This window comes from Zonotrichia leucophrys, chromosome 2 (genome assembly GCF_028769735.1).
Source record: "Zonotrichia leucophrys gambelii isolate GWCS_2022_RI chromosome 2, RI_Zleu_2.0, whole genome shotgun sequence".
NCBI lineage: Eukaryota > Metazoa > Chordata > Aves > Passeriformes > Passerellidae > Zonotrichia > Zonotrichia leucophrys.
In genome coordinates this window covers 107611573-107899930 of record NC_088171.1, presented here as the reverse complement: position 1 = coordinate 107899930, position 288358 = coordinate 107611573, and the positions used below count along the sequence as shown (strand labels likewise).

Here is a 288358-nt window from a genome sequence, read left to right as displayed (position 1 = left end):
CAGACCAGCTGTACAGGGTAGGATGCACACAAACACAAATGTTTCAGACACAAGGCTTTTTTGTTTTTCGCCCTCCTTCCACAGCTGCCCAGCATGCTTCAGAGATTTACTGGAGGCAAACATTGCTAGGGCATGAATGCAGAAGCTTTTCTAGCCTCAAGACTAAAATGTGAGAATAAAGCTTTGTGTCCTCCAACCTTTTAGCTTTGAAAAAGCCCAACAAATGCCATGGAGGGAGCTTTAACAAAAGAGGTCAAAAAGTCCATCTGGATCTCTCTGCATCCTAGTCATTCCTAGAGCTACCCTTAGAGAAAAGATCCATAGGTTAATTTATCATTGTGTAAATAAAACATGCCCCAACTTCTTTTACCACTAGCCTTCCTGAGTTAAAATAAATATGCTTTGGTAGAGCAAAGCTGAAGAGCATCTAAGGTTTATATATAGCAGCTATTGCTATTGTGTCTGTGTGGTGAGGAAAAGGTCAAAGCAAAATTATTTTATTACCCCCCTGTAAGAAATATTGTTCTGTGTGTTTGGGGGGCTTTAGGAGGGGGGGCAGTTTGGTCTTCTTCTTACAGTGTTCTGGTTTTTTCAGGTTGTCCACATTTAGCTTTAATTTTTTCTACAGGTTGAATCCACAAACATTGAATAGAATTAAGTAGAACAATTAATTTTCTTTTTTTTTTCTCCTTTCATTGTCAAAAGGATGCTTGAACATTTCTGGGTGTTTGATATGTTTGCTGTGCAGGATCTGATGGCATCCTCCATTGTATGGTCTCCTTTTCTCTATATTTCCTGCACAGACAGCTGTCCCTTCAATGAATTTGGGACCCTAAGGAAACCGCAAAGGCTTTCACAATGAAGCTCCAAGCATCTGAACTTGTGATTCAGATTTTTCATTTTCATTTCAGATTGCATTTTTCTTAACAAAATATCTTAACAAAATACACAGTTTCTATGAACTCTTGTTCATGACATACCAAAGGGTTTTTTTCTGAATTCAGCCCTCTTTAATCCATTTTCTCAACATTTTGCTAATAATTTAGAATTTATCATTAAACCTACATATTTGAGACAATTGCCTAAATAAAACTTGTTTTTCTTATATTCTTCTCCAGTGCTGGAGTCTTAGGTGATGGAAGGAGTCTGAAAAGTTGTCATTTTATATTCTTGCAAACAAAAACTATCATCAATAATAAAACATCTCAGTTTTCAAGGTTAACTGGGAAATGTATAGTCCTAACAACATGAGGTGAAAACCTGGACACCAATTTCCAGTTTGCAGTCAGAGGGTGGGAAATGCCTAAACTTTCCAGAGTCAGAAGGAAACTCTATAGCTAAAGCAGGTTTCAAATACTGAGTCCTGTAGTTCTAGGAATGGTCAAAACTGTTTTTACTATTACATTTATATATGTGTATATATGTAATTCAATGTTTAAATTTACAAACGTGTGTATATATAGTGTCATATACTTATATTTATTAATATACTTATATATTTAATGTCATAAATAAATAATAATGCCATTTGTTTTTTATATATGTATATAACATTATATACACACATATGTATATAAAGTAATATTTATATGTATATATGTCTCTATGTGTACATGTAAATAATATATATAAGTATAACACCTATGGTTAATAAGTCTTTAAGCACCCTTGTTACCCCACAGATTTAAAAGTAAACTTTAACAGGAAAGATAAAACAGGCACTCTGACTCCCATCTTTCTTTTCTGAACATTGGTGTTTTCTCTCTTACAAATGTTAACATTTCTCCAGCCAACCTAAATTGTTTATGTTGCAGATAAATCTGGAAAGAGGAAGCCTTGTGTGCTCTCATGGTTGTTACATGGACAGTGTTGTCCTTGTGGCTTGGTTTAACATGCAGCTTTGAATGCTCTCTCTAAGCAACAAATCATTACACCTGCACTGAGTAAATTTAATACAGCTTGCTTCTGCAGAGACTTTGTGGGTTTTTCTCACCTGCTTTGTACTTTCTTGAATGCAATCCAGGTCAGAAGTCCTGAAGATCAGCCAGTTTTTTTCCAGTCATGACTGCAGGTTTTACCAGATCCTCTACTTCAGAATATCAGCAGAGCTAATACAGACATTTCTCTCTTCCCTTTTTTAATCAGTCTCGAGGGTGAGTTTTAAGTCGATGACAGAACTCCCTCCACCTGTCACTTGTTGCCAGCCCTCCTGCATGGCAAGGCTACTGGGGGTTATCTGTGATACTGAGCTACTCTAGACCCACAGATTTGAGTTTTGGGTTGAAAGAGATTGTTAGTAAGCATTTAGGGGACACAGCTACTGTTAAATAGGAGGGAGGGTTTGTCTTGGTTTGGTTTGTGCTCTCTGTTTGGTGAAAACAACAATAATCAAATTTGGAATACCCTTGGGAAAGCTTTACAATAACTGTTGTGTGAAATCCAAAATATTGTCAGTTCTGCTGTAAGATTCAGAATCAAAACATTCTCTTTTTAAATTCAGAGGAGTTTTAAGTTAAAAACATTTTGTTTGACTTTTTTTCCCTCATTCACATGTGATCACTTAATACAATTGTGAGATCTGGAAACATCACGATCTGAGAATCCAGGGTATGAGAATACAGACAGGCTGATGAAACACTTCACAAGTAGCAATGATGTTATACATTTGTGTTATTAGTTGTTTTTAATGATGCTGTGCTTCTCTAGCAGATGAAGCATGCAAAGTATCTCCACTAGGAATGATTCAGGGATTAAATGCTGTCAGGGGATTAGGTTGGTGATGCCTCTCACGGCAGCGCAGAGGAGCTCAAAAAATCTCTGGATGGGGCTGGATCTGTCGGAAACAGAAGTCTTGATCAGCATATTAACAAAAATTGCCAGAGAGGCTGCAGTGGTGGTGGTTTTGTGTTTCTGTGCAGTGTGACACTGCTAACGTAAATGCAAAGGGACTATGGGAAAATTATTTGTGCTAAGAATAAAATTTGTGTAAAGATAGATGGTGAAATAAAGAGCATGAAAGTAGACACTTCAAAAGGCATTTCACAGCAAATAATATCTCATATTAGTTGTTACACATGAGGAATTGCACTGTATTTTAGGGTTTTTTCTCCAATATATCATCCTGAGTAGTTTCTCAGAACATTTCTTTATAGCTTCTGTCAAATTCCAGTTGCAAACCAATCTCATAAGGGAAGCAGGAGTTTATGTTGCTAATTAGTAAGGCCAACATGAAGATGATCTCAAGTCCCAGATGCAACAATAAATTGCTCTAATCTTTGTTAATAAATGGGATCTCCTTTTTCTGCTGCTCCTACTCAGTCAAACTAATATATGGAAGCAATGCTGTTGTGCTGGGAGGCTAAGTCAGGATTCTGTCCAGTGATAGCAAAAATAAGTTTTTCAAATTACGAGATTATGTGCTTTAAGTCCTCATTACCAGAATTGAGGTTACCCCATTGGACTGTGCTCCATAAAGCATCCAATCTCCTTGGAAGAAGCAAAAGTTTTTAATCATTGACACAGAGAAAGGCTGTGGGATCTCGAGAAGAAATTGTCAACATGCTTTTTTTCAGTGACTGGTTTTCTCACAAGCATAGGCACAGTCTACCAGACACTTTATTCTGGATTAGTTGTCTCCCATAAAACTTTGGTAAGAGCAAATGAGAGCTCCTCAGTGAAAAGCAACTTTGTTTTAGCAGTCTATGACAATTATTTATGTCAAGCTGACAGAAGATGCATTTGAAGATCATTCATGTGATCAGTCCTAGGGGCTTTGCTCAGGAGGTGGTAAAGGGGCAACGGGACAGTGACACCCCATAAGCCTTAGACTAATTCTTGAGAGGATGTCTGACCATTTCCATGCTTAGCTAGATAGAAAACAAACATGTGCCAACAGCATGCAATGTCTGCAAGCAGCAAGCATTATCCAAATGTTTTTAGGGGACCATGGTATAGAAAAGTGGTGCCATAATAATTGGAAGTAGGCAGTTTCATCTTTTTGACAACAACTAGGCTGACAGCAATATACAGGAGCCATGCCATTTCCAGCAAACAGAGATGTGGCCTAACAGCCTAATCAATGCATTTAGGAAGGCTGTGAGTTTTGGTCTTTGACCTAAATGTTCATCAGTTTTTATTACTTGTAATTCTGTACCAGCAGATCAGACTGTCAGCATTGGGAGTTATCATAGCATGATAACCCAGAGGTCAAGGCTTCACTCTGCTACAAAGTGTGCAAGCTCATAACAAAGTATGATCTCTGTCACAGGGGCCTGGCACTCACACTAGAGAGCTATTGGCTAGAAATGTGATAAAACAAACAGCCCTGGGGACTGGAGGTAACTGAACAGTGCAGAGGCAGCAGGATAACAAGGATCACATCAAACCAGGTGTTGTCTTTTATCTTTATGCCAAGTACCATTGGACTACAAAGGTAATTTATCCTTTCTCTGTGTCCTGTACACTTATCCAAGTCACTTAGTAAGGGAAAAAATGTTGAGCATATCCAAGGTACGCCTCTATCAGAGAGAAAATTTTTCCCACCTTTTATGTATTAATACTTTTCTACCCTACCTACAAACCTGTTCTTACACTGGAAGGAGTAGATTTGTCATAGCCTCTGCTTATTTCAATTTTCCTAAACCCTCTTCTATTAGAATATAGTTTCTCTCTGTCCACTAAGTTTGTGGCCTTCAGATCTTGTGGGTTTTTTTAAATGTGATTTTAACCAAAGAACACCTGCTCTTCTTGGTGTACATGTTGACCCTTTCAGCCCATTGATCAATTTTCTTATTTTTGTCTGCCCTTCTCATACTGGAAGTGTCAGAATTGTTTTAGCTGTGTAAGGACCGGCACTCATTGCAAAAATTGCTGCTGGCAGAGTTTCTGGTTCTCATATAGTCAGTGATTTGCATCTCTTCATCCCAAGACAGGATACCTTTGTATGCACCTGCTCTCTTCTGCTCACTTAGTGCAGGACACTCTCCAAAGCAGTGCACTCCCTGCGTGTAATACACTTAGCCAGAAAAAATACAGATTCATCAAAACTGTGGCAAAGAATACTAACTTTAAGCACAACAGTTCTGCAAGCTTTGAAAATTTCCCTTAAAAGCAACCCAAGACAGGCTGCAAGGGTGAAAGGCAGGGTGGGGAGGGAGAAGCCTGCAAACAAACAGACACTTAGGAGACTTAATAGAAAGCCTCCTGCACTTTCTTCAGTACAAATACTGTACAGTCTCAGAGGGGAAGCAACTGCCACTTCTCATTCCTATGAGAGGTTGCTGGACTATGCGGAAATGACAGCTGCAGTGTGCCCTCTTATGGCAACACCAGTTGCTTTCTTTGTTTCACACAAAGGTTTACAGGGGAGAGGCAAGGGTTGCTTTGTTGTATTTGTTCTTCTCTTTTTATTTTCCCCAAGAAAAGATATGTGAGAAGAAAATGTTAACTCTGTATGCTGTAGCATGCCTAGAAAAACAGGCTTGAATCTTCTTGTCCCTAGCACCAAGCAATGTCTCATCTGTCGAAGAAGATGAACTGGTGAACAAAAACAAAAGAGAGGGAAAATATCATCATTTGCAGATGAGACATGGCTTTCACAACAAGGTATATGTGAAGTGAAAACAGATTGATGGTTAAAGGTACTGCATTTAATGAATAACAGCTAATCAGTTGACAGAATGTTTCTGTGCTGGCTCCACTGCAGGTTCTGCACAAGTTCCTAAGCTACTGCATTTCGAGTAAGAATGTTGAGGAGTACATGGGCTCCAAGTAGCCCAGCTCTCAAACTGTAGACTGAGATGGTCCAGGTAAGAGCCTGAGAAGAGAGGCCATGGACTGCCAGCCTTTGGGATAACACAGGACAGGATGGTGGGTGACACCTTCCATGTGAATGGACACTGGGAAACACAGGAGAGCTGGGAATTGCAGCCTTTTGGGTAATAAAGGAGAGGAAAACCAGTGAGCCAGCAAGGTGAATGGACACAGAGAGGGGGGCAGGAGCCAAAGACTCGGGAGGAAGAGGAGACTTTGGAGACTGTGAGGGTATAAAAGCCCAGGGGTTCCTTGGCTGGGAACCCCCCTCAGAGGCACCAGCTCTGGTTGTTCCTGTGCTACTGCACCATGAATAAATGGCTTTATGGAACGAGACAGCTGGGACTTTGCCATGGGAAACCTGGACTTGAACAGGTGAGGAAACCTGGTCTGACTGCGAGTGGGATGTGTGATGAGTCAGGTGGGGACCCATTGGGTCACTGGAGCCTCCTGCTGTGGAGGGGCTTCAGGCCCAGCAGTGAAAATCTCTGGCCTTGGGAGTGAGGCTGCCAGATGGCCACGTGAATGAAAAGCTTCCTCTACATGAGGATGACTAATATATTGTCACTATTTTGTAATTATTCTATTATAGATGTTTTGAATATTGTCTTCCCATGGCTTCTTCTGCCTCTGCTTCTGGCACCTTGTTCTCCTTTGGTGTTTTCTCCTTGTTACTTCTCAGCACCCCCACCTGCACAAGCACCTTGGAGCCCCTCCTGTTCCAATACAGCATCCCACAGCTCCATTCCCAGAAGGACTCTCCTCCTCTGCTCACTGAAGCTGCTTCCAGTCTCCCGGCATTTTCCAACCCACAAAATCATAGCTGGAATACTCTGGGACTCATACAGCTCATCCTTTCACATCTTTTTTATCAGAACAGCCGCATCAGTCCTGCTTACTTGCTATTGCCCCTCTGCTCACTGAATGTTTAAAAGCACACAGAAATCCCTAAGAACTCAAGCAAAGAGCTGCAATTAGCATTAATGACTTTCACTGCAGCAACTTGGCACTATCAAAAAAAACCCAAAAAAAACAGAGCAAGGGGCAAACTCTATCTTTCCCCAATGTACTCTGACCACATTTCCAGTTGCAAAGCTGACCCAACCTCATGTGTGTGAGGAAAATAAATACATTTCCCTGCCAGGCTCCTGGCTTCTCCATCAAAATAAATCCTGGCACCACAGGACGGTACATGCGGTTCCTCGCCACCGACGCCACATGCTCCAAGCAAAGGCTATTCCTGGGATGGCCTCTTGTCCTGGGGTGCAGGTCATAGTTGAGCCCAGGAGCCATGCACGCACACCCTGGTATTTCTGACTGCAGTGTATTTATGTTTCTACTTTCCCTCTGGCTCTTTGCCTTTTACATTTGCTTCAGAATGCCCATCCACCTTAACATTAAACTAAAAAACAAAACAAAAAAACAAAAATAGAAGAAAAGAGTCTAAACGCTTTTTCTGTCAATCAGGCAGCTTCTGCTGTTGCTTATTCTGCTGCAGTTAATATTCCCAAAAGCTGTTCTTCATTTTAATAATATAATAATTAGGCAGTTCCAATAACTCTGAATATTTACACTGAGATCAATTATATTTTCTACAAAAAGATGAAGTAGTCCTCAGAAAATAGAAATCAACCTGCAGGCTCACTCTGGATTTCAACTGCATCAAACCCCCCTGGAATTGTGCCAAAAAGCTATGATAAATCTATCCAAAATGTGAGTATCATTTTGGTCCTGCTTGCCTTAGAAATAAAAAGTGTAAGGTGATGCTGTCTAGACTTACACCACCTCTGCCCAGCCCTTGGGAACACAGTTCAATGACCCTTATATGTTCTTTTTGTACTTTCTGTTTGATGATTTGACAGGAATTTTGTAACTAAGTCAGCTTCTGTCACCAAGTTACAGTTTTCCATGTCAGAATAAATGCTTTTTCTGGTAGACAAGGAGTGAGGATGTCAGAATATGGCCCTTCTTATTAACCTGCACAGAAGCAGTTGAGACCTTCACTGTTTAACATAATTCCCTGGCTGTGTTTTTTGTTCTTCAAGCCTTGCATTTATTTTACTGTTTACAGCAAGGTTTGTGCTGTCAAGGAGACTGCTGGTAGGGAAGCTCTAGGAGGAACAGAAAGGCTTCTGTGCCTATGAGATGTTTGTTCACATCCCCCCAGCTTAATACACAGCAAAGAACCCCTACTTCATTTAATTAGGAGCATAGACCAGCAAAGGATCTCGTAGGCTACAGAGCCCAGTCCTTTACTGTCTCTCATAACAACAGAATGCAATACTTTCTACCCAGCACTTCAACTTTTCCTAAAGTCTTAACTTTCCTAAAGTTATGATAACCAGTTTTTTTGTAGCTGCTCTAATTGGAAGTTAGCTCCAGAGGTTACAGGTCTAAAAACTAGAAAACTTCTCATCATTTCCAGCCTGAACTGATTCATGGCTAGTTTACGCTCACCTGTACTTTACCAACAAACTTTGGTTTACAACAGCTCTTCCTTCTGTTTCACCATACCCTGACCATCCTTCTCAATGGAATTCCTTCTTCATCCTTGAGTCCTCCTCTTGGTTGCCTTCCCCCTTACCCTGCCCCTGCACTTGCTGCCTGTGGGGGCCATCAGTCACACACACAGCCCTTCACCCCTCTCCTTCCCTGGCTCTGGACCTGTGTGACAGCCATTGGTGACCCAGCCATGAAAGGAAGGGTGTGTGTCTCAGCAGGGAGCTCATTGCCCCCCTCTTATCTCTGCTGCCAGTGGCTCTCCATGAGCATTGCTTGGTTTCCTAAACTGCATTTGCCTCAGCTGCATTTGCCTGCCTTTATTCTTCCCTTCTTGTTTTAACACACATAGAAAATGAAGGTGTGAACACTCTTACTTGAGTCATTACCTTAAGGCTTCTGTTTTTCTTCCTCAGCTTCCCCTCCAGCAGTCCCCAAAATTAAAGAATAAATTCTAAAAGGATAAAATAATATAGACCTGTGCAAGGAACAGGGAAAGCTCCCACCCAAATGAATGCCAATAGCTGCCAATTCTAGTCTCTTGATTTTTGCTTTCAAGGCTGGGAAACTCTCCATATATCTGCAGGGATATAAACGAGCTGATGCTGGATAACACTCAAATGTTCCATGAGAGCTGAAGCACATTTTGCAGAATATGTGTAGACGAAATAAAGTCTATGAAAGGACTATATCCAAAATTGAAAGCAAGCTCCTACCTCTTCTTAACAAAATCATGGAGAAAACCATCCTTTGTAATGCTCAACTTATGCAGAGAAAATTGGGGCCAAATGGCATTTGAAAGTGTACCAAGGTGGGGAATACACAGTGAGGATACTTGGACATGATGGTTGAGGTGAAGCACTTCATTGTCTCCACTTCTTCACTCATTCTCACCACTGTCAGGTTCCCAGGGAGATCTTGTTTGTGTCAACAGCCAGAGCATCTTTCCCGCTAGAAAACAAGACAGTTATTCAGAGTCCTGTCCCAGAGAGGTGATGTCTCCTGTAATCAAACCTGTGTGGTGGGTGATGCCTGACAAACTTCACCAAATTTTGCAGATTTATTTGTATTTTTCCTAGAAGCAGTCTATGTGCTTTCACAACCAGTGAAGCCTAGAGCGTGCCTCTCTGTGTGTGTCCCACTTGTGTATGCTCTTTGCAAGCAAGGATCTGCTTTCCCCCAAAGACATTTTGCTGTGAAAATCATATTATAATGAATCTGAGTTCATTCATGATGCTGACAATGATAATTTATCTGAGGTTACCTAAAAATTTCATTTATTTTAGTAATGAAGTCTATGGATTTGAAGACTGTGTCATCTGCAGTGACATGTCAATAAAAATGGAAATCCAAAAATTTATTTCAGTAGAGAGAAAGAAGCAAGCAAGCAAGCAAGGAAACAAGCACACTGTCTTTCAGGAATATTTTAAACTATGTTTGAAAATTTCTAGATTTCTAAATTGGCTCAATAAGATTTCTCATATAAGATAAAAATACCCTGCTGTGATGGACATATAAATCTGATTATGCCCACAATGAATAGCAATTGTTTTTCTTAAAGTGGGGGTGAAGTGTGGGGGAGAAGGTGTGGGGGAGATGTCAGGAAAGAGTAATTACTTATGTTTAAAATCTGTAACTCTCACCAACCAGGAATTGTGTCAAAACCCATCAGCCACTACAACAGCTGTCGTATTTAAAGCACCCTCCATCTCATTGGTTCAGCAGTTAAAAGCAAGAAGAGACCAAGATTTTAAGAAAGTGTGTGGCACAAAATTTTCTGTGGGTGAAAAAGGGAGTATGGAGGCTTCATAGCATCCCATTAGCACTGCCTAGTAAAACTGCCTCCCTTGACCAGGGAGAGGTGAAGCCAAGTGCAGCTCCTCCACCTCTCCTCCATCTCTTTCCTGGCTGCCGCAGCAGAGGGACACAGCAGCAATTTTAAATGAGCCGAATCAGGTGATGAGACAGACCAACAGCAGCACTGTTGTGAATATATTCCACTTCAAACAGCTGATCCTGATGCCTGAATAAAGTTATTTAAATCTTGCCCATATATCCTTACATAATGCTTACAAGTGCAATACAGCTGCACAGTCTGGTTTAGGTCTGCAGAGGGGTGGATGAAGCACATGGTGTACTGCTGGAGATGACCAGCAGCCACCTCTCTGCTGGTCATTGAGGAGGGAAGATCATGCCATGCATTTGCCCTCCTTCAAATGCAGTCCTGGGCAAGAAAACTCATGCCCCCCACATTTCCAGGTGTGACCTGCTTCCTGCACAATTTTCCAAGCGCATCATTCTCTTTGGACAGCAAATGTCCGCAAGTGAAGTGCTGGTGGGCACTGTGCGTTTTCTCTCCAGACACACACTCTGGAGCAGGCACTGGATCTGTGTAACCTTTTGTAGAACATGAATACAGCAGAATTTCAATTATAGGCATTTTCCAGTGGTAGAAAGGGATAAAAAAAAACTATCTCCTGGGTACAATGGCACCTGCCATCCCACAGAGGACAGAATAGGGTGTGTGGGATATCTGTGTCTCTGTAATCATGCTTCCAATGGCTCTATATCTCCATTTTAATTGTTCATCACACCATAAGGTGGATGTTGAAAATAAATTACATTAATTAAACAGTGATAGATAAAAACAGCTGCACAAGAGAAGACTAGAAGCTAAGGCTTGGAAGGACTCAATGTACAAGTCTCTTCCCAATGCTTTGAGATTGCAAGAAAACTTCACCTGTCCTCTGCCAGCCATGTAGCAATGTCAATTAGAAGTGCAGGGGCAGGTGCAGATTTATGGTGTGTGAGCCCCATGGAGTTAGCTGCACGAGTGGTTCTGCACCCACGCTGCTGCTGGCTGGGTGGCCTCTCACCTGGCCTGCTCCCTGAGGGCTGGCCAAGTGGTGCTTCATGAGTCTCTCTAGTCTGGTGTGAAAAACCCCAAGAGCTTGTAGGGAGGTTTCAAGGGAAATGGGGTCCCCAGGCTCATGCAAGCCTGCGCAGCTGGGGAGGCTGGAAAGCCATTTCTCACCTCTCCTGCCATCCCGAATTATTGTCTGTGCAATCCTTTCGCTTTCTCACAGGGAATGGAGACCACCAGGAAACACATTTAAAAATCATCTGTGGCACACAGAAGGAGAAGAGAGAAAGTTGTTGGTACATTTCAGCAAGCCTCGTTAAAAACATCTCTAGGCACTACAAAGTGCATGTTATCAATATGCATATGCGATGTCTCTGAGGCAGAGTTGCCTTTAAGGTACATATTCAGCAGGACAACATTTTCCCATGTGAGGCAAGGAACAACAGTGAATCATATGTGTAGGAGGGAAAGGCCTTCTGGCTATGTACAGTATTTATTCCCTTTTGTGTCTTGCTTCCCCCCCTCCCCTCTTTTATTAATGGCTTTTGCAATTAGTCGTAACAGGGTATTGCTAGCTGGCAGAAAGCAGTGACTTCTGCAGTGGATTCTTTGTGGGAAACTGGATGTATAAGGGAAGGAAAAGATGCTTGTGAGCTGGCTTTGCTCATGCCTCTGACCCCCCAGCAAGAGCCAACACACTATTTGTGTCCAGCAGTTGCATCCCCAGCTGAATGTCACATTGCTTGACCTCACATAAACACACACACAGATGTAGAAATGCAGAAGGTGAGGCCTGCAGTGCACATATTAAAAATTCCTACTGAAGATGTCAGCAGGGGGCCCAGAGAAGCTGGGTTAAATTTAGAGGGAATCCGAAGGAAAAGTGTGGCACCTTGCCCTGCCTGCAGCCACAGGTTGGCTGGGGTTTTGTCTGTCACCCCACTAAAGAAGGGTTCCACCCCAGAACCCATAGCACTGGAAAGCATTGCAAAATACAGATGGCTCGAGCACCAGCAATGAATCCTGCAGTATTTTGGGATGTTAACTGAGTTCCCAGTGAGCTGATTGGACAGAACTGGAGTTCAGGATCTCCCTAAATGCCAGTGAGTAATAGTCAACGGATGTAAACAGTGACACAAAGTCAGCAGACAAGAGTTTTCCTATGGCGTCCTGGTTTCAACAATAAATTACAGCCAAGCAAGATGGAGTACCCAGGAGGGTGTAGCTTTCTTACAGTTCCTTCTTCTCTTTGCCTTCCCTCCCTGCTTTCCCTTAGTTCAGCTAGGTGTAGGTTTAGAGATTCCTGCTAAAGCTGAAAAATCGTAATGCAATATACTTTGTAATTATGGGAGTAGAAGTGACCTAACAAATTTTAACTCTGAATAGAGTGAAAAAATTAAGAAAGAAGAATGAAAGCTGGCATCACTGAGCAGTCAGAGCTATAATTTCCAAGTACTAGTAGCAAGATATCTCTGATTGGCAAGTTCTGCTGCTTTCTCCCATTTTTGTTCTTTTTGGAAAAACACAGGGGCACCGACTACAGGGGGAAGGGTAGGAAGGGATTGGGCAGGTGAAGTAAGCAGGGTGAGGCTCATAGAAGAAGATGTGAGAGGGGTTGCAAAAGGAAATCAGAGGCAACTGCTCATGGATGAGAAAAGAGCATCTGAAAAAGAACAGAAAGGTTTTGAGGCACCAGTGAGGGGAAATGGTTGGCAGTTTCCTGTCAGAGAGGAAAAGATGTCATTTTTTTTTCCTGTGGAAAATGCTGTTTTAATAACTGTCTATCAGATACTAATTCTTTGAGAATTTTCAATTTTACCTGACTCTTATTTTAGATTTGTGTTGGAGAGGAATTGTCACGCAGCTGGAAGCTGACATTTCTGTCAGGCTCTTATCATTCACGTTTTCTACCTAGAGGCAAAGAGCGTGAGATCCTTCCAATCTGGGAGCTACAGCTGGGCAGGCTGACGGGGACGCGCTGAGCCTGGTGCTTGCTTCCAGCCATCTGCCTGCAAGCCTCACACCATGGCAATTCTCTCCCCCTAGGCAAAAGTCAGGCTGACAAGAGCCTTTCAAGACAGCAACCAGCAAATCAAATAAAGCCTTTGTTCCTTCAGACTGGAATGTTTCCCTTTTCCACCCAAATGAGACATGGATGTACAAACAATTTTGTGAGAAAAGTCTGACTCTACAGATGACCTTAGAGAGTACAAAGGTCCTTTGGTACCTGCTTGCCTCTGCTTCCACTAGCTAAATTTCTTGACAGACCAGTTATTTTATCCCTGAATTTCACATGGTTTTAAGCAGGATGAGTTGCCCTGGGGAAAAAGGCTCCCCTGTACAAGATTCTGTCCCTGGGAGTGCTCAGAAACAAGGAATATGCTTGACTTCCCGTCTGCTCTGCCTCCTCAGTGTGCCTATCACAGGTATGTGCTCTGCTCTTACTGTGATTGCTGTCTAGCTGACACAATTAAGCCATGAGTAAATCTAGTACAGCCTGGCATCAGTGCTGGTATACACATCAGGCAGGAAATTTCACTGGCTCTGTTAGGGATCATTATCCAGCCTACCTGACTCCTGCAGGCTCTGTCAGATTCTGCAGAGGGCCCCACAGACCAAAGTCTATGAGTGCCTCACCCTGCAGGTTGCTTCCCACTGGACTGCAGCAGAAACATCCTCCAAATAAAAATTATTTTAAGCAACTGGGAGAAAGTTTCTTCATGCCCACTTGTTTAAAAAAAAAAAAAAAAAAAAAACAACCAAAACTTGACAGAGACTTTTTTTTTATTCTATTCAGAATACTCTGACATCTGGGCATTGAACTTCAAGAAGGAGGTAGGCCATGTGGAGACTGTCCAGAGGAAAGCAACAAAAATAATCAGAGGTCTAGAAAATGGGAAAGACTAACCTGAATAATTCTTAGCTTCCATAAGAGACAGCCGGAAGAGAGTACTGAGAGATATGTTAAACAGTGTCTGCTTCCACAGGATGGAAATACTGGGAAATAATGGATTCCACTTCAATCAGAAAATTCACATGTAATACAAGAAAAAGTCTGGAAATTATAAGGATAAGGAATGCATTGACAGGACAGTTTTCCAAATAGATATCCTGGGAGATCTTCAGGAGCAAGTCAGAGAAAGATCTGTCAGAAATGGCAGCTGATCCTGCCTTGGGTAGGGGGAAGGACCAGATGACTTTTTATGTCCTTTCCAGCATGATGTTTGTGTGTTCTGTGCTCTTTGATGGAAAACCATGGTTTGGGTTTGCATGCTTTTCTAGACACTGAAGCTGACCAGGAAGCAGATATGTAAAGGGAATCCAAACGTGTAGGTGGGAAAAAACCAAAAAAAAAAAAAAAAGAGAGAGGAATTAGAGAAAGAAAGGTAGAGGAAGTCTGGACAGCTTCAAACAAACCAAACAGACTGTCTGAACCCTTTGCAGGGCAGACTCCAGGCAGCTACTCACTGGTTATGCTAAGGACCCAGGTATAAGCCTGAGAGTCAGATGGAAATTGGGCAATTGTTATGCAGTTGAGATTGATGTATCTGCTGTTTTGGCTTTGCCTGCACTACATTTACCTGTGTTAAATAAACAAAGAAAGTGCTCTAAGTATTGCTGTAAGAGTGAATAATAAGTGGAACATTTCTTCTTTTGTTAGTAGCTTGTGTCCTTGCTTATTAAGTCTCAGGCTGAGCAGCCAAAGGGAGTGTTTGAGACATAAATGCCGGAGGGGACTCCCACTGCTGAAAGCAAAGGGCAAGCAGCTTGAAATGTGCTACTTCTATTCCTGGAAGACCATGATGATCAGAAATACAAGCTCTGTGTCCTTTATTCCCTGCCTTTTCTTCTCTTCTTCCTGCTCCTTCTCTGTCCCTTTGAATAGCATTCAGGAAGTTCAAAATTCATTTGTAATGGCAAACCAGTTACTAACAGAGAAATTGTGCTTTTGTCTTTTGCTAACTAAATTAGCAGAGATCAGTTTTGGACAAACTCCTCATTTTAGTCAGTGGCAATATAAATACTAAGATATACCCTGCTTTTCTCTTTCCCTGGGTCCTTATATTCTGTTTTCAAATCACTGTACCAAGGCTTCTACTCCTTGGAAAAATCTACAGTGTGAGACTATAAGAGAAATATCAAGTCTATCAAGAATCACTTGCCCTTTCAAAACCAAATCTGGCTCTCATAAAAAGAAAGAGAATACTTATCCAATACTTTGAAAAGCAACAACTTCTCACACCAGACCTTCATGCATCTTTTTAGTCATTTGCTCATTAAATCTTCCTCTACCTTACCAAAAACCTCAGACAAAACTAAGCTCTGTTAGTCCTAGCAACAAACATGAGCTCCTTTTCTAAGGAAACAGGAAAAGCACAGGGCAAAAACTTTGCCTCCTTTTTACATGTCTGTTAAGGGATTTAGCCCTAGCACAGCTGCTGATCACAACTCCTTGCGGTTACCCAGAGAGCAAGACACATTCTCTCAATCTCCACCTGAGACTTCCCCAGAAACTCACCAGAGCCAGTGCAGATATTGTGAAGTGCTCCCTTTGCAAAGCAACGACATGACAGAGAGCTGATCTAATGTGGAATGAGCAGTGCCATGCTTTATTTTATAACAATTCACCCCTGCAATTATTGCCAGATGTTTGCAAACGTTCTGTAAATCTCCCCTCTAATGTTAACTGATCCTCCCAAATTTTTTTTTCATCTTTCAAAGACTGAGGGTGCTGGTTAGCTACAGCTGGCAAAAAAAATAATTAAAGGGGAATCATATAGCACTTTTTCTTTTGTTATTTCTGCTGTAAGTAATAGAAATGAAACCACTTGAGTAATAGGGAAGTCCACAGTGCTATTGAAACACATGCTAAGAATTTTATTTTCACTTCTTTTATCAAAATTATATACCTCAGCCTCAGTAATGTGAGCTGCCCTTCTATTTAGTCATGTAATTGGAAAATTTGATATTTCATTGCTAGTGCATGGTATAATTTTGCAAAGAAAGAAAACTTATCAATTTAATACACAGATTAAGTGTTTCGGATAAAAATTTGATGACACTGCTCCCTGATATATTCATTTTGTAGGCAGCAGAATGAAAAGTATTGACCACTTCATCCTTCTTTGGAACAGCTGCTGGAGGATTTACCTGCAATTACCTACTGAAAATGAAATCAAAGATTAGTAGAAATGAGATGTCACTTGGACTTACGGCTCCTGTTGCTAGGGAAACCTTAGAGTTAGCATCCTGATTAGGGCAAAAATTGCTGTAACCCAGCTGAACCTTTGTCAGCATCAGTGGTTGGCAGAGCTGCAACATCTGTTTGTCTGGCCAGGGACAATGATTTCCCACTGTCATCTCCTGGTTGACCGAACAGCCCTTTCTGATGGTGCCCATCCAGACATCAGCTTACAAAGACACATGGCAGGGACTGAGTAACTGAATTACACAAATGCAACACCAGTGCAATTAGATGGGTTAAAGGGAAAGACTGATGGAGGAGGGAGATTAATTACGTTTAATCCCTACTACCCCTGGTATAAAACAATTCAGAGCTATCCAAACACCCAGTGCCTGCCAACAACATCTAAAGGAGCACATTTCGTGCAGGAAGATCAGTGACGGAGAGACATCAGTCAAATGAGAGCTTGGCAAGAACACCTGCAAAAAGACTTGAAACAGTGGAGCAAGGCCAAAGAAAATTAAAAGTATTCTTATATGTTTGTGCCTGGGCCTCCAGAGAGGAAAAACAGGTGGTTATGCAGAAAGTGATGGAAGTAGGAAGGAAAAAATTATGTTATATCCTCCCAATGGAAGGAGGTGTTACCTCCTTACACTGTCCTGAGGAACAGACACCTTTGCATTTATGGACTGTCAAGGGGAAATAATTTCAGGAAATCTTGACTTTCCCCGAATTGGGGAACTTTTCCTGAATGTCTCAGTGCCTGCAGCTTCACTTAAGAGCATCCAGTACAGCACTCCTGACACTGCAAGCCATCAAGAAAGGCTCACACTTGGGTAATGGCAAGGCAACAGGTTTGAGACAAGTTCAGAGGCTTCAGAAGATAAGTTAATGCTTTTTACTTGTGGAGTTTGAAAGCTGCCAGGGATTAGCCTGTCAGCACAATGGGATTAATTGCAGTCAGCTCTTGGCTGGATTCAATGAAATAGATGCTGTTGTGTTTTTGTACTGTTGTACTTCTGTACTTCTGCTGCAAGCCTGTTGGGGGTCTGAGTTTCAAAAGCACCCTAATTCTCGAAAACACATAATAGAGGTACTGCAAGCTGGTAGGTCATTTTGTTTTCCAAAGCTTTTGCTAATACTGTGCATAGCCCATCATTTCAGCCAACACAAATACTGAACTTGAGCTACATGCAAATTAGAGTTTAAGTCTATAAAATTATCTCATATTTAAATTATTAGATTACTTTGTCTCTGCCCTTTGGAAAAGAATCACCATTCCTAAGAAATGCAAATGCTGCATGATTAGTTCATGACCAGAAACACCAAAACCAAACCACTTCATCAGTTCTTTCTTCTTTAATGTTACCTCAGCACTGACTTTTATAAATAATCTGGGAATAGTATCTTAAATACGCGCAGACATTCTTGCATTCTTCTATCCACGACTTCAGTACCAAAAGAAACATTACAAATGCCGGGACTGTAGGAGTGTTGAAAGGAAAATTACATTAAGAGCTCAGGAAATTCTGCTTGTCTCTGGGCTTATGACACTCATTTCTTACAGATCTGCAAACTTAAGCACTGAAATTTGATGTGTTCTAATAGTTGGATGCAAGGTCTTTTTGGATGCAGTGACTTCATTACCACTTCCAGCAGCCCACCACATCTTTCTCTTGTGGATTACACCATGTTGTGTGAGGTGTGGCAAAAAGGAAGGTGAGCCTGTTCCTTAGCTATTCCAGGTGACAGCAAAATGAGCCATTACACTGAAATTCTCCCAAAATGTCCCAGGCTGCAAACAGTGCAGTGAAGTTCAGCAATTTGCAGCTATGGGAGGGCTGTGTTTCTGAAGTGAGAACTTAAATATTCAGCTTTTTACTCAGGTGGAAAATTCCTTTCTGATCTCAATAATTCTAAGCAAAATGCCATCCAATTGCTAAATTTGATAAAAACAATTTCTTTCATTATTTTATAACTCTGCTTAATTAAGGAATATTTTCATCTCTTTTTTCTTCTTTCATTAGCTGCAGGGAAGAGACATTTCTTTGAAAAATTGTCAGTGCATGTGTATGTATATTTAAAATATATATGTATACATATATTATATACATGTGTGTATGTGTATATATTTGTGTCTGTGTATGTATGTCTATGTATATATATATATGTGCATATGTATGTATATATATGTGTGTGTGTGTGTGTTAATTTTTTTGCAGTCTGCAGTAGTTATTTGGCCCGTTCATAGCAATTTAACAGCAGAAACTTTGGTACTTCTGAGCACATTAAAGCCTTTTCTAAAAGCACACAGTCAAAATATTCTATTTTGTAATATATTACAATATATTTTACTCATAGCCATGCATCTCTTCTGTCTTAAGAATTGAAGGTGCAGTAGTAACAAAATAAGTGAATCTTGTTATGTATGGAAACACAGCTGAAGTGTTGCTGTTCCAGATATAATAAGAGGATTTCCTTTGTTCTTTTTCCCATGAGTTTTTGGAATCCGTTATGAATTCTGTGAGAAGACAGTCCAAGGAATAAACTCTCCTTTAACCCAAATGACAGAATACATAAAATTGTTTTTACTACCACCACATCATACAAGAGCACCCTGATGCTATTCACACCACCATTTTGGTGGGTTGACCCCAGCTAGCAGCCAAACACCCTCACAGCTCCTCATTCAGTCCCTCTTTGCTGGATCTCTCCCCTGATATTATCTGCAGGCACTTTTGCTCTGAGTGGCCATCCTTCCATGTTCCTGCCCATTCCTCCATTAAGGATGGATCAGCAAAGAGCCTCTCAGCTCCAAGGTCTGCAAGGTCTGCTGTGTACTCACTGCCTTGGGCTGGTACCCAACCAGAACCTGCTCAACCTTCTGTTCTAGCACAGAGAGAAAACAGAAGGAAGCCAATAAGGCTCATGAGAGGAGATCCTCTGTCCCACTGATGGTGCTGGACATGCTGTCCCAGAGGAGATGGGGAAGGCAGGACACTGCCTTTGGAGAGATGCTAATTCAGAATGGCTGAGGCAGGGACCCATCTCCTAACTCCAGCAATCATCGCAGCAGGCAGAATGAACAAAGCAGAGGTCAACAGATCCATACCAGCAGTCATAATTAAAAGACAAAGAGAGGATTTGTGGCTGCTTTTTTCCTTTCTGGAGCATTCAAGTGCCCATTTCTTGGCAAATATTCACCACCAAAATGCTGGGAAATGGTGCCAGTATTAGTAGCATATGTAGCATATGTGGATGGAGAGCATGAAAACTGCCAGTGGAAGACTGACATTAACATAAACCATTTTTAACTCCAGGCAGAGAGGAAGTTCATCATTATGTGCCTATCCATCCACGATGCCTCATGGCATTTATAGCTGCAGTCTGAGCTGGGATAGAGCCTTAACTAGAAGGGTATCATGCTAGCCAACGGTTTTGTGATACTTCTTACAGCCTATAACAATAAGGACTCATGGAATTTTTGCTCCTGGGATGGCTGTTCGGATCAGCTGGTGATATTAGAGGAACATTTACTATAAGAACAGTAAGGAAATCCTGAAGCAGTGATAGAAAAGGATGTAAAATTAGGAGAAAGGAGACCAAAGCAAGGCACAGAAGAGACTAAATATCTCTAGTGAAGAAAATGCTTCAGCATGTGCACCTTAGTAATCAAAACAGGAGTGGGATTCTACCAGACTATTTTAGCAACAGTATGTTTTCTTTTCCAGATTAAGTTTATGGATTACTAGAACTCTCTAAAAAATAATGATCAGAGACAGGTGCTGTCTGAATTAAATGAACAACCATTGCACAAGGAAGCAGCAACCTTGAGGAAAAACACATTTGAAAATATTCCTCACAAGCATTCATCAAACTAGGATTTTGCAGTTTTCATGTTCCTTCTGTCCAAAGGATAGCTTCTGGTAATGTCTGTCCTGGTGATGAAGGTAAAAGTGAAATTTATGCTTTACTACAGAAGGGAAAAAGACATCTTCAGACTACTTTGAGATTTTGTAGTCTTGCACCAAAGGCAAAACAAAAACTAGAAATCTTGATTCCCTTGAAATCGATGGCAGAAATCCATTTCATTCAGTTATTTTAAGATTCTATACCAGAGGGGCATAAAAAAACTGAGGATACAAAATATACGTACCTGTAGTCATCCCACCACAGCTATCCTACATTTAATATATGGGCTGTAATATAGGTGACCCTGTTCAGATCCTACTGTGGCTGATTAGCTATGTGCTGAATTCGCTCAGGGCTAGTACAAAAGTTTAGGTGTAAGCATAACCTAAGACACACAGAGCAACAATTAATATGCATTAATTAACTTTCCCAGGTATTGACATTTTGCTGTGCAAAGACTACTCCAAAAAGAAAGCAAAGAGCAAACTTCGGTTCCACTTGTCCATGGGACAACTCTGTCCTTAAAATCTGCTCTTTTCCTAATAAAGTCTGTCTTCTAAACAGTGGAATTTGAAGCTGAACATCTGTGAAATGAATATTTTCAGTACATGCTAATTCAGAATGTGCTGCAGGCGAAAAAGGTGCAGCAGCTGTGAGCACCACAGGTTCTGGTTGGGTGCCAGTACAAGGCAGTAAGTACCCAGCCGACCTTCAGTGCTGTGCACAACTCTCCAGATTTAAGAGGACCTCTGCTGAACAGTCCTGACTGAAACTATAACAAGGAAAACAGCAGGAAAGCCATTCAAAGCAAAAGTCACTGCAAGTTCTGTGGAATACATCAGGGAAGAAATCAAATTAAAGAATCAAATCTAGAAAGCCTAAAAAAGTTCATGACTAATCTAAGGAGTTGAAAGAGATACTGAAAAATACAAGCTTAGGAAATTTCCTCAGAAGCCAAGGATAAGCTTTGACCCCCAAGGAGATTTTCTACTCAGCAAAGAGGCTGCCCCTGGAAAAAATGTTTGGATCTGGGTTACCTGTATATGTGTAGAGATATAGCTATATATAGCTATAGATATATTTAGATATGTTTGTGTGTGTTTATTTGTGCATGCACGTGAATGTGTATATATATAAACACAAGATGAAGAAAAATATGGATGAAATTATGCCAGTGTCAAAAGTGCTGAATAATTATCAAATGCTAATAATTGACTGTATTAAACAGGCAGCAGCAGGTCACATCTTATTTTGAGGATCCAATGGTTTAGGTGTCCTCTGTGAGCTAAAAGTTCTGCTGTTACACATAATATTTAGTAGTGCTCTTTGAAAAGACAAAAGACAAAGAGTTGAGAAAATGAAATGCTGTATTCATTTCTGTATGGATTCAGCAAACTATAATTTGGAACATAATTGTAGGAGAGGAGAGGACTGGGGAAATGAAGGCTGGAAACTGAAGAGAAAGAAAAGGGAGCAGTGAGGCGGTGCCTGCTGAAGATGAACACAACCAGCCAGGCTCAACAAGAAGGAGAGAGCAGCCAAGGAGTAGTGGCAGAGAGGTAAGAACGAGTCTGACTTGATTAAATCTAACTGAGGCAGGGGCTGGTCTTGCCACTGCAGCAGGAAGCAAGGTGGCACAGGTCAGCACTAGCCTGGAGAGCTGGAAAAACTCTTTATCATGTCCAACACAAGCATGAGCAGAGTGTCCTGCAGAGCCTGTCTCAGCAAACAATCCAGTGGGGCAAATATACTCAAGTCCTGTTTATTGAGCTGCTTGGCTCCTGGAATAAACCCAGGGCAGAATATTTTCTGAAATAAGAAACCACAAATAGTAAATATGTAGTGAATTAAAACCTTCCTGGAAAGGTGAGAATAAAGAGTATGAGCCAAAGCTCTTTTCTTCTCTCCAGTAGGACAACATCAACTTTCACCTTCATTTGCTCTCACTCTGGGTAGGATTCCTGAACATGGGAATATAAGAAGCACATTTTAGTAGTTTCAAGTTCTTTTGGCCTTCTTCTTGATTCCCTGGATATGGAGGGAGATGGCAAAAATGGCCTGAGACCCTACAACATGATCACAACACAGTCCCTTGTGTGCTCGCTCCCAAAGCTGTGTCCTCCTCTCCCATCTCAGGGTTACATTCACTCCTGCAGGGATCCAGGTGTCCAGGAGCTCTCCTTTCTGCCATGCTCCTGGAAAGACCCCAGTGCAGAGACTGCCATTCTGCTGCTAATCCTGTTGGCAGTGCCCACTCATCTTCGCTGCATTTGAGAGGATTTAACGACAGGAGTTAACGAGGGAATAAAGAGATGCTGTAATGGAGGTGCCAAACACAATGCTCTTCTTGTGGGCTAAAAAGCACCAGCTGCAGAGGAGGCATGATGGGGATCTGACCCTTCAGCATCTACATATATCAGGTATGGATATTTCCTCTCTGTCTTGACATTTTTTGGGCCACATCCACTGATTAGTTTAGGGTGCTACTTTCTTACAATAGGTAGTGATGGGACTAACAGGGGGGAGAAGGGAGAACACTTTTTCTTGACCAAGTTAAAACCAGTCCCACACAAACCTGAGTAAAACAGATGAATATGCATGTGCTAATTTGAATATGTGGTTTGTCAGCTATTTGCCTACATGCATTTAACACCCACAGAAGGCCTAAGGCAGCAGCCATAGACTTTCTTCCACTTGCTTTTTGCAGAGATCTTACAGAAGCCCCAGAGGAGTTAAATTACTGGCATTATGATGCTATGAATGACTTATAGAAGTGTATTACTTTCCAAAGCATTGGTTGGCTTAATGTAAGCAAAACTGCTGCTAGTGCCTAATGGCTGGGATCTAATTCTGCTGAACTCCCAGCTACAGCCTTTAGCAGCTCAGGAAAGTTGGCTTGTGTTTGTTACATAGTAATTTTCTTTTTTTTCTGTACCTCAAAGAGTGATATAAGCTGAGTCTTGGGGTTAACTGTGGTATTTCAGTGCCTACATGCAGGTGCAGATAACTGACAAATTAGGGAAGATAATTCTGAGTCCTCCATCTTTTGCCTCAGCTGTTTAAGCTAGGTGAAAAATGAGTTTAATTTGGAATTGGCTAGTCAACAATAGTAGTGTACATGATTTGTAAGCTGAAACATGGTCTAATTCAGCTCCAGAAGAAAACATTTTATTTCTAGGATGAGGAGGGCTGGGAACAGAAGAAAAGCAAAAGGGGACCGTGTAGAGACAGAAGACAGGAGAAGGGGACTCTGACCTTAGTGAAACCATTTAGTGAAAGGTTTATATGTATGTATGGTTTATATGTAATAAGAAAGCAGTTTGGATAGAATCTTGATTCTGTTGAAATCAAGGTTTAAAGCAACTTCCATATGAAGATAAGACAAAGAAAGCATGAAATCCCATTTTTATACATCATTTCCATAGGGGCTACAGTAATTTTTTTTTAATTCTGCGGCCATAATGGAGACATGCCTGGGACAAAGCAAAGCACATCTTCTTAGAAGTATCAAGGAACCTTTGTCCAAGGTATGCTTCTCACAGAAATCCTTGGTCCCCTCCACCAGCCTCCTTAGGATAGAGCATCTATCTGCACACCTTTGTGAGAAGGATCTGTTCATTTTTGGCCCTGGGGCTGATTTGGGGGCTGATAATTATTGAGACTCTCATGCTTCTGTCTCACTGGCTTATCCTGTCTCCCTTTAAAATGTCTGAGTGTAGATGGATGCTGACTGTTTGGGCCTATCTTGATATGAATGTTCCCTAATAGACACCTGACATCATGATAATTTGAAGTCCAGCATCAGTGATGGTGCTCTTTTCTTTTGACAGCAAAGGGGGTTTGCTTTTTTTGCTAAGTAGCAAACTAATGAGCATGCTGAGAAAAGGGAAAGAGGGAACTCAAACTGCTGATTTGGTAGTTTTGTGCTGAGGGCCACGGAAAGAGAAATGTAACACATGAAAACTTGTGAAGTAATAGAAAGACGAATGACTGTCAGAGAGAAGAGTTTGGGGGAAGGATATAACTGAAGCAGGAAATAGAGGGAAAAGGGGATGATGCAGCACCACAGACCATGTGAAATTCTGATTTCTGCTGTGGTATGGAGAACCAGCAGACCCTAAAGCCCAGTGGGGGTAGGGGTTGATTGAAACGCAGGCAGGGGTTGATTCTCAATCTGCTGACTGAAAAAATGTATTGTCTTCACATCAGTATTCTAGAGGAGATTTCAAAAGCATTCCAGGAATTCCGACAATGATGAGGTGTTCCTAATCAGTAAATAAAACAATTCCTCTGCCATTGGGGAAAAAATTCTGTTTTACAATACTTTTCATGGCATGTTACAGATTGGAGCAACGGCTCTGTTACCTGAATTCCTAGATGTTGTGCTTTCTATTGGAACAGTTGGTTTAGAAACTACAAATTAAATCACTTTCCAAAAAACCTTTCTCATTGCAAAAGTTTTGAGTGCTGCACTGTTACATTAGACTCCATCAGACAATTTGAATAAGGACTTTTCTTCCTCCCATCCTCTCAATAAAATGTCTCATAATCAATTGCAGTATTTTAAGAAAACCACTTGGTTCTGTATATGTCAATGCAATTTTTGCTTGTTTTTCACTTACCTAGAGAAATGAAATTATGTTTACATGCTGTTAAGGTTGGTTTGGTTTCTTTAATTTAAATTAAATCTTTTCAACTCCTGCCATTCCAATGTGCCAACTTTTAACCCAGGAGGATGAGGAAACATGTGCAGAAACTCAAATATTAGCCAGACTGATCCCCTCTGTACAAGCCAAATGAGCATTCTATAAATACAAACCCTGTATGTTGATTTCCAGCTTCCTTGCAGTGGAAATAACTTTTAGAAAATTTCACTTATCTGTGCACAATCACAAGCTTTGCCCTGGGGCCTGCAGAAGGCCTATAGAAGGGATCAGTCTCTTCCAAGCTCTTTGTTGACATCCTGCAGTCAGCATCCCTTTCCTCTCCCCATGGGTCTCTCACAGAGCATCACAAGTGGAAATCATGCCCAGAACTCCTCTCTCATGCACCTGCTTTCCATTCTGCTTTTTTCATCACAGCCAGTTGGAGACCAGGGTATTCTTTGACTTATTCTTCCCTTCACTGAACTGCTCTAAATACTTGTTTCATACGCTCAAATCCAGGTTCTTGCCTGTTCTCAAGCATGTCTCGGATCATCTTTAAACTCTCAGAAAATATTAAATTGTATAGTCCCAGTTATAGCTGCCTCTCCCTTTATGTGTATAGAGAAAGCACTTTCTACTGCTAGGATGTGAAAACAGCTGCAAAGACTAAGATATAATTGCAATATTGTCATCTTTAGTTAATAAAACATTTGGAGTAGTTAAGTAGCAATAATGTAATAGATTAGGAGCAAATGTTGGCTCTATTACCTGTATCTATTACACTTGCATCTTGACTTAATTTTTTGCTAAATTCTGTATTTTGGGAGCATAAAACTAAATGTCAGGGTTGCTGTTTTAAAGTCTTGGGGAATGGATGTTATTATCTTTTTTATTTCTATTTCTCTTATCTTCTATGTCTTGTCCACCTTCTGCACCATCTATATCTATAATGTGGGCATGTTTTATAACCCACTAAGGCTATGAAGCTTAGCACATAGAGCTGTGGCACTATGCTGTAAACAAGCATTTCATTTACAGAGAGGTTGCCTTTTTTTCCTTTTTTAATAAAGGTCCTTAGGGAGTAGCTCTGGTGTTCATTTTGCAAGACAGGCTCCCCCGAGGTCCGTCAGGCAGCGCGCAGAACGCAGGGAACTCTGCCCGTGGCGAAACGCCGCAGCTTCAGAAACAGCTGCCGAGCTCCACAGCACATTCCCAGGCCCTCCTGCCCAGCAGCTCCCCAGCCTCTCCCACTTGGGACGAGAAGCACCAAATGGAGCATGCAGGACAGAGAAGCTGGGTCTCTGCTGTGTGCCTGATCTCCAGATGGAACCTTCCAGCCTGGAAACATTTTCGGGAAGCGAGTGGTTGAAAGATGTGAAGAAGTATCTGTACCAAGGCTGGGGGATAGAAGAATAAAGTAGAGTAGAGTAGAGTAGAGTAGAGTAGAGTAGAATAGAGTATTTCAGTTTGAAGGGACCTATCACCGGCTGGGGGTATGTGTACAAATCACAAATGGGAATTTGCTGTGGAACGTGCCTTGAGCTGTTTTATTTTTCAGCATCAGTCTCATTACATGGTTATGACAATGGGAAGATGCCACGAGCTCACACCCCAGGCAGCAGACAAAGAACTTAATGTTACAACTTACTTTATAAGTTTTTTGACCAATCACACAAAGCAAAAGCATATTGACAGTAGTTCTATCCAACCACTATAAGCACACATAGCTTTGGTTAAAACAATGCTTGCTTATTTTGAATATAATACCTACTTGTAAGCCTTAAAACACAATGCACAGAGCTCCATTATTAAGCTTCAAACTTTCTAATATCTTGCTAGATAAGCTTTTCTGTAGCTTAGAGGGTAATTCTAGACCAGCGTTAATACACAGACCATTGTTCTATTTGTCCTTGCTTTTCTACTTTTTAAATAATTTTTCTGCTGACCTATCTCATGACTGCTGCTTAGCTCTAATCACAGTTCTACTGTCTCTGAGAAACCCTCTAATTTTGTGGATTCCCAAAGAGACCTATAATGGCAACCTAGTCAAATTGACTGACCACTTCAGATGTGCCCAAAAGTTAGAGTAAATTACTGAGGGCATTATCCATTATTGTTTTTGTTGTTATTAATATTAATATTTTAAATATTGATAGTCCTAGGGCATCGATCACCTCCCCAGAAAGTCTGTTCCAGTGTTTGACCACGCCCTTGGTAAAGAAATGCTTCTTGATGTCCAGTCTGAACCTCTCCTATCATAGCTGTGATGATTCCCATGTGTCCTGTCTCTGGAGAGAAGAGACCAGCACCTGCCTCTCCACTTTCCCAACTCAGGAAGCTGTAGGCAGCAATGAAGTTGCCCCCAGCCTTCTTTACTGCAAACTAGACAAATCCTAAGTCCTCAGCCCTTCCTCCTAGGACATGCGTTCCAGCCTTTTCACCAGCTTTGTTGCTCTCCTCTGTATGCAATTTGATGAGGCATGGAGACAAAGTTGTTTTAGTGGCAGTACTATTTCTCCTTCTCCTGACACTGCTCTTTGATCAATGGTAGGAGAAAGCAGCTCTCCATGTGCTTATTTGATTTTGGCTTCTTCCTGAAGCTTTGCTGTGTACTTTGAAAAAGTCACATCTTTGCAGCAAAGGCAGAGATGAAGATGCTGCAGCCTGCAGTAACCAGTGCCTCATTTCCTGAGTCAGTTTCTCTTTGGCTGCCACTAGAATTCTGCCTGAGGACCCCTGAGGTCCAACATTATTAGTGGTATCATTGGTAAAGGGTGGCATTGACTTGGTGGAGTACAAAGGAATATTTTTATATCCTGAGTTATGATGCAACATGAACCATAGAATCATAGAATCATAGATGGAAGGGGCATTTAAAGGTCATCCAGTTCCATTTCCCTGCAATAAGCAGAAACATCTTAAACTAGATCAGGCTTCTCAGAGCCCTGAACATTCAAGTTCCTTGAATGTTTCAAGGGACAGAACATCTAGCACCTCTCAGGGCAACATGCCCCAGTATTTTACCATCCTCATTGTAAAAAATTCCTTCCCTATATCTAATCTGAATAAGGCAGTGACCAATAGATTGAGCATACTATATGTTAACTGCAAACAAAACCGTTGCTGCTATCATTGTCAGTCTCCATTTTAACACTTGTGCAAAAGTATTACTAAAATCTGGAATATTCACACAAATGTGTCATTGTCCTACTGCACTGCTCCATGTAGAAGAACAGAAGCCAGGATAAAAATATCAATTCCCTAATCAGAAATGTGTGCTTTCTCAGCAGCTCCATAGAATTTGGACATTGATTAGCTGGTGGTAAGATGTTAGAAAGCTTAGAGATCTGCTAATGGAATATCAATACTGCAAACCTTGCAGGTTGAAAACTCAGGGTATCCACTCAAAGGATGATGTGGGCTTATTCTTCTGAAACCTCATCTGGTCACCCAAATTACTATTATTTTAAAATTCTCACATTATCCTTTCCTGAGAAGGAAAACTTTCACCAAAATCCACTGAGGACGTGGGGTGTTTTCACTGTTTGGAGACTGCTCCCCAACACTTTCAGAACCAAGCAGTTTTCTATTTCCTCTGCTACATCCACTCCTACAAAACTCCATCTTCTCTGCTATCTTTCTAATACCAAGGCTATGATAAGACTTTGGGCACATCTTCCTTTTAATTTTTACCACTGCTGGCTCCCAGGAGCTGGAGGGGAATGGGTAGGACCTTCCACTTTGACATCACATCATCCCTCTGCCTTCTGTAATGCTGAGAGGTGGCAGGACTTTGAGCATCACTCTCTCAATTGATGGTGACCGATCTAGTAGCCCAAGCACTGTCTCAAAGAAGATTTTGTTCTGCAATCTTCAGACATGAGGAGTTTGTTTGCACTTGCAATGAAGTATATTTTCCATGAAGCCATAACAGTTGTGAAATCTTGGTGAACAGAGAGGCTTTACAGCTGGGTGGGCAGTTTGAATGCATCACCTCTGGCAGGAAGACCCATGAAGTAAGCACCTGAAAACTGAGAGATGTGAACGGCAAAAGAAGAAGGAAGCTGAACAACAGAGAAGGGAAACAGTGTGTTGCAGCCATCAGCTGCAGGTGGAGGTCACTGGTTATGCACGCAGCTCATGATCATCTCTGTTTGGCATGGCTGCTCAGCAGGTGAGCCCACAGACCAGCTACATGCCTGGGCAGCAAAATAAATGCCAAAACTAAATGCTGCTAGCAAATTTTGTCATGACTTTTGGGAAGGAGTCCGAATATCAGACCTGCAATACCTTATATCAAAGTGGACTTTCTGCTTTTGTCTTTCAAGGGTTGCTGATGAAAGACTTGCATGTACTTTTGAGGCTTTACCCATTTTTCTGGACCCAAGAAATTATGCAAAGAAAAATTGTTAATTCTTTGCCTAGCATTCTTCGGGGAAAACTGCAGATTTCTTCCCTGAATCCTTCCAGTGACACAGGCACTATATGTTCTGAAGCTGTTCCTTGAGAACATTACTCTTCTGGAGAGACAGCAGATCCTGTCTGCTGTTTACATTTGTCTCTCTTCAAGGGGAGGCAAAATTAAGAATTTAAAAGAAAACATGAAACAGCTTGGGAGGTTCTGGTGCCTGCCACCACTAGGCTGAAAGTGTAGGTCTTCTTGAAAATTGTTCTGAATACTAAGCACTGGCTGTTCACTATAAGCAAGATTCCATGTGGTTTGGCAGATTAATTAATCTCCTCTTTAATTATCTCCTTTGTCCCCTATTTACCTGCAGACCACCTCCCTCCCCTACTGTCTAATTTCTGGTTCTTTCTTATTAAATACACACACATATTTAAAGCATTTTTGGTTGTTTTCTGTGCATAATTTCCAGTCAGAAATGGGTTGTAAGATCTGCTTGGCACGTATTCAGGTTAGGTTTGCATATGTGAATGTCTGGCTTTCTTGGGTTTATTCTGACTTTTTTCACCAGTACAGAGCAGTTTTACCCTCTGACCGAAGGGTGAAGCATTTGCTTACACTGCCTTCCCTTACATAAGTACTTCATCTCAGGTGTAGTTATTTTCAAGGGACTTCTCACCTGGTAGTGAGTTACTGTGATAACACGGTCTGTAATTACCAATGTGATACAGGATTTCATCTAAACATGCCTATTCAAGCAGATTCAAGTCTTCTTTTAGACTGTTGGCAAGCTGCCTGATGTTTGGATTTTTTAATTTGAACAAAATATTTGCCATGCCAAAATAAACCGGGGGTGCCTGACCCTGAATGGCTTCTGCCCTCCTCTGAAACCCCTTTTCCCAGCTGCCAAGCTGCCCCAGGACAGGGGCAAGGCTCTTTTCAACCACAGAATGGAGTGGCTCAAAATGACCAGGAACTGTGCAAAGAGGAGATTAGAGCAATTTAAACTCATTCTGTGTTTCAGACATAGCCACAGAACAAAGCCAGAGTTCAAACTGGCCACAGAAATCACCCGCATGTGGAGGTCCCAGCCTGCATGTAGCTTTTGCAATATTTTCCAGAGCAAAGAAATGAGGGCGCACAGCAGATGGGTTTTGCACAGAAGTCATCTTTTACAAAGCGCAGAAGTTCATGAGTGCTGGATTAAGGGATACAAACCTGTATTGCATCAAGTTATCACATTTGTCTCTCAGTACTCAGCTCCTTGCCTTGGCTGCAGCTTCTGTAAACTACCTAGGAATTTTGAAGGCATTTGAAGGAATGTTGTATCTGTAACAACATTAAGGCTAAAATTATTTTCTTACAGGTTTAAAAATAACATTGTATGTACCTACTTCAAATCTGGCTAAAGTTAATGAGAGCTGGCTTAGCAGAGTTTCAGTCAAGGTCTGGGGATTTCAAAAAGTTCTTGAAGAACTGCCTGCATTTATTAGAGCATTACGTGGTTGTCTGAGCTACAGTAGATGGGGGGCCCTAGCCAGGACAGTTTTCAGCTGCTAGCAGAGCTGCTCCCTGGGCAGGGAGGGGTGCTGAGTCCAGACAGCTCAAGTCCTGCAGCAGGAGGTGTGAATCTGCAATCACAGCACATCACAGGACAGACCCCAGCCCCATTCCCCCATTTCCCCCTGGCTGTCAGAGGGGTCAGTGAGCAGCCAGGTGTCATTAGCCTGTCCCCAGTTCTGGGCTGCCCCCGGGGGCTTCTCACCCTGCTCCAGCTGCCGGTTGCATCCATGCATGTCCGCAGTGTCACCTCCAGAGCTGCAACAGGTGCTCAAACCTCATCCCCCTCACCCCTGGTGCCCTCTGCAGCCAAGAGGATTGAGATGAAGGCTTTCTAGGAGCAGGACTGTTATGGTCTGGTGCCTTCCAAGAAGTTATCACTTTGCCACAGTATCCCAGCAGAGAATCAGCTCTCTCCCAGGCTGGTCACCAGACACACATATAGCACTGATAGTGTTTCTGCCTCAGGAAATTCACTGTCAAGAATTTGTAGCAGGGCTACTTAATATATTTTTACTATTTTCTGCTGGGTAATTTTATCATTATGATTTTATGATTAGGAGGGGAGCATGGTGTTTTCTTCTTTGTCGGGGTCATCTTACATATAATACCATCTTCAGATCAGGAAACCTCATCCTTTACCTGGAATATAGGAAGAATAACCAAGAAAGTAAATAATTAGGGGAGATACAAAGAGATCTGGAAGCATTTTCACTCTGAGTTGGATATATAAGCCAAAAACTGTGGAAGTTACCAAAGCCAAAGCTCCTAAGATTTTATGGTAGTCCTCTGACAAAACTCCAACATTTCTGGAGTTTGTCCAATTTACAAAAGGCGAAGGAGATGTAGGAGCTGTGATGACTGGTTTTGTACAGCTTAGTGCTCGTGGTGGTCTCTCCTCATCTCCACCTGCTGTCAGTCTGAGAAGAGCCTTAATGTGTCAGGTTCTGCCTGCAAATTTCTAACTTAGAAATTCCACATACAGGCTTCCTAGCATTGCACTCCACACAGTCAGACCTTCTCCCAAGCCTACAGGTTGCTGACAACTCCTTTACTTCAAAATCTAATCCTAATACCTACACCTCTCTCCAGTTCTTGTATTTCTGGATGTGCTAAAGTGATTTTTGTGCCATTATTTTTGGAAGTGTGGGATAAGGAAAAAATACCTTGCACATTAAAACTACAGTTGACCATTTGAGACTGACTATCATATTCTCTTTCAAAGTGTGTTTTCCTAATATAAGCATGCTCAGAAGATGGGAAGGAGTAACAAATCCAACCACAAAGCCTCATATTCCTGTTTGGAAGGAGAGAATCATTCCTGCCAGAATGTGAAGCAATTCCTGTATCCCTGCCAAAACAATTGCTTGATGTGCTCTCCCTAATAGCTCATAATGAACCACAAACAAGCTTTTAAAGTAAGGATAAGGACTCATGTGCTTATAGTGTTCATAGACTGTACATCCAGAGAATTGAACAAATAGCACAGCCAAAAGGGGACAGAGTGTCCCTTTTAGCACTTTATTAATTAAAACAATGGGCCTCTAAATTACAATGTGTTTATAATTTGGATATTTAAACATTCAGATTGCTTCAATCAGTGTGTTGGAAGAAAACCCCTGATCCAGAAAGAGATACATGCAGGTATTTCCCTTTCTCCATGAGATCAGTGAAGATTTATGCAGGAAGAAGTCACAGGCAGGCACTTTGAAATCATGTGAGTCCCACAATGATGTGGACTGTGTATTTTGTGATATAGAATGTTTGACCTACAGCAGTATCTGTAAAATACACTTGGCACCTACATCAAACCTGCTGAAGCCAGGGTGCACCTCCCTTTTGACTTGAGTGGCCTTCACTTTCTGTCCTCCCTTTTTTTAAATGTCTTCTTAAAAATTTTTACAATTAGACTCTTTCCTCTTGTAATAAACCAGAATAGAAAAAAAAAGAAATAGTGGATGCCCAAAGCCCTTATCCAATGCTTTCCATCCATATACGTCAAACACAAGAAAAGTTGAATACGTGTGGGTTTTATACCATTTTTGATCACTGGCATAGGAGAAGCACACAATGTCCAGATGATTCACCCAAGGATAGAGCAAGACAGTGGTGTAAAAAGAAATTCAGGTATCCCTAATTTCCCAGGTTGTATCCACAGGAGAATGTTTCCTTTTACATGAAAGGAGCAAAAAAAAGCTTTTACTCATTCATGGGAAAGAAGGAAACAAGTATCCCTGAGGATGAAAAGAAATTGTTAGTCCAAACTTCAGAGAAAGTTTTTATGCTGTATGATTTGCAATATCCAGCAAAGTTCAAGAGCTGCAGCACTAAAAAGTAGAAAGAAATTAAAAGTTATAAGCAAAGGGTGAAAAAATAGTTTTTTAATAAAATGTGGGGGGAAAGGAGGAATTGGTGTGGCAGAAAGCTGCAGGCAAAAGCGTTGCAAGGGATTGGAAGCATGAAGCCTCTTGCACCAAAATGTGAGTTTATATTAATCTATAGCAACCACAGTTACTCCAGTTGTAAGGTATAATGTGCAAACACATACATACAGAGGGAACAGCATGCTAAAATACAGCCTAGGACAAGTTTGAGACATCTCCCTATTGCTTTAGTTCACACAAATAGTTCCAGTGCATTTGTTGGTGCTATCTGTTTGACTAAAAAGAGAAAAAACATCTCTGGGGCCCAGACTGAGTTTTAAGTTGGTCAAATGCTGAACAGCTGGAACATATTTTCAAATGTCACTTTTTTCTGACTACTATTTCCAAGGGCATTCTCAGCGAACGTCTATTTTGTTTCTTTTCCTATTTTAAAATTTTCAGGCCTCAGCAAAAGCAACAAAGTGACAAAAGGGAATGGAAACTACTGGAAGAAGAAAGCTTGTTGTGGCTGATGCACAAGCTGGCATGCAGGGTAGTCCACCTTCCTCAGCCAGGAGCCCTGTTTGTCCTCCTGTTGGTTTTTTTCCACACACTGCATGCCAGTGACAGGCGAGGTCCATGCTCTTGTTCTCTGGAAGTTCCCACTGCATGAAAGGCAGAGTTATTGCAGGTGCTAATTGCAGGTGCTAATTGCCCGCACAGCCTCTGCTGCTGCATGCACCGATGGGAGCAGCTGTTTCCAGTGCATCCCAGTGCTCATCAGCTGCAGAAGGGTGTGTGAGTAGGAGAATAAGTCACATCAGGCACAGGACTCCAGCAAGAAACTCGTATGGAAAGGAATTGTTATGTGGAGTCAAACCCAGAGAACATAAAGTTCTCACTGAGGCAATGGAAACCAGCCTCTATGGTAGGGCAGTTCACTCAAGGGAGTTAGTGATTCAATTTTCCAGTACTTCAGCCCAAAATTTGTTTGATTCTGACCTGGTTAGACAGATACATCAAAACACAGGTGCAGACAAATCAAAGTCCATGAAATCACTTCCCTTGTTCTTATCCAGAGTATCTTCAGCATTTATCAGAAAACAGTAGCTGCTACAGACAGCCACAGAAGCTCCATATAAGCTCCTCTCTCCTATCAGTTACCTGGTGGGAGAGGCTTATAATTGGTGGAAGTGTGCTGTGAATATCCCCCAATATCTCTTTTACTAATACTAGACAGTATTTAATTCACTTTTCCAGCAGGAATTATGCCAAGGCCTGAGCTCCTTGCTCCCATATTAACAGAAGGTCTCTTACTGCCCTACCTGGATAGACAGCTGGGCCTGGTGCACAAAGAGCCAAGGCATATTTTTCCCTACTGAGATTTATTCATGCTCTGTGCATATGTTACTTTCACTACAAAATTCAGAGTGGCTGTACAGAATATGATTTGGACATGTGTCTCTGGAGGTGCACGGAAAAAAGAAACCACTAATGGACTCATATCCTGGCATCATTGACTGCTCTCCCCCTTAAAAAAATAAACTAATAGCATTTTCAGTACATTTCCAACCACTTTTGACTTTGCTGATCCCAGAGGGAGAAGAGCTATGGAAAACTATGCCATTTAGAGGAAGGGCTGTTTCTGAGCTGTACCAGTGCATTTAGAGGAAAGGTTAAAAGCCAGAGTCACATTTTATCTAAAAGGGATGTGCCCTTGCATTGCATGCCAGCAATTGTGATTAATCTAAATGGTGTGGGAATTCCACCCTAATCTAAGATCATTGATGGACATTTTTGTGAAGGCACGTGGTATGTTGTTGCACTCACATTGTGCTGTAGATGTTTACTTATTCCAGACCTTGACTGAGGACCTCACAAAAAACATTGCATATGTCAGAAAAGCTGTGAGAACAGCTCAGCCATATAAAGATATTTTACCAAGAAAAAGGTTGGCAGTTTAAAAGGTCAAGTTAAGTGAAATATAACCATTGTTTTCTTTCTATTCATAAGTCTCATAATTGGGTTTATATGGCTTAGAAGGTTGGGCAAAAGTCCTGTTTCACTTTAACATTTAAACATGTTCATACTTATGAATCCTTACATGGCTAACAAGCTGAGACAGGGTGGAGAGCTATATTTGGGCTGGTCTTTTTTTTTTATGTGCCAAATATTGGATTAAGTACGGTTTTGCTTGAGAAAAGGGACAATACCTTATCACTTCTCCTGAGAGTGACTATCTAACTGGCATTAAAAACAGTCTATCAAAGCCATAGACTAATCCTACATTAACTTAAGACTTGCTGTTTCTGCAGTAGGATGCAGATTAGCAAAGAGGTCCAAAGCAGCTAGAATGTGAAACTCACACTGCCTTGCAATTGTTCTCAACACATGCAATAATTTGTCTTCCTTCTAAACTGTACTGGCTCCTTTACAGTTGAGTCTCATATGAATGGTACAAATAATTCAGAAAAGACTGAGCTGGGCTCTTAATTCATCAATAGAAGGAAAAAAAAATGGCATTTGCACAAGGAAAATATGTTGATAGTACAGTTGCAAGTGTTTTTGTGTGCTCTAACATAGAATCACATATTCATTTGTACCTGAATTAAGCAAAGAGGCCTAAGAAATTTTTGTTTTTCTCTTCAATCTTACAGGTTATCTCTGTCAGGTTCTTGTATACTGAACAAAAGTTTTTGGGTGGTTAGTGGATCCTTGCAAGCTATAAATTAAAACTTAGAATTATTTATGCTTACTCTAGCAGCAAGCACTCTCCAGTACACCAGCAACACCCAAACCAAAATTAAAATCTTAGCTCCTACCCTGCTCTAAAAGCCACTCAGTTCTTCACAGTGAAGTGAGTTCTTGGGGATGGACAGACACCACGATGTGGGACTTTTGGTCCCTTTGCAGCATCATGTGGTGGCACTGCGACCCTGCAGTACCACCATGATGCTGAGACTCCAGAGAGCCTTCCCCATGACAGCTCATGGTCTTCTTCAGTCATCGCTTATCTCCAGAGGTTAAGGAGTCCCAGGGACCCGGCCCATGGACCACAACACACAGGCTCACCAGCTATAGCTCAAGCACAGCTGGAAAGAAATAAAAGAGGTGGGAGGTGTCTGGTGGGAGAGTTCCTCAGCAAGCATTTAAATAAACTGATGAATAAAGCAAGTATTTAAATAAACTTCATGATAGTTGAATGTTACCAGGACAGTTCCACAAGATCGGTACTGGAATTTGTGCACTTCAAAGTTGTCATAAGTAACCTGTATGCACAGGTTTAAAATGAGGCAAGGAAATCTGCAGAAGAAAATAATTATTTGGGATAGTGAAATATGCAATTGGCTGCAAACAGCTACAAAAGGATCTCACAATACTGAATGATAAGGCAATAAAATCACAAATTAAATTCCATGGGAATCTCAAATGAAATGTCAAGAAATGCAAGTAAGGTGCATGAAGGAGAAAAAACAACTATCTATATGACTATATACACAGTGATGAACTCCAAATTAGCTATTAGCCAGGAAATTAGCTATTACCAGTCTAGCAAGAGATCTGGGAGTCATTATGGATAGTGCTCTGAAAAATCAGCTGCATGGCAGTGAAGTGGCAAATAGTGCATTGGGAATTATTAGAGATGGAAATGAAAATAAAACAGAGCATCCTTGTAACATTTTATACCTGCATGGTGAATTTGTATCTTAGGTAGTACCAGCAATTTTACCTCCAAAGTTACCTCTTTGGAATGGGCTATGATAACATTAGGAAATATAGTGAGAGGAATCACAGAGAAATGAAGGAGAGCAAATAGGTCAGAACATTTCTACATTGAAAATGAGATGATGGAACCGATATATGACACAAAAACTGTAGGAATGGGCCTTTCTTACAGGAGCAGAAGAGGGGAGTAATAGATAGAAACTGATGGAAACTCCAGGAATGTGACATATGGCTTTTTTCTCTTTCCACTTCTCTTGTCCACAGTAATTTTTTTCCCACTTTAGTACCTGTTTAAGACACAGAATTTGCCTTGTAGCACTGTGGAATCGAGAAGTGAGCAGACCCAAAGGATCCAGCTCAGACTGGGGTCCACAGGGAGGGTGACCTCAGCTGAGCACCTACCTCTGACCAGAGCCAAGGCTGAGAAAGGCAGCTGCACTGTCAGGGTGCCAAGAGCCAGGGTGATGAGGGTGGTGTGGGATCGCAGATATTCCTCTCTCTGCAGTGCAAAAATCAAGTAGGAAGGGGAGATCAGTAATTGTTGAAGAGGATGGTTAGAAATTCTGAGAGCAAGCTGGCCAACAAGGAGTTATTTCTGGAAGCTGGTACAAGCCTAGGACTGGTTTTGTTGGAAACTGGCATGCAAGGACTTGGTGAGGGGACAGAACATTACTCTTGAAAGAAGGAAGGAGTGAGCAGATTGATGGGCTTTATTTTGGAAAGGTCAAAGAATGAAGTTAGATAGGCACATGTGATGGGAAAGGTGTAGAAGAGAAGGTGAATAAATAGTCTAATCTGAATTCTCAGGCTGTTTAATTTTGATATAGAAAATGGTGATACAGAGAAGGCAAACAGGAAATTATTATTCAATTTAAAAAAAAATGAGTAATGATCAGATGGCAGATTTAAAGCAAACTTTTAGAAATGTTTTTTAATGCACAAGTGGAAATCACTATGAAAAGTTGTGGAGGCCAGCAGGATTGAAAAAGAAGTAAACAAACAGACAATGACAGACTTGAAAAAGATTATGTTGTCAGATCATCCTTTCAATTAGCACCACCTGAACCTTCCTCTGCTTTCAAAGCAGAAGTCACTAAGGACCACCTTGGAGCTTTGTCATGGAGAATGTCCATCACTGTGCATTTGCCTACCCACATGGGAGAGCACTGAGTGGGAGTGGGTATAATTTGTACCATCATAAAGCAGATAAAAAGCAACATGTCTACATTATAAATTAGCCCTTTCTGGTTTCTTCTACACAAAGCTGTGGGGGCTCCTAATTGTAGATCTTCTGGTATATGTAATGGAAGAAGTACTGCTTTTCAGGGAGCCTCTCAATCTCAACCTTTGAACTAGATTTCCAATGGAAAATTATGTTCTAATTTTGACACTGACACTAAGGACAGCAAACTAGGCTGTAGCATGACTCTTTCAAAAATATATTTGTACCTGTTTCTGCGAGGGGCAATAGAAATCAGAATCACTTCCTTGGCAAAATATCGCAAGTTCTGGGAAAAAAGATTTCTTTGCATAGAGAATAATAACATGATTGTTATTATTTCAGCTTTTCTAGCAGCTGAAATCATTGTTGTGACTCAATTAGCCCATACAGATAAGGAGAGTTAGACAATGTTCTTCTTTCTTTGCAGGGCAGAACTCATGTGTTTAACAGGGAAGTCCTCTTGAACGAGCATGTGGTATCTGCAAATTTGCTGCTGCAATTTCCAGGGGAGACAAGCTTGACTGATTTCCACAGAGTAGCCATGACTTGTTTCCCATTGAAATTCTTTTTAAAATAGACAAGTAGGCAATTACCATGTAAGAGTTAAATGGAATATATAGTTAATGTCAATATATAGTTAATGTCTTGCTATATCATTACAACGTTCATGTTAATCCACAGGTAATGTGCCTGTGAATTCTCTAGTTCTTGGACAGAATTTGCCTGAGTTGTACAAAGCCTTTTCTCTCTCTGCCTCTCCCTCCCTTTTCCCATTCTGGGGTAGTTAAAAAGTAGGAAGCATGTTACAACAAAGGAGCCTCAGACCAAGGTTCTGCTCTGAAGACCAATTGCAGCAATACTCCAGGAGAGCAGGCAGCCAGTGACTGGGTAGGAGGAGTTGGTGAGGGGCTGTATTATTCCAAACATGACCCAAGAGAGGAAAAGCCAAAGCATAGATCCTACACTCTTGGAGGGGCAGCTCAGCAAACATCCAGTAAATGGAAAGATGTTCTTCTTGTCCTCTGCCAGGCAGCAGTAGGGAAACTGCTGGAAATGCAAATGCTGTTTAGCTTTTTTCCTTCCAGGCAGATTTTCCACAAAAAATAAGGTTTGCACCTGCTTTAACATAGATTGTTAGAAACATGAATGAGGCAAATGAATTCTCTTCTGTCAAATAATTCAGCAACCAGGGAGAAAAATCTACAGTTTTCAAATGCAATACCTTTTTGTGAATTGGTGGAAAAGCACGTATTCATAGGCTCCACCAATAATCTGAATCTTGTTTAAACAAATGTTTTCCCATCTGCAAAAATCCCACAGATAAATTTAGTGAATACATGCTATTTATGAAGTTCTTTCTTCCCATAAAAAAACAGATGGATCATATAAAGTTGCTGCAGTTTTGCTCCTAAAAGCATTGTGACCCATTATGGATGTTCGGAGAGGTAGGAGAGGGTACCTGGTTCATGGGCATGCCCAGGAGACAGGAATTTAATTGCTCTCCAAACATTTCATTAATGTTTCCTTGATATAACTATTCCTCTGTTCTTTCCCCATAAAGATAATACTCTTGTACCTTCTGGGATGTTTTCAAGGATAAATATATTCAACATGTTTAGGTGCTTTGGCACAGATAAGGGATTTATAAAAGTGTCTAACAAGGACAGTCTATTCTCCATTGCACCATACGCAGCTCTTGACTCCCACGAGCATTTCCACCTTGGGGCAGTGATTCATATGTGGCAGAAGGGAGCAGGGCCATCAGGCTGAACACCCTCTGGAGTGAGGTCTATAACACATTGCAAAGTATTCATCAATGCAATGCTCTTCTGCCCACCTTAGGCTTCATGTGTAATCTCAACAAAAGTTTAGTGCTGATGGATTTATCTGAAAGACAACTATGTAATGCATTAGATGCTGCACTGGCATAAACCATTATAGCTTTAGTGAAAGTATTCTGAATTATACATAACACCTCAAGATCTGGTCTAAAGTCTAATTGAATTAATGTATATTTCATATGTAAACAGTTAAGAGACAGGTACTGTCTCAGGCTGTATAATCTTATAGGAAAGTGAAATATTTCTCCTGAAGCATAAACTCTAGATGGCTTACATATATGCATTTCCCTACTTTTGGTTCATGTACATTAGGGTTATTAACATAATTTAGCTAGATGGTTAACAAAGAAAGAAAGAAGGAAAACAAAGAACAAGCAGTTATACTATTTGGTTTACTAAACTTTTTTCCCAAAGTTGATATTCTGGTTTAGACCAGTGACTTTTGCAGTGAAATCAGCCCAAAGCAGGAAGTAGGCTTAAACATAAACATATATGTCTATGTATTTTTTTGATTAATTCATATTTTGTATTTCTTGGCTGAACAGTGAAAAAATACCCAAAACAATTCATATCAATTTCTAACAAATCAAACAATTTTTATTACTACAGTGCTTTTGGGTGCAGGTAATCTTCTCCTGAAAAGAAAAGTGAAGAATCTTCTCCTGAAAACCAACCCATCCTCGATGTCTGATGCCCAAGTCCTGTCCCCTGCCCAGGGTTGATGGCTCTGCTTGGAGAGAAGCCAACTGCAGACCAACTCCAATGACTGTATTGCTCAGTTGCACTGAAGAACTCCTGCTGGGACAAGTAGTCTTCCTGACTTTTGTTGCTTTGGCATGGCAGTTTTCTCCAGCTGTGGGAGGGCTGTATTACTGCACTGTGTGCCTCAGAGCTCAGAGGCAAGTGCAGAGATCAAACATGAGGCTGGTTCCACTTCTCTCTCATCACCTCTGACAAGGCAAAAGATGTGAAAGGGCTAAGGATGGCACAATGGTCTGTATCACCTGCTCTGTGCCAGAATAAACCCTCTGCACAAGTGGACAAGGGGAAAGCAAGAGAAGAACTGTGTCATGGAGCACCTTGGAGAGATAATGCTTATTAAGCTGTTCACATGTCATTTTATTTTTCTCAGCCCAAAGAACAGGAAACACCATTTTTCCTTGTAAAGCAAATGTTCCTCAGAGGTAAAAAGGGGGTCATCAAAAAAGTGTCATGAATTCAGTATTGTGAAAGGAGTATATTTCCTCTCAAGGGTGAAATTAGAAACCTTACCCATCCAAACAAAGGAGTCTCATAGAAACACAAGCCCAAAGAAGTGGGTCCCATCTGATTTTACTGAGGATGAACATATGAAAAGAATTTACAGTTGTAGATCTTTTTAATGTACTGTGTCTTCCAAAAAGCTGCAACAGATGAATTGTTCCCTATATGAAACTCTGAGTATTACAGCTGCTTTGCTGAGGCACCTGAGGATCAGGAAATCTTTTATATCTGAGGTCTGGGCTTCCAGAGTAGATATGGTGATGATGGTTCCTTTGGAATTATGAGCTGTCCTCCACAGAACAGGTGTGAAGGGTCTCCTTTCTACAGCCAGCTCTGGCTTCCCACCTCTGTATGCAATGCTTCATTAAGTACTTTATTGTACTCTTTATTGTGCAAGGGACTCCCTCATGAGATGTTATGAATTGCTAAAGTCTTTGTGTAACCTATTCCTGAAAACAGTAATCCCAAGATTTTGTTGACCTTAATGGCTCAATGGAACCCAGAAATTCCTCATGAACATCTGAAGTCATGGACAGAGACATTACCTGAAACCCAAATAAATGCAAGCTTTACAGGGGACTGTGTCCTATTATATATTTTGTTGACTATTAAAAATCAACAGGAAGGAACACAGAGCAAACAGACTCAGCTCACTCAGTTTATTAAATGCAAATGTTCTCTGCTAATGAGCAAAGCAGTTTTTGTAATCTCATGTCTTTGCTTCAATACTAGTGTCCCACCAGCTGAGAAACAGCCAAGATCACTTGACAAAATGATTATTTAGCAAAATATACACCCCATTTATTCACTACAAAAATCTTGAACTGCTCCCTGATTTCCATCTCCTATTTCATAAGCAGAAGGGAAGAAAACCACTATAATACTATGACAACAAATAGAAGATCAATCTTTTTGATTTTCCTTAAAGTAACAAGTAAATATATTAAGTGGGAAAATACATACCAAAAATGGTTATTCATGGCATGGAACAAGAAAGCTTTTTGTCAGTGACATGGGAAATATGAAAAGGAGTTAACTAGGCTGCAGGTCATGGAGAGTTCAGCTGGCATAAATAGCAGACTTGCTCAAGTTTCCCTCAGAGTTTAGAGCAGCAATAGTAAACTTTAATAACAGTAAAGTGTTTAATACAAATACTGCCTTAACTAGATCTACAGTTACAGGCCTGAGCTATTGATCTCATGGCATTATATTGATGCATTATAGCTGCAGGGGACAGGAACACCTTATTCCAGGCAACAGCCAGCATGCTGCCATGTTGATTTAGCCTCTTTCTAACTGCTCTGCTTTCAATATGTGCAGTTCAAAATGCAGAAAGTACATATTCTCCATCAATTCCTTCTCTAAACTATGATACCATAGCTGAGTTTGCAGTGTCAGCAACCATACACAGTTACACACCATTTGATGATAAATTTGGGTCTGTGTAGCTCTTGTTCTGTTTTTCAAACATTTTTTGCCAACTTCACTTCTAGCAAAAACAGTGGCTTCACACAGATTAATTAGGAACTTGAAAAGAAAGAACTTTTCTTGTATCAATAGGTACAGAAAAATAAAAGCACAAAGATAATTTCTGTGTCTCACAGCTTCACTAGTTCTCTCAGCTTTGATGTAATGTGACATGAAGCCTGACTATTCCCAAGAAATATTCCTGCTCTTTCTTCCAAAGCTGTTTAAAAGGACTTTAAATAAGTTCACAGCCACCCATCCTGTACCCCAGCATACTGCACACAGGGTGTTGATGCAGAGGAGCTGCCAATGAAGTGTTTGAGGCAAAGATGCTCAAACAACCCCAGGCTCTCTGCAGCACCTGGGGCTCTGGGATCAGCAGTGTTATCTTCCCCAGGCACCGTGCCCTGTGCCTCGGCGCCTCTCCCACCGCTGTGCTGTGCGAGCCGCCCCTGGAATGCGCAGGCGAATTCCTGGGACATGTCATCTCTTGAGTCCCCTTTCATCCGGCTGGGGGTGGAGACAGGTGTTAAATCAGCCTGAGCACCCACCCTACCGGGCCGCAGTTGCTGGTAGGGAAAAATGAGAAGGAAAAGACAATGTCCCTCTTGTCCGTGCTATAATTTCTGTTAAGACAGAACCTGTGCTGCTTCTTCATGTTCAGTCAAGTTCTTTGTCACAAACTCCTTGCACTCCATCACCTGTATGGGATGCCTCAGGAGATTAGGATGAACCTTTCTTGCCACAGTGACCTGGAATTGTTTTTTGGCAGCTGCACACTGTAACAAAAACAAATAAAAAAGATAAAATGCACAATCCTGGGTATGGTTGAGAGGGATTTTACTCCAATAGGAGAGACTTGTCCTTCTCCCATTATCCCCAAACCCTAAGAAACAGAGTGCATCATGCACAGACATCATTTTAACCTTGAAAGTGTTTGCTTTTCTATATTGTGTAGATTAAAATAAAAGAAATCACTAAGAAATCTTTAATATAAAGATTATAGAGTTTCCAACACAACACACATCTAGTTTCGTTTATAGTTAAAACACCTTTTAAAACATCTTTACAATTACAGTTCCACCTTATTAGCAGTTCATTAAAACACCAGCTTTTAGTGCAATAAAATCTGTCACAAAGCAAACAAAAATCCCTACGTGAACTGCAATAAGTGCACTGCTAAACACACATATAAGGAGCACATAGATTAGGATTAGAGCCAAACCCAAAGGAATGTGCATAATTTTCAGTCATCCTCAGGTGTATTGTAGCAGCACAACACATCCCCACCTGCATGCTCTGTGCATGGAGTAGCCTTTTGTGGAAGCCTCCTTTCTATTTGCTCAGCACCTCCTACAGCCACCCTTCTTGGACACAGAGAAAGTCTCACTCCTAGGTTTACCAAAGCTCTGTGGAGCAAATAAAACCATTGCAATGATTCCAGCTACTTCTTGCTATGCATTAGAGTTATTATTAGACTCCTTAATCTGTCCTTGAGTCACTCAGGTACTGCCGCTACTCCTTGCTTCTACCCAAACAATCTGTGGGAGGTTTTGACCCAGACAGCAAACCAATTCTCTCTGAGAGGCTGAAGTAACAGCTACCCTGGGGATGACTTACCAAGTCTCCAGGAAAGGATGGTCATGTGTGTCTGGCACTTGGAGTGAAGTTTGTGGTAGTGGCTCAAACACTGTGGCCCTGAAGGTCAGCAAGAGCACCATGCCCCAGGAGAGCATCTTGGCTGGGCTCTGAAGATGGGGCTCCCCAGAAAAAAAAAAAAAAAAAAGCCAAAGGAACATATGCTTGATTTCAAGCATTGACAGAGGTGTCCTGAGCCATGAAATTGCAGCCTGGGGGAAGTTAAGCTAAGCCATGCCTTTGTTCATCACCGTGAGGACCACAACGCCCATCAGTGTCTCTGCCATGCTGCCACCTGGGAAATCACATTGCCTCACAGGTAGAGGTACAGTGGGATGAAACCGAGGAAATGCTGGGAGATAAATAGCTCAGTCCCAAGCTTGTGTTGTCTCCCTGCAGACCATCATGGAACAGCAGGACAATGCACAGGGGGTCCCTGACCAGATTTCCCTGTTGAAGTATGCTGAAGTATGGCAATGTGCTGTGGCCACAGCTTGGTCAGCAGTGGCTAATGCTTGTGTGCACACTGCTGGTGCAACAGGGGCTCCAAATCAGCTAATGAAGGATCTGCAGAAACCACAAGAAGTGCCAGGTGTGAGCATGGCACAGCTGCATTGGTCCAGCCCTTTGCCTGCCCAGGCCCTTGGGTGGGTGTAAAGGATGGCTCTGGTTCCTTCCTCCCCCACAGATTCTCCCAAGGCAAGCTCTGGCCTGGCACAAACCTTTTGTTCAGAGACAGACTCTGAGATAAGAACTTGCAGGAAATTAGGAACCTGTATGAACTCCTTAATCCAGATTCCTTGGTGTAGATCAAACCAAAAAAATAATGGAATTAACTACAACCTTTCCTAATTTAGAGTAGGTAGAGCCCCAAAAGTTATAGCTCAAATTCTGAGCAGCTCAGATGTTATTGCTAAGCTACTCCCACAGGTTGAGGTGACATGGATCCAGCTTGCCTGAGTTTCTGAGTGATGTGTCTGAGACTTGACATTTTGCCTTGACCTGCTTTCTGTCTTGTAAAGACTATTCTCAACTCCCTCCTCTCTCTCTCCTCCTCATCTTTTTTAGCTCATCACTACCGTATTTTATATATTTTAAATCTTTGTACAGGAAAAAAATTTTAAAAAATTCTAGGCTGATGGTGTCCCATTGAATCTGTCATTTCCTATTACTCTGTGTGACATGACAGACCCTGATATGGATATGATGTATTATGACATGACACATGACACCAGTTACCCAACATTGTACCTCATTAAAGGAAACTATAAAGCATAAACCAGGGGTGAGCCCCTCCTATTAATCTCTTGTTCCTTTTACCACCATCAATGTGGTTGTTTCATGTGGTTGTTTCAGGTTTTCCCCCCTTGGTCGGTCTCTTAATTGTTTTTGAGTGTAGATAAGAAACAAAAAGGGAAAAAACACCCTGAAAGGTTAAAACCCATCACATTCTTTTCTCTGTAAACATAGAAATAATATCTTTTGAAACAGTCCTAGTTAATCCCTTCTTAATATCTAGAAGGAAAATAAGAATTTGTATATCCCTGAGAGCACATCCCAGATTTAATTATTGCCTGACTGCAGAATGGGTTGATCAGAATCACTGTTAGCCAGACAGGAAAAAAAATTGTTATGAAAGGTGCTAGATTCACCTTTAGTCACAGTTTGGAAAAAAAAAAAATTGACCATTCCCAGATCACATTAACATGTTTTCTGTTAAAATCTGCTGTAGAGAAAAAATGCAAATGCTGATGCAGGAAAGAAAGATTATTGTTACTGTTCCTTCTAATTTCTCCCCTGTGCTTGATAAATGACATCTCTGCATTTTGCTTTCTAATTTTGCCTAACAAATATCACCAGAACAAACCCACATCATTTTTGTTCAAAGCTGCGTGTGGAAAGCAGTCGAGTCTAGTTTCTCATCTGTTTCTGTGGAGCTCATATGTTCCAAGGACAGGAAGCTGCTGTTACAAAGGTGGATATTTATTAGCCACAGTAGATTAGCCTCAGACTGAATCTCAGTTATCGCAGCTGACACCGACTGTCTCTTTGTGTTCCATGTGGGCACTCTCTGGGTTGACCTGGCTAACAAATTCCTGTTCAGTGTGTGGTGACTACAGCTCATGAAACACCAAGGCTGTCTCTCTATCCTTTAAAAAAATTTTAGTAGCAGAGAGGATGAACTGGAAATGGATGTTTATAAAATTGTAGGAAGCAATAAGAGGCAAATCAATCAATACCAACAGCAGATCAGACACCTGGAGACAAGCTGCTCTCTCCTGCAGTTAAACCAAAGTCTGGGGATACAGCTGCAAACTTTTGTTTGTTGTGTATTTCCCACTGGATAGAAGAGTGTATGCATATAGCTCAGGTCACTGAAGATATTTCTGAAAAATGTAATTTATGTTCCTTGACAACATCTGGCATCATGAATAGACCCTGTGTATTAAGAGAAGGAAAACATTCACCTGGAGTTCACTGCATTGAACCAGTAATGACTGGCAGTCACCAGCCACCTGATGAAGGCAGATGTTTCCATGCTCAAAATACACATTTGGCGCAATTGCCATCTTTAATGCCCTTCTCATTGAACAAACTAAAGATTAAGTAAAAATGGTTAAAAGTTACCATACAAAGCTGGCTCATTCAGGCTGGAATGATCCTTTGCTAACATACAGATGTGGGATGGTGCTGTCTTGGTGCCACACCTGAAGATTAATAAATGTTCTTGCTCTTTTACATTGGCATTTCATAACCTTTGGTTTAAAGAGATGGATGGGGTATTTTTAGGATTGGATTTACATTTTGGACCTTATGGTCCTGCTACCAAGCTTGCTATTTCTAGACAAATATACTCTACAAAGCAGACAGCTCATTTTCTGTTTGTTGGTAGAGGAATGTCAGCAGAAGAAATGTGAGCCACTCACCTTGACTAACTGGTACAGCCAATTAAGAGAGATTAGCAATATTCCTAAAATCCTTAATCAAAATTCTTTCTGATCATTTGTTTGTGTAGCTATGACTTATGCTGGAACAAAATATAAAGCCCTGTGGAAAAGCTACTAACCTTTTTCAATCTGCTGATCTTTTTCCCTTCATTGGGTGTGTGCCACTGAGCTTCTGACAACTTTGGCAGTTCATTATAAAGTAAAGAACTTCCTCAAACTCTGTGGGGTTTTTTCATCTTTAAGTGCCCTAAATAACTGGTGAGTGACCTACGCATAACTGGGTTTTTTCACTGCAGAATGCATATTGCCCATTTATAATGGCTTTATTTTGACACTGCAGGTGTTAAGAACTGTCTAACACAGCAAACACTTCCATAGTGAGGTGCCAGTAAATTCTAGGTTATAGGAGACCTCATTCTGCAAAAAAAAATACGTCTGCAAGGGCAGCCACCAGCTGCCAGACTGTCCATCTGTAGGATCCATTCTTTTTGCATTTTGCTTCCACCTACCACAGGCTGTTTTAGAGAGGTAAACCTGCTGCTAGATTTCTTTCTGCTGATTTGTACCCTATATTACCAGCTATCCCTCCACACAACATTTCAGTTGTCAAACCCAGCTCTAGTATGATAAATCCATTTGCTAGAAGGCCATATAAGGATTAGTTGTTGTAGTGGTGCCTGAGGCACTATGCTCTTGATCAGGCAAGTATTATAACAAAAGAATAATCCATGGCATACTGAAGTCACAGGAAATATTTCCACTAATACAAATGGATTGAATTAGGACTTGCAAATCTTTGTGGCAGATATTGTTCTTCAAGCAGACTTTCTTTGCTAATGATAATGATACATACCTCTTTAAAACCAAAAATAAATTTAAAAATTACTTGTTACTTGGGAGAAGAGACCATGTCCCACCTGGCTACACCCTCCTTTCAGACTGTACTTAAGAGTGATAAGGTCTTATGTGCAGTTCTCTGGCAGAAGGCACCAGAAATGAGTCTGGGGGTGCTTCGGTGGTCATTGGCAGCCAAACCTGGGGTGATCTCAGTTTGACCAGTGATACGTGTATGAGCAGTTCCTTCCTTTCCCAGCCACAGCAGGAACTTCTGTCTGGATGCATCAACCAGGATTTGCTAACCAGACCTTACCTCAGCCAGCCTTGGAATCAGCACCTTCCTGTCACAAATTCCTCCTTTCTGTACTGAACTCAAGCAGCCACTGTGATGGCTTTTCTTATGGCAAGTTCCTTCTGTGGCCTTGGCAGTGTTTGAAACAGACAGCTGTGCTCTTTCAGCCCTCACAGCTGTGGAGAAGAAGGGATGTGCCAGGTGCATTCGATCATTTGGTGGGGCTGGAGAACACAAAGTACAGCTGAGTTTCTGTCCAAAGGCCAATTTAAAGTTGTTACCTCTGTCCTGGACCCTCCCCAAAGCCTTTTCCTCACATCTGTCTAGATTGCAGCCCCGTTGCTTGATGATGGGAGAGAGGAAGGTGAGAGGCAGCTGCACACCTGCAAGGGGAGTGGGTCTGTAAGATCTGCCTCCTGTCAGCTAAAACCACTCATTTTACTTTAAAATCTCCTTCAAAGGAAAGATGACCTTTTTCTCTTTGTTTTCAGTAATGGCTGGGCTGTGACACAGGTGCAAGGCAGCTCTGGCACCAGCTAAGCTCAAGAGCCCTAAAAGCAGCTCCTGAGGGAGGCAGTCCTAGGAAGACAGCTGCAATCCTGGCAGCAGAAGGAGTGTGCCCCAGGCCCTAAGTTACCTTCAATTTTTAGCTGGCTTTTTCCACTGCAAAGGACTGCTGCAAGGTCTTCACTGCTGTTTTAGTCCTTACCTGAGCATCTACAAAATGTGGGCAAGCCTGTACAGGGTCAACATGGGTTACTAGAGAGATGAAAAATTCATTGTTTATAAAGGTGGTCTCTCTGCCAGCTTCATTTATCTACAAGGGTATCAAGGATGCTGAAAACAGCCTGGAGGGAGAAGATGAAACTGAGTTTTAAAGGCATGTGACAATGTCTGTACAATCCCAACAGATTAGCCACTACTCCTACATATCGCAGTGATTTCTGTTCCTGTGATTCCCTCTATCTGTCAGCCAGATACTGTATGTGGGCAAGGGAAGACTTCCAAAAAATAAGGGACAGGTACAAAAGACAAGCCCAATGTCCCAGATTGTATGTGGGGATGTACAGCACAAAGCTGCTTTGAGACAAGGGCTTGATGCCATCTCTCAGGGCACTTGCCTGGAGTTATCTCTTCTTTTGTGTGCAGGCATGTTGCTAGAAACCTGCAGTATCCTTGGGCCTGGATTCAGCTGCTCCATGACCTGAGGGTGGCAGCAAGGGGAGCTGCACAGCTGGATGGTTGCCACCACTTCTGTGCCTGCCAGGGGCTGACAGAGAGGAGGGCTGCCCATTAACCCCATCCTCTGTAAACCTCTGCTGGCAGGTGATGGTCACACACCAGGACCTCATTACCTCTGTGCAAATCCCTGCTGCTGCAAGGCTCTCACCACCAGCTCTGCTGGAAAAGGCTTGCCTTGGTTTTCCCAGGAGGGGACAGGCAGCTGGGGAGCAGTCACAGCGCACCCACCAGTGACCCCAGCTGGATCTCCAGGACAGGCAATCAGCAGGGCAGGGCTGCCGCTGACCAGAATTGGGCTGAAACCTCAAACACCCTCTTGTTTTCCTGTTCTGACTTCAGCTCTGCTCTGGAAGAGAAAAGCCTTTGGTACAGGATGCTGCCAACTTTAAACGGACCAAAGACTACATAAGAGTTATCTTGCCAGTCTTGCTTGGGTGACATCCACAATGTTTTCTTGAAAGTCCTTTGACCATACAGTTTAATTGTTTCCTCTTGTAAGCAAGACAGTGAAAACTCAATTAAGAGGGATTTTTTTCTGTTCACAAAAAAAAAAAGACTTTTTTTATAATTGTCTTTTTCCCTAGCTGGCTCTAGTTCTGTTGTAGCAAGGTCTCAAATGTACTGAATAAAGTACAATGATGTAAAAATTTATGTCATCCTTGTTTTTCACAGAAAATCTTGGGAACATATTTTATAAAAGCTTGTGCTTGCTTTACTTAAACTTTGGACCAAGCAAAGCCAACAAAATATTTTAATACCAGCAGAGAGGCAGCTGGATACAAGGCAGAAAAAGGAAGAAAAAAGGAAGCCCTAAACTTACTGCAGTGCTGTAGTACATGTAATGTAATAGGTTCCCTGTGACATCAATGGGGTTTAGGCATGCTTAGCTCTGTAGGCTTCTTCAAAAGTTTTTGAATATGTTAAGGCAGAATTTATTTTGGTTTCAATAGCTGTGCTTTATTAAGATGAAGTCTTAAGTTTTAAAGCATAAGTAGAAACAATAGAGTTGTTAAAGTACTGGGGAAAGACTCTAACTGTAATCATGTCCAGAAGCATTTGAAGTGAAGGATAAATTTAAAAAACTGTGGAAAACAATAGCCCATTACAATGGCAAAACCCATCAGCTGAAGAAAGCAGGGCAGACGTGGTCAAGGCATTGTGCTTAAAGGATATCCATGAGATACACACATACAGTAACAGAGAGTGACATTCTTCATGTTGTATCAGTTTAAAAATCCAGATAGATCTAGATATAGATGTCAGCTACTAGGACAACCAGGCTTCATCGCCCATGGACATCGGCAGAGCCAGCACCTGTCTGCTCAGCAGGTTGTGTGCCCCGTGGTGAAGGGAGGGACATGATCCGCTCCTGCGAGCCCCCGCGCCCCCGCGCCGGGCACCAGCAGCCCGCAGCCGCTGCGCCTCCCACCCGCCTGTGCCCGCACACCCAGGGCAGCCGGGGCGGGCAGATATAATTATTGCATGCAGATTGCAGATGGCCACTTCATCAGCATCGATGCAGAGGCACCCCGCACACAACGTGGGGTCCCTCTGCAGAGGGGGATGGCTGGCTCGCTCCGATCTCTTAGTGCCTCTCTCAGGGCTTGATCCGGGGCGGTGCTGAGCAAGGTCTCTTACATTAAAGTAGAAAATATCAAATTAAAACCCCTTTGGGACTGAGGCTTGAAAAGGAAATTAGAGAATAGAATTTCTGCATCATAAAATATTAGGAACAGAGTGCATTAAATTGCTCCTAAATGGTGACAAAGGAGATCTGTTTCAATGTCTGTTTGATAATTGTTTTAACTAAAGGATGTGTCTGTCTTGTGGGGTATTGACTGTTAATTCCAAAAGCACAAATATTGGTGGTGTGTTACAATTAGGCTGCTGTGCTAATTTTTAATGAAATAACAATCAAGTTGTGTGTGTTCCGCTTCTAATATTTATTTACTTGCTAAAAGCAGATCTTTTATTGAGAGTGGTTTCATGCATTCTTTCACCAGTCAAGTCAACGTTACTGTCTTTTTAAAACAGCTGTAAATCTCTTTGATTGGGACTTGAGGCTGGAATCATTCGTGCTGTGTTAAACTAAACTGTCTTATCTCCTTGAGTGCTATGCAGCCTCTAGCATGTCCAGAGCTGCATCTGTCCATGGCCTAAGGAGGCCAATATTTGAAAGCTATTAATAAAGACATTTGGGGAGGAGATGGAGACACGCCTTTAACCCTCAGTGCAATGTGTTAGAAGAGATGACAGAGTAGGAGAGGCATGCTTTTTCATTTTCAAGGATAAAGGGTTTTGTCCTTTTTCTTTCTCTTTTTTTTTAATGGAGACAATCACTGCCCTACAAACAGCCCATTATTTTCAAAGGAATGCAGGCTGATGAACATCTGCACCACCAGACTGAAGATTAGCCCAGATAATGGTTTCAAAAACAAAAGTAGGAGGAAAAACCAAAATTGCCATGAAGCTGGCAGCAGCACCACAGCAGAGAGACCCTCACCTCTGAAGGCTCCTTCTGCCCTTACTGCCCCAAGCTGCTGAACTGCAGACAGAGGGGAGAGCCTTCCATGGGTCAGGAGCACCCTGGAAGTTTCCATAGGGCTTAGTTAAGTAGGGAAAATATAAAGCACCTTTAATGGGACCAGGACTTTCTTTGCATGGGATATTCCTGTCTTCTGTCCCATGCTGAATCTGTTGTTTTGCTGTTGAGGTGGCAAAAAGAGAGTTTCAAAGTGGTCCCATCATATCCTAGTATTAGACAGGAAGTCAAGTACCGTTGCATTTACTGCATTTAGTGCTTCTCAACGTGCATGCTGAGGAACAAGTCCCTGGTAAAAACCTTTTGTGGGAAGCAGTATTAAAAACCTCCAGTTTGCTGGGAACAAGTGGAAATAACTTCCTCAGCTATCCAAAAGTCAGGCATCTGAGCCTCTGTGTGGTCAACCCTGAGAACCAGGGCATGTCCAGAGCATCCTTTGTGGGCACCTATCCAGAGGGCAGCTTAATTCCTTCCTGAGTGGCAAGTGGACAAGGCACTGGAGGTAATCACTCTTACTTCTGCCCCTACAGAGAAGGGTTTCACCCAGAGCAGCATCTGGGGCTTTGTTGTGGCAAAGCTACTGGCACTGATTTATGATGTACCTCATAAAACCAGGGTGGAAACAAGGAAGGGAAGCTGGGAGATTACTCTAGAAAGAACACTTGCTCCTGACTTTCCTCACAGTCAACTCTACCGGAGATATTACCTTTCCAGTGTAGAAGGTGTTGGTGACATGGACCAAATGGTTGTATGCCCCTCTCTGTACTCTTCATACCCCTATCTGTCTGCTTTCAGGAGCCACCTATTTCTCACAACTCACCAAGCTGACCTACATGTTTCTCTTAGAGGTTATGTCCAGAGCTGTCTGCCATGCTGTCTCCCAGGCTGGGCCACCAATATTTAACAACAGGTAGCCAGAAAGGGCCGTGCTTGTGGGTAGGGGAAAGGCAAACAAATTATTGCATTGCAAGACAGGGTATGTCTTTGCAGCTGTCATTGCTTATTACAGTAAAAGAGGGAAATCTTTCTTTGAAATCAAGATTTAACCTCAGCTTTCCTTCTTGTTGTGGTCTCCTCTGCAGCAGTGAAAACTCAACTACCTCAACTCCCCCTGCTGCCACAACAGTCTTTTTATCTCCACAACATCCACCAAAGTAAAAAGAAAATCCAGGTACAACCTCTTACCAAAGTCCTCAGGAAGCACAGCACTGGTGAGATAGAAAAGCCCCTGAGAAGAGCAAGACTTATCTCAAAAGAGAAGTCAAGTATGGACTGTAAGTTCTTTCGGAGACAAATATGACAATTTTCTCTCCGATAAAACTTTGCTTTCCACCTGGTATTTGATGCTTCTTTAAATCAGGAATTTCTGTGCATTCTTGGATCATTTACCTATGTGACAAGGATGTAAAACACATGATCAACTGAAGGCACACAAGCTTCACAGTATTTGCTTTAAGATGTCAAAGTGTTGCTGTGCAAAAATCTCAGAGTGATGAGACCTGCTTCTTCAATGCCAAGTCCAGAAAGTCCCAGTGAAATCATCATTCTCTGGAGAGCACGTAAATGGTTTCACTCAGCAGGACTTCAAATTTTGTCCTCATCCAAAAAGCTCAGAAGGGTTATGCTGTAGTTCATTTTCCTGGCCCCCAAAATGCCTTTAGCTTTTTCTTCCATAACAGTCTCCTTTCTTCTTGTTGTTTTTTTTTTGGTTTTTTTTTTTGCAGCCACAGAAATCCCAATACAAAAAGAGGAAAATGTCATGAATCAATGCTGCAGTTACAATAGCTCTAATAACACATTGAAAACAAAGGTGTGACAATTAAAATTGTCATTATTTTATCAAGAATTCTGATGGCTTCATTCCAACACAAATATTTCTATTTAAACTGAAAAATTATGAAGACGGGAAAGTGCAGTGGGAGGCTATAGAGTGTAGTTTCACAAATATATATGCTATTTTCTGACTACCAGTTTCCCTTACTTCTAAAATTCCCGTGATTGCAGTAGCTGAGGACCCTGAAGTCCAGATTACATTTAGTTTCATTTCAGAAGTGCTAAAGAGATTAAATACCTTGCAGATTAGATGATATTGTATGATCTACCCTATACATAATCATACAAAAACTTGAGCTCAGCTTCCCATTAATTGTACATTGATTCACTTTAAACAGACTCTACATACAGGCTGAGATGTATTAATAATATTTTATTGTATTTTAACTCACTTCTGTTCTTATTAACTTGTTAATTTGTTTTAATGAATTATTTAGTTTTTCTCATAAGATTTAGTAATGTGACAGACCATACTTTGACTTGTAGTTTTATATAATATCCCTGGCTGAGAAGAAATACCAAGGAAAAAAAAGCAGGAAGAATTTTTATAGAGCATCTTTGTTCCAGTTGTACTATGTTTCGTAATTTATTATTATAATTTTGTTGCCTTACTCTGCACAAGTAAATTAACCAATGGGTGCCTAAGGACATGTAGCACATGTTCAGGGTTTGTGGTGTAGGAGTGGATAAACAAAGATGGTAATATTGGCTAAAAGAACATCACATCCCACAAGGGGGGGAGGTTAATTTCTTTTCTCTGCACAGTTCCAGTAAGAAATGCTAACCCTTTAGATGAAGAAAGACATTTGTCCCCATGAGGTTTAGGCTAGCAGGACATGGGCTGTCCACTTGCAACCATTTTCTTCCCAATCAGCTTTCTGTTGGGTGCAAAGCCATGCTGGTTTGCAGTTCTCCTGCTTTCATGTGACCTTCAAGATCATCTGCATTGTTATTTCTTCAGCATCAAAATTCACAACAGACTTGGGCAGAATTGGCACAGGAAACCTGTGCTAGAAACCACGTCATCTCAAAGGAGCATAAGGAAATTGGTGAAGCAGAGATTATCTCCCTGCAATTGAAAATGATCCTTCCCTCAAACAGAAAGATTTCAGTACCCCACATTTAGTAGAACTGGATAGATATATATGTACAAGTTAAAGAAGATATATATATACTAAATAAATATATATGTACAAGCTAAGAACTAAATAGAAAGATATGTACAAGCATTAAAAGTTTCAGCAACATTACCTTTGGAATGAAAAATCTGCCATTGCCATTACACTGAGATCAGAATATTTAAATTACTGCTATTCTTGTGACACTTAGATTTTGATCATGCTATGTCCTATATCCTTTAACTGTCCTATATCCTTTTTCCCATTGCCAAATCAAAATGTCTGTGTGAATCTACTAGGGGCAAAACAGACCCTAAACTCTAAATACACTGCCTTTCCAAGTAAGCACAAACCAGCACATTCCCTTATGCTCACAAGCTGTGGTGGCTCATCTAGGATCACAAATACACCAAACTCAAGAAAAAAAAATATATGTTCAAGAAATTTATTCCCTGATTTATGCTGATTTAAAGATACTGAGAAACAAAACCCCATCAGTTCCCCAGCCCCTTTACTTCACATTTATTCACCCTCTGTATTGAGAACTGCACTTTACTTCCTGTGTAAATTATGGTGGTTTCAACTTCCAGCCATCAGCTCTAATTTAGAGCCCTTCAGTAGCCAGTATTTTTTCTGTCTCTCACTCATACACCACAGCTCTCTTCATTGCTCTTTTCTGTTCTTCCCACCTTCCCTTTACCATGGGACTGCAAAGTCTGCAGGTAGCACGCCAGTACTGGCCTCACAGGGCTTTCAGAAAAGACTGTTCCTGCTCTTTGTAGACCTACTGAGTACCACAAGATGTTCATTTTCAGCTCATTTTCTGAGCACTCTCCCTCCTCTGCCACACCACACAGACCACCTCCTTCAACTTGTACTTTTAGCATGGATTTTTTTTAAAATGGTCCTACTCTTCCAAGGTATTTAATCACTATGTAATTGTCCCCACTTTTGTTTATCACTTACAGTTGTCTGCAAATTTTGCCAACAGTGATGTTGCAATTCCAGAGCCCTGAAAAAAAGTTTAAGAATAGAATCTTTAATGTCCTCTAGTTTTCTCTCCCCTGTTGTTCAAAACTCACTGAATTTCTGTGTTTGTAGCCTCCTCTTTTGTGTTGTCTGTAGTACAGGGTTTTTTTGGAGAGACATGACCTGCAATTTTTATTTGAAGTTGTGCTTCTCCTTCATCTTCTCATGGATAGTAGCCTTCAGGCTGCCTGTGGTCCAGCAACCTTTTCTGTCCTTTGGCAAACATAACACATCTACAGGAGGACCAGAAGATGTTCCGTCTGCTAACATGCCAATTCCTTTCACCTAGGTGGAAAAAATCAGCTCTAAATTCCCTCTCAGAATTTCTGCTCACTCACACAGCGTCAGTGAGGAGGTCTCCTTACACAGCTGTACCACCAAGAGCAGATTTATCTGCTGGAGGTATCAAATCTTGGGTTGATCAAGGGTTCAAGCCTTGTGTTCTTCAGATGAGGCCACATAGCTGGAGGCAGACAAGACAGACAGCCAGGTAACCCCTGTGTGCAACTTTTGGTTGAAGCAAGCCCATATCTGCCTGCTGGAGGCTGAGCAGACATATCCCCAGGGCTCAGTCAGCAGGGCTGGCTCTGTGCTCTGTGCCTCCTCCTCCCCTCCAGCACACACTGGCACAGTCAAGGAGAAATCCAGAGTTTATGCACTTAAGCCAATGGGGAAAAGATATGAAGCAGAGATGTGCTTGGCAGACCTTTAACTGCAGCAAAGGTCTATAGGAAGCATTTTTCTGTAGGGAGTGAAAAGGGCAGGGACAGCAAGGAGGAATGTCCTGATTCCAGCTCCCATGTGGGAGCCACAGCATTCCAGCCAATTTAGGCAATTCCAGAGATGAGATAGAGTTGCATCCCAGAAACTGTATCACCACAGCTTTTCCCACCTCCTATAACTCACAGCCCTGTGCAGCAGCCAATTGTTTAGCTGAAGTAATAAGAAAGTTGCTTCCTTCTTCCTCTACCCCTTCCCTTCTACCCTTATTAAAGTCAAGGAGGAATTCTTAGGGCTGATTTTAAGCAGACTAAGAGAAAAAAGTGCAGTTGGATGGCATTTACTTACCCTTGGCCGAATTTGAGATGGAAGTTTATGTGTTCAAAGAAATATAGATAGCAATCTTGACTTTGTTGTTTGGATTGCAAAAGCATCAGGAAGCAAAGGTGCTCTGTAACTAATTTCTATTGTATTCTCCAGACAGCTTGCTCAGTAGCATAAATCCTATTAACAGATGACCTCAGATGTTGCCTTTTGAGCAGTGGTGCACTTTTGAGGAGCAGGAACAATGTTTGTCCATAATTTCCCCACTGAATAAACAATGCTCTTTCCTCCCTTTCCCCCAGGTGTGACTGCTTCATCAGTACTTCCCTGGCTGTGCATGAAATGTGGGCATGCTAAACAATAAACCCTCTGTTTTCCACAGCTGTACTCACACCAGCAAGACTCTTTGTACCGTTCTGAGGCTGAAAGCTCTCACCCTTCTCCCCATCCTCCTTGTGGGGATGCAAAAGACCCTAGAGAAAAACCCAGCTTGTTTAGTTATGGGGAGATTTACTTCATTAACCCTTTAATTGATGAGAAGGAAGTCACTGGACTATGTGCCATAGCTGCCATCCTAAAGTGTTGCCAAGCCCAGCTTCCAAAAGAGGTAGCTAAGTCTGGAAATACTATGGGATGTCACTCTGCGCACTCAAAAGTGACTTGTCACCTGCTGAGAAAAAGTCCCTTGCAGCCTCATTAGCTGCAGCCAATGCAGTGGAAACTCCTGCACATGTCTCTCTTCGAAAGATGCTGATCAAGAGATTTTAAAAAAATCTCTGATCTTATTTTTTCTCTCCCACCCTCTTTCTGTTGTTTTCAAGTTCATGGATCTCAGACTTGCTGAGGGTGAAGGCTCCACTCAGAATGAAGATACTATAAAAGAGGAGAGCAGAAGATCAACTCTTCAATCGGATGAAAAATTCAATGATAAAACCATCTTCTGTTTTGTTTAGTTTACCTACCCACAGCAGGCTCTTACCAAAATCTCTTTTGCTTGATTTCCCAAAATATGACAAAACCAGGACTCACCTCTGGCAAGAATGGCCAGAAGGGAATGGAAAAGCAGACAGGGAAAGCTTAGCAGATGAAAGGTGTTGTGCCTTCAATTTTTAAGTCCTACTATGAAAGACACATGCACTCTGTCAACTTCCAAGTGCCCAGCTCACTCTCCCTGAAGAGCCACAGGGCTGAGCCAAGCAGAGTTTCTGAGCCAGCCCTGTTGGGCTGAGAGCTGCACTCGGGTTTAACACCTACGTTAGTGCTCTCCATCTGTCACTATGTGTAATTGTACTTCCCTACCGCTGTTTGCAGAGGGGGGGACGGCCATGCAGAGACACAGCTCTCTTCTAATTAAAGTACTTGGATTTAATCAAGGTTACAGCAGCTTGAGGATGACAGACTACCCACAGAAAAGGCAGCATCCTGAGCCATCTTAACTAACTGAGTGCATAGATTAAGAGGAGAGAAAGGAAGCAGTGCTTTTGTTCCTTTCGCTTTGCACTTCTGCATTCCAGCTGCCAGGGCTGAAGGCCAGCATTTGCTTTTGCAGGCAGCCAGAACTGCAGGCTGTGTGTGTGCTGTCTTTGGTATCAGGGGTGTGGAGCTCTGGTCCTGGACAGACCAAACTGGATGACATCATGGGGAGGGCATCCCTTGGACCACCCCTCCATCTGACCCTGCCACTGGGGGACGCTGGAAGGCAGAAATGGGGAGAAATTGGAGGAGGAAGATGTGAGCCAGGAGTCCTGCAACCCTGTGGCTGCCAGAGTAGTGTGTGCCAGGCCCTCTAATGCCTCTAGTGCCAGATTTTCCCCATCTGTAAATATTTTTTGCCATTGTCTAGCTAGTTTTCAAGTGACACTTGAAGTCTTGATACTAGGTCATGGATTCTACAAAGAGCTGTGCCTGTCAAAGACTATCACTCCTAATTGGGGGTTGCCATTTCCCTACCAGAAAGCATTGTCACCTCAGCTCTGCCAAGAAAGGGGCACACAAGCCCTTCCTTATCTGCTTTAAGCCAGACAATTAGAAAAATTGCCTTCCTCATCTATATAACCTCACTCAGCTTCCTTGCTCAGAAACTCTCACTGAATCATATCTTCTGGCAGGAGTAATAACTTCCAACAATTAGGACAGGAACCCCATCATCCAGGGCTGTTGAGTACATGAAGAACACACCCCTAGAGTTTCACTCTGCAGCACCAGCAGCATTACAAGGCTATTCTTGCACATGTACTCTGTCCTTCCTGTGGACATCTCACAAATTATGTAGCCACAAGAAGAAAGGAGATGTAGAGATTTGGCATTCACTTCTGTTGGTTTTAGTTTTATGGCTCTGGAAAAGGGACACCAAGCCCTTGGCTGCAGAGAGTCTTAAAAGCCATGCAACCATTTGCCCTCATAATATTTGGGATTCAGATTTTGTCATTTTTGCCAGCTACGACTGATCATCTGAATCCCCCACTGAAATGACAGAGTCACCAGTGGGCCAGACATGGTTCCCTACTGGAAGTCACTTGCCTTAAAGCCATGTTTGTGTTACTGCAGCATCATGCCTGACCTTGCAGTACTGGCACATCAGGTACCACACTTCTCTGTCAATGCTGAACCCATTTCTTAACATGGATTTATGGGCTGCTTCAAAGTTCACATCTTAAAGACACAAAAATTACCTAGAATTTCTTTGGGCAGGGTCGTGCCATTTGCTATTGGCTAAGTTTTGAATGTCTAGTCACTACAAAAGGTTGTGTCAAAAGACACTACAGAGTGCTTGACAAAAGACAGAGCATCACACAATGGAGGCCAAAACATAGATGCAACATGACATGAAACTGTGGGAAAATTCGTGTATCTTCAGCTTTGCCTGTTTCAGGTGATGAGGTATTTAATCTCTTCTAAGACACAATTAACATATGTTTAGCGTTCACTGCCTAGAATCCTGTTCCAAGTGGGTCATGGGACTCCTTTTCTGGAAGTTGTCAGAAAAGGAGCTGGTCCTTTCAACTGCTGGAACTGACCTTGTATGAAGGACTCAGCAAGTGGGGAGGGACAACCCAAACCCCTTATCCTTTGGGATCCCTCCAGCTGGGAATGAGAGAGGATGTCGAATTCCCTAGGACAGAGGAGAGCAGAGAACAGGAAACTTCATGGCACATGTCTCATGGCACAGTCACTTGGTCTCATCTGTCCTGGGCAGGGTTTAGGTTTGTGTGCCAGCTGAAGCAAAAACCTGCTTTAGGTCTGGCTGTGTGTAATTGCATAGCATTGAAACCATCACTGCAGATACTCCCTGAAAAAGTAAAGCTCCCTAAATGATCCCTGCACAGTTGTAAGCCAAATAAACTTTTCTCTTTTTTAAATGTGGAAGTCCAAGCTATTTGTGCCTTTTCTCACTTATCCAGAGCTTGCTAGGACACCAAGCCTGAGGCACTTAAAGCACTGCTGCAAAGTATTGTTCCTCATTAAATTCTGTCCTTCCACACCCTCATCCCCTCGCCTCACAGTATTAGGTGACACTGCTACCTCGCAGCAGAAAGCCATCAGCTCCGAGAAGTGATGATAGCCCATTTCAGGGCTGCAGCACTGCTGTGAACAAGGTGCTCAAGTATGATACATTATCCCTCCAAGGCTGAAAGTATCACCTCTGAGATGCTCCTAAACTCTCAGCTAGGTGAGGTTAACACCACAGCCCAGGTTTCTCGTGTGATAGAGCATTGATATTCTCCTAACCAAAAAATCAAGACTGTTTATACACACAGGACACTGGAGCTTAATACCTTTTGCACTGCCCTGTGCCCAATTTCTATATCCCTTGTGGGCAGGAGAGCTTATTGCTCAGAATACATTCCAATAACTTTTACACATTGAATTTGTTTAATTAGCAATAGCTAGCGGAAGGCCCACTATGGAATACTTAATTTTGTAAACTAATAGCTCTGTGAGTAAAGACAATCATATAAACCAGCAAAGGATATTTCCTCAGACATTAGATTTATTTCCTTGACAGATGTAGTATAATTTTATACTACAGTGTGGTAATATGGTAGATAACTATAACATAGTATATACTGTAGTACAGTTTTATAGTACTATGTATTTACAGCAGTTGTTCTGGTAAAGTCTGGTGTAAACTTTAAATAGTTTAATATATTTATAACGACAAAGCAAATCCTGTAAAAAAAACCCAAGCAGGTTCACCAAAATGGAGCTCTGCTACTGCAGTTTCCAACAGAGCCAGATTACAAAATAAAGGGATGCCTGGCAATAAAGGACAGATTTATTTTAAACCAGTTTTTTTGCCATGTCACATTAATGACCTGTACCATAGCTCATGACATTCAGATATTTAAATAAAGGGGTAAGTAGGTACCTCTCTGGCAGCAACCACTTCTCTATGAACCTGTGTTTATAAACTTGTAGGCACCTGAAATATGATTCTTCTAAGACTTCACTTGAGCTCAAAATTCCCACACACTCAGCCAAGATGAATCTTCCTCCAAGCAGAATACACTTGCCAGTCCTATCATAGAGCAGCACTGCACAAAACTGCTGGGAAGAAACTGAAGAGTGTTTTATCCAATTGCAACTGCCTGAGGTCAATGAGGAAGGCATTAGTTTTATTTTTAGCTTGCTTTTACAGCCTGATTGCATTTTTCATAAGATAATCCAGTGGAGGTTCTCCTCTCTGTTGCTTTGGGTTTCCTTTTAATCATCAAGTTTGCCACATTACTAATTAACAAGCTCTTAATAAATCAGTGATTGTTTAATATGAATCAGTAGAAGAAAACACCAGTATCCCATGACTAAATTTTTTCATCGTTTGTTAATAGAAACTCCAGGATATTTGTCACTGAAGCACTCCAGCACCTCTCAAAAAATGAAGGATTTGGTCTCGTAGCAGCAATGGTAAAGTGCAAGAGTGATGTAAAAAGAGGCTGGCAAGTAGGAAGCAGAGCAAAGATCAATTAAAAAACTTGCTTTCAGTCCTAAAAGAAATGGGTAACACCAATGTCAAGGCAGGGTTTATCAGTTTGTCCTGTCTGACAACCATTTTGCAGTCCTGGGGTTAGTCTTTAGTTTAGATTGGAAGACTCTAGAAACAAAAACAGGCTACAGATGAAAGTCAATAGCCAAACTTGCTTGTAGTTTGGCTTTTGATATCAGATACCAAATATATATTTGCTTTTGTGTAAAGCTGGAGTCTTTGCTTGGAAAAATCTGCCATGGAATTTTAGCAACGGTCAGAGGTAAATTTCAGTAACCATGAATTTCAGTAATCTTGAGAAATTATGAGATTAGTGCAAAAATTATAGAAATGTTTTCGAATAAATGCTCTTTTTTGTTTTCACATTTGTCCTTTTTTTCTCTTTAACAGCATTGAGGTATTTGCTTTGCGTGATGAACTGTCAAAGCACTGTGCAAATTGCAAGGAGAAAACTCCCACCAGAAAATTCTGTACCTTTTTGTAAAAATATTTCAGCCATGTATTTACTTGTCTTTTCAGTGTATAAAATCCATTTAGTCTTCATCTTAAAATGGTAGTCTTGTCTCTGTTAATTTCCTCTTAGATAGGACTTTGTGGCTGGGAACTTTTAATTCCTCTCTTCAGCCACTTTTTTACTGTTACAATAAATCTTTTGATCAGAAGCTAGAGCACTGGAGCTGGATGAGAGTGTATGCAAATTCAGTCAAAGCCTTTGCCCAGTTGATTCAATCTTCCTTTTAATCCCCATGATGATCTGCAGTAATGGATAAAAATTATGAGCAGGAGAAAGAGAGGAAAAAACAAACCAAGCCTCAGGAAGCAATTTTGATTGCTGTGAGGAAGCACTGGAGGCTCTTAGCCCCAGGGAACTCTCCCCAGTTCACTGGAGGCTTTCAGATACCATGGTGATGGGGGACTTCATGAATAACTAGGTAGATAAATGGTAAGTGCTTTTGATCTCTGCTAGCCTGCATTTCATTCTGTCAGCTGGAGAAGAGGCTATTCAAATCTGTCGGCTGTAGGAGGTCAGCCAGGAGAGAGAAAATGTCTTCATTACAGCCTTCTGTTCAGCCAGGCCTCCCAGCTGACCTCGGTGCCCGGGCTTGTCAGTCAGATGAGGCAAATTTTCCAACCGAGGGAAGACGTTGCTGCGCCAGATTTTTATCCCTGGATAAGAGCTCGAGCTCGGGGGCAGCAGCACAAGGCCAAGGAAGAGTAACTTGCATCTTGACATCTCCCCCAAAACTGCCATGGGATTTGTGGGAACCTTCCCCTGGTGGGGTGTGTATGGGGAACCTGAACTTGTTTTCCTCAGCACTTTTTCAGTGCCACTGGGGTAGGAGGTCCTGAAGGCAGGCATGAACAGAACCACTATAGAAGAGAGAGTAATTCTGTCATTAGAAATGCCTAAATATTGGTTACATTTTCTGCCCTGAATCTTCTCATTCAGTGAGTCTTCTCTCACAGTTCTGACATAAATTTCAGGCACAGGAGCTGGAGAGTTCTCTTTAGCTTCCTTTCCAGGCTGAAAGTGAATCTCATGTTTAAAGATCCCACCTACTTTTTGGCAATACCCAGGAAGAAAACCAGGTGCAGAGCCCTGTGTAATGGAGAAGGAAGATGTCAGCTATTCAGGATGGAGAAGGAGGTCACATTTTTGCAAGATGCATAAAAATTGAAATAGGAATTCCAATCCCATTATTTGTTAATGGGATTTGTAAACCTCATGTTCAGAGGCTGAGATAAACAATATATGCTTCCCGAATCCCTCTTGGAAGAAGAACTCCTTGCAGCATAGCTAAATTACACAGTAAGTTATCATTTACAAAGAACAAAAATAGGAAAAGAAACCAGTGAAATTAATTTATGTCTAAAGGATTTTTCACTTTTTGGATTGAAGGGTAGGGAAACAGTCTCCTCTAAAACCACACTTGTAATGGAGATGATTTTACTGTGTTAGATCATTTCCAGAAAACACTATAAAAAATGTTCCTTTTACTCAAGCCAGCCAGGTTTTAATAGTATCAAAGCAAAATATAGTCTGCTATTAGCATGAAATAACATTAGCATAAATAGAAAAGAGTAAGGACACTTGAAAAAAGTTCCACATAAATGGCCTGCTCATTTCACTAGACACTACTGTAGCTGAGAAACTGTGAAATTTCCATAATAATCGAGTGCAGAGAAAAACAAACAACAATTTTTATTGATAGGGAAATTACATCCTGTTGCTGAATATAAAACTACAGCTCTGTTCAATGGCCCTTTAACAGCATTGAAAGTATATATTAATTTGTAAGTGTAAATGAAATGTAAACAAAATATTTGGTTCAGTATGGCCACAGAGACCTCCTGATAGTATTTCAGGGCAGGAACCCAGGAGATATATATTTGGATTCCATATCCTAGACTCCATATCCTAGAGTTAGTGGCATCTGATACCTTTGCGGAAAAGATTTACGCAGCTGCTGTGTGGTGACATACTTGTGACAAAAAGCACCACACCAACTGGCCTGTGAGACATTACTGGCCTGGGGGGAGAAGAGCTCCTTTGGGTTTTTTCCTTGCTTTGTTTTAAAAAGAGGATCCTTCCATACTTTGCAGCAATAATCCCAGATACTGCAGTTGGAAGTTACACTGCTGCAGTGCTTAGGACTGCTGCAGAGAGCTTTCCTGTGCAACAGGACTCTTCCCAAGGGAAGCAAAGTGCTTCTGTTGTGTGGAGAGCAGTAAGGAGAGCAGCTATGGAGAGGGAGTCCAGCTGGGAGGGACCACACCAGTTGTCACCACACAGACACAGAGCTGGCAGCCAGGGGATGGGCTCTGGCTGCCCCAGCACCCCCAGGCTCCTTCAGGGCTGGACATGTGTGGTGAAGGAAGCAGAGCTGCCTGGTTTTCTTAATGAGCACCTTCCCAGATGAACTTCAGCAGCTGTCACCACGAAGCTTGGAAAACCCACAGGGAGTCTGGGGATTGTGGCACACAAACCCACTGGAGCTCCAGAGCTGCTGTGATCCCAGCCAGGAACCTGCTGTGGAGCCAGGTTGTGGCAGATGGGATCCCACCCATCCATCCCAAGCACTGGTAGCAGCAGATTCCTTCCTTCTGCCTGGGCACGTGCCTAGGTGTCAGAACCCAGGACATCCCTCTGGCTGTCCTGAGCAGCCAGGACCCCTGCCAGGGGGCTCAGAGACCCTGGCACACAGCCCAGGATGCCTGTGGTTTTGATTATGACCCATGGAGCAAGTTACCAACCTTAGATGAAGATCTGCAGGTCACGACAGTTAAGTAGAATAATAGTGAATTTATCACAGGGTGAAAAAGTAGATTTTGGAGTTTATAGAACGGGGGTTCAGGGGGCAAGATGGAGGGATCTGGGTGTGTCCAGCCTTTCTCCTTCTTGGCCTCCATCTTCTGATATGATGTTGGCACTTTTAGATTGGTTTAGAGTAGAAGCTCACTGTCTAACATAGGTGATAGGTATTGGAAGTAATTGTAAACATTGTATATGTAGTTTCTAGTATAAAGACATAACATGGCCCCAGGGGCAGGCAGGGTGCCTGGACTGTCTTGCTGAACAGACCTCAGCTGGACAGGAGAAAATATTTTATAGATAAGGAACAATAAACAACCTTGAGACTGAGAACTGAAGAGCCCTGACTCCTTCTTCAAGTACTGGGCTGGGAAAAGAGACTTTCTAACTCTTCTCTGGTTCACTCTGACCAGCGAGAGACCCGAGACACCTTGGTACTGAACATGTCTCTCCCCATTGCCTCCCACCCCCACAAACACTGCTGCAAAGTAGGTCTGAAGAGCTTCCCAGTCAGCACAAGGGTGCTTTACATCCTCTGCGTGCTCTGCATGGCAGTGAGTGATTCCCCCCGGGGCAGCACAGTGAAAGGAAAGGCCCTAAAATGATGCCTTTAGCTGCACCCCCGCCAGGCAGCCCCCACTGAGCCCAGCCTGGATGCCTTGTCTCAAAACAGTGTTGGGGGAGAAGGGTTTGGGGGGGTGGGGGTGATTCTGTGGCTGCACAAAGCCCGTTGAACAGTTAATGCTTTAACCTTGCGTATAATTTATACAATAAACAAAGTCACATGTTTCTCTAATAATTTAGATGTAAGCAAATGTTGATTTATTCAGGAAGGCTACTGCCAGCAGCAAAGCCTGCAGCACTGAAATTTGAATTAAACTAGGACAGAAGCAGGCTAGTCTATAATAACATTTGTATAATTTTATTTTTGCCCTTGGCTCAGTTCATTTCCTTCTACAGTAGATGCATGAAATTGGTTCTTCAGCCACCTTTAGCTGATGTTCATTGATATCGGGGGTAGGCAGAGAAGCAAGAGAATGTAACCTTTTTAGACTTTGTGTTTGCAATCATAAGGCCATGAATTCTTAGGTCATTTATGACAATCATTTTCTTCTGTGCCTTTCCTTTCCTCAGTACTCTCTGACGGCTCCATGTCACCTGAAATGATGGGGCTTTTCCCCCCATTTTTTTTCCTACATGGAGACTTCTAGAACAGAGCTTGCTAAACAGATGCAAATGTTGTGTTGTTTTTATTCTTTCATTCAGGCCTGAGGGCATGAAATTGGAGTTCTCTTACTCTGCTTTCAACATGAAGGAAGGGGACTGTATGATACTTCAAAAACGATGGTGAAAAAAATACACACTCGTACAGATCCCTCCAGTGGATTCCTTGGCTTCTTTTCCAACTTTGTGTTTGAGGAGGAGAAAATAAGCTGGATAAGGGGGAAGATGCAGACCAGCACAGAGCAGTGGTTCTGTTAGGGGTTCCTGGTGGCAGTGAAAGTCCTGCTCCCAAGCCTCAGAAGCACAAGAGCACAAAGATAAAGTGTTTCACTTTTGTTCAGAGAACCCACAATGGGTTTCCAAGTGAAGCCAGAGGATCCCTCTCTGCAAGTAATTTCTTGTGTTCCCTTTCTGGCCATCACTGGCACTAAGTGGGCGCTGTCTCACTGCAGAGAGGAGCCCAGTGTTATCTGCCTGCACACCCACAAATCCTCTGCAGTGCTGGGCTGCTATGCCCTGGAGACCCTGCTTGAAATGCTTCTAAAGTCACTGTTTCCAGCTGTGCTGAGCCAGGAAGGACACTCCTAGGCTGAAAGGACTTCATGGGCAAAGGAGTGAAAGAGGAGAAACTAGAGAAAGGGTAGAGGGGAGGGAGAGAGGAGCTAAGAACAGCACTGGCACAAGAGTGATAACTTCTCTGTCTGGCAATGGCACAAAATCATCTTTTAACTGCAGCCAGGATGAGCAAGAATGCTGCACGGGATTGACTTATTTCTTTCCAGACATACACCTGACCAGATGTAAAAGCTCACATGCCCATCACAAACTGAGGTACTAGTGTTCTCATGCACAACACCTATGTATATGGTGATTTCACAGCTGTGGTTTTTGATAAGGAGTGACTTTCATTTTTGCAGTCCTCTTGGTTGCAAATAAAAGCTTCTTAACAGGAGTCAAAATTAAACCAACTCCTGTGAGTCCAGGGCAGTTTCTGGGGCTCAAGACCTGTCCATGTCCCCATCACACACAGACCCTGAAACCTGTCAGTGGCACTTTCAAGACCAGCCCAGTAAAAGTTTGAGCAGAAAGAGCCACCCGATGTGTTTTATTAGAGGGCTGTGGCTGACTGCCAGGCTGAGAAATGCCAGCCTCAAGCTCCTCCACTGTAAAAGTAATGTTCTCCCTCTCCTCACCACACAGTGACCACAAAAGTGGTACCAGTCCATGCCCTGCTGAGCGACCTATTGCCTCAGGAGTGCAAACACTGACACAGGGCAGTTTTCTAATCCTAAATCCTAGGAGTATGTCACCTATGGATGTCTTGGATCTTATGACCCCACACGACCCATCTTGCACTGTCTCACCTAAAAAGGGCCATGCCACATTCCCCTTCAAGCCATTTTCCCTAGCTGTGGGCCACAGTGAAAGGAGCAGAGCCACCTCTGTGTGACTGCTCAGTGTCCCTTCAGTTCTGTCCATGGCAATACTCACAGACCTTTGTTCCAGCCCCCAGTCCTCTTCTTTCCCCACCCGCTGGTTACTGTAAGCAAGGCAAGGGCAAGCTGGGGGCATTTCCTCTGCCAAGGCACGTGGGAAGCAGCAGCAGACCTCAACACCACCGGCCACAGCCTCCCAGGCTGCTCTTTGGATACCACAGCCATGTGCCCCTGACCTGGGGCAAAGTCAAGTCTGAGCCCTTACTTCCCTTATTATTAAATAAAACATTGGAGGAGAACCTCAGCTGGAGTAAATATTCATTGCTCCTGGCTCTTGCCCACTGGTTTCTGAGAGCACCCAGAAGTAGTCACATTTATGCTGTTAACACTGATCTTGGCTCGCACTTCTGCAGTCAAATAAATAAATATCACTGCATCCCATTTAGCTCTGTTAATGCCACATTAAGAATGGCATGTGTTTTGACATAACCACCCCTTCCCACATTTCTTTTAAACACCATAAATGAAGCATTAAAACTCCCAATCCATCACAGTGACATCAGATCAGTGGACTGTGACTTTTATGACATCAGAACAATTGATTGTATGACTCTTTTATGTGTAGCTTGCTATGAGTCAATTGCTCTTCTCTCCATATATTACATCTTAACATCTCAGAAAAGTCTCAAGAGATAAAAAGGAATCACTGTGAAGCAGTGAAGTACAGTAGTTACAGAATTGCCATAAAACTGCCATAAAAATTGTAGAAACAAAAATGCCTTTAAAGATGGCAATGTTCCATTATGGGTCCCTAGCTAATGGTCTGGAGTTGCCCTATGCATACCTTACCATATTTACTGCTTCTGGATATTTCTGTGCCTTTCTCCCAGAAGATTATATTGTTATCAAGACATGCTGGTTTCCCTGCACACTTTAAGTCTCTTTACCCCATTATATCACCTCTAACAAGTCAAGTGATATTTGTACCAGGCAAAATTCAGGCCTTCTTTTCAAATAGCTCAAAAACATAAATGAAAAAGAAGGAGAAGAAAAAAAATCAGACAAGGAAAGAGAGGTATAACCTGTTTGCTGTTACAAGTTTGCTGAAAGAAAACAGATATTCTGTAGTGCTTATACAGAAAGGTATTGTTAAAATTAGAATCCAGGTACAGAATAAGCAGCTCTCTCCTGCTGAGAGGTGACATGGAAAGCTCGGCTCAGAAGAAAAACCTCCAACTGGATTTTTTACTTCAAATCCACTGTGCCTGAGCCATATTGCTGTTGTATGTTTTCTTCTGCTCTCCAGACTATCCACACAAAGCTGCTGCCAAGAGCAATGAGCAAGACAGTGCTTCTCTTTCTCAGGTACAGATGTGGCTTCTGTTGCTCTGTGGGACAATAAGGCCCAATAGGCAAAAGCTAAATGTTTGGGGTTTTTTTTTTATTTTATCTTTTGTTGTAATTTCAAGGAAATTCAATGTAAACAGAAAGGTGCTACAGTCATAAGGATTGTGTTAGGTCAAAGCAGAAATAATGCCTTGGGTCCTGAACGATGAGCTCTGGCAAACCATCCCTGCTGCTGCAGATGTCCGTGTTCCTGTCCCGCCTCTGAGCAGGATCACAGGGTCACATCATGTGCCAGTGCCCTCTGTGATCCATCTCCCTGTGCTTTCCTGGGAGTCCAGAATGGATGTGCAGCATTGCTCCCGCACCCACAGGAGCCACAGACACACGGACAGGCATCTGTCTCACTCCCTCTGCTCCTGCAAGGGGTGACTTGTGGCAGAGGAGATGGGCCAGTGACCTGAGCAAGGGCTGCTGCTCCTTTAGCAACTGCAGCTGTTGCTGCTCCACGTGTGAGATATGGACACCCATAGCTCCTTCCCAGGGTGTCTGCCTCACCAGAACCATACAGCAGCTTCAGGAAGCACCTGAACATCTTGAAAATACTTTGGGATCCTTACACAGAAGGCACCAGAGACAATATATATTTGTAAAGTCTTGATGGGTAGACAGGTGTGCCAACACCCTCTAGTCACCCTCAGAAATGATGCAGTGGAAGAAAAGCAGGGCCTCTCCAGCTGTTTTTTTCCAGCACACACACACAGCGTTATACACACACCTGGGAGCTCCAAACCACAGCTGGACAGGACATTTGCTACAGGGAGTAAACACAGAATGTTGGCGCTCCAGTCAAAGCTGCCAAGCAAGGAAAGATGCAGAGAGCTCAGCAGCCTAAAAACCAGCCTCCAGGTATGGTGGCACCTCTGGGAAACCCCTGGTACTGTGGTGGGAGGTGAGCTTCACCAGACACTCCCAGCCTTGCTTGGTACTCACATGAATCAGGGACCTGGATAAATTTACTCCTGTATAAATTACGCCTTTTTTTCTTCTTTCTCTGTCCCTCCCAAACAGGCATATTGCGGGAGGCTGAGAGAAAATCTAAGCTATCTAAGATGATGAATGATTACTACTTATCCCTCTTTCAAGGATCTGTACTCTCTTTTATTGCGGTGAGAGGGGAAGAGATGTGGCTGGGACCTTTACAAGTGCCCTTAGCAGACTCCAGGGTGATTTCAAGGGCAGCTTATGGCAGGGGATACTGACAACAACAGAGCCCATCTTGAACACACACCCTTAACTCATTCTTAATTTATATGCAGACCAAGCAGCAACGTTATTGTTCAGCTGGGGGCATATTTAATTGCTGAATGTTCTGCAGATGTCTTGCAGGCTGTATAGATAAAGGCATTTTAAGTTGCTGACTTATAACAGCACATCTTTCTTCTTTTAACATAAAAATTCCTACCTTCTTTGATGGATGTGGAATTTTTAAGGCTGAAATCCTGTGCTAGTCCTTGAGAATATTTTAGCGAATGTTAAACTCCTTGACACTGCGTGGGAGCAGCTAAACCCTGATGCCTTTTCATTGGGGAAAAAAATTAGCTTCATTACTGTAAAAGCGGTGTTTTCCCATGACGTGAAATTGAGGAAGGCCCATTATTGTTTATAAAAGCCCAGCAGTGTGACTGGCCAGGTTCTAGCCAGACACTGAAGCCATGACAGCTTATTTAAGTGCAAGCAGCCTGCTCAGGGCTGAATAAGACATCCAAGGAGTCCGGAGCCTTGGCCAAAGGTGACTGCAACCCAAGGGCAGCTCTGCAAAGCATTGCTGGTGCCAAGGGTCCAGCACAGCTTTCCTCCTCTGCAGCACTGTGAGGTGCCAAGCAATTTGGAGTCAGCCCCATGAACTTAAAGCTCCTGTCTGTTGTGAGTTCCTAGCTTATACTTAAGGACTGAATACTGCATACCATGTCTGGGTTTTGGGTGTTTTTAAATCTCTCCCAACCTTCAAGACTAATCAGACTTACAAATGGTTGTTCCACATAAATTTTTTAATGACACCTACGATGTCCTTTCTGGCTTGTGCTGCACCAGGACACCTCCATCCCAATGACATAGGTGTCTGACAGTTTGTCAAGGAGATAGCCATAAATCCAGCAGAAAACTGGACTCCATTTAAAAAAAAAGAATAAAAAACATAAAAGCTGGGAGGAGGCAACTTGATGTGGCATGGCTCCTGGCAATGAGGAAGCATGAGTGCATACTGAAGCTTAGAAATAGAAAGTGATGTCCTCATAAAAATATGGCTCTAGGCTGGTGTGCCACTAGAAATTCTTCTGTCAGTTTAGAATATTTAGCTCTAAGGGATCTCTACTTTCAAATGGATCTTTTGATGCAAAATAGGCTGCACAGACAGAGATAGTGTTGAAGAACGGAGAGTTGCATTTGCTCCCAGTCATGCTTGGTAAACTGGAGATTTTTAGATAGGCTTTTTGATCCCAAAGTATTGAGAGGGCAGGTGGGTTACCTTACCAGTGCATTAGGTCTCTGGGTTCTTCTAACTGAAAACTGTTACTGATACCAGGGCAGCCAAATAATAACTGAAAGCTTCAACACTGCTGGTTATCAGGGGAACCTCTTTAGCCTAATTTGAAAGCTCAAAGCTTCAGGCAACTGATTTTTTTTCGTTACAGGCTCTTTTGTGTGATGTTCCAATGCAGTATATCCAATCAATGATGCCATATCACGCATGGTACCATCGTGTGGATGTTTATTCCCCCTGTGTTTTGTATTTGACTTGTTAAACTGCAAGAAGAGTTCAGGGAACAAACAGGGGAAAAAAAAAACAAAAAGCAAACTCCTTGGCTCCTGTACTGCAGAAATTTTAAACTAGTGCATACACAAGCCTCAGCGCTCCAAGAGAAATGAAAAGAAGCGGAAAGTGAAAATATATACATATGTATACACATGAACAAAACATGAGCCACAGTCATGGCAATCTGGGCTCCAATGTGCCAAACAAAAGGGGTTATTCCTTCAAGCAATCTTTGTGTCGTAAAATTTAGGACACGGCAAGGCTGGTTTATGATCACACTGTAGATTCCACTATAAAACTACACAGTTTCTGTACAGTAAATTCCACTGGATAATTAGAGCAGGCTGCTTGGAAGATTTTAATATTGCATCTTCTAAAAAAGGGATGTTAAGGATAGTCTGGCTGGAGAGAAGGGGACAAGACTAATTATCAAGATACTTGTTCTTCCCTTCTTCTGTACTTCTTTTCATGACACACACTTCATTATTTAGGTTCATTTAGGGAAATGACGAGAATTGTGAGCATTCTTTCTATACCAAGATTTTTAACGTAAATAATAATGGTCCAGATCTTCAGATTAAATGAATCAGACTATTTCATTTACAGGGTGTCTGTGTAAATAACGTTAAATTGATTTTATTTATTGGGATGCCAAAAGTAAAAGCAAAAGCAGGCACCATGATGAATGATTCATTTACAGAGGGTGCAGATGCCTTCTGAGGTTTTGGCCCAGAAGAGCAGGAGCAGCTTAAGGAAACGCCATCGTTTCATAACCCTTTTGATTTCATTTCTTGTGAACTACTTCGCTTTGGAACAAAGATCTCAGCTCAGCTAAAACCAGTGCTTACATTAACTGCATTTTTTATTGTGTTTACAAGATTTTACTTTCAAACTGGTTTCTCTTGCCCCTCTGTTCTGAAGCAAGCCACAAATCTGCATACCTGGTGCTGTAGTCCCTGGTCAGTGAGACAACTGTGAGACAGTCATTTTCTCATTATCTTTTCACACAATTACTCTCAATTAAGAACTAATATTTGTATCTTAATACAGGCAACAATGGGACAAGCAGGCAATCAAAAGTGTCAGGCATCCGGCAGAGATACACTGAACTGTTTTCTTAGACCAGGAGAAGAATCCCTGCTTTTATTGGCTTGATGGTGCTTAGTGATAGAGCTGATGGTGCTGATAACCTTGTGCTGTCATTGACAGGAGCCAGGCATGAGGCTGTTCCACCCTGCAGGGCTGTATCCTGCATTTGCCATTACCCTGAAGCACTTAATAGGTAGCTGGATCTTTTTTATTTTTTTCCTTTCTTTTTTTTTTTCATCCTAAAATACAAAATCATCTAACCACTATTTATACATTTCCATGAAAGCAAAGTGTCTGTGGACACACACTGGCCTGGAGTTCAACCAGGGCTGCTGTCCCTTTCCTGCATTAGCTCCCTGCCATGTGAATCTTCGTGGTAAGTCCAAGATGATTTTGTTGATTCCTGGAAGATGTCATCAATGCAGTTGTGACAGCAGGGATGAAGCAACATTTACACATTCACACTGGGTGTATTAATCTCATTCACAAGGGAGGTGTTACCCAAATTTAAAGGTATTTCAGCTTACACTGCTGGAGTCAGCTGGGTGTAATCAGATGAGACCTCTTTTCTCCCTTAAAGGCTTTGGTGTCAGAATAACAAATCAAAGGGCAAATTGATCAAATGCATGCAAGAAGAGCAAAATTTTCCTTCTTACACCTACCTGTCTTACTCTGTATCCACACAGTTCAGATCTGTTTGTTCCCCTTTCAGATATTTTGAGTTCCTGTCATTTCTAAGCAGGAGTTAAGAAGGTGAACCTAAGGAGGCAATGACTGCCACTCAGGATACTCAGTTAAAGAGTGAAAAACAGCACTCTCCAGCTAGGAAGCACAGCAGAAAAGCAAAGAAATGCATGATTAGGGAGCAAGGTGAGCCTGCTAAGCTCTCAGCCCAGTGAGGCAGAAACAATGGGAAGGCCCGCCCATGCCTGCAGGGGAACTGCAGTCCCCAGGAGTCCTGGAAATTGTGCCAGCACCTGCCAAAATGTGCCTGGGGTGGCACAACATCACCTACCCTTCAGAGTCCTCTGAAATCTGAAATGAAGCTCAGCAAACCAAAACTAAATACAACTGTGGGGTTTAGGCGTTTACCCTGTGAATGCACAGGGTATAACTAGGCATTAAGAAATTGAAAAAAAAATTAAAACAAACTCCCAAAAAGCCAAACCAACAACAACAACAAAAATCCAAACATGTAGGGACTGTGTTTATTTAGACATCATAGCTAAGAGATGTGTGAATCCAGGTGTGTTACAAACATTATGCTCAAATGATGTAGCAAGTGACATTAGAAGGAATGCTTTCCATACAGGCAAAGGCAGCCTGGTACAGAATTACCTGCAGAATTCAGCATGGCAAGGACAGCAACTATTTTCCCTACTGCCAGCTTAGTTTGTATGACTGGCTGGGAGCAGCATTTTTCTGAGATGCTATGACCCTGACATTCTGGAAGCACCAGCATCCCTACAAGCAAGGGGGTTCCCTTTTGCTGCTGTTTATTTTCACTTTGTGCTGGGGGAATAAAACATGCATTTCTGTCAAGTCATACAATAGTAAGTATGCTCAAATTAATGTCCATCCTAACAATATTGTCAAAAACAACTCCTTTTTCCAAACAGCAAATTTTAATTGCCACCTTAATCCTTAATCAGCGTAATGATCAGTGCAGTATGGAGGGTTTAGGCCCCAGGTCATCATAGCATTTAAACATGTGCTAAGTATCATTGCACTTGTGCAAAGAGTGCAAAAGAATAAGCAGGGCTGAAGGGCAAAATAAAAGTCTTAAAACCAGTGAGTGAACTTGTTGCTATTGTAGAATCATGGAATAGAATAATTTTGGTTGGAAAAGACCTTTAAGATCATTGAGTCCAACAAACTATGCAAGTCCACCACCAAACCCTAAGTGCCACATCTACATATCTCTTAAATACCTCCAGGGATGGTGACTCAACTGCTTCCCTGTTGACAACCTGTTCAACTGACAACCTGTTCCAGTGTTTGGCAACCCTTTTGGTGAAGAAATTTTTCCTAATATCCAATCTAAATCTCCCTTGGTGCAACTTGAGATAAGGTCTCCCTTTTTGAATCACATTTTCTCCAGACAAGCAGTTCCCTCAGCTGTTCCTCACCAGAATGGTGCTGTAAACTCTCCACCAGCTCCATTGCCCCTCTCTGGACACACTCCAGCACCTCAATGTCTTGTAGTGAGGAGCCCAACACTGAGCACAACATTCACGTATTGTGAGGAGTCTCTCTAAGGAGGTTCCTATTCCATGCTAAAAAGAATCAGTAAAAATCAATCAATTGTCACTACTCTGCAGAATCCAGCAAGTCAAATTTAGAAAACACTCTTTGAAAAGATGAGATCATCTCTAAATAGTGACCAGGAAACATGTCACCTCCCACCACTGGTGATCCCACTGTGTGCAGGGGTGGCTGCCATATGCAGTCACCCAGGAGCACCCAGGGGCTGAGCTGGTGATGAGCACCTGGACCTGAAGAGAGACTCCAGGCAGTCTGAGATCCAACTCAGACATTTAAGACAAGATATGTATTTACACTTGCCTGCAATTCTCTCCACCGTCTACCAAGCAGTCTTTCTGATTGTCCCATCTTTCTTTAAAAATATTTTTTCAAAACTCAGTTGGAGAAAGCCATTCTGAATAAAGCATTGATTGTATAGCTCATAATTTTAAAATTAGGAAATTGAGAGGTTTGTGCATAGCTTTGACTCTACTGCTCACAGATAGATATGTATGTGTTTATACACACATACAGATATACACAGAAGAATATTCAGTATTACTATTCCTCTAAAGGAGTTCTCATAAGCCAAGAAATTTTTAAAACTTGAAAAAAAAGCAACACAACATATTTGCTGCCAGTACTAAAGATAATATGAATTTGCAGTATGCTTGTTCCACAAGCTTACACTTTGGATCTATAATATGATCCCCACAGTAAAATTAATTTGAGATCAAGATAGAAATGAGAAATACAAACCTGAGGTATTTAAATCTATAGGAATTTTACTATTGACTTCAGTTTGACAAGGAGTACAGTTGCCATGAAAATTGTTTTTTCTTGGGAAATACAAGCCCCTGAAGTACCAAGTAACTGTCAAAAAAATCCAGAAGGGTGGTATGTGGTACACATCCATTTGCAGGTTCCTCGTTCCCTGAAGTGCTGTGGTTGAAAGCCAAGCATTCATTACAAGGAAGTTCGCAACTTAAATTTTCCACTTTGTAAAGTTTTGCAGCTAAGTTAGTTAAAAAGACTGAAAAGATACATAAAAACAAATCCCACAGGTGTATAGCTTAGACCATAGAGGAAAGTTGTTGTATTAACTTTACTGGAGAAATAGATTGTGCCTTTGTGATCTTAAAAAATCATTTCTCACTGAAATCCAGCAAGCACGTAAATTCCTTTCACAAACAGAAGTCATCCACACCAATATATTATAGTTAAGATGATTTATTTGGATTTCCTTCAAGCTTTTGACAAGATCCTTTACTAAAAAAATCCTGTAAAAGCTACACAGTAGAAGAGTAGTGTTGTTCTCTGTTGTAAAAAGCAAACTGGGAGACAGGAACTCCTGAGTGCTCATTGTATTTACTTTGATCTATATGCCCTGTTCATAATACCCCTGACACTTATTCCTTCTGTGGCTTTGGGCAAGTCATATAATCTCTCTGCCTCGTTTTCCTGTCTCCAGGGGTATTGCATGGATTAGTTTGTCAATGTTTGCAAAGCAGCTGAAAGAGTATTCACTGGATTCTCCCAGGGAAGCAGGGACACAGCCTTCTTGGGAAGTCATGACCAATAAACTCTAAAGCATGCTACAGAAAATGAAAACCAGAAGAAAAATGAACCCAGTTTTGACAGACTCCACCTAGTTTAGTTCAGCTTGTTCCTGAAAAGTCTGCATACACCAACTCTCTTTCCATAGCTATTAAAGGACGCCAGGACCTGCCCAGGTCCTTCAGGTTTTGGGTGTGGCTGCTGTTGAGACAGAAGGACAGTGAATTGCTCCCAGAGGGGACACCAAAACCTCCCTCAAGAGTGTTTGCACTAGTGAGCTGGCAGAGGAAAATAAACAGTGGGTGAGTGACACTTGCTGATACTCATTGTCCCATGCCATTGAAGAGGACTGTGAGAAGCCTTAGAGGAACTGAAAAGCTTTGGTGTATCCTGAATTTGGGGATGACTGATGATCAAATGAAATTTATCTTGGATGGCCATAAGGGAATAAACATCGGCAGAGTTTTCTCTATGACCTCATAGCTTTTACTTTGACTTAAGTTTGGCTTGAATTTGCTGCACAGTCACAACCAGTACATTTTCATGTCTGTCTGTATGATAGCATAGAGAAATAACTGAGGAATACTCCTAGGCATCAGTGTGGGTTTAACTGACCACTGAGTTTAAAAGGCAAATTGAAAACAAAAGCTAAGAGAGAAATCAAGAGAGACAATACCACAGCCAAGCCATTGATAAGTGGCAGCAAATCACCAGGCAAAGCCAAAGGAGTATTTTCTCAGCATTTGTAATCCTTCCTGATCATTTTGAGAACTGCTTTTCTCTGCTGGCTGATGTCATAAGAGTGAAGGTGGCTGCCACATAAGCAGCATTTTCTCCTGAAGAAGAGAAGTTCAGAACACAGAGGTATAAGTGTGGGTGCATCTTCAGTAAGTTTTTCACTTTGGAGTAGCTCTCAGTGCACACAGGTAGTGTAAATGCAGGGAGAGGAGAAGGCAATCAGCTGCCTTGGCCAAGCCCTTCTTTCCTTGCACCAGCAGCTATGCCAACTACATCAAGCCACTGACTCCTTGCCAGCACTGTTTGCCTTTATATCTGTCGGGGGAGTGTTCCTAGCATAGATGTCACCTTGGCAGCAGTGATTTCCTGCTGATGTGCTCTTACTTTTGAGATACCTCTTTTGTGCCACCTTCTTTGAATTGTCTCTGGATTTATACTTGGTGATCATCATATCCTTTCTCTTCTAGGAGTTCCCTTTCCTGTGTACTCTCCATGGTTCTGTTGCTCACCAGAACGCTGAAGACTAGAAGAAATACCACAAAAAACCCCAGAGCAGTCTAGCAGGAGGGACTTCTCTCAACATCTGTCTTCTGCTGGTCTGGATGGAGCAAGGTTGCCCGGAGGTATGTGTGGCAGTATTGCCTTTGCATGAACTAGCACAGCAATTTTCATTGACTATGGCATCAGAGGGAGAGTTTTGCCAGATGGACATTTTTCCCTGGCAGACATTTTCAGCCTCTGCCTTAGGAGATGTGACTGTGTTTATTTTCACAGGCAGTCAACTAAAATCCTCTTTAACTTGTAGGTCTCTTCATGCCCCTCTAGCATCTGTGATAGGACCAGCAGGGCATGGATTAAAATATCGATGAGCTTCTGGTAAAGCCGCTGGTTTTGACCAAGAAATTAACAAATATGGAGTGTGATGAGGCCACAAGGCTCATAGCCCTTACTGCTATCATCACCCAAAAAAATACTGTTGTCTATCACCACCTACTATATACATTTACATTTTTCTTATATAAAAATAGCTACTGAGACATTAATAAAACATGAAAATTACCTTTATAACTGCAGCTGGGATATATACACTATATATGGAACCAAGGAGACACACAGTACTCAACATTTAAGCAACTTCCCTCCTTTGCATAAATTCATCCATCAAATATGGCCAGAGTAGCCCAGGTCCGGTAATTCCTTGCAAACCCAAAAAATTACAGTGATATAAAATCAGTACGTGAACTGTTGCTTTTCAGAAAGTGGCTGGGAGAAAAACATTATTGATTTAAAAGTGGATTTCTCCAAATTATTCGAAACAGAAAAGCTCCACTGCTTTCTACAGATTCCTGTTTCTACAAAGAAAGAACAGGAGATGCTAACAACACCAGTTTTTCAAAGCTTATGTATAATGTTGAAGGCATAACATAATTTCTGCCACGCATAAATATAATACAAATGATAAATGCTTTTGCTTTGGAAAGGGATTGTTTCAGACACTTGCTACTTCTTTAGCAGAAGGGTAGTGAGTATCTCCTTCAAACATCCTTTTGACAAGACACACTTACTCTACAATGATTCTTGAAAACTAATCTGGTTCCAAAATCTGCAGGTCACTCCTTACAAGCAGTATTTGGAATTCTAAAGACTTGGAATACACTATTCCTGAAGGGTGGATGAAGCAACAGCTCCATTCACATTCTGTGATCTGACCCTTTCTTTATTCAGATCCTTGAAAACCCCAGATCATAATACTCACTCCCAGACTTTGGGCTATTTAAAACATAGACACAAATCCAGATTTCACAGCTTGAGTTTCTCTTGCAGCTGTATTGTGTATCACTCTGAAATATTTCCTCAGTTCAGTAGGATGGTATCTTGGGTAGAAATTCATACTTCAAATAATAATCTCAATGTATTTCCATATTATGCCAAATCACACATTTTCTGGAGGAGAGTGTTTAGAAACACATCTCTGTTGAAAGTGAATGCTGTAACATCAATGTCAATTTTCTTCCTGAAATCTCAAGGCACACTTGAGTAACACTTCTGAGAATGGTAGTTTTAATGTTAAAAACCCATGAGGGAAGGTTGTTGGTGTGTTTTATTATTTAACAACACCAAATACCTCTGCTCATTGTGTCTGTGTATATAGGTGTGCTCAGGGAATCCTTTTTATAGGCAGGAATGCAGAGAGATTCTGACACCCAAAGGATGCACAAAGAGATACACTAACATAAATTTCTATGGTGCCCTGAAGGTACTTCCATTGTATTGTAGGGCTTCTCATGAGCAGTTCTGGCCCAGGCAATAGGACCGTGAAGTAAAACTGAGTGTTACTGGACTAGATGAACTGAGAATGAAGCATATTATACTACCTGAAGAACCCATGTTTTCTGTTATAGGCTATTGAAATATGAAAAAGCAAAACAAGTTAATCAAATGCTTATTTGTCTCCTTACGATTTCCCTTCTCCCCCAACCTACACACACATACCCACAAAAAGCACATTTTAACCACTTTTCCTCAGTGTAGTCTTTAATTAGAATGAGTTGAGCAGTTAAACTGGAACGATCTTAGAGCAATTTGTACAATCTCATGAGATACATTATCAGTTATGCCCTGAATTCTGCACAGTCTCTCTGAACAGTGAGACCATCTGAGGCTCCTTCCATATTCAACCCTGCTGTATTTCACATGATCCAGCCCAGAAAAGCTTACAGTAACTGTAAGAGTGCATTAATCCTTTTGCAAAAGACTAACTGACAAATTGACTACTCTGGAAAAAAACCATCTGGCTTGCAGTGAGGGCTAGAGGTTTCTAATGTGCATTGGGGAAATCCAGTCAGAGTAAAAGACAGCAGGAGCAGAGGTGAACTCTGACTTGCCTCTGCCCTCACAAGTTGTTTAGAATGGGTCCTTTCTCACCTGCTTTGCAGCAGAGACAGGTTTTCTGTAGAGAAATGTCTGAAGGTAGGAAGCAAAGTGTGGCACTATCCTCTTGTGCCCCCCAGAAAGCCTCAGCAATCACCAAGCAAGCAGAGGAGCTGCTTCTCAGGGGAAAGAATAACTGAGGAGGGAAGAGAAACACAGAGAACACGAGAGAAATGCAGAGAATTTCCCAAAGTTAATTAGAAATGCATATGCACATGGGAAGCAATGACACCAGGGTAGGGTGCACATTTTCAAACCTACATGCTCAAAGGCAACACTCTAACCCTTTTAACCTATCCACAAGTGCCGCGATTTGCTAGAGGTTTTAGCACCTCTGGCCTCCATTGCTGGCAGAGGGATTTTGAAGTGCTAAAGGCTTCCAAAAGACACTCACAAAACAGCCCCCAAACCTAAGAGAGGCTTTCTGTGAAACTACTCTGTGATCCCTTGATTACCCATCCAGGCTGTAAGATTATAGCTTCACAAGGGAGCAAGAAAAGTTTTGTACACTCCTTCTGTAAAAATTTATGTTTCTGGACAAGGGAGTTCACTTTGGGAGTTTTCATACCAATGATAAAATTACAAAAAATGAGCCTCATGTCCCACTCTAGTGCTGCTATTTCACCTTAAAACAGTGACTCAACAAGTCTGATGTTACTCTCTGAAGCAGACAACTGAAGACGCTTGCAGTACAAAAGATTTTGGTGCTGGGATGCAGAGAGAGCCATCATCCCCTCTTACAGTGACTGGCAGGCAGAACTGCCATATCTGGTCATGACATGAGGCCAGAGCTAAGGGATCCACAAGGAAATCCACCATTCCTGTTTCTGTATGGATTTGCATTGCATAACACAGGGACAACCACATAACCAGGAAGTGTAGTGGGATGTAGAAATAGTTTTGTTCAACTTGGTCTTGTTTAACCAGCAGCAAAAGGACATTAGTGAAAGCAGTACTATTGTAGGAATATGGCAGACTATTGTAGAAATATGGTAGAAGCACTTGCTGCTGCTCAAGATCAGTTCCCTTCCTATAGAAGATCCAACACCCTGGAATTCTCACAAATGCAGCAGGGTTGTTGTTGCTTAGGCTACTTCACTGTTTGGTAGGGTTCACACTGTTCAATCCATTTCACGGCTAAATAACAAAATCTATTTCTTCAAATACTGCATCAAAATAATGCTGGTAATAAAGAAAAAGATACATTATTTTTAACATTCCTTGGGGAAAACCAATCTGGAAAAGTGTGTTTATAAATCTCTCTCATTCAAATGCAATGCAAAATCCTTTTTATTTTTCTCAAAGGAAAAAGGACCCACTGACAAAATATCTAGTGCAGGCAACGGTTGCTAGCTTTATATTTCCACACTAAGCTGCTCTTCTCAGTATTTTTGAAACAAGACTGCAGCACACATGAAGTCCATGAACTGCAGAATGGAACTCTTAAGAGAAGGTCAAGCTGACAAGAGGGCCTTCCTGAGAAGAGCCAAAGTACTTGTTTCCAGACAGGATTATAGCTAAATCAGAAATAATGCCCTTTAGCAAGTGGACACATATGATCTGCAGCCGTTGGAAAACCTGCCTGTTCAAAAGCTGCAATTTTCCAAACTGTTAACATTGACAATGATATGGAAAAACTACTGTAGTTTTCCAGAGGCTAATTGTGAACAGGTGATGATTTGAGGAAAAATTCAGAAGTCAAACACTGAGCTCAGTTTGAGCTCATTAAGGTTGCTATTCAGCAACAGTAAAATATTCATAATGCACAAACATGTTGTAGTTTTTATGAACCTGTTTAAAAAAAGATAACTCCAAGTAAAATGGAACAGAATTTGGTTTAATGTGTTCTCCTTTGTATGCAAATTACCTCCCAGGAGTTAATAAAGGTAAACACTGCTATCTTATTTAGATATATGTGGCAGCCTGTATGGGTTATATTTATATTTAGTGAACATTACCAATGTCAAAATACATACCTACATCAGAGTTTGGCCTCATCAGTAGTAAACTGATGAGTTTTGGACAGTGAAGGCTGAGGATACTGCAAACTGTGAGAAGAAAGAACAACCAGAGCCAGGGTCTCTCTCCTCTTCTGGGGACTTACTATGGAAACGTTTAATTTGCATGTGAAAAGAGATGCAGATAGTACTTCAGTGGAGCAGGTAATAGCGACTTTGAGTAAATCTCCATTTTACTCATGTGTCTTTATATTCTGTATCCCTGTGTAGAGGGAAGAACCATGCTGCAGTCCCATCTTGAGATGGTAGTGGACAAACTGAGGCAGCAATATCTACCCAAAAGGGCTTGCAGCTGCCCCTGTGGGCATTTACTCTATCCCACTTCAGCCCATGATTTTCTGTCTTGGAGACGAAAGTTTTAGCAAATGAGCCTCCTTAAGGTAAAAAATAATATGATTTTTTTACTTCATGAGAAAATACACCTTTTCTTATCTAGTGCTGACATCATTTGATAAACTCCTTGCTGCAGGTAAAATAACTGTACAAGGATATTTTTCATATTTTTAAAGGATGCTATATTGCTATTTTTCTTCCCCTTTCACCATAATACCCATTTGCTAGCTTGAGATTAAAGTTTGTTCCTTTACTGATTATTTTTCTCTGTATTATGCAGGTCGCTAATGAGTGCCAGGCTGCTGGCATGGCTTTATTTATTTATTAGAAAGAGAAGTGCAGTGAAGCATTTAAAAGTCACATACACAGGCCATAATTTTTTGTGTGTGTGTGTTGACACATTGTAATACAGAAATAAAGTTGGGTCATGACACAGGTGTACTTGACTTTATGTAAGGTTTTATTTCATCTGGATGAAAAACTGAAATTTTTCTTTACTGTGAAGTGACAAACCATGAGAACCTTTAAATTGTTGAACCAGCTTTAAGTACTTTAAAATCACTGTGCTCAAGCTGCATAACATTAGTAAGGGTTGCAATGATCCTGTTTCATACAAACCCAGCTGGGGCAGGGGCATATGGCTGAGGGGAGTTTTCCCTCTCGTGCGCTGCTACTTTTTGGAAAAATATTAAAAATAGAACTTGAAGATGAAGCCACGTTTCTTGGGGCACGTAAGCGTGCGATTACTCCAGCTCTTCCTTTTAATTTCTGTCAGCCATTCCTGGTTAATTAACCTATTTGTTCTGGTTACAACAGAATGACAAAGCATTCGCACATGGTGAGAGATTCCTACGTGGGAAGTCCTACCATGTTATTAGGCTTATCACTTAAAGAAAAAAGGAAAACCAAAAAGAATGCATTGCGTTGGATGCGTTTTTAAGCAAGAGAATTAGTCATTCCTCAGGCTGCGGCAGCTGCCGTAGGAGAAAAGACGATTGTTATATTTTGCATTACTTTCTCTAAAATACTAAAAACGTATCGTAAGCAGCTAATTGCAGATATTCTCTGGACACTGGTTCTATTCAGGGGCTTTACTGGGCAGCTTTGGCCTCCTAGCCCGGTCTTTCTCCTAAGAAATGTCAGTAAAGTCCCTGAATTAATGGACTGTGAAGTGCTTAGAAACATACCGTTTCACAAAAGTATACAGCGAGGATGTGACACTAATGGGAGGTGACCCGTGGGTTTATGACAAAACAGTCCACTCTAACAGCAACAACAACAAATTAATACAGCTTCTCTGCGCAGAGGCTTCAAACAAAGCAACAGACAGTGGCGTGGGAGGTAAATAAAGGTGGAATAAGGGAAAAATGACCAAGAATAAGATTTGTAAATTATTTGTCTATTTACGGTTTCGTTGTCTTCAGGAGAAGGCAGCTGCAAACTGCAGGGTAAAGAAAATGAAAAAGGCAAGGCTCCATTGTAATTGGGTAATTGGAGAAGGAAAGTTAGTAGCGTTTGGAAAGATGTCACATGAACCTAAGTGGTAAATTCCAGGATTTGCTTACACAGATTTGTTTTATTTTAATTTTGCTGCTTAAAAAAAAATAAATATAGATAGACACATACAGAAAAATTTTAAAAATGCAGTGCAACTCCTTCAATCTTTTTGCAATTCTGCATGGTTGAACATTTGAAATGAGTTTGTGTATCACCCCCAGGCATTGATTCAGACTCGACTGGGGCAAAGCAGACTCCATGTGCTTATTTTTATACACGTCATTTGGGAAGTTATATAGCCAAGGGAACAGAAAATGTGTTGCTCCACTGCCAAATTATCCCATATCCCTCGATCAAAACGGGAGGTGATCCTAATCAACAAGTTGTGCGACCTTAGTGCAATGGCAATGTCAGGTCAACTCGAGAAAGTGAAGAGACAGAGCTAAATACAAATAAAAAGAAAGAGAGAGACAGAAAGGAAGAAAGAAACAACCAACAATCCTTATAATTATCATCATCTGCTGCTTTTCCCTCTTCTGGCAAAGAAACACTCCATCCATTTGCAGAAATCGCCCGCGGAAACGTTACATCAAAACTAATCACAACGATTAAAATCAGCTTTTCTGTGCAAGAGGAGAGTAAAAAGCAAGTTGTAGGCTGGAATGAGACTGTTTTTTCCACCAAAAAAATGCGAAAAAATATACACGCGATATATATATATATATCTTTCTATATGCACGTTTCGAAGGAGATCAATTTTATGCCCGTGTGATCAGTTAATTTAATTTAACTTTTATTTCGGAGATTGATTCAGACTGGAGGTAGAGACATGAGCTAATTGTATCCTGATCCTTGCCTTGAGGGGTTTCAAAGCCCTGGAGCAACTATTCTCTGTATTTTGCTCTGTCTACCTTAGCCAAGCTATTGCATTTCTCTCTGGTGTAGCGAGGAGAGCAGACCGCTGCCGGGAGAGAGAAATATCGGAAGTGTGAGTTGTGGGGGGAAAGGGGAGAAAGAAGGGGGGAAGGAAGAAAAAAAAAAAAAGGAAGGGGGGAGAGGAAAAAAAAAAAAAAAAAAGAGGGACACTTTGGCGGCTCCGATGTTCCAGGTAAGGGCTGCTCGGGATTGTTGTTGTTTGCAGCGGAGGGTGCGGAGGGACTCGGGCGCCTCTCGCTTCCACGCATGTGCCGGGCGCTCGCACCCCGCGCGGGGACGCGGCGCGGCCGCCTCGCCCGCCGCGCTCCCCCGCGCAACCCGCGCCCCCGCGCAGCGCCGCGGGGAGGCGGGCGGCGGCACGGAGGGAGCGGGAAGGAGGGAAGGAGGGAGGCGGCCGCGCGGGGGGCGCCTCCTTTCCCCGCCGCCGCTGCCATGGGGGGACTCGGGCGGCGGCGGTGTGCGCGGGGCGGGGGCGGGAGGGAAGGTGGGGGGATGTGTTCAATTTAAACGTGAGTGTTTCCGCGCTGGGGCTGCGCGCCCGGCATTGTTCTCGCCGGGCTGCAGGAGGGGGCCGCCATTGTGTGTGTGTGTCTGTGAGAGCGGGAGGCACCTTCCCCCGTGCCCGCGCCCCCTCCGGAGCGCCCCGCGGCGCCCTTTGTTGCCGGGGCGGCGGAGCGAAGGGCGGCCCCGCGTTCTCCCTCCGCGCCGGCACCGCGGGTGCCCCCCGGGACCGGCAGCGCTGCCCCGTCCCCTGTGCCCGACGCCGGCCCGGATAAGGGAGCCGGGTCCGCCGGCAAAAGAAGAAAAAAACCCAAAAATTTAAAAAAAAATTAAAAAAGAAAAAGGAAGAAGAAAGCAAGCCGCCCGCCGCCTGTTTCCAATCAGCGCGGTACAAGTTTATGTGAGCGCGCCCCGCGGGCACCGAGCGTGCTCGGACTGTTCGGGGGAATTAAAGATGGGCGAAACGCTTCGCTCTCTGGGCGGCGGGGGCTGCCGAGTAGCGCGGCTGCTCCCGGGAAGGGAAGAGGGAAGGGGCCGCCCGGTGCCCGCAGGCAGCGCCCGGTGCGCGGGGGCGGGGGCGCGATGCGGCCGGTGGCTCCCGTAATTGTTGTTCCCGGCCACGAGCCCGCAGGAAAAGCTGGGCCTGGAACGCAACTTTCCAGCTTCAGCTGCCCCCGAGCTCCCGGGGGCCGTGGACGGAAGGGGGCTGGGCGCTGCGGGCGTGGGGATGGGGAAATTCCGGGGTGACCGGGGGAAGTTGGCTCCTTGTGCACTCTGAGGGCAGCGGGCAAAAAGAAAGAACAAAAAAAAAAAAAAAAAAAAAAGCAAGGGAAAAAAAAAGGAAAAAAGAAAAAAAAAGTGTCGGTTTAGTAGTTTCAGCAGCGCCCGCGGAAGGATGCAGGCCCCGCGGGTCGGAGGCGCTTGGCGAAAGTTCTTTTTGCCTATTCAAAATGACTGCGGTGATTTTGGTGTATTAATTGCGCCCGAAGCACAACACAAAATGTTCTAGCACACGCTAGAGGTCCCTCTCAGAGCTGTCAGACGTGAGGGTGTTTTCAGGTTGGGTTGTTCTTCATTATTTATTTTTCCTCGCTTTAACTGTTTGAACAAAACCGGCTGGCCCTTCAAATGCCAGCACAGCGTGCTTTGTTCAAGTAAGGGTGAAGAAAGACTTGCGACTTTCTTGTTTGTGCCCTGGTTGTTTGGGCATCGGTTAATAAACCACACTCTTGGAAAAACGAAGGTAAACTGTATTAATTTCATGCAGTGTTTTATGAGTTTTGTTTGAAATAGCCTCCCCGTTTGTTGTTGGGGCCAATTCCAAATTTTGTACTCGGTTTTCTCATGTGAACCCTGCCATGGAAGTAAACAGCGTAAAACTTGAATAAGGATGCCAGGCAATGCCCTGTGGTTTTTAAAAGAGAAACATGCAAGCAAGCAAAAAGCCAAGTATTAAGATTATAAAGAGTCAATAAATATGATGGAGGTGACTAAAATCATTGATCCTGAGAAATTTCCATATCCAGACCGTGTTAGAGAAATAATTAGTCCTCCCAATCTTTATGTATTACAACAATATTATCACCATTTTACGGATGGAGAAACTGAGAAATAAAAAGAAGGTCACTGACTTGCCTGAAGCCATATAGCAAATAAAAGATAGATCTGGAATCAGCTAGGACAGATTTAGATCTCTTGCTGATTTGCACTGCTGTAACCATTGATTTCAGTGGAATTCTTCTGGATTTAAGTCGAGTTTGGACCTTATGTGTTCCTCTGTCCCTTAGAAACACTGACTTAATGTAAGTTCCATTTTGACCATGAGTGAATTAGATGCAAGATTTTAGGGAGAGTATTTGGTGTACATCCACTTTTGGAAGACAAATTACTGTGAAACTTTAGTATTCAGTTGGCTTTTGATTATTCTTCTCTTTTTTTTCCCCGTTACAGTTTCATATGTCACCTCAGTGTAGTTCCCTGGTTGGGTTTTGATATTGTGGGTTTTTTTAAATTAAGGATTTCCTCCTGTCTAGTGCAGTTTTTTTCCTCAGGATTCTGAGAAGCATTTCATGCTAGATGTCTCTGAATGAAACCTTCAGTTTTATGTTGGAACACCCTTAGAACACCCTAAGATTTTGCATGAGGAAAACTTCCATTCATTGCAGATCTCACTCAGGCAGAAATGAAAAATTGCATGGACGTTGTTCGCAAAAAACAACCAGGCTTTCCCCTGCAGAGTGGAAAGGCTGCATGTAGAAGACTTGCTCTTTATTGGATTATGGTAAGTTTATGTATGGAGAAAATGCGATGTGAAGGGAAATATTCACTGATCATAACAAATGTTTGTACATTATTCAAAGTGGGATCTCCCACAATTAACGAAATACCAAATCTGCCAGTCACAGTCAGATAGCATTTCACATGAGCCTAGCTGGGAAGGAATGATAATTTCTGCTTTCTGTATTCCAACTACTTTAGAAATATTTTCAGGATACCATAAAGCAGACACAGATGTGCAGACTGTGGTTGCAGTACTTTACTCTTCATCTGTTAATGTGTGCTGGTATATACAAACTGCCTCCACTGAAGCACAATATGAAGTTCCTGGTTTCATGTCATCAGATGAATTTAGGAAGATGCTGGTACTTCAGGGAGCTGACATTCCCTCAAGTGCTGCTGACATCGCTGTATTGAGGGTCTGACCTGACATCCCCATGTGTGGGGAAGCAGGCACAGAATTTGGGTGTAATTAAGACTATTCCACCCCCTCCCCCTGCTCCAGTTTGAGCTTATATGTCTGAAATAGAGAGCATTTAGTTGGGAAGTAGCTCCACAGAGTGCATATGGTTTGTTTAAGACCTTGTACTGGCTCCCTGGCTGAGCAGAGGTTTAACTGCCAGAGCTTTTGCCTCCTTTCTCATGTTCTGTGCAGTAAACTACTGTGCCTCACTTGCAGAACATGTTCTACTCTTCTCTTGTACCAGAGGAAAAATAATGTTGATCAGAAGCAAATTTTAGCAGAGATGCCTGCTGTTACTTATTTTGGATCCTTTTACGCTGTTGCAGCAGAGCCAAGTTGGATCTCCTTCCAGGAAATAAATTTAGTTAGTTGTTGGTTTTTTTCTGACAGAAACATAATTCTTACTCTGAATGGAATCTTTTCTGTTGGTCTGTGTTGCATTTATGTTTTCTTTTTACAGCCTGGGTAAAATTCATCTCTGGTATAGTGCCATTGACTTCTGTGTTGTTTCACGAAGCATTAATTTGTTTTTCTGTGTTAAAATACAGATTTCTGTTGTCTTGCTTTCCATAGAATACATTTTTTTTAAAGAAATAAGTTTGATTTTAGAAGGAGACAAATATAAACTGTACATCTTCATTTTTATTTTGCCCACCTTTACTACTCGTGCAGGCAGAGATTTCTTCTCTTCTTTCTCTACTGGCAGAGATTAGGTTGATTATGTATGTTTAGAGAATGTCTAGGCAGGAGAAGGGAGTAGCTACTATCTTCCTAGCTGATAACACCTTCAAAAAAATCTAGAAGTGAAAGCCATTAGCACATTCCATATTGATGATGTATGCTGTAGCTTTAATAATCTTGGTTTCTCTAATGTGCATTTCAATCATGCTCTTAATCCAGTAATCAAATGAACAACATCCCATATCCAAATGAGCCAAAGCTGATGCTGTAGAAAGTTCAGTTGTAATCCCATGTTTATGAAGCGAGTGGCTCACCTGATAACCTCTTCCTGACAGCTCCTCAGCTGGCTGCCTTCCCCCACGGGCGCTGGAAGTCAGGGTTTGATGTGGTTGGCAGGTTTGTGCAGACTTTGCAGGTGGTTTGTAGGCAGCCGAAGTCTGGGTGAGGGATGCAGAGTTTAGGAGTGCTTGCTGGGACAAAGGACATCTCACCCTGACAAGTTATTTAGTGGCTTTTACTCAACTAGTCTTCGTTGCCCAGTGCACTTACAGATAAGGAAAAGCCTTTAAAAATACCCCCAAACTGAAAAAAAACCACCTCTCAACAGCAGGGTTGCTTGAAGATGATAGGAAAAGGAGTTCTGTCTCACACAGGTTAATATGGCTTTTTCTGCTTCTCATTCTCAGACAAGACCTTTACATCTGTGGTTGTTCCCCTCAGCCAGCATTTATGACTCAGTTCTGCCTCAAACCTCAGGTTCAGGATAGGCATCTATGGGTTTTCCCTTATTTTCCCTGGCATAGTTCAGGGTGATTTGCAGGACAGAGCCACAGGCATGTGGATCCCACTTCTGACTGTGATTGTGGTTGCCTCTATCTAACAGGCTGCTGGTGTGGGAACAAAACTGCTGTACTGGTCTTTGTCAGACCTCACCTGTCAGCTTTTAGTGATCTCTGAAGCCACATCAGGATGGGATCAGGCAGAAATGATGGGAGGTTGGCTCAGGCAAAATATCTCCAGCAGACAGGAGGAAATGTTAGTATTTCTGCATAAGTCACAGGTGGAACTTAATCTATAGTGCAGTGCACATCTCCAAGCATTCATCTTTGAGGAGAGTGAGCTTGAGCTGGAACCACAGCTAGAAGGTTGACTGGGGAATGGACAGTCTGTCTTTTGAAAGGAGATTAGAAAAGGCTTGAATGTCCTTTTTAGCAATGTGCAGTCTGCAAAGTGATGTGAAAATTCCCTCTCAAGTCACACAGGTAGTGAATCCCAGAGAGAAGTAGCTATTCAAGCTAAATGACAAAAAGTGTGGATATAAACTGGGCCTGTTTAGGCAATAGTTTCCCAGAACACTTTCAGATGCATAATCTAGAAGATGCAGCATTTAAAGTGAGACCTTACATTTGGTAATACTCTGTTTTGTGCATGCCTTTAAACCTGGGCTACTTGGAGAATATTTCCAAAAAGGTACCTCTGCGACCTTGGTTGTGACCAATAGGCTATGACTGACTAAGTTTTTTTCATCAACATTTCTGTCAGTGGACAAAATAGTTAGCTTTTTTTAAAGAATATACACATTTATATATATATATATATATATGTGTGTGTATATATAGATACATGTGTCAACAATCAATTTCCATACCCAAAACCCACTATTTATTTTGAATGTTCCTTAGGTAGAAATTTGAAAAATGCCAACTGACAGAAACAATTAAAACACAGAATTTTTCATAGAAAAAAAAATCAGTATCTGTTTTTATAATCAGTGAAAATCTTGCATAAGTTTTGTCAATGGGAGGAATTTCTGATTTGCTCTTCACATAGGATCCTTAGTTTATTTTCATTCCAGCTGCAAAACTATTTCTCTTTCTATAGTTCTTCAATTTTTCCTAATTAAACCTTTAATGCAGTTTTCCTATGATTTCTTTAGTGGCATTCAGTTTATTTTCAACACATTCTGTAAGAAGGAGAGAGGAGATTCAGCAAAGAAACATGAGCAAAAAGCCCATTTTTCTTTTTCTTACTTCCTTACAAACTTAACTTAAAAACATTCTCTCCATCATCCAGTCACCCAGTCAACTTTCAGCGCGCCACTTTGCTTTCATGTCCAGTCTGTAAATCCTGGTGGGGCAGGACCATCTCCTCTCCTGCAGCAGAGCACTGCAAGTATTCCACAATTAATAATATCTGCTGCTGCCATCGGGGTTGCCAGGAGAGCAGAGGGCAGGAGCGGCAGGTGATGAGTATAACAACTCTGAATAACTGGTAGAAGCCAAGCCGAAGCAGCTGCAAGTTTGCTTCCTAAGAGCACTTTGCCTTAAAACAGCTTTATTTCCCTTCATGAACTGAACTTGGCAGCGGCATTAGGTGGAAGAGGTGCTCACAAGGGGAATACAGGTCCATCAGCATGATCCCAGAGCTGCCAAGGGAAGGAGGGAGGAGCGCCCGGTTCGCCAGCACCTAGGGAATGGAATGGGGTCTCTAGCTAAAATACCGATGCGAGTCTCCCCAGGATGCTTTCTAAACCAAACCAAGAGGTTTAGTTAAGTTGCCCTAACAGAGGTTGATGGGCCGTTCATCACAAGGGACCGGTGCTGAATAATTCACAGATCGTTATCATTTCTGCAGCCCATTATGTACCCATTACACCCAATCCTTTCTAAACACTAACGAGAGATAATCCATGCGCTAAGGACCACTCACACAAGGTAAACAGACATTCCTGGCTTGCCACTAACAGGCAGGTGTGATTCCATTTATCTACAGCAGCTTGTTCTGCTCTAAGTGGGACGGCAGGAAAGGGGTTTGGCAGGCTCAACATCTGTATGGGAGAGGGCCCAGAGTGTTGGCAGGGCAGTATCCCAGCTGGTGGCTGGAGATGAAGAGAAATGTGATTATTGACTCTCACAATTAATAGACAAATAGCCTGTATATAGGTTAAGAAAAGTTTTATAGTTTTTTAGATTTATAGTTATATTTTACCCCCTCCTGTGGTTACCAAGGGACAGCTGGAGTTGAGACATCTGGGAGGGCTGGCGTGTTAACACCTGTATGGGAGAGGGCCCAGAGTGATGGACGGCAGGGCAGCTGTCCCAGCTGGTGGCTGTAGGTGAGGGCTTGGAGACCCTTACAGGAGAAAATGAGAAAAGGGCTGACTAAATGGGCAGAGGACAATTTACACCCTGGTTATCAAAGGGAGCTCACAGATGCAAGGAAGTTGGGGAGAGCCTTGAAGAATGGTGAAAGTCCAAGGGAGGAATTCAAACAGAGTCAAAAGGGAGAGCTGGGGCAGGCAGGACTCCAGCCTGTGGGGCCAATGGGTTTATTCTAGGCATTCGGGAGATGGTCACTGACGAGATCCAGGTGAAATCTTACATGTATGTGCAACTTGGCTCTGGAGAAGGGGGAAAGAAGCAGTGGAGTTCAAGATGGCTGCAGATGTGAGCTGAGAGACAAAATGAGAAAGTGCAATCTTCATATCCTCCAGCTTTTCCTTGCAGTGGCCTCTGTGGTACAAAAATAGCTTGGGATTCCTGGAGGCAAAATGAGGACGTGATTTTTGCTATTAGCAGAAAACTGAATTTCTGAGGCTTGGTAATGCTTTTTCAAGGAAGAGACGTCTTGAGGAACCAATAGGCAGGAGCGTTCCTGTTTGGAAGAACTCTGGTCAGGAATAAAACTGTTACCTCTTTCTCAGAGAGAGAGGTGGTCCTTTCAGGGAGAACTGTGTCTTTGAAGAAGCATTTTCTCTAACTCAAAAATCTGTGCTTATTAGTGGCTGCATATAGTGTTTCCTTTTTTCTTTAGTCTTCCTCAAGTGCTTGCATCAATGTCCTGCAACTGAGAGTTCCACAGGTTGCTGAGAGATAAGCTGTGGAGTGATATCCTTATTAATTTATAAGCTAATGCCTTTTTTAATTCCATTAGGTGCCCTCTTGTTTTATGAAGGGCATCTGATTTCTCCTTCACACCATTCATTATTTTATATACCTCAATTCCATCATCTTTTACTGTTTTCCTTTCTAAATGAAATAGTTCTGGTTTTAATCTTTTTGTTTAGAAATACCCCCACATGTCTCTAATCTTTTTTGTTGCCTTTGGCTATCTAGTGTAGCTATCTATCACTCCCATCTTGCTTCTCACTGGATCTTTTAAAGCTAGTTCCAAAGTCATCAGTGTGAAAGAGACTGAAGGATTGTATTGTGGTAAAAGTACATTACTAAGACTCCAAATTTCTTCTTCCAGATCTCCTGCCCTATGACCTTAGACTAATCACTTGGCTGCAGAGTTTCACAGTTTCCCTTTTAGTTCCAGAAAATACAACAGGGAAATCTCAAGCAAAATATGTTAAATGTTTCTCCATGTCTAGATGGAAATTATTCTAGATGCATAGCCATGTTAAATGTAGTGGTTTTAGTTGTTTTTCCACAAGGCAGCTGCATGTGTGCTGAAATTTGTAACTTCTCCCTAACTCTTTGATTGTATGGTGCTTGACTGTTTCCTATTTGTTACGCTCCTCTGATATTAGGTTCCAAACATATTCAATTAAGTAATTTCTTTTTTGTTATTTTATGGTGAGCTTCGTATGGAAAGTATGAGTTGCTGGCAATTTGGGCCAAACAGACATATGATTTTCATGTATCCTTGGAAAGTCAGCACAGTTCTGACGAAAGTGAAAAACAGGATGGAATTCTGACTTTTTACATGTAGGACACAGCGTGTTCCTGGGAGACACAAGGTACACCCAGCTCCCACTCATACTTCCCACGTGTGGGATCTGGACCAAGGTATTGCTGGCTTGCCTCCAGTCTACACAAACTAATTATCCACAACCTGTCGAGGCTCTTACAAGGAGCATGAGACTCACCCATCTGGTTCCCTCCTCTGACGTTTACAGCAGGGCCTGGCTGTTACATATTTTTAGCACCTCTGTCACTCTCCAAAAGCCCACATCAGGTCTGGACACCTTGCTGCCTGGGTGTGGCATTCGGTGCCTCGTTTCTGGCACACAGGAGCCAGGAGCATTCTGGATGGGTGTACATGGGGCTGTCACAGCCCCACACTCCAAGGAATCTCCCCAGTACACACCTTCCCAAGTGTCATCGCTCGCTGCAAAAAGGTCATGCGTCAAGCAGTGGGAGGAGAGATCTATGAGGTGTCTGAACTATAAAACCTTTCTTTTAAAATCTTCTTGTGCCACAAAAGATGCTGGAAAAATACACTTTGATAGGATGCTATTCCAGCAGAATGACAAAAGCAAGCTGCTTTGACATTTGTAGCATAAAACTAAGGAAAACTACATTGTTCTTTACACTGATTTTTTTTTGTCTGTTTGTTTCCCCCCTAGCCCCATAGCTCCTTTTTTTTTTTTTTTTTTTTTTGCCTTGATGTCCCTCTTTCCCTTTGTAAACAGATAGTCAGCTCCTGCTTTCATGAAGCCCCCAGACAGCACTGTCTGCTCCTTCCACTGGAGCTCAAGCCTCTGTACATATTCCTGTGCAAGCCCCAGGAAATTTGGTGCTCTTGTGGTCTCTGTGAAAAGAGGCCAATCCTGGAAGACTCCTGATAACCCCATTCAGGTCGATAGCCTTGTTTGTGTGATTGAGGATAACACATAAGGATGTTCAGGGGTGTTGAGACATCAAGAATATTTGCAGCTTTAAAAAAGAAAAAGGATGGTTTGATTTTGGTGGGGTTTGCAGTGCTTTGTTTCCCTTATGCCTTATAGCTGGCATTTTGTCATAGCCTTCTGCTCACTAGCATTCCCAGGACACATGAACATGCTCAAAAAATCTTCCTGTGAGAAGTCAGTGGGCTTCATTAAATTTTCAAAGTTTAGATCTGTGATCCTCTTTGTGCCTCTCCACGGGCGGCTGGCCCTGCCAGATTCTGATTGCTTATGTGAACATTTGATAAATCTCACTGTGGACTACATTTGCTCTTTCACCCAAACAGTCATCACACACATTTTCCTAACACTTTAAAATTATGCCTGCCAAACATTTTCTGATGTAAAGTTAAAAGCCATCTATTACTGAAGTGATTTTTCAGCCCTTGTGGGCATGTTTTTCTTTCTTCTTTTTTTTTTTCCTTCTTGTGTAGTTCAGATAGTTTCAAGCTCTTTTAAACAGGCTGCCAAGGGTCAGTTTCAAAAAAAAAAAAAATCTTTTTTAGTTTTCTCCTAAAAAGTATGGTGGTGCTGTTGTTTTCTTTTGTGCAGCACCTTTCAAAGCTGAATTCCAGTGAATGTAGTGTTGTCATATTGCCATGGCCACAGAGGACTTAATATAAAGCTGGAGATTACTGCTTATTCTCTGTAAAGGTGTCAGTCCTGCACTTGCATCAGGAAAGAGACTTTTTCCATTGACTTCTGTCCCATTGATAGCCAAGTAGGGCCCACCCCACCATGCTGAAGTTGATGACACTCTCTGAAGTTGATGACGCTCTCTCTGAAGTGGCCTGCACCATGTGCAGTGACATTTGTGCCCTGCTGTGCGCCTGGGATGCCCAAACTGGCAATGGGGTTTGAAGGATGCACAGCTCCCCCCTGGCTGCTGTGCTCACCTGCAGAGAAGGGAACTGGGATGGCACTGGATCCAACTCATCCAGACTTGGAGCACTCCCAGGTTCCCCAGTCTAAGATGGACCTGTGTGAATTTGGTTGCATCTTTGCAGTCCAGTGATCTGGTGTCACTCATTGCCAGGCTCTACATGCAAACCATTTGTTCATAGTCAGAGCTTTGCCTGACCCTTCCCTAATTTTTCCTCCCTGTACAGATCATATTCCTCCAGTCAGTGAGTGAGCAGAAGGCAAGATGTCACTTCTTCCCCTTTCCTCCCCTTCTCAGTGCTCCGGGCATTTTCCTTTCAATGCCTCTATTTTTCCCCTGGGTTCCAGAGCTGTGCATGGTTTTTGAAACTGATTAAAGCAGTTTGTCCTACCATGGCAGAGAGATGCTAAAACAAAGCATGTGTGTCTCTTGGTCTTAAACCAGGATTTTTCTTACTCTTTTTTCCCAGCTGCTTGTTTAGCAAACATACTTAAACAGGATCATGGTGTAAAAAAAACAAATCAGCTCTTACCTTTCTGGAGACCACCAGCCTGATAACACACCCAGCTTTTACCCAAAACCCTGCTAGTGCCCTTGAACTCACTGAAGCCTGCTGCAGCATCGAATGGTCTGACCAATCTGAATTCATCATTTCCCTTCAAAGCGCCTTGGCAGGACCTGTATTTGAAATCGTATTTGTTGCTTGTTTGTGTCACAACTGCACTTCATGCAGTTTCTGGAAGTGTAGAGACTTGGGTCTGGGCCAGTCCTACATAAAGAAGCTACTACACAATTACCCCCCCAGCCTGCTCAAAGACAGGAAATACAGAACATCATATAAGCCTCCTCGGGTGCAGATAGAAGCCTAATAACAATATAACACTTAAACTGCACTGCAATTAAAATATAATCCTTAAAATTTCTTGCATTTGGAGGGAAGAGAGAGCTGGACAGAAGTGCAGAGAAGGAGTCAGAAGTGGAGGCATTACAATCTTTACCCTCAACATGGAACTACTTAAGCTTACCATAATTGCATCACAGAAGGTATGCATACCCTGAAACCAAAAAGGAAGCAGGAAGGCTAGAAAAAACAAACACAGCATGATGAACCAAACAGGTAACCTTCAGGAAAAGGAAATCTAGCCCTGGCTAACCCAAAAGACAGGAACGTAAACTGGCGAGGGAAAATGAAGGAGAACTGAGAGGATATTTCAAATGCAAAGAGACATATTTCTACAAACAAACGAGAAATTAAAATATCTAAAACAGAATTAGTGAATTTGCTGGATCAAAGGGGCAGTTAAAAATGACAAGATACCATTGTAGAGACTACATTATATCCTCCCATCAGTCTTTACCAATTGAAAATGCAGTCAGTCTCTAGATATTCTATATAATTACTGTGGATGGGTGCCTGTCAAACACTGAGGTATCAGAAGAGAAACTGCAGGATTGACATGCTAAAGTAACAAACCTCCCAGAGCAGATGGCATCAATCAAGACTGATAGCTGTTAACAAAATCATGCAAGTTCCCCTTACAAATAGGCTATTCTGCTATACCAAAGCAATGGATCATTGCATGTATTTTACTTTAAAATCAGGATCATCTCAACCAAATGAAAAATAAAGAAATGCTGAAGTATATGTTAGCAAACTAAAAAATCTGCTTAATGCTAAGCATGGCTCATCCAATAACAGTGAAACATGCCTTTTATAATGTCCTAAAAAAATCTTGAGGTTCTCGGTGATTATGCAGAACCATTTAATATAAAGTTTTAAGGACATTTCAGAAAGTCTTTGATAATTTATCTCAGAAGATGTTTTTAAGAAAATATAAATCATGAAGTGAGATGTGAAATTCTGCCCTAGATCTGTTTTACAAAACAAAGGAACTGTTGCAGAAATGAAAAATGAAAGGTTGGCAAGGAAGCCAGTAGAATACTTTGATGAATTATCAGAACAATAAGGTGGGACACATAAACATATCAACATTGGGAAAATTATCTGGCCCCTTGGTCATCCAGGGAGAGATGACTCTGAAAAACTTGGGGAACCAAATAAACTGAGTTGAAGAGGAAAGTGGCATTAATTTTATTGCTTTGCCAACATGGAAGGTGCCAAATATGAGAGGAAATGTTTTGTGTTCTCTGAAAACACTCTCAGGTTATGAAAAACCTCTTAAACCCTCTTATTTACTGGTGCTCAGTCCCTTGAAGGCAAAGCTGGAGAGGCTCCAGGCAGCACCAGAGCCTGGAGGGCAGCAAGAGGGGCTCCCTTAACACAGGCAGGCTCCTCACCCAAGTGAGCTGCTCTGGTCACCCTGCTGAACAAAGAGTTAAACACAGAATGGACCCAAAATGCACCAAAAGAGCTCATTTGTTAAGAGAGGAGACAGAACATATCATAAAAGTAAATTATATAATCAATTGGGAAAATTAATTCAGTCTTTCATTTTGCTCCGCCACAATATTAGGAAATGTTTTGTGTAGCAGTGTTAGTTTGTAAAAAAACCCCCCAGTGTTATTCCTTGAAGATTCAGGGTTTTTTTAATTCTTGGCTAGAACAGGCTGCAGTATCACTCCTGCCTATTTCTATGTTTATTTCCATGTTTATTTCCCTGCCTTTGCATACTGAACCAGCCAGGGCAATGATCACACAGAGATCAGAAATGCAAAAGGAAACATAAAGCCAGAAAGTCTAAAGCTGATAAGAGGAATTCTATTTTGATACTAAGTGGAAACTCCATGGTGCAGGATGGACTAGATGACCTTTAATGGTCCCTTCCAACCCAAACTATTCTATGATTTGAGGATTCTATAGCAGACAGCAAATATTGAGCTCAGCATGGACTGGCACAGAGAGGTTCACCCAGGGTTGGTCCTCAGGAGAGAGACAGGAGAGAAGGCTGTACAAAAATGGGACTTTGTGCCTTACAACAAAGCTGTGGTCCAGTTTTAAGGAGAACTGTACTGCAGCCTTCACAATTTTTTTCCTATAAAAATGACTAAATTTTGTAATCCAAAGGTTCCTTTCACTGCTCTTGTGCATTTTCCTTCCCTTACTCCTGCAGTGATCATGTTCTGCTGCAAAAAGTGTTCGGTTTGTTATGAGTCACTTGGAATTTTGTCAGTCCTGGAGTGGGCAAGAAAGAAATGGAGAGATGCTTGAATAAAGAGAAATCCTAATTTATAGAAATGAATAGGACATGATTAAAGCAGTGAATAAGTTCCTTTCATCTCACACCAAATACAGTATTTGTGGGATGTCAGGATTATGAATTTCTGACTGAAGTTCAAAATGCTCCTATCTGTAATTTTGGAGCTAGTGGGTCAGGAGTCACCAGAGGAAATTACAGAGAGGGAAATAATTTAGAGAAGAAACTTATGGCACAAATCACAGCAGAGAGACAGAATTTAGTTCCAACATACAGTACATGCTTTAATAATCATATGAAACCTCTCTGCCTAACGTGATCTACAAATAAAATCCATTTAATTCCTCCACCTTTCCCTGGCAAAGAGTAACATTACAGGTAAAATGGTAGATACCTTCAGGGTGATATTACCAAAACTGAATTTTTTTATTATCTAAAACAAAACAAAACGGAAAAAAAGAGATTGTATTTTGTTCTTCTTAATCAATGTCCCCAGTGGATGCTTCTGATCTTCTCTAACAGAGTCTTTTAGAAGAAACTGCATTTGAAAGGCCAGGACTTGATTTTTGTTTTTTATAACAGGACTGATAATCTTAGGTGCAAAGTTGCTAAGCTCTGGTGGTCTCTAAATCCTGACATTCCAGAATTTAGAGGCCACCAGAAAATACAAAACATTCAATATCCAATGCCTTCCCACAAGCTCTCCTGGGCTAACACCTCTTGCTGTGTGTACAGGAGAAGGGCAAGGAGGAAAGGGAGAAGCCACATTGCACAGTTTTCTGTTCACAAGCACAGACTGTGTAATCTCCACAGCTTGGTGCACATCTTTGTGTATTCTGGGATTAATGAATGGGGCATTCATATCTGCCAGTCACAAAACAGCAATTTGCAAGCTGCTCCAAGCATCCCTGCCTGTGCCAGGGTTTTATGGAGGTGATCAGAACCTCGCAGGATTAGACATGCTGGACAAAAATTGCTATATCTAGCTATGCATAGGGAGTTCCCCTGTTCCCTTGGTTATCTAGTACATTTGCAACCAGATGTAATACTGAAGGCATTTTCAAGTGTTGTCAATAACTTCTTCAATCCATAAACTGATCAGAGAGCAGAGTAAAACTCCTTGCTAAATAGAAAGCACAACTGCATCCCAGCAGACTGACATACAGTACAGCAGGAGTCACTGTCCTAAGGCAAAGAAATGAACACCAAGGTCTGTCCAGAAGTTGAAACAGAGCAGGTGGAACCTTCCCTAGTCACTCGCAGGGAAGGGAGTGGTCGCACCATGCATTTGTGAATGGTGGGAGCATTATGAGCAGACAGTTAAACAAGGAGATGTATTTTTGTGTTCTGTTCTGAACGAATGAGAGAAACAAGTTCCCAAAAGGCATAGAGAGTCAGCCATAGAAGTTGTGGGTTTGTTTTCACTGTGCTCAGAACCTTTCTTTTCCTGTGAGCATCATAAAAATTATTATTATTTGAATAGAAAACCTAGAAATTAATATAACGTTAGTAATTAATTGGCCACCTATCCTGTTGCATTTTTTAACAGCAGATTTCACAGTTTATAAAAAATAGGTGTTTTACTTTGGATGCATTTTCCAGAGAGGAAAACTGCTGCACAAAAGATGGAGTGACCTATCCAAATTCAGCCAGGAGGCAATTGGCTGAGTCAGGAATAGAAACCAGAGAGCCAGCCCAATGAGGAAGGCATCCTAAAACAAATGGAACCAAGCAGAAATGGGAACAATGTCCCCACATTTCAGCAGTGAGAAGTGCCAGCTGCCTTATTCACCTTTTCTTTAAAATATTAGCACACACCTTTTTTTTTTTTTAAGATGAGTATTTAATTAATTACTGAACTGGCTCTGCCATTCCTCCACAGAATGAAAACAAGCACTTAAACAAGTCTCTCCTGTCAACCCCACCCAACACCTACTCAGTTACAACAGATGGATGAGTGCCACAGACCAGATGTCAAAATGATCCCAAATTTGAGGCTGCACAAGAAACTGTAGCATGCTGCAGAAAAGAACCGCTCCCACAGTAATATTATTGAAATGCCAGGTTGCACTGATCCCTCTTAGAGGTGATGTGCACAGATCTCAGACAGCAAAGGCTGTAGCTGCTGCCACAGCCTCCTGAAATATTTCCATCTCTTTTAGTAGTCTTGCCTAAATTTTGTTGTCTTCTGAGAGTGGGAAGGTTTGCTGGGAAAGGAGATAGAAATACCTGGCTGGAATCCAAGAGGGATGAGATGAGTGTCTCCTCTCCTTGGAACAGCTTTGATTACACCTGCTTTGTGGTAATGGGGCTGCTTAGGAGGCTCCTGGCTGCCCTTGGACATCAGCCTTGAAGGACAGGTGATCTCTCTTCTGAGACACTTAAAGTCTTCTCCTTGAAGAGATTCAGATGTGGTGTGGACAGGGATGTATGTATGTGAAGAAGGTATGAAGCTTTGACATTTACATAGGTGCCAGCTTCATTCAAATGCTTTGTGTAATGTTGTGTCCATTGGCAACTTTAAGCCTGAAGCAGTGTCACCTTCTGGGCAAACCTGAGGGCCGTGAGGTTGGATGGATGGCCCAGAGTTACTGGGCTTACCAAGGAAATTGGTCACCCTCTGGGTCTGTAGCTTGGCATGATGTCCTGAGCCAGGAGAGCTCCCCTGGAATTGTGGAGCATCTGTAGTTGATACAGAAGAGTTCAGATGAGCGCCAGACATGCCTTTGCAAGCCTAGTTTGACTTCTCCCAGAGCAACAACTCTTGCAAACAAAAACTTGTTCAGTGGGACTGGCACACTCATCCCAGAGTCCTGCCATACTCTCAGCAGTTCAGATAGGGAATATGTACAAAACAGTTGTCTGACAAGAAAAGGTCTGTCAAAACTGAAGGTTTTTGCAGGAATTTTTCAGTTTTGATTAAATCACAAAGGGCAAACCCTTCTTGGTTAAACTGAGTGGACAAATGATCTAGAAGTACCAAAAGTCTGCTGATTTGAACAACTCCATAGGAGACCGTAAACACCTGGAACCTGTATGAGACAGAGGTTCACCCTTCAGACTTGAGAATGGTTTTCCTTTTGTCCTAATGGGGACTTGAAACCTCAAAACTATCATTTCCCAGATATGTTTCTTGTTGCACACTATCCCTATGCTGGAAGAAGTATTTTGGGTACAGAAAAGGAGTCCAGGGAGATCATGGATGAAACTGTCTTACTATTTTGAACCTCTGAGTGTCTGTATTTTTCAGAGTATTTAGCATTTTGCAGCATTCTGCCCCAGTTACATGTAATGAGCACTTAGCTCTTTCACAAATGAGGTCTCAAGTCATTACAGTCAGACACCCACAGCAAAAAAAGTAGAGGGTTTTTGTGCCCACTTTATTTGGTTTAAGTTGCTAGTCCAGTACCCTTACGCAGAAACTTTGCAGCAGAGCCAGGGATATAATCAAAGGATGTATCTTCAGCTCCAGGCAAATCTGAGACAAACTGTCGGACTGCAGATGCCTATTCAATGAGTCGCATCCATCCTGGGCACTGAATGAGGCAAAGGCCCTGTAGAAAAAGGAGGATGTGATTAGATCATTAAGTGCAAAAGAAAATGTGGCAGTAGGAGAAGCAACATAGCTATGCTGGCTTTAAGCTAATTAGTGAGGAAACAGATTTATTTTAGCTGTGGCTGCATGGAAGGCTCTAGTGTTGGGTAACTTGTATTAATGTCACACCTCTAGTTTGCTGAGCAGACTTACCATATTCTCTTTGGTGCCCACAAACTCTCAGCAGCATAAGAGAGTCAGGATCCCTTTTCAGATCAAAGATCAATCATGTTTCTGCTGCCTTATCACATTCTCTTTATTTTCAGCACACACATGGGATCACACAAGGCAGGCATGGCCTGAAATACCAAGGCACTACATGTAAAATGGTGGCTGGTTCTTGGCAGCAGAGTCAGGAAATCAGCACCTTTTTAATATTCTGTAAGACCTTTGTTTTCCAACACTAAAGAATAGAATCTATTCCAAAATCCCTACAGTGTCTCTGTGCATCCCTGCATTTTTGATATTATGTCCATAAGGCACAAGGAGCTAATCCATGTTATTCATTAACTAACTCCAGAACAATGACATGTGAGTGCAAGTTCTTTGTGGATATTGGACCTCATTACTGTGCTCCTTTTGGAGCAGTGACCTCACCATTTTGGCTTGTGTTGCATCAACACCATCTAACACTGTAGCAATGGAGGTACCAGGGGGTTATATATATGGTTATTGAATTCTCTGTGCTTTAGTAGAAGTTTTTATGTTGCATAATTTTGCAAGACAAAATTTTGCAGCTCTGATTCCCAAGATGGAAAGCAGTTTCTGTCATCTAACCCAAGATCAAGGAGGTGATGCCCACTTGTATCTTCACATCAGTGCAACTGTGCTAACAGTGATGAGTCTCTATCAGTACAATTGTTGGTCAAAATAAAATGAAAACTTCTCCCCATTAATCGGTCACGTTATTAAAACTGTCAACAGATAAGTCCTGATATAGTAAAGGAAGCCTAGTAAGAGAGGACAGGAAGGGACATGGGAGCTCTTCTAGAGTTCTGTAGTTGATATTTTGTACTAGTTGATTAGCAGATCACTAGAACTTATTGAAATAAATATTTTCTTCGTGATGATTATGTTTGAAAAAGTGTTGGAGAGAACAAGGAATAGTAAAGAAGAGCACCAAGCAACACATATCAACTCTCTAGGTAATGATGATACAAGTTGAAGGAGGAGTCAGAGAAGAAGGGATGGTTTGAAAAAGAAAGGAGGAAGAAAAGACAATGGAAATGTGAGGCATAAGAGAGCATCTGAGGAAGTTACTTGACAGCTGAAATGCACTAAATATGTCTCTGGACTGCCCTGAGTTCCCAGTGAAGCCCCCAAGAAAGGGTGCAGATCAGAGCTTGAAATGTTTTCAATCAATGCCCTTCCCACCCATGGTCTGTTGCCAGAGCCAGTTATCTACCCCTTATCATCCAGCAGCCCTTCAGGAGCCCTCGCTAAAGGCAAAGGGAAGGAGCATCTGAGGCCATGGTTTCCGTGGCTCAGAAGACTGATTTCCCTTCATTTAAGAATTAATGTTTTTCACAGTTCTAAGGATGACTGCTCAAATGTTCTTAATCGTGTGTGTGCTTGCCTGATGGGAAATGTGCAAGAGCATTTGGGGACTGTGGCATTGGTACATGGCAAATGGCCATTAACAGAACAAACTCTGCCTCTGGCAAATTAACTTTGCCCAGAATCCTAGAGGCGTTTTTATGTTGGTGGTGGTGGTGGTAGTGGGTTTATTTTAAAGTGAATTTATTTGATGAAATAAAGGAAATTGAGAATATAATTTCAGAAGTTTTGTGAGGATGGAGTCCTTCTTCCCTGACATGTGCACTTATTTTTCAGTTCTGCTTTCCCACTTCTGTTTGCCTAGGCATTGGCCTGTATCCTTTCATGTGTATTGCCTCTGATGTCTGACTCATTATGGCAACAGAAATGTTGATGCCAGACCCAGAAGCAGTACTTAAAAACCTGCTATTCTCTCTCCTTCAAGCTCAAAGCTAACCCAGTTTGTGGCAAATGAATGAAATGCAATCATTTGGCACCTTGTTCATGCATCAGTTTGGAAACATAGGACCTTTCTCCTCTGCCCTTCTGTGTCTTTTTCTATTTGACCAGGCTGCCATAAAGACCAGTAACTCTGGGGTGTGGAGTTTAATAATTGGAAAATAAATAACTGGTTTAGTGCATTCTCTCTTGTGTTGCCAAGCCTCTCCTCTCACCTCCTAGTATGTTTCCCATTGTCTCACATCCAGGATTAAAGAGCTTCCTGGATTTAAAAGGGGAAGAACAATCATCCTTTATGTTTAGGATGAAGGATACTTAGCCTTTATGTTTGAAGTGGAGGATAAACGCATAAGGCATTAAGAGAAGGGAAAGGTAGAATAGGACTTGAAAATTATTGCAGCCTGAAAACTCAAACCCAGAAGTTAAGTGATTACTCCCAAACACACTGTTTGAAAAATAATCCAGGTTTCATCTCTTTCTTCATGCTTTGTTTTGGAACATCATGTCGTCATGAATACGAGAGATTAGCAAGAGCTGGGCACTGTTTTACCCAAACATCAGCAAGGACACGTGGCTGAAAGCAGAGAAATTCTCCCACACATGGCTAGGGACAGCAGTCCTGGCAGGACTGCAGTGCTTGGTGCCACCTTTGGTAGAGCATTACAATCGTTGGGCACCATGTGCCAAAGCGAGGAGCTGGAACCTCCTGAGGAGGCAGGCAGGGTTATAGATAAAATTAAGAAACCTGGAGAAAGAGGGGTAAAATCATCCTGTCTTTCCCACAGATATTACTGCTCTTTGTTCAGCTGTTTGTGTGGGCCCATAGGAACAAGAGAGCAGCCAGGGATTCTCCCAGACAAGTGTGGGAAGTCATCTATCATGAGATGTAATCACAGCTCAGAGAGGAAGGGGTTTTTCTTTTCTCCTGCTTTGAAGCTGACAGCCATGCAGTGTTTTATTTCCTCCTGTTTTCCACAGGATTGCAAGGAGAAAAGATAAAGCAGAAGCAGGAGATTGTAGAAGGCATGTTCAGTGTAGCTTCACCTATCAGTTCAGTGTATTTTCTGCACCACTTTTCCCTGTCTTTCATCTTTCCAATCTCTCCTAGCAGAAACATAGGAAACAGTTAAGGCAGATGGGTATGTAATTCTGTTCATTCCCAAAGAACAGGTGGTGAGGGAAAGGGCATGGGAGAAAGCATGATGTGATTTGGAGAGAGCAGAGGATGAATGAGGAGGGGAAGCACTGTCCAAGCTGGGACTGATGTGTAGCATTTCAGTTACCTGGCTATGATGCAGAAGGAAGAGGGGAAAAACTGAGGAGTTTATCTTAGAAGAGTAAGAAACAAGAGTCCCAGATGAAGGATAATTATCAGCCGGATTTACCAGCTCAAGACTGCTCTGTTGACAGTGGCATCAAAATTAAATTTCTAATTTCTTTCAACTGGAGTGAAAAAAGAGAAACTGTTACATTTTGTACCCTTTTGAGAGATGTGAAAATGGCAAATGGGAGAACCCTTGGTGTACCTTAAAACACAACTTTTCTTCACTTTCAGCCACCTTTGGGGCAAAGTAGCTGAAGCCAAGCAAGATATGTGTTGCTTGGCACCACTGTTTGGAGTCCTTGACAAGTGTCCCAGGAGAAATCCTCTCTTGCCTCTGCAGATACAGCGAATTTACTTAGGCTTCACCTGTGACTGCAGGAGTTTGTCTTGAGAGAAGGTTGCTGGAGGTTTTGAACAGAGCTGAACTGAGGCTCTAACAACGCAGAAGCTGCTGAGGGCAGCAGATTGCCTTGAGAAACAAATCAGCTCTGGTTCCAAGTCTGTGTCATCTGTGCTAGAGCCTAGAAAATGAGACTTGCTCCTGCTGCTGCCTTCACTAAGGCAGAGTCACTGCTGGGAGGGAAAAGAGGCAAATCCCACCTCTTGTCAGCTCTGGGATGAAGGGATGAAGGAAATCTGGTTCTGCAGCATCCTTTTATGCCTCTATTACATCTGTCCCCTCCCTTTTCTGTGTCAAATATGCTCTTGCCCTGAACCTTGTCCATTCCTGAGCTTTACTAGGACAAGAATTCAAATTTAGTTTTGCTGCTGAGAATAATTCACCTGTTTTGGATATAGAGCTCATGAATATGTCTGCATGTGCCAAAGGAACATAAATGGATCAGGGCTACAGGAAAGCTCCTACAGTGACTGTTTCTATCCACTGGGTCTGCTGATGGGGAGAACTGCAGGCAACCAAACCACATCTTCCTCTGTTAAATGCTCCTCTCAGCAAATTTTGGAGAATTGTAGACAGTTTGACAATAGGATGGCTTTAGGGCTCTAAAGGTTTGGCTAACTGCCAACAAACTTAGAGGGCACACAAAGATTGTTAGAGAAAAGCACAACCTGAGTGGGAGTAATTTCAGAACTATTTAATGTCCTTTTGTGGTACAGCTCCAGCTCCCCACCTTTTCCTGTTGTTCATTGTTGTTCCATCTTGGTTAACTCAGCCAACCCTGATATCCCAGTATCAAATCTTCTCTGATACAGCAGTGGCAGTGGTTCAAAAGGACCAAGACAGAATGCTAATGGAGTAAAGAGCCATCTGTTTGGTCTGGATTTCTGTGAGGTTTGGTTGGGCGCTTTTTTTTGGCAGGGGGAGGTCTTTACTCAAGAGGAAAGTCCGTGGTGAAATTTTACTTCTCTCTGTTATGACTTTTAAGTTATAATGGGTCAGACTGGTTGTCATGAGTCCAAGAAGAGTTTTCCTCAACATTGCTAATTTTGCTAATGTGATGGTAGATTTTCTAGAGTTCTTGCTCTCTCCAAGGAAAATCTTCATGACCCTGAGCTCTGTATCCACATTAAGGTCTCACATATATCATTAGGGCATAACAGCAGTCTTGGCATCCTTGCAGTTTACTGAGAATGTCCTTTAAAAATATAATAGTTAGTTGAATGATGGTTGATTTCACAGAGCAAGGGGACTTTCTGTTTCTTCCATGAGGAAACCAAGCCAAATCTGTGATTCAGATTATTCTACCGGAAAGTTTTTAGCTCTTGTGCCCAGATTACTAATATTTTCCCCCAAGGTGTATGCATTTTGCAGCGAGCACAAACAGAGTGGCATGGATCACCAGAAGCTCTCAGATGACTGCAAACAGCTGAGACAGAATTCTCCTTTCCCCAGTCTATTTGCTAAGCCTTATTCTGTTGGCAGATTCAACAGAGTCAACCCAGGCAGTGTCAGCACAGAACAGAAGGATGTTCTTCATGGCTGGATGCAAAGAGACAGGTGCAACCAGTGGTCTTAGATTCTCTTTTCTTGCTTTTGGAGTGTTTCTTGAAGTACTTTGCAGGATTAGGTAATAGGTGCTTTATAAGAAATAGGTAATTTCCACATGACAAAAGTTTGGTCTTCATTATCCAGCCAAGTGTCTTCAGACTGGTTATGCCAATACAATAAAATCCCTGCCCATTTCTGCATACTATTCTGTGATTTGGCAACATTTTGCACACACTTGAGAGATACACTCTTTTAGCACTGTGTAAAACAATTGTGTCATCAAAGCCAGAAGTTTTATTAACTGTTTTTGATTGTTTCCTTACTTATATTAGCCGGTTTTCAGCTGAAGTGGTTTGTTCCTTTGGTTTATTTTTTTTTTATTCCAGCTGAAGTTGTAGAACATTCACAACATTTCCTGTTTGTTTTGTGTCCTTTCTGCAAAGCAGAAGAAATTGAGAGGAACAGTCCTCTCTCTGAGGTTAAAATGAAGGATAAATTTTCATATGGGCAAGTGATAACTTGCCTACTGTCTATTAAAGTAATCATCTATGCATAGGACTTTGAGAAACTACTATTGTAGGACCAATATTTGCCACTTTTCATTTAAAAATGTATTATTACTGATGTATTGTGTAGTCTGTAGTATTGTGTAGTCTGTAGTATTGAGGAGTCTTGCCTAATACAAATACCACAGTACTAACATTCAAATTATGCTGGAAAATGTTGCTTTACATTTCTGAACCTTTTAAATGGTGAAAACTTTTCTTATTTCTTAATATCAGAATTTTTCTGTTGACCAGCAGATAACACACTATAAGCTTTCAGATATTACTCCACTAATTTAGCCAAAAATACTGAAAAAGTATTTGGCTTATGTATATTTGTTGTTTTATTAACTGTCACCCAGCTCCAGAGAAAGCTTAAGAGATGGAGCAATCCTTCAGAGAGCATGAACAAAACCAGAATTCAGCACTCTATACCTCAGGTGGGCTTTTGAGCAGCACAGAGCAGGGAGGTAGTGGCATTTGTCCATGGTACTAGGGAGAAGCTTCATGAAAGCTCAGAGTTCATGGACAGAAGTACAAAGAAATGAAGATCTGGCAAAATTCCCCAATGTGGAGGCGGTTTGTAGCTTCTGTGTCTGTCTGGTACTACTGCAGGGAGCTGGAATTCTCAACATGACTTCCTAGAATAGTACCAGGCTTCTTGGACTTCACAGAGCTTAAGAGCCAGGCAGACAGGGACTCCTGCAAGGGTCAGACTCATTCTGCTGAGCAGCCAAAAGGCCTCTGGGTTTGTCTCCTCCATACAACAAAATTTCAGCAAGCCCAGTAAGTGGGAATGATTATACAAGTCCTGGGTGGACAGGCTGGCCCATGAGCATCCCACCATGAGCTTCTGGCGTGATATAGCTTCCAAATCCTTTTCCTGTATGAGTTTGGATGTGATCAAAGCCAGGAAGCAAAGCAGGCAGGTTCAAACAGATTTCCTGTCTGTGGATGCTAATCAGTGCTGCTGACCTCAGTAGGACATCAGGAGTTTTCTAGTTTGTTCAGCTGCATGTGGGGTTCTCTCTACCCATCCCTAATTAGCCCAGGCACTAGTGGCCAAACTGGAATTCAGTAGCCAAAATCCCGTCCCTCTCTATATGGGATGTGACAAACTCATTTGAAGCAATGGGTTAACAAAATTAATCTACAACTTCCTTTGAAATACAGTGCCTGCCCCCCAAAAATTAAAATTGTTCCAGATACTTTGATCCATTTAGCTTTACAAACAAAGCTCCTAGAATTCTGCCTCTACACTTTAGATATGACTGGCATTCCTAAGTACTTAAACTCCACTGCTTTCTGATTGAATAAAACTAGTTCTTAGAGAATATAATATAGATAATGTTATTAGAGAAACATTTTAGTGTAAGCCAAGCCCAATATATCTTGCTGGACAAAAGAAAAGGTTGAAAATTTGGGAACTCCAGTGAAAACAGAGGAACTAAGTTGATTAAATGCTCCGTCTGGAGTTGGGCAGAACGATCCAAGGGTAACTGCTGAAATAGTAGGAGATTTTGGTAAAGTATTCAGAAAGTCATACCCAGCTAGTCTTTAGGGAAAGAAAAAAGTGGTACAGAAAATGTAAACCATAGAAAGAATGTATTTCCCTTCACTCTACTACCGTGTGCCAGAATGAGCGAAGGTCAGCTGTTCAGAAGAACACTGTGTTCACTAACTCTAATTTAATTATCTACATAAGCAGCCATGTTTGCAAATGGCTAAGGACCAAGCAGCTCCCATGGAAACCGTATCAGGTGCAAGCCTGTTTAAAAGTACAGCTGGCTTAAATACCTATACAACCATTTTTGAGTGCAGAGACCTTCTGATAATCAGAACAAAAAAGTTCGCGGTTGTGAGAACTCAAAGAAATCTGGATATGAACTTCTTAAAGTAGTTCTTTGTGATTCTCTGACTCTTCTACACATATTGCCAAAGAGGTAGCAAAACTGGCTTGTGTGTAGGATTTGGATGGTGATTTTTTGATGAAGAAATTATGTAAGGCAAAAAAGTTAGTAATTTAGAGACTTGTCCAGAAAAGCAATTCAAGTTAGCAGCTCGGTTCTCAAGGCAATTTTATCTGGGAAATCCCAGGAGTTCCAACCACCAGCATTCAGAATAAAATCTTAATCATATCTTAAAATCACAGGGATTTCTTGCTAAAATTGCAAAACTGTGGCTTGCCTCCTGATTTCCAAGTATTTACAGAGAAGTAATTCAAGCTTTCAAAGTTGTCTGCCAAACACTAATTTCAAACCTCTCAGTTCCAGCATATGGAGGAGGAAACTCCAACCACGTATCGTGAGGCTCTGAGGTTTGGCAACCCTGCCATCAAGATGCTACTGTTGAGGCCAAATCCATAGGAATGGCCTTGAAAGAAAGACCCTGTTATCTCTCACCAGCTCTTCCAATTCTCCATCCCCCAAGAAACTCTCAATTGGAATAGGATGCTGGGCTGTTTGCAAAGAGATTAAATTGTTCACAGCTGCTTGGGAATTAACAAACTTCCTCCTCTTTCCAGCATATTTCTGAGCCAGGTGTAGGATACTGTGTGAGGTTCTTGTAGGACCTGGAGTTGGCACAAAGAACAACGTTTTCAAGTCTGCACATATATCTGAGTTACCAGGGCTCAATAATAATTTTCTGGCAGATTAGTCCTGCCCTACAGCAGGTTTCTATGATCACTAAAGCCAGAATGAAAGCAATGGGTCTGGATTTCACACTTTATATCCTTCCATGCTGAAGCTTTGATTTTAAACACTGCTTTATTTTTTTTTCTCTCTTTTGACACTGATCTGCAAGAACAAGTGTGACAATTCACAGGTAAACAGCAGAGTAAACTGAAGGAATAGGTCTGTAACAGACCAAGTGACACACTCATAACTTGAAGGAAATTACTCAGAATAACTCGATAAACCTTTGCCAAGATTGCTAAGGGAGAGATCAAGCACTGCAAATTGCAAATGTGACCTTGTTTTGTCCAAGGCAAAGAAGGAGCTTGTAATTTTTCTCTTGCTTATTTTAACAATGCTCATTTCTACTAAAAGCAGAGTCTTTATTAGCAAATAACCACCTGCTTGTAGTTGTATAATTCATGAATGTGCAAAGTCTTGGCTCTAGGATTTTTCAGATTATTTAATTTATTTGATGATACCTTTTGTTCTGTAAAAAGAAATTGAGTTTTAGCCTTGATCTTCAAATAAGAAAACTTTGATTCACGCCCAGCTTAACCTTTCATAGATTGAAAAAAGCAAGGCTATTCAAAGCACAGTACAATTCAGGGCTGGACAAAAAAGCTTTGCAGTTAAGGATTCTCAAGAGTTGCAGAAGTGGTTTGTTGGGGTGTTTTTAATGCCAGACTCTTACAAAATACTGATGCTTACCAGATGCTAGAAGGTATTTTTCATCTATTTTATTACCTGATGCTGGAAAAAGAGAGGTGTATCCAATACATCCAGTCTTTTCACTAAACTTCATCAATTTTCTTTTTGCTTTCTCTGAATCATTTCAGGTGTTTCTACTTTTCCAGGCTTACTCTCTATAACTTAAAATGCAGCAAAATGCAGGTGCAAACTGCAAAGAGACCTGAAAGGTCCTTTATGGCCTCTGGCTTTAAACCTCAAATGAAAGTCCTGACAGTATCCTGAGGCTTTACCCCCAGTTTCATTTGAAGACTGATACAGTGGGAACATTTAATTAATGCAAGTGGTTTTGCATAAAGGATTTCCCTTATTTTTAAATACTCTACCATTTTTTTCTTGGTATAAATTAAACCATGCTGCTAAAAGGAGGTGATAGGGTCTGGCAGTAAACATTGCAATACTTTTTTTATCCCAGCACTCTCATATGACCTATGAATTTATTCCCTTCTACTCGAATGCTGCTTTACAAGTTAGTGTAACTTAAAATTCAACAGCAGTGGAAAGGTGGATCTGGGTGACAGCCTGAGCAGGACTCTGGCACTGTTTAACAGTGTGTATACACCCTCTGTGGGCTTCCTTTGAACTCACACAATTCTAATGTTGCTTAAATTGGGTTTGTGTCAACCCAGCTGAGATAACTCTATTGAGAAGAGAAAATCCAAGAAGACAGACCATTGGTACTGGGGTTTTTGCTAGATAAATACCTGAAAGGGAATTTCCAAATTCATGATGACACAGACATAATACTGGTGGAAAAGGGGAATAATCAGTTTATTTCAGTCACTAAATCAAAACAAAAGTATATTGACAGTGAATTCATTCCATAAAGAGGCTTTAAAGCCACTAGTTGACGGTCAAAAGAAGATTCCCTTTTCCATGCTGGGCTGTAGGCCAGCTGTTGTCCTGTCCCTTGGGGACCCCATGCTCTGAGAAAAGCCTGGTATGAATAAGTTGCACGGGGTATAAAGCTCTACCTCTGGTCCTGTGCAGGAATCAGTGCTCAGCACACCTCATGGCAACACAGAACCTTTGGGTCATGCAATGGGGATGGTGAAAGGAGCCAAGGTAAAATCCATATGGTACAGAAACAAGTGGGAAAGTGCACTTCTTCAGAGTCTCATGTTATTACATTCTTGTTTGGATTCAGGCTTTTTTCCCCTTTTTTCTTAAAGCAATGTTTAAGGAGTTTCCTTAGCCAGATCTTGTTATCATATAACCAGTTGTCCCTCCCTGCATTTGTAGACCTCATCCAGCCCAGTGTGACTTCAGTCCAAAATAAACTTTTACTGGAAGATTATGATCAGAAAATAGGATTTCAAGAACTCTGTACCCAATACAGCATAAAGTTATGCTCTATTACATAGTACTTAAAACACTGTATGCAGTAAAAACTTGTACTTAGACCTACAACACCCGTAAGCTTTGTGGTTTCACAGGGATCCCTCTCTTTGGAGCTCCCTTTCTTGAGTTACTGGCTATGTCCTTCTAAATTTCCCTCACCTTCATGTAGAATGTATGGACTCGGTTGAGAAGGAATAAAAACTAACCAGTTATCAGCCTGGGTAGAAAGACCTCTTTCTGCCTCCATGGAAGAGCACACTTTGTGCCACTAACACATCAGGTTGCTTGGTGTCAGAAGTTCATAGAAATGATCAGACAACCACTACAGGAACTTTAACCAGCTACCACTGTGTCACACAGACCAGCCAATTTGTTTCAAGTGCCTCAACACCAGAGAAGCAAAGGCAAACACAAACTGAAATACAGCTAAACAAAAGCATTAGTATATCTCCTGGCAACTTACCTCCAGCACATTTTAAAAGACCCTTAAAACCTTTATGCAGCACAATGCAATTTATTACCTGCCTCTCTCCAAGCTCTCTGACAACATAGCTCTTCCATATTTTTGGAAGCAAAAGTGCTCCAGCTGCTTGACACTGAAAATAAAGGTGATTTGCAAAGTCTTGCCTTTTAGTTTGCCAAGCACTGTGTGCTTTCTTGCAAAGATGATGGCTTGGGGTTTCTCTGGTTTATTTTGAAAACAAAGCAATTGGGAAACAAATTGTGGCCTCAGTGGCAAAAATACTGCTTTTGTAAAAGGGAAAAAACTCCAAAAAACAACAAAACAAAAAACGTGAGTGAGTAACGGCAAATACCTGCAGGGGGGAAAAAATAAAATAGGAGCATACTGGGGAAATTGGCTTTCAATTGGCATTGGGGAGCTTCACAAGGGGGCTGGCTTGATGCTGCCTTCACCTTTCACAAGGTTTGGCTGGTAGCTGGTGCTTTGATATGTGCAACTACTAGTAACATTTCATAATATGACAATCCAAGAGGTGAAATAGCTTTTGTATTTTAAAATCCATTAAGAACAGCTGCAACTTAGTGCTGATGGATGCATCCTCACTTTACTAAATCAATGTCTCCTTTGTTGAGTTATACGAAGCTGTTTCATTGCCACGCAGATGGGAGATGCTAAAAAAAAAAAAGAAAAAAATTAAATAAAGGAGATTTAAAATCTGTTATAGCACACTTGTTATAGCACACTACATGTTAGCATTAGCTGTCCCTAGTATGAAGAAGTAATGAAACAACTAGAAATATCATATACAAAAATAAAAGAGTAAAATAAAAACGGAATTAGCATTTGAAGTGACAGTTCTGAAATGCTAAAAAAGCTTATCTCAAAACTGCATGTTTCTGGGTGGGAGAAGGATTTCTAGGACATGCTTTTTCCCTAAGTGAATTTTCCAAGAGTCCCAAGTGTTATTTGCCTTCTAGTTCTGTAGTGTCAATATGGATTTCTCATACCAATTTCCACATAGCCTGCCCCTACAGTGAAAACATCTTGTGTTTAGAAAACGTATTACGACATTTAAACATGTTTATTGTATTTAACAGTAAAAGTGTATGTGGAGAAAAAGTTATTTTCTTTAAAAAATGCCTGGTGGCCAGCATTAGGGTTAACCCACAAGCTTGTTTTAAGCAGTGTTTTTAAAATAAACTTTTCTAGATGCCTAGACAGGATCCTAAGAAGCAAACGGACCCGATGGTTTTTCTTTGCTTGTTGGCTTTTGGGGTATTCCAGTTTAGTTCCTCATGAAGCCTCATGATGAAACACCTACCAAGGCTCACCGAAGCACGAAGGTTTAGTTGGCCGTAACGAAATAACCACTTACAGAGGCTACGGGAGAAGAAGGTTTAGTTAGTCTGAAGGAGAATTGGGCTGTGGAAAGCTTTAGCACAATAGCCGATTGTCAAAGAACACTGCTCTAGCAAGCTCTCTGCTTGCCAGGGGCGAGCCCAGGGGCAGGAGTAGCTTAAAAAAGAAGTGAAGAAAGACCTGAAACTATTTGCTAATGTGGTGACAAGCACTACCTTTATTATGAACCAACTGACTCATGGAGGAAGTTGTTTTGGTTTTTAAACTGGCATGCTCATTCCGTGCTATATGAACTGATCTCCAAGTCCTCGTAAGGATAATCCGTGGTGAGGCCAGTCTATGATTAGTGTTCAGTGGCTATCATATCTTCTGTTACTGACAGCAGTAATAAAATGTATTCTCCAAGTGCGGACAGGACCTATTTGATAATCAGCCTCAAACCTTGAGTCCTAGGGGAGAATCCAGAATGCTGTCTGTGCCTGCACGGAGCTCTCAGCAGGATAAACCTCTGATTAGTGACGTGGAGGGTGGAGTGGATGTAAGTTTAATGTTATTTGCCAGCTCACATTAGACAACCTTGTGCAACTCTGTCAGTTTTGGAATGCAGTTCGATTACCTTATCTAACTGGAGAGCTTGAACAATAGGATTTAAACTTCTGGAATACAACTGACTAGGCTAAATGCTATTTTTAGGAACATAGATAGGTAAGTTAACATATATGTATATGATTAACTTACCTATTTGCATATAGATTATACAGGTATATAACTTATGCATGTGTCTTCCCAGTTACGGGCACCTGCAGCACTCTGAACACCTCACTTGCTACTCTCTAAATTCCCCATGGCTGCTGAGGTGCTTCCAGTTGATGTGTGTAATACGGATGCTCCGTATACATTTTTCCCCTCCAACCTCACTGCAAGTTCTTTATGTCCTTTATACTTACTATTCGTATACTGGGCTGCATATTCATCTGCAAGTCTGTCAACACAGTTCACCTCCCGCAATCAGAAAATGGTGATTAAATGAACATCCAAGTACAGAAGCTGTCAACCTCGTGTTCATCTTTTTTAACGTTAAAAAAAAAAAAAAGTTCAATTACCTTTTGCACTCATATGGCTCTGAAAAGGTCTTTAAAAAAAAGTTTCTTCCACGATCGTAAAACAAAATCAAAGGTCAATGCCGATCACATAATTTTTAGCATTTACAGGAAAAATAAAGAAAAATCATGTCTGTAAAAAAAGTTTATGCTGCAAACCCTGCAGTTCTCTGTCTTCTAGGGTGGGTTGTAATAGCTCCTAAAAGGAGCTTGTCTGGGGAATTTAGCTTTTAACCACAACAAGGTACTGTTTGTTTTAGCTATCTGTTTCAGCATTTGGTCCATCTCATGGGACGGTCTTTGAGACTTTGTTTCAGGATTAGGTTACAGATAGAGTATGACAAGGAAAGGGAAAAAAAAATCCTTATTTATATCCTCTTACTTGCATAGGGAAAAAATGCAGAATTTTATATATGTGCCATCGACCTGAGAGGGAACACAATCCGCTCTCAAACTACAGAGTGAACACAACTTCTGTAGTGCGTGCAACAACTTTGACCTCCGTGTAATTACTCCAGGCTTACATCAATATAACAGTGCCGGCTTTCTCTTCAGTTATTTCCCGGGAGTGGCAGGCTCTCTTCCCGCAGCGCTTATTTATTTCGAATTGGCCTAATTTGCTCAACAATTTGCACATCCCTTCTTTGGCATCCCGCGTTTCCCGGACGGCGGGAGCTGGGGCTGTCGGGGCCGCCCCGTCCGTGGCCGTCAGTCCCTGCCCCGGGGGAGCGGGCACGGAGCTCGGCACCGCCCGGCACCGGCGGGCACCGAGCCCTCCCGAGGGAAGCACCGCGGCCGGGGCCCGGCGCTGAGCGATTCTTACGGATGAGTAAGCAGCAAATGTGGTAACTCAGGCCAACAGCTCTGCAATTAGGGCTATAATTTCAGGTGTAGCCAGCAGTCGCAATGAATATTTATTTCATCGTACCGAATAAAAGAAATGGCCCGGCTAAATAGCACGGGGAGTTGCGTGGGGTCCTTTGGTTTGGAGAGCTGTGGGGGCTACCAGCAGGGACCCCCCTCGTCCCGAGTGGGACAGACTCCCTATCCCCGCGGCAGGCTCATGCCCTGGTTCCTGCCCGAGCCCAGCCCGGCCCGGTCCGTTCCCGGGCAGGAGGGTGAGGAAGGCAGCGTGCAGCAGCCGCCTTCCCGGGGCACAGCCGGGCGGGGGGCGCGGGCGGCGGGGGCAGGGCTGAGCGGGGTTCCGCGCCCCCCGCCCGCGCCGCGCCGCTCCGGGGCTCCCCTCTGCGAAAACACCCGCGAAGTGTCGGCTGGTTCTGGGTCCGGCGCGGCCCGGCGCGGTGGCAGGAGCCCCCTCGGGTTTTGCTCCGTCGCGGAGGAGGGTAGCGGAGGAAGAGCGCGGCGGGCGCGGTGGGAGGCAGCGGCGGCACGGGGGGGCCGAGGCCCCTCCGGCTGCCCTGAGGTCTGCAGCCCCAGCGAGCAGGAGGGCGGCCCGGAGCGCCCGTCAGCCCCCGAGCCCTTATTGCTCCCGCTCCGCAGCCAGCCTCGCCGGGGCTCCCGCCAGCCAAGCGAGCGCCTCGGCCACCGACTGGCTGTTCCCGGGCGGACTGCAAGCCGCACGGATGCAATGCCCCGAGCGCCCGTCTCCTCCCGAGCCCCTGGACCGAAATCCGGGCGCCCGAATAAAGGTGCGAGGTCGGCGGCAGCGATGTCGCGGCAGCGCGGCAGGCGGGGAACGGGGCCGGCTCCTCCGCCCGCTCCCCGGCAGCATCCTATCGAGGTCTGAGCCGTGCTGCGGACAGGCACAGCCCGAGCCTTTTCTGTGGGGGGATTTGGGTTTCGTTTGGGTTTTTGTTTGGTTTTTCTTTTCTTCGCTTTGCGGGGTTTCTTTTTTTTTCTTTTTTTCCTTTTTGGTCTGTGTTTAAGTTACTGTGGAATGAGGAGGTGCGAGGCGTCGTAGCAGCTCGGTGGCGGTCCGTCCCTACCGAAAGAGCCGCTCCACAGGCGGAGTGCTTTCTGTTTCGGGGATGGGGAGGTGGGACGGGCGCCGGGGGTGGCGGGGGAGCCTCCGGGCCGGGGCGCACCTGCCCGGCGGGTCCCCCCCGCTCCCGGCGCCCGTCAGCGTTGCTCGACGGGACGGACCCGAGGTGAGCGGCGGGCGCGGTAAGTAGCGCTCCCTTCCCCGCGGTACCCCCTCAGCGCGACTCAGCCTCCTCCCCATCCATGCCAGCCTCTCCCGCCCCTTCCCCGCCGCCGCCAGTGAGAGCGCGGCCCCTTTAAGAGCCCGGCTTTGCCTCCCGGTAGCTGAAGGTCATTAAAACACAAAAGCGCTCCAGCGCTGCGGTCCAATATAGCGCATGCGCCCTGCCCGAGGACTGGCAGGGAGACGGCAATATGGCGAGAATGCCTGGCAGCGGCGGCGGCGGCGGAGAGTGGAGCGGCGGCGGCGGAGGGGGCGGCGGACGCGGCGGAGGCGGCGGGAACAATGCAGGGGACCGGCCGTCCGGCCGCGGCGTCGCCCCCCGCCCGCACCGCTACTGCAGCGCCGGCGAGGAGGAGGAGGGCGAGGAGGAGGATGAGATCCAGGAGGTGCAGATAACGGGGGACGAGGAGGAGGAGGACGGAGCCGATGGGGGGCTGCTGCTGGACGAGGAGGAGGAGGAAGAGGAGATGGGTCTGGAGTGGGACGGCGAGGAGGAGACGGAGCCGCTGCCGCCCGCCCCGGGCCGTACGCCGGGCGGCGGCAGCAGCGGCGTCGGGGCTGCCCCGGGGGGCGCCGCGGCGGCTGCCCCGGGGGGCGGCGGCGGCGGCGGACCCGGGGGGGCGGCGGAGGACGCGGAGCTGGAGGCGGCTCTGCTGCTGCAGCGGCCGGAGCGGGCGCGGCTGAGCGAGAACACGCGGCTGGCCACCCGCTACGCCGTGCGCATCTTCCGCGAGTACCTGAGCGAGAAGGCGCAGAGCCCCGACTTCGAGACCATGGACAAGGGGGCGCTCTGCCGGGTCCTGCGCTCCTTCTACGCCGAGGCGCGCTCCAAGAGCGGGCAGCTCTACTCCAAGTCCTCCCTCATCAGCATCCGCAGCTCCCTCAACCGCTACCTCAACGAGCCGCCCTACTGCCGCACCCTCGACCTCACCAAGGACCCCGAGCTGCGCGCCGCCAACCTCACCCTGGCCGCTGTCATCCGCAAGCTGGAGGAGCAGGGCGCCGGGCCGGTGGTGCAGAAGCAGGCCATCACCCGCGCCGACCTCCGCAAGCTCTACACGTGCAGCGTCTTCAGCACCCAGAGCCCCTTCGGGCTCCTCAACAAGGTCTGGTTTGAGACCTGCATGTACTTCTGCACCCGCGGCCGGGAGAACCAGCGGGAGCTGGAGGAGGACTCGTTTGGGCTGGCCGTGGATGAGGACGGACGCAAGTTCGTCTACTTCAAGGCGCTGGGGCCCTACCACAAGTCGCGCTCGTCCTCCTGGAGCAAGAAGCGGGCGGAGAGCAGCGACGAGGAGAACCTGCCTCGCATGTATGAGACTGGCACAGAGTTCTGCCCCTATGCCAGCTTTGTCAAGTACCTCTCCAAGCGCAACCCCCTCTGCAAGGCCTTCTTCCAGCGCCCGCGGGACCACTGCAGCGAGGGGGACATCACCTGGTACGAGAACAAGGCCATCGGGAAGAACCTCCTGGGTACCCGCATGCAGATGCTCTCCAAGGCGGCCAAGCTCTCCAAGACCTACACCAACCACTGCATCGGTGCCGTCTCCATTGCCACCCTCAACAGTATCGCTGGCATTGGCACCAAGCTGGGAGGACTGCAGCCACCCCAGCACCACCACCCCCCTCCCCACCACCACCACCTCCTCCACCACCCCGCTGGCGGGGGCTGCTACACCCCTGCCGCCCTCAATGGTGGGCCTCGGCCGCGGCCGCCCGCTGCCAACCCCTACGTGCTGCCCAAAGACGGGGACGCTGCGCCGGTGAAAGCAGAAGCGGCCGCAGTGGCCCCGGCCAAGCGGGCGCTCTACGAGGCCGTGTTCCCGGCAGGGGCTGCGGCCGGCGGCGATGCCTGTGGGCCCTCTGCCTCCCCAAAAAGACTCTGCCGCCGCCCTGCCGAGCCCCTGGATGCCGCTGCGCCCGCCGTGGTGGTGGTCTCAGTGAAACACGACCCCTTGCCTCACCTCCTCCCCGAAGCAAACGGGCACAGAAGCACCACCTCACCCACAGTAGTTTCACCTGCTATTGTTACCCCCACACAGGTAACCGGAAAAAGATAAAGGAAAAAAAAAAAGAGAAAAAAAGTGGCAGCCCCTCACCCTGCCCCACATAGTCTGCACTGCCCCCCTCCTTTCTTGCCCCAAGGCTGGGCACTCAGGCACACTGCCAGCTTTGGGGTAGCTCTTGAGTCACGCTCACTCTTCAGGCACCCCAAGAGCCCAGACGCGAGTTATCCAAATTACTTTTGCCCCTTCAGTCTCTTCATGCCCTGCCACTGGTCCAGTGGCCACTCACTGTGTGCCTGGGTGTTGGACTTGACTGGTGCCTGGGTGCTGCCATGCTCCCCCTCAGTGGCAGCACCGACAGCTCAGCCCTAAGGGCTCCCCTTTTCCTCCTTTTTAGTTCTTTCCCCCCTCTTTTATTTCTCTTTTTGCGGAAGATGTCGAAAGTCGGGCCAGAACAGTAGATAGGGGCATCAGGTATCATTAGTGTGTGTGGTGTTCTTGATGTGCTAATGAACTATTTGAATAACCTCAAATGCAAGAAACAGCCGGGAGAATACTCAATTACACACTAGTAATGAGGGTGTAATTTTAAACTTCAGAAGTTAACAAGAGGGTTAATATGGCAATTGCATTCATCTTGTATTTGTTTATTTAAAATAGCTCTGTTTCCTGGCAGTGATCCTTTTTTTTTTTTTTTTTAAGGCAAATTGGCTTTACTTGCCTTAGTTACCATAGTGGCGAAATATACAGTAAGAGCACAATTAAACGGGTTTAGGTGCAGCTTAGCCGTGGAATGAGCCCAAATTCATTAGATGTGTTTGGTTAAGGTAAAACGGTGTTGTGGAAAACGCTGCTGAGCTGTGCCTTGATGTGTGCCTTGCAGAGCCCCCTGTGCCGTGTGCCAGCACGTGCTGGTGCCTGCTCCCCATCCCCTCCAAAAGCACTTTCCTCTCGGGTGTTGGAGCGCCGGAGCTAAATTACTTCAATTAAAGCCTCGCTGCACCTCTGCAATTGCCTTGAAGTTTGGAAGCCACTCCAAGTGAATCTGTAAAGCGTACGCAGTTACGTTTTGCCCCATAAAATACCGCGTTTCAGGCAAGAACTTTACTGCTGGCTGCCCTACACGATTACAAAACCCCTCTGACATTCTTGTGTCAAGTAATAACAGGGATCGCCGCCGTCAGCCAGGGAGCGCGGCGCTGGGCAGGCACAGGTATATGACATGCCTGAGCTGTTTCCCGAGTGGAAATACCAGTTCTGGACAGACTGACCCTTTCAAAGAGTTTGCCAACTAATCAACCAGCCTGAAGGCTAATTGGGGTGGGGAGGGGGAGGGCAGGGCTCCCAGCGAATGCCTGCATAAGCATCTATGTTCTTCAAGATACCTGTGACCTCTCCTTTCTTTCGAGGAGGCTTTTTTTGGACCACTTCAGTGGAGTGCTGTAGCTTGATCCCCTGCTGTGTGTATCTGGTGTCTCTGAATGGCTTAGAGGCTTGATTATGTGCAGATAATGTTTTTGTTCTAGCTCATTATTTCAGGTAAAAGCTAATGCTCCTCGCTGTATTTAACCCTACATTCCTCTTCCCCTTGCTTTTAACGGTCTTGAAAGCAATTTTGGAGCTTCGGGCACAGTTCAGCTTTTGAGGAGGAGCGCTGCACGTGCGTCTGGGAAGGGGAAGAGGGAACTGGGCAGAGCAGCCAGTGGTCAGGGAGTGTGTGTGTCTATAACCTGTTAAATGAGGCGTCTTGGTACTTTCAGTTGTCAGACTAGAGAGCTCTATTTCTACCCTGGCCCACAAATCCTTTCACACTTGCAGAAAGCTTAGGCGAGGAGAAATCCAGCTGCTGTAGTGTTTGTTGCAAAGCTGAGCTTCCTATGGGAAGCGTTTGGAGCTGTAATTCTCATTAGCAGTGGGCTGTGGGGAAACAGGGAGAAATAGCTAAAATAGAGTGCACAGGCACCTGCTGTCTTCCTAAGTGTATCAAGAAAGAAAATGAGCAGTCAGCAAGGGTAAAAGAACTAGACAATGTGAATTTCATCAGTAATTGTATGGAAATGTTCACCTCCGTTCATAATTTCATGAGTTAAACACACTGCCCACTCACTTTTGTAGCTGAATCTTGCCTTTGCTACAAACCTCATTAATTTAAATCTTTAATGGAAAAAAAAGCGTCTCTCTTTTTTTTTTCCCCCCCATTTTCATCACCAATTTTTCTTGTGTCAGTCTTAACTTATGCACTTCTGGGATGTGACAAAATGAAAAAATACTGGCTGTGGAATGGATTTCCATGGGAGACTGTTAATGCTAAACTTTTTCTCTCTAGCTACCTTTTATGATACTTACACTAATCGAGGTCCAGGGCATTTCCTGGGGAAATTAATGACTGGCTGAGGTTAATGGCCCAAGGCATTGCCTCAAGCCATTGGCTCTCCCAGCCCGGTCATTAATCCCCAGGAAATGCCCTGGCCCTCAATCGTTATTGCTTAATTATAAACAAAGAGTTTCTAGGCCTTTTTACTGACTATATCTCATCAAGTACCATGACACTAAATTCCACTGTTGACAAATATTACTGATTCCTTGAAAACATGAAGGTCATAAGTTTGTGGTTTATTGGTTGTCTTTGTAACTAGTCTTCCAGGGGACAGATTGTGCAGAACTCATGGATTTGTGCAATGCTCTGGTGAAAAAGTGGTGGCATAATGTGTGGGTATCTTAGCATATATTCCTTATACTGTGAGTTTTGATTTTTTTTTTTAATAGCATTTAGCAAAGTGTGGAATATGAAAGTACTAAATGGGATGTCTTCAATTTGCATTGACTGCCTGAGCAAGAATGTTGATTTTATGCTTTTGTGTTGTAGCTCCCATTTTTTGTTTAGCCCTGAATTGTCTTTTCAACACTGAGTTGGTAGGAGCCTCCTCCAGAGCTCAGGAAACGTACATTAAATGTTCATCTTGATCCAACTATTGCTTTAGGTTTTAACCTTAAGAGCAGCATTTATAGTGTATTTTAAGCATACAGCACTGCCATCATGGCACAACTTTCTTTTCAGCTCTTATTTGCTCTGAAGTGTAGCAATTTTCCTGCCACTGACAGCAGTACTTCAGTTCAAGTTGATGACAGAGAGATGTAATTTGGCTGTTGTTCATCTCCTATGCTGCTGAAAGATGAACAATAGCTAAAGCTTGAACTTTTGGTGCTACAATGTGGTGGTAGCTTTTGGGTTTTATAGATCTGGTACATGCTGAACTTACCACAGTAGTAATACCCAAAAATAGGTGTAGGAAAATAGTTGGGCCTCTGCCAGGGGGGAGGAAAGCTGCCTGTCACTTGCAAATGCTTTGGTTACCTTTGTTCTGTAACTCGGATATGTTTCTCTGGCCTGTTTGTGAAGAATTTATTAGCTATTAAGATATGTACCAAAAGCTTGGTCATTAAAACCTGAACCATGTGCATTTGTCATAGCTGTTTTGGGGAATCCTGAAATGCCTTGGTTTTTTTTTTTCCTTCTGCTTTAAATTCAGGGTTGCCCTTTTTGCCGTCTTTTGATCTGGCACATGCCTTTTCATTGCCTTACATTCTCTTTGAAGGGCTTCCTTTGACCTGAACCAGAAATCTAGTTCTGGCTGCAGGTTTTGCAAAAGAAGGCAGAACAATAGAACGTGAGGAATATGAGTAGACAGTAGGCACAACCGGGAGCAAATCAAAAGTAGCTAACAAGTCTAACCCCTTTTAGTGTTGGATTTTGGAGGAAGCAGATAAGAATCTGATCTAGGAACATCCTGCATATTCCTTAATTGGCCACAAAATTGACTTGTGTTTTGTGCAAGTATCTCTAGAACTCTGACCAGAATGGTTGGTAGGTGCTTCCCCAGTGTGCAGGGCAGGAGAACTCATCAGGTCGCTTCAGGGAAGGACGCTGAGGATGGTGGTGTAAGGATGCTAGGCTTTAGTTCTTCAGGGTAATAGATGCAGCAATATCCCTATCTCAAGGGCTTGAAGTACAGTGGCTATTAAGACTGATGACCGCTAAAGACCTTGTTAGTTCTTGTGACAGTGCTGCTATTGATCAGGTTTCAGAGGTTAGTGCTGTGCTGGCTGCCCTACTGCATGGTTAGTGCTCTTCTCTTTGATTACTGGATTATCCCAGGTTGCAAGAAAATCCACAATTTGCTAGGTGTCTTTTTTGAAAGAAACACTGAGGTTAAAATCGTAGAAGGTAAGGATTAAAGAAACTTTAATCTATGGTTTAAGAAATTGTATCTACCGTTGAGCCTACTGTTTGTTACTTTGTTACTTACAGATTTTTTAATGAGGAAGGTTTTTGGTCTTCTGCTGTTACAGATGTGGAAAGCAGATTTGTGGAAGGGACTATTACACCTAATACTCACCAAAATTGCTCTGAAATCCTTGGAGGGCAGGGGGATAAGATAGTAGTGGTGTCAAGTTTGGTCCCCAAAACATTCTTATCAGTCTCTGTAGTGAAATGGAGGAATCCTGGCTATGGCTCTTTCGGGTGGAAGTCAGTGTTGTTTGCAATTGAGTGCTTCCAAAGATTGTTGAAGAGAAATAGGGTTTTTCTTTTCAAGGAAGTAGGATATCCCAGGATACATTCCTTATAATGAAGATGAAGCTTGTTAGGCATGTGAGTGTTTCCCAAGATGAGTTCAAGACAAGCAGAATAGAGATTAGGTGTAGTAATCTTATATACAGCTTTGGGGGCAGTACATGCACTGAAAGGAATGAATGGAACTGTTTTTTCTTTCCTTGACTGAGGCTGGTCCATGTTGAATGAGTTGTTAGGGAGTTGATTTTAGGTGACTTGGGAGAGTATTTCAGAGCAGATCCAAGAATGGTGTTTTGATACATGCATTTAGAATGGTGACTGTGGAGCTAAAGCTCCAATACTCTCTTTGTAGGTCCTCTTGGTTGCATTGGCATATGATATGTTGGAGGTATTAAATTGTGCAACTATTTCAGCTGGTGATTTCTACTATCACTTAATTTTTCAAAATATTTTTCCTTTTTAGAAGTTACACTGATTTTATTTAGTTGCATCACATGAGCTGGTCAGAGAACCTGCTTTGTCCAGCCTTCAGCGATGGCAGGAATGCAAGAGGTGACCAGTTCCTTGTAGCTCAAATAAATATGACTTTTGTGATACAATCAGGAGAAAAAAAACAACATCACTGAAGGTGCTGCTGTATTTTGACACTCTTTTACATCCTATAGAATCTGAAATGACTATGTTGGTACTCTATGCACATCAAAGACAAAACGCACAAGCTTAAAGGCAGCAGAGAGCTGATTTTTTTTTTTTTTACATAAAAAGTATTCTGTGATTATCCTGTAAAAGATTTCCCCTTGCCCACTGCTCTGTTTCTAGAGAGCAAGAGATCAGAAACTGCTCAGTCTAATTGGTGAGTCTGTGTGACAGGGAGCTGCCTTATTTCATGTATGGTGTAGAAATAAATGAGTGCTTAAACCCTTTGAAACATACCACTACTGCAAAAGCCATAGGCTGTAATTAAATTGAATGTGGGGTTGTATTGTCTTGTGCCCTTGGCTATAAACTTGATAACAGGCCATGGTACCCCCACCATTGTGTTGGAAGCTGGAACCTAATTAGAGATGTTGTAGATTTTTCAGTCACTTTCGAAACCCTTCTGTTCATCTTTTTCCCCGTGTCCTTTCTTATTATTTTGCTTCTCTGTTTCTGAAGCAACAAATGCACCCTTCTTTTCAGAAGGAAATTGTTAAGGGCATGTAGCCAAATATGTATGTGCAAGATAATTTTTTTATCATATTTTGGATTCAAGGGACAAGTGTTGGTAACTGCATTTTATCTGATGTGGAAGAGATTTATTAGTGTTGAGACAGTAAAAATATATAATCATGTTTCCAGGGAATGCTTTCAGAATCTTCTAGGCATTAGAATGGGGAATAAGGAAGGGATTGGAACTTCTCGTAATACCTTGATCTGAAAGTAACATTGGAAGATGTACAATTGAATTCTGTTCTGGTTCTTTTTGGGGGATTATCAACAAGGAAAAATGTCTTTTCTGGGCTTTTAGAAATTTACATGCTTTGCATTCAGCCAGTTTTAGTTGATCTGAAAACCTTCAAACTTGCTAAGGACTTAATCCCCGATGAGAACAAGTATCTTTGATGTGTTCTTAATACAACTTCTAGTTTCAAAAATAATCAAAATTGCAGTGCACAAATGTATTATAAACATTTCCAATAAATTCTTAGTTAATTTATAAGGTTACCTATTATGTACACCAGTACACTTCTGTAGCTAGGACAGATCATTTTAATGAAATGGAAATTGAATGACATTTTAAAGCCCCATTCACTTTACCAATGTATGGATTTTTTTTCTTTTTCACTGTATGTTTAGGACACGTGCTCCATATAGCACAGTTCTGAGCTAGCACCTCCTTGGGACTTCTGACTTGGTTCAAATCCTAGCCTGTGTTCTGATGTGGTTTGCAGTGTTCTTGGTACTTAAAATAGGTCTAGATATAATGCATTAGTGTGTGACTTCTGGAAAGAGGTAGTCACTTCTCTTCAAACAGTGTCACCAGCTGTAGGAAACCGATCCTTCCCCAAGGTGGACATAGGAGATGAGGACTGAGTGAAGCTTTTTGGTAGTGGGGATAGCTCGTGGTGGAAGGGAGGTTGTTTGGTAGGTGCTGTTCAGGTAACACAGGCTGGAGCATTTGTCTGTGTAAAGGGAAGAGAGCAGAAGACTCTTTACAGGAGACAAGGTGTGAAGCTGAATTTTGGCTTTCCTTTTTCTGTGTCCTTATCCAAAAAGTCTTGTGGAGGTGCTGGGGTGATTTCTGAGCTGAGCATAACTCTACCACAGTGCTTCACTTCTCACTCTCCTCCTCAGAGTGCGCAGGGACCAGGTCTGATGATGCTGTTGTTTGTTTTAGTTTGGTTTTTGATATCAGGAGTGAGAGGAAGAGGAGCCTGTGCAGTTGAGACTCTTCTGCTTGGTAGCTCTAATGAAGGAGCCACAGCTCTCAGGCTCCCCTGCAAATTGGCACCTGTGTATACTCTGTTAGTATTTGTGTGTCAGCCTGTCAGAAATGTAATGCAGAAATTCCTAAAACACCTTCTTTTAAGCCTTTTGTGTATGTGTGTCCGCTTGTTTATTCAAAATGAGAGATTGTTGGAAAAATTTCAAGAGTGATTTCTCAACACCCTTCAGCTGAATCCTGAGCTTTTACTCACCACAGTGATATTTTTAGCTGCTTCTGCTGCTGCTGTTGATTTTCCTCTGTAGGTTCTAGGAGGCTTCAAAAGTGGCCGAGGGAGGTCGGTCTGCAGTAAGGGCAGCATCCTGTGTCTGATACCTTGGCTTTGAGTCATTCAAGTCCAGTGTGGTCATACTGAGCCCTTACTGTGATGCAGGGTGACCAGACCAGCTTGTCCTCACCTTGCTGGTGAGAGCTCTTGTTTCATGGGTGCTGAGGTGTCTGCAGTGCACACCAAGGGACAGCATTGGAACTCTTGGGCTCAGGAGCACCAGTGGTTAATTACTGAGCATCCTCTGGTTGGAAGCTCCCTGGAGAAGCAGCAGCAGAAGTGTGTGGTGTGTCTGGCCAGTGTGGGGGTGGGAGCATTGGTGTGTGGGTTTAGTGTGAAAGAGAAGGGGAAATCCGCTCGTGTTGCCCTCCTCAATTTCTGTTTGGGATGGCTTGAGACTCTTCTTGATCTTTCATCTGAAATGTGGGGAAGAGGAGAAGCAAGGAAGATGAAGTTGACTTAAATAGCTTCCTTCCTTCCTTCTTAACAAGGGCTGGCTGTTTCACCTGTGGCATGCCTGATAAATTCCTTCCCTTGTACTGAAATCGCCCTATTCAGAAGAATTCCAGTCATCTGAAGTGCTGTAATTAACCCATCTAGTTTTGATGCCAAATTGGGAGGACCTAGCTGAGAGTTGGGTTGACAAGTTGGAAAGTGTAAATGGGAGCACAGATGTCCTAACAGAATCCTATGGCTGTAGTACAAACTGTTTGCAATTCAGATACAGAGGGAGCCTGCTTCAACTGATTGCCTTTTTGAGGGTTTCCCTGTGTTTCTAATGATTTTATAACTAGCAGCACTGGCTAGTCACACACAAACCTTGTGTGCTATTCCTCCTTATCTCAGATATGACAGTGATACTGGCTGTTTGTGGTGATGCTTTTTGTAGGCTTTTATCAAGTTGATCAGTACTAGTTTCCGTCTTCAGTTTAGAAAATGTCTTTCTTGTCATGATACAGTAATTTCTGCAAGCTCTCCTAGATTGTTGCAAGACCAGGTTCACATTTTGCTCAAGTTCTTGAAATGCTTTTTAAGGGATGGGGGAAATAACAAGATGCTCTAAGCTTGCACAGTTTGACTAATCAGCAGTTCAGAATGATCTGTTGAGCTTTTAGGTTTATTTTCTCTTGTCTCTTAATTTAGTAATGCTGAAGTATGTATCTTGCTGATTGTCTCTTTGAAAATACAGTTTCTTGGGAAAAAAACCAAAACACTTCCTCTGAAAACACACACTGATCAGTGACTGACTACTTGGGAGGGGAAAAGTAAATGTTCTTTGAGGAAGAACAGATAAGGCAAAGCTATGTGGTCCATGAAATCTTGTGAGGAAAACTTAAGTTCTCTAGAGCTGACTGGATCTGGTAAGAATATGATTATGATTTTTTTTCTTTTCCCCACCACAAACACTTGAAAAAGTCATATTCCTTAGCAGGGATGGCAATGCAAAATTCCTCAGTCTTTGAATCTGCTTTTCTTCCTCCTCAAGTACCATTTGAAAATAAAATAGGCAGAATGGGACTAACATGGTTTCAGTGTCAGCCTCAAATTGCTGCAAAATCGGCTTTCTGAAGCTGCTGCCAATCCAGAGCAGTATGTGTAACACAGTTACAGTTTGATTTTTGAAAAGCAAAAATAAAACTTTTATGTCCTTTCAGAACTTTGTAGTTTTGCCTTCCTTTTGGGGTATTTGACACACTTTCAAAGTAACCTTTTTACTGGTTTTATCTCTTAGAAGTCTTTGTAAGTTACCTTTTTCGGGAGACTTTTAGTGTGTTACTTTTGAATTGCACTCGAATGCAATTTTTGTTTTGTTGTTCCCACTGAAAGTACTCTACATACAAGCTGTTCTGTTCAGGTTTAGGCATTGGAAAGTATCAAAAGTAAGGAATTTTTAAAAAGCTAAGGGAAATTAGGTTTATTCAAGCTAGGAAGTACAAATGTGTCAAAATGAGCATGGCATATAGAACGTACAGTGACTCAATAGTAAACGTAGTATTAGTTGAGTTGTTAATGCATTGTATTGATGTGTGGAAGTAGCACTACACTACTGTGTAACTGGCAAAATTATCCTCATGGTATAAGAGGAAGATAATTCAAGACTTTAGAGTTTGAATTGAATTCATTGTGGTAATGAATTAAGAAAAGATCTCTCCTTCTTGTGCTAAAGTAGAATTTTAACCACTCAGTTTTTCTCAGTCTCAGTATATTCACTTCCAGACTGCCAGTGGATATAATCAGAATCATGAATGTAATAGTAGGCTAGATTTACAGTACAGGATAATGATATGGTAGTAACTGTGATTGCCATGTAAAATATTCAGAAGCTTGTGTATGTTGTTTTAATTGTTGAGAGATACAAAGGCATCAGGTCAAATCTGTATCTTTCCAGGAAAAAAATATAATAGATGAGATTATTTTTTTTTAATATAGAAGGCCCATGTCCAAATTTTTGCTAAAACAGCGAACCACACTCCTCCACCTCCTCCTGCTTGGTAACTCAGCTGACTATTCTAACTTATTAAGGCATTTTTATATCTGTAAAGTGCAGGACACTTCTTTTGCTACAGGGTTGGATCTTACCAACCTAGTTGCTGTGGGATGCTCTGGTGTTGTGGCATTGTTCTGCATAGATTACCAGCAGCAGAGCTGCCAGAGCTACCCAGCTCCCCTAACCCTGTCAGCCGCTGCCCATGGCCTGGCACAGGGCTGGCAGAGCCCTCCATGGCCTGGCACAGGGCTGGCAGTGCCTCCATGGCCTGGCACAGGGGCTGGCAGTGCCTCCCATGGCCTGGCACAGGGGCTGGCAGAGCCCTCCATGGCCTGGCACAGGCTGCAGTGCCCCCATGGCCTGCACAGGGCTGGCAGTGCCCTCCATGGCCTGGCATAGGGCTGGCAGTGCCTCCATGGCCTGGCACAGGGTCGGCAGTGCCTCATGGCCTGCACAGGGCTGGCAGTGCCTCCCATGGCCTGGCACAGGGGCTGGCAGTGCTCCCATGGCCTGCACAGGGCTGGCAGTACCTCCATGGCCTGGCACAGGGCTGGCAGTGCCTCCATGGCCTGGCACAGGGGCTGGCAGTGCCTCCCATGGCCTGGCACAGGGGCTGGCAGAGCCCTCCATGGCCTGGCACAGGGGCTGGCAGTGCCCCCCATGGCCTGGCACAGGGCTGGCAGTGCCCTCCATGGCCTGGCATAGGGCTGGCAGTGCCTCCATGGCCTGGCACAGGGTCGGCAGTGCCCTCATGGCCTGGCACAGGGCTGGCAGTGCCTCCCATGGCCTGGCACAGGGGCTGGCAGTGCTCCCCATGGCCTGGCACAGGGCTGGCAGTACATCCATGGCCTGGCACAGGGGCTGGCAGTGCTCCCCATGGCCTGGCACAGGGCTGGCAGTGCCTCCATGGCCTGGCACAGGGGCTGGCAGTGCCTCCATGGCCTGTCCCTCCTGCAGGGAGCTGGTTCAGGCTCCAGCCACAGGAGCATTCTGCCTATTTTATTTCCACTGCCTCTGGAGCAGTGGCCATACAGCCCTGCCTGTGGCTCAGGGTTCTGCACCTCTTCTCAGGCTCCCCTCCCAAAAAGGGAACTAGTGCTAGAAGGAAAAATTAAATATCTTTCCACTCACCCCAATCTTTATATAATCAAAAAAGCTCCAAAAAAGCCCCACCTGAAAAGCTCTAATTGTCATTAGTGCTAATGATAGTGGTCTGAAATAGCTGTTATTTATTTTATCTGAAGGGATTAGATTTTAGAAGGGGAAAGGAGCTTTCCAACCTATCAGGAGGCCAGAAAGGTTAAATAACTGAGCTAGCAGGATTTTGAAGGCAGAGCGTGATTACTTTGTTAGAAGAAAGAGATGGAAGTAATAAATTGAAGTGGAAAATAAGGAGAGGAAAAGCAGGGTGAGAATACGTTACCAACTACCTTGTTGCAGCATATCAGTTGGGGAACTAGATTAACTTCTATATGCCAGTGTGCTTCTGCTGAATTGGTTTAATGGATTCAAGGAGCAAAAAATAATGTCTCTGTTTGGAAAGGGGCTAAAATTGAAGGAAGAATTGGGGGGAAAAACATTCTTGTTTCCTAATGCTAAGTAACAAATTTAGTAGGTGCACTGTAACAAAATCTGATCAAGGAAAAGGTGGACCCAGAGGGATGGCAAAGAAGAACTATGCATATTTTTCTTTAAAGTAGAAAAGCTAGAGGAAAATATAAAAGAACAGTTAAGGGGCAGAAAGGGAAATCTGAGTTTTCTTCAACTTTATTGTGAGTTAAAAAAAAAGTGAGTGGGACTTAATTTAAGTGTGTTATATTATTGCCTCTTAGGGGAACTAAAATCTAAAGGGTTTTTTTCCTTAACCTTCAAAAATGTGAAATTTAAACCGTGGTTTCCTGTAGAGTTTTGTATTGGAGCAAGCCTTGGTTCTTGGGTATGTATTCTGAAAGAAATCTGCTGTCAGCACGGTGGTAAAATGGCCTGCAAGCATTGTGTTTGGTTTTGTGCCTAATGGACAATAAAGTAGTTTCCTCAAGCTACTTGAAATACTCCTTGTAAACTAAAGTGTCCGGATCAATTTCTCATTCACATCTTATTAAAGCTCACTGAGGAAGTTGGGAAAGCATGGTTTTGATCAGAGCACTGTAGAAGCTAGTCATAAACCCTCTTAATCCTTAAGCTACTCCATAAAATTCCTGAGAAGAACCCTGGTGGGTTCCTGCTTTCAAAGACAGCTTCATCCCACCTGGATGAAGCCAAGCAGGGAGAGCAGCTCCACTCTCTGGTGGGAGGGCACTTGGGAAGTCAAGGGGAGACAATTGGAGTGTCTTGTTTTTCCCATGTTTACCTGACTCACAGTTTCCTAGTGGAATACTAGGATGTTGAATCATTTGCATGAATAGCTGTCTGCATCCAGAATGACTTGTGCATGTTAGTCTGTTCTCTGTATGTTAATGCCTGAATTTCTCTTGTGTCGTCGGTTCATGTTACATGACAACCTTAAATGCCTCGGTGGTGTGCTTGATCAAAACACATTTTTTCCCCCCCCTGAGGAAACACATGGTGTCACAGCTCTGAGAAGTCAGGAATTTCTTGTTGGTAGGTAGATGGCTGGGTGCTAGCTTTCAGCATCCCATTCTTGAGAGGAAGTTAAGCTGCTATCATACTGTACTCCACTTTTTTTCATAAATATATTTTAAACTTTTATGATCTTTTCTATCAAGTTGCATCTGCATGAGTAGGAGGCTCAAATCAATATTTACAGGGTCTGCTTTCATGCTTTATATATGCAGCTATATCAAGATACGTGGTTGTGCATTTTGTAAGAAACTTACTCAAGGGAAGTGTTCATCTGATCAGCAATATCTGCTTTTTTAACAATGATAGGAGGATGCTTTGAGCACAGTTGTATAAGGAATGTGCTTTGGAGAAACTGTCAAATATGCTGGCCATTTTGTAACTTGAAAATTGTGTTTAACTGTGGAGAAAAGTGGCCACCACAACATGAAGCCTCCCTGGAGCAACAAGTGTGCTGCCAGTGGGGCAGTGCCACAAAAGTAAGTCATGTTTTCAAGACACAGAGATGACAATGTTGGAGATGCTGTGCCAGCTAATGGAAGGCTGTAAGCAGGATACAGGATAGATGGCAGAGATGTTATGCTGGCTGCACTAGTGAAAGAGTCAAAAAAAGGGGGTGGGGAAAAAGGTCCCCATCTGTAAAAATGAAAGCATGTTAGCTGTTCCTAAAGCACGTTTTCTGGTGACTTGTGAGAAAATTAGCAGTCTCAGTCTGGGTCTTAGTGGGCAAGTGTCCTTGCATGTTGGTTGTCATGAACTCATGCTGGCTGTCCCTGCTGTTGGCAGCCTGGGTGGTAAAGAGTTGCTCTTGCCCCAGAGGTGAGCTCCTGGCTGGCAGGACAGGGTGACAGCCACAAGAGAAAGCTTACTCTGCCACTGGTGCACTTTTTGCCTGGATGGTCTGCTAGGCTGTTGATGTTATGTTACCTCAAAGCAGCAGACTCCTGTACCAATTTCAAAGGAAAAACAGACTAATGGCCAAATTTCTACACCCTGTGTCTTTCACTAATTGTGAAAAATAGCAGTTTGCTTCTCCATCCTCCTGGCTTCACCATCTTTTTCATATAACTCACTGACTTTTACTTATGGCTTCTTGTCTCTAATAATTTCTTAATGAAGCAGACAATTATATTTTATTTTATCCTGTGTGAGCTGCTTCTCATCATTTATTCTTGCTTCCCTCCACTCCATTTCCACTCCAGGCAAAAATTATTTCCAGTGAAGAAGGACTGGATGTGTGTCATTCCAGCACTATTGTAAATGACCCTACAGATTTTCTTGCATATCCTATTTTCACCTAGAGTGCATGCAAGGAAGGTCATATGGGGACTGTCCCCATTCCCCATCCCCTCATCAGTGGCCAGGAACAGATGTCTGTAGAAGAGAACACAAATAGACAGATAGGTGATGCTCTTCATGTGGGTGTTATAAAGATATTTGCCACTTCTCCCTCTGAGGTGTGACATGGCAGAAGCACATTAACCATTAAAAAGCAGATATTAACAGAGTCACATTGGGCCTGTGGGATGTATGGACCCCTTTACATCTTCCTCTCAAACTGTTTTGATGGGAATGTTGATTACAGACAAGGTAAACTTGTTTGTACTTCATTCATTAATAACAAACTGTAAACTGCCCTGCCTCCCCTCCCCACAGGCAAGGCACTTGAGGAGATGCCAGGCAATTAAAGTACTTAAGACAGTAATTACAGTCAAATATACAACAAAAATAAAATCACTGCACATGATTTTTTTTATGCTTGGTTTTGTTCTGTGCTTTTATTAAACCGCAATTCTTGCCTCACGATTGAACAGGAATCTCTCAACTGGTAATACCAAAGTGTTTGACAAGCTTTCTTTGGTTCATCTGGGTATTTAGCAAACTCTTTGATCGTCTTCCTACTGAATTCATCACAGCTCAGATTGCTGCTTTTTAGATGGATCTTGCTATATAAAGCTGGTGTACCTCTGAACCTCAGTACCAATCAGTAGGGAGGTGATACCAGTGCTATCTTGAAACTCTTCCTTTCTTACTTTTCTTGCTGGTTTTCATACTGCACAAGGAGTAGTATCTCTAGTTGTAGTGATGCTTAGGAGGAAAGGCTGAATTGGGCTGAGGTGTTCATTTATTTGGGCTTCAGATATTTGAATTGAACCTGATGCATTTTAAACTCCAGAAATCAGTGTCAACAGATTTGATTTGTGAACCTATTTACTGAGTTAGCATCCTCCAGTAGAGAGTTGTGGGTATGTCAGCTCAGTATTTTAAAGTGAAATTCTAAGGGACTTCAGCATTCCAGATAAAGTACACTTTAAAAAGACAGAAACTTAGCTGTAATGAGATCCAGCTGGTGGGCATAAACCTTTCACATTGTGTTACATAGTTAAGTTGGTAAGTAATGTATGGGGAAAAGTTCTGGTGGCTTATTCTTTTGTACTGGAGTTTTACGAGGCTGTATAAATGCTGTAAGTATTTAATGGGGGAAATGCAGGATTAAAAGCAAACAGCTGATGATGTATGGTACAGAAATGTCATAGAGCAAATGTGCAGCAGTATCCTTTCAGTAAATATGAGATGACTGAAACTTGACAGTGTTGACTTATATTAAAATAGCTCTCATAAGAACAATTTCCAATTGATTGGTTTTATTAATGTGACTATTGCAGATTATACTGAATGGCATCAGAGTGTAGATCCTCTCTGAGTAATGTTTTGACTGGTCTTTTTATTCAGTAAAATCTACATTGCTGTGGTATTCAAAGCAGAGGACAGGCTCATGGGCTCTTTACCATAACTTAACAACCTGTTCTCCTTTTAACAAACTGTAATTACAGAAACATAAACTACATCTTCATTTACTTCAACGGTAAGAGCATGGGAGAAGAATGTGGGAAGGCATTCTTTGTGCCACCATCAATTTACTTGCCTACCCTGCAGTTGTTTCATAAACATCCTAGAAAGCTCCTGAAAATACCGAATGTGGAATGTGCCAAAAGTGGTTAAAATGCAAAACTTTGTCCTCTGACAGACAAGCCCTGGCAAATCTTAGCTTGATGTTACTGCCCTCGGCTGCTCTCCTCCTTTGTGGAAGGCTTTTGCTCCCTTGTGGAGTCAGCAAAAGGAACCGTGTGCCTGCACCTCAGCAGCTACAACAAACCTCGGTCAAGGGATTCGGGTTTTTTGGGTGCTGTCACTGTCACTGGTAACTTGAGTGGCCACGTTTATTCTGTGAACTGGAGCAGAGGAGGCAGGAGCATGCAGTCTGTTTTGCCAGCTGTGCTATGGGGGTGGTAGCCGTGGGGAGAGGAGTGGTTAAAAAAGAGTTGTCCGAAATTGCACAGCTATTTGCTGCATGATGATGTCTGAGCCCTCAGCTATCCTCATTTAAAGGCAATGGTCAGGGAGGTACCATAACATATTTAAAGCTTAGGTAGCTACTCTTATGAAGAGTATAATTTACAATAATTGCCACTTTTAATAATGAACTGATCTATTTGAGATGGCTCAATGCCCACTAAACAGTTAAAATGACAACCTGATTTTAAGATGCTGTTACCAATGTAGGTATATTGACCTCAAGCTGTTCAGACGGATAGTGTGGGGTGATTTTTCCATGCAAAGGTATATATATTATGCTTAGGCACTCTTCTCCAAAAGGGAAGCTGAATTTAAAACTAGAAATAAATCTTCATTTTCTCAAGATTTATTCAATGAAAGGTGAAAGGAACATTCAGAACATGAGTGAATAATAAAAATCTTCTAGTTATGTGGGTTTGCATGTTCTTGTAAATCAGTCAGCAAGTTCCCAGTCATGACAACCACGTCCCACACTCTGACATTGCAGCCACCGCAAAACTCAAGAGAGGGGTGTAATCAACCCCTAATAAAAGTGGCGAACCAAACAAGCAGCATTAAAAAAGCCAAGGTGCTGTCTTGCAGAGTTCTGATTAATTTTTTTTGCAGGCTGTCAGTATGCCAACATACTCTTTAAACCCTCCCCCCTTTCCTCTGTGGGTCTTCACCTTGCTTCTTTCTGCTTGGTAAAGAAGCAAGCAAAAATCGCATAATGGGACTTTGTGCAGGGAAAATGGGCTGAAGACCTTTAATAGCTTATACATAAGGATTTGGCATGGCTCAATGTTTTGTGATCCTTGCCTTTAAGGAAATGCTCATGTAAAATATGGAAAAGAAATAGGTTGAAAGCCAAAGCAGTGATAATGAGTGCTCCTCTGTTTCTCTCACTACCCTGGGGGCTGAGATCCCCACTGCTCCTGGTGAAGCCAGCATGAGGAGTTGGGCTGCACTGCTGGGCATCAGCCCTGCCTCAGGATTTCCAGCATGGGTGAGCTCTGGCTATGCTGCACCATGCCACCCACATGTCCTGGGTTAAAAAATGAGGATAAAAGAAGCATTGCTGCTCAGCAGCTTTGGATCCCTCATCAGGGCTGTGCTTCTTGCCAGCCTCTCACTGTGTGCAGGACCTGTGGATAGCCAGCAGACCTGCCAAAGCATTGGGAGCAGTGGCTGAAGGTGCTGCTAGGGATGCCTGTGTGCCCAGCACCTTGTGTGCTTCTCCTGTGTGAATTGGCCTTGTTGGGAGTGAGACGTGAGCTTGCTTCAACCTCGGAATGGCTGATTCCAGTGCTCTGCCAGCCCCTGGCCAAAAGCTGGCCTGAACTGACCCTGCCTGGCTCGAGATCTGGTGGGATCACAGTGCAGTGGGAATAAGAGGCACTTTGTTCTCCATCGTAGATACACTGTGATTAAACTTGGTAGTCATGAGGGCAGATTTACTGCTGTGCTCTCCCTGCTCTGCGTTGCACAACAGCATGAACGCCCAGAGAGCGAGCAAATTTGATCCGTGTTTCCTAAGGATTGTGAAATTCTCCTTCTGTACAAATTTGCTGGCTGAATTTAAAGCATGATTTATAAAAAGAGCCTTTCCTCTTAGAGTAAATGTGATTGCCCTTTCTGTAGGGCTGCAAGATAAATGTTCTTAGTCTTCAAGGGAACTTTTTTGGCATGCTATCCTTAACAAGATTTTGGCTCATCTTCCCTGCTGCACACTTTACTAACTTGAAGCTATTTAACTGAGATGCAAAAGAAAAATATTGTTTCTTCAGCATTTGGACTTGATGATGGTATACAAGAAACGCAGAGTAAGGCAGGCATTTGTTTTGGACTGTTCAGAGGCTTTTAAAAATCCTCCAGTCTGCTGTGGTTCTTAATTTTGGTCAGTTTCCTCTGACTGCCATTGCAAGTAGACTTTCTGTTGCTAATCTGCTGCCTGAAATACTCTTTGTTCAGGAAAGCAAGTCTCTTTCTGTTGTAATCAGGGCTAGGAATTCAGCTGCAGGGTCACTCTTTGTGCTGTAGAGTTCACTGACCATGTTTTGCTTCTGGCAGTCCTAGCTTTGGCCCCTTTACACAGATCAATGCCAGGCTAACCCCATTTATTGCTACTACTGAATCAAAACTCTGCTTCTCCTATTTAATTTAGCTCAAAATAGATGTAATGCAAACAAGCGTCAGCGTGGAAAACGAGGGAGAAGAAAAAAACATACTCAGGGTTTTTTTGAATTAAATATACACTAAATGGTGTCAGGCTGAAAGTGGGAAGAATTATTTGGCATTGTATTGTTAGAACCATTCTAAAAATCAATCATCATCATTGATTCTAATTTGCATATGAGTATTAGAGTTTGTCTGCTTATCTTCCATTCCTTTGTTGTGTTTAAAACCATTTATAATGTAACTGCTACTGCTCAAGCTCAGCCATGCATTCACATTTCTTGTGGGTTTCTCAGTCCTAGATGAACCTCCTGGCTTGCTTCATTGTGCCTTCATGAGGTGAACCTCCATCCTTATTTCTGGATTCCACAGTGTCAGCATCATAGAAACTTCCAGACTTGCTTCTGGTGGAGTGAGGCTGCTGTTGGCAGGACTGTGTTATTCTCTGTGAAGCCACTTGATGCTGAGCACTTTGTAAGACTCATCACTGTGAGATGGGTTAAGAGGTTCTGTTCAAGCAAGCATGTGGCAGGCAAGACTCCTGTGGCTATCAAACCCTGTGAGTCTGATATAATTTTTTTCTGTATCTGTGGCACACCTCAGTGTGAGAAAGTATTGGGCACCTCAGGACTTACTTGAATTTTAGATGACAAGACCTTCATGGCATGGTTGGCATCCAGCCATCTTTCCTGGCCAGGGCTGGAAACTTGCCACACCTCATTCCATGCTGCTTTTCAAATATGTGGAATAAGGCACACACATACCCTCACCCGTTGTTGATTTCTGGATTGAAGTTCTGTTCGTTGTGCAAGGCGGTGTGGGTGGAAATCATGAGGTCTGTTTTTAATGCTGAAAAACAAAATCTAGCCATTCATCCTTCCACTCTAGCCCCTTTCCCCACAGATAAACCTCTCCTCAAGCTATTCCCTTGTGGTTCTTCAACTCTAAGATGGAGTTCATCAGAAGTGTCTAGTTCACTGTATTTGTAATGGGATGGAAGACAGCTGAGACAATCTACAACTTTGGGATTGTTACTGAAGTTAAGTTCTCTTATGCTCTGCTGGGTGATCACCACAAGACTCCTGAACCCTTCCTGTTTGTTTCAAATGCTCCTTTTTTTCTGACATTACAAATCTGTTCTTGAAGCCAAGCTTCTCAAATAGTTTTTCTGGAGGAAAGACCTATGAACTGAAATGTTTGGCATTTGGGAGGAGTTTGTTTTTGGTTTTGTTTTTTTCCCCCACTCTTGGCAATTTTATGCCTTCTCCTTCTTCTGTCTGCTCTTTCCTTTTCCTTGAAGGGGTTTGTTGTTTCAAAAGGGGATTCTTTGGTTTCCAACTCCTGACGTGTGCTACTCTCTCTGTTGCACTCTGTCCTTGCCCTTTTCAGGACAGCTAGTGCTTCAACCTCTGCTTTCCTCCTATTCCACACATTTTCAGGAGAGAGCTGGTGGTTTCCTCCACTGCTCCAGACTGGGAGGCTAGAATGAAGTGAGACCCAAGCTGTAAGACCTTCCTGATGTTTCCCTCAAATTTACCTGGTTCCAGACAAAATCCTTCACAGTTATCTTCCCTACTTTATCTGAGATTGGTTTTTTAAATACTCTGGATGTGTTGCCATGTACAGTTGTCCCTTTACCTGTCAACTTTTCCTCTTGTGAATGTTTTTTCCACTTTTCAGGCCTCTATTGGAATGTGGTGGGTTTCTTGCAAATGGTTTTAAAAAATTATTTCATCATAGTTGATGATTTTCTGCACCTGACCCCTTTCATACTTTTGATACTCAAAACTGTTCTTTTAATTATTTTTTAAAATCTTTTTTGTCCCCAATCTTGTAGTCTTTATCCTTCTTTAAAGTTGTTTTTTCTGTATTGCAGGAGATAGGTTCAGAACTCTGTTTGGGCCTAGAGAGGCCCCTGATCAGCATGGTCTTACTGATTATTACCACTCAAAATATTCAGTGAGTTTCTTTCCTCTAGCTTTGGTTAAGTGAAGTCTTCCCCTGCTTCCCTACAAACACAACAAAAGATTTCTTCAAGTATTACTCTGAGTGAGGGTAAGTTCATCTAAAGCTCACTGCCTCAACAGCAGTTTGAGTGAGCTGAGCTGAACTGAGCCTCCTGGCCTCTGCCAGCTTCTCTGAGAGCCCCATTGCAGGGCAGCCTGGCAGAGGAGACATTTATTTCACAGCCAAATGACTCTTGCCCCTTGGTGGCTGCTCCAGCTGTGGCAGGCGACAGCCCGTGTCCAGGGTTGTCTCACTTAACTTCTGTGTGTTTTGAAAATAATGTACCTTTATTATTTGTATCTTTTGTTTTCTTGATGAAGCTGCTGCTTGCTGGTTTAAGTTTGAGGTGTGCGTTGGAATCATCTAAGGATGTGATTCTTCTCTGTGCAATGACATAGATAGGGTGACTCTTGGTGTATGCCAATGTTTTTATTTTCAGTTTTTATTGACATGTCTTGTACATTAGAGGCAATAAAAGCTAGTAGCTAGAGAAAATGAGACAGGCATTTATCTTTGATTGATCAGCATGGGTTTTGCTGCTTCTTTAAACATTTTCATGTCCTTTTGTTGCCCAGCCACTGGTGTTTTGTGTTTTAGTAATGACCAGAGAAGTATTAACACAGACTTAGAAGCAGGCTATGCCATCTGAAGGAGTGCATATTGTATATAATGTAGATTTCATGCATTCTTCTGAGGTTGTATGCATGGTATGATTTGGTGTTGGATCAAGTAAAAGCCTTTTAATATAAAATTCAGAGTTTGCCGAGCTGTTTAGCAGAGACTGTGTGTCCACAACTAAATAGTGGATTGCTGCTTCATGAGGTTGGCAGAGGCAATCATGGCTGCTGTTAGCATATAGCACAGGGTTATATAGATTTGGGGTTAATCACCCCTGTGGGTAAAAAATGCTAAAATTAGCTGCCAAATGGATGTTTTTATCATATAAGCTACAAGGACTACTTGGGGAAATCCCTACGGGTCTGAAAACAATAACCAAAATTGTATTTCTTAGCCATGGATCTTAGAGTATCTTTTACATATAATGGAATCAAATGAACCAGATCTAAAATATGCTTTGTTCATGTGCCATATGGTCGTTGTGTTGCCAAGCACTCCTTTTGCCTGCCAGAGCAGACTTCTGTGTTCTCCTTTCCTTGTATCCTACCCTTCACACTAACAAAGCAGAACTGCTGTTTGACCCTCATAGGGAATGGTGGGCATATGACTTTCTCTGTTCCTCCCTGAATACATTTCCAGCATTTAAGGAAATTCCAAACACCAGAAAAGAGGCAAAGTGAAATAAAAAGCCTTCATGTGATACTGCATTGATGGAACCTTTTGAATTTACTCACAGCTGTATTTAGCTTAGTTTGGGACTTCAGCATCTTCCTACCAGCAATCCAGAGACACACCTGCTTCTGTAAGGGATTTAAACTCAAAGGTGGACAGATTTTGGAGTGGGGCAGGGGTAGAGAAGTGTCTGGGTCACAAGTGGGTTTGAGTGCAGGTTTAATGTGCCACATGCATAGTCCATTCCCAGAGCTTTGGGAAGAGCCCCCCATTGCTGTGTGCTGCCTTGTGCACGTTTTTAGCAGGGGGCTGTTTCCTGCCCCCATGCAGTGACACCCTTGTGGCATTATGCTGCCTGTCCCAAGGTATTAAGTAACCCACAGGCATTTTGAAATAGTTAATCATAATACGATTTCTCTCACGATAATGTTTGGGGTTTTTCATTCTCCTGCTTGTTATGAAATCTGTAGGCTGATAATTTTAATGGGAGTTACAAGAGGAGAGGAAAAATTCCCAGCTAGCCCTGGAAAAGCATGGGAGAGGCGGGTAAATGCTCCCTATTGCAGCCCATCCTGACAAGAACCTCCAAAAAGCCTGTCATCTCAGTAAGTTCAACTCTCACCCTTTCCTTGCACTGTTCTCCCTCTTGGCAGTCTCTGTCCCTCCAGTGGGGTTTTGATAAATTATCATTTCAGTGAGACTGGGGCATTGCTTTGCTAAGTTCAGCTTCAGAGACTTGTTGGAAGGGGAATAGATGAGAAAGAAAGAAAGAAAACTGAGTGACACAGGGGTCCTGAAGGTCACGGTTTTTTGCTGATGGTGTTTCATTGATCTCAGAGTGAGGAATGTATAATTTAATATTACAATTTCACACCCTATTTCTAATTCTCTATGAGACTGAGCTGTGACTTTCAAAATTGTGGTTGTGTTTACATCTTTATCATAAATTAGATAATTACAAATGTGTGGCTTCAAAGCACTTTCATGCCTTTTTCCTGCAGTCAGGTTATAGATGAAGCTGTTTGTTTTACTGGCTACTGCCATAATTACCAAATGGACTCAATGTCTTCAAAATTGCAATTCCAGCTGAGAATATTTTCTTACTGGTTGCTTCAAGAAACATCTGGAGAGTGCTTAGAGCTCTTGTGTATTACGTTTAAAATGTGTGGTTCTATCAGGTCCTTTTGTCCCTTACCTTTTTCCTCTTAATATGGCCAGGAGACCTAGTAAAGAGTTTCTTGTATTTTTCTTAAGTGTGGTAAAGGTGATTCTAGATACAAAATTCTTCAGGTAGTCCACAAGTGGGGATGTTCTTTTGTTTTCATGTTCGGTCTGAAGTAGATATCTTCTCTAGATGGGTCAGTGCTGTTTCTTTCTGCTTCTAGGCAAATTAATAAACCAAATTTAAAAGTGCAAAGGAAAGCAGGCGGCTGGCTGATTCAAAGGGAGAGGCTATGTTTTTCATCACCACCCTTTCAAAGCCTCTCTGAATCAAAAGAACCATTGGATTGCGAAGGCAAGACCTATGCCACACCAGAAGCTCCCAGTTCAGCAATTTTCCCAGGGTAAAATTATAACTCATGTTTCCTCAGCACAGGCTGTAACTGGCAGCGTTCCTTTGACTTCTAAGGGTGAAATCGCTGGGGGGAGAACAGACATCTAATGTGCCTCTGGAAGTTTTACAATGGGTGTCAGCCTCCCTTTGTGGAAAGGTAGATGTTCTTCTGGAACATACCCAAGGGCAGGTGCTATTCAAACTGGAGTGTAAACTGACTTCAAATAAGACAGTACAGGCTTTTTTTTGTTCAGTTTGTGAGTCAAATCTAAAGAAGAGAAACCCATTTCTCAAATTCTGGCAATTCATGACAATCTTCCAGTTATCCCACTGAAGTCTACATTTTTATGGGTCTTTGAAATCTTCAGATACAACTACAATTCAAGACATTAATCTTTATTCATGTACTGCTGATAGGATCTTACCTTGCAAACAAAACAGATTTTAACAATGCTTGTTTTTTAGTGTTACTTCTCACCAGAAGATTATTGGACAGATTGCAAATTTGGTCCAAGAAGATGTAACCATTTGGTTTCTTTCCCACTTAAATCTTGACACCATTTGTGAGGATTTGTTTGACTTAGCATTCAAATGTATCAGCATGGTTCTGGCAAAGAGAAGTCCTTTCCTTCTAAACCCAGGAGGGAGTGTTTGTTGTTGTTTCTCCCTTTTCCTTTTGTGAAGACTCTTGCAAAATACGTGTAGAGTGCCTGCTAGAAGTGGATAAAAGGCAACAGCACTTGAGTGAAAAGTCTGACTAAAAATTGCATTATTAATAAATCTCAACCTACAAGTAGTCTACTTGGGAACAGTTGAAAGATGGATTGCAGTGTTCAGAGTTCCCCTGTTTGTTCCCATAGCTGTTCCTGGCCCAAACCCCATGTGTGTGTGGTGAAGGTGGTTGTCACATTCCTGCCTTCCCTGGTGCAGGAGATGAGCTGGCAGATGCTGCTTCCCTCTCAGAGGCACTGGGAGGTGTGGACTGCTCTGTGCTGGGCTATTCCCTGGGACTGGGGAGAGCTGACTGAGTGGCTGCCTCTTGCAGGGAGGAGCTGTAGACTCTGAATGGAGCCCCAGAGCATTCAGGTGTGCTGTCTGCAAAGTAGCTGGCATGCCAAACCTCTTGCAGCAGGGATGAGGTGGTCCAAGATATTTGGATCTATGCTTCTCACTGGAATGAGTGAAGCCTTGTATGGTGGGGAAGTAGCCCATCATCTCTGCCCTTTGCAAAAGGTGGAGCTCCCTTTGTGCGTGCTTGATTTCCTATGAAGTACAAGTAAATTCACATTTTCTCTGCTACCTGAGGTTTGATAGATGTATGAGAAGAAAAGCGACCTATTTTCCAGGTTTAAAGGAAAGTAAATGAAACTGTCCTCAGGGCAGCAGAAGCAAAGACTTTAGTATCAAGCTGTAGTGTTGTGGGCAGGGCTGCCAGGCTGCTGAAGGCTCTTCAGACCTGGAAGACTTTCCCAGGGACTGCTCATCTTTTAATAGTGTTTCAGTGTTTCCTCCTCTTTTTTTTTTTTTTTTTTTAGTGTCCACAATGTCTGCAGTCACTCTGTGCTAAGACAAGGGAGTACTTCATGCTTACTGGCTTGTTTCTGCAGTATCTGATGGGATACTTGTCCTCTCTTGCAAATGAGAATAAAGAAGTTTGAGTGAAGGTGACTGAAGCACTGCATTGTGTACCTCATGAAATATCTTGAACTGGTCATGTCCAGCTCAGGAGTTACACTTTCATTTGGTCACTCCTAACTCAGTTTCATTGCTAATTTGAGTAGATGCTGGTGCAGAACAGACAAGCCCTTGGTTGAGCAAGTGGCCTGAAATGCCAGCTGTCCAGTCTGCCCCTATCATAGGACACCCTTAGCAGCGTCATGGCACGTCTGTTACCTTTGGTCCCAAGTCCTGCTGCATCTAAACACTGTGTCCTCCAGCATGGTTCTGGGATGTTTTTGCCTGCTGCATCCTGGGGTGAGCACCCTGTGATTAGAGTGTCAGGTGGGCAGTGGTGTGCTGTGCACTAACTGGGAGCAGCTTTCAAATCCGGTTTTGCTTGTAAATTAAATGGGCGCTTTTGCTGAGTGAGAATTGAATCGGCACCTCTAAAGGCTGTAGAAGTTCTCCTTCCATGGTGAAAGGCAAAGTGTTTGTGTTTGGAGGTAGTGAATCTGGGCTGGACCCCCAAGTTTCGTTTGTTTTTTTCATAATACAGTGGGTTGGATGTATTCCAAAGATCCTGCTTCTATTAGAGGCTTCAGTCAGATTCTGTGCTGGCCATGTTTGCCACTTGCTTGACCCAAGCACAGCAAGTGTGCACATCAGCCACCTCCTACAGAAGGGTTGTGCTTGACCCAGGGAAGAAATGGGTAGGCAGTGCAGAAGCACAGGGATGTAATAAATGACAACATTTGGGCTGACCTCAGCACTACTCACCCAAACAAGCAAGGGGCTGAGTTAATCTTCCATAAAGAGTTCAAACTTATATTTTGAGGGAGGTATTAAACTTTTGTCTGCAGTTTCAAGGCTTAGGGAGGTTTTCAGAGAACTTCATAAGCACTTGAGAAGATACATCCTGTCTCTGTAAATTTTGCCAGGTTTTTGGACTCGCCTTAACTGCTGTACTGGTGTAGGCACAGGCCCTCATTTGACTTCTGCCATTATCCATGAATTCTTTTTCTCCACTTAAAGATTTTTCTTAAGGGCTCAGTGACAAGTTTCTGATGAAAGTGTGGTTAGAGCTGTTCTGCTCAAGCTGGTTGTGTGCTATAGGCTTGGCTCCTGGGCTCTGGAATTATCAAGGTGCCTCCAAGCTCTTGTCCAAGGGTGGTTTTTAACTGTCCTGCGTTTCCAGGTAGGCAGCTTTCTCCACCCAGCACAATCAAATACCTCACTTCCTTCAGCCCTTTGCCTTGCATTTGGTTCTCTGCACCTGTGTCATTTATTCTAGGTCCTGGTCAGCTCTGAAATCCCAGCAAGGCTCATTTTCCCAAGGAAATGCCACCACATCTCTCCAGCACTTGCAGCACTTAGCACGTGTATGTGCTCTGCAGTGTCAGCATCTCCAGGAGGAGAAGGCTGAAAGCAGCCAGAATTTGGGATGTGCTGCAAGGGACCCCCGTGTTGAGGGGCCAGATCAGCGCTCTACTCCAGAGACAGTGACTGTGGGACAAGGAGAATGTACCAGTTAAAATTGTCCCATCAGGTAAGTGCTCCAGTCACCCCTGCTGTGGCCACTCTGGTGTGACCAGAGGTGTGTTATCTCCTTTGTAGGCTTGATCTGCAATTGGACTATTTCAGGATACAGAGAGGACAGCCCAATACTGGTCCTGACACCTTCAGGAAAGAGTTTCATCCAAGGTTTTTGTTTCACAATGAAGTATACCCCACACTCTGGCTATGAGGGACCGACCCTTCTGGGTATCTCTGTCCCCTCTCGCAGGTGGTCTTGTGACACCCACCTTTCTAAAATGCTGCTTGTATTTCTGCAAATAATACTGAGTGCCCCAAGCATGGCACTTGTGGTGTGAGGAGAGAGCAGCTGCTTGGCATAGTAGATCTTCTGCAATTTAGTGGCTCAGCATATCCAGAAAACCTTCCTGCTTTTCAAGCTCTCCATTGTATTTGACAGTCTTGCATAGGATAGTTTGACCTTCTGTTGTATATTGACAGACACTCAGGGTTTAAAATGAAGCTTTAGAGATTTAGAATAATAAATCTAGCACTACTATTGAGTCTCAGTGGACCTGGTGTGTCTTAGCTTACTGTGGCATTGAATTGCAGCTGATTGTGTTTTGGGCCTGTTTCTCGTGTGACGCTCAAACACAATTGTTCTGGAGCTTTGCCTTATAAACATAATTCCTAATGTTCAGAGTCAGCAATCCTGAACCTTGCAGCTGGGAGAGAAAGGGCAGTTGTATTATATTGATGAAAGGCAAAGCATGACAGTGCAATCGGCATATTTTTGCTGGGGAAAACAATGGGCTGTTTCTTTGTTTTGCAGACCCAGTGGCAGCAGTAAAGCCCAACCATGTCCTCAGGGAGCTACCAACCATTGGTGTCAGGGTGAAGAAGCAGAAGAAAAGGATGGATGTGCTTACATGCAAAGACTTTTTGACAAAGATCTGAGCAATTTCTTTGTGCTTCTGGGCTCTTCAGAATGAAGGTGAAGAGAAAGCGCCATGATGGCATGCACACCTTGAGATCAAAATGCAGTTTGCATGCTCTGTGTGGTGCACTTGGTCATCTCTGACCACCTTGAGGGCTCTGTCTGAGGGGCCAGCACAGGTGGTGTCATCTGTAGATGCTAAGTACCAGAGCCACAGCTAGAGAACTTGGTGTGAGGACATCACCAGCCCATAGAGGTACCCAGGGTGTGATTTTCCCCTGCCAGCAGGATAAGCTCCTGGGTTTCTTGGACATGTAGCTTTGTATCTCTGCCTGCTTGCTACACCTTCCAAAAGTGCTGTTTGTACTATACTGATATTGTTTATGTTGAATAAATGCTTTCTCCAGCCTCTTTGTTGTGGCAACTCTTTTTGCTGAATTCAAAAAAGGGAGGGGGGGTACTTGTCTAAGCATTGTGGTGAGACCTGATGATGATGATTTTTTTAATCTTTAATGAAATGTTTGTTTTGAAAAAGTGCATCTTCAAAATGGGGACACTTGTGCAGGAGCCAAATCCAAGAGCAGTCCTAATGTTCCTGGTTTGGATGAGGTTCTCGAGCTGCACTTTCCCCATCCCACAGGCACCCCAGAGATCAGCCTGCTGTTTATTTCAGAGTGCAGGCACACAGATGTCCCCGACACTTGAGTGATTTCTGCTCTGTGCTGGAGGAGAAGGGATTTGACAACAGCTTCTGAAGTTTGCTGTTTGGATTCATTCCCCATACAGTGGGATAGATGTGTTCAGACTCTTCTGCTGGAGTGCTGATGTGGATGTGTTAACTGCTGTTAGCAGTTGTTCCTGGGCACCAAGCTTTTGTGAGGAGAAGCATCTGTCTCATGTATCTCTGTTGTGTGAAAAGGATAATGAACACAGACTGACTTGATACTTTAGAATAAACTACTGCATGATTTTTTGTTCTAATGTCTATAACAGTTAAGCTTGCCCTCACCTCCCTCAAAATGTCCAAGGGAGTTAGAAATGTGTAAATTTGAGTTTCTCACCAGTAATAATTGCTGGGGCTTTGACAGGGAATACATATGCTACTGAGTAGCATATACACTTCTGCTTGAGCTGGGCTGGCTTACAGGGAAGACATTGGCTAAAATAATTCCAGCCAGCAGTGTCTTGACCTGCAAACTAAAATGATCCTCACAGTCTGGTGAGTCAAGCAGACAGTTTGTACATGAATGTCGGTCCTTCTGTGCCTGAGCTTGGCTTGTCTTGTGGTGGCATGGTTTTTGTCAAGGATTCTGTCTTAAGAAGGGAACCAGGATGATTTTACTCAAGACCACAGAGTGTAAATAACACTTAGGACACCAGTGCTAATATTTTGAGGGGAGGAGTAAGCCTCCCATCTCTTTGATTTTTGTACACTTAGCACATTGTAGTGACTCATGTTCCTCAGATATCTCCTTTTCCTTCCACTTGCTGCCAGAACATTGACATGGTTCCTGTGTTATTGTCGTTTGGTAGTCCAGTTGCACAAGTGCACATCTCAGCGCTGCAGCTACTGTGGTTTGTTTCAACCCAGGTGTAAAGGCTTACTCTTTAACAATGTTTTTGAGAGGAGTTGGGGAGAAGATGGTATAGAAGAAAAGGCAGGGAGAGCAGAAGGGATTTGTAAGCTCCATGATCCTTGGCCCCCTTTGGTAGGAAGGCTTCTAAATTATACGTATTTTTGTAAATTCCAGGAGGAGCAGTTAAAGCAGGGCTGCTTTTGCTTTTGTTGAGCCTCCAGAAGGGCTTGCCTAAAGCAGAAAATGTGAAGCAGATTCAGATATACTCTAAAGACCTGTGCCTGTGAGCTGCTTGTTGTGGAAAGGCTCCTTCAAATATCAACAAAGAAGTAGAGGAGCCCCAAACTGTCCTAAGAGCAGTGCTTTTGTGTGCTAAACCAAAACTGAAAAGTTTTAGACAACTTAATGGCCTTTAGCCTGCCTAGCACAAAGATTTTGGCACTTTTGATTACATAGTTTCACTCATTCTGAGTGAAAGTGGGAACTAATTTTTATGAAAAGTTGTTGGAGGATCATCTGGATAATAATGATAAATGTTTTACAGGGTATTTGAAGTATTTTGGTCCATGGAACTGCTATAAAGCTGTATTTTCTGTTCTTACCTAATTTTTTTGTGGGATAAATAATAAAATGTTTGAGAAGGAAAGCTATGAGGGGTCAGCCTGTTGACAAGTCAGGAGGGTCACTGCCCATCCAGCCAGTGCAGGTGATTTGTGCCCCAGTCATGAACAAAGCTGATGCAGTTCCCAAGGCAGACAGCAACCTCTGTGATCTCCTGAGTGGGAACGGCCGTGGCTGAGCTCCGAACCCGTTCCTGGGCTCATGTCTCACCTGCCCGACACCAGGAAAGGCTTCTGAAGAGCTTTTTGATTCTTTTTGTTGTGAGCTGCTCCGGATAGCTTGCTGGAGCCCATTGAGTTTAATGTCTCTGACTCCTTTCTCTCCATCTGTAATTCTTGCTAAGGAATTGTATTTGTAATCACATTAGGTGATGGAAGCTTAGCTTACCAGCAGTGCTTTGTTTTAATTACTTTTTACCAAATCTTGTTCACTTCCACATTTGTAATAAACCAACCAAGCCATGTATTTCTTCAGAGACTGCCCCTGTGTTATCCTTTCCATAGCTGAACAATACAGTGATTTAACTAATGCAGTTATATAACTCTGATCTGTTAAATGCTGTACCCATTGGATGGTGATCTTCTGTGCTCTGACTGTGCTATTGAGTTGTGCCACATTGAAAAAATGGGATTTTTTTATGGACTTGCTTCTCTGAATCCCATTTTTGTTTTAGTTTCTCTGGGGCAACTGCAGTAGAAATACAATTGTTTGATTTCAAAGTATCTCCAAAATTATACTTCACTGTTTTTATGCAGGGAAATGTGCTTTGTGGGCTGAGACTGGAGCAAGGTTACCATTATTGTGCTTAATATCAGCCACTGACAAGAAGGACTTTGTTTCATGAGGCACAATAAACACAGGTAACTTGAAGAGGAAATGTTGAAAAGGAGGAGGATGAAATTAAACAGCAGAAGGTTTTACTATAAAGCATTTTTATTTCTTGGGAGTTTTAGTAGGTAAACTGTGTAAACGGCGGCTTGGTTATGACTTGGGTTTGGAAACTGGTTCCCTTTTCTTATGCTTTGTGGGTTCTTTTGCCTTTTAAAGTGCCCACGGTCCTCCAACCTATCTCCCATCCTAGCAGTGATGTTTATACTACACATTCTTCTACTGTTTTGTGCAGCCAGTGCTATCACAGCTACGCTGAATGGGGCTCCAGCCTAACTACAATATTAACCCTGCAAATCTGTTCATTTTCTCTCGAGCAGCCCCAGGCAGGGTAAACAGGAGAATGTGTCCAATTGAAAAACTGTGACAGACTCGGTGGTGGTGCTGCATTGTGCAAAATTGCAAGAGAGCTATGTTTTTTCTGCCAGAGAGGATCCTGTGAAGGGACATGCTACTGTCCATCTCGTACAAGTTACAGAATTTGGTTTTTGTTTTAGTCTCAACTTTCATTGATAATGTTATCTTTATTTTTGCCAAACTGTCTGCTTTCAAGCACTGAAATGTGTTCCTCAGACCTGCTGCTTTCCTCCTGCTTGCTAATCGTCCAACGCATGCTCCCCCCACCCGTAGTTTGTATCAGTCCTTGACTTCTTACTTTCACCTTTGTAGTTGTTGTTTTTAATTTTTTCTTCATTATTTTACTAAATACCGCTCTGCAGATCAGTAGCATCTTGGGTGGTGGTTGTACCACATAGCATTTGTAGCAGACATTAGTTTTGCATAGCGTGTGTACCTTATTTTGTCTGGACTTGTCTTCTTTGCGCTGCAGGCACCTCCTCCAGCAATTGTAGTGATTAAGCCTGGTATTTCTGCAGATTTATATTAACTTCTGCTTATAAAGAAAGAGAAGAAACCCAACCCTTCTCTCCCCCCCAACATCTAAACTAGATGTTTTTCTTCATTCCCTTAGCTTTTATCAGTATTAGACCGAAGCTTGCTTTTGTGTATGAAGAAAATTAGTTAAGTACCTTGTGGTTTATAGATGCCTTTTGTTACACACTACTGGGATTTATTGTGCAACGTCGGCCTGTAAATCATTTCAGCCAGACGATTACCTGGCTCACGTTGCCTTTGTGATGTGAGCCCTTGAACAGCCATGGAAAATGGAGAAACGCTGGTTTTTGGGGGCGGCGGGCTGGCTGGTCCGAGCGCCCGTGACTCTCTGATGGCCGCGCTCCGCTTTGCTGAGGTTTGCTGCCCGGCTCCGAGGAGATGTTTACAGGGAATCCATTACTCTCCGCAGCTGAAAGACGGTGTTGAAAGAACAAAGGGAGTTTTGTGATGAAGTGTATCTGACTTCTCGCTGCTTTGCTTACCTTTTAAATGTAAAACTCGGTCATTTGCAAGCGCTTTTAGTTCTCAGGGCATCCCTATAAGATTCCAGCCCGCGCGGAGCTGTCCTTCAGTCGAAAGCGGCGTTGTCTCAAAACCGCTCTCGAGAACGCATTTCTATTTTAATCCCCAATTTTGCCTGCCGCCTGCCTTCCTGGCTCCAGCTCACCGCCCTGCCCTGCCCTGCCCTGCCCTGCCCCGCCCGCAGCGCGCAGGCGGCCGCCGCTCGCTCCGCTCCGCTCCGCGCTGCTGCTGCTGCAGCGCTCCCAAAGTTGGCTCATCCGCGGCGCATCGGCTCCGCTCCGCGCCGCTGCTGCGCTCCCATTGCCGCGGCTCAAAGTTGGCTCATCGGCGGAGCACCGGCTCCGCTCCGCGCTGCTCCGCGCTGCTCCGCGCTCCCAAAGTTGGTTTGGTTTCATCGGCGGAGCACCGGCTCCGCTCCGCGCTCAGCCCGGGGAGCCGCTCAGACCTGCAGCCTATGCGCGGCACGCCGGGGCAGCCATACGTATAACTTTTAAATGGAAAATGTCTTTCTCAAAGGCTGTCGATGTCCAGTGGTCTGCAGTCCATGAGCAGTTGACTAGTCCAGGTGTTTCTGCTTCTGTTCCTGTGCTATGTGAATTGGGAATTCAAGAGAAGAGTGTGCAGGATGGAAGAGTTGAGGGTTTGTATTCCTGTTCTGGTGGTACGGCAGTGACGGAGGGCTTGGGAAGGAACAGAAAGTCTACCTGGGGTTGTCTCAATTGAGAAAAATAATTGCTCTCAGTTTTTGTGTCTGTACCTCTTTCTGTCAGTGCTTTCATCGGCTCTTAAAAATGAGAATGACCCTTTTTGTTGGTATGGATTGACTGTCGCAAATAGTGTTCAGGAAAAACTTGTTTTAGAACGCGATTTCTTCTTTGTGGGTTCTATCAGTGCATTTTGCCCCACTCATTTAAAATGTAGCCATTTCAAACTCTTGGAGCTGGATTAGTTTTAAAAACTGCCGAATATTTGTCTGTGCTTTGCTAAGTTAAAAGTCGTAATCTTGAGGCTATGAGACAGTCCTACTGATTTAAGACTGGGGGTTTCTGTAAGGTTTGTGAGGAGATCATTAACTCGGGTCTATCTTTTCACAGGACAGTCGGCCCAATATGTCAAGACCTCTGATCACTAGATCCCCTGCATCTCCATTGAACAATCAAGGCATCCCCACTCCAGCACAGCTCACAAAATCCAACGCACCAGTTCACATTGATGTGGGTGGGCACATGTATACCAGCAGCCTGGCCACGCTTACAAAATATCCCGATTCCAGGTAACTTTAAAAAGCTTCTTCTGCATGTCTTTGGCAAACTCCTTTTCTTCCTTTTCGTGCTTGGACGTCCTGGGGCTGTCTCAGAATGATGAATTTAGCTCCTTTTATTTCAAAATTAAATTAGCTTTCTTTGTTAGTAGGCAGTTAGAGACTGACTTTTGTTTCCCTGCTCCACTGTGTTCCTGACGAATGGCACTTCTGCAAATCCTGATGCGTGTGTACTGAAACAAAGCTGGGAGAAAAGAGCACTTACTTTCTACTACCTAGGATTCTGGGTTTGTGCCAGGGCACCCATGCTGTGGTTTGTTGCATTCAAAAACTGTAGTGATACTGCATTTAATCCCAAAGGTGGGGGTGTTGGAGTATTTGTTTTGTTTCTTTTGGAACGGTAACCACTCTCCTGTGCTGTCAACACTCCATCTCAGATGTGTCACTTGAGGCAAAGGCAAGGTTGAATGAAATAAACTCCAGGACAGTATTAACTGAATACTTTTAGGACTTTTCAAATAATATGCTCTTAACTCTCATGTACCTTTTGAATGAAGTACTTGTGACTCTGGTAGCTCACTGATATTAAGCAGAGAACTGCTGCATGTGTGTACAAACGGTGCCTGTAGAGCAGCTAAAACAAGAGTGCATCTCTAAGAAATCTAGAGTGCATTTAGCAGTGTGTGTGGGCATTGCCTGGTGGTGCTGGCAGACAAGCAGTGCAGCTGGAACTCTCAGGGTTGGTCATGAGACAGCAGGAAGTCATTGTGTCCACAGTACAAATCTCTACCTTGCCCTTTGCTGCCCAGTCCTGCTCCAGAGGGCAGGCAGTGCTCCCATTGTGTTCTCTCCAGTCTGAGGGGGAAGATTCTCAGTTTCTTGATGCCACAGCTCTGACCTGCCTTTTCAAAGGGCACAAAGCGCACTTCATGGGATGTGGCTTTGTTCAAAGCCTGGGTTTCATTGATGCTGCTGCCTCTGCATCACCAGCTCACAGTGTTAGGTGGGCTCAGGCAGTGCTCCTGACAGGCTGGAGGAAGAGAGAGAGCCCTACACACTGCAAGGCACATGGCCTTGCTTGAGACAGCCTCCTCAAGGAAACCCGACAGAGGGGAGCAAAAGGAGCCATGCCAGAGCCTGGGTCTGCCAGGAGAGATTGAAGTAATGTCTGGGAAAACTTGAACTGTTCTTAGAAAACCAAATCTGTTCTTTTGGGGATTTTTTTTAGGAACTTCTTGTGTTCAGCTCCTAGTAGTTGTGATGACTTCGTGAGTTTTTTGGTAGTTGGAGCAGTGATGGTGTCTGACACTGTTGTGTATGCAGAATGAGAGGCTGCTGCTTCTGTTTTCATGTCAAATTCTCAGAGAGAGTATATTACTTCAAGTGAAGAAACACTAAAATGTCATTCAAAAATGTGTCTGGTGGCAGTGGAATTTAAGCTTAATGTATTCTGTGCTCAATTGAGCCATTGTAGCACTTAAAAGTGAAAGCTATGCCTGTAGTATCAAAGCCAGTTTAATAAATTAAACATTTTAAAAGCTCTTCAAACATAATTTAAAGAAAACCCAAACTCTGAGTTATAGTCATTCTGTTTCAAGTCGTTCTGACATGTGTTTGTGTTTCAGTTCTGACAGTGTCTTTTGAACCTCTTGATGAGTGAATATTTCCAGCTTAGCTGTTAGAACCTGGAATTCCCAGCCACTTCCAGAGCTTGAGAGATTTTTTTTAACATTAGCAGCTTCAAAAGAGCAATTACTATACTCGTTTGAATGTCAAGACAATGGCATGAAGCAATATGCCAGTAATCATGATGTAGTTGTTTGGGTTTTGTCTGAGATTTTGCCAGAAGGTTTTTTTCCAGTGGAGGGTTGGGATGTATATATGTGTGTATATATATCTGTACATATTTATATAGAGTAAGTGCTAGGTAAAAATTGTCCAGTAATATTTAGACATTAATATAAATTGGTTCTTGAAGCCTGACCTGGTCAGTTTCATATCTAGCTAGACTCAAACTTCATTACTCACAAGGTTTTTGTCAACATTGCTTCTGCCAATATCATGTATGTGAATGCTATCAAAACCAAGGAAGGTCTCATAGATATTTTTGGGCCAGTTGAAACCTCCTGAGACTTACTGTTATATGAAGTATTGTCTATGAAAAATAAGGTCTTGATTATCTTGCCTGAAAGAGCACTGCTCCAGGGATGAGTCAAGGCATCAGTTACAGGCTCCAGCCTGTAACAGGTTGAGACACGAAAGTCATTAGGTTTCTGACTCGTATTACATGTAGTCTAAGGGCCAGAAGCCTAAAATGAACCTTTCATCTGTGGGCCAGGTACCAGAGTCATCTTTCTTTGTGAGATTGAAAGGGTGATATTCAAACCAGCAGCTCTGGAGTCACTCTGACTTGCTGGTGTGAGGGAGATCTATTCTGATGGAGCAGTCTCTGCTTTGGAGCAAGTGCACTCTTCCTTCTCCTTTTGGAGTCAGCAGCCCTCATCTTGTACCTCGCTGTTTTCTTCTTCCTGGACAGTAGAGCATGAATTGGAAAGAGTACTTTAAAAAAGAATTCCTTAAATGATATTAGGTAAAGACTTGTAGCTTGAAGGGATCATTTTCCATAATTCTTCTCTTAGGTTCCCCAGCCTGGTTTGTGCCTTGACATGTAAAATGCCTACTGACAGATACCTATTCATCCCTCCAAAGAAACCTTGGTGTGACTGTAAAAGTGTCTTGCTACTGTTGCTGGATCCCTGCCCTTTGCTTTGGAAAGACAATTGTGAGTTTCTCTCAAATGCTCTTGCACTTCAAGAAGCCAAAGAATCAGATCTGATCTGTGTTTTGGGCAAAAGCTGACTCAGTGAAGCACTCTGACAGACAAGCAGCTTATCTAATGGATGGTTTGAATTGAGTAATCCTAGAATTATAAATTCTGAAGCTAAAATAATGCTTAAAAAAACCCTCAAAATTAATTTTAAAATCTAGTAGCATATAATTTCAAAGAGCCCAGTTATAATCTAGACAAGGGAGAACCTATAGTTTTCACAAGGAAAATCCCTTATGAATACTTAAGCTCATCAACAGGCTTCAGATTCTCCCAAGAAACCAGTGGGACCATGCCTCAAACATGGTTTCATGAAGCTCAGTAATGCAATTTGCCAGACTTAGGCTTTGGGAACAAGCCTAAGTTTGAATCAGCCTGTCTACCAAGGAGACCTAATGTGAGGTCTCTCTGCTGAAATAAATAGCAATTTTTTTTAAAGTTTGAGGAGGGAGCAGGTATGCAGCCATCTATGTAGCTCTCTCCACTGAGACTGTAGACCTTGGTGCATTCAGCCCTGCACAGATTGTACAACCTTTGGTTTACTTGAAGTTACCAGATCTTCAGGTTAGTATCTGGCAACAGTCAGCTATCTGTTAAAGACTTGGGTGTCCAAAAATTTTTTTTGATCGCTTGTTTTTCGAAAATAAAGGTTTTTCTAAATAGTTTTTTTTCCACTGCCCAGGGGAAAAAAAACTTATTCCAGGAAAGAAGGATCCAAGATGAGGGTCTGCCAAAGGAGCCTTTCTCCCCCAAGAGCTCAGGCACATGCATGCAGTGCCTTTGTTCCCAGTGGTCACCAAAAAGCTTGAGGAGAACGGGTTGAGGTGTTAGGATTTATGATTGTGAGGAGAGGAAGCTGTGGCTGGTTAGCTCTGATACTTTAACCCCAGCAGCCTACTCTCCTTCCAGTGCACGATCATCTTGCAGCAGGATTGAACCCTTTGCTTGGAGTTGGCATTCCTACATCTCTCAGCCTTAATGCTGTCTGCACGGCATCTACCAAAAGTTATTGTGCACCAGGCTGAGACAACCTCAACTGAATATCCGAGCTGAATGGGAAGATGTTGAACTTTGATCATACAAGCATCAGCTGTCTGATATCTCTGATATCAGCAATATCAGCAGTGTTGTATATCTTGTATGTTCAAAGCATCTGAACTTCTAATTAGGTCTTTCCAAGTCACTTGTTACAAATATTTGCATAACACCATGGCATTGGATTGCCACATCCTATATTCCCATCACAGAATGGGAAAAAAATCACTTAAAACCTTGTATATAACTCTGTAGAACCTTTTGGAGTATCTGTTTGTGTTGCTACATCTGCCATCTTGAGTTACTCCCTGTATATGAAGATGGATTCTTCTTATACAGTATTTCACAATCCTTCCATATTTCTGCCCAGGGCAATTTCAGGTTTTCATATGAACCAATCCATTCGTGTCCCAGTTTTCTTACCCAATCTTCACTCTCAGCCCTCAGGGAAATTAAATTTCACACACTTGGATCCAGTTAGGACACTGGCATTTTTTATTTTTTTTTTATTGGTAAGGGTTTCTTTTGCATCAAGAGCACAGAATTACTTAGGAGATTGTCCTTGGCCTTTTTTGACAGTTTGCAAGAAAGACTTATCCTCCACAAGTTGTGTAGGTAGACTTCCAAGGATGTACTGTGAATCAGGCAGCACTGCTTGCCTGTATCACAGCTCTGGCAGTTTCTGCTATCAGTCCCCAGGTGCAAAACAAACTGACAAAATGGCCTTAGCTCAAACTCCTGCAAATTGCTGCACCATGCTGGAGACTCCTGTCTTGGTAGGAGACCTGCTGAGGTGAGGGTGGTCTGCACTTTGCATAGGCCTCCCTCTGTAACACCTCCATGAAAGCAGCCCTGTCACAACTTTCCTGCTCACCTTGGAAAGTACCTCCCAAACTGCTCTAAGTTGTGCTAAACTTGAAGAAATACAAAATTTTCTAACTAATGAGCAATTGGTTATTTGGGTTTTTAAAGGAAACATTGAGAGAGTGGGTGTTACTGCATCTTTATTTCCACTGTCCTTATTTGGATTTATCTTCCTGAGAGGTACAGATCTATCTGTATCTTTCTAGAATAGCAACATCAAGGGCAAGCTTCTGTGAAAGAGCAAGCCTCTGTGAAAGTTTTCAGTATTGCTGTAACCAGCTTTGTCTGCTGTATTAGCATGAATGGTCCAGGTCACAGCTTTTTAATATTTTGTAACATTCCTGGCAGGAGGGAGATAGGCAGAAGAAGTTGGCAGAGGGTCAGCTCAGTCTTTATTATTGATCCTGTTTTACTCATCTCGTTATTCACCTTTTATATTTCATCATTTGAGTGCTGCATGGTCTTGTGGCAAGGAAGAGTGAGGGCTTGGGATAGGGAAATACATTGACTCTCACTGACCTGTTCTGTGACCCAAGATAACTGATTTAACTTTGAGCTTCACTTGGTTCCTGTGAAGGTTAACAAAAAAGCAATTTGTAGAGTGCTTTGGGGTGATGATTGAAAGTGTAGAAGATTACTATCTCTAAGCATAAATATTTATAGATCCAGTGACTGAGATAGAGGTTGACGATGTCGGTATCATCAGTAACATGTATTAATAAAAAATTAACTGTTGATTCATGAGGACCAGACTGAACACAGTCAGGCAGTGCAGTTGTGTTGGTTGGTGTAACCACATACACAGACTTGGACAGAAAATGGAAACAGAACTGTGAATGATACTATGGTTCATGCCTATTTAAAGAAATTCAGAGAATTCGCACAACTGATATTTTAAACAGAGCTCCCTTGCCACACACATCTGTCAATAAAGAGCTTGGAGGGGTATTTTCTGGTCCTGGCTGAACCAAGATTAATTGTAGCTCTAGGTATGTATATTGAACTTAGTGTATATATTGACCTCATTTTGCCTCAATTAATGATCACCACAGGTCAGTCATCACTGTTGCCTCAGTAGAAGTAAATATTTTTCAAATTGTAGTCCTGTAATATGTTTAATTTGCAAGGTCAGCAAGTTGCTGCTGTTGCTTGTGGCTGGTGACTGGTGAAAGAAATGGCACCATCAGATTAGCAGGTTCGCATCATGTGGTCAGTAACTGGTGGTGAGTCATCACTGAAAGGGGCACAAATTGATATCTGTCTTCCTGTTCTAAATGTCTGTAAAAGTGGGCTTATGTGTATTTATTTGGAGGGTAAAAAGCAGTGTCCTGTACTTGTTCAATGCTTTTACATCCAAATCTGTAAAATGACAGTAAAATCAAGATAGTGGCTTGTTGGAGAGCTCTTTGCATATATGCAGAGCCAGGGAAAGTAGATGTGCAGACTTGATGCTACAGGGGTTCATTACGTGCTTGTTCTGGCTGCCTGGCTATGACAGTGAATAAGGAAATATGTTCAGAGGAATAAGTGTCTACGTTCAGCAGTGTTAGAAAGCTAAAGACTTCAGCTCCTTATTTCTGGGGCTAGTAATCCTCAGAAGTAACAATCATTTTTTCTTGAGGGAAAAGAAGAAAATCCATAGCCATATAATCAGTGTAGGGATTCCTTTGCCAGTTGGCTTATGTGGGTTTGTAGGGGTTGGATCAGCCTGTAAGTCAGCAGAGGGGAGGTTGTCAATAAATAGTTTAAGGGCCTGTGCTTTGAGAAATCATATGATTGCAAAGGCTGCTTAGAATCCTTGGTGGATGGAAATTTGTGGATGGGAACCTTACAACTTTCGTATTTTTCTGCCCAATAGCATGGTTTCATAAGCTAGACTGAAGGCACCCAAGCAGTATTTCTCACTCTGCCTGACCAATACGTGGGAAGATAAAACAATATTCTGAGTCTCTGGGTCTTGCTGACCTAATAAGAAAAAATCCCATTAGGAACTGAGGTGGCACAGAAGTATTCTGCTTATTGGTCACTTCTCATAGGGCCCAGGTTTGAACCATAGTCATGAGGTTCAGTGGTTTGTTTTGCCTTTTACTGTACTTACAGAGGTTCCTGATGGCAAGGAGTGTGTTAGCACAAGGTTTTCATTCTGCTCCCACATAAACTGTTTGTACTTCATTGGTCTTTCATAAATTGCAATATAGTTGCTAAGCAAATTGGCATCTAGTACATACATAATTGCAGAAGCTAACACATTTGGCTTCCAGTTTTGCTGTCAACACCTGGCCACCTCTTGGGTGTGTTTGAAGCTTTAGGATATAGATTCCAACTTCTGGCTTACTTCTTTCTGGTGATGATCAGCCTTCTGGCTGGGTTTCATGTATACAAGTATGCTTGCCATTTGGGGATGTATTTGCAGAGGTTGCATAGGAAATGGTGAAAACTGCTCAGGACTCAATGGTTATCTGCAGTCATTTAAATGCAAATAAGGCACAAATGCTGTGTTGGCCAAGGGAATGTCACCAGTTCCTGTTATGTGAACTTTTCCTCTATCTTAACCAGTCTGCAGTTTATTTAAATATCATAACCAGACAAGTGTCATCTGGCAAGCTTTATTCTCCTTTTGTCTTTTGTTCTCAACCCTTTTTTTTGCCTTTGTCTACACCATGCAAGATTTAATGTCTCTTTGACTCTTGCCTTTCAGTATCTTTTTTTCTGTCCCTGTTCTGCTCTGAGCATTGACCCTCCTTCTGTCAACTAAAGTCCCTCCTTGCTTTGTCTTCATTTCTTTTTCATACACACTTTTCTATCTCTGTTGGAAGGAGTCAGAGATCACAAGTGATCTTTACCTGACCAGATCAAAGCACACTGCTGGCTTGCTTGTCCTTTTCCCCCCACACATACATGGTTTTATGGCTCTTGTTAATAGTGAGCTGTCTTAGAGTAGGTAAGCAGACAGCATGTTTTAAGGATATCTCACATACTGCTTTTGCTCTTAGTGACATCAGTTCAGGGATGTCTGTGATACTCATTCGCATTGATTCCTTTCACTGAGTCTTTAAATCAGTAATCAAATACATTGTTTCTAGCTCTGATGTGTACATTAGCTTGGATCTGTAGGGCTCTTCCAGCACAGTTGCAGCTCTCTGCAGAAAATGTGGGCACTTTTCTAGGCAGTTTCAAGGCACTTTCTGCTTCTGAGAACCAACGGGCTTCTGTAACCATTTGAAAGCATTATAAGCTGAGCTTGTAGCTGCTACTTGTGGACTGCTTTGTAGGGACATGCCTTTAGAAGAGCAGTGGGCTCACAGTCACTTTGCTATCCAGCCCTTCCTCCGTGCAGCAGCGTGTGTGCAGACACTTGGGTAGCTCAGGTGCTCAAAGCAATCCAGCGCGACGCTCCACCTGGACTCGTTTTTCCTGCTTCCAGCAAACTCAGCTGTGCCACGGCTGGTACCCAAGCTAATTACTGAAGACCTACCTGCAATTTCTTCACACTGCTGCATTTTGCAGAACAGGCATTCAGTGATGGAGAGCAACACTGGCAATTCAGCTTCTGTGAATCAAAAACTTTCTGTTTGCAAAGGATTAAAAGAGGTAAAGGGGGAGAGTGACAGAAAGATGAAAGGGTTTTGTTCAGAAGGTGAGATAGTTGCACAAAGCAGTGTTAAATGCAATGGGATACACTTCTGCAGTTCAGCAATTTAGAAAGATAAATTCTACCTCCTAGACCACAATGGGGTTTTCTTGATAAAATGTGAGAAGCCTGTCAATCAAACGGTAGACATAATTGTTCTTTAAGTGACCTATTAACATCCCATTCCTTTTAATTAAAAATTATATTTAAGTTCTCGTTCAGGCCATATTTGAACGGTAAAAACTCTTTCCACATGAGGCGTGTTGCAGGTGAAAGGCTGTCACAAGCTGTGTGACACATGCAAAACAGGAGTGATTGAAGTCCCAGTGCAGCAACATGTGGCTTGCCTTTGGCTCCCTGCTGACACAGAGGGAGATGGAGGGATAAGCAGTATCTCACAGAACCACACCCAAACCCTTTGCATTCCTTGCCTAAGAAATTGCTTGTAGTTGCTTATTGTGGCATAGAAACTTATAATATACAGCATTTGCCATAAGTGTGTCACTTCAGAGCAAATGATGGATTATGTCCTTCCACACCCCAAAAGTTGTTCTTTGTTCTGCAATTAAAAAATAAATGTTGCAATGTTGAATTGGAAATATTTTGTGCCGTACAATAAATTTGTTTTGTTAGGTTGCCTGGGTGTAATTGCAGCAATGTCACTGCATTAAACCCGTGTCATGGGGCAATGGTTTCCTGCCCCTGTGCCAGTGCCAAGCACTGCTTTGCTTAGCAGCTCTATTGCTGTTTATCTCCGTCAGTCCCCGTGATTATTTTGCTTCTGTGAAACTTTTTTTTCCTATTTTGTTCCATGCACACTATAAATTATAGTTCTGTTGGAGTGCTAACCACAAATCCCAAACAGTGGGAAGCTCTGCCATGCCAGAGTGGCTCAGCTGGGAGCTGGTTTTAGGTTTGCCCAAACTTGTCAATGACAGGAGGGGAAGAAGGTGCTCCAAACCGTGACGGTCTGCTGGGCCCCTTTGCCCATCTGAAAATTGATCCCTCTTAAACAGTTTAGAGGACCCTCGGGGTCTTGCAGCTTACATAAAAAATGAAAGCCCTTCCTGTCTCAGAGCAGTGCAAGCAGTCAATACAAAAGAGAAAAATGATCTTTTAAGTGTATCCCATTGAATCCATTATCTCGAGGGCCCGTGCTTGATGCTTCATCAAAACATCATCGTCTTGGTGATGCATGGGGGAGAGGGTGAGGGGGCATTCGGGGGATTTCAGAGAAAATGCTGCAGTACTCTCAGTGCCACAGGACAGGCTAAATGTGATACAAGACAGAAAATGAGAGCTGCAGAAAAACTGATATGTTCCTCCTTATAACATATTGAATTTTGCATGTTTGAAACAAGCAAATCTTTCAGGAAAAGTTTTGAGTGTTTCTTTTGTGGTAAGAAAGTCCTGTTGGGCGTCTTGTACAGTAATGTCTTTGCTTTCAATGAGAACGTAAATTTGCAGGGTTTTTTTTTTTTTTCATTACAATGGTAAAGATAATAAAGGAGCAAATAAAAACCAGTGTTTGTACCATGACTACCTTCTACCCTTGTTGTGGGAGGTAGTAATAGGGTTGAACTGCTCTACCATTACCTCAATTGGTGTTGAATTTCTGGTTCTCGTGAGCAAGTGTCAGGATTGTTAGTTCTTAAATGCTGAAGTTTTAAAAATCTTTGCATGTCTCTACTAATGATTAATATGTTTTTCTTAGGCTAGCATGAAAGGAAAATCATTGATTTCTGTTGTTCTGAGTTTGAAGTATTTATAGCAGCACAGTGGAGTTTTATTTATCAGATTACAGCGGTAGGAGCCAATCTTTTGCCATCAGTGTTTCCTTACTGGAAATAGTAAGAATATTGCTCTTTTGCTGGATTATGAGCAGTAAAATAGAAGAACTGGAATTTGTTTTCAATAACCAGTAGCATCAGTAATTCAGAAATACTACTGAAAAAAGGTGGTTTTTTTGGAAGACAGAACAACAAAGAAGCACTATTTCTGAATGTAACTGAGCTGTCAAACACACATCCTTTGGGGTGTCCTCCATTTCCTTTGGTGAAAGCCTAGCTTAAATAAACTGAGCAGTAGGCAGAGGGTGTGAGCCTTTGCACAACAACATACACCCAGGTGCTTTGCTGGCCAGGGTGATCCCAAAGGCAGAGTGCTGTCAACATTCCTAATTGGTTATTACCCAATAACACACACCCTCCAGTGTCTTGGGACTACAAAACACTTTTTACCTAGCCTTCCTACATGAATAATGAAGCACTTCAAATATTCATCCAATTATAGTCAGCCTCTTCTTGGCTAAGGATTGCCAAATGCAATTGGACATACTTCTGACACAGAATTTCAGGCTATATCTATGTTGGAAGGGTTTAGACATAATTCTTGACTTCTGGGGAGAGATTAGATATCACCATGATGGTAATTTCTCCAGCCTCAAAAGCTATTGTTTATTCACTTTTGCTATGAAATTCTAGTTTACTAGTGGTATAATGTAGGAGTTTTAGGAATATTTTTTTCATTTTATACTTGGAGCTGGTCACATGAAACTGCTCGTGTTTGTTTGAAATAATGAGATGTTTTGCTTTTTCTCCAAGTGCTGTGGCTACAGCTGCACAGGACTGAAGTTGCCATAAAGCATGTGAAAAGCAGTTAATGTTTACTTTCAAACATGTAAGCTATATTTATATTCATCTTATATTTTTTCTGAATATTTTGCTGCCCAGCACAATTGACTCCTGATGTGCCAGTGACTGACTTTTAAGTACGTTTTTCTCATGCCTTGCTAACATTTTCAAAAACAATGTCCTTATCATTTGCAGAATATTAAGGTTTAATTTTGCTTTACTGGCTTCTCCTGTGTATGAGCTCCCCTGAGTGATAATCTTCCCTCTGGCCTTTCAAAACCTGATGAGGGTGGTGCTCTGCTCATGGCAGCTTCCAGCCCTGCTGCAGTAATGCCATAGGGAGCCACTCTGGCTCCATCGTGCTGCCACAGAGAAAAGCCCAGTGTCCATGCCTGGAGATGCAAAGGAGATGCATGAGTAGGGAAGTGGTGACAAATGTTATTCTAGACAGATACAAGCTGTCAAAGCAGTGTCAGGAAGGATACCTGCCTGCTTATTTCCCCTTTGGAAGAGCTTATGGGAAAGGGAAAGGAGAAAAACTGCTGCTTTTCTGTAGCTAAAGCGTATTTGGAGGCTTCACTTTTCATCAGACATTCTCATTTTCCCGGTTTCTAATATTGCAGTCTCATAAAGCTGGGCCTTGGGCCATGCCTCTCATACTGGCCTTCCCTTGCTTAGTAGCTAACCTCGATAAACTCATCAGCAGAGCTACAATTGCACTTCCCCACTTCCACTTTGGATTAATGGTATAGCTGAATGGATGCTGCTCTCCAGACCACAGAGGTCTGATTCTAGGGGAGCATTTAATTCCCCTCTTGGGAAGTAGAAATAAAAGCCCTAATCAGGTATGTTTCATGCTTCTCTCCTGGGTAGGCTCAACAAAATGAAGGATGAAAAAGATGCTATTGGAAGTCTCTGCTGTCTGCTATCATTACAAGGCATAAAGCACTGGTTTGAAAATAGAAACAGCTGGTATGGGTGCAACTTTCAATTGTATTTAGCTTCCATGTGGGTCAGTTTATTATTTCCTATTAAAATGCAAAGAAGTTCAGTCAGAGGCATAAGCCCTTCTTCCTTTTGTTTATTAATGAAATCCTGGAAACATGATAAACATGAATGGCCCTGGGGGTGATGAAGAACATATAACAGGTTTGGTACCATGTAAAAACGTAAAGCTGGCAGTACAGTTCTTATTCAGAGAAGGAAAATGAGTCATGTTGTTCTGCAAACCTGAACCTGAGCCTGCAGAAACTCTGCTGGGCTGTGCCCGGCTGTTTCACATTGGGACAACTTATCTGCAGCTCTTCTGGGAGTATTTCTTCCAATACCCCTTTCTGTTGCTATGAAGGACCACAGGAAGGGCTCTGTCCCTTGACCTTGCATGACAGAATATTTTTCTTTCCATTGGGAAAGGTGATGAAAGTTTTATCGGTTGGAAATTGCAGAGGTTGTAGGCAGAACAAAATAAATGGGGTGAGGTCCCAAAAAAGCAGTCAGTGACATCTAGTCCTGATAAAGGTCAAGTTTGTTGTAGCATGTTGCTGACTAAATGCACATCCATCATAACAGAGTGTTTATTTTCCTCACTGATGTCCTAATATTATTCTGCTGTAGTAACAAAATATTGGCAGTGGTAGGGCAGGTAGTGTGGAGGGAGTTGTTGCCCCTGCTCTGCAGTGACTCCACATGCTTCAGCCATCAAGAAAGTGTTGCTGTCAGCTCTCCCTGCTTCAGAGTTGAGGTGAAACTCCTTCATTGTCATGTCTGAGGCTTTATTTCTAATAAATAATAAACCAGTGATGTGCTCCCAAAATTAGATGTGGAATTTAATTTTGCCTGTGTTCACAGACCATGAGGAGCAAACATGCTGTCTCTCTTCAATTCTGCAAAGTAGCCTGAGCTGCTGTCCACTGTCACATGCTGGCTGTTTCTGTGCCCCTCAGTATTTGTTTAGCAGAGGATTTTCCTCGAAGATAACCAACTCTTGAAGCACAGTGGAGAAATACCCCTTCCTTTTGTCATCCTGTTGTGAGGCTCAGTTCTTTGTAAACACTTCTCAGGGATCCCTGCAAAGCTGTTGCTGCCTTTGTGTTACCAGTGTGAGTGTGGCAGACTCGTTCTTTACTGCAGCTTTAATCCCTGGGGCAGGTCTCTGCCGGAGGTCTTCTGACATCAAAGCACACAGATAGATATTGGTGGCAACTAGAGGCAGCAAAGATGGATTGTGTGCCTGCACCCACTGTGGCTGGAGCTCTGGGTGGGCTGCAGGATTCAGGGATGGAGTGGGCACAGCTGCTGAGCAGTAGGGCTTGGGGAAAGCATCTGATTCAAGGGGCAGCTTCAAGCAAATGAGACCTGTGGTCTTGCTGCTCTTGTTGACTGTGCTGCTGCAGTATCAGTGGTGATACAAGAGCCCAGCCTGACCTCAGATGCCTTCTCCCTCCTGTTAAAACCCATCATGGTGCTCGGCAGCAGGTTCTGCCTTCTGCTGGACCGGCCCAGCTCCATTTCACCACCTGCCATTACTTGTGGGTAGTCATCTTGTGGTATACACTGAGGGAAGAAAAGCTGCGCGAAAGTGAGGGGCCAAGAACTGCACTGTCAGCTTCCATCATTGACAGTGAGGTTAAAACAAATAAATACAGACTCTTGTGCATAGGGTGGTTAGCAATATTTAATTTGATGGTCTGACTTCCTAGTCAAAGTTGGTTGTTTAACACATCATCTTTCTCCAGACTTCTTCCTTTCATGGTGCTAATTGGCTTCTGCCTGCCACGAAAAGAGAGGTTTTAGGGAGGTAATGGAAAATAATCAAAATCCAACTATAGCCCCAAACTGTTTGTTGCAACACCAGTGGCTTTTGGAGAGATGGGGCTTTGATGAAACAGTGCAGCTCTTGATTACCCTAAACTATTTTCAGTCATCTGCAACTTTTGATAACGTGGTTCCGTAGATCTCCTGTAAAGATAGAGGAAAACAATTTATATCTATGCCTTGGGGAGAGGAAAGAAAAAAAAATCAGAAATCTACCAAGACACCTGGATTTCTGCGAAATTAAAATTTTATTGCATTCACATATAGAGCAAAAAGCATTGGTATTAACTAAGTACACAAGTGGAAGGAATAATGCAAGGTGGTTGTAATGTGTTTGAGTTTCAACAGAGGGGAGGAGAACTTTCTGGAACAGTTTTCTGTCCCCAAAAATGCCTGTATTAGAACTTGCATTGTTCTAAAAAACTGTAGGTTTGAAATTCAATATTTTTCTCAGTAAATTATTAGCTGTTTTTTCTTCTTGTTGTTAAGGAAATCCTTGTCTGTTGGTGTATATATCCTTGTTGCTTCTTGAGAAGTTTTTTTTTTTCAGTATTAGTGCAAGCTGCAACTTAATTTATTTATATGAGGGTTATGTGGTGTTACTAACATCTGGAGAAAAGGGCAGATGCAGTATGGAGAGTCCCTTAGAAAAGGGTGCTTTTTTCGCTTCTATTGTTCAACGTGTAGTTATATTTTCCTCTTTTTAGAGAAAAGCCTCACAGTTAAGTGAATGCAATAATGAAAACCTACAAACTCAAGCAGTAGTCTGCCTCATCAGCAGCATATTTCTATTAGTTCCAAAGCAGTGTTCAGCTTAATAGGCATTTTCTTGTTTATTAGCAGCCTGGAACCACCCCAGGAAGATTTTCACTATTGGATTGTGCTGGTTTCCACCAGGAAGATCACGACGGGTGTAGGACATATATCCTCACTGCTGTAAATCCTCCAGACTGATGGAGTTGAGCTTGTTTGAGTGTTTCTCCACAGATCATTTCCCACCTGCATTCAGCATTTATCAGTTGCTGTGTGACAGAGCTGTTGCAATCTCTGGGGTGCACGATCACTGCTGTGGTGGTGCACAAGGTGTGCGTGGATGAGAGCCAGCCCCGTGTGGGTGGGCTGCCCTCCTCAGCAGTGTCCGTCTGTCCTTGGGCTGTAGCTTGATTCTACAGTCAGCTCACCTCAACACCCTGCTAAAACACTTGAGGCTGACTGCCTGCATTTAGGAAGCAGGGCTCCTAAATGACTTTGGATGTCACTCCTCTGTATTCCTGTAGTGAAGCTGTAGCTCAGGAGGAAGCTAGGACCAGTCAACTCCTCTGTGTGAGAGTAACCTGACCTGCCAGGTAAAAGAACTCTTAAATTGAAAATGTTGCAAATTCCTGTACAATTTAGGAGCACTACAAACTTACGCTCTGAACTTAATATCATATAAATTTGTAATTTTTTATTTAATAGAGCCTGACTTTTTAAGAATTGAAAAGAGTGTTTAGGAAGAATGTTAGATTTTGTTTAATTTGGTACAGTCAGTTTCTGGTCATTTTTGTGAGTGGATTGCACTCACCTTGACATGTGAAGCTAATGCCTGTGCAGTTTCTGCTTGGACTCTGTGGCTGTAGTAGTGTCCCTGTGCCATCACCCAGCACTTTGGGATGCCCTAGAGTATCTCTAGTGGCAACAGGCAGCTGAATCACATCCTGGATGTTGTTTATTAAAGGAACCATGTTGTAACATTTACTTTTGTCATGCGGTATTTTTGCAGATTTTGCTTTCTACAGTTACGGCATCTGTTTTTACATCCATAGATTAATTATTCCTTGCACCACTAGTTTATGGGGCTCTATTGCTTCTGTGCTGTGTCTCACTTCTCTTCCTTTCTTCTCTCTCTACCTCCTCCACAGCATTGCATCTGACCTACTGTCGGGTTTGGTATGGCTGCAGGGATGATTACACCATGGCAGCATCTAATTTAATAAACAATAAAGCCACTGTTTTGTGTATGTAAAGTTTGTCAATGGAAATAATGTTATCTGTGTGTTTTTTTATCACCCTACCACCAGCAAAATGTTCAGGTGTGGCTTTGGCATTTCTAACCTGTGCAATAAGCATTATTTATTGCTCAGAGCCACTGTCTAAGATGTTTTAGGTGGACTTTCCTGTCCTCTTAACTGATTAGCACGCAGGTTCTGTATGAGCTGATTTGGTTAATGGTGTGATTTTTCTAGTTACTGAAGTGCATAAATCACTGCAACCTCTAGCATGGAAGTGATTAAACATGGAAATGTATGGGAATGAGTTATACGGGTATAAACACGTTTCTCTATGTAGACACTTATGTGTGTCCACATGAGGAATCACTGCAATGTAATTGTACTGGATGTGAGTTAATCAAGAAAAGAGCAGTGTATGGTCCTGTGTTTCCCATACTTAATTCTGTGCTCATAACACCCCCCTCTTCCTTGCCTCTGTTGTGTATGCTTTTATGCTGTATGGATTGCCCTTCTAGAGGAATTTGTAATCTAGGGTGTTATTCTGAACGTACTGCTTTCTGTCTAGGTAGAGGAATCTCTGAGCAGGTGGGCTAAGTAAGGGAAAACACTAATATTTGAAGTATAATAAATGTGCCGTTGGGTAGATAGCCTTGCAGCTTCTCTCACTGCAATTAAAGTAAGCTTTATAGGAAAAGAATGTTATTTGGGCAGCCAGGGTAACTTTTGCAGTTTTCATAGTGTATGTGTAATAATATTATCTCCAATACATTTCTCTGCCTCTGTGCAGAGAGATGTGTTGCTTATTTACTAAACATGTCATCAGCATCTCCTGTTCCTCCTCTGTTCAGCATGTGTCCCTTGGGCTGTATTTTCTGCATATTACTTGAGTCCTGTTCTGAAGCGTCATTCTTGTGTGCTTTCTTCACAATGGTCCTTAGTCTGGTCCCTTCTTGCTTCACTCAAAGGAGCTTAAAAATTAGGGCAGGTGTGCTTAATGGTAGCATCACAGAGGAAATCTGGCACATGCTTGGACAGAGTCCCTTTTTCTTGGTCAGCCCCCATCTACCTTACCCATTTTCCCTTCCTGCAGTCCCTTCCTCATCCATTAGAGCTCCAGCAGATGAAGCAGGGCTCCCATGGGCAGCAGCCTGCTAGGCTGTACAACCCTGGTTTCTACCTGGCTTGGGTGCCAAGTTAGGGTGCTGTGAGAAAAAAGTGGATCATTAAAATCTAAAGTCTGAAATCCTTCACACAAAGGGAGGTTTGCAAATGTGACTTGCAGGAGCATCTCTAATATCTGACGTACCTTAACTTGTGAAGCTTGTTTTGACTACCTTAATAGTGTTCTTTGTACATGCATTTTTTTCTCCTTTGTCTGTTTGTGTAGGGATTTTGAAAAGCAGACTGAACATCTTTTCCACATTTCCTGGCAAATTTGTCTTCTGACAGTCCAAGCCCTAGCTCAGCAGCAGGGCTGGGACCTGGTAATGTGTTTTACAGGCTTCTGCTGCCCAAGCTAACAGCCCCAAATTGTTGTCCTCTGCGTGAACTGAGCTTTAAGAAGGATGTTACAAAGTTTGTGTGTGACTTTCATGGGTTTTTATTGAAAGCAGAAGAGTGAGCATGTTTGGGAATACTTCATTCCTTCATTCTGGGCTCTGGAGGGTGGTGTTTTCTGGGGACACAGGCACAAACATAGTTAAGACACAGACATGTAAAAGTTTTAGAAGTGCTTTGTCTCTGAATTTTATTCATTAATGGGAAGCTTTTACTTAGGCTTTAATGTAGTAGTGGCCTCTTTCTCTCAGGAAGCAGTTCCTGTAGAATCCCCCACAGAGCACACAGAGGTTAATTGTGCAGTCTCCTGCTTTTGTGGGCTGCAATGAAGAAGGAGCTTGTGCAACTCTTGCAAAGGGGAAGGCAAGTGTGTTCTTGTCTTGTCTATGGAAACGTGCTGTCCTTTCTCTAAGAGAAGGCAGCAGTTAACAAAACAACATAGATGTGATTTCTGCCTAAGTAGTCAAAGTTGTGAAGATCTTGGAAAGCTTAATTCATTATGGTTTCATTGCCATGTTTGCAATTTATACAGAAAGGTTCCAGGCATGTGAGAGTGATGCCAGGTTCTCAAAGTAACTTCCTGGAAAGGGGCAGAATTAGCAACCCCTTACTGTTTCTACAAAGCATATACATGCTGTAGTGGGATCTCTATTGGGTTTGGATCCAGAACTTGTTTTGCCATTACTTTTCTAAGGCATTTCATGGAGAAACTTGGAGTGTTTCCTGATTTCCAGTGATTTGTATGTGGAATTTTGATGCTGAGTCTTCTAAGGATACAGAGGAAATACTGAGAAATAGTAGTGGTTTGAATGAAATTCATGAAAGCTGAGGGGCAAACTTGATGTACAAAGGAATACATCAAAGGATTTCCCCTATTCTGAGAAGGTTTTTTGTTGGTTGTTTGGTTTTTCTTGATCATGAGTTTTGAAAGGGAAATGGCTCTGGTAGTTTTTTCCAAGCTGCTTTAACGGTGTCCTCTCTTTGTGGAGTCTGCATGAACAAGTTTATCAACAGTGATTTGAGGATGGGTACTGTTAACCATCATTTTATTAAAAAACAAAAAGTTCACAGGCTCAAAGGAGGCTCAGTTGAAACTGATATATTTTTTGCTTTTTACTTAAATGTGTTCCTAAGACACAAGTTCTACTTTTTTACATTGCTGCCTGTGAAGAGCTCAGTGTTCTGAATATATAGATTATCATGGCCTTTGGGATGTTGTGCATCCACCAGTTTACCTACTTTCTGGCTTTTGGTATTGAATGATAAACACTCCTGTTCTGCTCCTATCCTCCATTATCTGCACTCACAGCCAACCTGACCATCTTAAACATGATTAAAATATAATTCAAAAGTTATTAGCTAATTATGACGCAAAGTACTTAATTTGCCATTGCACCCTAATAACTTAAAGGTACTCCTGATAGCTCAGTAATAACCATATCACAAGCAAAAGGACACGGTTGCTACTAACTTAATAGGCAGCTTCCCTCAAGATAAAACAAATAACATACCTCAATGAAATCGGATTCAAGCTTAGTAAAATCATCTTGGCAAGCAAAGAGAGTATTTGTTAATTTTTCTGTGAAATGTTATCATTGCCAAGAAAACTTGGTTACAAAAAACAGAGATGGCAAAAGTATTTGCATGAATAATTGATTTAACATTTCATTGGTTTAAGTGATTTTAGGAAAAGTGTTTTGATATGCTCTGGAAAACTAGAAAGTTTTTAAAGGACTTATTTGTAAGATACCAAACACTGTAGGAGATGTGGGGCTTAAAGGCTTGTAGACTGTTTTTCATTATATCCAGTGCATGGACAAACCTGAAAAGAAAGAATAGTAAAGATGGCATTTTAAAAGGTTAAAATCCTCGTGCTCAAGCTGTGGCTATGGTCTCTGGGTGTGCAGGGAAGCCCATGTGTGTAGCTCCTTATTGCCTGATGTCCTCACAAATACCTTGAGTGAATTGCCCCCTGTGATGAGAGGGATGATGGCAGGCATCTGCAGCCTCCTGCCCTGCTCTGCGTCTCCGAGATTTGGCAGGTGGGTCACTCAGGGTGCTGGCTGCTTCCAGAAGTGTCTCAAAGTCCTAGAGGAACAGAGGGGCTGTGGCACCACTCTGTGGCTTGGCTGAAGGAACAGACAAGCAATCCCCTAATTTAGGGATTGCAAGGCTTAAGTTTTCTGGAGACGTATCTGTATGGTAGCAAAAGTACTTGAAGGTGTGTTTGGTATCTGAAGGCAAGCAAAACTGTGAGGATCAGGGATGTATTCAGTCACAGGATATTCTGAATTGGAATGGATTCACAAGGATCATCAAGACCAGCTCTTAAGTGAATGGTCTGTACATGTCTTGGGAAGTGTCTGTCAGATGGAGGAACCTCACTTTCTTAAAAGTGATGGGGTTGGTGGTATAAAGATCCTGGTTTGGGGTGGGAAAACAACTGGTGAGCAGTGGATAGACCCCTCTCAACCACATGTGAAGCCTGTAATGCAGCCTAAAGATCCAGGAGATTTGGCTGACACGGTATTGAAAGTGCTTTTAAAACACTTAGCTGCCCAGTCTTGTGTGAAAAAATGCAGATTAGGGTTTCAGCCTGTTCCTCTTATCAGTTCTGCATCTCCCTGGTTCACCAGAGCAGAGAGAGAAGGAATATGGTAAACAGAAACTCCCTGGCCCATCCATGGTCTGGGGTAGTGCTTTCCTGGCCTCACCCATGTTACCATCTTGCAATGTGGGAGATGGTTTCCATCTACCTTCAAATACTGTTCTCTGGTCATGAGCCAACAGCTCTCAACATCCCATCCCAACTATTTACTCCTTTCTGTTCTGAAATGTCGGCATTTCTACCAGTGCCCTTTGTGTCTGGGCAGATGATGGTCCTGATTCCATGGTTTGGGAATGAGGGTTTGAACATCCCGAGGGAAGCCAGTGGCAGAGACTACATTTTTGGACTGGCTTCTGTGGAACATTCGGGCACCCTACAGCCACCAGGGTGACTATCAGCCCACCAGTATGTTCTGTACACCAGGGGAGTTGCTGTATTAGCTCTATTTCATGCTGTAATCTTTAGTTCTGGTGTGAAACTCCTAGGTGGCTAGGTCACCTCTTTAGCAGGGAAAATGCAGCTTTTATTTTATTTTGGAAAAACTTCCTTTTTGGGCAAACAGAGGTTTGGATGCTTTTACTGACTTGTGGAGCCTTGGCCCCCCATTTTTTAATGCACCCCTGTGTTTGCAGTGATCCATGTGTCCACATTTCTTCCACTGTCATTTCCATACCTGTCTCTCATTCTCCACGCTCATCTGTGGCGTAGACAGACGTAGTTTGCTCTCGTGTCAGTAGCATTCCTGCAACATGACTACACCATGTTGTGCAATTCATACTTTTCCAGTTAATGTGTCAGTTTGTCCATCTGGATTAGATCCAGCAGCTATTAGTTCATTTTGTAATATGTCTGATTGGCTTTCATCTCTGCTCCTGATGCTGCCTCTGATCAGGCAGGTTGTAGCAAATCCCATGTTTCTCTCTTTTTTCTTAGTTGTTTGGTTTTTTTGGGTTTTTTTTGTCTCTAGTGTGTTCCCTGATCATACCCTGTCACTCATCATTTCAGATCCTTCCCATCTGCTCCTCGCATACTTTGCTCTGCCTTTAAGATTATTCACCACTTTTTGTCTATCTCACTTCCTTCTAAATGCCTTGTGAGCCCTCTGAGCTTGTCCCCACCTTTTCTTTTACTGTCAGGCTGAAGTAGCAATCTTAAGATGTTTGAAATCTTCTTCATGTAAATGATTCAGTTCCTTAATCTTTAGCAAATATTTCTACAAGGGTCTGACATCCTTTTACTCAGTATTTGGCATTTATCTGTTCTTTAAAATGCCATGTAATTTTTTTTTTTTTTACCTCTTGTAGGAACTGGTGTTTAAAAACCTCTTCCCGTACATTCTTCTTCTCTGTAATTTTGGCTCCTATATAAATACTTTTTCTATAGAAAGTTTAATGAGCTTTTAGGTTTTAATGCATTTTTTCCCTGTTACCTTTGATTTATAATTATTTGTATTAATCCATCTTCTCATAATGTAGGAACTGTATGTGCCAAGAAATTCCTGAGACTCATGGACATGAAACCTTAAATTAAATGTAAGAAGAAAAAGATAAGAACAAATAATAATAGCATTGAGAGCAAGAGATTACAACAGGGTATTTGGTTAAAATGTGGTTTTCGTAATATATGTTCCTGAAAATTGCAAATGTATTCTGTTATGTTTATGAGCCAACTTTTGTTATGCAGAATTATAAAGGTTGCTATGTATTCAGTCTCTGTGGATCCAAATTATGTAAGTTATTCAAAAAAGAAAAGCAGGTTGATACTGTCAAAGTGGTTATCTGGAAAAAAAGAATAGGAACCTCATAATTCTCCACTTGGGTAGGATAACATTTCTCACTGGCATGGACACTACTTCAACTGTACTAGCTGCTAGGGGACAGTGCAAAATTATATAATTTAGACATACGAAGAAGTAAAATTAAATAGCCATGAGATGAGCATACCATTAAACAGATCTCGTTTATAATGGACTCTTATGCAAATTGCCTTTGAGCACTCAGTAAAAGAAAATGAAAAGAAATTAATAAGGATGGCTCGAACTAAAAAGTTGCAGAGGAAAAAAAAAGTAAAAGCTCGTTACAGCTCATTCTCCTCACACTCCAGAGTGTTAAATAAGCCTTCCCATTAGCCACATAAATATAATGATGTGAAAATAAAACTTGCACTTAACTTTTAAGGACCAAACTCCTAATCCCTTTGCTGCTGTGGCTCCAACCAGATGAGTAAGATTTCAAATAAAATACATTTACTTTGTCATGTGATTCATCATTAGAGGGAAAGAGATATGTTTTCATGAGTATTTTGCTCTTTGCTAGCTGCTGAATATCCTCCCTCAGTGAAATCCAGGCAGTTACTTGCCTTGCCATCAGTGTGGGGTTGCAGGTTCCAGGGCGCCACTGCTGCTCCTCCTGCTGCACAGCCCCCTCTGATGGGTTAAAAAAAGGACTTCTCACCAGTTTTCCTCCCTTTTTCTCGTTCTTTGAAAGACGTGGGGAGCACCAAACTCTGGCAGCTCAGGACTGTTGAAGGTAGTGTATTGCAAAATATTTTCATTTAGTTTGTAGTGTCCTCTGATAAAGATGTTAATAGAAGAAATTATATACTGAATATATTCAATTATAAGAAACCTGTATTTTCTCAGAGAAGAAATGTTTATTTCTACCTTAGTTTGAAAGTAATGTAATATTCTGTATGTTTGTAAACATCAAGGCTTGCAGCTTTTCCGTGTTCCTTCAGAAGTGAAGAATTTGAGCTCTGTCCAGTGAAGCCAGTAAAACACTCTGTAGAACTCTGTCATTTTTTCTTGGCATTAAGAGAATTTTGCAATAATTGACTTGTTTAATTACTACTGGGCGTCTTGTTCCTAATTATTGCTGCTTTCCCACATTTCCAGCTGAGGCAGAATATACTAAAGTGAAGTCTTTTCTCTTTATGTGTATAATAATAATAATATATTTAAATATTTATACAACGAGAGATCAAGGCTGTAAGCACACCATGTATACAGTTCTGCTGCAGACAGTATATTTTTATAGTTGACAAGTAGGACTTTTTTCTGAAGAAATTGAGAAATCCTACAAGCAATCATCTTCCTGTGCTAGCTTTTTGGTATAGAAATGCTGTTACAGGAGTGCTGATGTGTGGGAAGATCCATCTCTGTAGTATTTTATGGAATTAAAACAATTATATTTTCCATTCCCTGTTGTTTTTTCTCCAGTAAACGAGGGCTTGTAGCTATACCTACTTTGTGTCCTTTAAGTAAAACCAAATTCTCACATGGAAGCAGAGTTTTCCACTGGTTATATTTTCAACCCTTGAAGCATTCGTTTTCTGACAGTGGAATATGATACTTAAAGCCACAGACATTAATTATTACCCATTGGAGGTCACACTTTCAACCCATGGGACGTTAATTTTCCTGATATATGGAAAATTCCAGCCTGTTAGTTTTAATTAAATATTTCAGAAGCACATTTTCTTGTAAATGGACTACAGTTTCTTATCCTTTACCCTTGATATTTGGCTAATTCTGCATATGATTATCATCTTATTTTGCAAGCCTCCTTCAAAGTGCTCTCCTGTCTCGAAACTCCATTCAGCTGTTATGTATTTGTCATTTAAAACAGAAAGGTGTCTTTGCCAGTCATCAGCCAACATTGTCAAGAAGAAGATGGGGAAAAACATCTTTCAGGTTTTCTTGGGAAGTGAAATTACAATGACTTACCAGTCCTTTCTTGTGCTAGCAAACTGGTGTCTCTTAAGCATGTATAATCCCAGTGTGGGACCCAGCAGGAGTGCCAGCAAAGCTTTGGGTGGCAGGGAGGATGGTGATCAATTGCATTGTACAGGGAGGTGACAGGGGAGGCATGAGGGAGTGCTTCCCACTGTGCCCCTGGGAACACAAGAGTTCCTGGTGAGGATGCTGGAAAGTGAGGATGCTGGTTGTTCCCTAGATCCTGGCATAGCCCAGTCTCCTCTCCTGATGGATGTAGCAAATGCAGATTAGGAACCAGGACCATGTCACCAGATTTGGATCCCATCATACCTCAGGTTTTTTCCTTGAAGGCCACATGAAGGATGCTGGAATCTACATTTTTCCATCTGAAAAGGAAAAAAAATCCTATTTTCTTTACAGAAGTCTCTGCTGGGGATCTACCCTTCCAAAGCTGTTTTAATATGTGAAAGTGTATTGCAGAGTGATCCTGGGAGGGGAGTCAGGAGGGAACTGGGACTTTGCAGTTCCTGGGATTTTGCTGCTGCTGCTGCTGTTGTTGCTGCTGCAGAGCAGCAGAGCACTGAGGCAGTGCTTTCTGTTAACACTTCCAGTCCATTCCCAAAGCCATTCAGGTCCCAGGTAGCACTCCCAGTGGCTGAGCACTCTCCTCAGCATTATGGTTTTGTCTGAAGGCTCCATCCTCTGATACTATCTTGCTCTTCTCTAAACAATTAATAAAATGGAGACAAAAAGCCTAGAGGTTTAAAATATGTAATTATATAAGTAATTTAGAACTAGGAAAATGCTGCAGAAACCAATTACAATTATACATTTCAGTAATGACTGACTTGGCCAAATACATGTTTTGTGTGTGAATTCCATGATAAATTTGAAGATGACATGCTTGAGTATAGGGGAAAATTAATTCTAAATGCTGAGTACTTCCATATTAGACATAAAATGTGGCTCATACACCACGTGAACAGGAGCCTGTGTTATATGGGCTGTCGCAGCTTTTGAGCAGCAGGGCAGGCAGTAACAAGTCTTTGAGGAAGAAAGCTCGAATAGTTCAAGGGATGGCTTTGAAAAAAAAGTGTTCTCTACCTGCTCATGATGCAAAATATATTTAATTTGTTATGTGTTACAGATTTCATGCAACTTGAATTGATTCATGCACTCATTACAGAATTGTAAATGGCCAGCTGGGGTTAATGGAGTTTTATTTGTTTTCTGGTCTCCTCCCAGCTGGTGAGAAGCTATAGATGAGATTTGTATTCTGTTCACAACTTATATATATACCTGCTCCAGGCACAGACATTGTTCCAAACTCAATTTGGGCTGCCTGTGCCATTTTCAAAGGGAGGATATTTGGCTGTTGATGCAACACAGTGTATGGTTGCCTGGAGCCCTGCCCCTCTGCAGTTCCCTGAGGCCCTGCTGCAAGCCCTGCTGCCTCCCCCTCTTTGGGAATCACTTCTGTCTTTTGCCTCTTGAATCCCTTCTGGACATCCCCTTCTGCTGGCCACTGGATGGGGCATCTCTCAGCCTGGGGTGCTTCGTGCAGCCAGGAGGGCTGATCACCTCTGAGTATTTGGTGGCTTTTTTTTATTGCTGGTAGTGGGGGTTCGTTGTTTATTCACTGCTTTTAAAACAAAACAAAAACAGTGTGCCATGACTATTTGCTGTCAAAAAGTACTTCCACGCTGCACATACAGCCATGTGAACAGGCACACAAAATCAGACCTGCCAGTCACTCCTGCTCGTTTCATTGGGAAACCACCAGTGACTCAGGAGTGTTTTGCAAATGCCCCAGTGCAGTAACAAAACATTTATTTGGTGTCACTCTGAGGGTTTTGTTTGGCTTTTTCAGCCCTTCCTATTGCTCTAACTAGAGCTGGTTTGGGAGGCCCACATGCAGAAATGTTATGTGTACTCAGTGGTTGATGTTGCAAGACCTGTTGCCAAGAGGAGGCTTTCTAAGTGGCTGTGTGGTTCTGGTGGTCAGTGGGTGGTGTCTAAAAGCTGAGACATTTTTCTGTATTATTTGAGTGTTCTGCTTGATACCTGCCACAAGCACTTAACTTTTACATTAAAGCATTACCTCACATTGAAATGTTACCAACTCTGCAGCCCTGTCTTTATGGTACCACAATGTGCTGCCCCTCACCTTAGCTGTGCCTGCCTTAATGTTGGTTGCAGTAAATGGTATCCAAAAAGTGACCTGAGTTTAAAAACAAGTGAAAACTAAGCAAAGAACCAAACCAAACTATTCCCCAGGTACAGTTTCCAAACTAAATCCAAGCTAAATCAAGTTCCCTATGCAATCCAAACTAAATCAAGTTCCCTAAGTGCTCTATAAAACAGAATGAGTCAGTCCACGGCGTTGGAGCATCGAGAGGGGATGAGCTGTGCTGAGGGAACTGTTAAAAGAGGTGTCCAAAATAATTGAGAGATTGTCATCATATGAGATACAGACTGGGGCAGTGAGGTGGGTGGGAGAGGCTGCTGGCCTGGCTTCTTCCCTTCTACCTCCCCAGCTGTGCTGCTTGGAACTTAATGAGGCTATCCTGGAAAATATGTGGCTTACACAGTGGTTTGAAACCAGCCCTTTTCTAATGAAACAAAGCCACAGACCTGCTTCAGTGAAGTGTGCATGGGAGGGTTTTGTAGTGCTGAGCTATTTGAGCAGCTCTTGAGCTGAGCTTGGTCTGACTGTGCTCCTTGTCTCTTGTTTCCTCTCTAGAATTGGCCGGCTTTTCGATGGCACAGAGCCCATTGTCCTCGACAGTCTCAAGCAGCATTATTTCATCGACAGAGATGGACAGATGTTCAGATATATCTTGAATTTCTTAAGGACATCAAAACTCCTCATTCCTGATGATTTCAAGGTGAGATTTCAAGGGACTTGGGTGTTTTGCATGCACCTTGGTAAAGCAAGTATCTGGTGTGTAGTCAAAAGAGGCCGGGATAGGGAAGGTGGACTTGCAGGGTATGGTGTTTGATTTCAGGTACATGGCAAAAGTAAGAATGGGGTTGCTAAAGTGGTGTCTTCCTTTCCTAGAGTGGCATCAATATTAAACTTTCCCCTCCTGGCTATAGTGGTAATAAAGCAACCTTGCCAGATTTGACCCAGGGAAATTAAATGTTGTACCATACTCTTGGAAACAGAAGCGACAATCTGCAACTAACTGCTCATGAGCTTTACTGATTATTTGTCCTTTCATCCAATTTTATGCTTCCCCAACGATTGCAGCAGCTCCAGTTTCCACTCCCACACTGAAATTCAGACAATGGTGTGTGAATCACAATATTGACAAAATAAACTGCACACATGGTAATATTTGGGCATTAAGTCATAGACTGTTTTCTTCCTCAGACTCTTGAATGCATACTGCAAGTTTAATTTTGGAGTTTTAGTCAGGAATTAATTGTTCTATGTTTATTATTTAAACTTGAATAAAGTGCTTGCTTTTTTTTTTTTTAGGTTTTTTTTTTTTTTTTAGTAACAAATTGAATTAGTGGTATTTCAATGTCAGACAAAGCTTACAGAGGCAGAGCCTCAGAATCCATGCGATGTTGATCTGCTAGTAGGTATGAGGATATATATATGGGATCTTCAGTCAGAACAGATCCTTACCTTGACTTCATGACCACGTGGTTCACTGCAGGAAATGCAGCAGTTGGGATTGGACAGGAGAGGTGATGGGTGATGAGGCAGGAATGGAGCAGTTCACACTGCTATTCAGTCCTTTTCCCCTCGTAGCTGAGACAGTTTTTCAGGCATTTGGGCATAACAGGTGTGAGGCTGAGTTCAAGAGCTGTATTTCAGCAAGCTTTGAATTATCTGCTGTAGACACATCCTTGCTACTCCCCTAGTGACAAGGGCAGATTTCCCTGAATAATGTGGAGTTTGGAGAAAACAGATAAGCATCACTTCCTTCTTTTGAAGCCTTAGCATGGCTTTGTGCTGCTCTCAGCACTTCTTCTGCAGGTAATCAGAAATACAGAAAAAGGAAAAGTCACCATGCAATATTAAGAAATTACATATGTAGAGCTTTTTAAACACATAAATATACTGTAGCTGTGTTGAAATTAAAAATGTTATTCCTGGCAAGTTCACCCAACTGTGATGTTCAAAGGGGTGTCCTCCCTAGTAATGCTTTAAGGTGTACAAAAAAAACCAGTGATTAAAATGAACAGTGTTTCTTGTTTCTTAGAAATATATGTGTTACATTACTTTTTTTGTTACACAATAAATGTAAGCAGTATTTAGTATTTTTACCATGATTTAGGTGTCCTCATCAAGTATTTGGTTTCTAGTTCAAATTCAGGACCATACTGACTGTTACCAGGCTTCTCTTGTCATTTTGTTTCTCTCTCATCCCTAATTCTCATGTATCTCTTTTCTCTGTATAAATATTTTCCAAATGGTTTTATGCTCTTACACCTAGAAAAATAAGATTTTTTTAAAAACATTTTTTAAATTTAAAAAATGGCAGTAGGCAGACTCCACATCATCAGTTCTAAATTACTTCTGCAGTAGCTATGCCTAGAAATGCATTCCCTCTGCTCTGGCATTTGAGATGATGTAGTAAACAATACTAGTGGCAAAATAGGGAAGTATTAAAAAATACTTAATTTTTAAAATGCACTAATATGTGCAAACATTATGCAAATATCTGAATCATTTTACACTAACAAACATTGCAGGCTTCCTCATTTACATTCTTATACCTGTTATAATGCCTGCTAGTATTGCTGTAAGACACAATGGATCCTAGTGATGAATTTTCTGAATCCTGATTGAATTCTGTTCCATCTGTTCAATGAGATCATTATTATATGACATCACTGTGGGGATGAAATATGGGGAAAAGTGGAATTTTTTTTTTTTTTTTTTTGCAGAAGGGAGTTGAGCAAGCATAGCCTTACTTTTGCATGTGCTGCTATACTCATTGTGTTCCAAGTAGCTGATTGTTGGAATCCGGGAAATTTCTCTGGCTGCCCTGGAGGACTTGAAACCCTGACAGGGGGCTTGGAAACCTTGGCACAGAGTCAAAAATACCTGTGCCTTTGATTTTAGCCCTTGGAAAAAACAATTACCAACTTTGTATGAAGATGTGCAAGCCACAAGAGTTTGAATAGAGTGTTAGTGAATTTATCACAGGGTGAAAATGTAGAATTTTGAGTTTTAGAATGGGGGTTCAGGTGCCAAGATGGAGGGATTTGGGCATGCCTTGTCCTTCTTCCTTCTTCTTAGCCTCCATCTTCTGGGTGATGTTGGTACTTTTAGATTGGCTTAGAGTAGAAACACACTGTCTAACATAGGTGATAGGTATTGGGAAATTATTGTAAATAATGGACATGTAGTTTTTAGTATGAAAGAGAACACCACCTTTGAAGGCAGTCAGTGTGCCTCAACCCAACCTGCCAGACAGACCTCAGCAGGTCGGAGAAAGAGTGTCTCAAGAGTCTTCTTGAGAACAAGAACAGAAGAATCCTGACTCCTTCTTCAGCTGCTGGGCTGGGCAAAGAGACTAACATATCTCGGGGTCATTGTGACCACAGAGACCCCTGAGAGCTGATGGTTATTTTTTGTTTGCACTGTTACTTTATTACACCTTCCTACACAGTCATGAGGGGCTCTGTCCAAAGGGCTCCAAACCTAGAGCAGCGTCGGCCTGAATATCCATCTACCTTAAGCACCACATTAGCAATGCCTCTCTTAATGTGTGTGTCTTTCAGGACTACAGCTTGTTATATGAAGAAGCAAAGTATTTCCAGCTTCAGCCCATGCTAGGAGAGATGGAACGGTGGAAACAGGACCGGGAGAGCGGCCGCTTCTCAAAGTCCTGCGAGTGCCTGGTGGTGCGAGTGGCCCCAGATCTCGGCGAGAGGATTACGCTGAGCGGAGATAAGTCATTGATAGAGGAGGTGTTCCCGGAGATCGGGGATGTGATGTGTAACTCTGTCAACGCCGGCTGGAACCACGACTCCACACACGTCATCCGCTTCCCGCTGAACGGATACTGCCACCTCAACTCAGTTCAGGTAGGATGTCACACCTGCAGTTTTTGAAAGGGAGCTGCTGGCCAGGTGCCAGTGGGCTGACCCTGCTCCATGTCACTGGAGCGTTTTGGTGAGCAGAATCAGCTGGAGGCTTTTTAAGCAAGTTACTTAACTTCTGTGTGTCGAGTTGTCTTTCTCCATTTAATTAATGTAACACCATTTAATCCACTTAATTCATGTATCTCCATTTAATTCATGTATCAATTCAAATCTCTTTGCAAACAAACTACAGTAGTGTTAGAATTTTCCATGGTCATAGGGAAAACCCTTCACTTTCACTTCCAGTGTTTTTTCCTGATTTTTTATAGCATAGTGGAGTCCTGTTGCAATTGATAGGACAAGGGATAATGATTTAAACTAAAATAGGGTAGATTTTTACTAGATAAAAGGAGGAAAATTTTTCAGTGAGGGTGGTGAAACGCTGGAACAGGTTGCCCAGAGAGGTGGTGGATGCCCCATCCATGGAAATATTCAAGGGTCAGGCTGGACAGGGCTCTGAGCAGCCTGATTTAGTTAAAGATGTCCTTGCCCACTGCAGAGGGGTTGAACTTGATGATTTTTAAAGGTTCCTTTAAACTCAAAGTATTCTATGATGCAATGTAGCAATGTCTAAAATCAGTAGATGTTATGAAATGGATAAGGGATAAGAGAAAATCTGGGAGACAAATGCAGGTAATTCCTGGAATAATTATAATCAACTGCAGTGTTAGTGTTATGTTTTTATCCTTTGTTGGTTAAAAGCAACCAGCCTCAGACACCTGCCTGCCCCTAGTCAGCACATCCTGCATAGCCAGCACTTCCCATGTGAAATCATCAATGGCAAAATCAATGCTGTTTGACTTAAACACACCTCCTAAGCGCTGCAGGCTCATGGGTGAATTCTTTTACAGAACAGGCTTGCAAGCTGAGCTTGGCATCTTTTCATCTGCCAGGTCCCAGTGTCCAGGTAGAGAATCACAGTCATTAAGGCTGGAAAAGATCTCCAAGACCAACAAGTTCAGCCTTTGATCAATCACCACCACGTCAACTAAACCACAGCACTAAGTGCCACATCCAGTAATTTCTTGAATATTTCCAGGGATGGTGACTCCACCACTGCCCTGGGTAGTCCATTCCAATGCTGAACCATCCTCATAGTGAAGAAATTCTTTCTGATGTCCAACCCAACCTGAATGCCCCCTGGTGCATCTTGAGGCCATTTCCTCTTGACCTGTTGCTGGTTTCCTGGTAGAAGAGCCTGACACCTGCCTTGCTACAGCCTCTTTTCAGGTAGTTTTAGAAGGTCACCTCTGCGCCTCTTGTTCTCCAGATGAAGCACTGGGGCACAGTGAAGGCTGGCCAGGCACTACACCTGTGCTAGCACTTAACACAAGGCTCCAGAGAGACCTATCTAGACCTATCTAATAACCCATGTTATGCTTGGACAGTTGTCTCTTACTGGCCTTGACTGTCATGCTGAAACATCAAAATTGTTTGTCATAGAGATTAATGCAAATTTAGGACAGCCTTAGATGTCAGATTACAGCCGAAAAGAAGTTTCAAGGATGGCTGCTTAGCTATATCATATGACAGTTATCAAGGCAGTTGTATCCTTCAGCACTTTGTCACTTATTCTGATGCTTACATTTTTGTTGCACAAATAAGAATTAGAAAGCATATTTACTGATGTGAAAAACCTGAGTTAGAGTGGCAAAATATGTACAGACTTGTGTAATGATCCCACATTGGTAATGGGAGGATATAAGTATCTCCCAGTACTAATAAAAATGGGAGACAGGAAAGGACTACCAATAGACCTGAAGGATGAGGTACAGACCAAATGGATTGTCCAGGGCTGAGCTAGTTTCCAGAGTTACTTCCACCATATTTTTTCTCAGGATCCAAGTTCTCCTGTTCTTTTTTCCAGTGGCTTGCACTGACACATTTGGGCAGGGGCAGGGGATTTTGGCATATATTGTTAAAAGCTAAAGATACATGTGTTTTGATCACTGTTTCCAGGTCTCTTTTCCTATCCCTTTCTTTTTTATATGACTGCTGTGCAGTTAACCATGCTCAAGTACTTTAGAAAGACATTTGCCAACCTGAAGCATTTTATGTAAAGATGTGGCATGTCTTCTTTGAAGCATTTTTAAACCTCAGCTTGCTTCTTCCCCTGCCCTAGTCCTTTGCAGTCTTCTGCCATTCTGCTTGCCAGTGTTGTCCCAGCATGCATGCAAGCCAATTTCACAACTGGTGAAACAGCTGGGGAAGCCATGGTAGGCACAAGATTCCAGCACAGCCCTTGTGAGGTCTGAATAGGGGGTCCCACATCCTCTGGGGTCCAGGAGCATCAGCCCCTTCCTTGGGTTTCGCAGGCTGACCCTGGTAAATCCCAGGAAATCACCTTCAGAGGCGAGGCAAAGGAAGCCTAGAACAGGTGAAGATGATGATAGAAGTAACAAAGAGTTGGTTTTTAAGTCTCTAGTAAATATCATGGTAGGTTTTCTGAAATTACGACCGTTGTTATCTACACTGTCGCCATTTCATTGTGGTGTTTGCTCAGCATCTGCTGTGCAATCATGTATTTGCCCTTTTGTGTTGTAAATTCTGTAAAGCAGAGAATGTGTTTTTCTAGTCCTCTTTCTGTGGCCAGAAGAAAACTGGATTTGTTGACAGTACTAAAAAAAATAAAATAAATTTTTCTTCATTTTTTTTTTTCACTGCTCAGTGGCCATAGTCAGCAGAAATCAATCCAGTACAGTTAAGCTGTGTAACCACTTTTTTTTCCCCCTAGCTGAATCCATTTGAAAACAGCAGTTATTATCATTGCACTGCAAGTAGTCCGTTAATTTACTTATCCATTGGTGTTTGTTTCCTCTTTTTTGCAGGTACTTGAGAGGTTACAGCAAAGAGGGTTTGAGATTGTTGGCTCATGTGGAGGTGGAGTGGACTCTTCCCAATTCAGTGAATACGTACTGAGACGAGAACTCAGAAGGACATCTCGTGCACCCTCTGTCATTCGAATAAAGCAAGAGCCTCTGGACTAAAATGGACATGTTTCTTTATGAAAAAAAAAAAAAAAAAAAGGAAAACAAAGAGGAAAAACAAAAAGGGGGACATTTCATGTGCAGTTTGGACTCCAAACAAGTCCTGGAACTAAAATTGAATAAAAGACACATTTATATCAAATATAGAGACCACACCTGAATTCATATGGGAACACTTGGAATAGTAGTGATAATAATAATAACCTCAAGGTATAAAAGAAAACACACACACACACACATAAAAAAAATATGTATGTATATGTATGTCTGTACATATATATATGTATGTATATGTCAAAGGGTAGGAAATGCAATGACAAAATGTGGTAGATGAGGTTGGTGCTGTGATGGCCATTAAGTGTCCCAGGCCCTTCCCGGGCCCACTTAATGGTGTACAAGCCATTGCCAGGGGGGGATTCATGGACTGTTCTTCACCCATTTTCATTGCCAAACAGCCATCCACTTTTTAATGTGTACACACCCTGACTCAACTTTATTTGCATATGGAGGTTTATGTCTGTCTTTTTTAGAGGTGGATGGGCAGGTGTTCAGGAGACGACCATCCATTGCATTGGAAAGCTGAAATTTTAAATGTAGTTTGTACAGAAGTCGCACACTTTTTTGTCAGCCCTCACAGATGTGAAAGGTTAACTTTTCTTTTGAATGAGTTTTTTTGTTGTTTTGTTTTGTGTTTTTCAAAGGGGGCCAGAATAATTAATATTTGGTAGAGATGCTCTGGTTTGAATCTGCTGCTTTCCTACAATTTTTTCAAATTTTATAATGTATTAAATACAATAAACTCCTGTTTAAAATAACAAGGGTCTGGTTTAAGCCAACAGAAGCAGAGAGGGGGATTGCACTGAACTCCAGCATGTAGAGGGGCAAGGCAGTGGGCAGGCAGAGCTGCCTGCACAGGGTGGAGTGAGTTTAAGGCAGCAGAGGCTGTTGAGGGATCTTGTGGTGTGGTGCACATGGCTGCTGTTCCTTGAGCACTCTCCCAGTTGGAAGAGAAACTGTTGGTCAGACGTGAAAATAACACCAGCTTAGCCCAGGGAAACCCATGAAAACATGACACCTTGTTCTGTAACCTTCAGTGTAACAGCGAATCCTTGCATCATTCCCTCTTGATTAAGGAGTTGGCAGCTTTGACTCTCCAAGCCCTTGCCCTGCTGAGTGTTAGTCAGCCTGTTTGGTTTTCAGGTTGCTCATTTCCCTCATTTCAAGCCGTTGTTCTGTCAGAGAGTGACATGGCCAGCCCCTTGTGTTACCATCGGCTGGGTCCCTTGGTAGCAGGCAGTAATTCCACGTTCTGCATTGGAAGCCCTGCCAGCTGCTCTCTTGCAGAGTCTCACTGGGGCCACCTCTGCAGGCGCGGGCTCCAGGCCTGTGAGGTTTTGCAGAGGCACCACATCCCAATGCCACTGCACAGACTGCTCACGGGTTGATGCACCAGCAACCACCACCTTTCCTCCAAAGTCTCCTTTTTTGCACTGTTACAGAATATGTGTGTTCATCCTGGTGTGGAAATTTCTATCAACGCAATGGTGCTGGCATTCCATTCATTTTGGTGACACTTTGCTATTTATTTTAGAAAAGAAAAAGAGAAACTGTTAGATACATGTAACAAGGTTTCCAATATAGTCTAACAAAAAAAAAGTTACATTTTTTCTGTTTTTTATTAAAATATGTCTGAGGACATCTTTAAATAACTGGCATCACATATCAATGGTTTGGAATTACTGAAGTGTGAAAATGGGTGAGGGAGGGGCCTCTAAAAATTAAGGTTCATTAGTGGGTTATTAGATCTTCAATGTGATGCTGATCTGTCTATTCACAGTACTGAAACAGCTGCCTCATTGAAAATGCTTGTTTTCAATTAGCAGCAAGAAGTCCTCTTACAAAATAAACAAATGCTTGCTCTTACTGCCCACAATTTGGTTGTTAGTCTGCATAGAAGTTGGAAAGCTAAAACCCAGGGAAATAAATATTTTTAACAGATCTTCAAACTGTTGGGAGTGACGAAATTTTTGTTGTCCAAAAAGACGCCAGTCCCCATGGGTTTGAGAGTCCACAGGTCCCAGTGCAAGGTGATGTGATTCTTCAGAGACTGCTGTGCAGGCTGGAGCTGGGAGGAATGCAGCTTCTTTCCCTGCTCCTTGGCAAGCAAGGCTGCAAGCCTGCTGCATCAGCAGCCCCAAAGGTGTCCCCCCAGTGCTGGCAGGGCCCACACTGCCTGCAGCTTCTGCACGGGAGCTTTGCCTCTGATGCTCTCCAACATGTGGCTCCCAGAGCCAGCAGGTTGTGCTCTGCTGGTGGTTTTGCTTGCTCAGCGTGTACCTGTCCAAGTCAATGACTTTAAAGATATCACTGTGCTCCTTCCAAATCCTCAGCTGGCTGGGCACCCTCTCACCAAGCCTGCTTTTGTTGTTGATGGAGTCAAAAATCACTCTGAGACCCTGAATGTAAATGTCTCGGCAGTTACAATGTGGTCATGGAGTAAGAGGTCATGAATATTCAAATAAATGGCTGATGAAAAATGTATGCAGGAATAAGCTGGCTGTAGATTTTTAGAGAGCAAAAGAGATTAGTCCTGTTTGCAATTGAGGTTTATAACCATGTGTTTTTAAAATGTTCTTTAGAAAAACTGATCAACAAACAAATGAGCAATTTCTCCAGGAATGTGGGGGGAGTGGGGGGAACCAAGAAGGACCAGATTACTGTCAGCTTGTCTTTGGAGGTTAGCAATTTTGACATCTAAATTGATCTAATTTTTTATTAGAAAGTGTTGACTCCATTTTATGCCATTGATGTTTTTAATAACAAGAGGCAGAACTGCAGTGAGTGGTAGCTGCCAACGTGGTACTTCAGCAAGTTGGTTAAGCAGCTGCCAGGAGAACTCCTGCAGACGTGCAGAGATTGCAGATGGCACCAACTCCCCTTCCCACAGTGAGACACAGGCAGAGGAATTTGGTCCTCACCTTTTCTTTGGGTAATGAGAATGTTGGATTTCTACAACAGCCATTGATCCAGGGTTTAGTTCTTCCCCTGAATGTACCAAACACTGCATAATGTAAGTATGGATCCTGGCATGCTTAAAACTGAGTGTCCCATTGGAGACTGAACCAATTTACTCTGTGCTGGAGAAAGTGAAGTCCTGCTTTGTCACAGGGTTAATCTCTCTTTCCAGAAGCAGCACAGGTAAATAGGTGCTGCTAATTTATTCTGTCTTCAGGTAGGTACTAGCCAGGCACTCTGGCCCAATGAAGGATTCTCCTCTCTTGCCGTATGTCTAGAGAAGGAAGCTGATCATCTCAGTGCTTGACTGGCACAAGCAAGTCGAGTTGACACATTGTTTTATGATGCCCACTAAAATGCATAACGAAAACCAATGGGGAAAACTTAGTAAACTCCAAAAACATGAAAGTTGAGCCACCCATTCAATTATTTTCCTTTATGCTGAACAGGCACTGAATTCAATTTGAAGTCAAACATTTTGTTCATAAGCATAATTTTTTGCAGCAAGCTTTAAAAATTGATTTCTATACTAATTACAGGGTTTTTACTGACATCCAAATGACTTGTCAAGTGAATTTTTCTTTAATGTTTCCATTGCATGAGTTGGGGGGGGGTGGGAAGGGTTGGATTTTGGGAGGTGAGAAAAGCATTTTTATTGACCAATGGTCAGTTTTTCAGAGAAATAAAAACATTTATTTCCATCTGTCATTTCTTCACTGCAGAATTCTATATTATGAATTATTTCTTTGGACAACTGGTATTTGTATGTCGGCATTCAAGCTGCCTGAGGTTTATTTACAGTGGAAGTGAAACCAAGATATCCTTAGGGTCTGGAGACCAATTGCTTTTTTCTCAGATTTCAGTTTGAATGGTTTATTATTTCTTGAGGGTCTGGAGGGATCACCACCACCAAAAATCAATATGTTGCACCAGGTCCCAGTGTTGGCTTTGGCTGCTGCCCCATTGATCTGTTTTTTTGAAGACCACAAAACTGACTTAGCAAAGGGGTCCTCTATTTGAGGCTGAATTTGCTAAAATCATAACCCTAACTCCTCTTAAAAAGAAAAAAATGCAGGCACATGGTACACAAGTTCATCCTCTTGTAAGCTGAGCTAGCTCAGCTATCTGGTAACCAGGATGTTAACATTGATGCTGTGGGCAAACCCTAGTGCTAACCTGCTGAAGCATCTTCTGTTTGCACAAGTAAGGGCTCCAGAAATGGAAATGTCATCTGACAAATGGAGAAAAGCCCACTTTTCCTTGAAGCTGTTTTGGGAGGTTTTTTTGTTTGGGGTTTTTTGTTTGGTTGGTTTTTGGGGGGTTCGTTGTTTGTTTTTTGGGGGTTTCGTTTTGTTTGTTTGTTCATTTGTTTGGGGGTTTTTCATATTTTTTGACTAGGGACCTAATAGGAGTCCTGTGCCCCTAAAATAATAGGGTGTAATATTTCTCAGGTGATGTTGGAGATTATGGGCCAGATCCTATCTTCTGCCCTCCATACTCATGGTGAACTTGCCTCACACCCCAGTCAGAAGCCCAAGGGGTGCAGTGTGGCCATGGGCTGTCAGTGCCATTGCATCCACAGCAATAGTATGTCATCTCTGTTGCTTCTAAAAATACAATATTTTTTCCACTGCAGGTCAGTGGAAGTATGGGTTGATGAGACTCCTCTCTCAGCCTCATTGAAGCCCCATATACATGAGTTCTCTCTGGAGAGGCTGTTGCTAGTATGAGCAGGCTGGATTTGTGCTTCCTGGGGAGCACAGAGTGCTAGTGCCATGGACCAGCCCATTGATCCCTGTCCTGTGGTCCCAAGCACAGCTCTGGCTTGCTAGTCTGAGGAGAGATGGAGAGAGGGACATTTGTCTCTGTGCTCTGGAGTTTGGACTGATAAATGATCTCATCTACAACCCTAAATGGTCTCGTGGCTTCTGTTATGTAGCTTGTCAGTGCTGTTATTCATTTTCCTGAGGAAAATGTGAAGCATGGGATGGCTGGCATTGCCTCCTTACCATTAGGATGCAGTCTAAAAGACAGGGTGACATTGACTTAAAGCAAAAACTGCATATGGTGAAGTCCCCTAAATTCATGTACTGCATTCTTTCTGACTTCAGGTCAAACCAGAGGGCTCAGTGAGGCTCAGCAGTGGATGTTTGATACTTCATTTGATTAACTGCCAAGAAATTGCAAAAACAAAAGGCAAAACAAGCAGAGCACGGATGCTTATTCTGAAGATCTGGAGCCATAATTTCACTAATCCCTGCTGCTTCTGAATAAATATTTCAGTTCTGGGTGGCTTACATTAAAACCAAAAGCAGCTGTGCATTTCTTTCCCTCGCTTTCTCCAGCTCAGGAGGCTTGTTTTTCTTCTGCTGCGGGCTGTGCCTGGGCAGCTCAAGAGTAATAACTTTGCCCCTAATGCAATTCTTGGTCTCTTCAAAGCATTGTACAGAGCTCCAATTAAGCATTTCTCTACTTCTAAGTGAAGAAGGCAACAATAAACTCACCTTGCAGCTGGGGAGGCTGAAGAAGCTTGACTGTCACTCACTTGGGTCTCAAACTGCACATCTGGAGTCCCACTTAGCTGTCCTTTTCCATAAGCCCTCTTGCAGTACAGAAAGAGTTGGAAATCAAGGAGAACTGTGACATATTTATTTTTTTAAGCTGAGAGTTTGAAGCTATTCAAGCACATAGAAGGCATTGCTGGGATGTCTGAATGAGCTTAAAATGTTAGCATTACAACCATGTTATGCTTGACACATCTTTTGATTTATTTTTCTAATTCCTTCCAAAGTGAGAGAAAAATAAATTAAATGAAATAAAATTTCCTTTACCTTACATGTTTTAAGTGAAGTCAACTGATGGTTTACTTCATTTCCTTTCTCTGCCTGAGCTCTTCAACAGGGACTATCATTTTCTGTTTATGTTTATGTTCCTTAACACAGAACTCAGGCATTGAAATGGGAGAAGGAACCAGTGCAGTTTGTGAAAGAGCTTTGTTTGTTCATGCAGTGGTCACAACAAAATCCTGCTGCATGCCAGGATGGCAGGAATGTTTTCCAGGTGTGGTTGTTGAGATGGGGCAAGGCACGGCTGGCTCCCAGCTTCAAATGCTCCACAATAAAAATTACAACAGCGGGAAACTAGGGCTCAAACCCTCATGGATTATCTTCCTCCTTAAGCATCCGCTCATCTTTCTCACAGTTGAAGCCTTTAGATGAGTAAAATCTGTGCTATCATCTCTGCTGTAACCAGTGCAGCTATTCCAGAAGAAAGCTGCTTGGATCAGGGACAGCTGTTCTGCAGAAAAATTCTCTTCTGATGCATTATTGATAGAAGTAAGTTAAAGCCATAAAGCTCACAGCTTTATCGGGCAATATCTACTAAATCCTGGAAGCATGTAAGATAACCTAAATGTAATCTACTGCATACCAGCTTCTTCAGTGATGGATAGCACCACAAAAGCAGGACTAATGAAAAATTAATGAAAACAGTTACTTCCATAAGAAAAATGATCTGTTTTCTCCCACCTTTGTATTGATTTTAACTGGCCCTGTAATTGGAAGTGTATAATTTTTTCCTCAGGTAAAGAAGATTGAGGGTGAGGGAGAGCAAGTGTATAATTCTATTCATGTTTGTGACATACTTTCAGGCTACAATAACAAAGCATTTTCCTTAGGATGTTGAAGCTGCCTGTGAATGCCGACTTCAAGCATATTTTCTCAGCTCAGGCAAACTGCCATGCTGGTTTGCCTGAAACCAGATATTGCATGAGCAGAGTACTTGGCATACTTTGAAGGCTAGCAAGGAAGTACAAAGAAACAATGTTTAAGGAAGACCAAATACAGTGCATGTAACTTGGTGGGTTTAACATGTTTCATGCATTTAAGTTCATTCCTGATAGATGTGCTCCTTGGTGAAAGGGAAAAATCATCCATTGCTCTTTGGAGAGGGAAGGAATGTCAGGCTCTGAGGAAGGATCTTCTCTGTGAGACCAAACCAAATGTACCATGATGTTCATGTGCCAGCTTGGCAGAGAATTCACACCCAAAGTGAGTCTCAGCCTCTTCTCACTAACATACTTAAACACAACTGTCTTTTGCTCTAAATTTAACAGAGCATTTCTGTCTTTTTCACTATCTCACAGCAGAATTCAGTCAGATCTGCAGCTGCTGTAAACTCTATTTTAAATTATTTCTAAGTCTTTACCTGCTTAATGTTAATATATCCACTAAGCCTGAAGGGCAATGCTGAGATAATAAATCAATCAGAACAGCATATAGTTTGTTTTTCTAGGGTAAAAAAGTGCACACTTTTAAAGTGTTTAGGAAATGCTGATTTCCTGTTCCCTGTTGTATATGCTATGGGTCTTTTTCTAACCTCTTCCATCAAAGACATGATATGGGCTCGTAGTGTTTTGAGGACCAGGATGTTCTATACATTTGTAGTAAATGTTAATCTTTGGGGATTTTTTTAGCTGATATGCCTTCATTTAAAAAGTACTCTTTTTTTTCAACTTGAGAGATTTAGCCATGTCTTTGGTTTTTTGCTTTTATTCCTTGCTTTTCCTATTGGCCTGATAACAGCTGCAATACAGGATGAGCCAACCCTTTCAATGCATGTCTTTAAAAATTAGGGCATTTACTTGTCCTCAGTGTTTGGCTTTATTTTTGTCTCAGCAGCCTGCTCTGGTCCAGCCTCAGCTGGTGCTCCACACAGCAGATGTGGTGACTGCTTGGCACCAGTGACCACAGAGCCTTTGTGATGGTGTCCTGCCCATCTCAAGGGGCTTTGCTGCATGAGTGAGAGCTGCAGGAGCAGCACCAGTGATGGGAAACCACCCAAAAATGTTAGAGCTGTAACCATGCAGCAGCCCAGGGCAGTGCCTGTACTCACTACTGGGGCTGGGAGAGGTGCTGCTGCCTGCAGGGGTTCTGGGTGCCCAGCTCCCTGTTCCACCATCAGGCAAATCTTCTGGGTCCCCAGAGATCAAAAGGCATCTGGACACAGTCCTGGGCAATGGGCTCAAGGTGGCCCTGCTTGTGCCAGGTGAACAAGATGATCTCTAGAGACCACTTCCAACTTCAACCATTCTGTGTTTTCTGTTGTTTCCAAGAAGAATGGACTGACTGTGATGTGGAAGTTTCCTCGAGTGTGAGATGTGGCCCTCTTTACTTGGTGCCATTGTTATATTATCTGGAGATTCAATTTTGTCTCTCTTTCTTTTCAATTAAGAGACATCTTTTACATTTTTTTCAGTAGGGAGTAGAGTGGGGATTCTGTCCTAATGGGACTTGAAAGCCGTTGGGTGCAAGTGCTGGGCTTAATGCAATAAACTCTATTTAAAGTATTACTCACAGAAATTCTGTGAACAGTGAAGCTGTATCTCATAATTACATGTCACTGTTGCTGAAGAGCAAAAAAAGAACTTCAAGAAAGGCAGATGCAGAGCTCATTCACATCTTTGTGGAGTCCTGATTTGGGGAGGCATTTCAGGTGCCCTTAGCTTTTTGGTACAGTAGAAGTTTGGTCTTCATTTAATGAGACACCCACAGTAATGAAATTGTGTTTGTATTTCCATACCTCACCAAGTGAAGACACAGAGGGGCAAGAATACACCAGAGAAAGCTTCCCCCAAGTTCTCTCTTCCTGATTTTTTGTTTGTTTTACTTATTGTAGGGCTAAATATTGATTTTTCAGCTCTGAAAAACTGAAGACATAGTGTCTTCTTCTGCCATGTTCTCAATATGCTCAAAATGAAAAAAACACTCCATGACCACATTTTTCCCCTACAAAACTGTGAGCAATTAGCACAGCAGGTTCTCAGCTCAATATGTATAATTTATTGTAAAATGTATATAATTAGTTTGGCAGACAGCAAAAGCACCAACACAAGCATAAACCCTTTTATGAATCCATATGTAATACTGGATGGTGATGGATTATTACTACAGCAAGATGTCATGTTAAATAACTGATGCAGATGTACAGTAGCAAATAGTTTGCCATTTTCATTAAAAAAGGAAACAAACTGAAAAAAATTCTTCATTATTTATTGAAGTTGGGGGTTTTTTATACACTCACTGCTGGAGCATCTGGGTGTATTAAACAGCTGAATTCAATATCACATTAAGCTAAATTGCCCACAATGGGCAGCTGCCTCATTTCATTCTTCTTAAAAGTCCAAAATGTGTTTTCTGAACCTGAGGCATTTGTCTCCTTGCCGAAGTGGTGTGCTGGTTAGTATTCCACCAAAGGGAGAAGCAGTGGGGGACATGTCCTTCTGCTGCTAAGACCCTGGACAAAACATTCTCAGTGCAGGAGAGAGGACAGGGATAGTAGGAGAGGTCAAACAGGGCTCCCAGTTTTGTCTGTGTGGATCTGGTTTAAAACCTGGCAGACAGGGAGCATTGTGTGCTGTCACTGTGGGGCTGGATCTGACGGAAGAGCCACTCTCCTGGACAAACTCAGAAGTCTCCTCAGTCTTCTGGCTCCCAAATATCTGTGTGCCATGTAGGGGGGCAGAGCAGCACAGGCTGCAGCCCTTTGGCTTCCTGCTCAGGTCTTGAGTAGCCCTGCAGTGCTGGACTGTGGGCTGGGAGCAGCAGAGGGGTGCAGAGAGGGATGTGGGGGGAGGTTTTTGTGTCTGGGTTGGGGTATGTTCTGGAGGAGCCACCTGGGTTTGCCCTGCTCACTGCTTGGACCACGTCCCTGACCTTGGCTTCTCAGTCCTGCTAGAAACCCTGAAGCTCCTCAGGGAAAAGCAGGAACTCCAGCAGCATCTGTCCAGGCTTGATCTCTGGGGCATGTCCAGTAAAGTGGGTCAGACAAGGGACCCCCCCCTCCATTCCTTTCCTGCTCCATTTTCCCCTATGTCTTTTTCCACAGAGACTACAAAGAGCTCAGACATTTTCCAGCCTCTCTGGAGGTGTCCACACTCCTCCAGGTGTTTCTTCCTGTCACCTGTGAGGCTCACAGCCAGATGTCAAAGCCCCCTTATCAGTGCCTGTACCCAGAACTAGCTGTGTTTCACACCAACCTTCCTACACTTGTATCCTCCTTCCACATCTTCTTCGGCCTCTCTCTCATCTGCAAGTGGATTTTCCAATTAATTTCCCACCTTTTATATCTTCCTCCTCCCTTAGCCCATTTTTCATCATCTCCTTCCAGTTGTCTGTTTTCTTTCTTCTATAATCCTGTACATTTGGATAATTTTCATTTGGACTGTTTAACATAACCACTGGATTTGTGTTTTAGCCTTGTTTAGCAGGTTGGAGGCTCTTTTTTCTATCTTATGTTCTGCATTTTCTTATCCCTCTTAATATGTCACCATTAACAGACTAGGATCCAGCTCCACTTCAGTGGGAAGTTTCACCAGTGATTTCCATAGGAGAAGAGGGAGAGCATTCAAAATGTGAGAGGCTAAACCCAAGTGTCTGGGTTTGTCTACTGCTAGATTTCCCAAGCTTCTCCATGCTTCCAGCATCTCTTAGCTCCAAAAGGACCTATAAGTAGAAAGAACAATGTTTCTGAAAATCTGGCCACATTTCCTTAAGTTACAGAGATGGAGGCAGCATCCTACCTGGAACCTTATCCCCAGCATGTCCCTGCTAGGCATGGTGCCCAGTCCTTCAGCTACATTTATACATATCAGTAGTATATTTAAAGGGAAGGAAGGAGAAAACCGTCTTTTGCCTTCCAAGTTCTTTCCAGGGGAAGCTTGTAGAGGTTCATATGTTCCAGACAAACCAGAAATCTCCATCCAATCCCCCAGATTGCCCAGTCACACATTACCTGGCTATCGTGCTGCCCCACAGCTGTGTTCTGAGCACATGTATCCTGCAGACATGCTGTGGCCATCCCTAAATGACAACTGCTTTGGGTGAAGTCATTCATCCACACAGATAATCCAACAAAACCACCAGTAATGTACATTCAGTGATATCCTAGAAAATATAGTTTTGCTGGCAGGATTTACTCTGTGACCCTGCTCTCTTCAAGTGAGCAGAGCAGTCAGAGATGTGAGGGATGCCCGCAGGAAGCCTGCCCAACCTCTGCATAGCCTGGGATGGCTATGCTGCCAAAGCACTGCTAATACAGCCCTAGGAATGGGCAGCCCTGGTTGTTTTCAGCCTTGGTGTGTAGAAAGATTCCCACATTGTGCTCTGATCACATTCAGGTGGGTTTTATTCTGCAGCTGCAAAACACCTCAGAAAAAGAATCCAAACACACCTCAGGAGTGAAAGAAAAATGGAAGGGCAGCTGGTTTTGAGTGAGGCTCCTCTATCAAATGTTGTCAGTTCCAACCCCTCCTGTTCAGGAACAGCCCCAGTAGAAAAAGCCTCCCTTTCCAGCTTATCCTTTCTGCAGCTGTCACTGCACTGCTCTTTGTTCGCAAAGTTACCAGCACCCTGTCTCTCTATGCGATCTAGAGGCTCCCACTGTTTATTTCAATGTAAATATTTTTTTTGTTGAGAAACAAAAGGGGCTGGAAAAAGGGAGGTTATGGGAATATTCAGGATGAGATAAGGAATCTGAGGCAGAAAAGAACACACCAATTACCTCAGCTCACATGCTCATCTGCCAGATGAAACCAGTTTTACCGGCTGTTGCCCAAAGGCAAAACACCACAGGGCTTCTGATGTCATGTTGGCCTTTGGTTATGAGCCCGGGTAAATGGGTACCTGGCAGAGAGAGAAAAAGGGCTGTGCTGCTTAATGCCAGCTTCATCTATTTATGTTCCTCTAGCATCAATTAAAAATATCTCTGTCTCATTCTGCCTGCCTGCCTGCCTGCTACTGTGGTATTTGTTTTCTTTCCATAGCACTGCAGATTGCCTTGCCTTACAGTTTACAACAGTGAGAGCTGGCACTTGCCTCTGGCAGGGCAGAGGATGAGAAACCATTTCACTTTTCCTCCACTCTGTCTTCGTGTGGAGCCACAAAGGTGTTTGATGGGCTGGTTGTTGTGAAGGGGTGATGTACAAGGCCAGGGCTGTTGTTAATTTGCAGTGCTTCAATAGCATTAGCTTTTTCCTTAGGATTTAAATTGAATTGGTGGCAATGCTGGGACATTATAGTGCTGTAGATCTGAAGTGTGTTCTGTGTACTCATCTGTCTTTTTTTCTTTATTATATTACCCTTCTTTTTCTTCCTCTTTTTTTTTTGCCTTTTTTATATTACCAAGACCCAGTGAAGCAGATTTTATGCTGCAATAATTCTGCGTGTTTTGGTTATAAATATCCCAAAGCAAAGTTAAGGGTTTTTTCATATAACTATCAAAGCAAGTGTCTGCTTCAGCCCAAATTGAAAGGGACATTTTACACATAAAAGTTCATCAGTGGATGGTAAAAACCTTCTGTCCTAATACAATTGCAAATATTCTGCTGGGGCACAGACCAACACCTTTGGTGAAACTGGTGGTATCTGACCACACAAAACAGTTCCCTGTGCTAGTTGTTGTCCCTGGAACTTAACCAGGGTCTGAGCATCCAAGAAATCCCAGGAAAATCAAGTCTTTTGCCCATAGCAATATACAACATGCTTCCAGTCTCCAGTTTCTCCTTGCATTCCTAGCTGTCTCTTTGAGAGCAAATAATGCTGCAAAGTAATTTAAAAACAGAGGAGGTAAAAATCAGTAACTTCAGCAATAGCAGCACAGACAGTTTCCTCCACCACAATCTCCCATCTAGATTTTCCAAGCAGACTTGCAATTTCAGTGGTTGCCTTGGCATGTGCCCAGCGTGATACACCTGAAAGCAGCCAGGCTGTCTGAGAGCAAATGCACAATGATTTTGAAAAATCAGGGTTCTTCAAGAGTTCTCAAGTTGATCGTCAAATACTACTAAATATTTCTCATTTTTCTTCTTCCTCAGAGTTTCACACCCTCAGAATGGCAAATGCTTCATGATCTGAAGCCAACACAATAGCAATGGTATCAGTGGCTTTCAACATCTATTTGAAGGGATGTTTTAAAGCAGTCTGCAGTGCTGGAAGGCGGCTTTTTCTGTACTGCTTCGAGCTAGGATGTGCTGATCTGAGCACTCGGCAGCATAACTTATTTATTAGGACTTCATACAATTTTTTTCCCCATTGACACAGGATTAAAATTAAACATTCCTAACAGCACAAGATGAAAGTATAGCTTAGCTCATTCAGGTACATCCGTATTACACGTGTGTAAGTGACTGCTCTCCACTAGCTTCATCCTGCTTTCGTGTACAGGCAAAACTCCCCCAAGATGACTCGCCTGAGTCGGATGTTCAGTTGAACCCTGGCTGTGCCCAGAGGTGGCAGTGATTGGAACAGACCAGAGCAAACCCTCATAGCCTTTGATTCTCCAAAGACTCCATCAATAGCTGCCATTGATAGTAAGGGGGGCTGTGATGAAAGCTGAGATCCTCGGGAATGCATCAATTCCTCAGCCCCATCATTCCACCTGCCAAGCACAGTGCTGCACCCACATGCAGTGAAGCTCAATAAGTCACCTCTTCACGAGCTGCTGGAGAGGAGATGCATTCCCAAACCATGCAGCTGCCTGGCTGCCAAGTGCTGGAGGCACAAGACAGCCACCCCTGTGGTCACTTGGGCTGACTCCACTTCACTTGAATACTTAGCCCATACCAGTTACTAAGTCTGAGGCTAAGGGAAAGGGTGGTACCTTGCCATGGTCTCATCCCTGGATGCTGCCTCTCCCTGAGACAGTCCAGGCAGACAGAAAATGTCTGGCTTAGTGTCCTGCTGCTAGTGCACAGCAACATCTCACAGGGTGGTACTGTGGGTGCTAAAATCCTAAGAGCAACCCTTGAGACCCCCAGGAGCCAGGAGAAGGAAAGGAAAAGCATCCCCCACCAAAGATCCATTGTCATGGAGGCAGCACAAGGTGCTGTGGGTGCTGGGAAAAGATCAGATGCCTGCAAAAACCCGGCTGGCAGGGAAGGCATCAGATGCAGAATAAAAGGTCTCTCTGCATTCACCCACTGCTATGGACACCTGATTGACCCAGCCCTGAAAACCCCTGCTGGGCCCAACCCTGCTCCTGCAAGAAGATTGCATTCTGCCTCTCAGTCAATAAAGTTTCTCCTGCTCCATCAAGCACTTTTATCCCAGTGTCTGGGTTGACAGGCATGAATTTGGGGTTCCAACATGACAGAGGGGGAAGAAGGACTCCAGAAGATACCACCAGCTTTTCAGGGAAAGGGTATGACTGCACATCTTCTTCCCTTGGGGTCTTTGCTGCCCTTGCACCTGAGAGAAGAGTGGTGGGAAGCAGTCACCCATGCTGGCCATAGGACATTCTCTTTACCACACCCACCAGTCCTTTGCTGGTGGATGTGGTAAAGGCAAGTCCAAGTCAGGCAGCTGATTTGGTAGTTTGTGGCATACTAGGAGCATGCATGGTGCAGACTTGCTTGAGTGGACTATGTAAAGGCCTTGTCAGGGATAGAAAGGGTTTTTTCAGGAGAAGTGATACCTGTGAGGGTCCCTAAGCTTTGCAAAGCCAGGAAGTGAGCACAGAGCTCTGAAAGGAGTGGGATGGACTGTGGTGGACTACTATGCCAGAGCAGATGTGGGCTTCCAGCGAAAACAACCCCTAGTGTTATGTAAAAGCTGAACGTTTCCCTGGGAAAGATCATGAAGGAGAGATGAAATATACCTGAAATATCATAGCTGGAAATATCACTGAATGCAGAACTTGTTGCCTTTTACACCACCTGCTTTGAAACACATCTTCATCCTGCAAGGTCTGCTCTGTCCTTCAGACTCCCTCCTTTTGTGATAAGCAAGACGTGTATTACTTTGGCCATTGCTCCCTCTGCATACATTACGTGGTGACATGTGACATGGTGATGACACTGAAACCACCTGTTGATTGCCCAAGGTTTGAAAAGGTGGCTTGGAATGGAAACTATTGTCACAAAAACCTTCACACATGGATTGGTTTGTTGGTTGCTTGGTTGCTTGGTGATTACAGACTATGCAGGGATGAGTGAGTAGAGCCTGGGCAGTTTTACTTCAAACACTGTGGTCCAAAGTTATGCTGTAGATGTTGGGGTGTCCTCATTCATGGAGATTAAAGCCCTCAATAGGAGAAGCCACCATGTTACTAATGCTTGCAGAAGCACAATGTATATGAAAGTACTTCCAGTGCTTCCATCTCCCCAGAAGTAAACAGAAATTAAAATGTACTCCAAGTTTGCACACACAGAATCATTAACTTTGTATAGTTAGGGACTAGAGAGAGGGAGGGAAGGGGGATTTTTGGTAGGATTTTTTTTTTTTTTTTGCCCTGGGCAAAATTTTCAACATTAACTAATTAATGTTTATAAAGCACTTTGCATATATAGTGCCTTTCATCAGGGGATCTCCAAGTATTAGATTATATTATCTTGAAGGCCCCAGGCCTGTGCATACTAGCCCTATAAAGTATTAGCCTTATAAACTTTAGTAATTCACTTTGGGTTTTTTCCTGTGTTTTTTTTTGGTTGGTTTTTTTGGTGGTTTGTTTTTTGGGGTTTTTTTGGTTGTTTTGTTTTTTTTTTCAGTTGGGTTTTAAATCTTCCCTCTTCTGAAAAAGTGCCGAGTATTTTGGCTGTGTATGTAAAAAGGTGGTAAAAAGTGTGGTGTCAGCCAGACTGACCATATGAAAACTTAGGGCTCCATAATGAACTTCTCAAATCCTATAATTGGCAGGGTTGAGGAGTAGCAACTGTGCCAAACTAAAATTCAAGTATAAACCCCACTCATCAAGTAGGGTTGAGGGGGAAGCATCATCACTGGTGAGGGAAGCAGCTCTGACATTTGCTCTGGTAATGACAGTGGGGATAGGGAGAAAAGGGGAAGAAAGGAATACCTCTGAAATCCAGGAGCATCACGAGAAAAACCCCTTGCTCCAGCTTGGGTGCAAGCTGGTGGCTCTTCTGTATTGCATTAAGTTTCTGTTACTGGTGGCTGGAGGCTGGGAAAGCAAGGATGGGCATGAAACGGCCCATCTGGAGTGTGCTCATTGCTGCCATCCTCCTGGGCAGAGGCAGGAGGTAGGGTACCCCAAAGCCACGCCAACAGCAGTGAATCTCCCATGTTCTAAATCTGAAAAGCCTGCTTGGGTGTGGGCTCAGTGGATGACTCAAACAATTACTTAACAATAGCTGCTTGCATGAGCTGGCAGGGATGAAGCCAGGTTCACAATGGAAAAAATGTGTGGGCATCTTGGCTTTAGCGAAACACGCGGGGAGCAGACTTGCTGCTGCATGCAGGAGCTACCAACAGAGAAAGCAAGGCCTTGGGGAGCAGAAACTTGACAGGGACAAGGCAAAGGATGTCTTTGCCCTTACTTGCACATCTTACAGGTGGAATTCCCCCAGCTGAATTTAGCTGGATAAGGGCTGCTACTCTGAGGGAAAGGCTGAGCAGCAAATCCAGTCTTTTGAAGAGTCAGCAGTATTCAGAACTCCAGAATGGAGCCATCACTTGTGAGGCCATCTTGTCCACACTGAAATGCTCTTTCATGAGTGAAAGTTCACTGCAAGGATGGGAAATTCCTCTCCGTTCAAAGAGAAGAATTCAGCAGTGATGGCACATGTAGCTACAACCAGACAGGTACTCTGTCTTAGAAACAACCTGATAGCTCTTCAGAGTCTGCATATGCTGAAGAACCTAATGGGGAGCTTGGAATTGGTAAAGTGTTCACTTGCTGCTTGTGGACTCACATTCCAAATCTCAAAATATCCACTCTGCATGCAACTCCCAAGAGAGAGACAACTAGGAGAAGTGTACAAGGCGGCTGTGGGGAATGGTTCTCCAGATAGGTTGTGGGCAGCATCTGGACATGGAAAAACATATCAGGAAACCTAGCAAGTAGGGATCATTCCCAGGCTTGCAATGTGGATAAGAGCTTGGTACACTAAGCCCAGCACCCTGCACTGTGCACTCCTGGTCCCAAGGAAGAGTGGGAGCTTCACAGAGATCTGGAGGGTGCTCACTGTGCAGACCTAGAGCAGCACTCAGATGAAGATCCAACTGTAGCGGAGCTCCTGCTGGGAAGGAACAGGCAGAGACATCTTTGTCATGTCCACATGCTTTATCCCTGGAGCCAGCGCTGTGGGAGAGCAGGAAAGTTAAGTCTTGTGTTGGCAGATGCCCTAGGAACCATGGACAACATAGGTTGCTCTGTTGTTGCAAACAAGAGAGGATTCTGAGGGCCAGCTGTACACTGAGAATGAAAGAGAGAGAATGTGTGAACTTTCCTGCTCTGGAGACACTGCATTGCAGAGAGCTGGCCTGAGAGCAGCCAAAGGTCCCACCACCTTGTTCCAACCAACAGTGTAGGCTGTTGTGGTTGCACATCAGTATGTGATTGCAGTTAGCATTGAGAGGGACTTCTGTTCTTTTTCTCTCCCCTTCAGGCAGCTGTGGCTATAGAGAGACTGGGGGAAGAGGAATCAAAGCAAGAACTACGCTGTGATACGGCTGGGTCTGTTCTCTGGGCTCCAACGGTGCTCTTCTCCTGGCGTTGCTGTGTATGGTGGACACATTTTGCTCTTCCAGTTTCTCCAGCACTTTATGCACTGTGTTTGACTCCTGCTGGCAAGTGTGTATTTATATGGGCAAATGAGTCCATCTACCAGACAAAGGGCCTATAACGAGGCAAGCAGGCATAGTTACAAAAGGTCACTGCCACGAGCTGTCCATGTACATGTTAATCTTGTGTCCTCTGTGATGCAGATGCTTCACTTATGGGTCAGGCTATTAAGTCTGGTCTTTCAGGCCAGGATACTCCCAAACTTGATATGCAGCAGGAGGGAGTGGTGCTACTGGTATTACCTCCAACCTAGGTTCCATTGGTATTACCTCCAACCTAGGGCAAGCATGGATTAATCCACACTCATCAACAGGGAGCAAGGCACCTTTTCCCTTTCACTGAACTCAGGAAGCAGACATTGCTGCACCAGGCCCTGGGGAGCTGGGAGCCGGGCATGAGGACTCACAGGTAATCATAGATGGGCTGTGAGTCATTCCTGCCCTGGAAACCGACCAGCTTCTGCTCATCAGCTACCATTACAAGAGCTGCAGCTCCTGTTAGATGTGAGTGGTTTCGCTGCCTGCTGGTTGCTGTCCATCCAGTTGGAAGTCACCGGTACTCCTCTTTCACAGGTGGGTGGTACAAGTGCTTTGGAGCAAAATTTGATGCTTGGCTTTGAAGGAGAAAGGCTGTGAGGTTTACCCATTGCACAGCCACAGCTCCACCCCTCACCAAAGCAGGTGCAATGCCAGCTGCAGTCTTTAGCCTCAGCAGATCTGGGAGAATTGGGGCTCTTTGGTTGCTCTTCCCATTTGCATGCAATTCCCTCTAACTCCTGAATCCTCTCCCTGCGACAGGTGATTTGCCTAGCCAACAGAAGCTCAGGAAGAGCCATGCAGCCTGGGATTTCCCCACATTTCACACTAATGAGTCCTGACTGGTATGAGTTGAGAGGTAAGAGCAACAAGGAGGTAACACACAAAGATGAAAGTGGCTTCTGCTGAAACAGAAAAGAAGTTGGTCCAGCACAGGGAAGCAACACTACCATGCTGGGCTTGGGTAGGCCATCTCATGGTGCTGTGTAGCCAATCACCCAGGAAAGGAGTGATTCCCATGGAGGTCATGCTGCTCCTTCGGTGGGGACAGCTGTAGCTGAGCAGCTGTAGCATGACCAAAGAGCTTGCAAGGACCGACATTGTGGTGCAGATGGTAACTGAGGGACTCCAGAGGGAAACAAGAAAGAACTTGCAGCAAAGCTGACTCTGCAAGACCGAGTTGGGCAACTGCAGTTTAGATCAGTTATAGATCTAGAGGCCCTCAAGTGAGGCAGGAGACAGAGGAAGCTTCTCTCTCCTGCCAGCACATCCATATTTGGAGGTGTGGGCGAAGGCTGCTCCCTGCCTGGGGGCTCAGGCACCAACAAATTGGGCCACTTGGTCTAGTACAAAGGAAGTTTGCCACAGCACTCTTCTTCTCAGGTTTTTGGGGGTTTTGAGTAACTTTGAGGGAGGAGGTATTAATTTGTACCCCCAGATAAAAAAGTTTCAGCTTTGTCTTAAAGCAAGCTCCTGCATAGTATGGAAAAACAATTGATGTCCATCCAGAACAGGTGTTGCAGGCAGCTCTCCCTACCTCGGGCGGTGCTGAGCTGGCTTTATGGCCCTGGCTAAGAACATCTTTGGACTATTCAAAGCTGCGTCTCTCTTCTATTAAAGTCTGAGGACTAAATAAAGATGCCTCTTCCTCACCACCTATCCACAGGAAGGAGAATAATCCTGGTACAAGCAGCTGTCGTTGCCCACTGTGGCAAGCTGGGCACTGGGGCTTGGCTGTGCTTCCAGGCAGCGCATCAGGGATAAGTGGGAGCAGCAGCAATGCCCCACAGGGGAGAGCACTGCAACAAGGCAGGCTTGGGGGATTTGGAGGGCATCACAACCCTCCAAATCTCAGGCTCCAGCAAAGGGAGGATGGATTTATAAGCATGTGTAAGCCTCAACTCCAGCCCACCAACACTCTCTCCCCAAGGGAGGGCATACAGCTTCCCCTAGAGCATTGAAAACATGGAGGGAAATACCCTTCAGGAACTGCCCAGATTTCATACTTGGAATTCAGACCACCAGTCTTGTGATTCCTGGAGATCTGATTCATACTTTTTGAACATGTGGGTTTGGCAATCCTGTGCTTACACTTACAGCCATTTCCCAACCCCTTATTTTCCCCAGAGGTGTTCTTACTTTTCCCTCTTTTTACTCTTGTACACATGAAATAAACTGCTTGGGGGTTAGGGGGGTTGTTACTGATAGCAAAACTCATCTATTAAATTCACAGCGAGTTGCTCACTAAATAACAGCAAAAAACAATCCCCCACAATTTTATAGTCTAAGCCAACCACAGCAGGTTGGAGCGACTCCTCACGGCTTTTGCTTTGCCTTGGGGCAGGATACACTGAGCAAGGGTTTTTTCCCCAAGGAGCAGCAGGAAAATGCTGTCTCCCCACTGCAGCCATGCTGGGGGTGGCAGACAAGCCCTGTACCATTGTGGTGGATGTGACCTACCTGTCCCCACATGTTTTTGTGGGAAAGGTAAGCCCCTGTCCTCCCCAGCTGCCCTGGGGAGGGAGGTCTTGGTACAGGGAGGCACATAAACTCCTAGGAGAGCATCTAAGGGCCTTTCCTGGGGTCATGAAAATAGGATGGTTTTGTTCTGGGAGATTTAATGTGAGAGTTTTGGGCCCATATTAATTTCAAACAGCAAAAATTCCATTTTTTTCCTTCCATATATTTCTTTTGTTCACAGAAATGACTGTATCTTTATCACTGTAGATATCAACCAGAGGCATAAGTAATACTGTAGCTGAAAGAAACAGTATTAATTATCCAAGCCCTGTGCTGAGCACCATTTGTATTCCCTCAGACAGCCTGCTCTTGGCACAATGGAAGGCAAAACCATGAACCCATGGGAGTGGAGACTGTTTTTCATTTTCTCTGAGAGCTCCTTGCCCATTTGAACACAGAGCAGAATCAGGAAGCAAAAGGATGAGGGAGAGGGTTTGCAAAGTGCCACCCCATAGTGGCCCCACATGCTTGGAGGTGTCACAAGATGTGACCTTTCAGTCAGTTTGGGATTCACAGCCAATTTCAGGAAAAGGTTTTGTTGTGGTAAATCTTAGGAAGGTAAGATATAGTGCTGTCCTTGGTCTACATTGCCTCAAGCAATGGGCCATGGACATCCACAGAGGATGGCACACTGGGAAAGTGAACTACCAAAAACTAGATGGAGGGAAATCCCCAGTGCAGGGTTTCAGCTGCTGAGAAGTGAACGCTTCCTTCTCATGGCATTCTCCGTGATGCCGCAGAAGCCTAACACCAGCAAGTTTTTATTGGCACCACAGCAAAGCCCAACTTGAACGAGACATCTGAAACAGCTTAATAGCCTAGAAGCACTGCAGCTGCCTGGGACAGCGTGCCTTCTTTCTGCAGGAGGTGCACACAGGAATCTAGGGAAGGAAAACTGCTCCACCTCAGCTGTCCTTCCCCGGGAAAAAGGGAACCTGCTCCTCTGACACCTTGGAAACGCAGAAATGACAGCAGAGACTTTTGCAGGCAGCACTCCTCAAGGCTCTCAAGAAGTCCCATTCAAGGTTTGGAAGCTCTCAAGATCACAAATACCACAGGACCGGCACTGCTACTCATTAACAAAGATAATGGGAGAGAAAGTAACAGCCCTATTTTAGCCCTGTTCAAATTGATTTAATGTCTTGACATGTCCACAGGGACCCCCAAGTGCTCACAACTCCTGCCTGGACAACAGGTTTGCGATAAACTTTGTGAGCTCTCAGCTCAGACAAGGGGCAGCTGAGGACTTGCTTGTGGGGGAGACGTCTCCTGTAGAAGGCAATCAAAGCAGCAAACCTGAAGAAGGCTGAGAAGGGATGGCAGTCATCCAAGGGAAACAAATTATTTGAGGGATGGGGAGGAGAATCAGAGCAGCCATGGAAGCTGAAGAGGAAGGCAGGCCTTCTGGCAGAGCAGAAGTGCCCAACAGCTGTGAAAGATGAAGGTGGAAGAACCTGGTCTGGGTGTTGCTGGTCCATGAGCATTTCACTTGGGTTTTGCCTAAGCACAGAAGTTCAAGTCAGGCTGGAGGGTGTCTGGATGAAGCAGACAGTTCCTTCCCAGTTCAGAATTCACAGAATCATCATAGCGGAGCAAAGGGGCTGAATCACCTTCCTTGATCTTTTGACCATGCTGCATTTGATGCAGCCCAGGACACAGATGGTTTTCCAGGCTGCAAGTACATGTTGCCTGCTCGTGTCCAGCCTCTCATCCACCAGAATCACCAAGTCCTTCTCATCAGTGCTGCTCTCAGTGACTTCTTCCCCCGTCTGCACTCATGTCTGGGATTGCCCCAACCCAGGTGCAGCACTTGCACTTGCTCTTGTTAAATCTCATGAGGTTTCCATGGGCCTACTTTTTGAGCTTGTCCAGGTCCCTCTGGATAGCATCCTTCAGGTGTGTCATCTGCACCACTCAGCTAGGTGTCGTCTGCAAACTTGCTGAAGGTGCACTTGATCTTCTGTCTGTCATTAATGAAGATATTAAATGACACCAGTCCCAATATGGACCCCTGTGGGACACCACTTGTCACTGATTTCCTTCAGGGCTCTGATCCATAGACCACTATCCTCCAGATATGATCATCCAACCAATTTCTTAGACATATAATAGTTCATCCACCAAATTGGGTGGACTGTTTTCTCTTTAATTTAGAGAGAAGCATGTTGTAGGATATTGTGTCAAAGGTTTTACAGATACTCAGTTAGATGACATCTGTAGCCCTTCCCTTGTTCACTGATGCAGTCACTCCATCATAGACGGCCACTGGGTTGGTCAGGCAGGACTTGCCCTTGGGGAAGCTGTGATGGCTGTCCTGAATCATGTCCCTGTCCTTCATGTCCCTTAGCGCAGCTTCTGGGAGGATCTGTTCCATGATCTTCCCAGGCATGAAGCTGAGACTGACAGGTCCATAGTTCCCAAGGTCCCCCATTCTACTCTTCCCAGACATGAGTACTTTTTTCCAGCCATCTGAGTTTTCAGTTGAGTGGCATGACTTTACAAATATCATGGAGAGTGGCTTGACAACTACATCAGCCAAGTCCCTCAGGATTCTGGAAGACTTATGTACATTCAGGTTCCTCAGGTGGTCATGCTTACACAGTGAAAAACACTTTGCTCCCCAAGTCCTCATCCTGCTGTCCATCCAATTGCATGATGTGGAAGAGAGGTTGCCATTGAAGTAAAAAAATTGTTGAGTACCTCAGCCTTGTCCTCATCTGCTGCCACCACTATCCCAGCATTGTTTATTACTGGGGGTACACCTTATACTTTTAAAATATCATCCCAGGGGTTAAAACATTGAGAAAGGGAAGGCTGGGGAGAACAGCAAGGGAAGGCAGGCAGTGCTACAGCAGGTTTGTGCAAGGCACGAGCAAGGGGGAAAGATGCAAAACTAAGGCAGCTGTAGGGATAAAGAACTGGTGGGAAGGAGATCCAACACCACAGAAAACAGGTGGAGAGGACAAGACTGGGAGCAGAGCCACTGCATGTTGGTCAGATCTGCCTGGAGATGCTTGTTCCAAGAGCCAGGGAGTGCTTGTGCTGCATCCCGACGTGAGGAGCTCGAGCCCCTCACACATGGCTTACTGCCTGCCATACAGACTGGCTTCTCAAGGAGACCTCAATGAGAGATGTGCCAGAGGAGGCTGGTGCCATGTCACATCACGGAGTACCCAGGGAATCATGGCATGGTTCACTGAGGGCTCACAGCCCCCCCAGCCAGCAGTCCCACCCTCCCTCTGGCCGAGAGCCGCCGGCGCGCCGAGGGGAAGCGCCTTCCCCAGGGCAGGGCCGTTCCCTGGGGCTGGGCCGGGCCGGGCAGGCCCGGCGGCCCTGGGGCAGCAGGGCGGTGCTGGCTCCTCTGGGCCCCGAGCCAAGCCGGAGTTTTCTCAAGGCTGCCTCCGCCAGCGCAGCCTCTCCGCCCTTCCCGGGGCGCAGGAGCTGCCGGAGGGTCGAACTGCAGCGCCCGCCATCCATCGGCCCTGTGCCACCCACCCTGCCACAGCCCTGTGCTGATTCGGCTGCTCCCTGTGTCAGGTGCCGCCCAAGGCGGGTGACAGCTGAACAGGAATTTTAAATCTCTTCTTGATCCCTTCTTTAAATCATCCGTGTGTTTCTGAGGGAGGGGAAAGAATCACCAAAGAGGTAGCACCCTTCCACTCTGCCAGGGCTGGGTGGCACCTCGCGGGCTTTCTTCCTTGCGGATGCTGCACCTGGGGTCAGCCCCGCTCCCAGACATGGCTCATAACTGCAGAAAGTTGATCCTGTTAAGGAGAAAAAGCCTGAAAAGGCAGGAGTCTGGCTCAGGAGGTGGAGGAGCCTCACCCAGGCACAGGGAGGTCTGGAACAGCCGGGTCTCTGCAAAGTGTTCATTCCTACAAAGTTTTTATTTGAGCACGACTACAGAGAAGATAAAAAAAAAGAAAGGGAGAGAGAAAGAGAGAAAGAAAGAGAGGAAAGAAAGGAATAAAGAAAGAAAGGAAGAAAAGAAAGAAACGAAAGAAAGAAAAGAAAGGGCTCCTGACTCATTCTCTTCCCAAGACTGCCCTAGCCCAGGGCATTTTCCCTGCCTTGGGAAGTGTTGCAAAATTTGAGCTTGCCCTGGAGGTATCTCTCACTAATAACTGGATATCCTGGTTTTGTGTAAGGACATAGGCAGGACCTTCCCACAGGTTCTTCTTTACCGCATGGGAAAAAAAAAAACTCGAAACGCTGATTTCTGTTCCAGCATCCGGAGCAGACTGCTGTAAAGGGCTGATTGCACACTCGAGGGGATCTTTTTCTGGAGCCATCCTCCCCAGCTCTGGGGCATCACTCCCCAACAGCTTCTAAGAAGTGTGGAATTTCAAAGGCAAAAACAAGCTTACTTTTAATATTTGCCCTCTGTACCTGATGTTTGGGTCACTTTCAGGTTTTTTTTCCCCCCTGTAATAAAGAAGGCTAAAGCTTTCAAATTAGAAGCAAAACTGAGAGCTGTGTGAGATGAGGCCTCTTTGAGCTTGCACCACCCACCAAGCCAGTCTGCAAAGGGCTAAGGAATGGGCTGGTGAAAGGCAGGGCGCAGAAAATTACAGACCTGGCCCTGACTAGAGGTAGCACAAGCCTGATTACCACCTCAGCTTGACACAGGGCAGGTGCTCACATGGGCTATAAGCCTCCAACCGTGGTTTATTCACAGCAGTAGAGGAAAATTGCTTCAGCTACAAGATGTTGAGTAGCCCATGCTGTATTTACACAGCTCCTGGTCTGTCTAATGTAGCTACCCATCTCCTTACTCCAGCCTCTTCTTTCAGCATCGGGCCACCAACTCCCATGGACAGCCCCACAGTAGCTCAGTTCTGTGCTGGTGATAGTACTTGCTACTCCTTCAAAGAGAGATGAGATGATAATGGAGGAGTTTTCCAAATTTTAAGAGACATGAAGTTAAAAATGAAAATTGCATTGAGCAGGAAGCAACAATATAAGGATTTTTTCCTCAGTAAGTCTGCTTCATTGGATACACAGCCTGCCTACATATAGTCACCGATTTTGTTTCTAGGAGGGTCCTTTTCTGTCTTTTCTCTAAAAGAAAGCCTCTGCCAGAATGCTTGTAAATGTATCACTGAAGCTCCTGAAGAGAGGAGCAAGCTCTGTTTTCCGTTCTCTGTATGCATTCTCCTCTTCCTACCCTTCCTTCCTGAGAATTCCCGCTGATCAGCTCTTCAAGGGAGTCTTTATTCTCTGCCCAATTTTGCACAAAGGTATCAAAGGATTTTAACACATTAAAACTTTAAACCTCTTAAAGAAAGAAGATAATTTATCTCCTTCCTCCCTCTCTCCTTGTTGCTGGAGTTTCACACCTGGGAGCTGCTATAACTCAGTCTTTACATAGTGTATTTCTTTTTAAAAGTTACTCATCCATCCTTATACACACAGAGTACATGTATATTCACACATAATTCCTTGAAAAAAATACTTCAATCCTCCTTTCCAGCTTCTAAGAGCAGAAATAAGAAACACCTTAAAATAACTGTAAATAATAAACCCCGTCATGCTAAACACTTCAAAGTGGAAGAGCAAATATCTCAAGAAGCTTGGGGAACTACACATAATTATGAATTAGCTCTCAAAAACAGATACAGATGATCTGTCAGATAATTTTTTCTTTCAAATAGATTTAAAAATATTATTCCCTGTGATCTGGTAGAGACAGTAACTGCTTACTGATAACTGCAGAGCAGTTATCAAACAAAGCCTGTGGAGCAGGAGCATGGCATGCCAAACTGATAAAAGAGGCATTTTATGCCTCAGCAGTACCTATGCAAAGACCTTTGCTCCCTCCCACCAGGGCGCAGTTCCAGGGGAGGTGGTCTTTTAGTGACACTGCAAATGGGCAGAACTCTGGTGAAGCACATCCTGGTCACCCTCTGGGGCCGCAGTGTGGGTCCTGACACCCCTCAGTGTCCACCTGAATCACACAGAACAGGCTCTGCATCCTTTGCTAGTTCTGAGACACACAGGGGACAATGAGACACATGGAAGAGCTGTGGGACTGTGGGATGGGGCTGGGGAAGAGAATGGATGACCATCTCTGATAGGGTGTCCAGTAGGAACTTTGGCTGGCTCTGCCAGGGAAACATCCCTTGGAAGATGGGAGGCACCTGCTGCCATAAGGACATTGTAGAAAACCTCTGCCTGAAGTAGGAGTTAATGGTGGAAGTCTTTGCCACCATGAAACGCCAGCTTCCTGCAAGGATCTTCCTGGTGCACAAAGTAGCAGCCTCAGGGCTGTGGGCTGACCTGTGCCACCATCTTCTTCCACTCAAGAACAACAAGTAAAGTCCAGGATGACAATCTTCCTTTTCCTCCCTTCTTCACAGCAAAAAAAAAAACTCTTTCAAAACAAGGTTCCTCAGAAGGGGAACTGTGAAGCAGGGGCTCATGAGAAGAGACTGGGTAGCAGAGTTATCAGCTAACATGCCAGAATAGCTACAGAGAGCAAGCAGTGAGTGACCAGCTCATGCCTGCAAGAGAAGAGGAAAGAAGAGGCTAAAGGATATATCTGAAAGGAAAAGACAAAGTTTATTGCTTATTCCTTCAGTGTTACAAATGGGGTGCTTATCTAGGTTACTGAAGGCCTGCACCAAGTGAAACAGTGGCATTGTGGCCTGCACAGAAGCAGCCTTTGTATCTAATGAGGGAGGGACAAGGCACTGACACGTGGCAATGAACCCAGAACCCAAAGTGCCAAAACAGACAGGTCCAGTGTGCTGTGCTCTTTAGTCTTGGTACTCAGCTTTGTACCCCTCAAAGGAGTGAAGCCTTCTCTACAGGTTGTAGTTATTTCCAGAGCTACAGCCATGGGACCTGGGATAACAATGGCATCCAGTTTTCACAGCATGCACAGACATTGTGTGCTGCAAGCACAGGGAAGAGTGTGGAGCACTTGGCCTCAGAAACCCAGCAGCCCTCATTTGAAAAGCTGCTGGGAACGAGCATGTTTCACCAAGTCCAATCACTTGGACTGTCTGCCCCTTCAGGACATCCTCACTTGCTTTAGTCTTTCTCTCTTCACCCCAGTGATTACAAATGAAGAGGAAAGCAAAGAACAGAGCAAAGAAATGAACCTGGAGAACAGCTGACAGCACTTTTGCTCAGCACAGTGCACTCACATGGCAGGACACAGGTGCCTACAAAGAGAGGGGGCCTAGAACAACTTGATGCAAACAGTAGCCTTAAGCTACTCGTGTCAAAGTGTCCAAGAGAGTGCAATGGCTTTGAGGAATCATCCAGCAATGTCTCACGATCCCCTGCTACCTTCCTCATTAAACCTCAAACAAAGCTGCAGGGTGTGTTAGTGCACTCCAGCTAGGCTTTCCCATGGGGAGAAGGGAAAAGCTGGAGTCAAAGACAGTGCAAAGGGCTAGATTCAGTGCTAAAACTTGAAAATGGCAATAAAAGGAAAAAGCAGCAGTTGGAGGAGAAACAGTACAGGCCCCCTTTTGTCAGCAAGTAGCACACAAAATTTGGCATAGAATGCTGCTGAGATAGTAGTGAAGAGCAAGCAACAACAGCTTTCCCCGCAACTGTATACCCTTTTCTCTGAGGGTTGAGCACTTCAGTGGCAGGGATAGTTGCCCAGCCAGCTCAGTGCATCACAAACAGCCACCAGGCTAGCAGGCCAGCTGGAAAGCAGGAAATGCCTGGAGCAAGCTTTAGAGCCCTCCCAGCACCCGTGGCACAGACAGTTCCCCTAGGTTCCCAAGCCTGAACATCAGCACACTGAGAACTGAAAGGCAAGGGAGCATGATAGCAGGTTTTGACCTTATAACTTTATGATTGGTATTTCAGTATTCCCATAAAGGGCAGGAAGAGCAGGGAAAAACATGGAAGTGAACTCCTGGTGATCTCTCCTTTAATTCCTGATGTAGCTGAGCAAAGCCCAGGTATCTCCTAAATAAATGCCATTTTAGAGGACACTTTTCTCAGAAGCAAAGTTGAGCTCAGCTGGGGGCAGGATGAACCTTTGGCAAGGAGACAAGTATTTTCAGTTTTTGCAGCAAGGACGAAGTCATCCCTGTCTGAAATTAGGCCTAAAAACTTGCTGAAAAATCTTTTTGAAACATCTGCTACTCCTTACAGTATAAAATTTTGGATTTGAGAGGTCTTTTGGGAGTGGGGTGGGTGTGGACATGACACATGGGGGAAGAGGGAACACACAGGGAGAATCTACTGGTGAGAGACAACTTGTTCTGGCAGCAATAAAAGCATGTGATCTTCATCATAGGCAGGCCATAAAAACACCTGAATCATCCATAATCCTTTAGATATATCTATTTATCAATTATTTTCTCCAACATATTTCACTTCAGTATTGCACTGGTTTCAAGAGAAAGAGGCAGGCCAATTTGCAGATGCTCTTTGTGGTTCTCCAGCCTGCATTTAATTAATTGTGAGTTGCTTTAAAAGTTATTTAGGACAGTGCTTCCACAGCACATTGCTGAAGTCTGACACAGTTCATGCCTTCCCTTCCCAGAACATGTGCAGAGCTCTCACCTCTAGCCAGCTGTTACCAAAAACCACCACAACCCAGTCTCTGTGCTGAGAGTAGGAAATCAGAGACATTTCTTTTTCTCCCTGCTCACCCTCCCCCTTTCCAGCAATCCTTTTCTCTGTCACCTACCTGTTTTAAAACCCCTTCAAATAGAGATGTCCATAGTTAATATGTTACATGAGGAAGCCGTGCCAGCTCCTGTGATGGGCGGACAGCTGGGACTGGCTCCCCAAGTCACACCATTAGTCATGGTGCTGACAGCATCAGATGCTCAACTTCTCATGTCAGGAAACAAAGTTACCAATTTATTATTTTTAATAAAATAATTGCTTTAATGCAGTATTTAAAATAATTTTTAACATCTGATCAATAAGATAACAGTACACAAATATGGAAAATGCTGCACTTTACATAAAAAGTAAAGCTAAGCATTTAATAATACAAAACAATTTTGCCCGATGCCATCAATATCTTGCAAACTATAGTCAAAGTACTGCTTTTCTTATATATATATATATGTGCTATATATACATATATAAATATTTTACAGCATTCATTTACTAGATTTGTTCCAACAAAAAACCAACATAACTGATTCACAACTTTGTGAATTTGGGAACCATCTACAGTGGTTCTGACAGTGCAGAATAGTTGTGTGAATAGCTGCTTCAAGTTTTGAAGCAGCATGCCAAGTAACCCTAGGAAGCTTGTTTTTTGTCAAAGAAAAGAAAATTCAGCAGGAAGCCATTCAATAGTTGGTTGGAGCATGGTGCTGATAATGTTCTGCGTTTGATCCCTGTGCGGGCCGTTCACTTTAGAGTTGGACTCGATGATCCTTGGGGTAGGTCCCTTCCAACTCAGGATATTCTGTGATTCCGTGAATGCAGTCAGTGTCTTTCCCACCAGTCCTGGGAAACAGCCATGCTATACAGTGCTGTGTCATGAAAGGCAACATGTTTGGAGCTTGGGGAGAAGGGTGACCCAGAGGGCTTTCCTTCCACCACAAGGCAGTCTTTACCAGCAAGCCGACAATCTTTGAACCTGTTCTAACATTCTTTATAATCCAGAGTCCTCCTTCTCACTGAATGGGAACAAAGCAACTGTCTAAATACTTTCTATTTGAGAAGCTTCCCTGTTACACCACATTAAAGTATTAAAACAATATTCTAAAGCAGTGAATCCTGTGCTTTGGAAACACTGCTCCTCTCCAAGGAGAGTCTTCAGCTCCAGAGTTTCAATGAATCTCAACTTTTCTCTTTTTTGTAGTCAGTACAGGTTTTGTTAATATCTTTCCACATCTATGTTTAAGTTCAATGCTATTTTTTGTATCCACAGAAAGATAAACTGTTTTTTTTCTGTTTACCCTCCCTTTTTAGGATTTTTTATTCCTTTTATTTTTAGTAACTCCAAATTTTCCATGACCATCTAAGTATACCCTAGCTACACTATGTGGTGTACTTAAATCACTGGTTTGTCCTCCTTCCCTCAGTCACCTTCTCAGAGGAAAGGCTGAAGGCAATTGAGGCGAAGTGTGGGGTACAAAGGACCCCTCATTCCTTTTACTTGCTATTTGATCTCCACAAGTGAGCATCCAGTAGTAATTCTAAACACAGAAAATTTAAGATGTTGAGTCACACAAGCAATACATTAGCATGTTTACTGACTGCTGGTTCATGATTAAATACAGTTGCCATGCTATGCTGTGCCATTATAATGATATTTGTTTCCCTAAATAAGATGGGGTTGGAAGGTGGCACTACACATAGAACAGATGTTGCAGACTCTGGAGTACTGAAACAAGTGGCATACATAAACTAGGGACACTTATCAAGCCCTCAGAGCTTGTAAGACAGTTCAATGCAAGCAGATAGGTGCTTATGTGTGCAGCTCAGTGTTTTCACTGGTTTACAGACAGATTTAAGCCAAGTATTATTAAAAACCGTACAGGTGCTAAGTTAGGTATTTAATAAAAATGTTTATCTGTAAACAAGAGTTATCCTTACAACGGATCATTTTCCAGAAACTGGAATTTCAAGACAGTGCAACAATGCTTCAATGTTATCTTTGGCAGTAGACAGCACGGTGAAATGCAAGATTGAAATCACTTCAGAAGGGCACGGTACAAGCGTAGAGAATGCTTCATCTCCCTCTCTTGTTCCATGCAGAATATCAAGTCCCTGAGACAGACACGGGTTACTCGTGGACAGAGCATCTGCTTCGTAAGGCTAAAACCTGATGATCCAGCAATTCCATTGCTTTTCAAACCCTAAATGGGGGAGAGAGGAAGAAAAAACCCATCAGAAACATTAGAATTTCATGTAAATAGAAGTTTCAACTAAACTGGTTGGATTATACTGCCTACTTGTATAAAACTAGCCCACAGATGTTCAGCTTTCCATGCTGAAAACCAGCAATCCAAAAATCCTTGCAAGATGAGATACTGAAAAAGACAAAGCAAGTGCTTGCCAGCTGATGGTTTATTTCAGTCAAAGCAACCACAAAGTTCTTTCTTCCTTTAAAATTATACAAATATGGTAGGATAAATAACTGCCATTTCACTGAAGTCTGCTAAACAGACTTGCACTGAGAAAGCATCAGCCAGCTAGGAAGAAGGTACTAACATAGTACCTATACAGAGCCCCAGGCCGTGCACAGCTCTTACTACCACTTGCTCCAGCGGTTTCCATCTCTTCATGAGGAAAACTTTCACTGTGAGTGCACCCTAGCTTTGGAACATGGCCAGGAGAAACTCATCCCAGCCATCATCTGTGCTCTGTCCTTTAAGAGGGCAACAAATACTCAGTGAAAGCATCCAGATATTCAGAACACTGTATCTGAGCCTATCCACCTCAGTCAGCTGCCTTGCTTGGTTATGAAAATACAATTGGTAGGAGATGATGACATTGAGTAGTTTTATATTCAAGCTACTGGAATGAGCAACCCCCACGCTTTCCAAAATGCCCCAAGATTTATTATTAGGGGTGGGGAAGAGGAAGATTACCATGAGCAGCACAATAGACTGGCTACTTATCTTGGAGCCAATCTGTGCTGCACAGCCAGTCTCTTATCAATACTGGAGGGTTCTTGGTAATGAATGTAATTTGTACAAATACGAGTGCTCAGTCTCCGTAACTTCAGCAGGGCAATGCCTGCCAGCATCAACACCACTTGGAGATGGTGTTGCTTGGATGCAGTGCTAACTATATCAATTCTTACCCTAACACTCTCTGCAAGACTTCAGCAAAATGACTTTGCCCACTTTGCTTAGAGAAATCTGTTTAAACCCCCCATTTATTAGAAATGACTACCAGTGCTGGACTACATATAGCAGCAAATACTACTGTTGTTAGGGTGGAAGCATTGAAATTTATTAAAAATATAAAGAGATTCACCAGAGAGCATATGCTAGCCACAGAAAACCCAGGGCACATTGCAGAAATGGAAGCTGTATTTTTTTACAAGCAGCATGCAGGGTATTCAGCACCATTTCATTTGCTTTACAGTCAATGCTATTAAACACTATGAAATGCCATCATTTGAAACTTTCAGTTTGTTAAATGGCTCGGAACAAATGCGTGCGTGGGGAAGACTGCTGGCCACATTGCACAGAGGGCACTGCTGTCCTGGTAAGACACAAAAGGGTCACAGTTCAAGTTTGTCATATGACAACCCTGAAGGATCCAGGGAAAAGATAGCTCTGCAATGCAGCTGCCAGCACGGGTTGAAAAGGAGGTCAGTCCAACAGGATGCAGCAGAAGGCCCGAGGCAATGTTATAAATGAAACAAACCCCAAGGGTTTTCAGTAACCCAACAGCAATGTCCTTTATAATTCAAAGAACTTTATTGAGGTGAAAGTATTTTCTCTCTAAATAAGTCATTAGACTGGAAGTCTTACCTTTAAAAAGACACCAAACAAAGCCACCTCAATCCTGCTCACTCTTACAAAAAGGGGAGACAGACGGCACAAATCACCCAGCCCGCTTTGGAAGCTGCTGTAGCTGCAAGATGCAACAACAGGGCAGAAGCACCAAGCTGCCTGAATTTGAGTCAAAGTTATGGATTTGTTTATTCTTAAATTCCTACCCATCATGCTCAGTGCAGAGACATAAAGCGATATTATGCTGTAATACCACATCCAAAGTCAAAGCTTGTCCTGGGCCCCTGTTTACTAAGACAGCCATTCACAGCTCTAAGTTTCCCACAGCATCACTCTGGCATATTAAAACTACTGAGCACAGAGTTTCAGGGGCCAGGGAGCTCTCTGACAACCAGCAGCTCCTACCACAGGGAGGTCTTCAACAACTAACAGCTCCTACCATAACCAACAGCTCCTACCACTTTAAAAGAAAGTGTCCTTCTCTCAAAGTACATGTTGGTTTAAAATTAAAGAAGCCAACAGACAGCCTAGGTCATTCCAGTGCAGATAGGGACCATGCTGAGGAACTCAAAGTGAATCTCTGCAGTGCTGAGCACCATCTCCTGTTAGCTACTGTCTTCCACAGTTGTATTGAAACACTGTTTTTTCCTGGTTTTGTTTTGGAACTTGAACCAAGCATTGGTCCAAGATCTGCACATCCCAAAGAACCATCACAGACCCCTCTGTTAATGTCCATGTCTTTACTTATGAAATGCCAAGCTCTGAGCTCTCAAGCTGACACAAGTGACACTTTAGGGAGAGTCCCCTGCTGCTCCACTTTAGCAAATTCCAATTGGGCAGGAGGTCAACCTTGTCTGGCCCTAGGCAACAGTCCATAATCCCCTCCTTTAGATCTCACATACCCCTTCCTCAAAAGCACAAAACTTTTGAGACTTGAAAAACACCAGCTCACTCCTTGCTCCCAGACATCTCCATTATGCTCCTCCCATTTGGGCAGCAAGCACTTGTGCCTTACTGTTTTGGGGGATTCTTCACTGCTAGTCTTCAGCACACCCCAAGACAGCTTTGTCTGTTTCCAGGGGAAAAGTGCTGCTTTTCAACCAGGTCACAGACAAGTACAAAGATAAACAAAGAGAAAATGCATCCTGTAAAATCAATTCTAACAAAGGGTACTGCATCTGATTATTAGTGCTCTAACTAGCAACTTCTTATTTTTTTTTTTGTATTTTTTTTTGGTTTTTTGGTTTGGTTTTTTTTTTTTTGTTGCTGTTGTTGTGTTGGTTTTTTTTTTTTTTTGTTACCTTGAAATTCCTGCCTTTCAGTAAACCTTCAGCACCCTGCCTTCCTTCGAGAAGGGAAATGACAGAGACATGCAGCCCAGAAGGGACAACTACCAGTGTAGATTCTACCAGTATGCCTGGGTATCACAGCTGACAGACCCTGTTTGTAAGCCAGGTGAGGCACTACAGCAATGTAACTGCACCACTGTAAACATCCACCCCAGTACTGAGACAACAACTGGCTTAAAATCAGCCCCAGGAGGTCACAGCAGCAGCAGTCCTGCTTTTGAACTGTCCTCAGAACTGAGCCCAAATCAGCACCTTTTCCACAGCAGCACACTGTCACCCTTAGAGCCTTTTATAAACACCTGACAGAGATCAATTACACTCTCTTGGCAGCAGAACCCATTGTGGTACTCCTGCTGTAGTCCCAAGCTGTTGAACAGCCAGTTTCATTCAGAGGTTGCTCTGGAAACCTGTTTAAAGATCTCTAGAGCTCTCTCCAGTGGCTGGATGGAGAATGAAATACCAATTCTCTGACAAGGCAAGAGTGAAGTTAATACAGAGCCACCGCTCCCACCTTACTTCTAGTCTGCAAGGTATCTGGAGCTTGGCATCTGCAAGTTTGGATCATGGATACCAACAAGGATTTCAAAACTGCTCAGAGCTATTCTACAGGCCCTGACACAAAGCTCATAGAGGTCTGCAGACATCTCCCTCCCCACCAAGTTCCAGTCAGGTTCGTTCCTGGTGAAGTACATGGTCCCTTCCCAAATTCAACCAAAATTCAAAATTTTAAACTGTTCGGAGTGAGACACTTTAAAAGAGAAAAGTACTCAGTCAAATGTTTAAAAGTCAAGCCAAGAGTTCTCATTTCAATTTTTGGTGTGGCATAAACATATCACAGGCCCAGAGCCAAGATCCCAAGAGAGCAAACTGTTATTGCAGCTCTGCTGCACATTATAAAAATATCACCAGCAGAAGGAAGCAAAGTCATGAGACATTTTTCAATGACATCCCCAAACACTGAAAAATGCCAGCTGTGTGCAGCAGAGGTGTTGCTGAAAGGTGGTAAGAGCACCTAGTGAATTGAAGCAAAAGCTTCCAGGTTCAACCCCCATCTCTCTCACGTGTGGTCATGCTGAGATCAGGGATATCTAGTGTATGCAGTACTTGGCTCTCAGCTGTAAAACACAGAACACATTCCTTTCTCATAGGAAACAAGGGTTAAAAAACCACTGTGTTAACATACTGTGTTCAAGCACTTACCTGAGTCTCCTCCAGCAGCCAGCGGGAAAGGAACAGACCCTGGCAAAACTGTGACCTTTTTGCTCGTACACACAAGTGCCTAATGTAGGCCAGAGAAAGCAAAGTGAAAGAAGTTGATAGCAGTCTGGTGGCAAGCCAGCCTACTGATGCTGCCTGTTCTAACAAAACTTGGTCTGACAGAAATACTCCCACATTCACAACACTAAAGTACTAGATGACTCAATATTTACAGGATTCTTTTTTTAAAAAAAAGTTGGTTTTTTTAGGTTGGGGTCTGGGGATTTTATTTTTCTTTTAACCTTACAGACCATTAGGGTAGCTCAAGCCAATGGCTGAAGGACTCAGATCTCTATATCCAGACTGCTTCTTGTGCAGCTGAAAACAAACGTGTATTTATGATGTTATCTGCAGCCTACAAAAAAGCCTCACAGAGCTGTCAGATCTATATAATAGAAAACTCCATTCAATTACACATTTTTCTTCAGATTTCATTGCAACATTCCTACAAGTCTTTTCAAATGTAGGCAACAACATGTTTTACATATTGAAACAAATTACTGTGAATGCAGTGTCAGTTTATTCACTATTATGGCCAAGATTCATGTACGCATGTCACTTCTTATGGGTACATCAGATGCTTAATCTGTACCTGGAGGTAATGAATCCTATACAAATATGTCATGTTAGTTAACAGACAATTATTAAGCTGAAATTTTCTGGCTCTTTGCCACATCATTTTAAGCAATGTATTGTCAACTAAATTATAAATCTCTTGACCCTTCACATGTCATCAACATTTGTGCATTACCAATATGTTCAGCCTAAAGCTACAATGCAATTAGTCATTTAAATTGCAGATCTCTTTCACATATAAGAAGAATTAAGTTCATCTCTAGCACAGAGAAGGCACGATATGGGCCAATGAACTGTATTTCTGAAGTGTGTGAATGGCAGTTGAGAATATTTTTGCCTATTTACATGGGGAAAAAATTCAGATCAAGTGTATAGCCTAGACTGACAGGCACCAGGAAATTCAGCACAGAAACTGAAACTCTTTAGCCGACAGAGCTGTGCTTTGTTAGGTCTTGAAACAGGTAACTAAGATGCTGAAGACATTTTATAACTTCAGTAACTTTTAGCTCCCTTCTTCCCCAAAGGTATGACCATGTCATAGACACTTCAGCTGTCCAAGAGCTTAAATAAGAACCAGAAATTTAAATCAAGACTCTTACATACATTAAGCATATGCAAAGTAGAAAAAACCTCACCCTCCAGTATCACTTAATACCTATGGGCTGGGGGAAGGGGTGACAAAGAGAGAAAGAGACACAGAGAAAGTGAGGGAAACCACTGAAGTGTAGAAACAGATTCTGTAGCCTTGTAATGAACACCTACTTATATATGTGGCCCAATTTGAAGCGGTTGTTTTTAAATTAATATTATGCAGCTTCTAAGAAAATACTTTAGCAGACTATCCTGTACCCATGCCAAAGACCAGACAGTGGCTCCACTGCACAGAGAGCTATCATTTGCTACAGAGCCAATTCATGACTTTAAATTCACACTTAGACACAGTCATGTCCGTAACACCAATACTGAAACTGATGAATTGTCCTAGTGTTCCCTCATCAGAAGAGCTTATGGCCATAAAGAGTGGCAGTAGCTTCTACAGTTACCACTTACAAGAGCATAAACCCCTTCTGGAAATAAGAAATAAAATAAAGTAGAATAAAATAAAATAAGTCATTGGACTGTCACACACCAGAAAAAAACAAATCATGTCTCTCCCCTGGCCACTTGGAAGAGTTGGGTTTACTTCCATTCTGCAGAAAGGACTTGTTGCTCAAAGGCTTAGCTCTTCCTCAGACAACCTAAAGAACATTTCCAAAGCTCAAACAAGCACCATGTACAGAATATGTTTAATCGATGTGCCAGCATCCCAAAGTTGTAAAGCAAGAAGGGTAAGTTTAAGTTCTGCTAACAATGATCAGATGTGGCAGACACAAGAGAAGATGACAAGCTCATTTCCTCCACCCACAGTCATACTAAAAATGGAACAATGACCACTGTGGTAAACAAGGCATTTCTTCCATTTTTGCTTGCCAAACTTCTTTGCAGAAGGAGAATGCAAGTGTGGACCGCTGTATTAGATGTGCACAACCCTGGAAGTTATCACATTATTTCAGTATGTTGGCCAGGGCTAGGAGTTCGACAGAAACGGAGTATTTGAATGGCTCTGCACTGAGCACAGCATATCAGCTGCATGATTTACTGATGTAGCAACTGCTTGCAGTAGCTTATGTTCCCACACCAAAGCCAGACTACCTGTGACTAGGCAAGATCCACACTCACTAACAGAGCAGCCAGTCTTGGCAGGGGATAGAACAGACACAAGCAGTACCTGGAAAGAGGAATTTCCTTTGTCATTGGATCTGGCAAAAAGAAAGGAAAGACATGAGATGTACAACCCTGAGTCAGTCAGTGGAACCGACCTGGGAGAAAGCAAGTGAAGAACTCAGCACCAACAGCAGGAGAGACTGGATCACTTTTAAGTACTTAATGTGTTATCATGGAGCCAGAAAAGCAATGCAAAGCAAGTGTTCTACCCCAAAAAATTACACAGAAGTACTGGTATTCAACTAAGTTTTCCTATACAAAGTAGAAGAAGGGCCTGACCACAGTATTCAGATGAGGACCATAAGTATAACAGCCAGTCTTCTGAGTCTTCTCTCAGAAACATCTGTAGACTTTTTTCCTTCTTGGTGCATGATTCTGCACAAATAAATACAGAGCTCTTGGTTCAAGGCCAAAGATGACTTGCACCCAAGAAATCTCTGAATAGAAGGAAACAAAGTTTAAGGACTCAGAACTGTAGTCTTCAAACTTCTAAGATTCCAGTTACAGTGGAAATGAGAAAAAGCTGTTTCCAAAATGGCTTTGTCAACAGAAAAGCAGTAAAACTTAATAAAAAATATAAAAAAATCCTTGACTATTTATCAGCATTGAAAACATTACGGGGCGTGTTACCAACCAGTAAAAGCTATGAAACAGAACAATGAATTGGGAAAATGACTCTGTGGTTTCAAGTTTACTTTTTTCATATTTGTTTTAGAAGTGTCCTCCCTTCCCAAGATGAGTTAGTTTTCAATTCTTCCTACCCTTTAATTCATTACTGTTTACCACATGCCCTCAAACTAGGGGAGGAGGAGAGGTGGGTAACAAATGCACAAACCCCAAGACACATATAAATGGAATCCAAAGGCCTCTCCTATTCATTCTATCCAAAAGTGTCCAGAGGGATAAGAATGAGAGAGATGAAGATATTGCCACCTCTGGATTACAAGTAGCACAAATTAACACATTTTCACAACAGAGGGATTTTCTTACCAAGGCTTTCTCAAATTGCTCTTTCTGAACAATACCATTCAAATGTTAAGTTGCAGTGAAGAGAACATGCAAAACTACCCAAACTAGTGTTTCCAACAAGAAAGGAAAAAGAATTCCCATTATACTGCTGCCTTTTATTTTTTTTTAATTAGGCCTAGAGCATTAGCCTTATTTTTTCATTCCATGATCATGATGGATTTGTCCCTACTGCTATTTCAACTTTCGAGATACATAAGCAATCATGGCAACATATAGATTATTCTTTTTATATTGCTTTTAGGTCCAAATTAGTTGCCAGGCACTCCTCTGGATAAGAGCCTCTTTCTGTACTTGTTACATTATGAGGTGATGAGGCTGCCGCAAGCAGGCTTCTAGCTGGAAAGCACATGCTTGTGTCACCACATGTTCTAGTTACCACATTAAAATGACCCATAATTGGTCTCCTGGAAAGACCAAGTAAAGCACAATTTCAGACATCAAAATAAGATGAACGTGCAGGAATCATGTGCTCAACTATCTTGGGAAAAACACTTTTCAGAAGAGGAGCAAGGCCCAGTGCTGGTGTGTGGAGAAAACAGAAAACCTTGGGCTGAAAAATCATCCCAGTTAAACAGAGATACTTATTTGTGGATAAGTTAGCATACCATGCTCCCTAAAATGCTGGTTTGAGCCCTTCACTTTTACTGCAACAGTAGGCAGCAGATCCAACCAACCCAGTCTGCTGAACTGAACTTTCCCAGTATCCATTACATTTTGGTACTGAATAAAGAAAGGCAAATAGACGACAAATTTGCTTACAGAGTTTCACTTTTTTAATACATACTGTAACTGATTATTTCTTCCCTGTCTGCCCAAATACATTACGGCTTTGGTTTGCATCAATAATTGCTTGAAACAATTCCTTTCCTTTAATTATTGCAGTAGGCAACCATAAAAAGAAGATGTACAGAGCTGACACGGCCATAGGAGACACAAACATTGTACAAAGAACATTATCCAAAGAAAGTTGAAGTCATAGTTAAATATCTTAATCTTAAGCATCAGTGATTTCACTCAATAATGTTAAATATAATTCGTATTTAGGAATAACTTCTTCCATCATACATGTCTACCAAGTTATCAGTCTTTAAAAATAAAAATAATGAAAATAATAAAAAATGGCACAAGAGTATTGTGCTCAGATTTACTTGCCATTGCACAGTCTAGAAGTTCTGACATTTAAGATTATTTGAGAGTAAAGCTCTCTGTACTTTGTCTGTATTTGCAATTTGAAATGAAAAAGCACATCCTGCCTGTTTAAATTATTCTCAGACAGGTTGCCCAAAAAGATGATTTTAAAGATGCCCAAATGTGTATCAGCCTAAGGCCATATTGTACTTGCTTTCAGTTTCAAAGACCTCCTTTCATCTCTGAAGAATGGAATGTTGTTTACTGCTCAGGATGTTTTGCCATGTTATCATGAATGTATTACAAATGTTCTGCTTCTTGAACTAGAGAGTGTTTGTCAAAACCATTCTTTATTCTACATGAGAAGTTTTAAGCCTTTTATAAATCCTGCTTAGATATATTGGGACACTTAAAAACATTTAAATCTAAACATCCTTCTCAAGGATTGCTATCCTGCATAATTTCACAAAATAGGAAAAAAAAAAAACGTCTGCAGAGAAATGCTTTCCAGTAGCATGAAGCCTAAGAACTTGGCACTGGAATGTGAGCTTGCATGCAAGAAACAAAAATGGTTTCACTGTCAGAATTACTTTCACCTACTGCCCTTACAAATCAGTCTGTATGGCAACCATATGAGAAGTTGCTTAAAATACAGCAGGTAAATTTGTGACAATGGAATGTTATCAATGTTTATGGTCAGTTTTAGGCGTGTCGTGTCCACATTCTTTTGAAGTGGCAAAGTAAATAATGGATAACCAGCTTTCAACAGCAACACTGTTATCTGTCTCACATAATCTCATGAAGCTTTTAATAAAGCAGACATACCACAGATGATGAGAAATAACTGAAAAGTACTTAACAGGCAGACTTGTTAAATATTCAGAAACAAATCCGACAATAATTACAGAAAACCACTATGAAGAACAGGAATAGTTACCCGATAGAAGCTTGGGGGAAGATGAGAAAAGGATGGGGGAAACTGTTCTTGTGCTAGACTGATTTTTTCAAGTTTTTCCAGTGGTATTAAAAAAAAAATAACCATACATTTAGCTTCATGTGAAAGTGCATTAAAAAAACTTCAAAGAAGAGAAGAAAAGCTGCTCAAAAGCTGTGAACACTGCTTTCTGCAGCTTGTTTGGAGAAAGATTGCTTTCCTTCACTTGTGGTTAACACGGAGTATTCAAAGACCTAATTTTATATCCATGTCAGGGAAAAAAATAAGTTAAAAATTCACTGAAACAAGTCTATCTCACCTGCTTAGTGAGGCCTCTTGTCACAGTCCAGATGAAGAAGAAACCCGGGGACAGCTGCCACCACTATCTCAGTTACAATGCAAATAACTGAGGACAAGGTCCTCCCAGACTCTGCTATGCTAAAATGACAGAGTATTTTCAATCCCACCATCTATTTAGGCTTCCCATACAACAAGAATGAAAAAGGCTGAAGGTTCATCAGAAAGGACAACTTTACCACCACTGCCTCCACACAAGAGTTACTTTCCAGGCTCCTGATCGTTGTGATTATGTCAGGGCAACCAGACTTTCACTTGAGCAATATTGAGGCTCCATGATAGAGGGGCAAAACTGGCTGTGACACCAATTTCTCCCATCTCCAGCAAAAATGATGACCTTACTCTTCAGCACATTGAGAGATTTGCCCAGAAAAGGTTTGTTAAAAGCACTTTCAGTATCCAACATGAGCCACAGAAGATGGTCTGGCTCATTGCAGGAAGTGAATGGTCTAGCTTTACTGACTTATTTACTGCTTTTAGGGAGAACCTAGCCAAGGTGAATTCACAGAATATTTGAGAAGAGTCCCTATGCATTGTGCATGGAATAATGTCCACAGTCAAATGTCAAATCAAGAACCATTTCAAAAGCCATCCAAACCAGGAACTGTGAACTTACCTGAGGGGCCATGACAATTGCCCACTGTGGAAGGCCACCAACAGCTCGGTTACCCTCCACTATAGATGGGAATTTCTCTGAGTCATCATTTCCTTTAGTCCTTTACACACAGCGCTCTTATGCATCTTTCCTTTAACACACAATTACACATTCCCATCAAATTTACCAGAAACAATCCTTTCAAGCACCTAACACACAAACTAGGTTTCTTACAGAATGCAACAAACCATTTTGTGTGAGAGAATTCACACTTCTTCCCACAGGAAAGGATAAATGTAATCCAGTATGAAGATGTAACACCATGCAAGTCATTAAAAGCCAGGTCTGTACCTCGAGCCCAGATCCAATGGTCAGTGAATCCAATGGTCTTTTCTTCCTTGGTCCAATGGCTGCCAAAGCTGTGAGGTTGGCTTCTCTTTGTTGCATCTGTGCTAATTCCAGCTGCTGCATCTAATTTAAAAAGAAAACAACTACATTAGTTATGACACACATTATGTTAAAGGTTCCTTTTAGAGCTGTTTCAGATAGCTCTGTAGCCCCTTCAAAAACAATGTATTTCACAGCATCTCTCCCCGCTTTCTGGTCACATCTGACAAATAAGGTTTGTTATTTCTGGTTAATGGAAAATCTTGGTCTGAACTGGTTTATGAAGCTGGATTAGTATTAAAAATTTAAGTTACCAGGCTATGTGACCTGGTTTTATTCTCATTTCAAAATCTCAATTCCTGACTGCACAAGCAAGACACCCAATTTCCCCTACCACCTGAACTCAACACTTAATATTGCCTTTGTGAAACATTGTACTACCCAATTTAAGAGGATGCTGCTAGCTGACTGCTAGACTTTATTTTCCCAGTACATATTTGAATGTTCAAGAACATCTGCAGCAAGGTAGAGATACACTGCATGTTTATTTTCACTCACCTCCAAAACTGTTGAACACTAAGAAATCATTAGAAACAACCTTCACCTGGATTAGCTAAACTTGGGATGGGATAGAAACCCACAATAAAGAGCATTAACATAAAATTAAAAAAAAAAAGAAAGTTTTATTCTTGTATTTTGAGATACATTCTATTCAATAATTATTGATGCCAGCTGCTCTGGAACTCAACCCAGTCAAGTCTGCTGGCAGACTTACTGTCTTAGATCAGCCACCCTGCTAATACAAACACACTGCTTCCAGATCCACCAGCTGTCCAACTTGGAGCTTGGGTGGAGAAGGAAGGTTTTCCAAACATAAACCTCTAGGTGATGTCAACCCTGGGATGGTCTCACCTGCAACTAGTATAGATAGCTCTGTAGCCCACATCCTCCCCATTCCCAGGACTTCAAAGATTGCCCAGATGGGGATTCTGTGCATTGATGTGTGTGCATGTCTTAAAAAAACCGAAGTACAAGCATACCATGGGTAGGAAAGCATCTGAATCTCCTCCCATCTCCCACCATAAACCCAGTGAATTACCTGGATTTGGTCACCCAGTCAATACAGATATCCTGCTTACCAAGCTTGCAACACTCTATGATTTTGCTTGCTTTTCAGCTCTCAGAATTCCCACTTGGAGAGGAGAAGAGCAGCTGATAACAACTGAGCTTGCAGCCCCTACATGGTGTTAAGTCCCCTACTTGCTACCACTTAAATAAAGAAGAACCCACAACAATGAAATACTTTGGGGCTCATGGGGAATGTTTTGGGGAAGAGAGCTTTTGGCTGGGTGGTTTCTGGGTGGGTGGTGTTACAAGCCTTATTTTACATCATATAAGTAGAATTTAGTGATGGTGGCAGCTTCACATCAGGTATTGCAGCAACTAGGCTATTTAAATGAAAACAGTATTTCAGGGCAAGATTCCTAAAAGGACAATGTTCCCTGGAAGAGACAAACTGCTCAAGATTTTTCAGCAGAAATCAGGGAAAGTGAGATTTTTAACAAATATGCTGAGAATAAAGTTTTTGGGGGGTGTTGTATGTTTCAGTTTTGAAAACAGCACTATTTGCAAGTCATCTTTGATCACCCAATGTAGGCTTTTATTATAGTAGTACTTCTTCACACAGTAGTATTTCTTCAAAGCTAGACACCATCCTTCACTTACCACACACACTACTCTTGCTTTTGTGTGCAGTGTACATAATTAAAACCTTATTTATCAAAATTTACTTAATTCAGTCAGTTTGTTTTTATCCAAATATACAGGATTGCTTTCAGGAATACTTTACACACTATGAACTTTCAAACTCCAAAGTTAACTCCAGCCAGCATACTACCATAAAACGTTTAGGATAAATTTTCCTTTAATCTCATATATAGATTAAATCTCATATCTTTATATTCAGTAACACACTTCAGCCAATAAGAAATGGAGCAAAGTGAAAATAAATTAAAAGAAAAATTTGAAACTTTGCAAACTGTGAAAGATTAAGGCAGGAGCAATAAAATGCTTAGAGTAAGCCTTAAATCTCAGCAATAAAATGCTGAGATTTTTGGCAGAGGTAGGTGCTGACTTCCAGCCTCAGCTGCCCAGGCCTCCAACACCTGGAGCCACCCCTCCTTACAGGCAGCTATGGAGCATCCCTGCAGAAGTAAAGCACTCCTTCCTGCCATCAGGGTAATTCAGTCATTACAATGGTCACAGGTACACCACAGTCTTGCCATGAGAAGAGGCACTGCAACGTGTCATGCACACAGCACCCCTCTGGGAAAAGATTAAACTCCTTAAGGCTCCAGTGAAAAAGAAAACCAGAAGGGGAAAGATGATTTACTTTTATTTAGGAACCATTAAACTCAAAAGTAAAACAACTTTTAAAATCATTAAACTTAATACAATGCAAAACAAACCAAAAGCCTTTATTAGTCCAACCATGTGCTTCCATCCCTGGGAACCACTGGAAAACACATCCTCCCTCTCTCTCAACCCTGCAAAACACACACCAACCAGCATTACTGCACTTAGACTTGTCAAAAATGTGTGGCTGCTGAACACCTCTGGCTTAAAGCAGCATTGAAATGAGCCCCTCTCTCCTTTTCACAGCTGCTGTTGATGGGCAGCCATGGCCAAGTGTGACAACAAAAGGCAGAACTATGAATTAAATACCAAGAGGGCTTTGGGTTGGCATCAGCATGGGGTGGAGGGGACTGGACAAGTGGAGGCTCTCTTGGTGGAGCACCAGGATGCTGCTCTGGTTGAGGACTGGGCAGTGCCTTGGCACCATCACCATTTGCCCCATGGAATTCCAGCGGACCGAGTGTGCTGCTGGCACTGACACACTGCAGGAGGGAGCAATGCTGCAGGAGGGCAGTGCTGGCAGAGGTAACAAAGGAGGGAATGACACTTGGCAGACTTTATAAAAAAAGATGTGCTTTCTAGAAACAGAACTGATGCATCTTCGACCAGGCAGTTTCCAAGACAATGCTGGAATCACACATCATTATCAACATCTGCTCTCCCCAATACATTTTCCACCTTCTGGCTAGTCAAAGGATTTTTCAAGTCATGAAGAATCTCACCAGGGTTTGAAGCAAAAGAAGAAAAAAAATCGTAGTCTTGTTGCATTCTACACATCTCAGGGATTTTTCTGAGAACATAATTAAGACAAATGAATTTAAACACTCAATTTCTATAATGGACTCAACAGATCCCCGTTAAGCGATATGGGCAGGCATCCAAATTACCCTGCTGAAGCCAGCAAAATCATCTTTTCATCAAGTTTTGTTCCATTAAAAATTGCAGATTAAATGTCTAAACATTATGTGAGCAGTTAAAAGCACAGGATAAGGAGAAGACAGGCAGATAATGTCAAGGGATACCCGAGGATACTGGCTGGCTAACTACTGCCAGATTTTCCTAAACAAGATTAGGAAAGAGCAAGAGGTGACTGTGTGGAGTCAAATCTTTCTTTAATGGTTAGTTTTGTAGCATGTAAGTTAGTGAAGAAAAATCACTGCATAAGGGGCAGTAAAAGTAGTAGATACACTTTATTAAAATATAACACAGAGAAGTTGCATGGTTTCCCTTCTAGAGGTCAGTTTTATTAACATTGCTGTCTTTGAGTAAGATAGGATACAAAGAGAACTGTCACACCCAGGTGAAATCATACCATCATACTCATCTTGACAACAGATTGATCTTCTTCCTTGAAGACTGAAGTGTGTGATGGCAGTTCCAGAGGAGCAGGGGGGAGCTGCCCCATATGTTGGACCCCCAAACTAGCAGGCTGCCCCTCAACCTGACCTATGTAGTCTGCTGAAAGATGCTGCTCTTCCATCACAACACAAGAACCCAACACATGCTCTATTCAAAATTCATTCCCCAAGAAGGGCAATAAGAGGGGGTGGGTTCCAGGCAAGCGGCAAATGAATGTTCATGCTTCCTTCCCCCCTTTCCAATTTCACATATGCTAAGAATTGCAGTACAAAGAGTTCTAAAAACCTGTGTATAAAGATCAAATTGCTATGAAAACGTCTCAGAACTTGTAAAATAGTCTTTGTTGCTGCTGGCCTTTTTAATAATAAAAACAGGGTTTAAAGTCTGGTCTTGCAGCAAGCAGAAATCTCTAGGGTGACACAATAACCATTTTAGTTAATCTGACCTGCAGCAGAAATCAGGAAATAAGGTACATTTTAAAGTCCTTCCTTATAGTGAAATGGCATTTGCAGCATGGCTGTAATCACACAGAATGAAAGGTTTTAAAATTGACCTCTCTGTTCTTCACTCAATCCTCTGAGAAAAGTATTTTTTTTTCCTGCTCACAGAAACTCTCTCACGTCTCACACACCACATTTCAGAAAATACGCAAAATCTATTTTTACTGTTAGACCAACGACATTTTTGAGGCACTTTAATATTAAAAAATAAATTTCAAGTTGTATAAGAAGACAAGTACTTCAGCTATGAGATGCTGAAACTTTTACTTAAAGCAATACTGCAGATTGGTTTTAAACCCTTTTGGTTACGGAGTACGTGATGATGTGGTTGCCTGCCTTATCAGAGCCTCAATAATGCAAGTTATGCAAATCTTAAGGCTTTCCCTAAAGAGAAAGAATATCCCTTAAATACAACTGATGAAAAGTATACACTGCTACAAATAAAGTCAACTAATTCACAGCAGCTAATCCATGATGTGTACAGCAGAGGGTGGCTGTATTATTAAAGGTGGGGAAAAAAAGAGTGTTATCTAGCTGAATACAAGTTCACCTTGGAAAAGGAGTAGATTAAAGTCTTTGTGTCTGGTCACAAAGTCCCCAGGACAGGATTCAGATATTTGATATAAGCTTTCATAGAGGACAAAGTACATGAAACATTTGCTCTCTAGATCCTCAAAAAATGGTTTTATCAGGGAAGGTTTTTCTACAGGTAGAGATGAGATCACCAGTCTTAGCCAGGGCTCACAGAGCAGTAACAGGACTGAGGTTAACGAAAAGCCAGACAGGCAGCCCTTGTCCAGCAGATGACATGCCAGCATCATGCTGGCATGAGAAATTCATACCACTGTCTGCTTCTGCAGGCACTTCAATATACAAAGTACTAGGAAACAAATCTGAGGTGCAGAGAAAAGAAGTTTCTCTTCATTTGAACACTAGGAACTTATGCCTGGGGAAAAAAAAAAAAAGCCAAAAAATTGTCTTGGCAATGCAATAACAAATAAATACAGCCCCATGGATGTAAATGAGCTCAGAAAAAATGCTGGCAAGACAGATGTGGCTAAACACCACAATTCTGGACTTGGTTATAATTAATATAAGAGAAATACTTAAAAGTATATGTACAAGTTACTGGGTTTAATATTAAGTAAAAAGTGGTGATGTCTCCAGATATGACATTACAGGCAGATGGAGTACAGGACAGATTAAATAAATATTTAAACTAACAGAAGAACTGGCAGGAAAGGAAACCAGGGAAGGCTGAAGACAACTTAATGTATGCCTAAGGGTTATGTGTGCTATCCAGCAATAAGTACATCAGGAGTAATAAAAGCACTAAAGTAGATGAACAAGAATTTTTATAAGACTTGCGGGGGGTGAGGGGGGGAAAGAAGGGAATATAGGCATACAAAAGAGACAGAAGCTCCCAATCCTATCAGCTCCCTCAATACAGAAACTAAACAATAAATTAACAAATAGTAAAAGTCAAAGAAACTGTGACCAAATTTCAATGTCTACCTTTTCTAGCTTGCATCTGTGAAAGAGAAACCTCAGGACCTCTCTGAGCCTTTTACTGCCCTTTACTGTGTATTTTTAATGAACTAAATACTGAGATACCTTTTTAATGGGTCCACTTATACCACTGAAATGACTTTTCTCTTTTTTGTATCCATTCTCTCTTTTTGACCAGCTTTTTCAAGCAAGGTTTCACTGGGTTTCATTATGTGCTCTGTTTAGTGCTTTGAAAGTTGTCTACTGCTCTCAGTCACTTCTCTCTTCATTGTCTTTGGAAGAAAGAACTGCAATTTTTTTCACATTCCCTTTAAGCATTTTAAGGAACTTGAGAAGAAAATGAAAAATAAACCTTAAAATCTGCTTTCAATCCCAAGCCTCTCACACTGCTTGTCATAAAGCTCAATGAGCATTACTGCCTCCAGCCTCTACCTTTCCTATACAAAATTTTCTGCCCTACAGGTTGAACGCAGCTGAATAGCAGACTTCTCATATGGGGGACATTCTCTGAGGAAAACTGACACTTGGAGGCTGCATATTTAAACATTTACCATCCTCTCCTCTTGCCTATAATGTAATTTCTCTTCTTGCAATTGCTCCCTTTCAAACTGTTTTAATTAGCCATACAATTAGTTTCCACTGACTTTTCCCTCTGTTGTAATTTAGATTTAACAGCAGAAAGGCAGAATAGCATACACTGGTTTGAAATGCAGCCCTGACTTATAATAGAGCTGTATTTAAATACTGTAGATTTCTTTCAGGTTAATATCCCACATACCTGCTTCAGTGGCAGGACAGACCCTACCGTGGCTGTGTGCCCCAAGACCAGGTGCTTTGCCTGTCTAAAAGGTTGCAATTAAATGTTCTGGAGAACAACAGAACATTTTTCCAGGACACCCGCAAAGTAATCTACCCATAGGAGGAGGGGGAAAAAAAATGGCATTTTGAGTTGATATTTCCTAATATATAATTAACTCCACATGAGGAAAAAATCCAGGGCACAGTGACTTCCTGACCCCTTATTTTGCCCACTCTTGGTAAGAATTTCCAATGTGTTGGAGTGTGTATTTCCTTGTACCTGTTTTTTTTGTTTTGTTTTGTTTGGGGTTTTTTTGTGTTTTTTGTTTTTTGCTTAACCATTATTGATACATTTCTGTGTTTTCTAGGACACTTGGAACATGATTTCCCCTGTGCAGTTCCATCAGCTTGCCTTACTTGGAGGCCCAGGGAAGTTCTTGGGGGTCCAGCATCCACCATCAAGCTCTCTACGTGCTTTCAGACCCTGCTTAGCCTAATTTTGCTGCAAGGACAAGAAACAGACTAGAGCACCCCACACCAATGCAACATATTCCACAGGCTTTGCTTCAGATGCTATCACTTAGGAGAAGACTGTTCAATGACCATCAGCAGACAGGTTTGTCCATCTCATCATTCAGTCCACCCAACTCTTCTTGGCAGATAACTCTCTGGATCTTCATTATCATTTTCTTTTTGTACTTTCAGCCCTAAAGTTTCTTCTATTAGCAAATCTCTAATCCAAGGTCACACTTACAACCAGTTTTTTGTTCATTCTCTGTCTGTCAGACAAACTGAGAAAAGGCTGCAAATCCGGGAACACACTTAATGGAGTTTTGTGGGGAGGCTGTTTTTCTGTTTTTCACTGAAGATAGTTGCTGCCATCTTTCAGGCAGATGGTTTTAGGGTATCAGAGGCAGTGTCTCAGCTGCTCTTTTTTTACATTCCTTCAAAACACCAATATGAGTGTCACAAACAGGCATTTGGTTTGCTTTGTAGCTCACCCAATAATCTAACACATCATCAAATTTCTATTCCTGACTTTCTACAAGACTTGTAACACACCGAATCTCTGATGATTGCCATTTGTAAGGCTACACTGCAGCTAATGAAATTTATGTCTCTTTGATTATCATGGTTTGGTTTTTTTTTGTTTTTCAAAACATGCAGAAGCAGGTAAGAAACACTACAGAACAATAAAGATGATATAAATCAGGTAATTAGGCAGAAGCTCTTGGGCTGCCACTGAAGGCTCATAAAAAAAGCCAATTGATAACAATGAAGTCTTGTTTTGTTTGCAGCAATCTGTACTTGCTTTTTTGAGAGGTTATGGTTAACTTCTGCCCTGCCACAAGAGTGTTCTTAAAGAATTTGAACCATTGGGTCCAGAAGATGACGTAGAGCAGCAGCACAAGAGGAAAAAGAAAACAAACAGCTTGAAAGTGTGAGTTAGAGGTGGTAGGGCAAGCAGCAAAGAATCAAGTTACAGTAATTTGTTACCTGAGAGTGTGAGAGTAAATAAGGGAGTTAGAAGGTTATATGAAACAGGAAAAAAAAGATGGCAACTGTTGAAAAGATACTACAGAACAACTGAAATTCAGTCATTACTATATAAGACCAAGAACACACTGGAATCATGCTGGCTCTTAGTTTGGTGTTTTCTACAGGGGTTGTTTTGTCTCTACAAAAACCCTAGGGTTTGCCATTTTCCTCCCAGTCAGTTGATACTAAAGGTATTGAATTTTCTCAGCATCTCATCTACTGCCACCTTGTATCTGTGTCAAAAAATGCACGAGTGCATCAAGCAGGCAGGAACAAGGAGTGGGAAGATCTGTGCAACCCCAAGTGAACAGACTCTCTGCTGAGAGAGCAAAGAATGGGGCATGGGGCAGGCAGACCTGCTGTCCCTCAGGTGCTTGCTCCACACACTCCTCCCCTAGCTCAAGATGCAGCTGCTCCCCTTAATGCACTGACAGGCACTGCAAGGTGACACAAGGTAAGAGCAGGGATAAAGGTGGCTATCATCTAAATAAGCAAAGATGCTCTCAGTAAAATACCTTTTCACCTGCTCAACACCAAGTAGGTATCTTGCCCAGATACATTCTGAAAGGTTTGCCCAGGCTCAGCCTTAAGCTTCCTGAAGCTGTATTACAAAAGCACTCACTTCGAAGAAGATGGACAGAGTACAAAGAAATTGGGAAAAATTCCTTCACCAAAAGGGTTGTCAAGTGCTTGAACAGGCTGTCCTAGGAAGCAGTTGAGTTACCATTCTTGGAAGGGGTCTAAAAAATATTTAGATGTGGCATTTAGGAACATGTTTTAGTGATGGCCCAAGACTTGGCAATGCTGGGTTAATAGTTGGGCTCAGTGATCGTTAAGGTCTTTTCCAAACTAAACAATTCTAAGGGATCAGAGTTTTTATTTAGAATTATAGTACACATTTTTTAATACTGACATTTTTACAGGTCTTCTGCGATGAACTGTTCATATGGCTGGCTTGCACATTTGACAGTATCCTACACCTACTCAATTTAGGAAAGCTCATTTCAGGAAAGGGGAAGAAGCCACAGATAAATTATAAATACAGCAACAAGAATCACATTGACTGAACATTTTCTTTGTAACTAGAAGCATTGTGGAAAGTAGAACAGGAAATAGCAGAAGCCACCTAAAAAAAGTCAGGGTTTAATAGTGCAAACATCACGGACAATGAGAGGGCTGCATCCCTTCAGCCTGAAGAGGCAGACAAAGCAGAATGAAAAACAGGGGTAATTTACCCAGACTGCAGGAACGCCACTGCACAAAGAGCTGGTCCGTGAGGAGAGCAAGGACAAAATTCTTGAGTGCACAAAGCAGCAGCTTGGGGCAAGCCTTGCAGCTGTCTCAGAAGGAATGTGCACTTTCCATAGGTATTAAAATCTGCTGAAACAGGTGAAAGAGGGAAATAAATACAGACTTAATTCATGGCAAGCTACATAGGCTAAGAATATAGGAAAGTAAATGACTTAGCATAGGGGAAGTTTGAGGCAATAGGTCATGCAAAAAGGGATGAAAAGGTCACAGCAATTATGTATAGCCTTTTGGATAAAAGAATCCACTGCAGAGTCTCTGGATGTACTTCCAGCAATGTTAAGATGTTGCTTCCAGCTACTGGATGACAGCACATCCTGGATTTATAAGTATTCATTGTCAGGATGTACACCCTGCATTTTGGGAAACTTTGCTTTAGAACATGCTGCAGTGCCATTACTCCACACCCTCTTCCTTCTCCTAGGGGGTCCTCATCAACATACAAAAGACAGCTTTGAGGAAGGCAGGTCCACATTAATTCTTAAATAACTATAAGCAGACAATCAGATGAGGCTTTCCAGCAGATACTCGACTGGAGTGACCTGGAAAGGATCTGATTCAAGATGACAGAGGCATCCAAGTTTCCAAGTTTGGTTCCTTAGGAGCAGACTATAACCACAACATGGCAAGACAAGACAGACAAGGGTAAGCCATTTCAAGCCTTCATCCCACTGTACACCATGCTTCTGTGTTACCAGTTTTAGTCTTAGGACATTTGTTGATTTTTATTTTGCTCTTATTCCAGTCCTATTCATGCTTGCATTTTTTTTAATGCAAATGTATGCTGACCAGTTTTCTCCAAACTGTCAATAAAGTGCAATTTTTTTCCAGCTGCATGTGCTCTCATTTCCACTCTCCATCTTGAGATGGTCACAGATGAAAAACCACCTCTGGCACAGAAGGTGGGTGTCCCCATTCTCCATGTGAAGCTTGGAGAAGCTTCTGGCTGCCTCATTCTCTGGAGAACAAAGCAGCAGGACAGAGTTCTTTAAGTGAATACCAACACAAAATCTGTGCTGCCCCAAGAGGCACATCTGCCTCCTCTTCTTTTGGTGGAGCAGCTGGAGACTGTCATTCTGGCAGCAGCACAGCATGGGGAAACACACAGGACAGAGTGATGCAGGTTGTGTTAGTCTGGCACAAGATGAGATTCACTGAAGGAGGGGAACTCAAGACATATTAGAACACCAAGCACTAAACTTATATGCCTTCCCTGCTCTGTTGGCTCATTTTTTTGTACACCACTATGCCACTTTTAAGAGAGATCTCATGAAAAATACCACTGAATCTAATCTAACCTTCTTTGTGCTCTAAATATGCAAACCAGAGTACTTTTAATGATTTTACACATTATTGTTCAGAAAAGAAGAGAAAGGAAGCTGCATAAATGAATTACTTTGCAGTCTTTATTAAATGAAAGTACATCTAGAAACGATCAGATGATGCAGAGGTAAAGTCACCTACAAAACAAGACAGATTAGCATCACCCACTGATTGTTGATCCTGGTGGCACTAGAGGCAAACTGGAAAGGGCTTTAGGGCAACTTTGTACTCACAGATTGTAGCAATGATGAAAGAATTGCAAGCCGAAACAAAGAATTAAAAGATAGATAGTAAAGCAAGTTCCTTCTTTCTAATTTTACAAATTTCATCTACTGTGGTGCAAATCCAGAGCATTGATTCAAATACTATTTTACTGGATTTTCATTTGTTTTGCCTGGGCTCCTACATTAATCCAAACAATAAGGGCCTTTAAAGCATTCATAAATAACCTGCTGCTGCTGCTGGCACCTAGGAGCCAAGTGCAGCAATGTTAAGCAACAACAAATTTCATAGTTCAAGAGGCACAGTTAAGGAAAAAGGTTGCTCAGAAAATCACTCTCATTTAGCACAAAGATCCTTAAAAATTGCATGAAATCAGTCAAGTAACTATAGAAACCAATTTCTTCAGCTCTGTATCACACGTCTCACACCTCAATTGTCTTTATTATCGTCTGCTGTCAGATCCTTAATCAGAAATGTGAACAGGCTTGATGATTTATTCAGCAGGGACAAGAATCTGTAGGTCAAGTGAAAAATTTCACACACACACACACATCTTCAACCTTAGGTACTTTCATTTCATTCTGTTCCCAGTAGCTCTGGGGGCAACTCCAGTGAGATCCAATATTAAGGCTCAATTAAAATAAGCTCCAATTAGTGGAGCTTTTTTCTCTCAGGCTAGAAAAGTCAGGAAATGGATATTGGGAAATGTAAAAAGTCAGCTACTGAGAGGAGGCTGCAGACATAAATGAACTTATTTGTTGATTTCTACAGTTGCTATGCAGAGGCCTCTGGGAGTAAAAGCTTAACCAGTCTAAGCTATAAACTAAAACCCCTGCAGCTAAACATGAACTGTGTGAAACAAGGGCTCCATTCCAGAACAGAAAACTGCTGGGCCCAGAAAATTAAAAGCCAGAGGCGTTTTCCATTTAAAACTAAATCCCAGTACCGCCTCCCAGCCAAAGAATTATAAGCAGTATCAGATTTACAAAACGAACAATTACCCTGGAAAAATGTAGCCTATTGTACAGTCCCAGATGCTAAATCTCAAAGTTTCTTTTTTTTTTTTTTTTCTAATCCCACATTATATTCCTACCAAGTGTACTGCTGCAGTTTACAAAGGACTGTTTCGAGACAGGACTGAAACTGCAAAAATAAAATGTTAAAAAAAGAGAGCTCATAATTCATTGACCTCATTTGAAGCACTGCCCTTGCCTGTGGCAGTTCCTGTCCTTCCCCAAGGCCTCTGCAAATGGTATGCAGCAGCAAAATAAACCCTGACCTAATTGCCAGGACAGGGCTGCCAACCTTCTCTCAACACACAAAGGCAAGCATGGTAACTGGAAACTCCTACCTCTTTCGCTTTCTGCTTTAACCGCAGTTGCTCTGGATCTTCTTTATTGGAACGGCTCTACCAAAGGAAGAAGAAAAAGATTGAATAGAAATTACTGGAGTCCAAACACCATCCTATCTGTTAAATATTTAATAAATGACAGTTTTCTCTGGTGATTGAAAGATTTAGCTCCAGGGCTGAATGCCTCAATCCAGACTGGCTTCCATCCCCCTCCACGCACATACGTGCACAGCCCTCCTCATCTGGGCCGGCTGCCTCTGCTCTAGCCAGAGGCAAGATTAAGCTGAAAATGATGCTAACACTGTCAGTCAGGTCCAGTCTAGGCATGATGTTGTTCATGTCAGCAGCAGACACTTAAAAAGGACAGGAAGTATAGGAAAGAAAGGGAGTTCTATTCATGCAAGCACAACGCTGTTCGTTCAACTCTAGATTAGGCTTCCACCCAAGAAGCTCCAGAATTCGGCTTGAAACAAAACCAAAAGAAAAGAACCAACAGAAGATGGTCAAGTCACAGCTGATGAAGTAACATCTACTGTCATAGCTTTTCTTCCCTCCTCTTCCTCAGGGGAAGGAAGAGAGAAGAAACTTATTCTGTACTAGCAACAGCTCCATCAGAAATTCATGGATGCTGTGGAACCAGCTCCAAGGCTAGCCCTCTGAAAAGGGAAAACAAATACACATGCAAGGGTGGTGGACCTCACCAGGCTTCTGTTTCAGAGGCAAAAAGAGATACAGGAAGGACATTTATAGATTTTTACTTCATGTTGACCAGTAGAAACCAGAAAAAAAGTAGTTCACCCACCACACATTTCAAAGAACTCTTGTGGACTTTTGAAAAAATGTAAATAGGTTAAATCCTTTCTATATACCTGCAATTGTCCTAAACATTATAGATTTTCAGTGACAGAATTAATGGTTACTATATTTAAAGCAGAAGTAGGAGAAACCAGAAGATGGTCACCAATCAAGAGGACATGACTACTTCCCTGGAAACCCAGAGTCTTACCTTAGCTGCTCGAAGCAACATTTCACGTTCCTCTTCATCTTTTCTCTGCTTTTCTAGGTGATCAAGCTTCTCAAGAAATCTCAGTTGTGCTCTGGTGTCACTACATACGATGTACTTGTCACTCCCCTGAAAAAAGAACTTGTTATAGACAACCAGGAGCTCATAAACCTAATGGGAACAATCAGAGAAGAACAATACTATTTTTCAAAGCTGAAAAGTGTGGGCTGTTTTATAAAGACTTCAGGTGGTAGGTAGTTATTTACATGTCTCCTCTCCACTGAAGCATGTTTCCAGGTGTCTGTGACTAGTAAGAGGTTATTGAACAAGTGACATTAAAAACATCCAGTCTATACTGACTATAATAACAGAAGTCTTCTCTAACCTTAGACTAAAGAAATTTTGTTTTAAACAACCAACTTATTATCCAGTAAGCATGTCAGGAAAGAAAATGGAATTGTAAAGCAGCAGGGCATAATATCTTTTGAAGAGAAAAAAAAAAGGATTTGACATTATAAATTTCTAGTGCTTTGAGTTCTAGTTTCAGCCATTTAACGCAGAAGTTGAAACAAACATCATCTGGTATTTCCAAAAAGATTATTTATGTATTGGAGGGGTGGTCTGGAATCAGTTATAATGAATCTTAGGGGTGATGAAGGTGAAATATATTATATCTGGTTTGTTATAGCTTTAAGAATAGGTATTTTTGCCTCAGTGAATCTTTCAAGTCCCAGGATAGCTTATGTTGAAAGGTAACCTAGGGAAGTCATCTGGTCCAGCCACCTGTACAAAGCTGGGCCAGTGAATAGTGATGATTAGTTTTAGTCCAACAATCACTGGACACACAGGCATTGAAACAGGACTGAGGTCCTTTTGGTCTCAAGAATAGCAATCAGTAGTTTATTTTATGTTCTATTTTTACCCCACTGGAAAGCCTGAGTTGACATTTACTTTAGCTCAAAAAGGCAGAGAAATGAAAGATCCAAAGCATGGTGAACAGGCAATGAAAAGCTTGGTTTTACTACTCTGCTTCTCCAAAGACAGACTTCTTGAGCCATGCGTTGGCCAGATGGCAATTAGGCAACACAAGACAAGGAGCACATTCTAGATGAGGCATGTCTGTGCCACCTGTTTGTACCACTTCTTAGTGCACGTCCTACAGCTGTCTTCTTTCTCTGTTACTTTGTGAACTTGCCTTTTTTTTCCTGAGAAATTTATCCTGGGGCATTTATCAGCCAAAACCACCATGTACTTTCAGAGTCTCTTCGTTCTCTCTTACACCAGTCACACATTGTAATGAAACAATTCTGACATACAACTATTCTAAAAGAAGCACAGGATTAGGCAAGGTTATATGTTAAGTACATGGACTATCCATGACGTCAGTTACTCAGTTTTTAGTTTTCAAGGATACTGTACTCAGACTCTTCTTCTCACACCCAGTTGTGCACTATGACAAGACAGAAGGAAAGTTAAAGTTTTCTTGTGGAGCATTGTTGTCTCCTGATCTGAATTTTCACAACTGAGTCAGAGCATGAAATCAATACCTTTTCTGGTATTACATTTGGTCCTTTTCAATGAGCCACCTCATTGTCACATATTACCAACTGTGGCTCAAAACACACCATAGACTGCAACCAGAGACTTTCCCAAGCAGTGTCTGTGGCTCTGCAAAAAAGTCCAACAAACCTTTTCCTCTCCACTTCTATCACTGCTCAAGTCTTTTTGAACCACTCCCCACAAAGCACAAGCTATTTCTGAGTCACTCTCAGCACATCAGTACAACTTGTTTTGAAGCAGCAGTTTATAATAATCCACCACCATGCCACAATCCTTTTAAAAGGACAAAGAAGAAAGTTGTAGTACCAGAAGATTATTTTTTCCAAAGTTTAGAAGTGTTTTGCTTTGGAATAGCCAGACATTCACACATTTTAAGACAAATCCATGACCCTATACCAGCCAGCAATGTAAGTCTCTCAGGCAGAATCTCCCCAATGCACTACCATGAGCTTATATGGGACAAGAAATAGGTGCATCTATTTCAGTAACAGCATTTCAGCTCATCACCTGTTTTAAGATAGCTTGTTTCAGGAATTTTTAGAAAAGGAACACCTGCAGTTATATTTTGTCCTACTCAATGAACTTCTCTGTGGTCATTCAGCAGGGAATTGCTGAGACAGAAAACATTACATTGTACACGTTGTATCATGACTTGTAGCCAGGGCTGTTATGATGAAGCATTATCACCCACATCCCATGGCCCTACAGATAATGCAGTTCAGTGTTGTGGCATTTCAGTGCTACTGCATGAGGGGAAAATGTTCTCATGGAGCATCATTTATAGCTCAGCACCACACCATGCCTCTTGGAGCCATGAGCTCAGGGCCTCCAACTACAGGAGCATGGAAACTGTTTCATGCTGGGATGAATCCACATTAAAACCCTTTCCCTTTATGGTCTTCCAAAGGCTCTACATGAGCGCTGCAGCAAGAGCTGCATCACAGAAAGCAGCTCCCAACCATTTGAAAGACTATTCCAACTTCACATAAAGAGACCACCATCATAGTTTTATCCCAATAAAGTCTAATTTTAATTTATTTTCTTAAATTTAACAAAAAAAATTACTAAAGTTGACAAGTCTACGTGATGGCATACCATGAAGCTTTTACCCTGCCAATTCACTCTCTTGGCAGGGCTACCTATCAGGTGAAAGCTGCTAGGCATGAGCTGAGCAAACTGGGAAGAAGAGTTTCCTGACTATGATCCCATGAATTACTGGCCTTTTTACACCAACTCCCACCCTAACAATAGTTACTTTGGTTTCACCACAACTACCCCTATTGCTGTATTTTTGTAATGAAGACAGGCCAGTACAAAACCCCTTATGGAGCAACCACCCAACCCTCCTGGAAAGACTCTGGGAATTTATCTGGCATAGATGTAGCCCACATGGTGCAGGGATACCAATCAAAAGCCATGAGGGAAAAGAGAACAGGGGGTAAGCACCAGGGCAGATGGAATACAGGCCTGTATAAATATCTATATTAATACATAACGGGACTCCAGCACCCTGCAGTGCTCTCTTCTTGAACTTTAGATTCCTAAAAGCCTGTCAGCATCACTCACAATAGCATTGCTCACAAAGGTAATCCTGTAGGACACTCCTCTGTCACATAATACCATCTTCCTGACAAAAGAGGGTATCTGTGCCTCTAAGATTACTGTGCCCGTTACTTTTGATTTTTTTTTTTGTTTGTTTTCCTTTTGAGAAAAGAGGAAAAGAAAGCCAGCTTATTGCAATCTTATAATCTTATCACTGCTTCTGGCAATTCAATCAGACAAAAACCTGTTTTTCTATTGCTTTAGTTCAATGAGAAAGAAACTAGCCCTATCCAGCCTACTGTCCAAAACCATTTCCTTCTGTTCTTGGTGTCTGCAAGACACTATGTCCTACTGGTTACTCTGGACTTCATCTTCCTCCTCACTTTTGCTCAAAAGCTCAATAGTACCTCCCATTTTGGAGAAAACAACCTACAACAAGTGCAGATTTCTGAAGTCTTTTCATACAGAACTCTGTACTTGTTCTGTATTGATTTCTTTTACATCTTCTTCCAGGAAGGAGCAGAATACTCCTACTGCTCCAGAAAACACCATAAATACTCAGAAGTTTCCAAATAGTTGCTCCTCTTTACTATTGCTGCTCCAGTGCTGAAAAGCCAATAAAAAGTGTTCAGTACAAAAATAATTCCTATTCCATCAGTTGGTTGCTCTTGTTAAATTTCATTAACTATAAAGTTCTTGTAAAAAAGCTCAACCTGAACAAACACGAAACTAAGAGTTGACAGATAGATTTGCTTCTCTTTTTTTTTTTCTAAAACAGCTTCACATTGAAAGATGTAAGGATTAGTATCTTGCTATTGAATGACAAAGAAAAAAAGAAAGAGCTGGTTTGGCCAGTAAATTATCACTTCCTATTTGCACCATACAAGCATCTTAAGGGATACTAGCTCACTGGGACACAATATACTTTATATTGAATGAAACTAAAAAAAGACTTAAGATGAAAAAATCTCAAGATGAAAAGGGCCTCTGCCTTCACGGAGCACTTTCCAAAAGTAAAATAATCAACTCAGTTTCCCAAGGCTTTTTACTGAGCCAATACTGACTGCAATTCCACCAAGAGTAAATGCATAAGGAAAACACAAGTCCCTAAATCAAGCCACCATGGAGAGCATTCAAAGTCAGCTTTCTGTTTACTATGTAAGAGACTTTGTTTAACAGCCACCACTGCTGTGGAAGAGAAAAAATATGCATTTATGCTGGGTTTTAAGAGCATCTGTCCAACAAATCAAACGGAACAGTTATATGCTGGGCTAGACACAGCTAAAACCAGCCTTTGGTAGATACTGAGAAGGCAAATGTTGCCTGTGATGTGCCCACACTTGGAAGAGGTTTACCTTCGAGGCTGCAAAGCAGGAAAACTTTGAGCAAAACTTGCTAATGATTTCCTTTACCTTGTGGGTTGATACTCTGTGCCGAGCAATTACAGTTAGTTTTTCCAGGAGCCCTCGTAATCTTTCCTGTGTAGCATGGGAGATCAAGTTCACAACATCAGAGTTAAGTTCCATAATGTCATGCCTTTTACCTGTGGAAGCAGAGAAAATCCATTACGTGTTTTAGTAGTAGCTGATAATTGAAATAATTAGCACAGCAGGTATTCTGTTCCCCCTGGAAGTCATACCCATTATGAATAAAGGTTTGGAGATTATGATTTTCCTGGTAAAGTCACAACTTCAAAGATCTTAGACATTACATTAATAAAACTTAGCCTGGAGCTTCAGAAAATATAGACATTGTTTCACTTAGCCTCCAGAACCACTCTCCTTGCAAGGTCATTTATAGGACAAAGTTAATAAGAACACAAATCAAGCTTCATGTTCAGGGAGGGGGAGAAGTGGTAGCTGTAGAAATTAGTGCCATATTCTGTTAATTCCAGTAATTAAAAAAATACAGAATTACATTTTGCCCTGCTTGACACTGTGCTTGTTAACAACTCATGACATTTATTTGACGAGCAGGAATGGGTTTTGCAGCGCACTCCAGGCACACGAGACCCTCCAAAGTGCCTCGGCCGACCGGCAGGGGCAGCCAGAGCCAAGAGAGCCACAGCAGCCGCCGGGACAGCGCGGATTCCAGCCCAGCCGGGCTCATCCTGCCGCCACCTTCAACCTTTCCTCCCGGGCTGCTGCTGGATCTCAGCGTCTCAGCAGCTGCGGCCGAGGCTGGTGCCAGCTCCAGGCCAGGCAGTGCTGGCCCTGCACCCAGAGCTGGGCATCACCTCTGCGACCTTGAGTGGCTGCGGGCTGCCAAGGAGAAGCCTTCCCTCGGCTGACACCATCCATCACTCAGCGCGGCTCCCCGAGACACCTGGGCGGCTGCGGCTTTTCCCTGGTGGGCACAGCAGGCAGAGGCTCCACAAGCCTCATACGCTGTACCTGTCAGAAGCACTTTGCCTTGCCCTGCACTGCATTTACAGCAGCTGTAATACTTTATGATGCAATATACAGCACGCCTTCAAAACCCATTTCAGTATTTACTGCCAAGCGAAGTGTTAAGAATGGATAAACAGCGCACTGTAAAAAAACTAATCACCTATTTCATTTGCTTTTGCTACTGTAACTGAAAATGAATGACAATCTCACAAGGCAGGGAGAACCTAGAATGTTTTCCCAGATACAATCAAAGCATTCCCCTGTTTGATCAGTAAGCACTTGGCCTGTAACTTAACTCAGTGCAAAGCTGATTTTGCTCAAGCACCTTTCAATACTTCCACTGCAGCTTCTCACTAGACTATCAGATTACTGAAACACCAACTCAAAGACAAAATAAAATCCCCCCAAACCTCAAAACCTCCCTACACACACATTTCTTAATCCAGAGATGGCTTGGTTCAAAAGGAGACATCTTAACTTTCTGAATTGCTCTACTCCCTGGCAGCATTCCTTTCCCTGCAAACAAGCACTTATCATTTATGACATGAATTATTGATATTGCTATGATTATTATTATTAATTTGGAACAACTACCACTCTAGCTATGAAAAAGACAGGCTTCTATTTTCCATCCTTCAACACAATGTCTTTACACCCACAACCAGCAAATTATTCTAGAAATAATCTCTCTGTTTTTGCAGAGCTCTTTATTTTCCTTATAGCCACCTCCCACAAATGACTGATTCATCTTCTACTGAACTTTGAGAATATTTTCTAGGCACCAGGTCTGATGTGCATTTTCCCTTTGCCACTAGTAACACAGCATTTGCTATGGCCCACACAGCTCAAGATGACACATCTGGCTGACTGGGGCAGGAGCACCAAGGTCACAGGCAGCATTTGCAGGTTACATGCTTGTCACAGGCTGGCTGCTGTGTGTGGAAACAGAAAGACTTTGTGAACACGTGGTTAAGCCACTGTGACAGAATTGTGACTGTACATTCAGGCTTTCCTGGATGCCCAGCTGTAAAACTCAGTGTTCCAGTACAGCAAGTACTGGGCAGAGAGCACGAGCAAGGAGCTGAGCAACAAGCATGAAGTTTGCTGCTGACAAACAGCAAACTGGGACCAGCCAGTGTGCTGCAACACAACTGCATGCTCCCTGCTCTGACATAACACAACATTACTAAGCAACACTTATTATTTTTGCTCAAAAGAAATGATAGCTACATTAGAAACCTCCTGTAACACAGGCATTCATCATACATTCCACAGTATTATTCATTATCCAGACAAACAGCTTAAACATCTCTTTTATATAAAATTAACAGAAGTTTTTCCACGAAGGGAGTCATAAACAAAGCTGTGCTCTGTCTGCATTGGAAGTTGAAAATTTCTTCCTAATGTTAGTCAATAGAGTACATTGGCAGAGGAATGCAAAAACTGTTAGGGAAGTCAGTGTAATGCAACAAGTTAGAAGCTGCTGAGACAGAAGAGTACATTTAAGTGTTTTGAGGCTAGCACCTTTATGGTTGTTAAGTGTTGCGTTAGGTTTAAGAGTAAGAAAGTTGCTCACTTCTCACATGTTAAAGTGGCATCGGTTTCTTTTTCTGATTGTGCTTCATACTGTTTCCGTGTAAAGAAAACCTTAAAGAACAGTTGTTTCCTAGAAGGGGAAGTGAAAACTCAGTATTGTTTGGTAGACACACATGAGATGGTAGATCATAATAGTTCCAGGTCCTTCTTCAAAGATTGGAGGTTGGCTGATGAAAGAGGCAAGGGAACACTACATCCATATCTGCTGTGTGTGCTTTGTTCTCACCTATGTTCAAGATCTTACTCTGAAGAGCTTCCAGAGACAGAAATGGTTCATCTGCACAAGAGTGAATCACCGTGCCAATGAGCTCAGAGTTTGCTGCCAAAATGCTGGCATTCTCCTCACTGAGATTAACCCCAGCCATAGAAGTCACATCATTCAGGTCATCTTCATCTCTACAAAAGAGGAGACCAACATTTTATGCTTTGTTTAGAACAGACACAAAGTCTCGACTATCAACAAGCAGCCACATTCACATTTCCTGTATACAACAGATGTTCAGCGTGGGTGTGGACAGGGAGCTCCTAAAAGCTCCCACACTTCTGCAAGGTGCCTCTGAAACATTAATTTGGCTAATGCCTCAGTTGCTAGGCATGCAAATCCTTTATATGAAACTGAAATTTTGAGCCAGCTTGGAAACCTAGGACTGAGTTAAACCCAGATTAGAAGTTCCCACAAGCCCTAACCCTGCACCACCACTCTCGCAGCCTGAAATTTGTCCTAAAACTAATTCACCAGGTAGAACCAAGTGTGGAATGAAGTTGAATGTTGACTCACTGGACTATAAACAAGCCCATTTTCTAACCAAGATGCATATCTTGCAAACTGAGCTTAAAGCACAGGCTTATTAGCACAGACATGATCTTCAGTTTTCTTTAGTGAGTTCCCTTAAAACACAGGACACAAACACTCCCTGATTACTTCCTAAAACCAATCCAGACCTTGCACTTTGATCAGTCCTACCATACTTGTATACATAGCAGGGAAGATGCCACTGCTTCTGAAGCACCATGCCAGAGCTCCAGCTGGTAACACCATTAGCTGTATTCTCATGTAGCAGCTTTGGACTATATGTTAATAATAAAAACTCAGGGTGAACATCACTCAGACTAGCTTTAATAGCCTGTGTGCTTCAGCCTAATGCTTTTTTTAAGAGATCATTTCAGTTAAAATACTGAATGAATTTTATAGGGAAAAGTTTTTGCACTACTTTGGCAGTGAAACAATCCAAGTTTTTATCAAATGAGTTCAGACCATCAAGAGAAAGCAGTTTTAATTCACAATGTGACAAAGGCCCTAATGGTGGCTTCAGGGACTTAGGACCAATTCAAAACAGACATCCATAGTATTGGGACAGATAAGTAAAATCACTCAATCTGAACATCTTCTTATTTGAAAAGCACAGAAAACAAAACCAGCACACACACCCCTCTTGAAGAGTATTCTCTGGCAAGGTCGGATAAAGTTCACCTTTAGAAAACATTGTGTGGCCTCAATAACTCTTGAACAAGGGTTAGCCAGGAATTTGTCATTCTAAGGTGAAATGATATTTCTTGGAGGCTATCCTTTGACTGACTAGAGGCAGAAGCTAAAGTTATTAGAACATGAGTTAAGGTTGAGGTTAAGCAATACTCAAAAGACACAAGAAAATGTTAGGATGTTTTTCTTAAAACTATAGAGGCATCTTCTCCTTTGGGTTTCATTATATTTCTATGGCACAATTTTTCTGCAAACTTCCAGTGAGAGACCCAGACAGAAAAGGAGTCCAGCCTTGAGTCCAGCCACCTTCTACCCCTCCTTCCATTCGTGTGCCCTCATTGCTAGCAGTTCCAATGTGTGAGTGTGTTCAGGGAAAAGGAGACCCAACAGATTCTAAAACCAGCTCCGGTGCTTTATGTCTAACTAGACACAATAACTTCCCAACTAGACCTGTGCCCCAAATCCATCATGCTAAGAAAAGTGTTATATCCCAGGACTGTCAGAACAGTTAGATGTCCACAGCTACAATTTAAAGCTGAAGCCAACGGTGCCAGAACACTTCCCTCCTCCTTCCCTCTCAACCAGCAGCTGAGCAGCTCCAAGTGCACACTCGGGCTCTGTCAGGCTAACAGAGACCCTGAACTTCCAACAAGCGTGCCAATCAATCTTCATGGGATGATAATTGAGTGCTAACTGATCTTCACAAGTGCATTCCAGTTTCCTCTTCACAGTGACCACTACAGAGAAGCCTTTGCTGATGGCAGAGACAAGAATCCCACTGAAGCACAGTGGCTGCCACATATCTGCTGACAAAATCAGCACAACTAGCACCAGGAACACACATCACAAGCTATCGGTGCTGGAACCTGACATTTCCCCAGTGGAACTGTTTATGGAATCCCAGGAAGGACGCTTGCATCCCAGGTACAAGTGCATAGCATGCAGTTTCAGGAAATCATTTTTGCTTTTAATCTGACCACATACTCAAAACACTCAAGCAAAGAACAGGTAAACTTCTTTAATGTACATCTATCCATTTTTCTACATAGAGAAGTTTAATTTCTTTATAACCTGCCATTATCAGGTTACTATTTTCTTGATTATTTCCATGCACACAGTCTCTCTAGTGGGTACAAGGATACAAGAGTTAAATGCAAGCATACCTGTACTGTTCAGTACAAATTCTAACTTTTTGACTGTGACACCTAAGTTTGCATTAAGTCAAGCTTTGATCAAATATATAAAAACACTGTTGCACTTATTTCACTTAACCCAAAGAAATTACCACTATATTCCTTAGAAAAGTGCTCACTAAAGATTAATGGAATTTTCAGAAGCCATGGTAAGTTCATACTTTTTACTACTCTTTTTTCTTTGTTCAAACAAGCCTCAATCATTTTAAGTAAGGTGTCATGTACTTTGAGTAAGCTGTAGAAATCTACTAAGGTGATAAATTTAAAATATTACAGAATGTACACGAGGGTGTTTCTGATGAAAATCGACTTTCTTTCACTTTCAGCAATCCCTCCATAAAGTCCCTTTCCTGCACCACTTCCTTTAATGCTCTTTACATTTGAACATGTCACACTCAGAAATGAGCAGGAAAAACTCACCCAGCTGTTACAAGCCTCCAGTGATTTAAGTTTACTAGGACAAGGTGGAAAGCAGAACTCAGGAGTTCTGAGAGATAGACCACACAAAGTCAGGTTTGACATTTCTACTGGATATTCACTGCAAAAGAAGCCCAAGCAATGAAGATGCACCTCACATCTATAAATGTGCCTGCTGCCTGAAAAGTGAGTCTGTGGCACCCTCTGGTGTCTGACGGCCGCACTTGTCTCCTGAATCCCTCTAATTTACTCCATTTTATACAAGAGTCAAAGGGAAAACCAGAAAGACACTGAACCCAAACCTCTGTGCACCATCCCTGACAACTACCCAGGCCAGAACAATTCCAGCCAAGCCACAAAGTTGCATGTGCTTTGGAGAAAACCTCTTTTAAACAGAATAAATTCAAAACAAATATTTGAAGATGAAATATGTGATTATTTTTTTACAGAGTGCTCTGGCACATACTTTACAGAAACGAGTAGATCTGTTTACAAAAATATTGATTTTTCAAAAACAAGCTATTTCTTGACATGCCATGGTGCAATGCCCATGCTTAGCTAAAACAACACCTAGAAGGTTGGAATGCTTTGTGTTTTGCTGGGTTTTTTTCTGTTTGCTTGGGGGGCAGGAAATCACCAATCTTTCTACTGCTTATCTCAGGCAACTTAAAGCAGCGTGTTAAAGAGCAGACAAGGTCAAACTGCAGCTAATTAAGTACAGCTCAGTGAGTAGAATGTCCTCAAATCCTAACCTAGCCCAGTCACAGAATGGCAGAGGAGTCAGGCTCCATGACACACTGCAGTGAGAGGGCACAGTAAGGGTACTCTCATTAGTGACACATGTATAATCACATCAGTTACAAGACACTCTCTGCTTGTAACAATGTTCATCACAAAACCTGAAATCAGGCCATGGTGCCTCTCTCTGCCTCACACATGATCAGCAGTTGACTGATCGTAGGTAAGAAAGTTTGATTATAGCAGTGAATAGAAGAAACACCAAAGGTGTATCCAAAGACAAATTCTTCAGAGACAAGAGACTCTACAAAGAAAATTTAGGGCAAGTTAGAGATTTCCTATCTAAATTCTCATGGACTTATGCTACTTTGAAGATCACAATCCAAAAGCAAGAGAAATCTCTAGTGAATCACATTGTAAAAGCAATTTTTTTCCTATGCTACGAATCTAACAATTCATGATTTACAAAAATTCAAATTTACAAAAATTCAAATTGATGATTTACAAATGATTTACAAAAATTCAAATTTCTCATGTAAGACAGCCAATATATTCAATTTGGAAGATCACAGAAATTTTTTTCTTTTTTTGGTATGATTTGTTCATTGTTGCCTTTTTTATGACTATATTTATGAAGGGCTGTTTTTTTTAAACACCACTACCCAAAATAATATCCCACATTACATTCTAAAGTAGATTTCATAAGACCTTGAGGCAGATGAACAGAGCTATTGCTTCAAATATGAGCTTTTCATTTCAGCTTCTGGCAACCACTCTTTTTAAGTGTTCACTGTATATTGTATGCTACTGTAAACAGCAGCAGCTTTCTGTCTATACCAGTGCATTCAAAGCTGCAGCTTTCAACAGATGGTAAGTCAACTGGTCAACAAGTTAGAGGTGTCATCATGTCTGCTTTCTTCCCGTGGAAGAGCAAAGTCAAACTTGCCCTGAAGTGGTAAGATTAATAATGCTTATGGCAGTCTGTACCTCTGTTAAAACATCACACTTCATAGCTGCAAAAATAATTTCTGCCTTTGAAAAGTTAATCAGTTGCCAGCAATAAAAGCTTTAAGCACTCTTGCGATCCAAAGGCCTAGAGAACATGTCAGAAATCATGTAGTCAAAGACTTTCACCATACACACAGAAAAAAGGAGCTAATTAAAGATTCTGAAATGCAGCACAGAGCTTTAGACAGGTTACAAGCCAGTCCAAGTAGCAGTTCACTGCTATCAGACTACATGCAAAAAACAGAGGTTCTGACTGCTTTAATCCTGTTGAGAGACTTTACTACAAGATAACTAGATTAGTAATTGTACTCATAGGATGGAAAATGTTTTAGTGAAAAGCTGACACAAAACCCAACCTCACCAGGACAGTTTTCTTATACTAAGAATAATTAATATCTGTGTAGAAGTTTTAAGGTTACCTATTGCCCATGAGTATTGTGACATGAAAAACATATATCAGAAAAAAAGCTTCTGAAGAAAGTTGCTATTATTTGGGCTCCATTCCCATCTCTATACTTGCTTCTTCCTCTTGTTCCTTTTATACTTTAACTTCTTAAATTGTTCATTTTTACCTGAAGGATGTTGCTCCATTCTCTTTCATTTTCACTTTTTGAACAGGAGATGCTTGAAGCGACAGAATTTTATTTCTTGGCAAGGTAATTTGCTTCAGAATGGAACCTAAAACAAAACAAAGAGCATGCTGTAGTACAAAGAAAAACGCTAAAACAACTGTTTAGTTAGTTCATTATTCTAGGTAAGGTTACTCAGACTCAGTAACAACTAATTTGGTCCATCTGAAAACCAGACACTCTAGAATCTTCCATTCTGCAAGTTCTGTATGGCTCAAAGCCTCACACACTCCCAGCAAACACACTCCCTTCTGTGCTGACCAGGGAAACGTTTCAGTGAAAACTCACTGGCTGAGACAAACTCTTATTGTGCATCAACCTGAACCTGTTGAAGGAAAAAGCGAGGCCTCATGAAGTAACTCTCAAAATCATCAGCTTAGAGGAAGTTCACTGCAAGGAGCTCAGTCGCAGTACTTTAACAAGTACAAATATTTGACTGACGTGCTCTTAACAAGTGCCAGAAGTAGATGTGACATTGATTTTCTCATCAGAGCTCCAGACAGTAAAGATGTTCAACTTAATTCACAGAGCTGCTTGCTCCCGACAGACAGCCACCTTCTTGCACTCCTACAATCTACCAACAGCCTGCACTTATTTCTACACCTCAGCAGTCCTCCCCCTTCTCCATGAAACAGGTTCTTGCACTTTACCTGCGGGAAACTGGCTGCTTTGAACAAGTGTATTCAGTGGCATTTTCTTCTCAGCAGATGTCTGTAGGGTGAGCACTGAGGGCTGTGGGAGTGTGGATACTTGCTTGACAATGGCTCCCGATGGTTGCTGGACTACCTGGAAGTGGAATATCCAATATCAACAGTGAGAAGAGCTAAAAATACAGAGAAGTAAACAGCATCAATGTTTCCATTTAGCCAGAAGCTCCACTGGGCAGGTATGCTTGACTAGTTTTCAGTTTAAAGCAAACAGCATGCTCAGAAAAGACCTTTTTTTTCTAAACTTCATGTCAAGAAATCTTAACAAGTGGTAGTTAGCTTTAAGCTCATTCAGTGAGCTCTAACAGACACTTCACCCCTATTCTCTACTGATGACTCTATCTGACAAGTGTCACTAATTATCACACAAGCCATTACACTGAGAGGCTTTCCTCTATGTAAGTCTTGCTCAGCAGGCTGACCATTAAAGAGTGAGTCTGCCAGTAACTTCAAAAGGGTAGGTATCACAAACACCTAGTCAAAAAGGGAGAACACTAAAACAACTGAAGTCTTGCACAAAATACTGTACCTGCTAAGAATTAAAGGGTACATGCTATAAAATTACCGATGTGTTCTTGGAACTGCAACATCAGTTGTTAATTGAGACGCTGAGTTTCAAAGCGTTAAGCTAAAATACACTTCAACAGTTGCCAGGAACATGAAGCACTAAATAGCAACACCTATAGCAAGTAGAGCCTCTACACAAAGACATCAGTACACAGCTGAAGGGAAAAAAGGAAGGCAGTTCATAGTTTTGTTTAAAGAGACTCTTCAAAGACACAAAACCAGACAGCAGGATGTCACCACAACACAGACCTACAGGCACAGCCTTCCTCTACTAATCCTTCCTCTGCAGGGGCAGTTATTAAAATGCAAGAAAGTAATAAAATTGCAGCATCCCTAAAAATCTCACTTCTAAGCCTCCTAACTATCAGAATGTGGGCTGCAGCTTTGATACATGCTTAAAAAAAGTTCTTGATTACAGGCAGTAGAAAGATGTTACTTCACCAAAGCATAAAATCAACCTCTTCAGACTGAATCCTATTTTTTTAGCAGCAGAAAACTAACAAAGAAAATGTCAGGGTCAAGAACCCATTTTTCTCCTCTGCATCTTTCATTCTTACTTCAGAAACTCTAGAGGGTGCTTGCACAAGTGTAATTAAAGAATTGACATTTACAATACTTCAGAAATTAGGCTCTCCTGTCACCTAACTTCTCTGCTATTAAAAAATATCATCAACATAAGCATCATACATTCACAAAAAGATACTTTTTGTATCAAAGAGTCAGGATAACCTCTTGACCATCTCTGTATTGGTAGCACTAAGGCTTGGTGTAGCAGCAGTAATAGAATAACTGATCTGAAATTGGTATCTGAAAACCTGACAGACAGTTAACAATAAGATCTAGAGGAGGAAAGAACTACAGGAATACAGGGACAGACTGTGGACAGAGATGAGGCTCACATATACAGCACTCATGGAGCAGAACAGATGCTAAGGTTTGCTTCTATGTGTTTTTCCCAAAACTCAGTTTGATCTCTCAGAAAGGTCAGGCTTCCAAAACTGGAAGTCATGAATAATGTCAGCAGCATCTTTTGTGAGTTCAGGTAACTAATGAGGAGCCAAGCAGCTTGGACACACTACTCACAGGCTGCACTAGCACTAACACACACCTAGAGATCCTCCTTACCACCAGGAAGAAGGGTGCTTCATCCTCAGCACGCAAAAACACTGGAAGGTGCTAGCACAGGAGGAAACATAAGCATTCCAGACTGAGGTACAGCAGACAAAAGAACAGAGAGCAATGTTACCACAATGGTCCAAGTGGAGACTGGGATGTAAATCAAGTAACCAAGGAGGTTACATTGCCAAGAAACAGAGAGGATGTGCTGGCAGTAGAGCTCATTGTCTGTTTGCCCTTTTAGCTCTAGACTAACAAAAGCTGGAAGTCCTTGAGAGCTGCAATGGGAGAGAACAAGAATATTGGAAATTTCAACATGGATCCAATGCCAAAATGAAGCGTTACCAACATCAGTAATATCTGTGAGAATATCCTTTCTTCAGGTTAGCAGCAAGAAATAATAAAGAAAAGGGACTGTTCCTTTGTGCCCTGTTAAGCAGGCTGACATAGACATCAGAATAAAATTATTGATGGTCTTGAGTTAAAAAAACGCAACACAACATTCAGCTGACAATAAAGAGACAGCTGCCTGAAAGAGACTTTGATTAGCCTCACTGAACCTGTTTTACATTCATAATACAAAGTTTGGAGATCAGCAGAGGGATGCTGAGGTATCATCACACATAAGCAGTATTGCTTCATGAAGGAAGCCTCATTAATTGAAATGCAAGAGCAATAACCAGGACCAAAAAAAAAAATGGAGAAGATTGTTCATGAAAGCTCAGCTCCAAGGGGCCATGACACTAACAACTCACTAAGAACAAGCAGTTGCAACAGCATAAACACTTCACTCCTTGGTTCAATCATTAATAATCTCCAGGCAGTGTGTCTCACTGGTAACTGTGGGGACTACACCATAAACCCCTAGCTGGTTATACCTGACATGAAACTCTAATCTCACAGCAGCTTTCTCACCAATGGATGCCAGCATCGGGTAATGTAAATTTTCACTTACTGTGCTTCAACAAGAGACAAAGCAATACTAGAGCAACACATCTTTATTTCCAAGATGAAAAGTCTTTGTAAGCCAACAACCTTAAATGAGATGGTGTTGAGAAAATCCTTCAAAATATGCGACTTCCACAGCACAGGAGTGCAATCAATCCCAACAGTACTCCTGAAGAACAGGCCCCTCAGTGTCCACACAGAGTTTTGATAACAATGCTACAGAAATGAAAAGTTTTGTGTTGCACCACTCCAGTCACAAATTTGATATTAAAATACAGCAGTGCTGCACTCTTGAGCACCACCAATATTATAATGGAGCTGGCATATGAAAGTTCAAATTCTCTCAAGCACAAGAGGCCAAAATTAGAAAGGGGCATACAGAGGAAGTGCATGGCATCAGACATCCCTGTGGGCTGAAAAGGCAAAGAATTGCTGGCAGCATTGTACAGACAGATTTGCACAGCTGGCAGTGTGCTTCCTTTTTCAGCTGGCAGTAGGACCCTTCTGTTTAGGGAGAGCAGGTCCAGATTTGTTTTCTTATGGGAGAAAACAGACCCTCTGCCCTTTCAAGAGAAGGCACCAGGACAGCCATAGGAGATACAGCCACTTCTACTGACTTGCCCTTTGTGCTAGTAAGTTGTCTGAGCAAACACCAAGCTCCTGATATGGCCAAGCTGTGAAGTAGTCAACTCAGTCCTTCAACTGCATCTGAGAAGAGCAAGTATTTTAATCACTGTGCCTACCCAAATGAGGATAAAAACATGTTTTGTATGCAATTCAATATATGTAAGGCACAGCAAAGAAAGGCAATTGCAGCAGACTGCCACAGTGCAGCAGTGTAGAGGCAGAAGCCATTTCTTGAGTTCACCAATATCAAATTCAAGAAGTGTTTTGACTCCCCTGTGTGGAGCTAAGCTTCCTTGCCTATTTGTACAGATGGTCAACCTTTCCCCTGGATTACAAGCCTTGCTGTGTAGCCAACAAACTGCTCTCCTGCCCTTGTACTACCTAAGAAATTATCCTTTTCTTCTGGCTAGAATTTCAAACTTAGTCCTCAAAGACAATATGAGTACCAACTCCTCTTCCAATTTGACTGTAGCTACTACTAGCAAAGATGCCAGTGCATATGCTTAATAACTCTTCTTTGGAGTTTTGGGGTTGAGGGTATTTTGCCTCTTTTTGGTTTTTTTTTTGTTTTTTTTTTTCATTTAACAAATCCACTCAGAAAAAGGACTCCCCATCCAACCCACACAGTTTTAAGCAAGTCTGGAAAGGTGAAAAGCTCATGCTTACGCTACCATGAACTCTTTATCTAGAATGCAGGATTCTTGTATTATATCTACCTTATTCCCTTTGAAAGGAAAGGAACTAAAAAGGCAAAACATTTTAGGGGTCTGAACACTGTTAAATCAAGTATACACAATATCCAAGCTAAAAAGAAAACTCACACAGCAGATGTCCTACCATACCTGTGAAAAGCAAATCTAGTTTCACAGGAAGTCTAATGGTTTTCCCACTTTTTAAAGAAAACTAATCTTTATAAGGAATTCCTTTGCAAGGATTGAGTTCTTTATCTGCCAGAGGGAGACTGATTCTCTCAAAATACTTGCAAGCATTACTTACAGGTAGACCAGCTGGACACCATGCTACTTGGTATCTTAAACCCCTATAAGCCAAACCTAATTTATTTCACAAAGTTGCTCTTTGGGGTATACCTGTGATCCACAGTTTCTTGGTATTTAATATTAATATTAGCAAGAAGTTAACCTGTGCCAAGAATAAAACACATTAACACATTGCTTTTGAGGGTATTGTTTTAATAAGACAGTTATTCCTCCTGGAATTTGTTATCTAATGAGGCCTGATAGAAAAAGCTCACTTTTGGACGACTTCGTAATTAACATGTCTTAGTAAATGTGGAGGTCAGAACTCGGCTCAGAAAAGCTCCTTGAGGTAGTTCACGCATTTCTGATAACATATCACTGAACAATATCAAGCCACCTGTGCCTGCCAGGTAGCCAGGGCAGGAACTACCAGGGGAGAGAGACTGGCATCCCTGGTGGTTAGCTGAGGCACAGCCCTAACAGGGCATCCAAGAGCAATTAATGTAAGAATCTCGTCAGCAGTTTCTGCCTCTGACACTTGCATTTCCTACCTTTTCTTCAAGGTGCCAACCTAGCCTGGCAGTGGGCCTAGGGAGGGCTAGACCTTGTATCCCTCTGCCTCTCAAAATGGGTGTTCAGTCTGGTGAAATGGTGGTCTTACAAGAGACCAAGCTGACAGCTTGGCTTTAGAATCACCTTTCCAGCAAGGGCTCAGCATTTCTAAACTATCACAAACATAACTGATGGACTCAAGACAGACTAACTTCACATATAAAAAGAAAAAACAAAAGAAGAACCAGAGATCCAAACTGGTATCCCCTTTATTAAATGGCAAAAATCAAAGTAAAGGAGGCTGGTTATTACAGAGAAGCAGAGAATCCACCTTACCAGCTGCTTCACTTTAACCACCTGCGGAGCGCCCGCTGACCGCGCCACGATGGAGCTGGGCTGCGAGATTTTAATGCCAATTGGGGTTCCCATGACTGGTTTCAGAGGCTGCAGAGGGGTTGCTGCTGAAGATGCCACTGTAGAGACCAGCACTGGCTTTGCAGCCTGCAGAGAGGACGCTGGCACGGCAGAGGTGAGGACTGACTTGCCAGGCTGGACGGCGGTCAGCCCCGATGATGCCACGGTGAGGACGGAAGCTGCGGGCCCCAGAGCCACTGTCCCCGTGGCAGGGGAAGGAACAGCCTTCACAGCCTGCAGAGGAGCTGCTGCTGATGTGCTGGCAAGGACTGGTGTGACAACTACAGGGGCTGTGACCGCTGCAGGTGAGGGTTTTACAGCTGGAAGAGCAGTTGTTGCTACAGCCGAGGTTGCTGCTCCTGTGGAAGGAGCTGGTGCTGCAGAGGGACAAGTGGAAACTTCTTCTTGGGTTGGAGCTGTCTGCTCCATACACTGCTGGATAAAGCTCTGAGGATCAGGCATCAGTTGCCGTAAGGCAAGCACGCTTTTCTAAAAGAAAAAGTGAAAAAACACTGGATGTAGTAGCAGCAGAGTTTTCCACAAAAATAATACATTTCTAACTGAATCCTCTTCCTCATTTTCCAATTAAATCTTTCATGAGACAATAAATGGCAAACAAGTTTTGCTAGATTTCAATAATCATTCACTTAAATTGATGACAATCTTGTTCAGTGAAGATGACAAGAAACACCAACACCAGCTGAGCAAAGGTCAACCATCACCACAGCTACACTACACACAGTAATCCCATCTATGGGGAAACTCACATATAACTTTGTTCTTCTGTTTAGATTTTTCAATTTGGTATTTATGTTTCAGAGTAAGATGATTTAAACTGCTTTATTACCTCAAAGAGTTTTGTTTTGCCAAAAACCCCTGCTACATTGGAACAGCTGTGTTTATTTCATGGAGCCTGACAGGGAGCTACGAATTATCCAATAAAGTCAGGAACAAGCTCTGAAGAAAAGAACACTTTTATACCAATACAGCTGTATCTACACTAGGGGGGGATACCACTTTAATAATGTCTGTAGAGCTGCAGCAACACAACCTCAGCCAGCTACTCCTCTGCAAAAGGAGAACAAAAGTAAAGGAATCTGGCAACATCTCGTTTTTACTACAGCTGTGCTTGAGAAGGTTAATGGACAGAATAATCTTCAAACTCTCTACAGACTTTTCTCCTTCACTGTTTATAATCTGCAATGGCTCTGAACCAGGGGAAATCAGTTCTGCAGCTACCTGTATATTCTTGAAAACCCTTGTATATTTTCCTCCTCTCTTAACAGTTGCTGAAGTTTCTAAGAGCTCCTAACACAGTGCTGCCACTTTGGACTTCATGCAAAAGGTGCATGTCTCACATGCTAGCGTACCAAGTAATCACAGTTTGCACAACTGGGTCTTTTGCAGCCCATCTGTTTTTTAAAATTCACTTCTTTTTCTTTTAAAAAGCTGCTTAGCTCCTGATGCAATTTTTGTACCAAAAGTATCCAGCAGACTTGAAAATCAAACAGGTTTCACAGCCAAAGCCACTGTACTTTTTCCACCTCTTGGAACAGACAAAACCAAACACATGCACAACTTCATCAAAAACCTGCAGCTCAAAGATAAGAGCTGGCTCCAGAGAGACCTCCCTAAAATTCCACTTCACTAGCTAAAAGTGGATTGGCAAAAAGCCGTATCACATTTCTTTACAGACTCAAGCTGCAAACATTTCCCCCACAAACAAGGCCAACACTGATCCTCTTAGCACCTTCGAGAAGTGCTCCTGAAGTCATCCTCCATTTGGCACTCAGTCCTGTCACAGCTGCTCACAGTTACAGATCAACCTAATTGTGTGTATCAGCCACACATCCTTACAGTGTTTCAGGAAAAGGCAATCTGGGTGCAAGATGTTTTAAAGGATTGGCAACACTGCAAAGTCAGCTAACTCTGACCATGTCTGAACAACACTTCTGAAGTCACAGTATATCTTTGTTCATGTAGCACACAACAGGGAGAGAGCACCATGCCAAGGATTATGTGGTGTGGACACTGCCCAGATCAGAGAAGCCTAGATGATGCCAGTACCTGGCAGTGCACTGCGCAAGAAACACACAAGGGCTTTGCTGTCACAGGGCAGGGTTTGACCCACACTGATGAACCCAACTTAACCCCTGCAGAATTGCCTTGAGTTCTCTGCATCAAGTGTAGCAGCTCTTCACATCGTTGGATGGCTTCTTGTAAGAGCTGAGCTCTTCTGTGAGTGCCAGTCTCACTGACCTTGTACTCACAGCCTGGTCCTTCTGCAGCCAGAGCCACACTGCATGCAGAAAACCCATTCTCAGAGCTGTTTATTTTTCTGGCTTTTGTACAGCCATTTAAGAAGCCTCCACGAAATTAAGCAGGTAATAAATGACCAATCTTAAAATTTTATGTGTCATAGAATCATCAAGGATGGAAGAGACCTTATACCTTTAAGACCATCAAGTCCAACCATCAGCCCAGCACTACCACTGTATCCCCTAAACCACTAAATCTCATCACCTAGCACCAGATCCAGATCCTATTAAACACCTAAGGGATGACGACTGCACCACCCCCCTGGGCAACCCATTCCAACGCCTGACGATCCTAACAGTGATTTATTTTTTTTTTTCTAATATCAAATCTGAATCTCTCATCTCAGCCCAAGGTCCTGCAGAGAAGACTGCACTCTTTCTGACTCATGGCAAACTTGCTAGCAAGGCATTTAAAAGTTGCCATTGTAAGGAAAATTTTTATCCCAGATTTCAGTAGATGAGCATCAGCCATCTAGAGCAATAGGAACATTATCACATGCATCATTATATGGCCTGTCCCATACCAAGGAAAAGGGCAAACCAGAAAAACTCTGTCCCAGCTATAGCACTTAACTATTCTTCCTTTATTCACCATCATGACTATAATGAACGTACAGGTCTAACAAACCTAAGAGTATGGTGTACATTGGAATTTAGTAAATTTAACATAGTTTTCCATGTTTTCACTGAGATTTAAAGCTTGCTATATAATTAATTTTTATTTTGTTAATACCATTCTATAATATGATTAAAAGTCTCAAGGAAGCATTTTTTCCTTTATATTATTATTTGCTTGAACAGAAGTAGAGTTCCTGGGATTCTTTTCCTAAGCTACAGTAGTCTTGTCAGACCCTTTCTGGAGCAAGGGCTAGAGGTTTTTCCTTCCTCCAGCTAAACATAAGCAAGCAGAAGATGAATAGCTTTATGCAGATTCTTTGATCTTTAACATGGCATAAGCTTGTGCATTGCCACTGTTGTTAGCCTCTGAGTTAGAACTCAGAATTGCTACAATTTTGATGAGAAAGTAGGAGGTCATCTTAACACAGCTGCTCTACTGTAGATTAGATGCACAGCTTCCAACACACCAGTCTCCACTAACACCTAGAGGGCAATTATTTGCATTAGGAACACAGCGAAAATTACTCCTCAAAAACTGCTCTTCCCCTTAAGAATGTCTTTCCAAGCACAACAGTCGCAGAGGTATCCTAAGCACCATTCTTCAACTGACCTGAAAAAATCTGAATGCCCCAACTCTCTTCTCTTTTGGTCCTCCTCCCTTCCCTCTTTAAATACTACATATCCATGATCAGACACTTACCTTGAGGAAAGGAACTAAATATGGTTGTGGAGATGACTTAAGCTCTGTGTACAACTTCTTTGTAAATTCTTCTGGTTCAATTTTTGCTTCCTAAGAGGAAAATAAAATTATAATTTTAAGTTATAACTGAATTCACCTCAAGACGTACCAAAAGATCATGGAAACTTATATTACTGTGGCATTGTTCAATTTCAGTACTCAAATGCTTTTTTCCTGCCTTATTTAAAAAAGAAGAAAAAAGGGGAGTCAGGATAGAATAATGTTGTAATGTTCATATAGTATTACCCAAGTTGTTTATGCTTTCTTCAGCTACAGGCAGTTAACACACTTAGGCATAGGTGTTCACACCCAGTCACTGAAGTGAAGGGATAGAAAAAACTTTATAAGCAGCACTGATCCTTTTGAGTATCTCACTGTTATGCAGATATATTTTAAATCAACTACTAGTATTTCTTTCAGTAAAGGTAGTTTATCTGCATAAAAATAAACTTAGAGACATCGAAGACTAATACTTAGCAGTTTTTGTAAGACAATTGCAGACTAATGCATACACAGCATAAGAGAACATTTAACAGAGCCTTTCCAAAGCAGTCAAAACATTTCTGCATACCCTCACAGTAACAGTCCTCTGAATTGCAGAGCACTGGTTCCTTTCTTAATGCTTTCCAGTCTGTCCCAACACAAACACCTGACTCAAGGGCTTGGGAGCGTTAGGAAGCTGGAGTAAACTTCTGAGACCCCTCACTTGTTCAGAGGGTTAAGCCCCAGACTCTGCAGCCCTTCCTCAGCATCCCAGCATCATCAAGAACATTACCTCCTCCAAAAAGGTATAAACACACAAAGGGAACACCAATCTGCATTTCTGCTGAGAAATTACTCCTCTCACCCACATCCACCTCTGGAGAAACTGTTCCACGTTGCTAGATAAACAGGACAGGGATTTTAGAGACTGTGTTTTTGCAGACAAACAGAGCTTCCAGCAGCTCTCCCATTTAGCCACTTGATCTGTTGGCTGTTAGATCTCACCGAGATGCAAACATAGGTCACCGAGGTCTCACTGATATAGATGCAAGTGGTTTGGCACACTAAGGCTCACTGCATACAGGGTGCTGGACACCCACTTCATGAAACGCCGCCTTAAGCATCATTCTGCTGCCCAGCTGCAATTTACTCATTTTCTCATACACACAAAACTTTATTTTGCATTTAAATCATACACATACTGAATAGCAGAATTTTAAACTACTACAAAAAGCAAACAACTGAGCAGTTAACAACATATTAATGTATCTTAATAACTGCTCTTTAAAAAGAAACCAAACCAAAAAACAACACGTACTGTAAGTACAAGAAAGAACAACTCAATTTTTCCCACAGAAGGAAGGTGTACAGTCCAGTAGGGACAGAGGCTAAGGAATCAAATTTTTGCAAGGCTGCATTCTTCAAACAATCTGCTCTCTGAAATTACACCTGTCTACATCACACCTTCCCAGACTGAAAAGCCCTTTGGTACCACTAGCAAAGCCACCCCCCTCCACCAGCACACAGCCTTCTGCTAGGGTGGAACAACAACACAGCAGCAGTGGTCAAATGCCATGACAAGAAGTGGCAGGAGAAATCGTTACCAGGAAAACCCAGCTGTGCTGGGATACAGCACGAAGCACCATACGGAAGCCACCTGCAAGGAGAGATCTTGGCAGCCACCACACTGCTTGCTCCATCCTACTGTTTTAAACTATTGATAATGTCATTCCTGTGCCACTGCTCAGTTCTGTCTTGGAGTAAAGCAGTAGTATGGACTTAGCGCTGCACTGCAACCTCCACATCAGATTCTTGCTACTGAGGACTCAAAACTACACTAACATGAAAAAAATAAACCCAGAAGCTCTGTTAACACTACCAGCTCCTCCTGCTGTCGGTTACCTGTGTGCATAAAGTGAAAAAGAAATGTGAGAGGGGAAATAACACAGCATGGGGTTCAGTTTTAAAAAGTAAGACTTATAATATACAACTTAATAAGGGTCAGATGCATTCAGCCACAAATCCAACTCCTGAGCTGTTAAAAAAAAAAAAGAGGCACAAAATAACAGGAACAAAACTCTGATAAAGTAAATGTAAAAAATCCATAGACAAATGATGCAGACTTTGTTTTGAAAAAAAAAAAGTCTCACCAGTAGGTTTTGCACCAGATTCTTCACATTCTGACCCATCTCAGGGGCTTGAGGTCCGCTAGACGCCAGTTTTACTAGCGTAGCAAGAAAATTCTTGCATTTCTTCACATTCTCTAGCATCTCCTAGTGTGGAAATAAACAGAAGACTGTTAGATGTTGCACTGTCTCTTCAACCTCTGATGAACATACAGAATGTTAATTTTTAATTAAAAACTTTTTTTTTTCCTTACTGTAGAAGTGCTGGTCTGTGCTACTGTTGTGCCCTCTGCTTTCACAGAGACTGCCTTTTGGGAGATAGCTTGTGCAGGTGGTCCTGTAACTGGAAGTTTTACAGGTGTTCCAGTACTCAAAGGCTTTACAGCAGTAACTGTAGTAACACTAGCTGTTGCAGCTGCTGGCTGAAGAGAAAAATTAACACTTTTTAACCAAGGAACAACGTGACAAACATACTGGATTCTGCTAGCATACAAAGCAGCAACTTCCCTGGATTCTGCTAGCATATAAGGTAGCAGCTTCCCTCCACACTGCTATCCGAAGCACAAAGAAACAATTCTTCTCCTTGTTTTTAGAGTTCAGATTAATTTGTTTTGGGAGGCTCTATTTAATATAGTAAGTGACAGCCACAGCAATAATTCTATTTATAAATCAAGGGTGGAGGGAAGAAATTACAGAGACACATCCAGACCAAAGCACTGCCTACAACTTTGAAGGAAGAGAGGAAGGTAAAATTTGTCTTGAAGAAACCGATATATTAACTTTGCCAGGCTCCTACAGTCTAAGACTAATGGATTTTGGACAGTGCTAAGCCAGGTGATACTGCTCTGAAGACAAACAGAACCATAAGTCATTATTTATCTTCCAGTCTTGCCCTGAAGCTCCTCTCCCAGTTGCAACACCCCTTGCTTTTCCTATCACACACAGGGTAGGCAAAAAGACATCATGACAACTTTGGAAGGATGCAAGTGCCAGCAGAAGCAGCCAGCTCAGCAAATGGACCTAACAGGTTCTTCCTGCTTTTTCCTCGTGGGCAGCAATTTGGATCTCCTTCTCCTCTGCCCTGACAGAAACTCTCACAAAATCCAGTTATTTTGAGACCTCTTTTTAAAAGCTCATTATAATTTACCAACAGATTCAGAAGCTCCAGCAACAGGAGAGTAATTAAGGTTTAGGAAAAAATACCTCCCTTCTTTGCAAACTAGGCTAAACCTAAAACCCACTAAACTATTTCTACCTCAGATTTTAAAGAGAACAAACAAACAAACCATACCCAAAACACCAACACAGTTCATTTGATACAACAGAATACAACACAATTAAAACAATCTGCCCATGCAAAAAAAACCACAACTTTTGATTTCTCAACTTAAAATCTGAAAAGCCAGAGGGAACCCGCAGGCAGAGTTCCAGGTTAACATTTGAAACTTGGAACTTTATTTGAAATAAAGTTGGCTGTCATCTTTCCTCCAAGCCTGTGAAGAGGAAGGGAAAGTCTGGTTTTGTAGTTCAAATTTTAGGTTCAGATCTGCACTATGTAATGGCTTTCACTGACTCCTAACACATTTAAGCACCCCAGCTTAGTTGAACAGGCACAACTAACACTGGCAAATTGCATCAATCATAAGAGAGTTAGACAGGAGTCTAACCTACCCTACCATGGATAAAACAAAAACTAATCAAAAGTGGGACAGACATCACACAGAACAGCAGTCTTTCAGGATAGGGAAATTAATGAACAAACATTTAAAGCTAAAGCAAAACCATAACGCTTTTGTCATAGATTTACAATTTTTTCTTTTCTGGGTAGTGTCCTGTCCTCCCCAAGCTGCTGCCAGCTTGACATGAGAGCAGCAGGCAGCTACCAGAAAGCTTTCTAGCTCAGGCTCCCACTGTTGGTAACACTTTAATAGCTCTCTGCAGGATCTTTGCCACCACCACTGCCTCTTCCAAGGATGAGGCTCAACAGCTCTGAGACCACAGGGAGGCAAACTGGGCACAAGAATCCCACAAACAGATGGGCAGGAGGAAGACGGAAGGGGACACTGCGCAGATCTGCCAAGTTGCAATGCCCTGGGCTTTTAAAAGTCGAAAACAGGAGCTGATCTCTTGCAAATTCCAGCATGCTTACACATCAAGACTAGAAGAGCATTTTATCAGCTGAGGGAGGAAACAACAGGAAGTCTGCTGGACCCTTTTCCCAGGAAAATGAATATATGGGAATTAATTTCTGTCATCTGCCGTCAACCCTTTTCGCTACCGACAATTCTCATTCTCACTTTGAGCAACAGAGAAACGGTCACCACGAAAAAAAATGGCATTAATCCTGCATATTTTGAAGTCATTTCAAGAGAAGAAGTGCTCTGCATCTAAATGAAAGTGCCCCAGCATGATGCTAATTAGACACTTTGCAGCTTTGTTATGCCATCTGGGAAACAGGTAAAAAATAACAATGTGCAGGTAATTTGGTCTAACCTCAGAGCTTAAACATTCAGGAGTGTCAGAAAAGGGAAATATTTTCGCTGATGAGAAGAATAATCCTGCAGTCAGTACCTACAGGGAGTGTTCCAAGTTGGATTTCACACGAGACTGAAGACGCAGAACCAAGCCAAGTATTATTTCCTCTCCACTCTCCACCACTTTCTGTGGTGACATCATACTTCCAGACCAACACTCCTCTCCTGTGACCTCCAAAAATTATCAAGACTAAGATCAGGAAGTTATTTTAAGACTGATGAATGAATTGCTGCCAAGGAAATCAGACTCAAGGGCTCTGCCATCCTTTCCTCAGATGCTTCCACCAACCTTTTGCAACGGCTCCCTTTGCAGCACTCTTCTCTTGTCCACACCAGGGTGAGGAGCAACATGACCACATGATGGCAAGATGTATCCACACTGCATCTATTTACTCTTCACTGTACAAGGAGCTCGTACAGAGGGCTTTGCAATCCTCTGTAAAACAGAGGGGTTTCAAGGAAGCCACTCTAAACAAAACAGCTCTGTTAATCTTTCCTAGAGTCATCATTCCTGCTGTCTAAATTTAGCCCTACAGCTCATTCCAAGTGTTCCAGTTTCTACAGTGGGGAAAAAAAAACAACCAACCTACAAAAAACACTTCAAGTCTATGTCTTTAAATATCTCAGAAGAACACAAGTGTAACAGACTACATCAAAACTGAATTAAAGCACAGAAAAACCAAGCCAAAGGCAGATAGAAGTTTTAAAAAGAGAAGTTAATAGCATGATGAATCTCAGTCTTTAGCCACATGAGAGTGCGAGGATGCATGCGACTTCATCCATCAGATGATGGACAACCTTCATCTCTTTTCCCCAGTGCAAGTATAGTAGATAACTATTGTTTTTATATCCTAAAGACCTCTATGCAGAGATCACAAACACAGGGTTTGCAAGCTGGTATTCCAAAACAAAAGTAAGGAACATCCATTACTGTATTTAGACACAAAGCATGCACTGTTTCCATTCTGAGTAAAATAGGAACTGTGTTAAGAGAGGCCTCTGGGTTTTCCACTTTAGCCCCAACATTATCCATCTGTAGTGAGAGGGAAGTGAAAAAAGAGCACAGAGTGTGAGTAGTGTTCAGCTGCTGATACAGAAGAACAGCAGAAGGATGAACTTGTTAGTCAGAGTGTTACCACTGTCAGCACACACATCCCCAACTCTTCAAACACCCTCAGGGTCAAGAACATACATCCAGCATGTTTTTTTGAATGACTGATCTTGCTCATCTACTGAGTGTTTTGTCAACTGCTACAGCTCAAGTCTCCTTCAAAGTCTTGTCACAAAACACAAGTACAAGCCAGCCATCTTCATGATTTCTCCTGCAGATTATGAACAGAACATACTATCTGCAGAAAAATGCAGGTTTTTCATTCCACATGCTTATCCAGAAGCCTGGTCCCCAAGAACAGAGGATGAACCACATGTAGGAAAAACCTCATACTCTGCAGGTGATAAAACCCTCTTCAGAAGAGATCTACAACATTTTTTCTCTAGAAAAAGCAAAATAAGACCTAGGAAATAAGACAAAATACTATCTGAAAATAATGAGGCATTTTCAACCACTGCCTATTTACAGCTGTACCTGTGGAACCCATCTGCCACACTCAATTAGAGAACAGGTCTTCAGCTACGACCTTCCTTCAGCTTATAATGAGGGGGAAAAACATCATATACATGAAAAACAGCTTGATTGGTGCAGACAGCTCATTTTCCCCTCAACATCATCTCAGGTATACCTTTTTCTGCACTAAGGAATCAGGGAACCCCAACAGGAGCACATCTCCCTGAAAAGATTCAGCAAGAGATTGCAGGAGCTCTGTCACAGCACACAAAAGCACTGGAAATGGCTCTCTGAACTATTCATTGTATTCATTGTTCATGTGCTTTCTACTGTAGTGAGATAAGATTATCTGACACACGCTGACAGAAGCCTAATTAAATTATGCATTTAAAAAAACAGATTTGGGAAATAATTTGTTATGAGGACAAAGGTTACTAAGCTTACTGAAAACCAGATTACAGTTAGAAATAACAAGAATGCATCCATATTTTCTCCAGTTCTTTCTGTCACTTATTCCACCATACTATAAAGCTTGCAAAGTACCTGTATTACAGCAGGTGTCTGAACAGTAGAAACCACAGCATTTGTTTTTTGAGATAACGTTTTCACAGGAGCAGCTGCTATTTTCTTTACTAACTGTGTGCCAGAATTCTTTGAAAAAAAAAATTAAAAATAATTACACATGGGCAGAACAGTTGTCAGACAAGTCAATGACAAAACAGACATGGAAGTTGGGGTCAGATACAAACTGAGGCACATCCTGTTAACAGTAACAACACAGGCATCATTCACACAGTCCATATCATTTAAACACTGCTCAGCAAAGCTCTTTGTCTACCACTTGAATATTCAATAACAGATTCAGAGACATTTAGAGAAAATGCATAATCAGAATAAAATGGTTAAAGAAATACATGAATTGTTACTTTTATGTACCTCTTTACTCTTGCATGCTGACCACACTACAAGAGATGGAAGCAAAAAGCCAGCAGAGTTCAGGGAAGGAGGAACATCCCAGGGACATGGGAAAGCTCCTCAGCTTTGGAGAAATATCCCAACAGAGGATCACAAGGTTTAGATAGTAGCAGTAACCATTTAAGCAATTTTGACTGGCATTTTGTTTCTTAAAATGGTTTACATCATCATCGAGAAGTTCACTAATTTGACCTTTACCATATGTAACAGGTCTCAAGTTTTCACCCAAGCAAGAAAGCAAAGCACATGGTGATGTTTATTGGTGCAAAACCAAACACCATCACCCCACTCAGAAAGGGTTCAAACGCTTATTTAACCTTCCACAAATTATTTGCAAACCCTGTTCTAACTACATAACATACAGCTATGCCCAACTAAAGTTATGAGAGAAGTTACCTGCACAGCACATATTCTGATTGCAGGAGTGCTGGTTGGCACAGATGGTCTCACACTTGTGTTGCTTTGTGTCTGGTTCTCTGCTTGTCCTATTGACTGTTGAGATACCAGCATTAGGTGGCCATTACTGCTTCTGATAAGAACAGTTCCTGTTGAAAAAAACACATTCAGACTGTGAAATTAAGTTATATTATGGCTTTCCTATATTTCTGTGGAAGAAATAACTAGACCACACAAGATAATGTAATATTTACTTTATTACTCCAAGGAACAGCTGCCAAGAAATATAAGAATAAAGTGCGCATCAGCTTGACTATGCATCTCATGGCAGAAAATAATTTCTAAATTCAAGAGAAAAACTTAACCACTGGCCACGCTGAAACATGGTGTGCATACAAGATGCAAATTGCAAAGCAGATCACCATTTGAGTCAAAAAGATATTCTGAGCATTAAAAAGACAGACACACAAAATATACACACACTCTGGGATTACTTTAGCACTAATTTTAAGCAGTTCTTCATCTGCAAAATTCACCACCACTATCACACTTGGCTGCCTCTTCTGTTTCTGAATACTTAGGCACATACTTAGAGGTGAAAACACAGCTCAGAGAAAACTAGTGAGAACTGAAGCCTGATTACTATCAGCTCACCTACCTGTATCAAGATCACCACCCCCTGTCAAGAGAGCAGTGGTCTCCCATGAAAATCTAAGTCACTGAGATATTTGAAACTCTCACTCTGTCAAGGGCATGCCCAAAAGCATTAAAAGCCAGGGTTTTATTGGAGCAGTTTGAAGTCAAATAGGGAGATTCCAGTGGGAAAGAATTAAAAAACAAAGTGGAAAAAAAAAAAAACCATTCAGCTACTAAAGCCTCCTCACCTAACGGCTCATCTCTGAAAAAATCAGAGGATTCAAAACAATCAAAAATACAAAATGCCAGCTGGATGCTCAGTCTGTACAATGTCAGATCCTTCAAGGGAGCTACAGAGGACCCTACCTTTGTGGTGTCTCATCTCCTTTGCCTCCAGCAGCAGCTGCTGCAAGTCCACCACTGAAAACACCGTCCTCAAACACCCTCACTCAACACTGATCTTTCAAATAAAAGGGAGGAGGTACAGGAGAATCCAGTAAATAAGACTACTTCAATGTTTCTGGAGGAGTGCATTAAACTTTCTTGCAAGTTATCCAATATCTTTGCAAGTTATCCAATATCTGAAACCCAGATCTTCTATGTACACTTACAATCTTTCCTAGTGTAAAACAAGACGGCAATGAAAGTCTTTTTACGACTTAGTTAATCTGAAAGCTGACAAAATACAACCATACAATACAGCCTAAAAACACTGTTTCTGTCTGAGTTCATATGCATACAACAGAAAAAGCCACAAGCTCCCCGAGTTGGGTTTTGCTGAGTATGTTTTGGTTTTTTTTTTTTAAACAATCAAGCTATAACCACATGCTTAGAAACAGCTTTTCATCCTCCACATCTAAAAGCATAAGAGAATATCCTCTTTGCAAGACGACACAAAATCTGGTATAAAATTCTGTAGCATCAACATATTGCCATTTACATAGCAGACACAAGCTGAGAATTGCAAGAGCAGCATCTACATGATCCCCTCCTTCCTCAAGTAGCTTTTACTACATGGGGCAGATGCACAAGGCAAGTTGCATATTCAGAAAAACACTGTTAACTCCATCTGACAGCTCAGCTTTCTCCTCCTCCACTGATGACTTGACTATAATTATATTTAGGTACAGATGGATCATTTAATTTAATCAATGAATAACCGGAATTATAGAAAACATATTAGATTTCTCATTTTCTTTTCACGCCATCTCATTTAGACAGTGATTCATGGCAAACAATTTATCATCTGCCAGGAAAAGAGCATTGTTTCCCTTGTTCAGACCACATGCTTATGCAGATTTCATTGAAAGAGAGAAAGTTGACCACATTTTGCTAGCAATAGCATTTCTCTCTGCTCTAAGTATACATTCAGAATGGCAAAAGTGTTGCTACTGGAGATTTTAGGCTGTTCTTTTAAAAGCCTGGTTTAAAACTTCACTGACAGCCATACTACTTTGAGAAGGCACATATAAACTTATAATTTCATTCCTTTAGAGGTTTGGAATGCATTAAGAGTAAGTTTTAATGTACTTGGATATTTTGTCACTACTCATTACATTTGTCTGTTAAGTCAAATTATCAGAAGTGCATTTTCTACTTCTGCATTTGAGAAACCACACTGATACCAGTCAACTTGCTTACAGGGCTGGGACTGGTTTTGCACTACCGCTCTGCATTTTCAATTGGCATTCAACAGAGATGGAGACCCTGCTGGAAAAGTATTCCATCCTCCAGTCACCTGAATGGGGTGAGTTTCCAGCACAATCTACTTGCTTGACAGGAAATTACTTCAAGAATGAGCTAGAAAGTTTATACAAATACAATACAGTTCACATGTAAATTCATTAACATCTCCAAAAAAGAAAAGGTAAACAAGTAACCCCTTTACATTTGAGCAGGATAGCAGTGATCCTGAAAAGGATGCAACCCAAAACATAAAGCAGGTTTCCATCCCTAGCAACAGGATACGGCACCACAAGGACATCCATACTGAATTAAAATAACTTGGTGAAAGCATCCACAGAAGAAGTTACCTAAGGCTAATCTGGTGGTCACAGCCTTGACTGGAACATTCAACGACAATAATGCCTGTTACTTGAATATAAGTTAGAGTAACAAACAATCATTTCCCTAACTTTGTTCCATTTGGCAGAATTTTTAATGAAGTGTGGTAATCTTTTCATGGCACCAGATCTTTGTGACACGGGCAAAATTATAACTCCAAACCAGTATTATGGTAATCTACTAACTACTGCTTCTGCAGGTTTAATGCTATTGATGCCTGATGCACAGATAAAGCTGAAGGCAGATTTGAAACAGCTGTCAGAGCTACAGCTCCACACACTGAAGAGCCACATCTTGTCCAACCATGAGAGACAGTTCTGGGCAGTTACAACCTGATGTCACACAGGGACAGTAAACTGACACATGAATTGCCTGGAACACTTGGAAAGCTGTTGAGAACAGCACTTATTTTTTACCTCTCATTGCTACAATTTAATTACAGTTTTTCACAACTTTGATACTTCCCTTCTGCCTGGAAACAAAAGCAATAACCCCATAGTACAGCCAATAGCACAGACTCCAAGAGGCAGCACAGGAGGTCTTTTATGCCAGAAAAAGAGGTTCCATGGCTCTCAAAACCAATGCCAGAAGTCTCATACACTTTATACAGCTGCATAAGTGTGAAATGAGGGAACAGCAGGTGATGGTAACCTTGAGGCTCTCAACAGAAAGGTCACGTAAACAGACTCGTGCAGCTACCAGGACACTGCTACCAGAAATGAAGGTAAGTGCAAGAATCCACATTCTTCACTTAGCGGGGGGGAGATAGTACTTCTTATCAAGAGCTGTTTTCACATTCACTAGAAGGCAAACACTAACAAAATAAACATGAAAACATGTGTGGCAGTCACTGCAACTCCACAAGAAAATGGGAGGAAGAAAGAGAGAACACATGAAACAACACAGGATCTCTGAACAGCTGAAGCATGAAGTTTCATCTAACACCTCTCAGCACTGTATTTAAAAACAGAAAAGGTATTGGCAATTTGGGCAAAATATCAGCATCAGTGGTTGTAAAGGAAGAGCAATGAAGCATCCTCATAACACCAGAGATGCCCTCTTCTGGGCTGCACTTTCAGGAACATTGATAGTTTTACTGGAGTTGTCTCAGAGAACAGGAATGACTTCCCCACTATTTATGCACTTTGATAGGAAGAGCAGGGCACAATCCCTTTGGGGCCACAAAGCTGTTCCTGTTTTCAAACCAAAGTGACCAGTTACCATCAGGGATTATTTCTTACATGCTTCACTGAAGGACTCAAGTGTCTCCAGCAGATTAAAAAGCAAAAACAGGCCTTTTTGCAATGAATTGATACTTCTGCCCTCAGATATTCTGCCTGTCCTGCCAAAACATACTTTGGAAAGTTATTTTGTTTTCCAGCACTGGCTGAAAAGGCAGTTAAAACACAATCAGCTCTTTCAGTCATTTGTTCTCTGCACACCTTTCTTCATCTGTAACACTGTGAAGGGAGCTAGAGGGGAAGTAACTGACAACCATAATCAACCTTTGTTTCCTCCAAAGCTACACAGAAGGAGCCATGCTATACCTTCTTACCTTGAAGAGGTCTCATTGAGATCTACATCCAGTGCCCTGCCTTCTCCTGGAACCAGGGCTGCAGGTACCCTGCTTTGAGGAGGAGAGCCTGGCAACAGTCCTGCAAAGTTCTGGCAGCCACCACCCAGATCAGCCTCTACTGAGACATGCCAGCACTGTGAGCAATGGAAAATCAGAGGTCTTCTAATGAATTTCATTTCATTTTGCAAACTTGAGATCCCTCTGCTACAAATTTTCACTGTCACAGCACCACTAGTGAAGGAAACCCAGCTTATTCTGAACTTGGTTTAGCACCCAGCCCAGGAACCAAGAAACACAGGTTAGCAGCTTCCAGATACCTCTGCATTTTAACTAAAAAGCACCAAAACCTCACGGGAGCATGAGCAAGAAGCTGTGGGATAACAGCAGAGATCTGTTTATGTCACCTGCAGGGGCTTCACTGTATTTCAGGGAATAGTGTTAAGGAAACCACAATGCAAGGAAACCACAATGCTGTTAACACAAACCTGTGCTGCAACTGAAGCTCTGGGCTTCATCCAGCAGCACTGAGCACCAATGAATGCTGAAAGCATCCCACCATGGGCAACCTCCACCATGTAACACGAGCCTGAGACATTTCTGATGGGGAACTTCCCCCAGGAATTTCCCCAGATGAACCAGCTGGCATTTGTGCTCCAGTGGAGATACACCTTATGCTGTTACTACAGGTGAGGCTGAAGTTGTCACATTAAGCCACCACTTTGATTACAAGGTTTCCAACTCAACTGCTCAACCAAGAAGCTCTTGGGAACTGCTGCTTAGGGAATAACGTGAGGAAATGAAGAGCAGTCTTTTGCTCCTAAAATAAAATACAAGGAAGAACCAATCACAGTGAGACCAAGCTCATTTAAGAGAGCATAAGTCACAAAAGCTGCATTCAAAGATGGGTAAATTTAGCTTATTTCAAAACAAGGAGTGCCTCCATCTTAGTAAAGTACACTTAAACACAATTAAAAAACAAGGCTAAATGGGGACTTCCAGGTCTCAAATCAGTACCTAAACAACAAAATTGTTTTAAAACAACAGTAATGTGTCAGAGCTCTCTGTTCCTAAACAAATCCCGTTCTTTCACTGAGCTACTCAAAACAAAGCAATAGCTTTTAAGGAAGTTATTTCAAGCTAAAACCAAGCTTTAAAGGATGTTTTCATATGAAACTAAGTGGCAATTAAAAAGGAATAGTGGTTTTAAGTTTCTTTGACTATTTAGGATTATTCAAAACTTGGAAAATAACATACCAGACACTACTAATCCATGCAACAGGTTTGAATACAGTTTTTCTCTCTAAAGACATCCCGTAGGCAATAAAAGCCTGTTTTTTCCTCTTCAATTCCATTTATTGAGCCCCACAGACTAGGTCACCCAAAAGTATTAAAAAATACATTACAGGAGTGAATAAGACAGACCAAAAAAGGGCATTATTAGAGATGTAGACTGTTCCAGTAGTGATTGTATCAAGGTGCATTATGCCAGTAGGTTAGCTGAAAAAGAGTGCTAAAGAGGCACAAAGTGTTAATGAAATACTGGTAAAGACAGTAATTAACTTCTACATGATTGACATAGTCCTTCTAATACGAAGGGGCTGTAATGTTTTCAGATGAAGTTTGGTCTGTAGTGCATGAAGGAGAACTACTTATTCCCTATGAACCTCACTCAGTATTTGAGTTTTCCTAGCTATTTACTGCAAATTTCTGTAGTGGAGATGAAGAAACAAGGACAACAGCCCAGTTTGGAGGAAACACCTAGCTGTGCTTTTCACTGTTTTAGGAATGAAGCCACAACAGTGATCTGGAGGCTACACCAAGTTACCTCATCCCAGGCTCCCAATAATGATCTCTACCTTCTATTTTTAAATGCAATTGACTTCAGATAGTAGTTCTTTTGTGAAGTCACAAAGACTGCCTGATTTAGGCTTTTCTTGGGAAAAACACCTGTGCTTGTTCTCATATTTCCCGAATAAGTAGGGGAGAGGGCTCATCTACACTATATGGGGTCAAGATAAGTTGTTCAGCAACTACACTATACCCACAAAACATTTTACTCCATACAACAAATCATTCCAACCTTTGGAAGTTAATTCTAGCTGATATAAGGATTCAAAAATGTCCAACCCACAATCAAGTACTGCTATTTCAGCAACCAGAATCACTCACCACACATCCAGGCCCTCAAACAATTAATTCCATTCACACTTTGTTTCACAAACTAAATAATTACATATCTCAGAAATTGCCCTCTGTGCTCTTTCCCTTGTTCCAAGGAAGCTTCTAAACTAATGGGTCTTCATAGCAATGGCTCAGGACCAGTGAGTAGCATGTAATTATTGCAGAGTCACAATGAAATGTCAGATTTTGAATTCCAATGAAAGACACCTTGTTTTATCCATGGATATGGAAATCATTAATTTCCATGTCAGGAGAAAAATTCAAAGGGCATGATCCCCATATTCTTTCATGCTACAACAGAACACAGTCTACACACAATGTTATACCTGTAAGTACTTTAAAGATGTTGGTGGCATCTCTGCCAACTGCACAAACTGCACTGCAGACTCATACAGACTCTGGAATACAGCTTTCAAGGCTGATGTCTGACATCTCACCTTTTCAAAGCCAGTGACCAGCTTTCCTTGCAGACACCACTGTCAGCTGACAGCACAGTTCCACCAGCACTAACATTTCTCAGACTGTCTGGGTTGCTCTGAGCAGTGATTTAAACAAGCACATGTACACACCAATAGCTCAAGGGGTTTGCACTCCAGCAAAGGCAGCTGCCTCCAGTAACTCCAACCTGTCTCTGGCTAAGCATCTTCCTGTGCTAAGAGCAGGCATCAACTCCTGAGATAGCCAGTGCAGACACAGGCTTCCCAAGCACAGAAATCCAGGAAAGGGACGATGCTATCTCTTCTAGGCAGGATGGAGCAGACTCTGGTATCCTATTGTTTGAAACAGTCTGGAATAATGGACACCACACATCTTTCTCAAGAGTGTAAACAAAGTCCCCTCTCCCTCCCTTTCTCCAGGAACTAGACACAAAGTGCTAAAACTGCAAAATTCTGAAGCCAAGTTTCACACGCTGCTCCACCAGCAAGTCTTATCCAAGCTGTTGAAGACTAGCTGCTCATCAATGTATTTTGGTGCCCAGATGGATATCTGTTTAACAGTCTAGCAACTGGGTCCCCTTAGCTTTCACATTTTCTGATGCCTTTTCACAGAACACAGGCCCACATTTCAGCACTAAAAGAGTTCTCCTCAACAGCACATACACCTGAGCTTGTTTCCTTGAGAACACATTTATACCCACATAATTTTACAGTTATAGTAGAACTCTTAAGCAAAAGTATAACTGTACAAACAACAACAAACAACCAATAGGTTTTCAGGGCATAGTCACAAGATGGCAATACCATTTCTATTTGGATTCAGAGTGTATTTATTACACTTGAATCCCAAGAGGTGCTGTTTTTATTATGTGTAGGCATCAGGGATTCTCAGCCAACACTGTGCACGGTGCAAATAGGGCAGAGCCTTATTTGATATTGTGATAGCATCTAGCTCTTGTCCTTGGGCCACACCTTTCAGCAACTGGGATCATTTCCCATCAGCATTTCCCCATTGCATCTTTGTGGTTTGCAACTTTGCACCTTGAGGCTTGGTTCCTTTCCTATCTGAGTAATCAGACAGTTCTAGGACTGTCTACAGCTAAGATGATCTGACTTGAGCATTCTCTAGGACCAAAATTACCTCATACAGAAGCTTCAAGCATTTGCTGGGGACTCAGCTGATGGCAGTGAAATAGTACCTCAAAGGAGCAAAGTGACACTTCCTTACTCTCAAGACAATTCCTACTGCACTGAAAGAAGCATTGAGTCTCCACACCACATTCTCTTGTGTACTCCTAGTATTCACTGGAGTGAAATTCTTCAAACAGCGAGTTATGTGCTTGGCACACTGCAGCCATACATATAGAGCAGACAGCTTTCTAAGGACCAGAAGGTATGCCAACACCCTGCACTTACCATTCCTGGAACGGCCACTGAGCTGTTACTGAGAAATCTGAAGCTGAAATGTTGAACCACAAATCTTAACTTTAAACCAAGAGTTGCTGAAAACATCATCAGTGTCTTGGTAGTGTTTTAACAAAGGACAAGATCCGTCCCCTTTAAATCTCTGTCTCCTTTAAGTAAGAGGTCAGTTAATTCAGATTAATTTTACAATGGGACATTTGTTTCCTCATTGCTCACCTTGGGGACCAGAAGAAAGCTGAATTCCACTTCTGAAAGTGCAAATTCACTCCTCAGCTGGATGGTTTTTCACTTGCAAACAAGGGATCAACACTGAGTTTTTAACACTGATCACCACCTTGCTCTAAGTGTGATGGAGCAAACAAAAATTATTGCAGAAGACAGCAAAACCTTCATGGGAAGCATTAACTTCTGTCTACACAGATATTGTGGAAACTGTCACAAGAACTGTGTGATATTTGTCAAGTGCCTAGCAGCTATGTATAAAGGTGTTCTGAGTGCATTAAACCCCTTGAACAGAGCACTGATTGCCCCACTGAGACTGCCTGGTAATGCACCACCCACCATTCACTGGACCTGGCTTCCAGGGCTCTGCTGGGAACAGGTGGCAAACTGACACCAGGCAAGCTGCCAGGGAAAGCCTTCAGGTGCTGTGCCAACCAGGGCATGCTGTTTCACCCAGTTGTTATTCTAGCATGGATATCCACCCAAGGAACTCTGATTTCCCAGGCGACTCCTAGGAGCAGCCAGAACTATTGAAAGCATCTCTGCCCACACCAAGCTGCAAGTGTGCTCTGAAAGAAGCCTGCAAACACGAGCTGTGAAAACTAAGTGTTACCATATCATCAGACTGTTCTTACAGCACAGTAAGATCACTGAGCTTCAGCAGTTCTCCAGCCTTAACAGACCCTAGATTTCCTCATTGGCAACAAGGATCTTCCATCTATTGCGATTTTCACCACACACTTCAGTTGCAATCAGAGCTTATTTCCTCAAGACACCAGTGGAAAAGATCTGTTAGTGGACTTTGTTCTAAAGGTGATCCAGACAGCAGAGCAGATCTTAATCCTGGCAATCTGAATAGTAAGACACTTAAAAACATCTATGGTGATCTTCTCAATTTTGCAAATTACACCTACTTTTCTTCTAACACCATCAATTTTCAGAAAATACCAAGAGAATTCTCAAAAACATATTTGCCTTTTGCTTTTGTCTAAATGGTTAAGGCAGTACTAATTATTCATCTTTGATAGTTATCAAAAGTGTTGCAATTTACATCAAAACTTGCATACACATATATCTGTAAATACAATCCTACCCACCAGGCACAGCACAGACTCCAGCCAAGTGGCATAACAAATACCTGGTTCTCTAAAATTACTTAAAAAACCTGGTATGGTTGCTACTCAAAATAACAACACATGAGCTTACCTAGATTTTATCAGCATATTTGGGAAAAAGAATACTGAAACATAATTAGTATTTCCTCCAGCTGTCACCTGTGTGAGTGATGCTATTTTTACTGCTACAAGCTGAAATGTCCTTTAAATACTGCAAAAGTAAGACAAGTCATGCTCACGTTCTCTCTCTTTTAAGGATTAAAAAAAGTTTACTGTACACCAAACTGTGGCTGCAATTCTTTGCAATACACTCCAATTGACTGTAAAATCTGAACAGCATTTAACATTAATTTTACTGAGCATCATACTTCCATGCTTCAGGATTCAGAATGCATCTAATTTTTTTTCCTGTGTGTTTGAAAACCATAAATCTAGACATTAGCTTTGCATCTTCTGCCAAGATTTAAATCTTAATTCCCTCATGACTGTGCATTTAATCATATGAAGGCATTATTTTGCTAGACATACTCAGTCCTGAAAGCAAAATCAAGTCCTACAGTGCAGCTGAAATTTCAACTAGTTACAGCACAACACATTTCCTTGCTATTATCTAAGTTTGACTTAGTTCTTCAAGCCCACCAAAGCTTTGCTCACCCTTCCTCAGGAAAAAAAAGTTGATCAGTGTCACCTAATGTGAAGAGAGAAGCTTGCAGAGAATCCATCCCCAGAAGCCTGCTAAACACAGGTCGTTATTGGGATACAAAAAGTTACAAGCACCGATGTAGCCCCTACTGGTCTAAGCACAAATACTATGCTCAGACTTCATGGGACTGCCAACATCCAGAAACTGCATACTTTAAAGGAATTTCTATGGTTTTCTGCCTGTTGAAACAAGAAATCTTTAGAGAGCCTACTCCTACTCAAACATAATGTAAATCAAGAAGTATTTTAAAATCAGCATTTCCTCCTATTCTAAAGCAATGGACCAGATACACATATGAAAATACTGAATTCCTCATATGGTTTTAACACTGAAAAACTACAACTAGAACATGACAAGGGAGATTCACAGCACTCTGCATGAGACGTATTAGGTCAACTTCGAAAGCAGAAGGAAGCAGCACCCCAATGTTTATCAGCCCTTACCTCTTCAGGTTATGTTCTGCAGACAATTAAGAGAAACTCGACAAGACCAGGCTCCATCCAACCCCACTGCAGTTTTGGAATACCCATGGTGGGCACCTTCCCACCCACAGGAGTGCACATGCTGCCTGCTCCACGCCATGCAGCCCAGCCACCTCACACAGCAGTGGCTGTGCTTTCTGAAGTTACCCACTATCAGCCTTGATAAGCTGCAGGCAGTGGAAAACCTGCCACAGACGAGGCAAAACATCCTAGCAAAGACAACTGAGCTGCAAACAGAAACCAAGAAGCTGAACTTGCTGCTGTTCCCCTCTAAGTCAGGTGCAAAGGAAACCTTACACGGAGACCATGCCTTGCACCACACTGCTAGTGCAATTACAGCACACTCAGGGCACCTCTTCTTTGCTGACACCGTGCTTGCTCAGCCCCACTGGTGTTAGCAGTAATGGAAAGCATAAAACAGAAATGCACAAACCAGAGGCAGCCAATGCTACAGTGCAGAGTGATGGCAGCTGCTGCCATGGCCCTGTGCGGCATCAGGTGAGGTTTTCAAAGAATTTTCCTGCTCTAAGCAAATTGAAGGTAACAATGGAGGATCCCTGGCATCTGGTTCAGTTCTGTCCTTTTTCATGGCATCAGCAGAGAAGCAGATTTATATACTAAATGTCCTTTGAACACCTGCTTGTAATGAGCATTCCAGGTCCAGGGATAGACTGAAAGTACAGACACAGAAGTGACAAAAACCTAGGTTCAAGAAAAGTAAACAAAACCGAGAAACAACATTCTTTTTGTTGTTTTTATGCTCTTTTTCTACCCTTGACTTCTCCAAAGCATGTGAGGCCCAAGGACACTAAGGTAAACCAAAGACATTTGCCACGGCCCTTGTCTCTCCTTCCCCTTCCCAATTATTTCCTCCTGTCTAATAGCACAGCCCATCCATTTCTCCCCTCATTAAGCTCGGGTTAACCAAGGACACAATTTCTTGTTAAGCAGATGGTCCATGACATGAGACTTTTGCAGGTTTGTAGCATCAGCACAGGCCACATGGAGCTCAGGACTGAGGCAGCGCTGCGCTCACCACGCCGCTCTGCTCTCTGCAGACCCAGACTGCGACGTGCAAAGCCTTCTGAAATGCTGCTAGCCCTGTGCTCCTGTCAGCAAAGAGGGCAACTGAGGAAAGGTCCCTGTGGCAGATCAAATTCCCTTCATTTGGGAGGACACAGTCCAACCACTGAGTCTGAGAGCTGATGGTATGCACGATAAGAAGACCAAAGCCACCCCTGAAGTCAGAGCAGCTGGAGTCCCACTTTGTGCTAAAGCCTCCACTGGTGGTCAGCCAGGGATGGACTGGAGCAGGAGGATGGCCTTGGGTATCTGCAGCGCTGCTCTGCTGAAAACCAGTATTTTGTAGAGGAAATCATAGGAAGGCGATGAAAAACCCTTGTTACTCATCAGCAAGCCCGAGTCTTTCAAGACTAAGAGAACTTGTAAAGCTCAGTGGTCCTTCCTCGGCAATCAGACAAAAAGAGGCACTTGGCAAATGGGCAATCTCTGCTCAGGGACATGAGGAGTCAGTCATTAGCCAGTCATCTGCTTTTCCCAACTCCTGGCTTTATTCTGAGCAAGAGGAAGGGGGAGGTAGAGATGGAAGAGAAGGAGAGGCGTAAATTCCGGATTTCCATGAACCTCCACTGCCCTCCAGGTCACAGAGGCACACACAGCTTTGCTGGTGCCCTTCCTTGCCCAGACTGCAGTGCTGTGGAAGCAATGCCCACTCTGGGTCACAAGCAGTCCATCAGAAACTCAGCATGACCAGTAAGGGCAGTGCTGCCCAGCCCTCCTCAGAACAAGCCACCTCAAATACTTCCCTCTGAAACTCAAGGGAAGGATGTCTTCTGGATGCATTTTTCTTAATAGGTGAACGCCACGATTTTAAACCTAAGTGCATCCTCTCTTCTGTATTTTATCCTGTGTGGCTAGATTTGGCAGTTTATTTGAAATAAAAAACTTTTCAAGCCTAGGAATTTGGTGGTTTATTCCACTTCTTTTTCTTAACGCTGCTAAGTCTTGTAGCTTTAATGCTATCCATCTTGCATTTTTTATTATTAATTAAAAATTGAATCCACCTAGAAGACAGAGGTAAAATACTAACACTTTTTCAAGATAGAATGCATTTTTATATAACCTTGCAACAATTACATAGACAAATTCCCCTGAAACATTGATCCATTTGAAATCTGACAACGTCTAGTTTCTTCTGAAGCACTGAAGTCCATACTGTTATTTTTATTTACAATGCTGCAGAGTACCAGCACCTCTGAACTTCTGATACAAAAGCTGCATTGTCCCAGGAGCAAGGAAAACAAGCTGATGCAACTGAGGAGTAATACTACTTTTGTGACATCTGCTTCCTACCACAACACAAGCCAGAGGACACTCAACAGTATACCTGGATGCAATCAAACCTAAGCTACTACAAAAATCCTGTAAGTTTTGCCAACTTGTAGTTCCCAAACCACAGGCAACTCACACGATCATCCACCTTCACAGAAAAGTGTTTACCTGAATGTCAATACATTCCAGAAAGCAAAAGTATTAGGTACGAAACCTGTAAACCTGGGAAGCCCTGCTACAAGAAGTTAATATATTTCCACTATGGTTCATGTCAGAGGAAAGCTGGCAAGGATTTAAACTCACCCTTGACTGCTGACTACCCAGACATTACAGCATCATGAGTGCTGGGAAATCTACAGCGAAACTGACTGACTAAAGACTTTTTTTTTAATTAGCATTATATATCTCTTTGGGAGGTGCAGTCTTTGATAAAGACATTAGGATTTAAAAAAAATGAGGAAAGAAAGAAAAAGCAAATGTGCACTACCAGCACAGGAATTACTGTAAAGCCAGTCATCCTTTTCAGCAACCTGAAAGTAATTGCAACAGATGCTCCAACAACAGAACTGTCCTGGCAGGAAATAATTATAGCATCAGATAGCAATGAAGTCATTACATATCTTGGGGTCTCAGCAGAGAGAGGCCAAAACCAGTGGAAGCAAAGTAACTTTTTCTTTTTTTTTTTTTTTTTTTTTTTTTTAAAGCACTTAAACACAGCCCAACAGGGAGAAATGAGAAGATCAGAACCAACAGCACCTTCTCCCTCTTAAGAGAAAGTGCAGGTGGAAGACCTGGCAATCCTCTGTTGCTATCCAAAGTATTAAGGTGTCCGTATCAGCACTGCGCAACTCCTACGTTAATATTTTCACTGCTGCTATAGGAAGCACATCTGTAAGAGCAATGTCTCTCCGAATCCTTACGTTTCCCACAGAGGGTTTATAGAAAAAAAGGGTTTCAAGGAGCAACACGCAATGAACTGTCAACTCTGTCCTCCTCAGGCACGGCAGTATTTTGTTCCATGAGCAGTCGCATCGGCCTGGTTGTGCTGGTGACAAGAATTCCCGCGGGACCGCCCGGTCGCGGGCGAGTGCGGGCAGCCGGACCCGCTCGGTAAGTTACGGAGCCGCTCCGCAGCCTCCAGCCCACGCTCACACCCCCTCCCCGACATACTCCTTCATCCCTGTTCCACCAAAGCCTCCAGCAGTCTTTTCCAAGTCACACATAAGGGTAACTTGACCGCTGACTTTTTGGTTACTTCTCCTGCTCTTCGTGCTACCCAGCAAAGTCAGAAGTTGCATTTATCCAGAGACTTCCAGATCCATCCTGCAGACGGGCTGTAAGCATCCCCAGCGCTGCTACCCGACTGAGCCCAGGCACACAGCCCATGCCCCGCAAGGCACACGCACACGCCGGTTCCCAGAAGTTTGGGGCAGACAGGGAGCCCAAAACACACACTGCCACTACATCACCGCCACCCCCGCCGCCCTGCCCGTCCTTCGCCACGGCTCGTCTCCAGCAGCAAGGGCAGCGCGTCGGGCTCCGTCCTGCCCCACCGAACCCCCGCCAGCGAGGACCGCGACAAGCCGGCTAAGTCGCGACATGGGACGTACCCTCCATCTGGGAGGGATCACTCACCTGGGGGCAGCTGCAAGTTGGCCGGCAACTGGAGGGTGGCTGCGGGCGGCCCCTTGGGCGCCACCGGCCGCGGGACGCCGGGAGCGGCCCCCCGCAGCACCGGGGTGCCCCCGGGACGCGGCGGGGCGGCGGCGGGCCCGGCGGGCACAGCGGCGGCGGGGCCGCCCCGGTCGGGCGCCGAGCCCGCGGCTGGGGCGCAGGCGGCCGCCTGCTCCGGGCGCCCGCCGGGCATGAGCCTGACGGGGGCCGCCGAGGCGCTCATGGAGGAGGAGGCAGCGAGGGGACGGGGGGCGGCCGCGTCGCGCAGAGCCCCGCGGCGCCCCGCAGCATCGCGGGCGGGGGGCGCTCAGGCGGTGCCCCGGCCGGCGGCTCGCCCGCGCAAACACATGGCAGCGCCGCTCCGCCGGCTCCCGGGCGCCGCGCACGTGGGCCCGGCCGGCCCGGCCTCCCCTGCCGGCGGCGGGAGGGCGGGAGGGAGGGGAGGAGGTAAGAAGGGCGGGCCAACGCCGCCAGCGCGTCCTACTGCGGCGGCGCCCGGACCGGCCCCGCCGCCCCTTTGAGCCCGCCCGTGTTTATGGAGCCATGCGGGCTCCAGCGCCTGTACCGCGCTGAAGTTAGCGGCGGCGGAGAGAGTCCGAGCGGCCGGAGGGCACGCGGCCGGAGCCCCGGGATGGGGGTGAGGCGTGGGTGGCCACGGCAGAGCTGCGGAGCCTCCTCCCTCCGTGCCAGCCTCCGGCCCGCCTACCTGCGCCAGACCTCCCCCGGCTGCACCTGGGCTGCAGGTGTCCTTGGGCTTGCATTCAAAACAAGAGCGGCTCCGGCAAGTGTCAGAGTTCGTCGTGTCGTGATGGGAATTTGCTGACAGGCCGAGATGGCGAAAGGAGCACGGATCTGTACGGATGAAAGGGACAACGCTGTCCCGTTTGACCTTCGTAATCGGGGCTCGACTTGAAAAAAGATTGAGGGAGGACGTGGAACTCAGTCCCCCTTGTAAAGCACGGGGGTGATCCTGACAGCATACACACGACACAGCTCTAAAAACAAATTTTAAAATACAACGAAAAGTTTTTGCACGTGTGATAGAGAACTCAGCATGACCTTCAGTAATTCTGCTTTGAGGTCGTTGCGTATCATAACCAAGTCTAGATTAAATTTCAATTCATTCTGAAGCATGTTGATGCCCATGCTTTTTTTATGCATGAAATTTAAGGGGTATTGCTTATAACTACACAAACTGAGCACAATGTAAGCAATTCTAAAATACAGGGCCTATTATGATGATTATGGTGGATTATGGCCTATGGCTGATTAAAGTGGTACAAAAAGCTCAAAGTCAAAAAAATATTAGGAGAAAAAAATAATTACTCTTGTATTCAACTTCCCTTGCAATGATGTTTTTCAGATAGAAAGGTAGACAAGAAAGGGAAACACTCCTCTTCTTGGCCATTTTGAGTAACAGCTTTGCTTGATTCCACAGCGTTAGTGCTTTATATTGCTGTCAGCAGCTGCAGAAACAGAGAAGAGAAATTGCTCACCTCTTGCCATGCCTACTTCTATTCCACAACAAATCAGCCCAAAATCTCAAAGAGGTGGCAGCAGCAATGGTCAGAGTTTCCAGGTGTCAGAGCACAAGCTAAGAAGATGGTGAAAAAGAAGAGGTGGTAACACAAAAGAGGGCATCCTCTGTACCTTTTACAGCTCTGCCAAGTCTGACCAAATTACATAACTTCTTACACATGTGAAGCTGTGTTACACACATAAAGTAACAACCAGGGTACAGCGACTTACCTCCTACATGTCAGAGGATGCACAGAGACCAGGAGGGAGGGATGCTTCAGTTTCAGCAAAGACCAGCAGTGACTGATGGCAGAAGGGAAAAGGATGCAAAGCAAGGCATCATGTTTATTATTCTTGGACTTCAGGAAGAATGGAGTTGGCTTCTTGCTTAAAGCCAAATTTTTATCTTCTTGCAGCCATTGAACTTTAGAGGGAATCTCTGAGACCCCCATGCAGATGCTCAGGAGTGAAAGTGCATCTGAAGGAGGCAAAAAGAACCAGCTAAAGACAGCAGAATTGTATGCACCAAAGCTGCAAAACACAGCAGTGTGTGGGAATGAGAAGTAGAAAATACAGCATAGTGAGAGAAAGAAATACATGAATCAAGGAGTGAAGGGAGCAATATGAAATGCATTACAAGAAAAGGCATACCACAATTACAATAAAGAGGAAAACAATCCATACCTAGAAGATGTAGAAATATGCATATCTTTAGTACAGCTAAAAAGTTAAAGTGCCATAAGTATCTTCTCCAAACAAGGCAGAGGCACCCATCATTGTATGAAACTGCACAGGAAATAAAAGGAAGAGTCCTTTTCCCACACTGGAAACATGTTATCATATAGGTCCAGAATGCACTCTTTATTAGCAAAGTTAAGGGAAATACAAAAAGTCATTCAGAACAAAAAGGAACAAAGAATCTGGAACTTGAAAGCTATTTTCATAACTGAAGAGGTTG

At 42.6% G+C, this 288358-nt stretch overlaps 2 protein-coding genes across 12 annotated transcripts; one reads left to right on the top strand and one right to left on the bottom strand.

Moving 5' to 3' along the window:
- Positions 1–85737: 85737 nt before the first annotated feature.
- KCTD1 (potassium channel tetramerization domain containing 1) lies at positions 85738–186057 on the top strand. Of its 9 annotated transcripts, XM_064706010.1 has the most exons (6): positions 151965–152390; positions 152528–152651; positions 153106–153284; positions 179691–179835; positions 182693–182998; positions 185884–186057. In XM_064706010.1, exons 2-6 carry the CDS (start codon positions 152637–152639, stop codon positions 186040–186042), a joined length of 804 nt encoding a protein of 267 aa, XP_064562080.1. In that variant the 5' UTR covers positions 151965–152390; positions 152528–152636; the 3' UTR covers positions 186043–186057. The 9 variants fall into 9 exon arrangements, with proteins under 9 accessions (XP_064562083.1, XP_064562086.1, XP_064562078.1 ...); XM_064706013.1 differs by lacking the exons at positions 151965–152390; positions 152528–152651 and adding an exon at positions 85738–85797; XM_064706016.1 differs by lacking the exons at positions 151965–152390; positions 152528–152651 and adding an exon at positions 85910–85917.
- A 29129-nt stretch (positions 186058–215186) lies between these two features.
- Positions 215187–287467, bottom strand: TAF4B (TATA-box binding protein associated factor 4b). Of its 3 annotated transcripts, none has more exons than XM_064706005.1 (15): positions 287379–287467; positions 271016–271164; positions 270188–270295; positions 265801–265968; positions 265571–265693; positions 263400–263489; positions 259686–260252; positions 254506–254641; positions 253799–253904; positions 248617–248786; positions 245817–245947; positions 241306–241431; positions 240300–240356; positions 227940–228059; positions 215187–216988 (listed from the first exon to the last, which is right to left on the bottom strand). In XM_064706005.1, exons 1-15 carry the CDS (start codon positions 287386–287388, stop codon positions 216824–216826), a joined length of 2226 nt encoding a protein of 741 aa, XP_064562075.1. In that variant the 5' UTR covers positions 287389–287467; the 3' UTR covers positions 215187–216823. The 3 variants fall into 3 exon arrangements, with proteins under 3 accessions (XP_064562075.1, XP_064562073.1, XP_064562076.1); XM_064706003.1 differs by lacking the exon at positions 287379–287467 and adding an exon at positions 285844–286105; XM_064706006.1 differs by lacking the exon at positions 270188–270295.
- Between the last annotated feature and the right edge of the window lie 891 nt (positions 287468–288358).

Excerpts from the sequence above, each read along its gene's own strand:
- KCTD1 (XM_064706007.1), top strand. The coding sequence starts at position 119,106 with ATGGGTCTGGAGTGGGACGGCGAGGAGGAGACGGAGCCGCTGCCGCCC. Across the intron at positions 179,836-182,692 it reads TCATTCCTGATGATTTCAAG|GACTACAGCTTGTTATATGA; the intron begins GTGAGATTTCAA and ends TGTGTCTTTCAG. Across the intron at positions 182,999-185,883 it reads GCCACCTCAACTCAGTTCAG|GTACTTGAGAGGTTACAGCA; the intron begins GTAGGATGTCAC and ends TCTTTTTTGCAG.
- TAF4B (XM_064706003.1), bottom strand. The coding sequence starts at position 286,105 with ATGAGCGCCTCGGCGGCCCCCGTCAGGCTCATGCCCGGCGGGCGCCCG. Across the intron at positions 265,969-270,187 it reads AGACACCTGCTGTAATACAG|CCAGCAGCTGCAACAGCTAG; the intron begins GTACTTTGCAAG and ends TTTTCTCTTCAG. Across the intron at positions 216,989-227,939 it reads CCATTGGATCTGGGCTCGAG|GGTTTGAAAAGCAATGGAAT; the intron begins GTACAGACCTGG and ends TCCCCCATTTAG.